Consider the following 276860-nt stretch of genomic DNA (forward strand, 5'->3'; position numbering starts at 1 on the left):
AAAGGGACTGGGGGGAGGGATCCTTTTCACTGGTTGGAGTCGGATCTAGCACAAAAGAAGATGCCTGTAGTTGTTGAAGGCTAATTTTCTTAGATTCTTGCAGAATTCCTGCAGCAGTGTCTTGGACTTAACAATCTTCAATTGCTCATGTCCTTCATTCCAAAACAAGGCTATTTGGTAATGATTGCACTGTATCCAGCAATATTCTGAACATGTTAAAGTGAAGCACTCTGTTTTCACAGACAGAAACCTCTGGATAACAATCATTTCTGGGCTGATCAGTGCTAAGTATCAGTTGTGCCATGCATGTGCCATTCAATGACCATCTCCAAAAGAGAGTCACCATCTTTCTTTGACATTCAGCAACATTAGCGAAGAAGGTTACCTCAGATTACAATGGGATCTTGCTGAGGAGTGGCAGATGGAGTTTAATGTAGTTAAATGCGAGGTGCTACAATTTGGGAAAGCAAATCTTAGCAGGATTTATACATTTAATAGTAAGGTCCTAGGGAGTGTTGCTGAACAAAGAGACCTTGGAATGCAGGTTCATAGTTCCTTGAAAGTCGTGTCGCAGGTAGATAGGATAGTGAAGAAGGCGTTTGGTATTCTTTCCTTTATTGGTCAGAGTATTGAGTATAGGACTTGGGAAGTCATGTTGCAGCTGTACAGGACATTGGTTCAGCCACTTTTGGGATGCTGCGTGCAGTTCTGGCCTCCTTCCTATCGGAAAGATGTTGTGAGACTTAAAAGAATTCAGGAAAAATTTACAAGGATGTTGCCAGGGTTGAAGGATTTGAGCTATCGGGAGAGGCTGGACAGGCTGGGGCTGTTTTCCCTGGAGTGTTGGAGGCTGAGGGGTGACCTTATAGAGGTTTATAAAATCATGAGGGGCATGGATAGGATAAATGGAAAAGGTCTTTTCCCTGGGGTGGGGGAGTCCAGAACTAGAGGGCATAGGTTTCGGGTAAGAGGGGCAAGATATAAAAGGAACCTAAGGGGCAATGTTTTCATGCAGAGGGTGGTACATGTATGGAATGAGCTGCAAGAGGAAGTGGTGGAGACTGGTAAAATTGCAACATTTTAAAGGCATCTGGATGGGTATATGAATAGGAAGGCTTTAGAGGGATATGCACCAAGTGCTGGCAAATGGGACAAGATTAGATTAGGATATGTGGTCGGTATGATGAGTTCCAAGCTGTACATCTCAATGACTCTATGACTCTGTTAGCACTGCAAACAGCCTAAGAGTCATCATTGACTAGAAACTTAATAAATCAGTCACACAAATGTCTATCAATGCTGGTTAAAATCTGCATATTTATGTGGGAATGACTTGCCTCCTGCCTCCTTGGTGCATTTTAATCCACAAAGAAAGACATAAATTCAGGAATGTGATGCAATACACTCTACTTGCCATGAGGATACAGCTCCAACAATATTTGAGAAGCTTGACATTATCGAGGACAAATCAACCCACTTGACCAGAATAACGCTGCAGCACCTCAGTAAGGATTCTTTATCAATAGCTCTTCAAGCTATAATACCTACCACCCTAAAGGAGGACAGCACCAAGCACACTGAACATTGATGTAAACCATCCTGGCTTGGGAAGGTAGAGCCATTCCTTCAGTCGACTGGTCAAAATTATCAAACGCTTGACCCAGCAACTCTCCTGAGAATAACTTCACCACAGCAGATTAAGAAGGTGGCTCACAACAAACACCTCAATGGCAACTGGGAATGGACAATAAATGTTGACCTTGCTAAATATATTAAAAGAATTTAAATGTTATACTAGACCTTCGATTGTGCATTGCTATCTTAAAGTGATTTAGTTTGCTTGGCCCGTGAGACTCTATGGTACATGACTAAATGAGCCAGTTGAATGGAACATTTGGAAACTTTAAAAGCAAAGACTTCTGTTCTCACTCTTGAATTTCCAAGTGAGCAGGCTGTATAGGTAACCTGGAGAAAGTGAGCACTGCAGATGCTGGAGATCAGAGTTGAAGAGTGTGATGTTGGAAGATCACAGCCGGTCAGGCAACATCCGAGGAGCAGGGGAATCGATGTTTCAAGCATGAGTTCTTCATCAGGAATGAGGTACCTTCTCGAGGGGTGTGTTTGAAACATGGATTCTCCTGCTCTTCGGATGCTGCCTGACTGGCCGTGCTTTTCCAGCACCACACTCGACAACTGGGCGGCACGGTGGCACAGTGGTTAGCACTGCTGCCTCACAGCGCCTGAGACCTGAGTTCAATTCCCGACTCAGGCGACTGACTGTGTGGAGTTTGCACGTTCTCCCCGTGTCTGCGTGGGTTTCCTCCGGGTGCTCTGGTTTCCTCCCACAGTCCAAAGATGTGCAGGTCAGGTGAATTGGCCATGCTAAATTGCCCGTAGTGTTAGGTAAGGGGTAAATGCAAGGGTATGGGTGGGTTGCGCTTCGGCGGGTCGGTGTGGACTTGTTGGGCCGAAGGGCCTGTTTCCACACTGTAAGTAATCTAATCTAATCTAAAAAACTCCTTATAGGTAACTCCATAGGTTACAACCTTTGAAGTTTAATGTACAACACCTTATTATTAAAGAAATAGTACATTCAAACCACACTTTAACAATGCCAACAGATCAATTTTAACCCAATAATAGCCAAAGCTTTTTGAAAAGTTTTTAAAGACTCGGTGAATTACAGGACTTTCTGAGGATCAGTGTGTTTAGCTGGTCAGACTCACCAAGGAAGCCAATGCTGGGATATATATAGATTTGTGTCATACTTCGAGATCCTTGGACTGTAACCATGCTCCTGCAGCTGTTTGTCACAGCACTCATCTGTAATTTGGAGCTGAGTTTTTCACAGTATTGGACAGGCTTTACAATAGTAGTGGTCAAGGCTTTATCTGTGCTCACAATCAGTTAATAAATGCTGCATAACTTCTGAACTGATTTAAAAGCACACCTAAAATATTCTGTCTAAGTTTGTGTTCCAGTTCAAAGAAAAGACTGATTTTCTATTGAAAATAATTGGGATAATTTCAGGACTTGTGGTTCCAAGTGTTGAAAGGTGCTTCACTGAGCAGAAATTAATTTAATTAAAGGAAAGATTGAGAGGTGACATGATCTAGTTTTTGACATTCTGAAAGGCAAAAAAAAAGTAGATTAAAGCAGTTTTCATTCAATTTAAAATGATTACAGTACAGTATTATTTCCCGGAATGAAACAAAATTGTAACAGAAGCAGTTAATGAGGTGTCCATGTCATGTCATAGTTATGGCACTGTGTGCTGTTGGTTTGTTTCTAAGCTGTTTTGTCTACAGTTATTTTTTGCCACTGCCTTCCGGTGTCAGGGGCAAGGCAAAGAGACCGGACCAGGTCTACCTCACCCAGAATAGAAATCAAACCACATGCTAGCCATCTAGCCAACCGAGCTAATCAGCCCTCTAAAACTCTGTCAACTAAACTTTTCAAACATATTGGATAGAAAAACCATGATACAAAGAAATAGTAGAGAAATGACCAGGTGATGCTATTAGTCTCAGCCACTGAAAATTTTAAAAGTTGTGATTTATGAAAATTTCTAGACGTATCACTTGATTAACCTCAATGAGCCGAAGGATCTTTTCTTTTGGGCAGAAAACACTGGAGGTTGGCTAACATGGTGCCACTGTTGAAGAAGGGTGGTCAGGACAAGCCAGGGAACTATAGACCAGTGAGCCTGACCTCAGTGGTGGGCAAGTTGATGGAGGGAATCCTGAGGGACAGGATGTACATGTATTTGGGAAGACAAGGACTAATTAGGGATAGTAAACATGGCTTTGTGCATGGGAAATCATGTTTCACAAACTTGATTGAGTTTTTTGAAGAAGTAACAAAGAGGATTGATGAGGGCAGAGCAGTGGATGTGATCTATATGGACTTCAGTAAGGCGTTCCACAAGGTTCCCCATGGGAGACTGACTAGCAAGGTTAGATCTCACAGAATACAGAGAGAACTAGCCATTTGGATACAGAACTGGCTGAAAGGTAGAAGACAGAGGGTGATGGTGGAGGGTTGTTTTTCAGACTGGAGGCCTGTGACCAGTGGAGTGCCACAAGGATCAGTGCTGGGTCCTCTACTTTTTGTCATTTATGTAAATGATTTGGATGCGAGCACGGTGGCGCAGTGGTTAGCACTGCTGCCTCACAGCGCCTGTAGACCCGGGTTCAATTCCCGACTCAGGCGACTGACTGTGTGGAGTTTGCACGTTCTCCCCGTGTCTGCGTGGGTTTCCTCCGGGTGCTCCTGTTTCCTCCCACAGTCACAAAGATGTGCGGGTCAGGTGAATTGGCCATGCTAAATTGCCCATAGTGTTAGGTAAGGGGTAATGTAGGGGTATGGGTGGGTTGCGCTTCGGCGGGTCGGTGTGGACTTGTTGGGCCGAAGGGCCTGTTTCCACACTGTAAGTCTAATCTAATAAGCAGTACAGTTAGTAAGTTTGCAGATGACACCAAAACTGGAGGTGGGGTAGACAGCGAAGAAGGTTACCTCAGATTACAACAGGATCTTGACCAGATGGGACAATGGGCTGAGAAGTGGCAGGTGGAGTTTAATTCAGATAAATGCGAGGTGCTGCATTTTGGGAAAGCAAATCTTAGCAGGACTTATACATTTAATGGTAAGGTCCTGGGGGGTGTTGCTGAACAAAGAGACCTTGGAGTGCAGGTACCTAGCTCTTTGAAAGTGGAGTTGCAGGTAGTGAAGGAGGTATTTGGTATGTTTTCCTTTATTGGTCAGAGTACTGAGTACAGGAGTTGGGAGGTCATGTTGCGGCTGTACAGTACATTGGTTAGGCCACTGTTGGAATAGTGTGTGCAATTCTGGTCTCCTTCCTATCGGAAAGATGCTGTGAAACTTGAAAGGGTTCAGAAAAGATTTACAAGGATATTGCCGGGGTTGGGGGATTTGAGCTATAGGGAGAGGCTGAACAGGCTGGGGCTGTTTTCCCTGTAGCGTTGCAGGCTAAGGTGTGACCTTACAGAGGTTTACAAAATCATGAGGGACATGGATAGGATATATAGACAAAGTCTTTTCCCTCGGGTTGGGGAGTCCAGAACGAGAGGACGTAGGTTTAGGGTGAGAGGGGAAAGATATAAAAGAGACCTCTGGGGCAAATTTTTCACACAAAGGGTGGTACGTGTATGGAATGAGCTGCCAGAAGAAGTGGTGGAGGCTGGAATAACTGCAACATTTAACATGAATAGGAAAGGTTTGGAGGCATATGAGTTGGGTGCTGGCAGGTGGGACTAGATTGGGTTGGGATATCTGGTTGATATGGACTGGTTGGACCAAAGAGTCTGGTTCCATGCTGTACATCTCTATGACTCTATGACTCTAAGAGAAACAATAAATATCTTAAAGATAATAAAAGCTAAATACTGCTGAGACATCTTCAAATATTTAACTTTACTAATGACAAAAGACAATCAAAGCTAACAGGCATTTTAAAATTATATAAACCATACAGCATTAGACCATTTGATCCAATAAGTTTATGCCCCACATGAATCTCCTCCTATTTTACATTGTCTAGCCCTTATATTTTAAGTAGCTGCCCTTCAATATATCCGCGCTGTTCGCTCCAATCACTCTACATAGTCACAAGTTCCACTTTCTAGTTAGAGGTGTGCTCGTGATGATGGTACTCAATATAACCTGAATACGGGTGTAGAAACAGAATATACATTTCTGCAGGAAAGTCAAAACATTGGAGTGAAGTTAGCTGTGTAAAAGAACTGCAGTAGCTTCAGGAATCTGTAAGCAAGCTAATACATTTGGCAGATGAAATTTAACATGAGAAAATGTAAGGTGATATAGTGAGAGACAATGAAAAAAAGAGGACATGTAAATGAAAAGGTTAAGCCTTAAGGGAAGTTAGAGTGAAGACGTGTGGGCACCTTTTAAAAAATGGGAACACAGATAAAACATTGGAGATGGATCATATCTTTCTGCTCTGTGAAGCACCTTTCAAAACTTGGAACCACACGTCCTGAATTTATCCCGATTATGTTCAATAGAAATTTGGTCTTTCCCTTGAACTGGAACCCAAACTTAGACAGAATATTTTAGCTGTGCTTTTAAGTTCTTGTAATTGGAGCATAGACATCAAAATCAACCCTCTAGAAATCATAGTTCAACTACAAGTGGAATATTGTCAGGTTTTGGCTGTCTTGGCCATGAAGAAAGAAGAGATAAAGTTGGATGCACAAAGGGAAATGGCTTATATTTTCTAAACAACCTGTTCAGAGATATTATTACATACCTATGGAAGAGGTGGGAATTGAACCCAGACCTTCTGGCTCAGAAGTAGGGATACTACCACTGCATCACAAGAGGAAAGGTTTATATGACGATGACCTAAATAAGCTGTTAGTACTCTTAAAAAATTAAACCAAAAGTTACATGGATATTTGATAAAGATACTCAAGTTAATGAGACATTTTGATCAGATAACTATTCCCACTGCTCCATGAGTTGGCAGTCAGAAATTTAAAGTTCACCACCAAAAGAATGGAGGGTGAGGTTAGGAGAGCTTCTGTTTGTAGAAGGTATGTCTTACCAGAAAGTTTGGAAGCAAAACCCACTTTCTTTAATAAAAGAGGTGCTAGATGATAATTGTTTGAAAGAATAAATAATTAAAGACTGTAAGAAAACAGCAACATAATGAGACTGAGTGGACAACTGGGTTGGATACCATGGATTCACTGGCTTTCTTCTGTGTGGTCACTTTTTTTTTAACCATTCTGTAATTCCAGGAACGTTGAGCACTTTGAAAATCTTGTACTTTTCAAGAGATCAGTCGAAATTTTAGACTTTTTTAAATGCTTCTGGAGGTTTTATCGGTGGAGTTTCCTGTCTCTTGGAGATTAACGGTTTAATTTGTCACAGTTTGATTCAAAATTTTCTTGCATCCACAAGCGATGGACTGTATATGGCTGGTTTGTAATCCCTTTTACTCTACTAATGAGTGTGTAATTTACTGTATCACCACAATTCCCCACTTCCCAGTTTAATAAAAGCAGAATACTGCAGATACTGAAAATCTGAAATAAAAGTAGAAATTTTCAGAGAATCTCAGCAAGTCTAGCAGCTAGATCAATTTAATATTTCATAGAATCGTATGGCATACAGCACAGAAACAGACCCTTTGGTCCAACAAGTTCATGCCAACCATATGCCCAAACCTGCCTGCGCTCGGTCCATATCCCTCCAAATATTTTCAACTCATGTACTTTTAAACTTTTTAACAGTACCGAGTTCCATAACTTCCTCTGGAAGTTCAGTCCACACATGACCTGCTCTTTGTGTAAAAAAGTTGCCACTCGTGTCCTTTTTTAAATTTTTCTCCTTTCGCTTTAAAAATCCCTAGTCTTGAAATTCACCATCCTTGGGGAAAGATACCTGTCATACACCTTATCCATATCCACCATGATTTTATAAACCTCTTTAAGGTCATCCCTCAACCTCCACGCCTCAGTGAAAAACAGTCCCAGCCTATCCAGCCTCTCCTTATAAGTCAAACCTCCCTTTCTTGGCAACAGCCATCTGAACCCTCTCTAGCTTAATCCCATCCTTCCTATACCAGGGTGATCAGAACTGAACACAGTACTCCAGAAGAGGTCTCTCCAACGTCCTGTACAACCTCAACATACAAGTCCTGTATAACTCTTCTTCCATTCTGGACTTGAAATGTTAACTCAAGATTCTTTCTCCACAAATGCTGCCAGACTTACTTCACCACTTTGTGACTTTGCCAGTGTAGCATTGTCTATTCCCTGGTCTTTCTCATCTTTCCGAACAGTTTTCCCACATTGTTTGCTCCTTTCAGTTCTGACAAATGTTTAAGGAAGGGACTAATACTAGTTCATGAGAGTTATTGTACTTTCTTATGTATTAGTGTGGACTTTGATAATTAATCAGTGACAAATCCTTCCAGCTCTGGGCCCTGCTTTCTCTTGAGGAAGATGCACCTAGTGGTTTCTGCAGTCTGTGCCACAGCTGTGGCCTGACTTCGAACAGGTGGCAGTGCACACCAGCCCTGGTTACAACACATCTTGGAAGGTGCCAAAGGCGCTATATTAATAAAACTTTTTTTTCCGTATAAGCAGCAAATCTCAACAGGTCCCTAGCAATGCTGCAGCTATCCAGGTCTTTATGGATTATCGTTTTCCTCCCCACTTTGTCCTGGAAAGCTCCCCAATTGAACGCTCCTTGCCCCCACCCCCACCCCTTCCACGTCTGGTGTTTAAGCCACTTCACAAATGTTGCCATTCTTTCTTGTTTTATGTAACGTTTAGCAAACCATAATCCTCCTAATGGATAACGGATGATCGGATATACGACAGCACAGATGTCGGGAGGGAGTGATTGTTCTGGGGAGTGGATTGGTCCAGATGTTACTATGCCAGCAATGAACAGGCTGTTTGCGCTTCATGTTCAATCGGGGAAGTAAAGGGTGTGGACGGTTCGGGTGACCAGAAGGAGAGGGGGGGGCGGGTGAATGAACACCTTTGGATCTTCCTGGGTTCAGAGTTCGGTGACACCGTGCTGTGCAGACCCTCGCCCCGACTGCCCGGGTAATAGAAACACGGCTTCCTTTGCCAGCGATAATACTCTGCTGGAGATTTTCAGAGACACACACAAAAAAAATGCACTTGATGCCGGCGTGATATCCACTCTCCCCCCCCCCCCCCCGCCTGTCTATCCTTTGACTTTTGCAGCAACGGTTCCCAGACAGTCATATCCTGGTAACTTAGGTGTTTCATTGCCCTAATTGCGAGCGATTCTGTCTGTGGTCAAAATCATTTAACAGGGTGACATGATGGGTGTGATCAATTTACAGTGCCCACCGTAATCTGCTGATGCAATAAGCTCTCTCTCCCCATCCATCCCCGCCCCCCCCCCCAATAGCATCTGGATCGCCGACCCCTCTTTGCAGTAGATGCTTGCAACTTAAAAGTGCATATGTAAGGTGTGAACGTGGGAGTGTTTCAGGAATGGATTCTGCACTGGGTGTTTGCATTGGGCCTTTCTATTGCAATGCAATGTTCTTTTCTCTTTTTTTTTGCAAATGCACGGATTGCATTCGCTCCTGCATTGTTGGGGGCGGGGGTGGGTGAGCAGAAGGTTTGCAGGGATTTTGTTTTGTGGGAGCTGGTGTGTACAAGAGAGGTTGACCCTCCCCTCTGTGTGTCTGTGTGTGTGTGTGTGTAGTGAAGGTGCAGTCAGCAGTGCTGAGTGCTGCTGGATTGGCGCAGGCTCACGGTCTGTTTGACGTCAGTGTGGAGTTGGGGCTGAGCCTGGCGCACTCTCTGTCTCTCCTTCCATTGTGAGCAGATCAACGATGCGATCGGGCTGAATCTTTGCTGCTGCCGCCGCCGCCGCCGCCGCCCAGTCCAACAGCCGGCCAGAGTCCCCCTTGTCCCTCCCCTCTCTCTCTCTCTCTCACTCCCCTCCCTGGTGAGACCTGCAACAGCAACCATCAAACCCTCCCCTTTAGCCCTTCCACAATCTCATACTCTCTCTCTCTCTTCCCCTTCCTTCTGTCCATCCATACGCTAAAGGTAAAGAAGCCAGTCCCTCCACCTCCACACCCACTTCATCCCCTGGATTTGGATGTGCGATTAAAATCCCCGGCGTCTCCAAACGAGGATTCATTCCCAGAGAGGGAGAGAGAGTGAGTGAGTTGAGTTGAGGAGGCCAGAAAGAGCTTGTGCTACTTTTCAGCAGCAACCATGGGATGTACAATGAGCGCCGAGGAGAGGGCAGCTATGGAGCGGAGCAAAGCCATCGAGAAAACCATCAAGGAGGATGGCATTAGCGCCGCCAAGGATGTCAAGCTGCTGCTTCTCGGTAAGAGACCGGTCTCTCTCTCTCACACACACACACCCTCCCACACCCCCACCCCTGGCTGCCTTCTCAGGCGGATTGGAGGCTCCGCTCAGCCGGCTGGCCTGCTGCCCTACTCCCTTCAATCCCTTCACATTTTCCCCTCCCCGAACCTACTTTCTTTCACGTTTTCTCCCATTTTTTTCTTTCATTTTCCCGCAGGGGCGGGAGAATCGGGGAAAAGCACCATCGTAAAGCAGATGAAGTAAGTGGCTTCTTCTTTTTATGTAGAAATTGTTCAGATTCTATTGATTTTAATAACGCATTTCTCTCTCTAAGCCTCATTTTAAGTCGAGACTGTATCTTGAGGTTAGATGTATATTAATGACAGGAGACCGCCATATTTATAGTGCTTTGGTCTCAGCCTCCTATCTCCAATATATTGATGGCTGTGGTGAAAGGATTGTCACCCTTTCCAACATGTGCAGTCTGGTTACTGGGGGCTGATTTTTATATATATATATATATATTTGGGGGGTGGTCTTTATTTTTCTGAATATCCCTGTGTCTTTTAAAAAAAACGGGGTGTAGGTCTGATCTATTTGTACTGTAGCCCTTGTCACCATAGGAGCAACTGAGACTTGGCTTCGGGAGAGGGGCGCGGGTGTGTGTGTCTGTGTGTGTGTGTTTGTGTTAAGGGGTAGCGGATGTGGGCTGAGGGGGGGGGGGGGGGATCATCTCCAGCTACCAATTAACCTTTAATGCCAAGCTTTCATCTTTCAGTATTTTTTTCTGTCACGTTTGATCGATTGAAACCGGCTGAGAGGCCGGTTATGTGGGTTTTTCTTCAATTACATAGAATGCGATGTAAACAGAGGAACGACAGGTTGAGCGCTTGTCATTTTCACGGAGATTTTAAGATTCCCTCTTATAAACAGTCAGCCAGAATTCATCTGTGGGTTTCAAGAACTAGTGGTCTTCTCATTACTTGAGATTATCTGGATCACATAACAGTTTGGTCCCACCCTTCCACACCCATCCCCAATTTTGTCTCCAAGGTAGTTTGGCAGACTCAGTTTGGAGGGGGAAAGGAAACGTATTTTAACGATAGCACAAGTTATGACTGTGCATGGACAATTCCAGCCTCTGTGTTTTACTGGCCCAAGTCTGTCTCTTATGTCTATGGATATTCATGTATGTAATTCACCAAAAAGTGATCAGGTACTAAAAAAAACCCAGCAACTAACAGTATGTTGGCCCTTACCTCAGGGGTTCTGGAATACAAAAGTGAAGTTGTTATGTACAGAGGAATGTTATCTACTTTACAGAGCTGAGGAGAGATCCCATTTGATGTGCTGTGTTTGGCTCCAGCCATTCCCATTCTGGGGGTGGGGGTGTGAGATATGGACCTGACAGAGAATATAGTGCACATTTTCCAGAATGGAACTGAGATTTAAAGGGTTAATGCATGAGGACAGGTTGCATAAACTTGGCTTGTGTTCCCCAGAGTTTAGACGGTTGAATTGACTGATTGAGATGTTTAAAATAACAAAAGGATTTGAAAGGGTAGGTACGCAGGAACTATTCCCTTGGGTCGGGTAATCCAAAACAAGGGGGCACAGTTTTAAAATTATATTGGCACCTTTCAAAATTGAAATCAGGAGCCACCTTTTCATAAAAAGAGTAATCCAGGGCACTCTTTCCCAAGCAACTGTAAATTCTCAACTGGGCAAAATATTCAAGACTGTATTTGGTAGATTGGTGTCGGGCAAAGAATGGAAATTTGGATCAAAGGCTGATAAATGAAACTGAGGATTAGATGATTGAATAGCAGAAGATGCTTCAGAGCTGGGCCTGCTTTTGCTGTCCTCTATGATTGAGTCAGCCTGCATATTATAGCTTGTGTCTGTATTTATTGGTGTATCTGTTTAATTTTTAAAAATTACCTATTGTCTTGACTTACAGCAGAATGCAATTTGCACGATCAAAGATTTCTATGTCTCCTAACCCAGATCAACCGATTTTATATGTAACTGGTCGGATGTGTGAACCAGAGTACATATCTTCTTTATTTATCAATGTTGAGTTTGTAGCTTGGATCTGTATCTCTGTGTTGGACTTTAGGTTAGTTCAATGTGGTTGGCTTTTGATGCAAATTTGGTTTGTGCAGTGTTGGTTGGAATCAGTGCAGAGTTGCTGAATGTGGCCTGAGCTGGTGTCTTTTGGCTATGGGGTGTGGGAGTTCTGGTTGGTGTTGGCATGAAATGACCTGGGTCTGTTTACCAACCTGGGTTGGTTTATCTTGATTCAAGGTTCAGTGTTTTAGCTTGTGTGTGCTTACACCTTCAACAATATCAGTACGTATCCCTACATCCATCAATTCAATCTTCTGCAACTTTTGTCCATAACCTGGTTAAGACAGTCTTTCCTGGCCCACCTCTTGTATTCTGCACTCCATGAACATTAGATCATCCAATGCTATATAATGGGAGAAAGTGAGGACTGCAAATGCTGGAGATCAGAGTCGAAAAATGTGGTGCTGGAAAAGCGCAGCCGGAGGATGCTGTGCTTTTCCAGCACCACACTTCTTGACAGTATTGTGTCATATGTCTCACTTAGTCTTGTTCACTCAACACTTTCTGGCCCAACTTGACCCCCAGTACGTGGTCATTGAGTGATTTCCTAAACAGCAGCGTGTTATACAGTCTGTCAGTCCCCGCAGGGTAGTTCAGCCAGACCCTCTCGCTCGATCCCCGAAGCCCTGCAGGTTGATTTCCGTCACGGCATTCCTTTTGAGATCGTCGATTTGTTTCTGTTCCCGACAGCTTCCTTTTAGAATTCTCATCCTTTTATTTCAACTCCCTCGTTGGCCTCACTCCTCCCTGTAGCCACTGTCTTTCTATCGGCCGCACAGACCTTGGAAATCAGCGCTGCAGTAATTCGAGCTGCTCTGAGGTGCCCTGGCTTTGACTGCTCCATCATTGGAAACGGTACCTTCAGCTGACGAAGCCCAGGCTCTTGGTATTCCCGTCCCCTGTACACCCCCTTCCCCTCCCACCTGCACCTCTCCCTCCAATTCCTGCCTTTACAGCGCTCGCCTTTAATAAAAAAAATCTCCTTGACCAGGCCTTTGGCGACTTGCCCGGAAACCACTTCACGTTAAAGGCGCTACCTAAAGGCAGCGTCTTGTTGTTAGGTTTCGGGGCCGTCTCTCTCATGGTGAAGCCCCAGTTCTTGGCTGGAGCGAAGGCCAGTGTCAGGAGCCCCAGGGTGGGCTGGGGTTTGGGGGTGGTGGGGTGGGGTACGGAGCTGAGTCCGCCTGACGGCCCGGGGAGCTCCTTCCCAGCGGGAGCCGCCGAGCTGTTTCCCCCGGCCGGCCGGCCTCGGGGTGCCGCAGAGAGCCGGGTCCGTCCCGAGCGGGTTTTCAGGCGCTTTGGCTGGTGGACAGCGCCCAGAGCCGGGAGAGGCAGCCTCGGGTGAGCTCGGCTGGACTCGGCTCATAGGGACAGGGGGGTGGGGGTGGGGGGGGAGCGGGTGGCTGTCTCTGCCGGTCTCCCCGCGGCTGGGAGCTGTCTCGGGGTTGACCGCCGCCCGGGCACATTTGTTTCTGTTGCCGGTGTTGGGTTGTCAAGTGCCCGATCTCTGGAAGGCTTCAGTCCGTGAGCATCAAGGCGCCTTGTCGCTTCCTTTGCCGGCAGTGCTGCAGAATTTGCTCACTGTCATCACTTTAACACAGCAAAGGAGAAGGGCTGGAACAAGATTTTCCGGATGCTGGAATGTTGAAATTTGGGATTCAGGTTGACTGGTGGGAAAAGTGGAGCCCTCCCATGCTTTTCTTGTGCAGAAGGGACCCACTGATTTTTAAAAAATATATGTTGGTGTCCGGAAGGATCAGGAATAATATCTCTGCAGTTATAGTTCCTGTAGCTGCTACAGAACAGTGAGGCTCAGGTACAGTTTTTTTTGCCATCAAAACTGAGGTGTCATCATCAGCAATTTATACAACAGCTTGCATTTATATGGCATTTATAGCACGGTGAAAATGCGCTAATAAACGCCATGCAATTCTGAAATGTAAATAGAATTCACGCAGTTCAAGCTGTATATGAAATTGGATCATTTTACTGCATAATTTAATTATAGCAAACTAATTTGTGTCATCACCATGCTGCTGTCAGCTATCTAAAATAAACGAAAAATCTATGAAATAGATTCCTCAGTTGCATGCGATATTGTGAAGAATATGTGCATAGGTGTCACAGGTTCTGATGACACTGGTAACTGGGCCTAGAGTTGCTTTCATTGTTCTAGTTGTGTAGTCTGTTCAGTGCATCACTAGCTTGTAGCACACTTCAGTCTCTTTGCAGCCTAGCGTTTTGTGAACAATACAAATCGTGTGATGGGCACAGAAATTGAGAATTCAGAGGCTGTTTAAACAAACTGGACAGGGTAATTTATCTCAAAAATTGGAAAATGTATTTATATAGAAAAATTATTCCCCTGGAAATAATGTGGTGGCAATGACATTAAACAAATCATTGTTAACTGAATGCCTCTCGATTCTCCAGCACACTTCAGTTTTAGAATAACAAGATGGCAAATTCCTATGATGCAAGAGATTGACAGTTCTTAAGAATAATTCATCATTCATGTCTGAACTGTGGAATGAAGAGGCAAAATTCATAAAATATTTGGATTTACAAGCAACACGTTAGCTCAGTGGTTAGTACAGCTGCTTCACAGCGCCAGCAACCCAGGTTTGATTCCAGCCTTGGGTGACAGTCTGTGTAGAGTTTGCACATTCTCCTTGTGGCTGCATGGGTTACTGTTGGGTGCGGCAAAGATGTGCAGTTTAGGTGGATTGGCCATGCTAAATTGTCCATAGTGCCCAGGGATATGCAAGTTGCATGGATTAGTTAGCGTAAATATGGGGATAGGGTTGTGTGGGGAGGGAGTGCTCTTCGAAGGTTGGTGCTAACTCGATGAGGTGCATGGCCTTTTTTCTATACTGTAGGGCTTCTATGATTTATTTAGACATTAGCTGATTGGCAGAGAGTGAGAACAGACCCAACTACTGGTGTTGGTCTCCTCAAGATTGAATCCTGGTATGTTCTATACTACTTCAGATTAGAGTCAAACTTTAGGTATTTGGTGCAGCTCACCCATTGATTTCCTTCCAATGATATATGGAAAAACCAGAGAGAGATGTATCTGAGCTAAAAAGGGCTACCATGCCACAACTGATAGATACCAAGAGGTGTCCTAGTCCACATAAAAAAATTCTTATGTCCCCAAACATCTGAAAGATGTAATATCAAAAAATGACATTTTTGGAACAGAGCAGTACCAATGTTGGAATCATAATTTCTATCTAAGGTGGATCAAATGTCAGACGTGAGAAGAGATGAATCCTGGGTTACTATATGATTAAATCTTTCAAGGAAACTTTTGGGTAGGTGGAAGTCAGAATTGGGTGGAATTGTTTTCTGAGAATTGATCCTTTTCTTAGAGCACTGAAATTTAGAACTGAAGGTGCGTATTTTTGAATATCATGCATTGACAGAGATGTATTGTAACCACTTGTATAATATTGTGAACTTGCAAAGACTGAATCTTCATCACTATCAAATTACTGTTTAGTATTAAACAATTTCCGCAACTATCGGTTATCATGTACAATATCTTGAACTTGAGAACAAGATCAAATAAATTGATGTTTTTCAAGAATCTTAATCATTGAGTCACTTTTAAATGGTTAGGAAGTTATGTTATTTCAGATACACTTCCACAATGGTTAACCATCGAGAGAGTTTGAGCATTGTTGAATTGCTTCAAAGTCTGCAATAATGAGCAGGATACAGAAATTTAAATGATGAAGTTTCTTTTTGTTTTATTTTAGAATTCCCTACAGTGTTATTGTTAGGTCCCTGATCTCGAGAATTCTTAATTAGGTTTGTGGCAGTGAATTGTTGCACCTGATCCTGTATAACTGGTTGTTTGTAAAGAGGGTCAGTCTGCTCGGAAGCACAAGAATGCTTATGTCTTATAAAAAAAACTCAGTCAAAAGTACAAAGGTTGATATTGTATAAATGTAATCTATTTATTTTAAGCTTGTCATTTTATCTAAAATTTTGTTGTTAGAGATTGTTTGTAGCTGTGTTTTTATGTAGCAATATTACTATATGGAGGGAAGGAGGTGGGGGGATTGGGGGTGGTAGCTCAGATGAAGTTCATGACAGCGTAATGCTAAAAGCACGCAAGTTTCGAAAAAGAACTGCAATTTAAAATATTTTCAAGATTCTACATAACGAATCTTCATAACTAAAATTATTTTGCCCACAGTTGGACCTTATTATTTCAAATTTAAGAATTTGAATATTTTAACCATCTGCTTAAGATTACTGAACTTTACATTCATAAGGTTCGTAGATCTGTATCTACTGTCAGCTGAATATCTACTGCATGAATCCTGTGGTTGTCAATTGAAAGAGTTCTCCTTCTCCATTTCTGAATGCATTTGATTAGAAAGCTTTTGTTTTACCTCTGGAAACTGGGCTAGGCTCCAGTGTAGTCCAACAGGATGAAATATAGATGAAAATTTGCTCTCTGCAAATTAGTTGCAGTGCATGCAGGTAATTTTCAACCCTGCCCCTACTGGGTGTCGGTCTATAACCTGGACTGATATGAATTTTATCAGTCAGGCCAAAATTGGAAGTGTAGTGGACAGTGAAGAAGGTTACCTCAGAGTACAATGGGAACTTGATCAGATGTGCCAATGGGCTGTGAAATGGTAGATGGAGTTTAAGTTAGGTAAATGTGAGATGCTGCATTTTGTAAAAGCAAATCAGACCAGGACTTATACACTTAATGGTAAGGTCCTGAGGAATGTTGTTGAACAAAGCGACCTTGGAGTGCAGGTTCATAGCTCCTTGAAAGTGGAGGTGCAAGTAGATAGGTGGGTGAAGAAGATGTTTGGTATGCTTTCCTTTATTGGTCAGAGCATTGAGTACAGGAGTTGCAAGGTCATGTTGTGGCTGTACAGGACATTGGTTTGGCCAGTTATGGAATATTGTGTGAAAATTTGGTCTCCTTCCTATTATGAAATTTGAAAGGGTTCAGAAAAGGCTTACAATGATGTTGCCAGGGTTGGAGGGCTTGAGCTATAGGGAGATGTTAAATAGGCTGTGGCTAGAGCATTGGAGACTGAGGGGTGACCTTATAGAGGTTTATAAAATCATGAGGGGCATGAATAGGATAAATGGGGGAAAGGTATTTTCCTTGGGCTGGGAGAGTCCGGAACTAGAGGGCATAGGTTTAGGGTGAGAGGGGAAAGATATAAAAGAGATATAAAAGAGAGGGTGGTGTGTGTATGGAATGAGTTGTCAGAGGAAGTGGTGGAGGCTGTTATTTAAAGGGCATCTGGATGGGCATATGAATAGGAAGGATTTACAGGGATATGGGTCAAGTGCTGGAGGATGGGACTAGATTAGGTTAGGATATACAATTGGACGAGTTGGACCAAAGATCTGTTTCTGTGCTGTACATCTCTATGACTCAAACAGAATGCTGTGAGAAATAAGAGTGTCGCTATGGGCTAGTGATGGGATTATGTTTAAGGCACATTGTACAGGACAATTGATATGAAGTTAGCACACTTTATAAGTAGTTAGGAAGCACTTGATAGGAAAGTATTGACAGAATTTTCACCTGTATCTAACCTACACTGCATCTGATTTGGAGCATCCTTTCGGCTGGCATAGAGAATCAACCTGGATGTGTCTAAAGGTGCTTTGAATGACAAAAGTGAAACTTGGTCCAATCTCCAAACACCCTAATTAGTTTGAATTATTTATAAGCATTCTCACCTCCTACCCAAGGCTGGTTCAGCACTCTGGAGATGCTGTCCTTTGGACCGGTTGTTCTGTGTGAGTCTAACATGCCTGTGTTGGTTCAGGTATATATTTTGAGATTGTTTTGGCACTATTTGAAGAAAAGTAGGAAATTGTCTTGATGCCCTGACTAACCTTCCTCCTTCAACTTTGACATAAACAAATTAACTGCCCAGGTATTGTTCTTGCTGTTTATGATCTGACTCTGTTAGAGAATGAAATAATTTAGCGAGGGATTTGGACAGTAAATAATTGAAGAAGTCATGTTGTGGAGCGGTATGTCGATGGGGATGAGGGGAACAGGGGTTTGTGATAGTGGATAGCCACGAAGATAGTAATAAAATTATTGTTTTGGGGCATGAAAATAGCACTTAGTGGCTTCGGGGGTGAGGTTGGAAAATTCAAGCAGATTCCAGTTAGTCAGTCTGAGTGGCAAAAAGTCTGTAGGAAGGGACCACAGCAGAGGTTGTGGTGTCATTGAAGGCAGTTTTCATCTTGTTGATATTAAGTGCTGAACAAACCAAAATCTGGTATTGGGCTTGCAGCCTAATGAAATGGAGGCAGATTAGCGATCGGTGCAAATAACAGATAAGGGTGTGGTCATGCTGTTCCAGTAAGTGATGTCTCTGAAGGGCAGAACACATTTAGGAAACAGAGAGCCAAGGATGTGTAAATCCTTGTGCTGCTGATTTGAGGGAAGAAAGAGAAGCTGCAGGAATACTAACTACAGTTTCTTTTAATTATGGGGACAGTATTTCTGAGACAGATACTTCAAGGGTAATCACTGGAAGAGGAAGGTGCAGGTGACTAATTAGAACTATGGATACATCAAGGTGCATCTCTTTCCTTTAGCACTCCAATACCTTCAACAGCCTTGACCTAACATCTTGGGATTTCCTCTTTAAACCCTCTCTTTAATTTCTCCACTTTGAAGAATTTTGCTTTAAATGCATCTACTTTGACCAAAGTTTCAATCACCCTTCCCAACATCTCATCCTTTGGCTGGGCCTCCTTTTTATTTAATTGTCTTGAGATCTATGGGCTAACAGGGAGCTAAGAGTAAGCAGAAATGGGTCTTTTTCAAGTTGGCAAGATATCACAAGTGGCGTGCCACAAGGATTGGTGCTGCCGTTTAAAATGCATATAAATAACTTGGATGAAGGAATGAAAGATATGGTTGCCAAATTCGCTGATGACACAAAGATGGGTAGGAAATTAAGTTGTGAAGAAGACATAAGGAAGCTAAAAGAAATATAGATAAGTTAAATGAGTAGGTAATGATAGCGGCTAGTGGAATATAATATGGAAAAATGTGAAATTGTCCACATGGTAGGATGAATGAACAAGAAATGTATTACCTAATTGGTGAAAAAGACTTATGCTAATATTGGGTATAGGGATGAGTTGCTGAGGCTGGAATTTTGAAGAGTAAGACATTATTTGATTGTTAAGACCCCTCAGGATTAGATTTCAATGCTGATGTGGAAAGGATGTTTCTTCTTATGGGAGAACTTAGAATTAGGGCTCACTGCCTATTCAGAACAGAGATGAAGCAAAACCTTCTCCCTGAGCGTCGTGGATCTTTGGACATTTCATCCTGGCAAAGCTAATGGAAACAGCGTCCTTTAATATTTCTGTGGCAGAGGTTGATAGGTTATTAGGTATTGGCAAGACTGTGGATTTGATGTTGCAATCATGATCCTATTGAACGGCGCAGCATTTTGGAGGGACTGAATATCTTACTCATGTTCTTTTTTCATTTGTTTGTAATGTGCTCCTGGTCTTTGTGAATTTAAAAAAGGCCATTTTACTTTAAGAAATACAAAAGGTGGACTGGAGGAATCCAAATTAGGAGTTGCAGGAGAGCTAAAAGGGGACAGCGCTTTCAGATTCCTCAGAGAGAGACGAAGGTTGGTATTGAAATGATAGTTGGAAAGGTCATGTGCAAGTTTAGGTAATGAGTTGGACGAAGATCAATAATGTTAACTAGAATTGGAATGTGGAAGTTGAGTTGTGTGGGAAGGAATTAAGCAACCGATAAATGATTGTTGGATGATAGTAGCTTGAGTGAGAAAGGTACTTAACCAATAGGAAATGAGGGTCCAGTTGGAGATAGGGATGTAACCACAGATTTTTGAAAGGGAGCTCTTTGAGATCATGGAAAAGGATGGGAGATTGTGGGGAAGGTTGAAGAAACTATTCATCTTGTTCTTCAGGATCATCCTGGATTATTGGCTGATTTTGTGCAATGTTTCTGGATCCCATTGTTTGCTAAGCCAGGTGTATACACATCTTGGTTGGAGCTATATTCTTCCTGTAAGGGGCAAGGAATGATGATGAAGAGTGATGACTACAATATTAATCTCTTTGAACAAATGCTGATAAACTAATTGTGCATTTCTTATCGTATTAAATTTCCAAATTGATTTTATTTTAATTTTATGTAGAGCAGTGGTCAATGTTTCTGCAAAAAAGAGTACAAATGACAATTCCTACATCCTCTGCTCCTAGTCCTTTCTGCAAATATATTTGTATTCATTGGTAACCAGAAAATGCTCTGATTCAATAATTTCCTTTTTATGTCTAAATGCAATGGATAATTATGTGGTTTTCATTTGAATGTATTCCTTAATAGGTTTGCATTAATTAAAGAAAAGTTCTACTGAAGGTTATGACAAAAATGAGAACGATTTTGTTTAGAAGAGCTTGTCATTGTCATTTTTCCACCTTTTGATTATACTGGCTCCATGTGGGGAAGATCCTAATATCTGGTGTCTAACCCTCTATTGCATGTATCAAAACTGCACACTGAGCTCCTCCTATAATTAAACAACATTACCATTGAAAGTATGTTACCAACCTTTTACACTAATATACTAAACTAATGGTTCCCTCAGTTTTTTTGGATGGAATGTGTTGAGAGTCCAGATGTTCTGAGCTACAATGGAAAGTAACATGCGAGTGACTTCCCTCTCATTGCAGCAAATGTGAAAAAAATCTCCAGTCCCATTCTGCAGAAGGAGAAATACAGGCTAATAATATAGAAAATGCTTTGAGGGGAAAGTATAACCATCTGTTGCCTTGCAAACTCAACTATATTGTCTAATAAAGTCTTAATGTGTTGATTAGTGTGTGGTATTACATGAGGTCTAAAATGTTTATTACAGCCTGGGTAACTGTACCATTTGTGTTTGAATTAACAGTGATAAGACCCCGCTCCACTTTTAGTGAAATGAAAGTTCATATCTCATTATCGTTAGCTCTTCTTTGTTTCATTGTGCCTGCTTCGTTTATGAGAATGTACCCTTGTTTACTCGCCATTTTTGGACACTCATGCAGACTGAAGTGTCTCACTCTGAATGATGACATCATCCTTTGATGCCCAATATATTGGTCTCCTGCTGATAATGCAATTCCATTTAATCTTGTTCTTCAGCTTTCCTTGCAACTATCTTCCATCAGTTTTTAACTTTGGTAAATGTGTGCTTTTTTTATTTTTAAAAAATGTACTTAAACGCTTATATTAAAACTTCTTCCTCAAACTGAAGAACTGAAATTGTGTGCTACTCGATGGGATGAGAGGATCATGTAACCTCATGTTTTGAATTGATAAGATATGTAGATGAATACACTGTGCAATGTAATAGCCTATTAGTTGATTGAGATATTTATATTAAGTACTGGCATTCATCCTTGCTGTGAAAGAAATTGGGGGCAGAGTCCACTTTTATTTTAGGTTCTGTTTTGCATAATTTTGGAAATAAACCACCCATGTTTTCTTTGGGAGAGAAGGAAGATTCTCACGGCTGTTTCATTGGAACTTCTTTTAACCCACCAGAAAAGGAAAGCTTGCATCTAGCAACTTCAGTTTCTCAGACACAGTGGCATATTTCTGAAGCAAAACTACCTGTCACTCAGCAAGATGAGCGATTCTATGGAAGTTTTTCTGTATAGTGCTGAGCATGGACTTTTTCAAAAAAAAAGTTGCTCTGTGGTCGTAAGAGTTTGCAGTTAGAAATAATTAGTCGAGCAATGGAGAGGGCTGCTCTGTATTGCGCCTGGCTCATAATATACCTGATTTGGGGCACTGAATACAATCAGTGGAAGGTTTATTCCTCAGGGCTTTGACCATCTATTGAGTAACAAAAATGTAAACCAGACAGAGAAGAAATTGATGGGAGGACTGTCTCTGACCATAAGATGTTAATGATTATTTTAAGATTACCTGGACAAAAAAGACTTCACCATTCCTCACAGAAACATGTGCTAACTTGTCCTGCAACCAAAACTTGTTGCCACCTTTGATATAATTTACCATGATTGGGAGGGATTAAATAAAAACTGGGCACTTAGCAACAGGAAGGAAGGACATCAAAATGTGGAATTGATCATCTGATGATGGTGGCACTCAGTTGGCTCAAGAAATGCAAACAAGGAAAAAAAATGTTCATGGATATGACTGATTCTCAGACTTATTCAGTTTCAATTTGTAATAAATGATTGTTTGTAATATGAAATGGTGGATAAACCAATATTGTTCCAATTTAAGATGGTTTCCCCTTGCTGAAAGCTGTATTCTAATTAATTTGTATCAGTGAATGGGGCTGGTGAAATGTCCAATTTAAAGCTCCATGGAAACATTGTTTGAGTCTCAAACATGATGATGTTGAGATTTTATCCTGATCATGAAGATGGACACCAGACGCAGTCTTCTTCAAAGAGTTCAGGTGAGAAGCTGTCTCTGGGACACTGCTTAGTTAGGAAGGGTAGATGGCCCTGAGGAGGTGGGAGCTTCTGAAGTGGAGGAAGGTTGGCAGACTCTCTGTTGCAGAAATGCACATTAATGTTCTCCGCGATTGCAGTTCACCATTGACTGTACGCCTCGAAGAGTGTTCGGAAATCCACCAGTTGGCATTTTTCAATATTACGCTCACTCTCTCCCACTCCATTACTCCATTGGAGAGCAAACAAACATCTGCTTGGACTCTGAACCCACTGAGGTACATCTGATTGACGGGGGGAGGGAATTTCCTTATTTCTTACCAACTCCACTGCTGTAACTTCACCAAGATTAAGTGAGTGCCTTGTGTATACCTGTGTAAAGTGATAGTGTTGGAACTGGAGCAGCTATAGAAATGTTCCTGGTTAGGCTGTCTGTCGTGAAGTTGCTGATTCCTTTTGTCTTCAGCCTTGTTCTTGTGGAATTCATTTTGCTGTCTTGGACTGTGGTGGACATGGTTTGTCTTCATTACACTATGATAGAAATCAAATAAAAGGGAGGCGTATAACCAGGCTGGTTCAGTTTTCCTTCTCTGTAGTTGCTACACAGATCAGTTTGACTAATAGGTGTTCCATTTCATCTGTGAAACTTTTTAATTGTAGATAACTGTTCCAGAGTCACTGAGAAAAGCTTCTCATGCTCAGGAATGTTTATTATTTTGGAATAGAAGGTATGAAATTAAATACAGTCATCTGTTTGCCTGCACATTCAGTGTTGCTTCAGTATAATTTACTTGAAAAATCCAATTAGACGTTGCTTAAAATACAACAAAGTCAAAGATTTTCGTCTTGCACTCAACAAGACTGAAATGCAAGAAAACCCAACTTTATAAACAACAACGTTTCCTTCCTATCATTGGAGGTTCATTTTCTTGCATTTCAATCCTGATGAGTGCAAGATGGACTTTTTTTAAGTATATCTCTTGTTTTAGCAATGCACTTTGTACTGTTAAGCGATCAAATGAGTTGTTCTTAGTTGTTCTCATTTGTGTGATCTGTCAATATGGTGCACTGCACCATCATGGAAAGATCTGAAAACAGTGATGGTCAGGGCCATCCCTTGCATATTACAGGTTGCAGGGACTGGTCATATACTGTGGGAGCTGACAGGTAGAGAGAAGATGAATGAAGCTAATTTGGTTCATTTCTTTAAATTCTAACAGGGATTCAACCTTTTCTGATTTGAAATAAAAATTGCACAGCTGGGACAAAATTCAGTTTACCAAATGCATCCAAGAAAAACACACTCTGGCAGAGATAATCTATGGCTGATTAACACACAGCAGGATTGGACCGTTTGATCCCCTACTAAATAGAACTGCACACGCTTTCCATTTATTCGCATTCCTTCCAATTATATTTGAAACAAAATATAATTCTTGATGTGTTCACCACTGGGGCAGCTGGCATTTACTACCCATTCTGCTTTCAATACCTTTTGTAGCTGGACAACTGCATAGGACAGTTAAATATTGGAATCTTACAGGGACCTGATTATGTGAGGCCGACAGATTCCCTTGCCTGAAGGGCATGAGTGAACTAGTTGTGTGAAAAGGTTAATTATTGCTGTGACTGTTTATAGGTTGTTTTTTTTTTAAATATCACCTTAGTGTGCTTTGATGGTGTTTGGTAAATTGGAATACTGTACTCACAATTCTTCACCCATTTGTGTTTCTAAAGTAAAATTTGACACCGAGCCACATAATGAGATATTCAGGGAGGTGATCAAAACTTTGGACAAAGAAAATGTTTTCAGTGAAGGTGGAAAAAGAGCAAGAGCGCAAAGAGAAAAAGGAAGGAACAGCTTGGGGTTGAGAGTGTGAAGCATGGTTTGCGAGCAATCAGCCCAAGGTTAGAATTAGAAGGATGAAAATATCTGATGGTGTAGGGATAGAGGACATTACAGAGGTACAAATTCAAGGACCGATTTTAAAAGCCCAAGTCTTGTAAGTTTAAAAATTGACGCATTATTTATCCATGAGACAGGCAGGTCAGTGAGGAGAGGTGATAGATGGATGTGACTTGGTGTGAGGAAAGATATGAGTGGTGAAGTTTTGAGTGTCCTCAAGGTTGAGGGTGGAACAAGGGAGACCAGCTGGAAGTTTGCTATTAGAACCAAGTCAAGAGATAACATATCGCTGTCTGGCTCCCTGCGTGTGTCTCTCCCTATGTCTCACTCGCCTGACCTCACTGTCTGGCTAACATAGAGGCAGATGAGGGTTTTGCAGAAGATGTGCGGAAGTGGGATGGAATTATAATCTTATGATGGTGTGGGTATGTGGCTGGAAGTTCAAATATGCTAACAAAGATTATGAACTGTTTCAGCCTCATATGATGGTTCCAGGCAGATGAATGGAGCCTCTGGTTTGTGAATAGAGTTTATTGTGGGGACCAAAGGCATAACTTCAGTCTCCCTGGTGTTTAGTTAGAGGAAGTTTTTGTTTGTTCAGCACTGATGCAGGAGAAGGCATATAGATTGTAATGTAAAGACAGTGAAAGGGTGGGATGGTGAGATTGAGCTGGGGGGGGCTTAAGAGCACAAATGAAAACTGACATACACAGATGAAGTCACCCAAAGGTAGAGTAGAAAGAAAATTTGACCCAGGGGGACAGTGAAGGTAAGAGTTTTGGATCAGACATAGAAGCATTGGTGATTTTTTTTTTGGCGATCATTAGATAAACAGGAATGGAATGATGCAAACTGAAAGACAGTAGTGAAGCAATAGTGAAAAGCAGTGTGAACAACCATATGAGAGGCTGCAGACAGGGTGAGAAGGATATAACGGGAATGTTTATCACTGATGTAGTCACACTGGATGTCACTTGTGACCATGGTAAGAATGTTCCTATGGTGGGAGCAAAAACCTGGTTGAGAGGTATAACAATTTTGCAAAAATGGGCATGGCGTTGGAAGGCAACAATATTTTCAAGGACTATGCAGAGGTAAGGGAGATGGGAAAGTAGTTTGCAAAGACACTGAGGGGAAAGAGTTGGTATTTTTCTTCTCAGATTATTGAGCTGCAGGATAAAAATTGAGGAAGCTCTATTTATATATAATCATTATCCAAATGCAATCCAACTAAAATTATAATATTCCTCATTATTTTTAATTGTGCATTTGATAAAATTGAATTACAAACACTGCTAATAATTGCCCTGCCTAGTAGCAGAACTGAGATGCTAGTTGGCAGTGCCAGCTGCATGCAGTTGTGGCTCGTGTACTCTGAACTGAAGAATTATATGAAAAGCTCTACCTCAGTGAAGTTACATTGCATCCTCTTTCATTGGAGCAGTTTGTCCTGTAGGAAATTTTAAACTGCATTTCACTAGTTTAACATGACAAAAAAAAAACTTCAGCAGTGTATTGCTTCTTCCAGAACAGCTAAATGAATAGAAGAGCATGTGACAGTTCTGCAAACATTTGACTCATTAAATTTATTCTGTCATTCAAGTGGATTATGCCTGATTCTTAGCTTTTCACCATCTACCTCTTGGTTTGATATCCTTTGATACACTTGCCTCATGCAAATATAGCAATCTCAAGTTCAATGGAAAGTTTCAACATAGTCTCGAGAGCAGTTTTTTGCAGAAGCCGTTCTAAGTTTCATTTGCCTTTTGTGAGATTGTAAAGAAATGCTTTCTGATGCCACCTCTAATTGGCTTCGCTCTAATTCCAGCTTCATGCTGGAAAAATCCCTGGAGTAAAGTCCTGCACTTAACACCTGAAAAACACATAGACCGCTTATGCTGTTTGTTAAGAGTACAGGACTAAAATAAGCTTTGGTTCAATCTAGTCCTCTATAAATATGCATTAGAGTGTCCCAGTTATTTTACTTAATTAATCAAATTAACTGATAATTGAAGTGATTGAATATTGAAATAATTTTAAAATCATCATCATGGGCCCAGTGCCCTGTCCTCTCATTCATCAGATTTAGATTGTGCACTTTAACTCTCTCATTTCAGCTTGTTTTCCCATTTTGTGTTTTGTGCCAAGAGTATTTACTGCAGGGACGTGCTGATGGAGATCATACTGACCAGATGCCAAGAGAAGCCAAGCAAGATTTGATAAGAGAACATATTGACAAACTCTAAGATAGTTGATGCCATGTCACCTGCTGTTGAGGGGCAAATTGATCTTTTGCCAGTAGAAGCTATGTCAGTTACAAGCTGAGAGAAACCACGTCAGTTCTTTGCCAAGAAACCGAACTGATCATGTGGAGAGACAACCTGTATTATGTTGTGTGGCGTACCAATATGTGTCAAAATTGTCCATAGTGACACATGCATTAAAGGCTTTGCCAACTAATTGCTGTGCAGACTGCTCACAGAGAAATTTCATTGGGTGATAATTTGCCCAAGCTATATCTAGGATAGAAGTTACTCCTGCATTACGGTAACCAATGCATGTGCTTACATTATATAAAGTCAGCAAGTTAATTTAGAAATAATAATGCATGGATATACTCTGAACCATATGCAGCAAAGTGTTGTTCCATTGACTGTGCGTCAGCTAATTTGGTGAAACAATGGTGAATTGAAACTTGTGATTCTCAACCACATTACAGAACCCATAAGTTTAAGTATGTATAAGTTCAAGTATATATAAGACCACTACTTTTATGGTATGCTAACAAGACTGTCTTGGGTTGTTGCCCCATGATATATTATGGACAGTGACACAACACAATCATAGTGTTTCCAGTAAAGGTCATGATTTAGCGATGCTGGTGTTGGACTGGGGTGTACAAAGTTAAAAATCACATAACACCAGATTATCATCCAACAGGACGTCCAATTAAACCTGTCGGACTATAACCTGGTGTTGTGTGATTTTTAACTCCAATAAAAATGTTAGCTAGCCTGGGGCAATGTATTTCTAACACTTGTATTGGAGTTAAAAATCACACACCAGGTTATAGTCAAACAGGTTTAATTGGAAGTCCTGTTGGACGATAATCTGGTGTTGGGTGATTTTTAACTCCAATAAAAGTGTTAGAAATACATTGTCCCAGGCTAGTTTCATGGCATACTTTAGCAAAAACTTATTGGCTACAACACCACCTGCAACTTCGTCTCCTAGCCACTCATCACCCTGATTTGGGACCATAGTGCAACATCAGAATCCTGAAAATGCCCCTCCTTAACAGCGCTGTCTCCCAGCACGATATGGATTGCAGCAGCTGAAGAAGGCCACTAAGTGAAGCTGCAGGAATAATGTAGCTACATCATTGGTTATAGAAAATGCCTTTAGATTGAGGAAAGGGTTTTATGTTTGCAGCCAATATGCTTCCAATACAGCTGAGGTGATACTATTCTGATTGTGCTATAAGAAGCATTTTTTTTTAATTAGGAGAATCAATAACTGGCAAAAATGTCTTTAATTCTACAGACTTTAAGTTAAAGCTTGTTTTAAAGATAAATTTTCTGATTTAAAATTAGAGTAAAAAGTTTATAAAAAATAATTGGTTTGTGATTTCTTTTTCTCGTGATTCGTGAACATGTCTAACCCATTTTGTCAGAGACATGTGACAACTTGCCAAGTACTTGGTTTAGAGATGCCAACTGTTAATATTGTGGCTGCCAAGGGGTTTGTTTTGTTTGGTAAATTTCTTCAAATTTGAAAAAAAAAAGGGTTGCGCACACCTGGTAAAGCATATGTGAGCAAATGTATTTTTTTGTTGGGTGTTATATACTGTATAGCAAATGTTTGAACCCATTTCCAGCACATGTTAATGATTCTGCTGCACAAGAACTAGTGGAATCCCTTTCCCTGTCAAACATGGATCAGATACTAGTGAATAAACCATATCTGTGCAGCTGCACTCCCGCAATTGTCAGTGTCTTTAGGAGGGAAAATTTCAAAAAAGTTTTTGTTGTTAAAAAAAAGATTGAACATGAAAGATAAAGAGCAAGAATACTTGTCAATTACTACAAAATCAAACCAAAAACAACAGAAGATAGGACAAGAAATAAAGATGAGATTTTCTCCAGGAACAGTAGGGAGATGACCGTTTTTTTCAAGTTGTTTTGCACTGCCTAAATTGGGTGATGGAAAACAATTCAGCAGTAACTTTCCAAAGGGAATAGAAAAGGTAAACATTGCAAGGATTGAATATTCTGGATAGTTGGATAGACTTCCAAAAGAACCAGCACAGACACACGAGAGGGCAAGTGACCTCCTCCTGGGTTGTAAGATTGAGTTTGTTGGTTTATCTGATTTGTGCTGGGAGAGTGCCCGTATAGAGAAGCCTGACTTTTCATTACTCTGTATGCTAAGAGATGAGTGCAGTCCTTGCATTGAATGGATCAATAAATCTTTTCCGAATGGTATCTGACTAACAATTTGTGGAGCTGATTGACTGTTTCAATGATCTGTTGTTTGGCCCAGTCTGTTCTACTGATACAAGATGATAATTTCACAAGTTTTTACTTGATTTCAAGCAATTGGTACAGCAAAGGAAATGTATTAATTTCTGTGGCAGCTTTTGTCTTGCCCAGAGAACATTACCACCTTTATTTCATTACCACCTTTATTTCACCTGCAGTAACCATGTGGACATGTGAACATTCATTGTGAACATTCTTATGCCGTAGAATTTGACCAGCAGAAAACCAAACAGCATTTTCCCTACCAGTCTCTATCTTGTGCAGTACCGCTTGACCATTCTGAACAAATAACTAACCATGTTATATTACTTCAATCAGGCAGCTCATCACCAACTCAAGATGTAAAATAAATGCTGGAACAGCCAGCTCTCATTCTGTGAATGAATTAAAAAAAAACCATGAGGAGCATTTCATTGCTAGTTAAGACAGATGGCTTTCAACTTTGCAGTAAATCTAAATAATAGATGTCACGTATGGAGACCCAAACTGATTTTGAAGAAAAGCAGAGCGTGACTTTTACTGTGAGGGCATCTTGCTTTGTGTTAGTCCTTTTACCTGCCAGTTGTCTTGTGGAACCGAAGTTGAGCTTACCTTATCCATCTCTAAGAGCATTATCATTGGAAAATTGGCCACCCTTGCCTTTTTGCCTCAGTTCTTGCAAAGCAACCCTTAAGCATTTGTTGCAATGTCCACATTTGACTATAACACTGTGCAGCATGGTGGTTCAGTAGTTAGCACCATTGCCTCACAGAGCTAGGCACCTGGGTTCGATTCTACCCCCGGGTGGCTGTCTGTATGGAGTTTGCACATTTTCCCTAGGTTTCCTCTGGGTGCTCAAGTTTCCTCCCAAACTCCAAAGATATGCAGGCTTGGTGGATTGGCCATGGGAAATGCAGGGATTGAATGGGGGGAGTGGAACAGACTGGATAGTGTGGTATCGACCGAATGGCCTACTTCTATCCTGTAGGGGATTCAATGATTCTGTGATCTCTTTCTAAAGTCCAATTAGTCTGAAGTCTGGCTATACATTCCCTGCTGTGTACAAAATCCTTCTGGCCTATTTTTGGCTAAGCCTTTAGTTCAAGAATGTCTCCTCAGGATAGGAGCTTTTTCTACATGGTTGATCAGACCAGTTCTTAACCTACATATGTGTGGGCAAATAGGCAATTGTCATTCTTAAGCAGAGAAACACCATTCTGTCTGAGGGTGATTTTGTCTGTTCGAATTTGGTCTGTAGATGGCCTTGGTGGTTTCAAAAAGCTTTATGTCATTGCAGTAAACATACCATTGAATCTCCTAGGCTTTCTCTTCCCAACACATGTCCTTTTGTTTCAGCATTAGCCTTGAGCTGTTGGAATGCTGCCTTCTTGACTTGTGACTTGACCCATTCTGTCAGGCAATGAAAGCTGCTCATTTTTGTTCTAGGAGGTCATCTATTTGACTGTCAGCTTTGTTGAATCAGTCCTGGGTGAGAAGGATGCTCGAACACAATGGTTTGTGCCGTGAGTTCGAGCACAGCTGACCTTACTTGGTCCCAGCATTTTGGAATTAGGTGGACTACATGGAGATTTTCCAGATTCTCCACTCCCTTTGGATTGAGACATCAATTATCTTTCTCTTGGACGTTTGAGTCCTGTGGCGTCTCAGTGCTAGGGTTTTCGTCACTGGTCAAACAAGTTGATCATCTTTCTAGCGGGCATCAGTTCTCCCTGCGAATCATGGATTCACTTAAATCCGAAACAATGCCATAGTCAAGGAGGTTCTAATGCTTTGCTCTAGGATGTTTCCAAGGGGTTTGGTCTTTCTGTTATGACAAGGCCATTCTGAAGTCACTGATTAATGGGAGAAGCCCAGTGGTTCCCCATTTTTCCCAGTGGTCCTGCTCCAGTCATTGGCAGCATGTCTGGCCCTGGCATTAAAGTGTCTGGGAAGGATCATCAATCCTTCTTTTTGGGAATGGCATTGCGGATTTCATTTGAGGTCACCTTTCATTGAACAGGGATGCCAATTGGCCTGTGCATGAGAGTGACTTCTGTCTGAAGTTACGAGGCAGAGTTTTTTTTTACTGGAATGCAATATCAGGACCATGACCTGCCATCAAGTTTTTCAGCAGTATAACCCCTGCAGCAAACAAGGACGTCTACATCCAAACAAGATTGTGTAGAACAGCTGCTAGCCAGTGACAGAGAAAGCTCTGGACAGGAAGATGTAAGCCAGACCTTGGGACAAGTACAGTGCTATTATTACCTGCATCTCCGAGTGAGTAGATGTGTGATATGTCATCCAGTGTGACTTAAGAAACCAGTGGATCACCAGGACCAGAGACCAATCTGGGAAGGGTTTCATTTGTGCTGTGTTGGACAGATTGTAATTAGAGAAAAAGCTGATGATTTCTTGGAACAATCTCCGAATGTCACATTATGTTAATATGAGTTTTTGTAGTAACATTGGGTGTCATTTGAAAAGGTTTATAATTGGTAGATGTTAACAATGTGATGGTGAGGGTGCTTTATACCTTCTGTCTTTGCACTAGATTTACACCTTGGATTGGAGAGGAAAGGGGTCACTGTAAACCTTCATTGGAATTTGGGGTTTACATGTCCCTGTTGAGGGAAGTCTTAGTAGTTATGTTTTGGAGAAGAGAATAAAATATATGCTATGTAATTGGATGAAGTAGCTTGGGAGGAGGTTGGTATGTGACATAACCAGAACCATACAAATGGCCTGTTTATGTGGGAAGAAATTCCACATATTTCTACAGAATACGTCCAGCTCTCATCTTGTAATTGAACAGATTACAAGTATAGTTTCAGCATTTAGGAATCGGAGATGGTTTGTAAATATTGACAACGCTAGTTGTCGGATTATGACTACTGGAAGATTTGAAGAAAAGTAATCTGGCACATGACTGGAAGACAAAATGTAGTTTTAAAACCATATCACCTTGCAGCTGAGTAAATATGATACTTAACTAGACAGATGTTTATGCGAAGGTTGGTAATGGCTGCAAGTTGAGCAGATATTCACTGAAAATGGTGGTGGTGGGCGGTGGGGGGATATGCAGTCAAACGTTGCAGTTGTCACACTAAGTTGTTTCATTCGAACTTGAAGCTGATCAATAACTTGTACTCCGCAGGGCAGCAATTTCAGTGCTATCAGTTACCAGAGCAGCACATCCACAGGCCCGACTGTAAGCACTAAATACCAGACTTCCACAAATTGACAATGAAATAAGAGCAGCTGCTAAAAAGAAATGTGATTAAATCACATTAGGCCAAATTCCATTTATATTTAATAGCTGGACTTGTACATCTGTATAGAGGGAAGAGCAGTGCAGATTTGCACTGTGGGGTTTGGCAGCAGTTAGCGACTACTGACTAAAAATATCCATTTAGCATGGATAGGGTTGTGAGCAGGGTTTTCAGGGAAGGAATGGAGCTATGTGGGAATGACCCAATTGGTTTAGGGTTCAAAGAGTGATATTGCCATGGTCATGTGTTCTTTAAGACTCTTCATTGTATTCTGCTGAGAATACAAGCACAGTGGCATATCCAGTAGAGATGTGTCATCGTACATCCAGCTCTAGCTGATCTAAAACCTTGGATGTTCACAGTGCAGAAAGAAGCTATTCAATCCATTGTAGCTCTGCTTGTTGTTTACTAAAGCAGTCCAGAAGTAATGCTGTTATCCTGTTCATTGTCATACAGCTCAGCTTCAAATATCTCTCCAGTCCCCTCGTTAAGGTGTATTGCTTTCAGTCTCAACTTCTCTCATTTACAAATTATTCCATTCTGTAAACATAAATTTATGAAGGAGTAGGAGAAGGCCATTCAGCCCTTCAAGCCTGTTCCACCATTCAGTGAGATCGTGCCTGATCTGTGACCTAACTCCATACACTTGCCTTTGGCCCCAATTCTTTAATACCTTTGAAAAATTCAATGCAGCTTCCACTCGTGAGAGAGAGTTGCGAAAGTCTACCATAGTTGTGCGTAGAAGTGCTTCCTAAATGCTTCTCTCCTGAAAGGTCTGGCCCTAATTCTCCAGAATCCGCAACCAGTGGAAATAATTTATCTCTGTCTACTGTCAATATCGTGAAGACTACTATCAAATCACCTTCCAAGTTCTAGAGAAAACAGACCTCCTTTCTATAATCTCTCCTCATAATTTAACCCCCGAGGTATAGCGATCATTTTTATAAACCTTAATTATAGTTTTTCCAAGGCTTACGTATTCTTCCTAAGGTGTGGTTTACATTAAAATGTATTTCCTCAGCACCTCTGTAGGAAAATTTTAATTTAATTTTCACTTATTCCTGAAAGCAGTAGTTAAACATATTGAAATACTCTGTACATTCGTCCTTTTTCTTTATTACAGTTAGATTTTCTCCCCTTCTCCAGTGTCACCTGTGACTCTTTCAGTTGTTTGATTAAGAATGGGATGAGTTAAATCATGCTCCCGAGGCCTGAGTGCCACATCTAGGCTGTTACTCCAGTGCAGTGCTGAGAGAGTAATGCACTTTAGGAGAAAACATTAATGCCTCATTTGCTCCCTTGGCAGATCTTTGCATACTGATCAAAGAAAGGCAGAGGAGTTCTCTTGGAAATGATTTATCCTCAAGCAACATCACTAAAACAGATCATCTGATCACTATTTATTGCTGAATTTGGAACCTTGCAGGATCCAAATTGTCATGTTTTCCTGCAGCCTAGCTATGTGATGTTTGAAGTATAATCGGTTTTATCATGGGGAAGTGCAAGTTGTTCGTTTGTAAATTACAATTAGATATTCATTTTCTACAGTCCAATCAGTGATTTGAAGAGGGAGATGGCATGAGGCAGGGTGACATTAGGCGCACGAGATGGCCACTGAGCCATCAGTTGGCCAACTTGACACACAATATGGCGGCTGCATCACAATATGGAGAGAAACAGCAAAGCAGGTACAGACACTGCCTGGGGCCACCAGAATGCCCAGTTGATTAGTTTAAGGCGGGTGGGTGAGAGAATGCACATGAGTAAGGAACACTGCCTGCAGAAGTGTCTGGGTCCATTATAGAAATGCTATAGAAATGTTATTGAAATGCTAACAGCTTGATACAGACTCAATACAAAATGCTAATAGCCAGGGCTGCAGTAATCGTCCTTCTCAGGAAGAGCAATTAGTATCTGTTACTACAGCAATGGATTTCCATGCAAACATTGAAACTGACAATGTCTACACTGAAACTGACAATGACCATGCGGAAATTGACAAGGGCTGCGCTGGAACTGACGAAGAGTGTTTCGAAACTATCAATGACTCTGTAATGATTGCCATAAACAAACCACGTACAAAGACAATGATCTCATCACTGATTTATTGTATCACAAGATGTATAAAAGTTTTTTGACATGTGCTCCGGGTCGAGAGAAGACTCACAGCTAACCAATTGTGCAGTTGGTGTCTTTCTCTCCCTGGAGCTCCGGTATTTCCTTGTGCAATACACTCTGTCATTGAACCCTATTCTGACTCTGAGACTGGTGTTTTTCCCCCACAACAGATTGGCAATGAACACTAGTATGTTTTCCAAGGGACATATGATAGGAAGAAGTTGTGTTCATTGCAGGACGGATCTGAAATCTTACTGACTCTAAACCTACTGTTGAGCCTTGTCTTCTCCAGTACAGATTTCTGTCATTGGTTTCAGGGATTCTGATTTTATTTGTTATAAAGAAATCTATATGAAAATTACATGCATAGTTTACAAACATGATTTTGATATTGCAATTCCTTACCTACAACACAAAATGTTTGATTAAAGCAGAAACACAACCACAAATGTAAAAGGCCAGCTGACTTCTGACATCCAAACCATTCCTGTTCCAAAGTCATATGAATTTCCACTGCAAATATAAACAGCTTTGCAAATATAAATAGTCAATTCACGACTCAGACAACAGCATGCTTCTGGAATAGATTTTCATTTTGTCTAACAGTGCTTTATTGGTATTTGCTAAATTGCAGTGCACACACAATTGCAGACCTAAGCTTACATTTGCAGTGTATGGAGATACTGATCCAAATAGAAAATATCTTGGCAAAGAAAATGCATTTGTCATAATGTAGCTATTATTCCCTTGAACCTTTTCCTCTCTGATTCTCCTTAACTCCATGTGTAAGCTATTTCCCCTTCCTGTCAGCTTTAGATAAAGTCTCATCACACTTTCTTTACTCTTACTTATTCTATCCGTGGTTCTCAAGATTACATAACGCTTTCTTTCTGTCTCTCAGACTGCAGGCTTTTAAGACTCCAGCTTAGCCACAGATAGTCTAGACTTCTTGATTGCTTGGGAAAAACAAGTGACTTTGAACTGTTGGTTCCTAATGTGTGCCATTTCATGATTCTGTCATTTTGTGGAGTAATTGATAGAGATTGAAAGCTGTGATTAGACAATTGTTCATTTTCATCTCGTCAGATGACCACCAGAATGGTGGTAAGCGAACTGAATATGCCTTGTTTTTGTTTATCATCAAGTAATTCCAACATATGCTGTAATCTTTTCATTTTTTTTCACCTTACTAGTGTTCTCTTTTGTCTCTTTTGAGATAGTAAAGTTGCAATTACATTTTTCTACAGAATGACAATCCTTACATTCTTGCTGCTTGCTTATACCCAGATATGCATCGTTTGTTTTTGTTTCCAGTCCCAATTACTGGAAATTCTATATTTGAATGTAGCAATGAGTTTCATGCTTGAAAGACATCAGGAGAATGCTTCCTAGTAACCCACTACCAAAGTTACATCTTAACATAAATCTGTGATTTATTTTTGGCATGCCACTAATTATGGACAGGAGCAAGCAGTTAGCAGATTTTCTCCTAATATTTCACAGCACAAAAAAGATTTCCATAAGCAGAACAAGACTTTAATAAACTAAAATCTTACAATGAGTTCTCAGAATTGAGTAAACCTTTTGATGTGCTATTGGTCTGCAGATATCATATGAGATTCCCAACATGTTCACATTATTATGCTGGCAGAAGATACCACATCATTCCTAACAGGTTACACAGGTTAACAATAATATTCAGATTTTTTTACATTTGGGGCAATACATGGAGACAGTTAAAGGCAGCAAGCAACAAAAATACTTCATAGACTGTGTTCACAAAGAATTTTTTAAGAATCTATTTGGGATGTAGACTTTCACAAAGCCAACTTGATAGGAAATTTCAATTCCAAAGTCAGGTCTCTGAATCAAATTAAATCTGTGTTATCTGAACCCCATTTTTATGGCATGTGGAATCTTCTCAGGTTGCAGTTGTGCTGCTGAAGTTAACAGAAAATCTACTTATCTTGTGCCTGTGGAGATGGTTGTTAATGGCAGGATGTTCTTTCTATCGGCAAAAAATCTTGCATTAATGGTTTGGCAATTGGAGTAATTGAATTTCTCCATTCTCTGGTCTGTTAACCATCATAGATTAACATGTTCTGCAGACAGTCTCATCCAGCAAGCAACTTTCAGCCTAATTCATTTCTAGGGCAGAGATGATTGCTGTGAGAATCCATGTATTTCATTGTTGAGACTTCATTGCATACATTGCTCCCTCTTTGTTCCTGAGCTGTCTTATCTGTTGAGTTTCCAGATCTCGCTTGCTAGCCTGGAGGCCACCTAACCATAACCTCTGTTTTGAAATTTGGTATTGATTATAATCTTAGCTGTACTGAGAAGATACAGCTTCAAATGTTTTCATCATAAGAACATCTATATCTTTTTTGAGTTAATGTGTAATTTTCAGCACTGTAAGGGTAACACCACAGAACTGATAATACTCTTTGTAACACTTAGATTATAGGACAACTGCACAATATCATTTACAGATTACTTGTGGGCTGTGGAAAAAGAGATATCATGGATATTAAAACTATTGAGAATTTGTGTGTACCATGAACAGAGCAGTATCAATATTTTGTTTTGTTTAACCCGTTGTGCACAATTTCATATCCATCAGGAGCGGGAGAATTCCACCAACTGTGGTTTGAAGGCTGGTATTTTCCAGTTTCAGCTGAAATACACAACAGTGGTATGTGTCTGATATCATCCAGTCCTGAGTCCATTTACTTCTTCGAGTAAAAAGTGAGGTCTGCAGATGCTGGAGATCACAGCTGAAAATGCGTTGCTGGTTAAAGCACAGCAGGTCAGGCAGCATCCAAGGAACAGGAAATTCGACGTTTCGGGCCAGAGCCCTTCATCAGGAATGGGCTCTGGCCTGAAACGTCGAATTTCCTGTTCCTTGGATGCTGCCTGAGCTGCTGTGCTTTAACCAGCAACACATTTTCAGCTGTCCATTTACTTCTTGCCTGCATTGAATAAGTTTTGGTTGGTTGTCATTGGATTTGTTGTCACTGAATCATTATTTCGCAATCCTGTTATCACCATTTGTAAATACATTGAGTAATAACACTTACAACATTGAAGTGAGGTCATTATTTTTTCTGTCTCTTTTTGATATACATGCACACTCTCTTTATGGTTCATAAGTTATAAAGTCATGATCGTAGGATGTCCCAAAGCAACTTACAGTCAGTGAGGTATCTCAGTAACCAACCTCTGCATAGCAAGAACCCAAAAACACAAAGAGATAAAAGAAAAGCTTTATTTTAGGTTCTATCAGCTGAGGAATAAATGTGACCTTACAGCTGCTTAAATAAAATCCATCACTGATATCAGGTACAAGGAAAAAGATTGCAATGATTAGGTCCCTATACTTGCTTTCATGAAGGCTCCCCCTCAGCAGTTCATCTTTAATGAGATCAGTAAATTGCCATGTAGAGACTTGTGGGTGCAAATCTGCTTTCTTTTACCATTCCAAGAAACTTGTGATTAAATATCAAGTGAAACCCAGATGACTTCAGTTGGCTTGTAATTTAGTGAAGGATAGGTGAACAGATGGCCTGCAGAGTACTCCCAAGGGCTGCACTGAGTGCCAATTCAGAGTGCTGAAAAGTGTTCTTTGTTTGCCTTTGTGGGTGAAATGAAATGCTTCTTCATCACAAGACATTCCACTTAACGGTGGCAGACAAAATTGATGAAACCAATCACGCCTATGATGGGCAGATTTAAAAGAAAGGCAAAAAGGTCATTCTTCAGTAATAATCTGTGCTGATTCACACACCGAATCAAAACCAATGTTATGCTTATAAGATAAAAAATGCAATATGATAATTGTATTAGTATTTTGAAGATTGCATTAATTTCTGCCAATGCAAATGCCCCAAAATAAGTTATTAAACTACTCATTAATATTATATACAACTTGTGTCAGATGGTGCATCAGTTTATTGCCATTTTGTATTGCCGTTATAGACATTATGATGAACATTGAGGCTACACTTTACTGCCACTGTAATTTTGTGGTTTTGCGATTACTCATTCTGAGATAAAGGTTCCTTGAAATCATTCCCTTCAAATTATGCGCTTACTGTAAAGAAAGTAACCAATTTTAATTTCTCCAATAAGCAAAGAGAGAAGTTGCACTGGTCTAATGTGCTTCATGACTTCAGCACATCCCCCATTGCTTTGCATTCATATTTGGTGAAGTTCCTTGACGACTATATATTGACCAGGGCCAGACCAGAGCTTCAACTAGATCCATGGAGCGTTTACACTCCCCCGATGTGAAACTTCTCATCTGAGAGACAGCACCTCTGAGTGGGCAGTGCTTCCTCAGTACTGCATGGGAATCTGATTTAGTGCTGACATCTCTGCGGTGAGGCCTGAAACTGCAACTTGCTGGCACTAAGTTCAGTCTTACCGATCGAGCCCAGGTTGCAACCTGCCTTCCTCTCTATGCACAGAAAAAGCAGCAGCTAAAAACCAAAAGACAATCCAAGGTCCCCAGCCTGGATCTAACTATGGGCATTTATTGTCTATTTCAGCAAGTGTTCTGAAATATGTGATACCACGCATCTTTGTCTTCAAATGATATAGATTACTATTTTGAATTTATCAAAAAGTAGTTTCTGGACTTAAATCCTGCGCTGAATGGCAGTGACTTTCCTGTTTCCTCCCTGATCCCACTGGATCACATCTCTACTGGGGCAGGATGACCTCTGGTCCTGCTCAGATTCGATCAAATAATTTTACCTGGCTCCTTCTGGAATTCCTTCTCTACCTGGTGGGGATTGTGAATAGGGGTGGGGATTGTGAATAAAGCCTGAAGTTTCGGAAACCCAACCTCTTTCTCGATGAGTGAAGACGTTCAAATTTTAAATGTAATTTTAAAAAACTCTTAACGTACTGACGTGGAATGCCCTTAATGCCTGACATGTCCATTGTGGTGGAGTCAATGGCAGCAAATATATGTTGCATAAACTATTCCTGTTATTTTCAGTTCATTTCTGCATACTTACTGAGCAAGTCATTACTAATTACAAAGCCTATTGTCTGCAGGAAACCTCTGATTGTAGTCAAATGCACTGGAGAGTTGCAGGTTTAAACTTCAGCAACTGCCCACTAAAGTTTGCAAGAAAGGATAATCATTTCTATGGTGTAGATGTTGAAGTTCTGAATTCTAACTTTACAAATTTGTCAGCTATGGAATATATGTCAGTTTATTGGCCCATTTGAGAGTTTCAAAATTACCTGGTATTTAAGATTTTAAGTGTTTAGGGATAACAGCATCCTTGGGTGAAGGTATTGAATTGGATGAAGAGGAATTGCAACAATATTAGGCAGGGACTGGAGATGTTTGATTGGAGGCGACTGTTTGAGGGTAAATCCACACCAGACATGTGGGAATTGTTCAAACAGCAATTGATAAGAATCAAGGAGCAGCACGTTCATTAAAGAATGAAGAATAGGTATGGCAAGTTAGGTGCACCTTGGATTACCAGGGATGCTATGACCTTGGATAAAAAGAAAAAGGAAGCAAATGTAAGGCCTAGGAGGATGGAAACTGATGAAGCCCTTGAAGTATATAAGGAAAGTAGGAAAGAATTTAAGGAATTCAAAGGGCTATAAAGGGCCATGAAAAGTTACTGGCAAACAGGATTAAAACTTTTAATACATTTATAAAAAGCAAGAGGGTAGCCAGGGAAAGGGTTGGTCCATTCAGGGACAAAGAAGGGAACCTATGTGTGGAGCCAGAAGAGGTAGGTGAGGTCCTAAATGAATACTTTGTGTGGGTACTCACCAAAGAGAAGGAATTGGTGGAGGATGATCTCAGGGAACGGGGTGCGTCAAGTTGCGATGAATGAGGAAGAAGTGTTGTGCATCTTAAAAAGTAGTAGTTAAGCTCCCAGGTTCTGTTGGGATCAATCCAAGATTATTGAGGAAGGCAAGAGAATAAATTGCTGGAGCATTGACAGACATCTTTGTATCCTCTTTGGCCACAGGTAAGATCCCAGAGGACAGGAGAATAGCCAATGTTGTCCCATTGTTTAAGAAGGGTAACAGGGATAATCCAGGAAGCTACAGGCCTGTGAGCCTCACATCGGTGGTAAGGAAATTACTGGAAAAGATTCTCAGGGACAAGATCTATATGCATTTAGAAGCAAACAGACTTATTAGCAATAGGCAGCATGATTTTGTGCTGGGGAGGTCATGTCTCAATAACTTGATTGAGTTTCTTGAGGAGGTGGCGAAGATGATTGATGAAGGAAAACCAGTTGATGTTGTCCATATGGACATCAGTAAAGCCTTTGACGAGGTCCCTCATGACAGACTAGTATAAAAGGTGAAGTCACATGGTTTCGGGGTGATGGTATCACATGGATACAGAACTGGCATGGTCATAGAGACAGAGGGTAGCAGTGGAAGAATGCTTTTCCAGAATGGAGGGTTGCAACTTGTATTGTTCCACAGGGATCAGTGCTGGGACCTCTGCTGTTTGTGGTCTACAAAAATGATTTGGAGGAAAACGTGGCAGGTCTAATTAGTAAGTTTGGGGATGATACAAAGCTTGGTGAAGTTGTGGATAGTGAGGAGGATTGTCAGAGAGTACAACAGGCTATAGATCACTTGTAGACATGTGCAGAAAAATGGCAGATGAGTTTTATTCCAGACAAATGTGAGGTGAAGTTCAAGTACAGGTGGAAATAGAGTGAACGGCAGAACACTTAGAAGTGTTGATATGCAGAGGGATTGGGTTGTGAAGTCCACGAATTAGTGAAAGTGGCAGTGCAAGTAGATAAGGTAGAAAAAGAACCGGTGACATGCTTGCCTTCATTGGAAGAGGCATTGAGTTTAAGGTTAGGGAAGTTATGCTACAGCTTTATAGAACTTTAGTTAGGCCACACATGGAATATTGCATGGTCACAACATTATCAGAAGGATGTCGATGCGTTGGAGAGAGTACAGAAAAAGTTTACAAGGATTTTTCTTGGTATGGGGGATTTTTAACAATGAAGAAAGGTTAGTTAAAACGGTTTGGTGTCACTGGAACATAGGAGGTTGAGAGAAGTCTGATTAGAAGTAAATAACACTTTGAATTATATGGATTGAGTCGAAGTTGTGAGACATTTTCCCAGGCAGACAGGTCACTTACTAGGAGACACAGGTTCAAAGTGCAGGGGGGTGAGGTGAGATGTTTAAAAGAGATGTGTGAGACAAGTTTTTCACACAAAGGGTGGTGAGTGCCTGGAACATGCTGGCAGAGGAGGTGGTAGAGGCAGACACAATAACAGCATTGAAGAAGCACCTGAATGAATAGGAATGGAATAGAGGGTACAAATCCTGTAAGTGAAGAAACTTTTAGAATGGAAGAGCAGAATGAGGCGGCACAGGCTTTGAGAGCCGAAGGATCTGTTCCTGTACTGTATTCTTTGTTCTTTCTTCATTTTCTAATTACACACATATCCAGGCCATCCAGCTCAGCAACTCGTGCTCTGCATATGCCTGCTCCTCCTGCATTACCACATCTTGCCTAAAACATTTTAAGCAATACTCACATTAAACCTTACCACAATAGCATGCCGAAATCTCTCTTCAGTGTCGTAACAGGCTCTCAAATATCAACTGATGCTGAAGGGCTTTAAGATTGCAAAGCCCTGCGAAATGGTTGCCTTCCCCATGCCCCTGTGACATTCAAGCAACAGTTCAGAAACTTTCATTCATTCAGCTTAGCCCCTTTAATGTAATGAAACATCCCAGTGCATGAAGAGGAGCACTGGCAAGCACCATTGACATAGAGCCAGTAGAGAAGATACTGAGGTGACTGGTCAAAATCTTAGTCAAAGAGAGAGTCTTTTAGAGAGAGAAAAAAAGGTGGAGAGGTTTAGGGAGGGAATTGCAGAGTTAAGGGCTGAGCTGTTTGAGGTAAATGCTAAATTAGTGGAATGAAGGGAATTGGGGAGCTGTTAGGGATGCAGGTGTATAGTAAGAGTAACAGGGTTCTGCAATGTTTCCAGTCCTGGCCATGGGGATCTGAACACAAGGTATGAAATGTTGAGTGCCTGTATGCAAATTGTGGTGCAGGTTTATTTGCAATTATTGAATCTGGCAAAACATACAGGCCATTCAGTCCATCTGACCTATGCGAGCTGCTTTTGTTTCCCAACCACAACCTGCTCATTGCCTATTAGACCTGCAAAGTTGTCCTTTTGAAACAGACAAAAAAAGTGCAGTCACATCAGGCCCCTCTCACCTCCTGGCCTGCTGAGTTCCACTTTGTGTGAAGATACACTTAAAGGTACCTCTGTGTGTTGTGGTTGAGATGTTTCTCAGGGATAATTGTTTGTGTGTGTTTTTCCCCACCCTTCCCCACATTTTGGTGGTGAGTCAGGACCGTGTAACTCCACTGTCTAGTTGCTTAGCTGTCAGGAAGTCTGTGGGATGAAGTTTTGCTTTAATGAGAGGTCGGATTTCCCCTGGATGATTGCCAGCACTGATTTTGGAGTTGCTGTTCATTCAGCCTGTGATCAGATTCAATGTCATGGGTTCAATGATTCTTTCCACCTTGGAGAAACCAAAACTGGTTTGATTAACTACTTCAGTGTGGTAGACGGTGTGTCTGTATTTAGCATATAAAGATACCTGGGAGGGGACCAACTCCGATTCCATTATCAGGATTGCAATTTTTTCAATTTCAAGACTCGAGGAAAGACGTTTTTGGGGTCTGTGATGTGATAGAATTGGAGTTACTGTCTGATACTGATCAGGACTGTGTCATTTCATCAAGGGGCAAATTTAGAATTTCCTTTCAAAATCAATATTCCCAGCCCAGCAACATCTCCATTTTGAAAACTTCATTCTCTGTTTTCAAGTCCCTCTATCATCTATGATCCTATATTTTTAATCTTCTGCACACCCAAACCTGCCTAAGTATTTGTGCTCCTCCAGGCCTGACCCCTGGTGCATACCGAACTGTAATTTCTTGACCACTGCCGACTGAAGGCACAGACCACAAGACTGCAAACACAAACCTTCACGGTTCTGTCTTTTCTCACTTTAATACCTCTTTGACCTCCAGCTCTGCCCATTTACATCTGTGACACCTCTGATGCCCTCCTTCTCTTTAAAAGTTTCAAATTTCCTGGCCTTAGCTATTGTCTCTCAACACCTTCACCCCAAACAAGAATAGCTAGGCCTCTTTACTTCTTCCTTGAATGGAGATCAAATCAGTTTCCAGCAACCTCCACCCCTCTCCAATTTGTTCTCTGATTGAACAATTCTCCCTTAACACAGAGTAGGCATCTGTATGGGTTCCAGCTATGTTTATACAGGCTATTTGTAACATTTCTTGTTTCAGTTTTAATCCACCCCTTTCCTTTAACTGTTGCTGTTGCATTGTTGACTATATCAATTTGTCTCCTCTCCTCACCCTGAATCATAAAACTGCATCAACTTTGCTCTCATCGTGATCATTTCTGACTAGTCTCTCTGTTTCCATGACTCATCTTTCTCTATTTCTGGCAATAGGCTCCCAACAAATATCATCAAGAGCCCACAGATTCCTACTACTCTTGATTAGTCTGACATTTCTTCACACTCTGCATCCTGTAAGGACTCCATTCGATTCATCCAGTTCCCACCTCTTCATTACTTCAGGCCGATGAAGTCTTCCATGCTTGTGCTTCTCTGATGTCTTGTTTTCCTGCAGAATGCGAGGATCCTCCTTGCTCCCATGGCTAGCAGGGCATTGACTGCATTCATCATATTTCCCATATACTCACTGCTTCCCCTCCCTCCCAACACCATGAGAGGGTTCCCCTTATTTTCACTTGCCATCCCACTTGACATACCATTTCCAATCACTTCCAGGGTGATGCAGCCATCTTCCTGTCCCCTTTGAGCATTCCAAAGGGATTGTTCCTCTGTGATACCCTGAGCTGCTCCTCAGTCAGTCCCCAGTGCCACACTATCTTTCCATGCAAATTCGAGAGATGTACTTTCAATATCCCAAACGCTGCTATGTGCACAGTGATTTGTGTATATTCTTTCAATCTAGTTTATTATATTCCTTGCTGTACACTGGGGAGACCAAATGCAGATTGGATGGCCATTTGTTGAAAATCTGCAAACATGACCCCAAGTTTTATTTTTAATTCTCTGCCCCGCCCTCAGGCTGACAACTCTGCCCCGGTCTGCTGTAATGATCCAGTGACACTCAGTATAAGCCTGAGGACTGGTACCTCAACTTTTGACATGGTAATTTCTAGCCTTGTGGGTTCAGCATTAAGCCCATAAGTGTCAGACTGTAACCTGTACCTATTCACTCCAGCACCAGGTCACTGTTGGAGATGGGAGAAGAGTGTTACAGTGTTTGTGGTTGTTCCTTGTGAGGCGGTCCTGGGAGCCTTTCTGAAAGTACGCAGTTGTCTGAGAACAAGCTTGAGGTTTCTCCCAGCCCAGTATAATGTCCTGCTTCTGATTAAACCCTGTGCATAATGGCTAAGGTTCATGCACAGAGGAGCCATAGCTCATTCGCCTTCAGTTAAGAAGATTCTGAGGCTGAAGGACCTTATTTGCAAGAACTGCACATTGATTTTGCAGCATGATTTTGCATTTATAAAATATCTCCCTCCTTCACACCAAGAGAGAAGGGACTCCCCCAGTGTAGAGTTGAAGACTTTTTTTCTTCTCCTCTCCTCCTTCGCTGCTAGTTAATCATTGGTAGCAATGTGAGTGTACTGCACGTTTCAAAGGGGCTATGTGGTTATGTTTTCCCATAAACGCTGTCAAGGGCCAGATGAGACTTCAATAGACTGTAGATCCAGTTTCCTTCAGACTCAAACCAATAATAAAAATCATTTTCAACTGTGACTGCCTGCAGCCCAGTGCTGATGTGTACAGATCAGAAGAAGCAGCGCCATTGTGAATGGCAAAATCATTGACCATTTTGCAAACAAAAACTAGCCTGCATTTTTTGAGACGATTTGTTGTATAAAGCTTCTCATTGGGAGTTTCTTAATGGAATCACTGCATGATTCTAAGCGGCCAATCATTCCGGGTCCTTAGGATGGTAACTGTCTTACAATGCGAATTCACAAATGCTGACTGAGAGCGAGGATAAAGGACCTTCACAATAAACAGATTACCTTTTATGTGATGTTTTGCTCGCTAGTCACAGTCCGATGGCCTGGTTTGAATCAGCGTCCACTCTGTTGTCGCTGACTCGGTAATAGAAAAGATTTATTAATAGTTTTCTTCAGTTCCTTCCCCTTGTTGAGGGTTGGATGTAATGTTTCACTAGTCACTCCGACTGAAAATAACAGCACTTTTGTGACTGTGTTTCATTGCTAACTGTGCGGTCATTCTTGGTTAAGATGCCAACCCTTTCTGAGGTGACTACCCATCAGTCTGCTTTGTGTGGAGACCACCCTAGGGAGTCATTAGATTCACCTATTGAGTCCCATACCTTACAGGTGTCCAGTTTCTGATTCATTGTCCACGTTCTGGCATAATCTGCCTCTTCCATCATTCCAGACTCCGTGCACTTTGAAAGATGATGTCCTTTATTTATGCCAAATGATGCTGCTGATACCATAACTAGGTGAGGTGATTTACCAAGGAGTGCCCACTGGAGTACATTACCAGCTGCTTAGAGGCCCGGGTGAAGGCTGAGGATGCACTGTGGGATACCGGTGAGCTATGCTGAAAATCAAAGCTGAACTTTGCAGGAACATTAAATCCAGAAATTTTCCCAGTCTAATCTGGTTTCTAAAGGGTATTAGTTGAAGGACAAGACAGGTATTTGGTGACTATACTTTAATAGACGAAGGTTGGATTTCTTTGTGGCTAGCAGTACTTGGGCTTGGTAAATAGGTAGATCCATATGGGGAAATCTGATGTCACTTTTAACCCACTGCCTCACTTGCTATTACATAACTCTGCTGCTTCCAAACTCTCCTCATTTTGCCTCCCATTTCAATACGCAAATAGTTTTCCATTCAATAATATAGAAATTGGATTCTGCATTTCCATTTCTATGCAATGTGATTATCAGGCCTGGAGCTTGTCAGCAGAGTGGACACCTAACATTTAAAATGTTGACTGATCAGGGTATACCCAGTAGAAAATAGTCAGCGCAAGTTTGATTTTAACTTTAGTTTTTGAACAAGAGACAAAGTCCATCTGGGACTGCCTTTAAAATGTAGATCAGGTGTCAATGGGGCCTCATTGCAGGTTTAAATGGAGGGCTGTGCAACTGGCAAGGTAAGGCAAATGAATTTTTTTGTAATTATTGCTCAAGAAATAGTGTAAAAGTAGGGAAGCGTTGCTGCATCTGTACAAGACTTTAGTGAGACCACACCTGGAGTATTGCGTACAGTTTTGATCTCCTAAAAGAGGGGTAGTAGATTTAAGGCAGTTGTTGTGGTTCTGTTCGCCGAGCTGGGAACTTGAGTTGCAGACGTTTCGTCCACTGTCTAGGTGACATCCTCAGTGCTTGGGAACCTCCTGTGAAGCGCTTCTGTGATCATTCCTTCAGCATTTGTAGTGGTTTGAATCTGCTGCTTCCGGTTGTCAGTTCCAGCTGTCCGCTGCAGTGGTCGGTATATTGGGTCCAGGTCGATGTGCTTATTGATTGAATCTGTGAATGAGTGCCATGCCTCTAGGAATTCCCTGGCTGTTCTCTGTTTGGCTTGTCCTCTAATAGTAGTGTTGTCCCAGTCGAATTCATGTTGCTTGTCATCTGCGTGTGTGACTACTAAGGATAGCTGGTCGTGTCGTTTCGTGGCTAGTTGGTGTTCATGGATACGGACCGTTAGCTGTCTTCCTGTTTGCCCCGTGTAGTGTTTGTGCAGTCCTTGCATGGGATTTTCTACACTACATTGGTTTTGCTCATGCTGGGTATCGGGTCCTTCGTCCTGGTGAGTTGTTGTCTGAGAGTAGCTATTGCTTTGTGTGCTGTTATGAGTCCTAGTGGTCTGTTGATGAAATTGCACGGTTCAAAAGGCCCTTTTTTGAATAGTGTCTTGATGCAACTTTTTTTGTTTGTTGGGGTGGTTTCTTTCGTAGTTTAGGACTTGGTCCGTCTGTGTGGCTTTCCTGTATACCTTTGTGGTGAATTCGCGGTTAGGTGTTCTCTGTACCATAATACCAGCCACTGCAATGGAGAGCTAGAACTGACAACCGGAAGCGGCAGATTCAAATCACTACAAAATGCCGGAGGAAAGATCACAGAAGCGCTTCACAGGAGGCTCCCAAGCACTGAGGATGTCACTTAGACAGGGGACGAAACGTCTGCAACACAAATTCCCAGCTCGGTGAACAGAGCCACAACAATGAGCACCCGAGCTACAAATCTTTTCACAAACTTTGAATTTAAGGCAGTTCCGAGGTGGTTCCCTAAATTGACCCCAGAGATATGGGGTTTAGTTTATGGGGGGAGATTGAGCATTTTGAGGTGATCCTGTCTGGAGTTTAGGAGAATGAGAGTTGATCTAACTCAGGTATCTAAGATGCTCAAGGCAATTGACAATGTCGATGTCGAGAGAATGTTTCCCCTCGTAGGTGATGGAGAAGGAGAGAGTTAAAAATCACACAATACCAAGTTATAGTCCAACAGGTTTATGTGGTGTTGTGTGATTTTTTTAGCTTTGTCCACCCCAGTCCAACACCAGCTCCTCCACATCCTAGAAGGAGAGGTAATGGTTTCAGGATCAAGGACAGCAGATATAAAACAGAGCTGAGGATCAAATACTGCTCTCAACGGTCATGAGTCTGTAGGAGTTCCCTATCCCAGATTGCAGCAGGTGTCTGGCACATTTGAAAAGGAAATTTGAGTAAATTTAAGGAGATTGACAGATTTTTAATTAGTAATGGATTGAAGGGTTGGGGGGAGCAGGTAAGAAAGTGGAGTTGAGCCCAAGAAGAGATCAGCCATGATCGTACTAACTTTCTCCCGTACTCAATGGTGGATGAGGCTAGAGGGGATGGATTGCCTGCTCCTGCTGGTAGTTCTTATGTCATTGAGTCTTACTATTCCCATCAGGCCAACCTAGCAGCAAGAGAAGTTGGAGCCAATAAGGTTGAAGTTGAATTTTTTATAATTGTCATCGTGGGATCAGGGAGTCCTTAGAGTCTCCTCCAATCACATGAGTCTCCAGGGCTAATGTCAGTGGCATTTTTGATCCTCACCTCCTTATTGCTAGCCATGTACCACATCTCAGCAGGCTTGAGTGGGAGACTTCTAGGGTTACTACTTGACATATGGCCCCAGGAGGCCTTAAAATAGGGGCCATGGCATAGTTGTCCTTACGCCTTTACATCTGGTCAGTAATATTGACTAGAGAAGACAACTCAGACTGTATGAATCACAGATGAGAATAGTGATGAGAAGCGTTATGGTCTCCCTCAGAATGGCTGCTTTGTGGAGCAGCCACCAAGTAGAATGCTGTTCGTTCTGTGTGGATTCACATCTCCACATAGGAGATGGAAGAATATTTGATTCATAAAGGAAAGTGAGATTTAAGGGGAGAAGACCTGCTGCTGGTATGGTTGTAATTTGTGGAGAGCATGGATGAATGGTGATTGTTGTGAGGATATCCTGAAATCTTTCTTAAATGCGTGGCCCCTGGAGATTTCCTTCTGGGATGGGGTGAGGCAGAATCCAGGACTCTGGGTGACAATGTGGAAAGAGTGCACCTGGAAAGTTGAAGAGCCACCTCTTTTTCTATGAGAACAGAAGAAAGCCATTTAACCTCTTCAATCTATTCTACCATTCAGTGATCACATGTCTGGTCTACACTTCAAAGCTGTTTGTTTTTACCTTCACTCTGTTCCGCTTGAGGCTCTTACTTGACCAAACCTTCCAATTTCCAGTCTTAAAAGATTGATTAACTAAGGTCCATACCTTTGTACAGTATGTGGAACACCCTGGCATGTCTTTCTAGTCTGTTTTGAGCAGTTTCTCAGAAGAGGTGAAGTTAATAGTTCTCTACAGCAAGAGGAGTCTAGAAATTACTTTTAAGCTGCTGTGTGAAAGCCAAGTCCACCATGGACTCATAGGTTGGACATTGTTGTTGAGCCTTGAACATGCTTCATGAGGGGCACTCATGTCCTTTAGAGAAGGAAACCGCCATCCTTATTAGCCTGGCCACCACATTACTGCAGACCCACAACAATACAGTGAACACTTTACTGCCCTCTAGGGTGTTGGGGATGGCCAGTAAATGCTAGGCTAGCTAGCAATCCCCACATCCCATGTAGGAATTTTTTAAAAAGTCAATTTCACCTCTCGGTAGCAGTGTCCAGTTCCAGCTGACTGAACAAACTTCCCCTCAAACTCCAGGTTCCGGGCAACCTGCTTCCCAAACTTTAGCTATTACTTGGCACATATTGACAGTGTAAAACCAATCACAACTTAAGAACAAGTTCTGAGTGTCTTAACTGATTGGGGGACAAGCATTTCGGATTTGCTCCATTTTTCAAACCAACCATTGTGGAAGCAAGTAGAAGCTTGCATTTATATAGCAGCTTCCATAGCCTTGGGATAACCCATGGAACTTATTGGTCAGAATTCCTTTTGAGATGGAGTCACTGTTTTTAGCACTCAAGCAAAAACTAAGTTACTCCATTAGGTATTTTGCAAAAGTGGTAAAAGGTAAATCTCAGCCTGGGTAGAAAGAAATTGCTCTGGTTTTCAAAATAGTCTTCACCGTTATAGGAGTTAAAGACCTCATTTGAAAGACAGCCAGTGTGCCACCAAGGTTAGACTGATATACCTGCCTGAGTTATCATCTTAAGTGTCTTGACAGCCATGGTGAGCTGCAAATGTGTTGCTGGTCAAAGCACAGCAGGTTAGGCAGCATCTCAGGAATAGAGAATTCGACGTTTCGAGCATAAGCCCTTCATCAGGAATAATGATTATTCCTGATGAAGGGCTTATGCTCGAAACGTCGAATTCTCTATTCCTGAGATGCTGCCTAACCTGCTGTGCTTTGACCAGCAACACATTTGCAGCTGTGATCTCCAGCATCTGCAGACCTCATTTTTTAGCCATGGTGAGCTGACTTGGGGGTGCACTGCCCACTGACCCATAGCAGGCAGTGAGAGAACATTCTCCAGTGTTTGATCTGGGCTGCACCTGACCTGGAAGCACATGATGTTGACACTGCCAACATTGGATCCCGTATCTGTGACACTCCTCATCTTGCTAAGTCCTGAAAAAAGGAAGTGGTAATGCCTTGTTTTCACACATACAACTTCAAACATGGCATCTTTGTATATTTTAATTTAAGTATGATTGCTACTGAAATACTAATCAACAATTTGCTTTAGAGGTTATTGTAGCATTATATTGCTAAGCCTTAGGCATGTACTCTTATGTAGCCCAAACCTCCGCTTTCCTCCTATTTTGTTCTTTCTCCATTAGATGATGCTGTCAGTGACCCATACCAGATACTATCTAAATTTGTTCTCAAAATGTGGGTGTTTCTGGCAAGGCCAGCATTTAGCGCACATCTCCAATTGCCCTGATGCAGCATAATTCTGAGGGGAATTAAGAACTCACCAATGCATTATGGATTTGGAATCACACGCGTGGGTCTGTTCAGATCCTGATAGGAAGTTCTTTCCTGAAACAACATGACACGTTTACTTACCAAAAACTAAGCCAATTTTCTGAGTTCATTTTGGTACTAGTTGTGGTTGCAACACATTTACAATGGTGACCTATTTTCAGGCAGATACTTGTGAAATATTATGTTTTAAGAAGAAAAATATTGCAATAAATCTGTCACAAGAACAGTACTGCTTTATTACAAAATGGTCACCCCTCATTAGCTGATAAACAAGTTTGAAATAGCAGGCTGTAAATTGCAGCCAGTTATTTTATTGTACAAGTGCTTAAGTGTTTGTACAGGCTGTTGTGAATAAATAGAGAACCCGTGTTGTGTGATTAGTCACCAAGATATTGAATATTAATCAGCAACAATCTTTGAGAGTAGCATTTGATTTCTGTCTTGGACCTATCATCCTCATAATAATAGGACCTAACGGCTTGACAATGCATTTGTTCTAAATATGAAAATCCCTCAAATTGGCAGTTACGTTTCAGATTAACGCACAAAAGTAATCACTTCTGACCTTATTTCCAGGATTGCCAATGTTAGTATAATGGCTGACTACAGTCATCAGCCCAGCTCCTCCTAACAGCAACAGCAGTAATGTCTTGGAACAAAACAATTAAAAGTTGTTAAGGAGTAAGATTGGTACAGGAAATGAAACTCCTCAATAATTGCAACTTATTCAACATTTAAGCTTTAAAGCAAGTCCCTTTACTCTTTTGTTAGGATACATTACATTAGGATACAACACTCCTTGGATAAAAGTGTGTTTTGATTGAATCTGAAATGGAAGCAAACCTCAGGGCAGCTCCCAAAGGTATTTCCCATTCCTACAAAACAGTGACTGCCTCACGCTGTGCGTTGGGGTGACAACATGATTGCACAGTTCAGGGCGAGGTGTGCTGTGAAAACACACACGTCTAGTTGTGGAAGGAATGGGACAGGTCATTCAGTTCCTTGAGCCCTACCGGGTTGGGAGATTATGATGCATCTGGACATGTAGCTCAGCTTCATTTACCAGCTTTTGGTGCAGACTCCTTGTTCCTGTCTCCGTGAATTTTTTTTATCTGAAAAATAGCTGAGGCATTGGTATTGTGAAACAATTGGATGTGGTGACACCAGTTAGGTCTGGGTGTGTATATATATTGGCACCTATCAGGGCTGGCATGTTGGTGGTGTGAGCATGGTGTGGGCAGACAGCCACATCTGGCACCTACCTTGTCAAAACAACCTTATTTTGCAAATCCAAGGTCTCCCTGGGACTTAGTATCACGAGAAACCTTTCCACTGAGGCACCCTCCAATTTTGCTTCATTTAGCATGACGTGCGTGTAATGATGGTGATGGAAAGTGTGATGTTTGCCTGCCTTCTAGAGTGCACAGAGTGCAGTGCAGTGTCGTGTTATTTGTGTTTATTTGTACCTGTTCGACCGCACTTAGCAATCTAGCAACACCTCAAAGGAACCTGGTCATTCCTCTGGCAATCTGGTTGGGGACAGGCCATCGCAATGTGATTCTGCCACCAACAAAGTAATAAGGGGTTTGTGTCGGTTCCAAAAACAAAACGCAGGCAGCAATTCCAACTGAAGATGAAATTGAGAAGAATGAAGCATCTTGTTAACAATGGAACTGTTCAGAAAATGCTTCCAGATCACTGCTATTTCCATCAAATGAAAGCATGTTTCTTTTTAGTTCTGGAGGGATAACATTGAATGTAAAGATCCCCACCTTAGTTGTCTGAAACTTCACATCATTTCTGTTTCAACACTATGTGCTCTTGGTTTAAATTACTTGATGTTAAGTTGAGTAAGAGAAAGTGAGGACTGCAGATGCTGGAGATCAGAGCTGAAAACGTGTTGCTGGAAAAACGCAGCAGGTCAGGCAGCATCCAAGGAGCAGGAGAGTCGACATTTCGGGCATGAGCCCTTCTTCAGGAATGAGGAAAGTGTGAAATAGCAGTGATTTGAAGCATTTTCTGAACAGTTCCATTGTTAACAAGATGCTTCATTCTTCTCAATTTCATCTTCAGTTGGAATGGCGGTCTATGTTTTTTTTTGGAACTGACACAAAGCCCTTATTACTTTGTTGGTGGCAGAATCACATTGCGATGGCCTGTCCCCAACCAGATTGCCAGAGGAAATGATGTTAAATTGAGTTTAGTTTTTCACCGCACTATACAATGGCTATGCTATCATTTCTTGAAAACCAGTTCGTTAGCCAAGAAATTTTGGATGCAAAATTCAGCTTCAATTTTGTTGAAAGAAGGGTTTAAATTTAACCCCAGTTTTAAAAGCCTGACTTGATTAGCTTGCTGTGAAACCTTAGTAATGAGTGCTTTGAATAAACATCTGTTTAAAGGAGCAGATCCTGCTCAAGGAACCATGAAATGTTACGGTTGGTATGGTAACAATACAGAATTAAAGAATTAGCTCTATTAATATCACCTGTCAACAGTTACATTTGTAAAACATAACTGTAAATGCAACCTTCAGAGTTGTCCATCCCCAGCACAGCCATCATGGTAACTTGACTGTGATTGTTAGGGGTACAGTACTCTTCCGTCACCAAAGGCATAAACCTATTTAAAGCTTTCTGCGAAATAGATTTAGTTGAATACCCATAGTCTTTCCTCCATTAACAGCATGTCGTTATGAACTCTTCTCTCTTGCTCTCCTCCTGGTTATCTATCTTGACACTAGGTTGAGATCACCTGCTCATTTACTTTGTATATCCTTTCCTTTGTTTAGCTCTAAGTCCATTTTCTTCTATTGCTCTGCCTTCTGTCTTCCCTCTCTGAGTTCAAGCTCATCAATGAAACCCAACTCCTGCTCCCTTAACCTTAATTCCAATTTCTCTTCATAGATTCTATTAAAAGTGCATGACAAAAGTAACTAATGTTCAAAAGTACTTCATTAGGTATAAAGGACTTTAGAACATCCAAAGGAGGTTGTGAAATGCTGACTGGGTTTTCATCAATTGTTCTCTCTCCTGAAGGACTGTCCCTGTCCTTTCAAAGTAGCCAATGTCACTGTCTTCCCCCAAAATACAGCATTGGCCTCTGTCCTTGTAAACAATTGTCCTGATTTCACACCTCCATTTTCCCTAAGCCCTTGAACATATTAATTCCCGGGCCTGAATTTGTTGCTTATCTTCAATGCTTGGTCCTTGAACCAGATCTGTGAACTCAATTTGCTTAGGTGGGTGGGTTTCAAAACTTCTGAGTAATGTGATTTTTCAGTCATTAACAAAGTATGACTTTAGCCTGAGCCCAGCTATTGGTGAGACCCTTGTCCTTCTGTTAACTTCTGACGCGCCTATTCTAATGTTGGACAAGTCTGCTTCCTGTCTTCAATCATTTGTAAACCTGGGTTAATCTGGAACCGTGAAATCCTAATACATCAAGTTCTGTTTCCTGCACTCCGTGTGCTTTCTGAGCTATAATGGTATCCAATACGTTAATATCTCAGATTTAAAGTGCTCGTCCTCATTCAAATCATTCCTCCTTGCCTGACTAAAATTCTTCAAGTCTACAGAATATCAAATTCTACAACCCTCTAACACAAACAATTGGTCACACCTCATCCCAAGTTCTCTTTGTCCCAACACTGGCTGCTCTGTATCCAGCCATCTATGCCCTAAATTCTGGAATGCTCTTTCTCTGAACCTCTCTGTTGTAAGGCTAACAGTCTCCCTTTTAAGATCTTAGAGAAATTCTACATTTTTTCGTTAAACTTAAATTTGGGAAATGTTGACAGAACAGAATTGTGATCGGACAAAAATTGACACCGAGGAGAAAGTGAGGACTGCAGATACTGGAGATCAGAGCTTAAAAATGTGTTGCTGGAAAAGCGCAGCAGGTCAGGCAGCATCAAAGGAACAGAAGAATCGACATTCCTGAAGAAGGACATATGCCCGAAATGTTGATTCTCCTGTTCCTTTGATGCTGCCTGACCTGCTGCGCTTTTCCAGCAACACATTTTTAAGTTCAAAAATTGACACCCAACCAAATGAGAGTAATTAGGCAGGTTATCGTCATTGGTTCAGTGCCAAACTGAGCTGAAAATGTGTTGCTGGTTAAATTCCTGATGAAGGGCTTTAGCCCGAAACGTCGAATTTCCTGTTCCTTGGATGCTGCCTGACCTGCTGCGCTTTAACCAGCAACACATTTTCAGCTCAGTGCCAAATTGTCCAATCACTCTTCTGTGATTCACAGACTTTCTTATGTTAAAGGCACTGAAGATGCAGACAGTGGGCACAACTCACTGTGCCACTTTGGTTTGGGTATGAACGCTAAACAGGGAGCAAATTATTCTGCTGTGCATTGCCTGTCCCGACAATTCCCTCACAAAGCCTCACCATGGACTCTATTTCTCTCTTCATTGTCTTTTAAGTTGTTTCTTATAAATCCACCTTTTCAACCAAATTTTTGGTCCCCAGTCCTAATATCTTTGTTTGTGGTTCAATTTCAGATTTCTGTTTTGATGAAGCACGTAGAGATTTTTCACCATGTTAAAGATGCAATGTAAATATAAGCTGTAACATTGAATCAACTTTCATACTTTAATATTCCACCATTTTGGAAAAATATTTCTAGTCGTGAAGGAGTGTGGGTCCTAATCAGTTCTAGTTATTACATGATGTTTATAGCCTACTTGATAGAATAGCATGAGACCCTAGCATTAAGTTAGTAGCTGATGTGACTTACTGATGAGTTATTTCAGATGGTTTGACTTTGAAAGAATTTGTGTTGTTAGTTGTTTCTGAAAGCATTGTGAATCTTTGACAAATAGTGGTCCTGTTGTAGGTTGAAGTGAGATGAATCTGAGGCATTGATGTCCTGGTATGCTCAGCAAGCACAAAGAGTGAGCAAACAGAACTTGGTGCATTAGGATTCCATGGTTTCACGTTATCCCAGGTTTACAAATGATTGAAGATGGGAAGCAGAGTTGCCCAACTTTGGAACAGGCTTGTCAGAAGTTAACAGAAACATTTGGAATTTATGTTCATTCAGTTTATTGAGCAAACTCGGCCATTGCACCAAATGTCAATCATTTTGTTTTTACTTTGGAGCATTTGTAATTCTACAAGAAGGAGAACAATCTTTCAAAGCTATCTATTTTCCGGATTTAGTACAAGCGATAATGAATACTGAGGGACTTGGAGTTCATTCAGAAAGCTTGCTATTTATGGACACATAGATTTTAAGGCTTTGGATTTCCATGATCCTTACGGCCAATACATTGCCTGGGTAACTGACCCCTCTTCACACAAGCACCTATCACTGTCGGTGCGATCCTCAGCTTCTGACTGCAGTGGCAAATGGCATCTTAACACTAATCTGTGGGATGAGATTTCTAGTTCCCCTGTAAGTTACATTTTCTCTCATGAGAAAGTATACTATTCAACCTCGCTATGTTTATTGATTATATCTGCCTCTGTTGATTTCACAGCATTCATTATAAGTCTTGTCCCTTTGTTGCATGAAAATGCTCTGAGTGTTTCATTCACAGCTATTAAGGTGAGCCAGTGCTAGATACCTTGTGCTGTTTATTTCCATTAGATCCCCTTAATACAATGTACACCCTAACTATAATGCCCAATACCTTTAGGAAAACTGCAGATGAGTGGAGCAGATTGACCCTCGCTTATTGAACGTGAATTTTTTAAGATATTGTTGTTTGAAGTATGCAATTGTTTCAGAATTTTACATTTGATCTGTCTTCCTGGCATTCTGACGCACTTTCACCTCCCCCCACCCTCTCTTCCATCATCCTATTCCAAAAAAGCTCCTGAGGGAAATGTTCCAATGAACTTTAAAGCACCACTTGAGAAAATCTTGGGAGATCATAACCCCAGCTGAAAATGTGTTGCTGGAAAAGCGCAGCAGGTCAGGCAGCATCCAAGGAACAGGAAATTCGACGGTTCGGGCATAAGCCCTTCATCAGGAAGGGCTTATGCCCGAAACGTCGAATTTCCTGCTCCTTGGATGCTGCCTGACCTGCTGCGCTTTTCCAGCAACACATTTTCAGCTCTGATCTCCAGCATCTGCAGACCTCACTTTCTCCTCAAAGATCATAACCCCAACCCAGCCCACCCCACCGCTGCCAAACCAGCTGTAGTACCAAAGCAGTCCACTGCTTTTGGTTGAGAAATCAGAACCTCAAGCTTGGAAGTTCAGTTTTAGAACCTTTATATAACTAGATTTAACCAAAGAGCACTCGATGGTACAGACTATTCACCTTAACAGCATTTTAGATTACATTAGATTAGATTCCCTACAATATGGAAACAGGGCCCTTCGGCCTAACAAGTCCACACCGACCCTCCGAAGACCAACCTACCCAGACCCACTCCCCCTGACTAATACACCTAATGCTGCAGGCAACTTAGCACTGTCAATTCACTAACCTACACATCTTCGGACTGTGGGAGGAAACCGGAGCACCCGGAGGAAACCCATGCAGGCAAGGGGGGAGAATGGACAAACTCCACACAGATAGTTGCCCAAGGTGGGAATTGAACCTGGGTCCCTGGCGCTGTGAGGCAGTAACCACTGAGCCACCATGCAGCCCTGCACCGTGTATATTTTGCTGTATGGAGTTGTATTTCAGACACATAGGGGTCCTCAGCAGATCAAAAGGCCCTTTAGCCTACCCAGTCTGTGCTGGTCAAAAACAAAGTGTACAAGATCTTTCCAGAATATTTCTTTGATGAAAGGCCCAATATCTGGAATTGCATCCCACTGAAAACTTGGCATAAAATAATTCAATTCAGATACAGTATTTCTTGCTTCCTCTCTGAGAGGCTCTCAGAATTTTACTGAAGTTACATTTCAGCATTAACATCCTTATGATATAAAAGAGTCCATCGGGATCAAGCATTCAAACTATTTATAGCTGTCTGGCTTGTGGATACCTGAGGGACAGTCCATGTTTCCCAAGTATTTAGTGTTAATACCAAACCAGTTCTAGTGCCTTCAATGCACAATTCATTAAAGCATTTGCTGGTCAGGATTCTGAATCCTGCTGAGAAATGACAGAATGACTGAATAATAGTTTTGGCAGGTTAGTGCATTTCAAACCTAACACACTGGCTAATGCAAAGATGAGCCAGATATTATTACCTGTATGCATGTACTCTTTCAGCATTGTCTCCTCTAGATTTTATCTGTTTGGAATGTCTTGAAAGTAGCCAAAATGGGTGGTGCTGACAATGACCTTGGTCATTGACCTTGAAAGGACCAGCCATCAAATTTCTCGAAATCCTGCTATTAAATCGCCATAGCCTCTCTTTGTATTCTTTCTTAACTAACTTAACTGGATTTCAGAAACCCAGCTGTGTCAAAGTTTACTCAGAATGGTGCAAATGCCATTTCTCATGATAGGCCCACAAACACAACATACCTTTTTTTAAGGAATGTAACAAGATGTGGAAGATTGCCCTGGAACCTTGATTGGTTTGATCATTATGGGAGTGATCTTGTTAACCGGAACTGCCTAATGGGGGAAAACAGGATCAATCTGAAGGTGGTAGAAAGGAAAAGCCAGGCAGGGTGTAAAACAAGTGATAGATTCAAACCTGTCAGTTTCCCACCTGGTGGGTTAGGTTCAGAACACAGCCTCCCTGCCACTCTCTCCCATAAAGCCATTTTCTTCCAGGGGGTGGGGTTGCATTAACTGTATTAACTTGGATGTTGAAAAGCAAGCTATATAAACCGAAGATTGTTCACTGATCATAGGAGGGAAGAGGAGGAGTTCTGTGTTCAAAATACCTTTCAACCGCATGTTTTAGTAGGGTAAGCTGTATTAACAATTGTTTTTTATCTCATTAATTTATCATTTTAACAATGTTGACTCAAGAGTGTCATGATACAATAGAGCTTGTGTAGGTGGTGTAACATGTTAATCTAGCAGTCAGCAATCACATGTCAGAGGATTGGGTATGTGCACAGCCAGCTCCTCTCTATCCACATTAATGATCTGTATAAAAACCTCCGAGAAACTGTCAACAAGCTTATGGATGGTGTCAAGATTTGTACCGGTATTCAAACTGAGGAAGAGATAAAAAGATCACAATCAGATCTAGTTCCATTATGGGGAATGAGCTAGATTCTGGCAGGTCACATTTAATTTGAATGAATGTAGCTTTATGCACTTAGCATGGTCTAATACTGCACAGGGAGAAAGTGAGGACAGCAGATGCTGGAGATCAGAGTCGAAAGGTGTTGCACTAGAAAAGCACAGCAGGTCAGGCAGCATCGGAGGAGCTGGAGAATCGATGTTCTGGGTCTAAGCCCTTCACCGGGAATGTGAAGATCTGATGCCCAAAATGTCGATTGTCCTGCTCTTCAAATGCTTCCTGACCTGCTGTGCTTTTACAACGCCACACTTTTCGACTAATATCATTATTGTCTGTACAATGTTGGACTCTGAATGGAGTCTTTTGAATAAGAAGAGGGATTTGGGTCTGGTGTTTCACAAGTCTCTCGACATTTATGATCAAGTATTGCCAGGCAATGATGAAGGCTAACCAATCAGCAGAGTGCATCATTTGGAAATTACATTATTAAATCCGCTGTTTATGCTACATCTTTGGAATGCTGAGAATGGAAGGCAACACCATCAATATAGACTGGCTAGAAAAGTCCAGGACACACTCTTTTCACCCCTAATTACAAAAACTTATCCAGGTTTTTAAAAAAACCTTGCCATTCAGTCTAGTTCATGTGATCGAAGCCACCTCAGAGATCTCCGCCTAGTGACATTCTGTCCCAACCTCACAGATAGGTGTTATGAAGAGCTGCTGATGTGGTGTTCTCGTCTTTCTTGCAGAGTGATTCATTTAGCTATTTCATAGAGGAAAACTAGATTGGGTTGAGGTGAAACCTTGTTATTGTCAGTTGTCAGGATGTCAAAACTTTTTAGTGAGCACAAGGGAATATTATTCAGTCCTACATCAGAAAAATCTGGAGCAACCGTTCACGGAGCCAGTAGAGATTATCTTCTTCCATTTGACGTCTTGATGGAGTTCTTGGTAAGAAATACCAATGAAGAAGAGCATAGTTCTGTCAGATAATCACCTTCATGCTACAATAGCTTTCATGAGTGCCAGCAATGACCCTGTGTACTTTGCAAAATTCGGACGTCTGCATAGTGGAGAGCAATAGGGATACTGACCTTAATTTTAAGGTCTGAGTAAACAGCATGACTAAAATCTGTCAAGTCACTGACTGGTTGTATGTTTCTCCTGTATGAATGGAGTAAACTCAATATGATGCCAAAATATTCACTGTTTAAAATCACAAGATGTCACCAGAAGACATTGTATTTGCAAACTAACTCAACTGAAACTTTAACAGTGGTGTTCCTAACAAACAGTGAATTCTAACTCCAGTGTGAAGTGCTGCTTTCCTCAATTTCTGCACGGTCATGCTTTGCCTACTAGTAAATATCTAATCAATAGCTCATTTCTACAATTCATTTTAATTTCGCTCCGAATCTTAATTACAACTGAGCAAAACCATTGTCTAGCCAACATTCCTGTATTCAAGAAGGCAACTTGTTGAGTCATTATTGGTGGTTCTGCAGCTAACTTTGCGTTGAAAACATGAAATGAATGGGGACAGTGCACGAAGCAAACACTTGCCTGAAAATTTGTGTGTTCAGATGGGAATGATAAGGAGCCCAATAAACTGCAGGCTGAGGCCTTTTGCTCTCATTCCCCCTCCCCCCACCCTCTGTACCCCACAGAACAAATATAGTTTTTGCTATTGTTTCAAAAGCAAAGTGTCCAGGGTATTTTCATCTTTACTTTTTATTTACCTCAGTAACTATGAGAAAGCTACAATGAAAGGCCGAGACTATTTTAAAAATGTGTTTTTGTGTAATTTATTGGTCCCTATTGAATGTGAACTTTGATCTAATTGCTTGCCAATAATTTGCATGTACATCCCTGTAATGCCTGAGATATTGTGCTAATGTTATGACACAGAATATGTGAGGAGATAAAAACAATGTATGGTAGATATGCACATCACAGTGGTCCAGTGGTTAGCACTGCTCCTCATGGCACAAGGGATCGAGGTTCGATTTCACTCATGGGGTGACTGTGTGGACTTTGCACATTCTCCCCGTGTCTGCATGGGTTTCCTCAGAGTGCTCCCATTTCCTCCCACAGTTCAAAGATATGTAGATTAGATGGACTGGCAGTGCTAAATTGCTCATCGTGTTCAGGGATGTGCAGGTGAGGTGGATTAGCCATAGAAAAATAGACAGGTTTCAGGGATAGGGTGGGGGTGTTGGTGCAAATGGGTGCAATGTTGCTTGGAAGGTCGACTGGCCTGCTTTTACATTGTAGAGATTCTATGTAGTTGTTTTCTGTAGTAACCCAGGTCCTGGTGTCTTTCGTGCTCTGAGGTATACAAGCCATTCCCCAGTATTCTACTAATTTTGCGAACTCGATTTTGATCACTTGTGCTTGGTGTTTTGGTAGGGTGGTGTTGAAGTTCAGAGGCCATTTGAATGTAAGTCAGGAAAGAGAGAGGCTCTGATTTGTATGTTACAGCACGGTCTACACCTCAACAATACTTTATTGGGTGTAAAAGCACTTTGGAGCATCCTGAAGTTGTAAAAGGTTCTGTATAAATGTGAGACCACAGAGTGAATGGCAGTCTAGTTCCACAAGGTGAGAGATCAATTGAAACAAAAAGGGGAAATGCTGTCATCGAGTTAGGACACCTGTCAGTGATAAATCCAGGAGATTTTAACTGTCTGAAAAATCAAAGGAAAATTGAACTTGAGAACAGCCCTTTGTCAATATTCTAAACCTCATATCAACAACATATCTGGTGAAGAGATAATAGGAATAATGTCCAGAAAGGAGAAAGGATTGCAAAGTGGCATTGCTCAGATGATATATGGAATATAAATTCCAGCATAGTCTCAGTGACCTGTTCCTGTGCTGTAAATATCTTGAGGATAGGAGATAAAAACAAATTAAAAATCCCATTTCTGATATTTTCTCTGTTATTTAGGCCCTATTTGGGGCTGAGTATCTGAGTCTTTTCAGAAAACATAAATGGCAGTCTTGGTTACAGCACACTGAGATAGCTGTTTCTACAAATTGAGACCTGGCGAAAATCCTCTGACCAACTGAATGAATGATGTGAAAATGTGATTAGAAGCAGTCTGTGTTTACATCAGGAAGCACACTGTGTTCGAGGGAGATATGGTAGGGAGAGATTGTTTCTGGGGCAGCATATTTCAGTTGTTTCTGTTCTCACATGTAAACAAACAGCAGGACCTTGCCACTCAAGTGGACCATGGTGAGTGGAGGAATAACAGAGAAGGCAGAAACCTGCCCTAAAAAACCTGAACATTAGACAGTATGCCATAATCAGTTCTGTACAGCAACTATCATTATCCAACATTATATATCCCTCACCTTGCCATGTGCAACATCTGAAATCGATATTTTAAAAGAACACTTTGCACCATAAGGCAGCCATGTTTCTACACATGGTCCTCTATTGCTCCTGTGTGGACTTGAATTTATTGTTTTATTTTGTCCGTTATCCCCCTCTGATGGAAGTAGAAAGACAGTGTGGCGACTGAAACCTGGCTCTGAGTTGGCTGAGATGCATTCATTGCTCTGTGTTGTATACGTTGTTTTGATCATTGGTCTTAACAACAGGTCGCCTATGAACAAATCAAATGTCAATTCTGGCTTGTGTTTTTTAAATAGTGAATTAATAGAGCCAGAATAACTGTGGATGCAGATGCAGGGGCTGTCTGGTCTAGAATATTACACCTGATGAGGTGTCAAGAAAGCTTCAAAGGGATAGACTTAGCACGGAGAAAATGCGCTACAAAACTGAATGTGATCTCCTAGGAGCTCTCTCAGACTGTGAACATTATGGGAGAAAAGCAGCAGTTTGGATGGGAGACATGTTTTGTATCTTTCTCTTTCAAGGTTACAAAAGAACAGGCTTCAGAAGCCCTGGTCTGGGTGTGCTAATGAAAGGAGGTGAGCTGAGGGGCTTGCAGGTGCTAGTGGGCTGAGGTATTCTTGTGTAAGCCTGGATTAGACTGCTCTCATTCTGGGAAGGTCACAGACCAAGAACTAACCGCGAATCACTTCTTGTAAAATAGTCCATTGCTCTCAGTGTTAGAAGCTAGTCCAAAGGAAACAAGATAAAAAGATTTCAATTAACTAGTCTGGTTAACCAGGCTAACAATATTTACACATGGCAAAATATCCAAAAACACTTAACAAGGGTTTTATGAATTGATCAGTAGAGGGGTCAAGGGTTATGGGACAGGGGCAGGAAAGTGGATGTAAAGAATGTTCGATCAACCATGATCCGATTGAATGACATAGCAGGCATAAGGGGCTAAATGACCCATTCCTGCTCCTATTTCTTATGATCTGATGGACTCAAACCTTTTGGCACCAGTCTACAGAGGAGGATATCTAAACAAACATTCAGAAGCTTAGACAAAGATTATGATTTTAAGAAATATCAGAGGAGGAGAATGATGTTGCTTGATGTTCTGGTTCAGCTTCAGGCAACTGGTAGAAATAGAAATGGTGACCAGGGAACAAAGTTTTTTTTTAAGATTAGGTTACAATCCCTACAGTGTGGAAACAGGCCATTTGGCCCAACAAGTCCACACCGACCCTCCAGAGAGTAAGCCACTCAGCGCCATTCCCCTACCTTGTTACCCTACATTTGCCCCTGACTAATGCACCCAACACTGTGGGCAATTTAGCATGGCCAATTTCACCTAACCAGCACATCTTTAGCACTTTTCAAATATAACATATCTCATTGCACATCACAGGAGCGTAACCAAATGCAGTTCGACACTGAACCTTTTTCAACAATATCCTGTCCATGTATAAAAAGTTGTTATGGAAACAAACAATAGAGAATGATTTGCTCGATGGATGTCAGTGGAAGAAATAGGTTGTCTCACTTACCTCTTGATATGGAAAAGAAGACATGTAGCAATGTTTGAGATCCTCTAGCTGTTGGCACATTTGTTTATCTGAATTGAACATTAGCTTAGTTATTTTTGGTTTCAGTTTTCTATTCTGATGAGTGTGCTGCAATTGTTCAGATTCCACAAACCGGCAAGTTGATTCAATAAAGTGAATTTAAATTTTTTGTACTCCGTATTTTAATTAGCAAGGATAAAAGTCACTGTACCCATCTCGTGTTCACATTTCCCACACATTGTTCAATGACTATAGACTGTTGCCTCTTCCTGTACCAAACGTTGAAATATTCGGTCATCTGAAGTAGATTGTTCTGCCATGAAGAGGGAATGTTTTGGCAACACAGAAGGCACTTGGTAAGTGAGGGCATGGTGACCCGTTCAGAATAATGCGTGATTGTCAAGCATTCTTGATAATGAATTGGAGGGTTGAATGAATAATGCAGCAAGAGGACGGGTTTATCATTGACTTAAGTTCAGTTATTAAACACCAGTATGTTAAAATGTTTGGCCTGATCGTGGTACCAGGAGCAGTATGTCCAGGCGTCTCTGTACCAACACAACCATCCGTTACCTGAACAGAACAGGTTGAGTGAGTCTTCTACACTTCCCATAAGCTTCAGAATGAAACCTGACATAAGTTTGTGACTCTGAGACTTGAGCATAATTTAGGTTGACACTTAATACAGTAACGAAGGAGGTATTTATTCCATCTAAACCTCCCTGCTACCCCCAGAATATTCCTTAACAACAAGCCAGAAATGATAATTTCCTGGAATTCATCAAATATGTCTGTTTTCAGGACTAGCTGTTTACCTTCCAGGTGACCAGGACTGGGAGTTTGATCTGAATGTATACTAGCATACTGTCTCCTACTGGTAGTCCAGGGTATACCAAGCAGTGATGCTTGCTGTGGCACTACTGTGTGGAGTACAGAGCAAGATGTGGACAATCATCTGTGTCATGACAGACTTATCTGTTGAGTGTAGAATGTGAAGCTACAGTCTACGCAGGGGAAGAGGAGTATATAAGAGAATGATATTTGACTGTCAGTACAGTTTTGGAAGTCATCGTGTTCCAGTTTGTTAACCTTCTTGCTGTAAAATTAATTGGAATTCCATACAGCGGTGATAGTCCTTTATTATAAAGGATAAACTGCAACGTAACACTATTAGGCAACAGCTACATCATCCTGCTGAATACACAGGAAATCCCTACAGTTCACAGTCAGGAATCTGTGGATGTAATGTGTGCTTTGATTATTACTAGTTAAAAGATTTCAACTGGCCATAGACAGGCTGGTGAAATGGGTGGACATATGGCAGAGGAAATTTAACAGGAAAATGACAATGAGAGGAATTATTGTAGAAAGAACAAGGGGAGACAATATAAACTTTGGATCAGTCCTATTTTTTAAAAAAATCATGGGAGAGAGAGATCTGGCAGTATTTATGTGGCAGTATATATGCATAAATTATTAAAGTTTCCTAAAGAAGAGCTTATGCCCGAAACATTGATCCTCCTGCTCCTTGGATGCTGCCTGACCTGCTGCACTTTTCCAGCAACATATTTTTCAGCTCTAAATTATGAAAGCGACAATCCAGGTTGGGGAAGTGGTGAAAATGTGGCATTTGAGGTCCTAGACTTCACGAACCGTGGTTTCTGGTACAAAAACAAGGAAAGGTTATGATAAAGTTGAACATATCACTGACCTGGCCTGTCCAATTTTGCCCACAATTTCTAAGGCCTTCACATCCCTCCTAAAATGTACAGAATGTTGTACTGCAACAGTTCAAGCAATGAGCAAATACATCAACCTGTTAATAGGTTGGAGATATTCAGATTGCTTTAATTAGAAGTTAGAGGATTGAAGAAGCTCTAATTAGTATTAAAAATCATAAGGAGACCAGACAGAAATTTTCCCATTGGCAGAACAGTCTACAATCAGAGAACACAGGCTTTAGGAGATTGTCAAAAGAAGCAATGGTGATAGGTGAGAAATTTCTTTCTTCTTAGTAAGCACTTATGAATGGGAATGAACTGCTGGAAAGCATTATGGAGCCAGATTTAACAGTAACTTTCAAAAGGGTATTAATTCAGTATTTTGAAGGGAAAGCATTTGTTAGGATGTGGGGAAAGGGCAGATGTGTGTGGAACTGGCTAAATTGTTCTCACAAAGAGCCAGCATAGAGATCCTGTGCTAATGGTTACCTCTTGTACTGTAACCATTCAGTGCTTGTATAAATGGAACATTGTTCAATCTCAGAAAAGAAAGTTCCACAGAATTCACGTTGAATATGAGGTGGCGGTGCAACTGAGTGCAATGTTTCTAGTTTCCTCCTTTGACATGAGAGAGAGAGACAGACAGACAGAGAGAACTCAATCTCATTGCTGCTTATCCTAACTTTAAACTGATGACACACTGTGCACTAACTGTCCCTATTGCCCCACCACAAGGAATGGGAAGAAACAAACAGAGTTACTAGAAACAGGCATCCTCTGACAAAAGCCTGTTCTCTCACTCCCTCATAAGCAATGTGGATTGTGCCAGTGGAGTTCAGATTCATAGCACAAGACAGGGAGATTTTCACTTATGCTAGCTGACTGGTGGGAGTCTAATGTAACTACCCTGTAAATGGGGCATGAGGATTGATCAAAAGTCATAAAGGAAGCTTGAGGGAAAAGAGGTGCAAAATTTGCTTGTCAGGCCCTGGAATTTTAAAAAATTCCTTTTTGTCTATTTTTTGCTTATCAAGCTGTCCAGAGATGTTTTGCACACTACTGGAGAAGTGGGACTTGAACCCAAACTGCTCAGTCTAGGTAGAAGGACACTACCACTGCACCAGAATTGCCTCAGGCCTTGGGATGTTAAATAAGCAAGAGGTTAAGCAGGTGATTAAGTAATCAATTGACTGGCTAGGTGTAAAGAAGGAATTGATGAGACTGGTGTGCTGAAGGGGCTGTAAAACTGAATAGTTAATAAACTCAATAACTAGAGAAGGGTGCTTTGGTTTCTGCATTGATTTGAAACTGAAATGGAGGGGTCAAGAGACTTGGGTTCAAGTTCCACAGGTGTGCAATAACATCTCCAAAAACGTTGGTTAGAAAAATAGGTTAAAGAACAACAAAGAAAGGAAACTGAAATGGAGGACTTCAGTGTTTCCCATCCAGCACAGAAGTATTTGTAAAGATTTAAGGTGATATTGAGGCTGGATCTGGGTATAAAGCACAGGACTGCAATGTTCTTCTACCAGGAGTCCCACTCATCTACTTATGAGAGAGATTGAAGTTCTGACCTGAGGGAAGGCACTGGAATTGTAAGAGGAAAGCTCCTAATGTAATGTTAACTGCCTGCATTCCACAAGGAAGGCAGAGTTAAAATCAACGACTTCGAGATAGATTACGAAAGCATTAAATGTCAGCAACGGTGACTACATGAATGATTCCTCTTATGCTGTGAAAGGTCCATTATAAATGATGGCATTGAGAAGTAATGTTTTTATATCCCTGTGAGTGCTGAAGTGACACAGGTCTCACTTGCAAGGACACCAAGTTCAACATTAACATCTTGCACATTGTACTAAAGTTTGCTTTTCATATTCATGAAAGGGAGGAGACAAGTCTTGTGTCTGTTGTGGACCTTCGTAGCCCTTCAGCTCTTAAACGTAAACTGTTAAATAAAACTAAAATACCATGTACCAGTTAGAATACAGGAGGCCTGTGCAAAATAAAATAGAAGAACTAATATGTGATTTGATCTAAATTTTCTGATCAATGCTGGAATGGTTGAGCCTAATTCTAATCAGTCAGAAAACTGAACATATATCAGGTCATGTGCAGCAGGGTCTGCCTTCTGCTACAGAGTCAGAAGAGTAAACTCAGCGCAGGAATTCACCAAAGTGATTAACACAGAAGACACACCTCTTTCACGACTCTAGCTGCCATATGGTAGGCTTCAGTGGCCAGTGGCAATGTTATTGAATGGGTGGGAGGGAGGGTGGAGTGGTACGGCTGGCACCAGCATGAGATAAGGGGATGAGATGAGTCAGATGGCAAGTGGGTGAAGTAGTTCAAGGGTGAGTTGGATGGTGGGGGATAGTGTGGTAACTGGGAGTCTCTAGAATGGATTGGGGTGGGGAGGCCAGGCTGGTACCTGGTTGGTGGTTGCTGGTTAGGCTGGGTCAGAGATAGGGGGAGGGCTTTGTGGAGAGAGTGTATTCAGATTGCTGGAAGTAGCCTGGTCAGATCGGTATTGATGGTGGGAAGGTGTAGGTGGGTAAGTCGAGTCAGGTGATCAGGCTTAGCCAAGTTAGATTGTTGGCAGGGTGGCTAGTGAGGATAGTTGGGCCAGAGGCTTGTTGGGTGACTGGGCCTAAGGGGTTGGTCAAGTTAATCAGAGGAGTTGTGTGACGGTGGGCGTAAGCCAGCTCAGGCCATGGCTTTGGTGGGGGTGAGGGGGGGATGGGGGGTTGATGGTATTGTGCTTGATTGGGTTTCATTTCTGCAGTTACACAGAAGCTAGACATTTTCTGAGCAAAAATCTAGGTAAGTATGTCAAACTTAACTCAAACCCGGAGCTGAAAATTTTTGTCGGAGGGACCTGGAGAGCAGGGGAAATGCCCACTAGGAGTTCAGACTTTCTAGGAAATTCCTTGGCAGCTCCCCCCCACCACCATCTTGGGTTCTGCATCCAGTCTCCCACAGTTCAGAGCCCAGACAATTTGGGCTAATTATTACTCAGAGTAACTCACTGTACAATTTAGATGTAACCAAACTGTTAGGAACTGTCCTCGCACTCATCCGTGTCTTCATGGTCTCTCTGGTCTTTGTATTCTGTTCTATTCAGAAGGTGTCTTTAGCTCAGGAATTCCTACTCCTTGTACTAATAGTAATTCAACAACATAATAATAATTAACGTTGGCAAATTTGTCTGTGTTTGGCTTCTAACTGAATTTTTGTGGGAGATCTGATTCCTTTCTCCAGTTACAATGTTGAATCATTGAAGGTTTAGGATATTGACAGAGGAAGAAGAGCTCAAATTTCAAACTTTGCAGATCTGTCAAATTTGATTTTCTTGTGATTTCTGCACCTGAATCAAAATTGCATGAAACATCGCCGTGGTTTTTTAAACCATGATTTGACTGCCTTATCTTTCAGTTGAATTATTGCATGACTTCACGCGGTGTTTACTTAACAGCAGCTTCTTAGCTGACACCTGTCCTAACGTACCCAATGTTAACAATGATAAGAGTTTGTATCTTTAAACTATATCCTGTTTAAACTTGACAAATACAATATCTCGTGTTTTTTGTGGTCTAAAGTCCCTGACCTAGTACATCCTCTAACATTCTGCGAGCAATGCCACAGGAAATTAGCTCACAAATTCAAAAATGTAGTATTGAGTGATGTCTTACACTCTAACTCCTGTTGAAGGGAAAGTTTGAGACATTGAAAACTCCTGTACTGAATGCAGGTTCGATTCCAGCACATTGACCTTAGCTACACTCTTGTGGAGAGGCATCAGATGCAGGTAAACACTCACAAGTCTGCATGACTGCCCATGTGGAGTTTGCACATTCTCCCTGTGTCTGTGAAGGTTTCCGCCAGCGTTCCAAAGATGTGCAGGTTAGATGGATCAGCCATGCGAAATTGTCCATGGAATCCAGAGATGTGCAAGTTGGGTGGATTGGCCATTATAAATTGTCCATAGTGTCCAGTGTTGCGCAGGCAGGGTGAATTAGCCATGGTAAATGCAGGATCACTGGGATAGGGTAGGAGATGGGTATGGATGGTGCTATTTGGAGGGTAGGTGCAGACTCGATGGGCTAAATGGCCTCTTATCTGTACTATAGGGATTTTATGATGGATTAAGTTACAGTAACAGACAACATCTCTTTCAATTTGCAGAATGCAGAGAGGGGTAACAAAATGAAACATAGCTTTCTCTTGTTCCTGTTGCAGCTTACAAGAGGCTTATGAATAAATCTTGTGTGGCAGTAGAGGAGCTGATTGAATGAGCCAGTCGACAAAGTCACTGCTTTATTGTGAGTGAGCCACGTGTTCGCGCACATTCCCCACAGTGTTCCTGCCGCAGTTCAGATCCACTCAGCACAGCTGTGGGATTGATGCCGTGGAGCACTTTCCCTGGGACAAAGGATTGCAATTAGAATGAGATCATACAATGGCTTTCATAATAACTGAGTGGAGCACTAGAGCCTCCGTTAGTACCAGGAGTCATGGGTGCAGTGGGAACAATAGAAACAGCATTTGGAGCGATGCAGCAACCCTGCAGTCCTGATGAAAAACAGATGAGCCTCACTGCGATGGTGAGAGGGAGGAATGTGTGGCTTGATGATTTCCAGAGTGACATGTTAGACCACCATCACCCCCTTCCCCCACAGTAGGTGACTCAGAGCTAGCGATTTCACAAGAGACTTGTATTCACATTATTGTTCAGTTATTTGAAGTAAGTAATGAAAACATGTTAGAGAGGAATATTTCCTCAACTGCCTTTGCACCCCACCTGGCACTGGCAATATAGATGTCTGGATGGAAACATAGATGAGATAATTCTATCCCAAATACAGATCGTTAACAAAGGAAACAGATGTTCAATACAGGCTCAATGCAGCCAAGCATGGGATTCACACTTCCTAGCACAGGTACCAATCCTGAACTGACCAGTGTCTTCATGGCTTGATTCAAAGACTTTGAGATGGAAAGAGAAGCAACCTGAGTTCGTTATCCAGGAGGGAACGCCATGTCCCAAGATGTGACGTGAACTCTAGGATGTTAAAGGCCTGCACCCCAGACTGGAGGAACTTGGAGATGAACTCGGCTTAAATTGTGATCTACCTTATCAATAGATTTTGTATAGCCTAGGCAGTTTGTAAAATGAAACCACGCACTCCAACGAGAAAAACCAATCAAACGTTGAACAAACTTCTGTTTGAAAATTCATTGTACGTACATTTTGAGACCCCAGGTAATTTTGGGTAAGAGCTCACTTCACACACTGTTAGGGTGCGGAAGGAGGACGCTCAAGCCATCATGTCTTTACTTGAATTGCAGTCTTACTATTGTCAAGTTTGGTCAGATAGCAGTGAGGTTGAACAGGCACACATTTTGGCTGTGAACCAGATGGAGTGAACTGAGATTTTCACCTCTCAAACTGAGTGTATATTTCTTGAGAAGTCACCTCCTTCTTCTTCTTCAGAACCATGTGATTGTAAATCCAATTTGTCTGATGAGTTTGATAATGTTAACCAGAAAAGGTCCATGTGAAGATTGGATTCAGTCAGTTGACTGGTAGGGAGTCATTGCGTATAATGAAGTAGGGACCTTCTCAGGCTCTTCGTAAATATCCCTCCAGCGGTGATGACTTTATAAAAAATTACGAATTTTTTTTAAAAATTACGAATAGTCGCAAGAAACTGCACAACTTGATTAGGAAGCTCTGCCTGCACATCACAGTGTGCTCGGTCATTATTTCTCAATGGCTGAAAACATTGCATTTGTAAGTTTTGTTATGAACTGTTTTCCAATCAGTGTTGCCAGCAGTAATCTGTGAGTAGCTGATGATCATACCTGAGAAAATGCCTGTTTGCAGTCCAATCCCTTGAGAGAGGATTGTAACAAACTGTCCCGTAGTAATGGGCTGCACCCATGCAACTGGGAATTTGCAGATAAAGCTTTGCTAAAAAAGATGCTGGGAGGTTGTCCCCTTTAGGATAAGACTTTTGCCTGCCCTCAGCAACCTCCTGTCTTCCTCTTCTCACCTTCTGCACCCATTGACTCGGATCTCATTAATTCAGTTCAAACAGGTTTTGTAGAGTCACGGGGAAATGTATCAGTGTAGGCGAGGGAGCTGTAACACTGCAGCAATGGCTTGAGAGGAAAGCGACAATTCTTCAGGGAGCAGAAACATTGAAAGATCAGAATGAGGTCACCCACTGAAGGCTTCAGTGAAGTGTTTGGTTCTGCCAGGAATAAAGAATGATCAGTACATGACACCTTCCAAGTGTTAGATGAGCAGTCCACCTTTACTGCAGCTTCAGGGGTGTCTGTTGTCACAAACATTGCCAAACCTGAACATAATTAGGTAAACTCAGTAGCAGGATGCAATAGAATAAAGGATCGAAGTATTCAACTCCTTTATTTTGCAACATCCGTGCACTGTTAGATTGGCCAAGCGAAGTAAGCATGTGTGTAACCTTGACTTTTCGGTTATTAGTCAGAGTGTAAAGTCTACGGAGATGTATGAAAATGGTACAAAGCACGATTATTGTCTGCCACCATTCCCCATTCATTTTTGACAGCAACTAGGGAAATAACTGGCAACTCTAGGAGACTCCAGGACAATACAGGAAGGTTGGCACCTCATAGATGCCTCGATCCACAATAAGCTGCAAGAAACAATGGGGTTTAATCCAGACAGGGGCCTCATCAGGTCCTGCTGTGAGCACACAGGGAGTAGCAAGGAGCCAATAAGACTTTGAGTACTTGAGCAATGTTATGGGTGGAGGAATTACAGCATAAACCATAAGTGTTTTATGTTTTAATTCCTGCTGATTATGGTCAGGATCGCTGAGGAAGTCTTTGTCCACAAAGCCTTTCAATTTTTGCACAACAAGATCTCTCAAAACATCGAGAATAATGATCAGATCATCCGGTTTTGGTTATATTAACTGGTGGGTGAATATTGACTAGGTCGTTGGGAAGACCTCTCTGCTGTTCTTCGCAATAGTTTTATAGGACCCTCTAAAGACAGAGGAAGCCTTCCTTTCATTTCTTATCCACCAGGCAGCATTGCTTTGATCTCAGCCTGAAGTTCTTGCTCAAATCACTCGATTTAAAATGAATTTTGGAAGGAAATGGTTGCAGTGCATTCCAGTGCACCAAACGATTGCCCACTCTTTTGAGCGGAGTTTTTATTATCAGGGATTTGGAGATGCCAGTGTTGTGTGATTTTTAACTATAATCGGGGAAGTATCTTGTGGAGTGTAAGGTGACAATATCCAGCAAGGCCTGAGCAAATGTTGCAGTCACTGAGAGTCTGCTTAACATTGTGGGGTCAAATGGATTAGTGTTTGAGCAGATGACAACAGTGCCAGTAATCAGCTCCAGTGTGAGTCCAGACTGCAGCACTGCATGCTCCCGCTGCAGGCAGTCCGAGCGATTCTCCTGCCATCACAAACTATTCTGAGTGTCAGGGTGGTGTTGTCCAGCAAGACCCAGATCTATAACACAGTTTCTTTGAAATGCTGCAACAGGCAGATCGCGTTTGATCACAAAGATAATGTTGGATGTCTATTGGTCAAGCTGGGTGAATTTCACCTGGTTAGTCCCAAGGATCATAGGTGATTCCATGATCCCTTTCTGCTGCTTGACTTGGAAAGATCTGCGGCTGGCAATGGCTGGTTTTCCATATTACTGCGGCACGGTCACGCAATTCTTCTTGCCACCTGGTGCTCACGCATGGTAGCTGTGGGAATCGGGTACAGACCTGGGGCTGCACCTTCAACCGAGATCTTGGGCTCATTTAAATCCCACCAGCCCAGTGATGGTTAGAGTCACTCTGAGGGATATACTCACAGGATCCCACTGTCTTCACTTTGAACCTGTAAAGGCAAAGGCACCTGTCTGATAACGACAACCTCCGTCTTGAAATTTGTACATTAGGGTCAGCTGACATCCTCGGGCCAAGTAAAGTAGAATGAAGGTCGGGAGAAGGTTGTTTATTGTCAAAATGTTTGGCATGTTGCATGGATGCCTCTGTGACCATCATATCTTGACATAGACTTGAATGGACACCCTTTGGCTCAGAGGTATGGACACTACCCATTAAAACCCTCAGGCTGTTTGTTGGAAGTTTGCAACTTCTCTTATGTGAGATGATGAGGCTGGGGTGGGCTTCCCCGTTCCATCCTGTGAAACTCCCACAGAATTGCCTTCTCCACACTGAAGCTGAGTGCGGGGACCAAGGACATCCTGAATGGCTGCAGGAACTTCACACCAGATGGTTAGCCATGACCTGTTCTCAAGGATTCATAGTTCAGGTTCTTATGGGACTAAACATCGAGTATTTAATTACCAGGAGGAGAACATCAGTTAGAATTAAGCAAACCCCTCCTCCCCAGTAAATCCCCACCACTAGTTGTTCAGTGAAAGTCTATCCCAAGGAAAAGTACGCTTCATGCGAATGCAGAAAAAGCGAGTATCATATCAATGGTCATAGTTCTGATGGGACCAAATGTATCTACCAAATCCTGATACAGACATGCCCATTCTGCAGAAAACCCAATGTTGTCTCAACAAGTCATTCCAAGTTGCACTGGGAATAAAATTTCATTCTGAATTTAACACTAGCCTACAGAATGCTGTACAGAATGGACGCTGAAATCAGCTGAGATTTAAGCAGTTCCTAACTCTATAAAAAAAGCTAGAAAAATTGCAGTACCATTGAGAAGAGCTTAGTCTGATTCCAGGTTGCCCATTAAACCGAATTCACAATCACTTTCCCTCTGGCAGGAACCTTTATTTACTCTTGTTGATAACCCTGGTGCCTAACACTTAAATCCTTTGCCACAATCAATCCACCAGACCAAGCTACATTGTCACCAGACAGGGCACTATCAGATTTAACAGTGCTTTGTCACAGGTCGGTAGAGCTGAGAAACACAAACAGAATTTGCTGGGAAAACCTCAGCAAGTCTGACAACATCTGTGCAGAGAAGCACTGGCCCTTCTTCAGAACTACATTTGAATGGCCTTTTTGTTCCTTTGTGACTGCAATTAATCATTCAGAACATAATATAATTATTTTATGGACCACATTACTACTGCACTTTCATCGGATGATTATCAGCAGTAAAACTAGTGAAACAGTACACAACTATAATGCACATTTACTGGTCATAAGCTAGGTATTAGATAGCCACAGAGAGAAAGTGAGGACTACAGATGCTGGAAAGCCAGAGCTGAAAAGCGTGGCACTAGAAAAGCACAACAGGTCAGGCAGCATCCAAGGGGCAGGAGAGTTGATGTTTCAGACATAAACCCTTCATTAGGAATAGCTACAGTCTGGTCAGTAAGTGTAAACCTTGCTCTACGTAAAGGGTTTACCGTTTTGTTCCACTGAACCTGCAAGGGCTGTCTTCCATAAACACCTGATAAGAAGTGAAAGCTAAAGTTATACTGCAGTATGAGCTGTCACGAAGCATTAACTTAGTGGCAAGTAAACCGATAGGTAATCTGCTGAGTTAGCCTACAGATTGCTTCAAACAATTGTGTTGAGGTACAACAGATTATCTACATTATGTGAAAGGTGTTGGAAATTAAATACAAGGATAATTGTTTTTTTGTACAGTTACAAGAGCTGTCTTCATTAAAGATGTAGCAAGTTGATGATGTTAACTAGGGTTACAGTGGGCTGTGACCATCTGGTGCAATGTACTAGCTCTTGTCAGACTGATTGCTACCCGACCCAGTTCTTCTAGATTGTAGATGTTTTATAGTTGCCTTTTCTTTCTTGGGAATTACAAGATTATGAAAATATTTTTGTCTCTTGGACTCCACTCTAATCTCATGCCATCTGTCCAGGACTGCAGGTCAGAACGTTTCCATCTCTTCAGCCAACTTTGCTTTCCACTGTTCTTACTCCTGCTCCTTTTCCTTGTTCTGTTTATGAGCCTAGTTGTTCCTTTCCCCTCTTTTTTGCTGCTATTAATGGTTTCACCATCTCTTTTTAAACCATCTGTTGAGATTTGGGTGTTGGAAATAGGTTGTGTCCAACATGAAACACATTACATGGTAGGATTTGTGTAAACTGGCGTATTCTTCAAAGGTAGGTGAGATTAAGGTTAGAAACTATCTTGTAAATGAGTAATAGAAGTACAAATTGTTTGTCACCTCAGTCTGACTGTATATCCATAAGCTGATCAATATTTGATTATGATCTAGCTTAATTCTGGCAGATGCCAACAACAAATGAAATAGTTGCTGACTGCTTCATGATCAGGGAGAAATGTGCGGAAGTTTTAGTTTTTTAATGAATTTAACCTGGGGTGTGCACATTCTGGCTGGTCCAGTATTTGTTGCGTACACATTACTGCTGTTGAGAAGGTTGTGATGAGTTGCCTTCTTGAATGGCTGCAGTCTTTGCTGTGTGTATGCCCACCCATCAATGTTGGGGAGTTCCAGGATTTTGACCAAATGACTTGAAGGAATAGCAACACAATTCAGAATCTGGGCGGTGTGTGACTTGTGGGTGTTGGGGGATTGGTGGGGATTAGTGTTGGCAGGCAGTGTTGGATGGCAGTGTGACTACTGTGTGTGTCCTTCTCAGTAATGTAGGAAGCTTTACTCATTGCTGTTGTGCATCCTGTGTATGGTGCACACCACCACACTGTGCTGCAGCAGTGAATGGGGTGTTATCAAGTGGGATGCTTTCTCATGGATCATGTGAACCTCTTTGAGTATTTTTGCACTCATCCAGACAGATGGGACGTATTTCAGACACTCTTGCCATGCATCTTGTACATGGTGGGCAGGTATTGGGGAGTCAGGAGATGAATTACTCTCTTTATCTGATCTACTCTTGTGGCAGCAGATCTTTCTGGTGAGTCCAATTCAGTTTCTGAGTCAGTGGTAATCCTGTAGTGGGGTTAGTGGGGAATTCTGTGATTGTAATTGCCATTGAATGTCAGGGGAGATGATTAGATTCTTGTTTACTGGAGACTTTTAAAAATTCGGTAGTAGGATATGATGTCACTGGGTGGTCACCATTTATTAAACATTCCTTGAGAAGGTGTTGGTGAGCTACATGCTTGAACCACTTCAGTCCATGTGCTGTAGGTGGACCCACAATGCCCTTAGAGAAGGAATTCCAGAATTTTGATCCAGCAACAGTGAATGGAATGGTAATGTATTTTCACCAGTATTAGTGAAGGAATAGTCACGTATTTCCAAGTCAGGATTGTGAGTGGTTCAGAGGGGAACTTGCGGGTGGTGTTCTTCCCATGTAGTTGCTGCCCTTGTCCTTCTAGATGGAAGTGGTCATGAGTTTGAAAGGTGCTGTCTGAGGATTTTTGATGAGATGCCTGTTCCTAGTGTGACATGCATGTTTAGTCAGTCAGACGTTGCATAGAACTGGTTGAAGGTACACACTGTGCAGGTTGGGTGAGGTGGTCACCTCTGAAGCAACTCTGCCTTAGTGAATGCGGTGCAAGCCTCACATTTGAGTGATTCTTCCTTGTAAGTGACTCATGTATCTGCAATAAATTCCTTGTGCCACTTTGGGGGGGGGGGGTGAAGGTGCTAAAACCAACCAACTTGGATTTAGATAGTATCCTTTAGGAAATCTCAATGTGCTGTATGTTATTGAAGTATTTTTGAGGTGCTGTGTCTACTGTAATGTAGAAAACACAGTAACCAATTCTGTTACAAGTACCAAAGGTAACAATATGATTGATGACCACATGCTGTATTCTAGTAATGCCAACTTCCTTGTTCTTTCAATGATGCTGAGAGATAATTTGAGGTGAGATTGGACTGTGCTCATTCAGTCACTCAGTACCGTGCTACTGCTCAATTTTTTGAAACAATGCTTTTCTGTACCCATGACTTTTCGTCTCCAAGGAAAAAGAATGCTTGTGACTAAGCAGTCCAGATGCAAACCTGGTGGATATTTGTATCACAGTATCGCTGGCAATACTTTCCAGCTTTTTAATATAAATATGTAAAGGATGTAGAAGTGACTATTATCACAGAAGTTACGACATGGATAAAGGTCATTCAACCCAACTTGTCTCTGTTTGAGTTGGTGTGTGTACTCTCCTGTAAACAGCAGAATCTTCCCAGTGTGAGATTAAATGTCCATCTAATTTCCTTCAGTTTTACAGTAACAGCAAACTGCACTGTCTGATCTGTGTGCTCATTCCCGCGTATACTGTGTTAAAATTCACAAGTGTGCACATCGTGGACTGGGTAAGTAATAGGAAATTGGCAAACTGTACAAAAGTTTAGCAGTCAGGTGAATGCCTTCTTATCATTGGGGGCATTAAAGTAACAAGAGCAGCAACACTAAGGTGATATTAAATGTTATCTTGAGGTGAGACTTTGAGGATGGAAGCATTTTTCACACTATATTCCTGCACTTTGTAGCATTTCTGAATATTTATTGTTTGACTGACGGCAGAAATATTCTGAATCACAACATTTATATTTGTCTAGTTAATTGATTTCTTTGCCTGTAAAAGGGTGAAAAATATATATTTTCTAATAAATATTACTGCATGGTATTTGCATAGAAACAAAGAGAGCAGGAGTAGACCATTCAGCCCTTTTGAGCCTGCTCCACCATTCAATATGATCATGGCTGGTCATCCAACTCAATCCCATGTTCCTACTTTTTTCCTATACCTTTGAACCCATTGGCCCTAAGATAAATATCTAATTCCTTGGAAATATTGAATGATTTGATCTCAGCTGCTTTCTGTGGCAAAGACTTCTGCAACCCAAAGGTTGTAGAGGTCTTCTGTCGATAACACGAGCAGAACTGAAGGGTGCCACAAGCAAGAGTCTTTGCTTAGAGGGGTGTGTCACTTAATAAAGCCACTCTGGGATTCGTGATCTATAGAATTCTAGAGCTCATAGGGGACGTGAATTTGTAAACCAGACTCTGACGCTATATTCCTGCACTTTGGAGCATTTCACCATATCATGTGATGGTGGGCAAATTATTGGGGAGGATTCTGAGAAACAGGGTTTGTGATTACTTGAAAAAGCATAGTTTGATTAGAGGTAGTAAGCATGGCTTTGTGAAGGGCAGGTCATGCCTCAAGCCTTATATAATTACTTGAGGATGTGACAAAACATCTTGTTGGAGGTTGAGCAGTGGGTGTGGTGCAAATGGATTTTGGCAACGTATTTGATAAGGTTCTGTGTGGTAGGCTCATTCAGAAAGTAAGGAGACATGAGATGCAGGGAAATTTAGCTGTCTGGATATAGAGTTGGTTGGCACATAGACGATGGAGGGTGATATTAGATGGAAAATATTCAGCCTGGAGCTCAGTGATTTGCAGGCATCTGTTAGAACATAGAACATAGAAAAATACAGCGCAGTACAGACCCTTCGGCCTTCAATGTTGCGCCGACCAAAGCCTACCTAACCTACACTAGCCCAATAACCTCCATATGCTTATCCAATGCCCGCTTAAATGACCATAAAGAGGGAGAGTCCACCACTGCTACTGGCAGGGCATTCCATGAACTCACAACCCGCTGAGTAAAGAATCTACCCCTAACATCTGCCGTATACCTACCACCCCTTAATTTAAAGCTGTGTCCCCTAGTAACAGCTGACTGCATTAGTGGAAAAAGGTTCTCACTGTCAACCCTATCTAAACCCCTAATCATCTTGTACACCTCTATCAAATCTCCCCTAAACCTTCTTTTCTCCAATGAGAACAGCCCCAAGTGCCTCAGCCTTTCCTCATACGATCTTCCTACCATTCCAGGCAACATCCTGGTAAACCTCCTCTGCACTCGTTCTAAAGCTTCCACATCCTTCCTATAGTATGGCGACCAAAACTGCACACAATACTCCAGATGAGGCCTCACCAGAGTCTTATACAACTGCAACATGACCTCAGGACTCCGGAACTCAATTCCTCTGCCAATAAAGCCCAGTACACCATATGCCTTCTTCACAGCACTATTTATCTGGGTGGCAACTTTCAGAGAATTGTGTACATGGACACCAAGATCTCTCTGCTCATCCACACTACCAAGTAGCCTACCATTAGCCCAGTAATCCATCTTCTTTTACTCCTACCAAAGTGAATGACTTCACACTTAGCTACATTGAACTCCATTTGCCACCTTTCTGCCCAGCTCTGCAACTTATCTATATCCCGCTGTAACCTGCCACATCCTTCTTCGCTGTCCACAACTCCACCGACTTTCGTGTCATCCGCAAACTTGCTCACCCAGCTTTCAAGCCCTCCTCTAGGTCATTTATAAAAATGACAAACAGCAATGGTCCCAAAACAGATCCTTGTGGAACACCGCTGGTAACTGCACTCCAAGATGAACCTATACCATCAACTACTACCCTCTGTCTCCTTCCAGCCAGCCAATTCCAAATCCAAACCTCTAATGCACCCTCAATACCATACCTCTGTAGTTTTTGCATTAGCCTACCATGGGGTACCTTATCGAACGCCTTGCTAAAATCCATATACACCACATCTACTGCTTTACCCTCGTCCACTTCCTTGGTCACCTTCTCAAAGAACTCAACAACTGTTCTAGGACCTCTGCTCTTTGTGACTTTTTTAAATGACTTGGATGAGGAAGTGGAAGGGTGGGTCAGTAAGTTTGCTGATGACACAGAAGTTGGTGTAGTTGTGGATAGTGTGGAGGGCTGTTGTAGGTTGCAATGGGACATTGACAGAATGCAGAACTAGGCTGAGAAGTGGCAGATGGAGTTCAATCTGGAAAAGTGTGATGTGATTCATTTTGGAAGGTTGCATTTGAATGCAGAATACAGGGTTAAAGGCAGGATTCTTGGCAGTGTGGAGAACAGAAGGATCTTTGGGTCCACGTCTGTAGATCCATCCAAGTTTTCACCCATATTAAGAGGGTTGTTAAGAAGGCATATGGTGTGTTGGCTTTCATTTGCGGGGGATTGAGTTTAAGAGCTGCGAGGTTATGCTGCAGTTAAACCACTCTTGGAATATTATGTTCAGTTCTGGTCATCTCATTATAGGAAAGATGTGGAAGCTTTCCCAGGATGCTGCCTGGACTGAGGGCATCTCTTATCAAGAAGGGTTGAAGGAGCTGGGCCTTTTCTCATTGGAGTAAAGAAGGATGAGAGGTGACTTGACAGAGGCGTACAAGATGATGAGAGGTGTAGATAGAGTGGATAGCCAGAGATTTTTTCCCAGGGTGGAAATGGCTATCTTGAGGGGGCATAATTTTAAGGTGATTGGAGAAATGTTTAGAGGAGATGTCAGAGGTAAGTTCTATACAGAGAGTGGTGAGGCTGTGGAATGAACTGCAAGCGATGATCATACAGTCAGATACATTACGTACATTTAAATGATTCTTGGATAGGCACATGGAAGATAGTAAAATGTAGGGCACGTGGGTTAGTTTGGTGTAGGTAAAGTAGGATAAAAGGTCAGCACAACATTGACGGCTGCTGTGCTGTTCTGTGATTGATTCTGTGGGTTTCTCTGATTTTTCGCCCTCGCTGGGTGGAATTCAAGGATGGATCTTGGCTTGAAAGAGTTGCTGCAACTTACTGCCAATAGAACATGACCTGCACCACTTGTGTGCATCACCCAGGTTAGATGCTTCACTCAGGTTAGATGCTTCACCCAAGCAGAAGGTATCACAACATGGCTTTGAATTGCTCTCCCACAGGCAATATTTTGAAAAGCACTTTTATTTCAGACGTTCTCCTGTATTGAACTGCCTTACAGCTACAGGGCAAGGATTTAGATTTTTTTTGTTGTTGGTGTTCAGTTATAGGCAATGATATAATCCAGCCGTGACTGGACTGCTGGCTGAATGGGAGGGGAAGGGTAACCATCTTTCTGACTGACCTAGAATTTGACTGTACCCACGAAAACTAATTGTGTGAAGCCCTTTATGTGATCCAGTTGATGGACTAGATCTATGTCTGTTACCAAATAGCTTATTGAATCAGAGCTTGTGACCTTGTTCATAATGTGTTTTGTAAAGTCTGATCTGAGACCAGTTGAATTGATGAATTGTAGGATTACTTCCATAGGAAGCACATGTAAATATGGTACTAACTCAACAAAAGACATTTTATTTGGCCTTACTTGGATGACGATAAGATATATAAAGATAAATAAAAGCTGTTTCACCTACCTGGGACCTGCTGCCATATTTTGTGGACAAGATGTTAGCAATGACCCTGGAAGCACATTACTATTTGTGGGAGTTTTCTGTGTAACCTGAGTGCTGTTCTTTCGACATTATCATAATGATCACACTTCAGTGATCTTTAATTATCTCTGAAGCACTTTGAAAGGCCTAAGGTTGTGAAAGGCACTATGGAAATGGAAGTCCACCTTTTTTTGGATGGTTGTATCAGTGTTTTAGACAGTGACAACTCGAGTTTCAACCTGCGCGTTACATTGTCATAAAAACAGAACACTGGCTTCTATTTTCTCTCTGTCCTCACGGCTCCTCCAATGCCTTTGATCACCCAACACCCAGCTCCAACTGACCTCTCTTCCTCCTCCACAAAACACTGCGAAGGTGAAGTTACCTCTTGGACTTGTGATCGAGACTGTGTTGACTTCTGAAGTACCTCTGTATTTAGCTGCTCAAGGTGTAAACCTGACAATGGTGGAGCCAAGTGCAACGCCTTTCCAAACAAAATTGACATATTACTGCATTTCCAATATATTTCCCAAAGTGCTTGCTGGACAGTTTTCAAGTCCAAAGATTGTTGTTTCGTCAACAAACACAACAGTTATTTTTCTGCACAGCAAGATCATGCAATGGGTATGAAGATATGTCGCCAATCTGTCGTTAATGGGTGTTGTGCAAGGGGACAGTTAACTGGCATGAACATGCTGTTGTTCTTGGGGAACCATGGAATGTTGAAATGCCTGACAGGCTCCTTTTAGTATTTCATTTGTTGATAGCACCATGCAGTAGGATCTGGTCAGTCACTCACTGAGTGTTGGCATCATTCCTGTACTAAAGACTGAGATTGGGCTTGACCTCACAATCCCATTACTCTGAGACGGCATTGTTACCATGTGGACCCTTCAGCCAACAGGAACACAACATTGCTCAGCTCAGAGCAAGTTACTCCATTTGCCTAGACAGTGAACACAAGCAAGAGATGAACCAAATGAACAATTGAGAATCATAGGAAATTATTCCTGATGTATCATTTTCTACAATGGTTTAATGCCCCTGTGACTATTGTTTAAAAATCTTTGATTCTGCCTGCAAGAGCAAATGATTAGGTGCCTGACAATTATGAGATATTGGTGATTTTCTCAATATTCAGTCACAGTTTTTACATGATGTGGAAGTGCCGGTGTTGGCCAGGAGTGGACAGAGTCAGAAGTCGCACGACACCAGGTTATGATCCAATAGGTTTGTTTGAAATCACAAGTTTTCAGAGCACTGCTACTTTGTCACCTGATGAAGGAGCAATGCTCCAAAAGCTTGTGATTTCAAATGAACCTGTTGACCAATAACCTGGTGTTGTGTGATTTCTGACACTTCTCTACAGGATGGACCAAACCCTACTTTTGACTGATTGGAATAGTTAGGATTTATTATTGACTTTGAGGGTGTGATTATTCTTTAGAAAAATGCATCAGAACCACTTCAGAGTGCATCCAATGCAATGTACTTTATGAACATTCAACTGGACCCTTTATCGTATCCATTGTTTATGCAATTAGAGTTTAAAAGGTGGGCTTTGCATGACTTCATGGATTAACTTCTATGTTACTGGGTCTTTATTGGAATGGACAGCATGTATTGTGACCTCCTGAGGTAAACATGAGCCACAAATTAAAGTTTGATATTCAGAATTTGAAATCCTGTTCTAAGTTGTGAGAATTTAAAACCTCTGGCATGCGTATGGCCGCATTTTGTTTTTATTCTTCAGGTTTTGAATATCTTTTCATTGCATCCGATCAGACCAGTTTCCTCCTGAAACAATTATCCTTTTAGGCAGCAATATTTCTTTAAATAGGCAGAAAGTCTGGGGTGAAAGGAGTAATAGCAAAGCAGGAAAAGGGAATGATACAGCACTAAGCACTTAACAAAGCATCATTTGGTATGTTTGAGTGCTTCTTGGTCTTCATTCAAGTGGCCTTTTAGTTATATCTTGAAAGGAATACCAAGCACAAGCTTTGGCTGGGTGACCAATTGGAACAGTCTCAAACATGAAGCTGTTGCCTCCAACTGGCATCCCATACGATAATCAAAAGAACCAATCTCCCATCTGAGCCCAAACTTAGCAGGTCACATTTTGAACTGCAGAATACCACTTCCCATCGCAGGAGCCAATTGGCATCTGCTCAAACTTTGGTCTAATGAAAAGTATGCTGCATCCCTGCTACATAAGGAACACCAGGTTATGGGAAGGGCAAATGGAGAATTCTATTCATTAGCTTGCCATAAATGCGAGTGCAAAATCAGCTTCATCCTTCAGGAGAGGATTTTTAAAATTGACAAACCTCTTTGAGTGGCCAAAATCTGCATTGAATAATAGCTTATAGAATCAGACAGCACAGAAACAGACCCTTTGGTGCAACTCATCCATGCTGACCAGGTTTCCCAAACTAAACTAGTTCTGTTTGCCTGCATTTTGCCTCTAAATTCTGCCTAATTCGTGTACCTATCCAAATGCCTTTTAAATGTTCTAACTGTATCTGGATCTACCACTTCCTCTGGTAGTTTATTCCACATGTGAACCACCCTTTGTGTGATAAAGAAGCTTAAAAAATGAATAATAAGCCATGAAGTACAGGATAGTCGAATGCAAGCTTGTTGTTTTAAAACCTGTAGAAGGAAACCAGTGGGATGATGAGATCCATTGGCTAGATATTTGAGGTAAGAATGGACTGTTGGGTATAGAGCAGTGAGTGTTGTTTAAACTAAAGTGGAAGAGAAAAAGTGCATTTAAAAAGAAACTTGTGGAAAAATTATAATTGGGGTGAATCACAATGTGACATGGGCACAGATGGATGATCAACTTAGGTTGTTGAACTCCAGGGTGGGAATGTTCTGCTTCGGTTTTGCCAACTGTTAAAATAGATATGGGATGATCCTGACCTCAACATCGACTAGGTGCACTAAGTCATTCAAAGTCAAGAAGGATAAAATATTTGTCCATAAACGTTAAGCAGAAGTAATCAGACTCTTTGAATCATATGCTGCCCTTGCTGAATTAGTATTATCCATACCTTTATACAATTTCGAGTGTCATTATGCAGAGCATTCATAGTCACTTTCATGAAATATCTCATTTTTTTAAATGAAACCTGCAGTTAAGAGGGAACACCACATGACTGGAGTGCAGGGAGTTGACGGTTGAAGGTACATGGGGAAATAAGAGCAGGAGACAACCATATAATCTGTCAGAATTGCTCCACCATTCAACATGATCATGGCTAATTTTGGATTTCGCCTCCATTTTCTTGTCTGCTGCTATATCCCTTGATTTGCAGAGAGCCCAAAAATTTGTCCAACTCTGTCTTAAATATGTTCAGTGGTAGAGCATCGACATCTCTTTGCAGTCAAGGATTACGAAGAATCACAGTGTAGTGATTGTAATGAGGTCAACCAGGTGGACCTCATAGGATATGAGTTCCCTGATTGGCCTGTTAATCTGACTGATATAAACAGGAGTGTCAGAGGTTGTGTTCACTCTGAGGGAGCTGGATCAATGTCAAGGACTTTCCACATATAAATAAAGGGTCACTTGGTGATGGGATACTGGCCTCTGTGGAGTTATTTCAGTCACAACCCTTTGAGTGAAGAAATTTGTCTTCCTCTCAGTCCTAAATTATCAGTTACTTATCCTAAAACTATGCTCACTTGTTTCACTTGGCTGGAGAATTTAAAATAATGACTCATCTATACCCTGGTTACACCCTTCAGAAACATGTCTGTTTCAGTGAGATCACCTCTCCTCCTTCTAAAATCAAGGAAGATAGGCCCATCATATTCCACCTTTTATTGTAGAACAACCATTTCATCCCAGAGACCAATCTAGTGACTCTTTACTGTAGTATCTCCAAAACAGGTATATCCTTCCTCAAATATGGAGATCAGTACTGCACAGAGTACTTCAGATGCGGTTTCACCAAAGCCCTATCCATTCCCATTGTAATAGAGGCCCGTTAACTTTCCTAATGGTATGGGTACGTCCTCAAGAATCTTGAATACATTTGTCAAATGGGATTCCCTTTTGTAAGACCATGTTGATTTGTTTTTCCAAGTGAATGATTCAGACTTCTTTAGTGATAGATTCTAGTACTCTCCTGACGACTAATGTCAGGCTAACTGGCTTGCCGTTCCCTTTCTTCTCCCTCCCTCCTTTCTTGAATAGTGGCATTACAATTGCTAACTTGCAACCCCTGGGCTATCCAAGAATCTAGGGAGTTGTGGAAAACCCAGTATAGTGCATCCACTATCTCCGCAGCTTTCTCTGTTTGAATCCTTGAATGTGGGTTATCAGCTCCTGTAGACTTGTCCTCTTTCAGTGGCCATGATCTTATCCAGGTGTTGATGTGAATGATATCTGTATTCCAGGGGTAATTGTGAATGGAGGATGGTGGCCGCAGCTTTATTGAGGAAAATCATAGCTCTAGTTAAGCAGTGCTGAGGGGATGCAAGTGTTCTACTTTGGAACACCTAATGAAAGAAAAACAGATTTTGGAAGTATTTGAATGAAGCAATATGATAATCATTATGAGAAATTAGGATATACAGTGGAATGAAGTGTACAGTAGTATACAGAGCATGGATAACGCAAAGGGTTTCCCTCAGAGGCCAATTATGGTTGGTAATTTTTGTGGAGGTTCTGTCATGATACCAGTAGAGGAGTTTAAGCTAAATCATGTGGCTTTGTATATTGTGATCTTGCTGATGTGAGATCCCAGGTAAATATGTTGAAGGAAGATTGAAAGAAGCAGATGTTAGGATAAATGATAAAAACCCAGAAGTGATATGAAACCCTTGATCACTCTAAAACCTTTCAAATCAAACACTACCTGATTTAGTTGCAATGTTGACAAATTTGCAGTTCGATAAGGTACTTGGTTTAGACTTCAGCTGTTGCAAAGCAAGAGTAAGTTTGAAGTAGAATTAATATTGACGAATGCATTAATTGTTCATTGCGGAAGGTGAGGTCCAAATAATGAGAGGACCGGGAACTTAAAACTGAATTTGTATAAAACCAACATTGAGAAGCATTTAATTAAAGAGGACACAATATTTACAGGAAAGGAAGAATGTATGTTTACCATAGAATATTTCTCAGAAACATCCCATTTCAATTATCTTGTACTTATGGAAGTGGATGTTCTGTACATTTTGTACCCAACAACAATGTGAGTGAGCAGCTAATCTACTTTTCAGTTCCTCTTGTGGGAGAGTCTAGGACCATAGGGCATAATCTCAGAATAAGGAGTCACACAATTAATACAGTGAAGAGGAGGAATTTCTTCAGAGAATCTGGAATTCTTTATTGCAGAAGGCTATTGAGACTGAATCATTAACTATATTCAAGACTGAGATAGGGTTAGAGTTAGGATTAGGCAGTGTTTTAATTAGTAAGAGAATCATGCGTTATAGGGAAAAGGCAAGAATGTGGAATTGAGGGTTATCAGATCGGCTATGATCTTAGATTAGATTAGATTACTTACAGTGTGGAAACAGGCCCTTCGGCCCAACAAGTCCACACCGACCCGCTGAAGCGCAACCCACCCATATCCCTACATTTACCCCTTACCTAACACTACGGGCAATTTAGCATGGCCAATTCACCTGACCTGCACATCTTTGGACTGTGGGAGGAAACCGGAGCACCCGGAGGAAACCCACGCAGACACGGGGAGAACGTGCAAACTCCACACAGTCAGTCGCCTGAGTCAGGAATTGAACCCGGGTCTCAGGCACTGTGAGGCAGCAGTGCTAACCACTGTGCCACCATGCCGCCCACCCACTGTGCCACCATGCCGCCCACCCACTGTGCCACCATGCCGCCACCATCTTGTTGAATAGCAGAGCTGACTCGATGGGCTGAATGGCCTACTTCTATGTCTTTTGGTTTTATAAGAAGCAAATTGAACCCAGTTTTAACATCTGAAAGAGCAGTCCTTGCAACACTGCTGCTCTCCTTCTGTTCTGCACCAACATGGCAGCCTAAATGATATGCTCAGGTCTCTGGAGTGGGGTTTGAGTTTATCACGTTCGAACCTGGAAGAGAGAGTGTGATCAATTGAGCTGTGCCTATGGAAAGATTTATAGGCGACACATTTCTGACAGAGCCTTGATATTAAGAAAACAGATAAAATTCAGTAACTGAGTGATTGATTGCAGCGTCATTGCTCCAATAAAAAAAGAATTGCAACTTCAACATAACCAGCATCTGCCGCTCATAGGAACCAGGTTAAAATCAGAAACTGCCTCGAAAGTCAATGCATTAAATATATACCTCTGTGGATAATGTGTGACATACTGTGTAATTACACCTAACAATATAAATGAATGGGAAAAAATATATCAGTGCAATATTAGATTAGATTAGATTACTTACAGTGTGGAAACAGGCCCTTCGGCCCAACAAGTCCACACCGACCCGCAACCCACCCATACCCCTACATTTACCCCTTACCTAACACTATGGACAATTTAGCATGGCCAATTCACCTGACCCGCACATCTTTGGACTGTGGGAGGAAACCGGAGCAAACCCACACAGACACGGGGAGAACGTGCACACTCCACACAGTCAGTCGCCTGAGTCGAGAATTGAAACCAGGTCTCAGGCATTGTGAGGCAGCAGTGCTAACCACTGTGCCACCATGCTGCCCACATATATTTCGAATGGACAGAAATGGTGCATGTATAGCATTGCTGATAAAGAAGGATCGAATGTTTACGTGAAGAATAGGTTCGCCTTTGACTGAGGGAAGATTTGAGTCGTTGCAGCTGTAAGTATGTTCAGCAAATTGGCAAAAACTGGTTGACATGAGGATGGTCAGAAAGAATTGATATTGAATCACTGGAAGATACAAGGAACCAGGAAGGTTTTATCAGCGCTGAACTCATACAGAAGGATAGTGGCAATCTTTCAAAGGGAACAGATTAATCCAGCCTGCCTTAGAATCAAGCACATTAAACAGGAAACAAAGAAACATCTTCCAGTATTTAGTAATGAGTCTGAGGTGACAAAAAAATTGAAGATTGCAGGCAAAGTGGCGAACCAAGGAACAAAATAAGAAAAGAAATATTTGCTCTCCAGAGTTGTACAGTCCAATAGAAATTTCTGACTAGTTGCCGATTGTGGACACAGTGAGACTGTTTTAGACACAGATACTGATGCTAGGAGAAACCCTTTACATGCACACAATGCAGGTAAATATACTTCTTGTGTATATATTTATTTAATGAACATTTACCTCCAGTCAGTAACTAAGGAAGTGAATCATTCCAGCAACAATGGAAAAGCAATGGATGCACATTTTTTTGTCTTGCCATTTTACCAAAGGTTAACATTTACATGCATACTTTCTGTGAAAATGAATATTGTTGTCACATGTCCAAAAATGGTGTCTACTACCCATTTTCTAATTTAGTAATCAAATACAGTTTCCCTCAAATGGATTTCCATTTAGCCACATGTGGCTAGTGGACAGTACTAATCTCGAGGAAGCTTAATATTGAAAACTTGGAATTACATAGTAAATTAATGAGATTAAAAACAGATGTCAGGCAAAAGCACAGATCTTTCAAAAATGCTTCAGGAGGTCAGATAGAATATGCTCGAAAATGACCCAGGATCTATGCAGTACATTGAGAAAACTAAGTTGAAAGGCATTTTCAGAGAATAAAGAAAGGTTACTTGTACACGCTTTTAGTAAATGTTGGAATTATGTGTGTGTTCATATTGGCAACATTAGAGTAGTTCTAGTAATAGACTAGCAATCTGGACTTTGAACTATGTTAGTCATTTCCCCTTAACACTGTGTTGTACTTTCCCAGGATTATTCATGAAGATGGATTTTCTGGAGACGATGTGAAGCAGTACAAGCCTGTGGTGTACAGCAACACCATTCAGTCCCTGGCTGCCATTGTCCGTGCTATGGATACCTTGGGTATTGAGTACGGTGACAAGGAGCGAAAGGTAAGGTGTCAAAAATCTGCATAACAATGTATGGATGAAACAACCTGCAAAGGCAAGAAATCTTTATAAAATGATCCAAATAGAACCAGAACAACATCAGCATTAAGCTGTAAAACTGGGTTGTGTGTAATGTATGTTGGCACATACAAATGGGCATTATTGAAATTTACAAAGTTCTTGTTCAAGACAACATTTGGGTATTAGAATCTACTTTTCAAGGAACCTGCCTACAATTAAAGATCCTGTGGTAATAGGGGAATCGCAAATGTTATATAAATTTATATGTAGATTAGGCTTGTCCCTGTTTGATATGTTTACTGTTTTCACCAAACAGACCCATTGTGTTGGATAAGTTTAGAATTTAAATGGAATGAACATGATTTAACTTCCTATCTGCCCTAACTTCTTGTTACAATAGCCATCAATGATGCTAATCGACAAATCAAACTCGAAAAGTGCCTAACCAAATTGATGTGTTACATTTCAACAAAGTTATGTTTTGCTTCATGGCACTGGTGATCCGTTCACTTTAAAATAGTGGGTTTACTCTGTTGGTTGTGTCTTAACTGTTAATGGGTAAAATCAATGACTGCAGATGCTGGAAACCAGATTCTGGATTAGTGGAAGAGCACAGCAGTTCAGGCAACAACCGAGGAGCAGTAAAATTGACATTTCGGGCAAAAGCCCTTCTTCAGGAATACAGGCAGAGAGCCTGAAGCGTGGAGAGATAAGTGAGAGGAGGGTGGGGGTGGGGAGAAAGTAGCATAAAGTACAATAGGTGAGTGGGGGAAGGGATGAACGTGATAGGTCAGGGAGGAGGGTGGAATGGATAGGTGGAAAAGAAGATAGGCAGGTAGGACAAGTCATGGGAACAGTGCTGAACAAAGTTTGGAACTACGGTGAGATGGGGGAAGGGGAAATGAGGAAACTGTTGAAGTCCACATTGATGCCCTGGGGTTGAGGTGTTCTGAGACGGAAGATGAGGCGTTCTTCCTCCAGGCGTCTGGTGGCGAGGGAGCGGCAGTGAAGGAGGCCCAGGAACTCCATGTCCTCGGCAGAGTGGGAGGGGGAGTTGAAATGTTGGACCACAGGGCGGTGTGGTTGATTGGAGCGGGTGTCCCAGAGATGTTCCCTAAAGCGCTCTGCTAGGAGGCGTCAAATCTCCCCAATGTAGAGGAGACCGCATCAGGAGCAACGGATACAATAAATGATATTGGTGGATGTGCAGGTAAAACGTTGATGGATGTGGAAGGCTCTTTTAGGGCCTTGGATGGAGGTGAGGGAGGAGGTGTGGGCGCAGGTTTTACAGTTCCTGCGGTGCAGGGGAAGGTGCCAGGATGGGAGGATGGGTTGAAGGGGGGCGTGGACCTGACCAGGTAGTCACTGAGAGAACAGTCTTTGTGGAAGGCAGAAAGGGGTGGGGAGGGAAATATATACCTGCTGGTGGGGTCTTTTTGGAGGTGGCGGAAATGTTGGCAGATGATTTAGTTTATGCGAAGGTTGGTAGGTTGAAGGGTGAGTATCAGGGGAGTTCTGTCCTTGTTACGGTTGGAGGGGTGGGGTCTGAGGGTGGAGGTGCGGGATGTAGATAAGATGCGTTGGAGGGCATCTTTAACCATGTGGGAAGGAAAATTACAGTCTCTAAAGAAGGAGGCCATCTGGTGTGTTCTGTGGTGGAACTGTTCCTCCTGGGAGCAGATACGGCGGAGACGGAGGCAAAGGAATTGGGAATACGGGATGGCATTTTTGCAGGAGGTGGGGTGGGAAAAGGTGTAATCCAGGTAGCTGTGGGAGTTGGTGGGTTTGTAAAAAATGTCGGTATCAAGGCAGTCGTCATTAATGGAGATGGATAAGTCCAGGAAGGGGAGGGAGGTGTCAGAGATGGTCCAAGTAAATTTTAGGTCAGGATGGAATGTGTTGGTGAAGTTGATGAATTGCTCAACCTCCTCGCGAGAGCACAAGGTGGCGCCAATGCAGTCATTAATGTAGCGAAGGACGAGATGGGGAGTGGTGCCGGTGTAATTACGGAAGATCGACTGTTCTACGTAGCCAACAAAGAGACAGGCATAGCTGGGGCCCATACGGGTGCCTATGGTTACCCCTTTGGTCTAGAGGAAGTGGGAGGATTCGAAGGAAAAATTGTTAAGGGTGAGGACCAGTTCGGCCAAACGAATGAGAGTGTCAGTGGAAGGGTACTGTTGGGGACGTCGGGAGAGGAAGAAACGGAGGGCTTGGAGGCCATGGTCATGGTGGATGGAGGTGTAGAGGGATTGGATATCCATGGTGAAGATGAGGCGTTGGGGGTTGGGGAAACGGAAGTCTTGGAGGAGGTGGAGGGCATGGGTGGTGTCTCGAACATATGTGGGGAGTTCCTGGACTAGGGGGGATAGGACAGTGTCGAGGTAGGTAGAAATGAGTTCAGTGGTGCAGGAGCATGCTGAGACAATGGGTCAGTCAGGTTGGTCAGGCTTGTGGATCTTGGGAAGGAGGTAGAACCGGGCAGTGCGGGGTTCCCGGACTATGAGGTTGGAACCTGTGGGTGGGAGATCTCTTGAGGTGATGAGGTTCTGTATGGTCTGGGAGATGATGGTTTGGTGATGGGGGAGTGGGGTCATGGTCGAGGGGGTGGTAGGCAGAGATGTCCTCGAGTTGGCGTTTGGCTTCAGCGGTGTAGAGGTCAGTGCACCCTTTTATCTGCTGGTTTGATGTTGAGGTCGGGATTGGAGCAGAGGGATTGGAGGACTGCGCGTTGTGAGGGTGAGAGGTTGGAGTGAGGGAGGGGAGTAGACAGGTTGAGGCGGTTAATGTCCCGGAAGCAGTTGGAAATGAAGAGGTCAAGGGCGGGTAATAGGCCAGCGCGGGGTGTCTAGGTGGATGCAGTGTGTTGGAGGTGGGCGAAGGATCCTCGGAAGGTGGATGGGAGTCCTGATTGTGAAAGTAAGCTCGGAGGCGGCAGAAGTGTTCGACATCACGGCGTATATTAAATTCATTGATGCGTGGATGGAGGGGATGAAGGTGAGTCCTTTGCTGAGGACTGATCGTTTTTCCTCAGTGAGGGGAAGGTCTGGAGGAATGGTGAAAACTTGGCAGGGCTGGGAGCTGGGATCTGGTATGGGTGTGGAGCTCGGAGAGGGGCTGGAGCCGGTAACTGGAGTGGGTGTGGTGGTGGGGGGAATGGGGGTGTTGTCATGAGCAGGGGTGGTATTCCCCTCAGAGTTCTGGCTGCTGGGATGGTGACAGTGGGATCTGTGGGGAGGTGTGTCAGCAGAATGCAGATGAGTGGCGTTGGAGGCGGAAGTGGTGGCAAACACAGCAGTAGGGGGAGCAGAAGTCACTGAGCGTGTGACATCAGTGATGATGTGAGTGGCGGAAGTGATGCCACGTGTGGTGCATGAGGAATTGTGAGGGGTGGAAGTGGCTGTGGGAGTGGCCATGAAGGGGGCAGAAGTGACATCATCAATCAGTGTGGGGGTGGCAGCTGCACCAGCCGCCTGGCTAATGGTGTCTGAGCAGTTCTAGAGGCCGGGGAATCTACTGGAATGTTTGAGGAGCCCTGGTTATGGAGGTGGGTAGATAAACGGTTGTTGTACTTAAAGTTTTTGATGTTTGAGATGGAGTTGAAATACTGTTTGTTGAGAGTATGACTTCTCCTGAGGATGTAGTACAGAGTGGGTCCTGTACAATTCTGAGCGAGTGTGGCCCTCAGCTGAGGCAGGGCAGACTGTAGAGAGGTTGGGTGCCGGCGCATTGCTGTGAGTGTGGATCTTGAAGGAGAACTGTTGCTGGTGTTTTTAAATCTGTAGTCTGTACTGTTTGTCCTGTTCGGGTCCAAACTCTGCTGGTTTAAAGGTGGTCTGGAGTTTGTGTGGGATGAGTTGGTTACGGAGGCAGGCACTGAGGAAGCAAATGTGGCTGTGGTAGCGAGTTTGTTCCAGGACATGGTTGAAGAGCTTCAGAGCAGAGGAAATGACCTGGGAGTTGCATTGGGAGAGGGACTCCCAATTCTTGTAGAGATTCTTGTAGAGAGAGGAGGAAAACTTCTTCAAGGCAGGCATCCTTGCAAGAGGATTCGTAGTAGAATTAAAATCAATGAGGTAAAAACAATGACTGCAGATGCTGGAAACCAGATTCTGGATTAGTGGTGCTGGAAGAGCACATCAGTTTAGGCAGCATCCGAGGAGCAGTAAAATCGACGTTTCGGGCAAAAGCCCTTCATGAGGAATACAGGCAGAGAGCCTGAAGGGTGGAGAGATAAGTGAGAGGAGGGTGGGAGTGGGGAGAAAGTAGCATAGAGTACAATAGGGGAGGGGATGAAGGTGATAGGTCAGGGAGGAGGGTGGAGTGGATAGGTGGAAAAGAAGATAGGCAGTAGGACAAGTCATGGGGACAGTGCTGAGCTGGAAGTCTGTAACTAGGGCGAGATGGGGAAGGGGAAATGAGGAAACTATTGAAGTCCACATTGATGCCCTGGGGGTTGAAGTGTTCTGAGGCGGAAGATGAGGCATTCTTCCTCCAGGCGTCTGGTGGTGAGGGACCAGCGGTGAAGGAGGCCCAGGACCTCCATGCCCTTGGCAGAGTGGGATGGAGAGTTGAAATGTTGGGCCACAGGGCGCTGTGGTTGATTGGTGCGGGTGTCCCAGAGATGTTCCCTAAAGCACTCTGCCAGGAGGCGTCCAGTCTCCCCAATGTAGAGGAGCTTGACTGTTATTGGTCAGGCTAAGCGTGTCTCTATGCTGGACATGAACTTAACTCAGATTCCATTCCTAACCATTTTGTGAACCAGCCCATCTGGTCAACGTGCTGAATTTACTTAAGGGAAATTGCTAATAATTAGTTGATTGTGTGCCAACCATCAGTAATTTAATCCTGGTGGAGGGGAGTTCCAGCAATCTGACTAGAGGTAGAGAGTTTCAAAGCCAACGTAGCGATGTCACCTGTTTTGAGGTAGAATCCTAATTGGGAGGGAGGGGGAAGTGTTCAGTCTCAGTGTAAGAATCATGATGAGATTTAGTTTTGAATTACCTGATGTCCATATATGAATTATCCCTGAAAATATTTTAATTCAAATTCTAAAATCCTACAATACATGAAACAGAAGAATTCGATCTGCACAGAAATTTTAGCTTAAAACAGTATAGTGAACTGTTCAAGATGCATTGTCATTCCTTGTAGCATAACTGAATCTTGTTGTTCAAGGAAGAAGATTGAAGAGTGCTTCGATTCATTTAGTTTTGCATACAAGCCTTGGGTTTTATGTTAAAGTGCATTCCCCATCCAACAAAATGTTATTTTACTTTAAAATTAAACAAAGAACAATGAATGCTGGAAATCTAAAACAAAAACAAAAATTGCTGGAGAAACTCAGCAAGTCTGGCTGCATCTGTGGAGAGAAAGCAGAGTTAACATTTCAGGTTGAGTGACCCTTCCTTAGAACAGCTGGGAAGAAGGGTCATTGGACCCAAAATATTAACTCTTGCCTTCTCTCAACAGATGCTGCAAGACCTGCTAAGTCTCTCCATCAATTTCTGTTGCTGTTTACTTTAATGTAGCTTGGTAAAAGCCTGCTAAAGCATTCCCTTTGTATGAATTTTTAAACTTGGAGTATTTATAGAGTATAATAACTTCTACGTTTGTGGTACACTGGAGGTTTATTCCTATTCTGGTGTTCTCTCCACCCCTACTCCCCTTGTCTCCAGTGGTATTGACTCTATATTGGATTATGGATCCATTGGCTAAGTTGTATTGCTACCACACCTGAGTGGGCATTGGCTGGATTTTCACAGACAGAATTGACAGCCTGATCCATGACGGGTTCATTCCCACCTGAGCTCAGCACCAACCAATCTGGTTGCACCCATAGAGTTTCACTGGGGTTACTGCTTGTTAACAAGAGTCGGAATACTGCCAGTCATCAGCTTCCTTCTCCAGAATTACATAAGCTTTTTGCAGATTCATCACCATAGACTAGAGAATAAATATATACTCACATCTGTACAGTTTATTTTATAAATGGCCTTAACTAGATCAATAGTTACAGATCCCTCAGTGCTGATGTTAAAGAGCACAACATATGCAGTGTAATTTAACTTGTAACACTGGGCATGGAAAAAGAAAATGAACTAAGGATTAATATTAGAAAGTATTCATCCAGAACTGATGGGTCACAACTACATGTATTCTATAGCTGGTAACTCCCCTGAGTCTGGTGTGATATGATTATAGTTGTTATGTAGAGGATATTCCCTTAAGACTGTGTAATGTGATTAGAGGTGTTTTGTAGAAGATGTTTCTGTGGATATAATTAGAAGTGTTATGCATAGGATACTATGTGGCCAAACAGCTCAGTTCATGCTAGCATGAATCCCAGTTCAGGCTAGAGACCATTGGCAATAGTAAAAAAAAGAATGTTTACAATAAACAGCCTTCTTCAATCTTCCCTCCCTATTTGCTCCATTCCCACCTCTGACAATTGAAGCAAAGAGTTAATGGTCGACAGCGATTTCTTCAGAATTTATTCTAAACACCATCTGTCTACTGTGAAACACTTGTTCATTATCCTTTCACTCAACTCTTTTCAGCTTTGTCTTCCTCCAAGAAATGATTATGCTTTTTAACATTGGAATGCCTATCGACACTTTGGTCATGTTACCCCACCTTCAGTCTTCCCTCCTGATAACCACTTTAAATCAATTAGTTTCATCCAACTCATCTGCTGTTTGCTAGTTCAGTTCATCTCATCTGGTACTATCAATGTCTAACCAAAACGTTGTTTATTAGAGTGCTCATTGACAACCTATGTTAATGATTGGGGTATTCCATCATCTTAGTCTTCTCATGGCTTGAAGTATAATAGAGTAGAATGGAATGAACAACCACCACTTCTTTCTATTAGTTTACTATTTTGGTTTCATTCTGAGTTACCCTAATGAGAAAATAACATATTTTCCAACTTTTCTGTCACACGTGCCCAAAAAACCCAAAAGTTTGATTTCTAGTTCCCTCCTATTAAACATTTTATATTGCTGCCTAGTGGTACCAAAAGCACATGTTTGCCCAATGCTCAAAAATATACCACTTTTAATTCCAATATTTATTCAGTCTGATGCCATTTGGGCAGTAAGTCCTGAGTGGCCCTATGTTTTATTCAGCTTGTGCGAAAACCAAAAGCGAAGTCAGGCTTCCATCAGACATTATGTGCCTTGGGTTGTCATTTTGCTTTTTCCACTTATTCCCCCTTCATTGAATCCAGTAGTGAGCAACCCCAGTCTTGTGCTTAATCCAGAGCTAAATATCTTTATTTCACCTCTGAAGGTATTCAGTGTAACACCTTGACCACACCCTCACAATGGCAGAGACTTCAATGAACTTGAGCGTGAACCACAACCTCCTTTTAAAGCTATAGTGATGATGTTGCCATGCATCAGAAACTTGTGCACCCTTATTATTCCTTCCCTTGATAACCTCTACTGATTCCAAGAGCATTAATTTCAATAATCCTAGTTTGAGGCTTCCATGAGTCTCTGCAACCTTTCTGGACTCTAGATTTCAGTATATATCCTCAGCCTTCCAACTCTGGTTATTTTTGTCATTTTTGTTTCTGTGTATCGTCTTCAATAGCCAATACCTAAGCCCTTGCATATTGCACTGAAATTATCATCCTGAACCCTTCTTTTCCCACATAGCTTGCTATTTCACTCCCTTCTTCAAAGCATCCTCAAATGTACGTATGTTGTCAAGTTTTCTTCTCCCCTCTGCTGTTAGCGCAGGTGAAAGAATGTAGTTCAGGGATGTCTGAAAAATGTCATATGCTTCCATGTAGAAAATATTCTCTGAAGACTGGTATGATATGATTAGCCACACTTCAGAGGTAGGATGTTGCCAGGGTTGGAGGTTTTGAGCTATAGAGGGTCAATAGGCTGGGGCTGTTTTCCCTGGAGCATCGGAGGCTGAGGGGTGACCTGATAGAGGTTTATAAAATCATGAGGAGCATGGAAAGGGTGAACAACCAAGGTCTTTTCCCTGGGGTGGGGAGTCCACAACTTGAGGGCATAGGTTTAGAGTAACAGGGGAAAGATTTAAAAGGGATTTAAGGGACAACTTTTTCACGCAGAGGGTAGTGCGTGTATGGAGTGAGCTGCCAGGGGAAGTGGTGGAAGCTGGTGCAATTATAGCATTTAAAAGGCAAGTGGATGGGTTTATGAATAAGAAAGATTTACTGCAAAATGGGACCAAATGCTGGCAAATGGGACTAGATTAGTTTAGGATATCTGGTTGTCATGGATAAGTTGGACCAAAGGGTCTGTTTCCATGCTGTACATCTCTATGACTGTACATCTGCTGTATTTAAAGAAGTGTTGAGAAGATATTACTGGGGTAGAATGAGGTACGCAGTTACCCTCTCGGGGCTGCCAGCCTGTGATGCCTGCAAGCTGGTGGCATTGCTATGTCCTAGGAATAGGTTGCTTATCAATGTCTTTTCCCTGGGTTTGGGATGTCCAGAACTAGATGGCATAGGATTAGGGTGAGATTGGAAAGATTTAAAACGGATCAAAGGGGCAACTTTTTCACATAGAGGGTGGTGTGTTTATGAAATGAGCTGCCAGAGGAAGTGGAGGCTGGTACAACTACGACATTTAAAAGGCATCTGGATGGGTATATGAATAGGAAGTGTTTAAAGGGATATGGGCCAAGAGCTGGCAAATGGGACTAGATTAGTTTAGGATATCTGGTCATCATGCACGCGTTCAGCCGAAGGGTCTGTTTCCATGTATGAGCCCTTCATGGCCAGGGTACCTTATGGACATGGATGTGCAAAGACTCGTGGGAAATTTCATAAATATAAATGCCTCTTAAGAACTGCTGTGGATCCCTACGTTTCAAAATTCTGCTAAATAAATATCAACTTAATCATGCATCATATATCTTTGCCTAATGTTAAGCAGCCTCTGACAAATAAGCCTGTACTGGGTTATGTCTGAAATTTTCAGTGTTTGTAGCTGCCATAGGACTATGTGATAACAGTTCTGATAAGTCCCTATTCACAGTGCATCTTGGCAGCACACTTAGTTGAGGAAGGAGTGTGGAGAATTTAATTCTCACTTTGGTTTATTAATAACTCCTTATCTTTCCATCCCCTGTCTAAAGAGAGCTGTGTTAGTGACTCGGGTTGATTTTTCTATTAAATTTGGAGTCTTGATTGCAGTCATACGGGAAACATCTTACATCAAAATTGTACAAGAGTTTCCTAAATCATAGGCATTTTAATTCAGTTCCTGGTATTTGATTTTCCCTTCCATTTCTGTGTGCCTGGTTTTCATGTTTCTGTGTTGTTAGCTGCTTTGTTTAGTTCTGAATTCTTTCCATTACAGTTAAATGTTTGCAGTTTTAACCTTCAGGAGAAATAGAAATTGTTCATGAGTACTTTACTTTCTTAGAATATCTTGTTTAATTAAAAAGAGCTTTTAAAAAATGTCCATTAAAATATGTCAAATATTTCATACAACAAGAAGGTAGGTGAAGCATCATTATACTTTAAATGACACAGTACCAACTAAACCAGTCACAGAACCCTGAGGGAGGGGGATTGTTGAGAGCAGATTGCTAATGTTGTATTGTCCCTCCATCTCTTATGTAACAACCAATTAAAATATTTTTAAGTGAAAACAAGAGGACAGAAATATGGTTCGCTATCATTGCATATCAGCTATGTAATCCAAATTGAGGAGCCATTAGACTATCAGTGTAATTAACAGAAAGATCATTCAGCATGCACTAAGATCGCAGAGACTGGACATGTTACTGATCAGGGTAATTCAAAATTCATGTAAGGTAAATTGCTGAACCTGATATCCAATCTTTATTTAAGATGGTTAAAGTGATAGTCATATGTCAGTAGAGGATGGAAAAAGATGCTTTGGCTTTCTCTGTTATGTAAATGTTTTTTATAAATAATTACCATCTCGTTTCTCAAAATCATATGTCAGGATAAGTGACCTCTCCCGATCAATCCATCCTACGTGTTCCAGGTTACCATCTGATTCTGGACTGAGTTTGCTGATCTAAGCCTGGCCTAGTGGCTGATGTGTGATTGGTTATGGTATTACTGAGAAAAGGATGAGGGATTAAAAACAGGTTTGTGTTCCATATTGCTGTCCAGTAAACCGTCGGATCAACTTCCTGGGGTAATAGAATGCATTATGATAGAGTCCCTTCCTTCATTTGTTAGAAAGTCTATCTCTGAGTCTAGTCCCAATAGTAAAGTTCTAAATATTTCCTGTTGCTGTGGGAGATGGCTTGGTGCAGTTTATTAGATTCTTCCCTCTTTTCTTGGACGTTTGAGCAATCCTTTCCAGATTTGATGACATATAATGATCTCTGATGATAGACAGAGAACCCTCTCCCTTTAACTTTGGGGTTGGAGTGGATTTAACTTCAACTTGTTCCAGAATATTGCCAGCAAATCATATTTGGCATCACATTTTCCCCTCTCCATTGGCTGTCACAGATATTGAGTGGATATTTGCCCTTTTTTTTAATGCAGCTTCCTGCAAATATTTATTTAAGCTTGAATTTCAGTGCCTTACTGTGGTAATGAGATTTTCATTGCAGTGCATCCAAGGATATTAGTCTTGAGCAAGTGATAGAACATCGCATCCTAAAGATTATCATTGCTTTGTTATATTAATGTAGCCAGAAAAATTGTCAAAGCCATGGTACTGGAGTCACGTGGAGGCCAGACTGGGTAAGATGGCAAATTTCCTATTAGTAAAAAGGATGGGTTTTATAGTAGTGAAATATGATAGTTTGTCAAGATAGTTTCATGATCATTATTACTGAGGTTCACTTTCAAGTCCAACTTTTCTATTGATTGAATGTAAACTCCACTAGTTGGCATGATGAGATTTGCATCCATGCAGTTAATTAGGTTACTAATCCAGTGACATTACCTCTGTGATTCAGTTGATAAATGTCACACAAACATTTGGGATTGCACACTGTGCTGGTGGCATTTCTGTATTTTTTTTCGATGACTATAAAAGTACTCGTGCTCATATTTACTCGCCTATCACATCACTCCTCTATTTGAGACTTTACTAAACACCTCAAAAACATTAGTTACATTGGATGCAATCAGAGTTCAGAACAACAGCAGCGTTAAAGTTTAAGGTGACAATGTCTGTGTGTAGGAATGCACAAGTTTGGTCAGTCATATGTATTTGAATCTGAGGTTTTGCATAAATGGGAAGAAAGCTTTGAACAATCCAGTGGATGGTAGCAGGGATAGAATGTTGAGATGAAAAATAGAATCAGGTATAGGCCATTGAACCCCTTGCATGTGTTGCAAATTTCAAATAGAACATGGCTGATCTAATCATGCCTTCATCCTCCTGCTTAATTCTGATGATGTTTTCAGAGCCTGTTGATTTATTGGAGATGAGAAACAATTGCTAGATGTGCACAATCAGCATAAAGGAAATCAGTTGAGAATTCCACTTTGTATTTAACTGAAAATAAACCAGGCAATTGTGTGCAGCAGGAAAAAAACGAGGACTGCAGATGCTGGAGATCAGAGTCGAGAGTATGTTGCTGGAAAAGCACAGCAGGTCAGGCCGCATCACAGGAGCTGGAGAATCGAGATTTCGGGCATGAGCCCTTCATCAGGAATGAGGCTTGTGGGCCGGATGGGCTGAGAGATAAATGGGAGGGGGGTGGGGTTTTGGGGAAGGTAGATGGGAAAATGACAGGTTGATGAAGGTGGGGTGAAAAGTGATAGGTTGGAGAGGTGGGTGGAGCAGATAGATGGGAAAGATGATAGATAAGTCAGGGGAGTGGTGCCCAATTGGAGGCTTGGGGCTGGAATAAGGTGGGGGGAGGGGAAATGAGAAAACTGGTGAAATCCACATGTGGTTGCAGGGTGCCAAGGTGGAAGATGAGGCGTTCTTCCTGTAAGTGTCGGGTGGTTAGGGTTTGGCGATGGAGGAGGCCCAGGACCTGCATGTCCTTAGTGGAATGAGTGGAGGAATTGAAGTGTTCAACCACAGGACAATGGAGTTGGTTGGTGCAGGTGTCCCAGAGATGTTCTCTGAAACAATCTGCAAGTTGGCACCAGATTGGAACTACTAGAGAAGCAATTGAACAAATTTTAACTTAAAAAAAATTAATTTGCCAATTACAGGCCAAAAAGGTCTTTTGAAGGAGTCCATTTGTGTGCTGAACAATTTAAGTTTCCTGATTAGATTCAAGTCTGTAGGTCGGTTAAAGCCCAATGAAGAGATAAATCACTATATATTCAACTACCAGAATCTCATTCAGTCCATCATTCAGTCACTCAAAATAAAGAATTCTGCTTTGCCAACTGACGCAGGTCCTATTGCCCCTGGCTGTATTACGGTATGTCTTGGTTGACTCTAGCTTTACTCTAGCAACTACCTTTGTTACAAGGATCTTCGATCAAAAAACTGCAGTGAAGAGAATCGTTGACCAGAAACCAATCAAAACACTTTGGTGAGCACCAGTGCACTGTGCTCTGTCCAAGGTGCTGAAAAAGTCATTTTACCCGAGCAGTTACTATCGTAATACAGACTCGAATTACAGTCCACGGTTAGGAATGCACGAATGTAGCTCAGCTACTTTACGAGAATAAGTTTTTAAATTAAAAATTGCAGGTATTTCAAATAAGATATTAATTTCTGAATAACAAGTTGATTTAGAAGGATCATACATGAGTTTTATCCACTTGCAGTCTTGACACATAAACAGTCTCATTGACCACAGTAAAGAGTTTATACCTGAGAGCTAATTTATGCACCGACCTCGATTTATAGTTTGAGTTAAGGGGTATTACAATAAATCAGTAATATTGACATGAAAACCAGTTAAAATTATAAACATTTATGATTCTTGTAATGTGATCAAAAAGGAAGTCTTGAATCTATATCATGCCTTCCAATAATTAAGACATGCCAAAACTATTGAAGGACCGTTGAATTGTAATTGCTGTTGTGAAGTAGGAAATGTGATATCAATCTGCATACACCACTAGAGAGGGTAGAGAGTGTGAGTAGACCCTCTGTTTTAATGCTTCATCCAGAAGATGGTATCTCTGACAATGGTGTGTTCATGTGGACCTTATGCTCAATCTGTGGAGTATGTTTAGAAATTATGACTCTCTGTCCCATAGGTGAGAATGAAACCACTAGCAATGATATCTATATTCATGGTTTATCAGCAGGAAATAGCTGTGTAGTAATGTAGAATATCTTGATGTTTGAATAAGGATTCAGTTACTTGATGGGTACACAGTTAGGCAAGTGATAGAAATGTCAGCAAGGGGGCATTTCAGTGATGGTGACCATAATTTAGTAAGAAATAAGACTGTCATGTAAAAGTCAAAGATGGATTGAAGATAATGGTCCTGAATTGGAGGAAGGCTGATTTTAAAATTGCAAGATAAGGTAGACAGGGTGACCCTATCTGTAGGAAGATCAATATCAGAGCAGTGGGAGTCTGTGAAAACAGAAATACTGAGTGTACAGGGCCAACATGTTCCATAAAGCTGCACAATGGGACGGATAGATCCAGAGAAGCCTGGATGCTGGGGAGTGTACAGGATTGGACATGCATAAAAAGGGTAGGTACCAAGGACTTGAAACATTGAAAGTTCAATAAGCATATAGAAAGTGCACAGGGTTACTTAAAATAGAAAAGTGAAAAGTGAGCGTGAAAAACACAAGTGAGTAAAATAAAAGAAAAGGCATTTTATATGTACACTAAGGCAGGAGTATAACTGGGGAAAGGTAGAGGCATTAGGGTCCAAAGTGGCAAACTATGTAAGGAGCTGGAAGATGTAGGTGCACTTTTAAATGAGTATTTTGCATCTATATTTACCTTAAAGATTATGTCAGTTATAGAAATAAGGGCGGACACTGAGATATACTTGAACAAATTACAATTAAAATGGAGGAGGCATTAATGGTTTTGCCAGATATGACCCCATGCCCAGATGAGATGACTGCCAGGCTGCTGTGGAATTTTAGTATTCAAATCACCTTTGTCCGCAGGAGGCTTTCCAGAGAGCTGGAGGATAGATAAATGTTCACGAATGTACCATTGTTCACGAAGGGCAGTAGAGATAAACCAGGAGAGTACAGGCCAGTGAGTCTAGGATAAGTGGTAGAGAAGCTATTGGAAAAACTCATGAGGAACAAAATTAATCTCCACTTGGAGAGGCAAGGACTAATTAAGATTAGTCATCATAGCATTGTTTGGGGGAGAACATGTCTGATAGGTATGATTTAAATCTTTTGAGGAGGTGACCAGATTTGTGGATGAGCATAATGTCATCATCGACAAAGGACTTACAGTAAGGCTTTTGGCAAGGTTTTGCATGATAAACTGGTTAAGAAGCTGCAAGCCCATGGGATGCAAGGCATTTTGACAAGTTGAATCCATAGTTGGCTTAGTAGCAGAAGCCATCTAGTAGGAGGTTTCATAAGTAAGTTCACAGATGATGCAAACATAGATGTGGTAAATTTTACTTTTCTTCACTAATGGGGAGAGGACATTGCTAGTAAGGCTACTGTTTATTCCCATTCCTAATTGCCTTGCCAAACAATTTCAGAGGGCATTTAAGAATCCTTCACATTGTTGTGGATTCAGAATCACATGTCAACCAAACCAGGTAAAGACAGCAGATTTCCTTCCCTAAAAAATGGTTTATGACAATCAGCAGTGGTTGTCCCTCAGCTAGCTTTTAAATCCAGATTTTTATTGAACTCAACATGTCATCATCTGCTGTGGTGATGGGATTTAAATATGCGCCTCAAAGACAATAGACTGGGGTTTAGTGTTACAAGTCCAGTGATATTACCACTATGCTATTACGTCCTCAAGAGGAAACCGAATTACAAGGAATGAGATCTTTAGACCACAGGATGATGGAGACAAGCTGGCCAGATGGGTAGAATAGAGGCAAATGGATTTCAATCTTGCATAGTGCAAGATGATACATTTTGGGAAGACTAACAAGGCAAGGGAGTACATGATGGATATTAAGACTTGTGGATGTACAGAGGATCAGGTGGACTTTAATATGCCTGTCCATAGATTCTTGAAGGTAACAGCATATGTGATTTAAGGTGGTTAAGAAGGCATATAGGATACTTTATTAGTCGTCATTGAATACAAGAGCAGAGAGGTTATGATGGAGCTAAATGTAATACAAATGGAATACTCTTGTGCAGTACTGGTGCCTAAAGAATGTGATTGCACGAGACATGGTACAGAGGAGATTCACCAGGATATTGCCTGGGCTTGAACAATTGAACTATGAAGAGAGATTAAATGGGCTGGGATAGCTTTCCTTGCAACAGGGAAGACTGAGGGGGTCCTCATTATAAAACTATGAAGGCCATGGATAGGGTAGATAAGAAAAGTTGTTTCTCCTTAATAAAGGGACATAGATTTAGGGTAAGGTGAAGGAGGTTTAGAGGGGATTTAAGCAAGAATTGTTTTTACTGCTGGAACTCACTGCCAAAAAGGGTGGTACAGTTAAGAACTAGCAGAACATTGAAGAATTAGATAAACACTTGGAATGCTGGAGCATGCAATGCTATGAGCCAAGTACTGGAAAGTGGGACAAGGGTAGACGGATGCCTGATGACCAGTATAGACATGATGGGCCAAAAGGCCTCTCTCCATATTGTAAAATTCCATAATTAAAGCAGCAATAATTCAATATGAGCTTTGATGACAGTCTCTATACTTCCCACCAATCCCTTGTGTTAATTAACATCCCATGACTGACCAAACAATTGGCAAACAACCTCATGGTAAGCACCAGCCAATGCTGTTGAGTAATTATCCATAAGGCAGGCTACCAGAGCAGTTTGAGGTGATTTGCGTGCTAACTTGCCCAGGTTCCCTATTGAGGAGCTGCTGTTCCTCATTCATTACCTCCCTGGGATGGTGCAGCATTGGTCAGTAACTCTCTGCAAGGAGCTGGGTTAATTTTGGATCTCATTAGTGACAAAAAATTAATGGCACAAATCCAGCAAACTGTGTCATACACAAGCAGGCATTTTCACATTGTGACCTCCCAGTCCCTGGTGAATGTAGGAGTTGAGAATAGTTTTTAAAGACTGAGACAATAACAATATGGCATATTCCAGAAAATACCCAAGAAATCTCTTTCACTCCCTTGGCACTTACAAACATATGCACATTCATTTTGGCATCATTTATGATGCTACTGCTGATGCTGAATTCATGTGATAACCTTGAAGTCGGTTCCTGAGTTGGAATTTGCTCCCAGTAACCCTGTTTACTCGCATGAATTTGCCTTACATCTGTGGGTTATTTAGACCATACTCATTGCTGGTTCAGAAGATGCTCAAAATGAATTAATGATGACTCAGCATTAGTAAAACCACTTTTGTAGATTTACCAATCATCATTTTAACAATTCAAAGCATGCATTTTAGTTCTGAGAAATCAAATAGTGTTACGTTTCTTTTTTAAATAACAGGCATGCTGTATCAATAATTGAAACAGTTAATGGAGCCACTGGATGTACTGAGAGCACATTGTTCAGAAGCATGTGTGATGATGAGTTCATCTGTTGTTTACTGCAGAGGCACAGGGCAGCACCAGTCTCTCCCACATACTCTAGTCGAGTGGTCATCCCTTAGACCTATTTATAGATCAGCAAAGAACTGAAGAATCAATTCGAAAACATTACAATTCAGTTGTAGATTAAATTCATTTGTTTCTGCGTGTGACATGACATAATCTCAGAAGTAGAGTTGTATTAACCCTGAGTGTAATGTTCATTATCAGATTACTCATGGGTGGCTCTTCCAGCCAGTGCACAGCTCACAATACCTGTGGCTCAACTGAAATGCATCTCATTGTTAACGAAGTGTTAAATCAACGGATCAGAACAATGTGGTACCACATCTTACTTGGGACATTCTTTGGTATAGGAGTCTTTGTAATGAGTAGGTAGTGTCCCTGTCTGTGTGCCAGAAGCTCTAGATTTGAGGCCTGTTCCAGGATTTGATGGCTCAGGAAAGACATGCGCTATGGGGCCAAACAAGTTTATTCTGAGAAGGGTCACGGGACCCAAAACGTCAACACTGATTTCTCTCCATAGTTGCTGCCAGACCTGCTGAACTTTTTCAGCAATTTCTGGTTATGTTTCTGATTTCCAGTATCCTCAGTTCGTTTGGTTTTTATTGAGTATCATGCTGGTAGGGGCAAGAGAGATTCCCTGTGAAAGAAAGGAATTAGAGCTTCTGCAATCACTATTCATAGTTCCAGATAACAAAATCTATGCACAATTGCATGTTGCAACAGGAGCCCATTTGTTGGTGTGCTGGAGTGTAGTAGTTTTCAGTCGGCTGGAATGTAAATCAGATGGGTATCAACAGCAAAGAGTTTGGTCCCTATTTCAGCTGGGCTGTTTTCAGGACCTGCCTCCTGTAGGTGCTCCTTTGTGAGTACTCTCATCTCTTAGTCATTTACAGAGAACTTCGTATCAGTTGGAATCTTATTAAATTTCTAATTATAGATAACTTCCATCATACCTTTTGTCAGTTATTGTAACTGAGCCAGGAGTCAGTTTTAAGGTGATTGCAACATGAGATTTAAGGTGATTGCAACATGACTTGGCAGACTGGACTAAAAGTATTGATATTGCTCAATATTGTGTCTAGCTCGAGGCTGGGTGTGTCAAGAAGCTGGTCGATTATTGCAATACAAAAATTGTAATGAGTTTAATGAGCTATTGGTTTTATTCAAGAAATTCAGGATGAAAGAGTTGTTTTTGCAACTGTTGCCAAACTATCATGTGCAGTGAAATCTAAAGGGGCAACTCCATGTACAAATTGAGTTGAACAAGATACAGAAGAGACCAGAGCAGTAGCAAGTGAAGTTCAATGCAGATTAACGTAATGTAACTGCAGTGCAAAGAGAAATAAACAACACTTCTCATATTTCATGAACCAGCTGAAGGGGAAGATGAAAGACATTTTTCACCTTGATGTCCCTCGTGACAAACCAATAGTATGGATTGTCAAACGTTATTGAACCCATGCGATTTTTTTTTCCCTTTTTAATTCCTACTGGAGAAATTTGGAGGTTTCACCTTCTAAAGTTAATATTTGAGAGGTGATCTTTTCACAAGTATGCAGGATAGAGAATGGAATGGAGAAAGTAAATCCAGGAAATGAATTGCATGAGAAAACAAGGAGCAGAGGTGAAGGTAATTTGAAGATTGACATCAGGAAATCCTTTAGACACAGGGGAAATGACACTGAGAGTAAAGTTCTAAATGGAGGAGTGGGGGGTAAGATTTGTTGGAACTGTCAATGGTAAGGGAGGAAAGAAAGAATCATTAGAATGTCCCATACAGTTGGCCCATGATGGCTTTACTCCTCTTGTGGTTACAATGAACCAAAGAAAGGAAATTATTTGCTGAATTGTGTTCATTTCTGTACAATAAAAGCATTACCTTGAACATTTCAATTAGTTCTAAAGATTTAAGGTGCACTTTAAGTGAGGTTCTCCTTTAGCACTAATTTAGATGTAGTCAGATTGGCCCTGCGTTTGTGAAATGTCTACTTTAGCTATCTATCATTTTGACCTCCCAGCACACATAGCTGCACTTTACATAATTCTTAGTCAATGTGTCTAATGCCTGTTAAATCACATCAAGTATTCTTGGAGAGGAAATGCCCCATTGATTTAAACTTTTCTTTTGTTCAATGGAATTGAATAACTCCTCAGGAACACTGAGCCCTTCAAAGGTGTGTTGCTTGCCTTATTTCTACTGCAACTGAATGTAGCACCTTACTTGCCAATTTGGACCTCCCTGGTGTTCAGTTGCAAGTTTGAAGTTGTAGGCCCATGCTGGTATGAACTGGGGCACTATAACACTACATTGCCTGTGTTTCAGATTTATGGAGTCATAAGCCGACTACTTTTTTAAAAGCTGTAGCACTGGAAAATGTAGACATGGAAGCAATAGATGGAAGTTATTGCTATCCTTTCTACCACTTTCAAAAGATAAAATCTAAAGGGTAACTGCATGTTCTGCTAACTTTCAAAGGAGTGATGCTTTTAATGTTATTGCACACAATAAGATGTGTCTAAAGTATTGTGTGATGTGATACACAGTTTGGGAATATGATCAACTCACTAATTACTTAAAATTGTCTGCTATTTTGGGATAATCAGCTTTAAATTTGATGCTAAAGAACAACCAGTTACTAACGTAAATCATTTGCTTTCTAATAATGAATGGATTTGTAATCCATGAAGGTCACTGATCTCTTTCAAAATGAAAAATGCTCATTTGTATTTTTCGTGCATCGGTTACATCAAATCTCAGTATCTGTAAGAGCTTAGGTAATTTGGATCCCAGCATTTCTAGATGTGCGGACTGAAGCTGATACTCCAGTGTTTTACAGGTTTGAGCACATATACTTAGTGAAAAATCGACTTTATTTAAAGGAAACATTTACTAATCAAATGTCAGGATTGTTAAGAGACCCAAATATTTATCTCTGGATCAGAAACTCTACTTTGGCCATGGGTACAGGTTCCATCTCAGAGACCTCAGCACAAGAACTGGCTGGCACGGTGGCACAGTGGTTAGCACTGCTGCCTCACAGTGCCAGAGACCCGGGTTCAATTCCCGCCTCAGGCGACTGACTGTGTGGAGTTTGCACGTTCTCCCCGTGTCTGCGTGGGTTTCCTCCGGGTGCTCCGGTTTCCTCCCACAGTCCAAAGATGTGCGGGTCAGGTGAATTGGCCATGCTAAATTGCCCGTAGTGTTAGGTAAGGGGTAAATGTAGGGGTATGGGTGGGTTGCGCTTTGGTGGGTCGGTGTGGACTTGTTGGGCTGAAGGGCCTGTTTCCACACTGTAAGTAATCTAATCTAAACTAGGCTGACCATCAGTACTGAGGGAATGCTGCACTGGTGGAGGGGTTCAGTGCAACATCACCCTCTCCTTCCCTGCCTTCTCAGGTGGACACAAGCAACTCTGTGTCACTATTGTGAAGAACAGCTGGGTGGGAGGGTGAGCTGTGAGGAGAATGCAGAGTTGTTTCTATGCAATTTGCAAAAGCTGAATGAACAGCCAACTGCATGGCAGAAGCAATGTAATGTGGATAAGTGCAAAGTTATCCACTTTGGGAGCAAAAGATGAAGGCAGATTATTATCTGAATGGCTTTAAATTGAAGAAGAAAGTCGTGCAATAAGACCCGGGTGTCCTCTGACATCAGTTGATGAAGGTAAGCATGCAGGTCAGCAGGTGGAGAGAAGATAAATGGTACATTGACCTTTGAGTGAGAGGACTTGAGTACAGGAACAGGGATGTCTTCCTGCAATTGTACACAGCATTGATGAGAGCACACGTGGAATATTATGTGCAATTTTGGTCTCCTTATCCGAGGAACAGTGTTCTGGCTATGGAAGGTTGCAGCGATGGTTTAGCAGACTGATTCCTGGCATGGCAGGAATGGCATGTGAGAAAGGCTTGAATCAGTTAGAACTGTATATAATGGAGTTTAGAAAAATGAGTCGGGGGTGGGGGGGGAGGTGTTGAGTCTCATAGAAACCTACAAAATTTTAGCAGGACTACATAGGGGAGATGAAGGAAAAACATTTCCACTAACAGGGGAGTCCACAACCAGGGGTTATATATTATGCATGGGGCAGGGTAAGCCATTTAGGACTGAAAGTAGGAGAATTTTTTTCATCCAGAGAGTGGTGAGCCTGTGGAATTCTCGACTATAGAAAGCAGCCGACCCCAAAATATTGAATGATTTTAAGAAGGAGTTGGACGTAGCATTTTTGAGTAAAGGGATCAAAGGATATGGGAGAAAAGCAGGTACAACCTGTCGAGTTGGATGATCAGCCATCGTCACAATGAGTGGCAGAACATGCTGAACGGGCCAAATGGTCCACTGCTGCTGCTATTTTCTATGTTTCTAGAACTATCCCTAATCTCCTGCCCGATAGTTATCCAGCAATCAGTAATACTCTGAAAAGAAGCCATCTGGTCATTATTGTACTACTGTGTATAAATTGGCCACCATGTATCTTTTATTCCGACAATTACCTTACCTCCAAAGAACATGATTGGTTGTAAAATACTTCAGATCTGTCTGAGGTGATAAAAGGGACCATTTGTATTCAAGTTCTTTCTTAAGGAGCTACATAGCATCACAGTTAAACAATGAGACATTCAATCGCAAATAAGCCCAACAGATTTATGTACCAGGTGCCTTTGGGAACCTGTATGCTTTGTCACTTCAGTCTTTTTAAAGCAAAATGTTATAATTACTCTTAATAAAACTGACCACGGTTTCTTTGAAAACCTCATGTCTGCATGTGGGTTATTTTGCCAACTGCATGGTATCTGGACTGAGTAACACACTACATCACAGTCATTATGTTAAATCCCTTTGCCATTAATACACAGTATGGCATATTGACAAGATACCATGATGATGAGTGATACCATCCAAAGCTGTTTCCTAGCTGTTGAAAATCGTTTGAAGGTAGCCACGAATCCATTCCTGATGGCCCTGAATTGAAGTCACAGCCTCCGTGATTTGTCACCAACACAACAGATTTGAGACTTGGGCTGAAAGCTTAAAATTCTGTTGTACCCAGAGAGGTGGAAGCACTTATAGTTCTTTGGAGTTTTGTCTTTTGTGTATTGCAGTGGAATGATTTAGTTCTGATGCAGTGAGAGTCTCTGAAGCACAGACTAACAGCATGGAGAGTACTTAGGAATCATCAGCTGATATCCAAAATGGATCTGCATTGGTTCTACAAAGACATAGAAATAGAAGTAGGGACAGGGATCATAAGGAACTCACATTTGCTCTGTTATAAAGGAGCCAAGATTAACCCATTCAAAACCTTTCCTTCTTGTACTGAATTAAAATTGAGTACTGTAAAGACTAATAGAAGGAGAACATGGGGGTACTGGTGAATCTACTTTAAAAGAAGGCTAAGTTTATACCAGAACTGAGAAGCTCAGGAAAAACTGATTAGTCTGGGACTCTTCTCTAGGTAAGAGAGTGTTCTTTAAAATTGTGAAGTGGTTTGACAGGGCTGATGTAGAGATGTTTGCCTTTGTGTCAGGTTTTAAACGAGTGGTCATAAGTTATGACAGTCCCTCATAAATCCAGTAAAGGATGAAGGAGAACCTGAAAGTGTGCTATCTTCCAAAGAAAAACAGAAATTGGAAAATAATGCAAAGAGCTAATCTATTTAGGACCTGTGCATACTTCAATGTGAGCAAATTTGACTCTAGTGTTTCCTTGCATTACAGCAGTGGCTATGTAATATTTTATGAAGTACCAAGGTTGCGAAAAGCCTTGATTAGTGCAAGTTTTTTTTTCCTTAAGTGCTATCTCTCAGTAAAGCCTTGGAATTTCCTAATCATAAACTTCACCATTTTCAGTGCATCGATCAGTTTGGTTTATGGGTTCAGTGAGGTTTGTTTCTCAGCTCTGTCTGTTGATACGTGACACTGCCTTCTGAGCGCTGCTGTTTCCCCTCCTGCATCCTTCCAGAGCATTGCTCTCTTAGATGCATGCTCCCTCTAGCCCCGGTTATGGTGACCTTTCCTTCGTACAGTTTTTCTTTACCTTGGTTTGTTGATTTTTATTCCTTTTGGGTGTTTCACACCATTTTCAGGCCTATAAGACTTGCTATTTGAAATTGAGAACATTGGTCTGTTTTTTGTGGCTGATCTAACTTGTTAATCTTTCCTCACTGGGTGAGTCTTCTCTCAGCATCCATTTTGGACCGGGCCCAAATTTCAACACATTATATCTGACTGTTCTCCAAATACTTCTCTCTGTGTCTTGATTAGAGTGTTGATGTTATGCATTAACTTTCAACATTAAATTTCATAGTAAATGAACTCAGTATGTTGATCATCGCAGTGGGTTAATTGTACATTGTATTCACACCATTATAATTTTATAAAGTGAAAAGTTTACGGATGAAAATGCCAAGACAAAACACTGTGTGTGGCCTGTAATCTTCATGGGCCATATAGGACTATCTGAAGCAGAATAGGAGGCTGTTGGGAAATTAACTTGCTAATATTTAATGCTTTTGCCCAAGCAGGCCACTGAATTGCTAACTACCTGGACATCAGATAACAGCTTAGGTTGTTAACCGTGTAACGATTAATTTTTATGATCTATTAAATTGACGTGGGTAGTAGGATTTGGCTGGCATAGTTACCAGGTTGGATTTAAAAACTCTATTATCTTTTTTATAGTTCTTAGGCTATGAGCCACTGGCAAGCAGCCCGTCCTTAGTTGATCTGATGCAAATACAAGTTAAAAATTGATTTAGTAAAGCTTTCAGGTTGTAAAATGTTACACCTCAAAATTCAGTCTGCACTCCGTAACAAGACCCTATCACTTCACAAAAACCATCGTTGTGGCAGATCTTTTTTACCAAAATATTGAGTGGGCACAATAATCTCACACTCTCTCTTTTGTGTTAACAGACACCCCTTGTAAGTCCATGAGACATTCAAATGAAATCTAAGGCAGTCAGATCCACTTAGTTAAAACCCAGAAATGATATTAGGATAAGGTTGCTGTCATAGGCTGCAGGGCTACCAATTCTGTTGGGTCATATCTTCTCACTTCAACATTGAAAATCTATCTCATTCACCTTCACCCAGTATTCAACTGGCATCGTTATTAAAGTCCACAATGAGAACAATGAATCTGAATCCTTAACATTCTGTAAAACTTGGCAAATATCGTTAGTCAGTATCCCATTAAATTGAAATATTTGAGGACATTGTGCATTAATTGAGAGCAGTTAAAATATATGTGCTTTGCCAGTAAAGGGAGATGTACATCATTTAAAAGAAATTTCTAATAAAAGTGCAGAATAGCGATCTCATTAATTTTCATTATTATTATGTAATCTCATGATTCCCTCCTTTGACCTAAGGAAGTGTTTGGTATCTCTGTGATAATGAAACCCTGAGATGCATTATGAAAATGAAGGTAAGTGCTTCAGACTGCCTTTATGAATCTATTGCCATGAAATACTGAGTTAATAATACAGGAAATGGCATCACAGAGGTCCCTGAGCATTAGCTGTGTTGAAAGAGTTGCGAGTAGTGAAGTAGCAATTGTGTTGTGGTGACTCCCTCTGGTTTCAGTTGAAAGCAGGCAGTTCTGTGTTGAGATCGTGGGGAACAAACACAACCCTGTTTGTTTTTCTCTTTATATATTTACCTAAGATAGAATGTTGTCCCTGTGCCAACCTATGTAGCAAAACAGCAACAAAGCACATCACGAGAGAGTGCCCTTGGTACCAAATTATTCACATGATGTTGTATTAATACTTTGGGTCATCAATACGACTTGACTTAAAATGCAGGTCAGTTGTTTCCAATCCTTACAGTGGCATCAGCATTGACTGCACTGCAGCCCACCTGCAGTTTCCTTCATACCTTTCTTATCCTCGGGATGATCCAATGCAGTTCACAGGAAATATATTAGTTTAAAAGAACAGTCATTCAATATGCATGCAAACCTGAGATTGAATGCCTCAAGGGCTTTTTTTTAATCAAGGATATGGGCAGTGGCCAGGAAAGTGGGATTGAAGCTCAAGATCAGCTATGATTTTGTTGAATGGTGGAGCAGACTCAATGGACTTCCTATATTTGTCTAAAACAGCAAGGAAATACATGGACAGTTAATCTGTCCTTTTTTTCTGGTATTGATGGTAGAGTAAATCTTGGACAAGATATTCCAGTGCTCCCCTGCTCTTCAAAACATTACCTTAAGATAGTGTCCTTCCATCTAAACAGACCAATGGAGCTTGAATTTGACATCTGAAAATTGGTACCTCCGAAAATGCAGCACTCTGAGTGCTGTACCACTGTTGGACCTGAACAGAACCATCTGATTCCAGTGATGTTGCGATCCTGAAGCAAGGCCAATATAGGCACATGTGAGAGATGGAAAATAATTGTGTGGAATGAAAAGGTTGACCAGAACTCTTGGGATAACACGGCAATCAATGCTGTGAGCACGCATTACTAGGCTCACAGGTGATGCTTTATACTATTGGTTGCTGGTGTGTGTTGACTGTTTAAAATTTCCAAAGGCACCTTTTAAAGCCTCACCACTCCTTTGAAAACTGTGATGTAGTGAGCTCAGGCATCACTGGTCTACCAGGACTGAGGGCTTCAGGAGAATCCATTACCTTCTTGAAGCTGGGTTTTAAATTGAGGTCTTTCCAGCACTGACCACATTCTCAAGAACCACTAAGAAAAGTGCAAGCAAAGTGTTACCGACTCAAAAATAAAGCCCTGAGTTAGTTGCTCTTGATACTCATCCAGAGCTTTGAGCATCTCACCCAATTGATATAATCCTTCCTTGCCTGCAAAACACGACCTGATTAGAATTAACATGCTAGAAATTAACATGATGAAAAACCCAAATTAATGTCTCAATTTCCACTGCTTCAGTGAAAATCTACCACAAAACGTAAGGAACAATTAACCCGATACTTTGTTGAATAGCCTGCAATATGGCCGCCATGCCTTTTGAAACATAGATCCTTAATCAGTTTGTGCCACTTCAGCAATGAGCTCTGCATTGTGAAAGTTGGCAGTTAATGATGCCAGCTCACATCCTGTGGAAGATGTATAAATGCAAAGATTCTGCCTGTTTTGATTTGCTCACCTGCTGATCTCCAGATGCTAAGTATCATCCTCCATTCCCCTCCCAGCTGAGTACAAAGTTTTTAAAGGAATCTTGGGAGTTTTCTCCCTTCCTTTTGTTCTTTTGACTTTTTGTGACAAGATCACGGCGGCCATTCTCCACTGCCTGACTGCAGCGACACTTCCTGGGTCACTTTGTGACAGGGTCTTTTTCATCTGTGCATCAAGTCACAGTGGAGCCTCACCACCGTCCTCCTATTCCAGCAAACCAGAGTAGAGTCATTACTACAAAGAGGCTGCATATTCGGAATAAAGATGATTTCTCTTTATTTTTTTAAAAGAAATTATGGCAAACTGGCATTAATCGGTAAGTATTAGTTAATACATGCTGGGTATGTACATGCATGCACATAGTGAGACTCTACCTGTATTGACTGAGACATGATCCTATTACTGAGTCTTGAATACCTGGTGCCTCAGGACAGGTTATACAGGCAATTTAAGTGAAATTTGGAGCTGAAAATCATCAACCCAACCATGTAGTGCCTGCGGAGGTTGGGAGCTTGTTTACTATCCTGCAGGAAGGTAAATATGTGCTTCCAGCGCTTTGATGAATGAGTGGAGGTGGTCGCTCACCTCATGATTGTCCAGGCGACAAAGTCCTGTTCAGGTATTGTACAGTTTGGATCAGTGAGACGATAACAAGTTATACAGAGGAGTCAGGTCCTTCTCAGGTTGAAAAAACTGTGTGGAACCCTGATCCAGCAACAGCACTGACCCATAACCTTGCTGCCTGAGACTTCCCTCACTGTCCTTTTTCCAGTCATGTGGCTTCTTGGAATCCTGACATTCCTTCATTTCCCTGTACAGGGCTCTGTGTGACACCTGGATACTGTGTAGTGAGTACATAGGGATGTGCCTTTCCCCTCTCCAGTAAACAACAGAGGAAAATTACAGGTTTCATCAGTAAACTGAAGCCAAAAACCAGCTGCTTCTCTTTCTGCTCAAACAAGCGGGCACCAGGTGCAGCCTGGTGACATTGTAAACACCAACAGATTAGGGATAGGTGGAGATTGAGGTCACTGAGCAGCCCAAAAATCAAACAACTGAACAAAATAAAACACTGATGGAAGCTCATCTCTTTGAATTTTAATAGGTTTAACTGCACATTGGTGTGGACACAGTCCCAGGGCAATGCCAACCAACAATCCAAACTAGACTGCAGGTTCTGACCTCCGTGAACCTTCATTTTACATTCATAAGGTCTTTAATTTTCTTTTACAGTTATTTTCTGTGATGTTAACTTCTTTGGAAATGCAGTCTTTCAGAATATCTTGTTAAAATGTGAACCTTCCTGTTGACCTTTGAACTACCCATGGGTCAGATATTTCTGTGTTGCAACACAAAGTTGCCCTGCATTTTACACCTAACCCACAATTAAAAGCATTGAGCATGTCCATCTGGCTGTGCTGGCATTGGAGCTATTTTAACATCAGGCAAACTGCTCCATCATGATCAGTGCCATTCATCAGCCATAATGTGTGAATGTTTGAGAGGGTTTTCTGCTGACCAACTCTCAAACTCTCTTCCTTTCTATTACCCACAGCTTCACTGGCAGATCACCCCAGGATTTCTCCTGCCAAATGTTGCATACATTTGTGAAACTTCAGAAAAGACATAATATGCTTTCAGCCCCTTGGAGCCACCTTGGTAGAGTGTAATTCTGTTGTATGTTATTCAAGGAGTGCTCACACTGTCTTGGCAATGAAGGTGTGTAAATAGGATTGGCTTCTGTAGACTTTCCTAGAGAGGAGGCCTACATTACCCTGGGAGAGTGATGTCCAGTGAACTCCACGTGAAGCTCCTGCATGCTGTGAAGCAGATAGTATTTTAACAAGTTCCTTCTGTGAGCCCAGAAGGAGCATGTTTATTATCGAGAATAGGGCACTGATTATTTGGCTGCTGCTTGCCCAGTGCACCCTGTTTCACATCAGTCAATATCTGCAGATCGAGGCCAGAGGCTGCTTCCATGTTTACATTACAAGGAAGAAGGTTCAGACCAAAGAGAATTCTGTGCGTCAGTCCCAGAACAGGCAAATTTGTCAAGCAGATGTATCAACTGGACTGCCCTGTGATAATCTGTACATGAGGGTGCAAGCAATTGGGTCTCATCCCTGCTCCACCTGCTGGATTGACTTGATAGTACAACTTGCGTCATCCAAATGGGATTGGGACCAGCAGCTGAATTCAATGAACTTCCATCATGAAAATACATCAGGTCTGAGCTAACTAGATGCTCAGAACTCACTGGAGACCAGGAAGAGTTACACAAGTGGAACCAGATAATGAGCAGATCCCTCTCAAATCTTCTAACCAAGCTGCTGATGATCCATGTGGCAGAACAGTGAGACCAAACTGCTGCCTTCTTTTCCCTACCCCCTCTTCAGCTCCATACCACAGTGCAGGCCAGGTATTTCCAAAGGGCAGGGGGAGAAAAGATAAGACTTTTTAAAAACTGGTTTCAAATGCTCCAGTATTTCCCCTCATTTATTTGTCTATTGGACGTTGGGAAGGATCAAGGATGATGGAGCAGGTCTGGTGTAGGCTTGTGGGCCAGCTGCTTCTACCTACCTTGTTTGTTTATTTTTATATGTTTATGCGTACAGATTGGCCAGTAAAACATGACCATGTGCAGACAGCAAGGTTGGTCCATGTGCTAGAATACTGTTTCCCACCGAAAGGATTTGTTTATATCTGAAAACTCTTCTTTGAACTGAGCGCTGAGTGAGAGTATTGTGTGTAGCTGGTTCAGTTGGCATCACATGGGGAATGTGAACCAAGCAATGATGCTTCATACCCTGCCTGTGAATTCAATACTATCACTGCCACCCTTCCTGCTGTTCCACTGCAATCTCATTATCAGCCATTTGCAAAGATATGGAAGCAAGTACATGCTGGATGTTTGATTTATTCATCCCTTATTTTAACACACATGAGTTTGAGTTGGGAGAATTTAACAGCGTTGTGACAGGCTACAATGGAGACGGGAAAATTATATCCCAAGCAATGTATGCCCATATGAAAAAGTGCATTTTCCACTCCATGACATATGATGTAATGTATCTGGAAGGGAAGATGAGGTTTTCACTTATCCTTGATGAGAAATTGTGAACTGGAATACAGAGTCTTAAAGAGTGGTGAGTGCAGATTCAGTACAGACATTCAGAATGGAATCTGATAGATACATGAAGAGGAAACATTTGCCAGGCTATAGTGGAAAAGAAGGACTGCAAGACTAAATAAATATTGCTTTCTTTGTCGTAAGAAATAGGCAGCCCATGAACTTTGGTAATTAAAATGTCATGGACTGATGCAGAAGATCTACTGTGGTTCTCCCACCACCTCCTCAAGGGCAATTAAGGATGAATAATAAATGCTGGCCCACAATGCTGTTGTGGAGGGGGTTCTGGGAATTTGACCCAGTGACAGTGAAGAGCAGCGATATATTTCCAAGCCAGACTGGTGACTAGCTTGGAGGTGCCCATGCACGTGGTAGTGTTTCCATGAATTTGCTGCCCATGTTCTTCCAGATAGTAATGGTCAAAGATTTGGAAGATGATCGAGTAAAAAATGAAGTCTGCAGATGCTGGAGATCACAGCTGAAAATGTGTTGCTGGTTAAAGCACAGCAGGTTAGGCAGCATCTCAGGAATAGGGAATTCGACGTTTCGAGCATAAGCCCTTCATCATTTGGAAGATGATGAATTGCTTCATTCAGGAATTATTCAGAACACAAAGCTTAGGAAGTCTTGTTGGCAGAGTTGCCAAATTAGTGGATTGTAGCTTTCCCTCTGCCACCTTTACACTTCATTCTTATCTTCTGGTCTTTTGAGCTATTTCTTGCCTTTCTGTCTGTCTTTGGCATGATTATCTGAGCATTAACCTGCTCCCAGGCTTCTGTCAATGTTGTTCCTTTCTAATCATCCACAGCTTTGTCCCAGTTGTATCTGGGTTCACCTGATGACCTGCCAGTTTGCCTGCATCATTGTCAGACCATTTGCTGTCAAAGTCCCTGGTACCATAATGTTCTTGCTGACCATATATGCAATTTTCTGGGAGGACTGTGCATACAACTTAGAAATTCAATTGCAAGCTAATGGTACTCCAGTATCAGCATGACCTGGGAGTTACACTTTGAAATCTTAAGTACAAACCGATTCCCCTTGACGTGTGATCACTCGTTTCTCCCTTCTAATATCTACATGGACCTGGCTACCTGTAGATGTGAGCTCGCTTCAGGCTTTCCTTCTTTGGGAGCCAGTCAGATTCATGAGATGAGGCGCGAGTAACTCAGCTACAGTTCAGTGCAGATTACAAGCTGTAATCCTGAGGCTAAGCAGGCTGACCTGAGAGCTGCAGTTATTGTCTTGGAGAAGATCAAGAGGGCTTTGCAAAATAGGTGAAATGACCTGCTGCGAATTATACACTCCAGGCAAGCAAGACCATGTTCGGGTTCAGGTGGATAATGATGGCTCAGGTGAGTTTGCTGTAATTAGCCCGAACTGAGGCGTGATTCAATAACAGAATGCAATAGGGACCATTTCCCTCGTATCAGATTACCTGCAACTGCGTAATTACATTCTGTTGTTTGAAACAAGCTCAGCAGCACATTAATTAGCCTTGTTTGTTACAATTACACCAAATACTTCAATGGAACTGAAAGTACAGCCTGTCAGAGAGATTATGGTGGCATAGTACTAGCTGGGAGGTGACAGGCGCAGGCTGTGCAGTGGGCAGTGGTGGGGTGGAGCGAAACTTGCTAGGATTTGGGGCATTAAAGAGAGGAGAGGACAGCTCCCTGCTACTGCGGTGGATTGGGGTTCATGGATACAGGCTAGGCCCTCACAGATACAGGATGTCTGGAGCAGAGGAGAAGGAGGCCCATGGCTGCTTGCTGCCCAACAGGATGCCAGCTGGGAGGTCAGGGATTCATGGGTGTAGGGCTCTGGGATCTGTGGCACCTAGGGGAAGAGGAATGCAGAAGTGGCTCATGGTAGGAAGATACAAGATTAGGCTTAATTCAAACTATAGAAATTCAGATACAGTTCAAGATAATACAGGGAGAAAGATGAGTTGACCACCTAATAAAAGTGCAAAGCCTCAACAAGTGTCATTTTAACATATTAAATTGGACCAGGAGAAAGTTCTGCTTTCTTCATTTGGCAATGCCTGTTTATTGATAGCTACCTGAGCAACTCACTGAGAATGTCAACATACGAGGACTAAAAGTTCAAAATTCCTGCATAATTATTAAGTATAAGGTAAAAAGCCTGTTGAAGAGTATGTGTGGTACATGTCATGAGCTCAGGAGTTGCCTGCTGAATCCTCCTATGAAAAGCCTTGGGACATATTACTGTGTTAAAGGCACTAAGGGCAGGATTTTGAAAAGAATGAGAGAAACATGTGGAAAACCTGACAGCAATACACTGCAAATGCTCCGTTAACTTTGCACAATGATTGCTTTCTCAATCATTATTTATGTCACTAAATGAGCTTCTTAAATGTCAGATCTGTTTCTGTGAGAGCTTTGTCAGCTTCCAGGAAGACATCAGGGACACTGGACTTTATACCGTTCTGCTTGCCATGTAACAGTAGCTACATGGTTGAATCAACTGAGGTGGCTTTGCATGTTACCGAGAGATATGGTAAGGTGTTAGATAAATATATTTGTTGCTTAATTTTAAATACATGAAGTAATGTCAGTCACCAGGTCAGCGACTCATATGTTCTCTGCCTCTGGAGTGGCAACAGTAATGGAGGCCTCTGACCATGGTGTAAATTTATAATTGGGCAAAAACCTCTCCTTCACCAGCCTCTGAACCTCTTGATCCAAGCATATGTTCAGAAAATAATTAGACCATAAGATGTAGGAGCAGAGATAGGCCATTCAGCCCCTCGAGAATGTCTATCATTCAATGAGATTTTGCTGATCTGATAAACCTCAACTTCACTTTCTTTTCTTTTTGCCATAACCTTATGCTCTTACTGATTAAAAATCTCTCTCTTTCAAACTTGACTATAGTTGATACAGCACTCTGTAGTAAAAATATTCCACTGATTCAATACCCTCGAAGAAGAAATTCCTCCTCATCTCTGTTTGAAATGGGTGGTCCTTTACTCTGACATCATGTCCTCTGGTCCTAGACTGTCTGACAAGGGGAAGAAACCTCTCCACATCTGCCAATTCATGTCTCCAACCAAGGAATGATGAACTAAGGAACCACTCATTCAGCACCTTCCTGACTCTAAACAAAATGACTTCCTGAAACAGTTTGCTCAAACAAAGCACACTGAGAGATGTTTGCAGTTGATGATTGACCATCAAGCCTGGCTCAGCTCACCAGTAAGTTCTCCTGCAGGGTGCTCAGGATTTTCTTCCTGGTTCCAGATAGTCCTTCAAACCAATGTCCAATGGATTTATCAGCAAGTTTGCTAGTCAGTTCTATCTGGGTAATCTCCACACTTGAGGGATTCTAAAGAACTGCAACCCTCTCGCCTACAACCTAGTGAAGGTAGGGTGACCCTTAAGGGACAGGGTTTGAGAATCCAGGAATGAAAGATCTGGGTTACATTGATAAATTTCAGAAGCAAAGATCTGTCTCCTTAGAAAAGGCTGGATTTAATCGAGGTGTTCAGAATGATGGAGCTAGATTATGTAGATACTGTGACAGTGTTCCTGATTGGTGGAAAGGTCAAAAACCAGAGAGAACTGAAGTAAATGGTGGGAAAAGAATCAAAGCTGAGATGAAGAAAACCTTGTTTATGCAAGAAATATGGGACAATTCATTTGGAACTGAGGTGAGAAGGAATTTCCTCATTCATAGGGTAGTGAATCTATTGAATTCTTTACCTCAAAGGGCTCTGGAGTCTTTTTGAGTATATTCAAGATGTGTTTGACATCTATTTGGGATAGAGATCAATATATGTCTTGGTGCTAACAACATCAAGGGATACATAGAACGTAGAACATTGCAGCGCAGTACAGACCCTTTGATCCTCAATGTTGCATCGACCTGTGAAACAAATCTGAAGCCCATCTAACCTATACTATTCCATTATCATCCTATATGTTTATCCAGGAATAGAATGGGAAAATGATGTTTATGATCTAGAATGCTGGAGCAGACTCAAGGGGCTGAATGGCCTACTCCTCTGTTCCCATGAGTGATTAGGATCTTTAATTCACTGCTTAAGAATGTGGTGGACACAGAACGATTATGGCATTGAAAAGAGAATAGGATAAGTGCATGAGGGGAGAGAACTTGTAAGCGACAATGGAGGAATGGGGCTCGCTGAATTTCTCTTGCAGTGAGCCAAGATGGACTCCGTGGGCAGAATAGGCCCCTTCTCTTACATTGCAATTCTAGAATTCTGTGGCACAATATGTAATGACTGGTCTGAGTACATTAATAATCTGGAAGGTTGGAGTGGCCTACAGCTGTTCCTATTTTATGATGTTGCTCTCTGACCAAAGCAGAACACTTAATAAAAGTCATAAACATTAACTTTAGTCATTGGTGACAGTCATTGGTCCCATAGGGTTTCCTTTTACTTGGAAGAGAAGTAGGTGGCTACTGCCAAGACAAATGAAGCAGCATTTAACAATAGGGCTAGTTAGTGACTTTAGTCAAAAAGAAAGCTGGCAGAGATGCATAATGGTAACTATATTGATATTGCCCATTTATGTTTGACCAAAATGAGAATTAAACCCAGGAACATACTAGACAGGAAAGACAGGATGAGATCACTGTTTTTTGTGAAGGAGCTTTAATTTTCCTGAATTCAGGTAGCTCTCATAATATATCTTGTCAGTAAACTAGTAACTCTATGTTTAGAGGATATCAAAAGGGAAAGTGGATTATCTCACACACACACAATGTTGCGGTATGTTAACTAACAGTGCAGTGGAGTGACATTATCTGTGTGCCTTAATAGCAAAGATCACATATGATGGCCTGAAATTTCTCAACAGAGCAAGCGGGTTCCTTTTGTTCTAATCTCTGATATTCAGTACCATGCTCATTAGGAGAGGGTATAAACTGTCAGTGTTTACAAATGCAGCAGCATTGAGCAGTTATAAGTAGCTCTTGGCAGGGATTCTTTCCTCTCCAGTTGCCATCCCCGCCCAACCTAGTTACTGAGTAGTTTCAGAATTATGCGCATGACTTGCCATCTGTATAAAAATAGCACGCTGCCTCTCTATACCGATGATGATGATTAGTGTGTCTGCTTTGCTCAAGGGATGAGCTTTTGAACAAAAGGCAAGAATGCTTTTTCAAGAGTTGGATCACCATTCTGCTGCAGCACTGGATCACTTCAGGAGTGAGCTAATGTACTGAAATGAATCTGTGACAGCCATTATGCCCCTTGTCTTTCCTTGGAACCTCAGCAGCAATAAGAAGGTTACTGTTTCACTTGCAGTTTTCAAAAGGGCTAGGTACTGATGTTTTGCTGGAATCATTAATCATGATTTAATCAGCAATAATTGGTATAACTTTGTGTGATGCTGCAAAGATACGTTTCTTCCAACTGCACTTGAGGCTGACTGATGGGTATGGCCGTACCGGGGTCCTCAAACTTGCAACTCGTGGATTTAAGGGGATTGCAACATGATTCTATTTGGGGAAATAACAAGGGTGTAGTGAGTGTTTTGGTACAATTACAACATCTCAAAGGCATCTGGATGGATATATGATTGGGAAGGGTTTAGAGGGATATGGGCCAAATGCTGGCAAATGGGACTAGATTAGTTGAGGATATATGGTCAGCATGGAAAAGTTGGACCTCAGGCTGTGTTTCTGTGCTGTACAACACCATGACTCTGAGTATTGCAAGTAGAGTTGGGTGAGATAGCTTCTGAGTGGAGTACTAGAGTAGAAAAAGTCAGGAAAATGAGAGGGAGCCTGTCAGTAATAGTTAGACAAAATGATTCACCCATTACGGTCCACTTCATTGTGGTGGGAGTTTGAGTAAACCTGACAATTCTGCCAAAAGTAGCATTCAGATTAAATTAGAGGAAGTTAAGGGGTGCTTTAAACAAGGTGTACAAAATCGTGATGTGCTTGGATGGAATGGACAGGGAGGGACATCTCTCCAGCAGAGAGGTCAGTTAGCAGGGAACAAGATGGATGGTGATGGGTAGAAAGATTGGCGGGGATAACAGAAATTCTGTTCGGAAGAGAAGCAGCATTTAATAAACGGGATAGTTAGTCACTTCACACAAAAAGAAAGCTGGTAGAGGTTCAAACCAGTAACTGTATTGATATTGCCCATTTGTTTTGACCAAAATCAGAATTAAGCCCAGGAAGGTACTAGATAGGAAGGGGCAAGGTGCAATAACTGTTTTTGTAAAGTAGCCTTAACTATCTCTTTTCCCTGGGATGGAGGTTGGAATTCACTGCTCAGTTTGATGGTTGAGCCTCAGCTCATTTAAAAGGAATCTGGATCCGCTCCTGAAGCACTTTAACTTCAAGGGGAGGACTGGGTAGCATAGTGATAGTGTCCCTACCTCTGAACTGAGAGACCTTGGTTCAAATCCCACCTCTCCAGAGGTGTGCACTGACATCTCTGAACGCGTTGATTAGGAAAAATAGATTAAATCAATGTTTTTTTTAAAATGGGCCTGCTGCTGGAAACTGGGATTAGAATGGCAGTTAGTCTATTGAGCTGACTCAAACATGATGGGCTGAACAGTCTGTTTGTGTGCTGTAATTTTGCTATGATTCTACTAAGCAAATAATCTGGGTGGAGCCTGTGCCAGAAAGATATTGAAAGGGCATCAACTGGGATCAGGCAAATTAGCAAATAATCTTCAGAATTGTTTTTAAGGCATTTGAACTGAGCAAATCTTTCCCTTTTCGCCCCTCCTTTTCTTCACGTCCCTTTTTTTTAGGAGAGTTCTAACTGTATATAGTTCTGATACCAAGAAGCCTAGATTCTCCTTTCACTGGGGACACTGCTGTCTTGTTGGCTTTATCATATGAACTCACTTGACTGGATCACCGTTGACCCTGCCCTGATGTAATTTTTTCAGGTGAACAGACTCCCTCTCCTGGGCTGGAGACGTCACTGTGATGGCAGAATTTGGTTGAAAACATTGGCGAGCAGCTGATAGAAACATTTGAACAACGACAAGTGCAGCCTGACCCACAAAATTGCAGCATCTTGTGTGGTACAACATAGAGTCTCCCAATCGAACGACATGGCCTCCTGAAAAGGGTAGGGGAGGTGGGGGTGGACCTGGACCGATGTCAGGGGAGGAATTGTGGAAAATCTCTGACCTGTCTTAGAGGGGTATTACTTATGTAGATGTTTAGAGAGAAGTGCCAAACATTTGACTGCAGAATAGTTCTGCTGTTTTCAATGAACGGCCAATTCTATTGATGTGGAGCTGCCAATCTATTGTCTGGACCATCCTGTTTTTTTTGATTACTGGCGCTGTTCTCCCCCCCTACATCTGTAGAATGAGGATTGACATTGCAGGTCTGCTAAGGTGATTTTATGCTGGTGTGAGTTTATGACACCCATTTCACTCCATTATTCTGGACTCATTTACGTGTTCTTTCCTCCTATCATTTTGGTCTCCGACCCTAATAATGTTTATCTCCTGCCAGCTTTGGGAGCTTGAGTCTTTCATTCAATTAACACCTCTTGATGGAATTGGTATTGCCTGTATAAACAAGCGTGGAAGAAGAGGTGATTATATTTGAAGGAACGATCATGACCACCAATTGTAGCTGTTACTCTTCATGTATCTGATAGGCCTAATGGGCTGAGCCTGCAATGCTGGAGCCAAGAACAACAAGGGATAATGTATGGGAACCAGCTGAGCAAGAAGGGCTGGCCCCGGCACGAAAGTGATTGCTCTGTCCAATCTCTGTATTTAAATGGTTATTAAAATTTTCACTTCAGATTCCTGCGACAATGCACTAACACAGTGTTGTTAATAATTCATTCGCATCCCTGGAGGAGACTCTCCACAGCAAGAGTTGCAGCCTTGTTGCTAGGGTGTTGCTAAGGGGTTGCCTAGGCAGGTTGTGAGGTTGAACATGGTAGAGCTCGTTGCTGAGGGCTCTGATGGATGCTTTGTGAAATTAGGAAGGGATCAGCAGAATTAACTCCAAATCCAGGCGTACATTTTCATTATGTCCTCCTTTGGGAAAGACAGAATCTAAAAATAATATACATTACTATTGCAAGATTTTTCTATTGGGGATATGTCCTGCATTTTGCCTTTCTCTGCATTTAAGATTAAGCCTGGTTTTTCTTTGCACATGCATCGAATATAGGTAAAGTACTGTTTGCATTGAAGGCATAAACAGGAAATAGGTTTATGCATAAGGAGTAATTATTCTTTCTCTCCTGTTTTTACTTGCAACAACTCCTCACTGCCTCTGAATTTCACCTGTCTTGAGAAGTCTGCATTTGTCCTTGCTCCTCAGGTCAAGTCTGCCATGGGGTCATCCAGAATACAGAATGGCGTCATGTCTTTGATTACTCATCACACCACCAGCCCAGAATTCCACACTGATTCAGGCTTGATCATAAAAGTAAAGAATCTCCCACAAAGGAGATGGTCATTTTGAGGGTTGTGTCTATCTCCAGGCACCTAGCTGAAGTACTACCAACACCTACATCATGTAAGATAGGCAAAGCAGCTTTTTTTCTCCAGTCACTGGCAAGAGATTAGGAGCCGTGCCTTTTTGTCATCCCCCTGCTGATTTTGACAACTACCCAATTTCTAGCTGTTTCCCCTAACCAGCATCATACATTCCCTCCCTGCCATTACACTTAAGCAAACTGAGACACAAGGATAGACAAGAATTCCTGTCCTCCTTCCAACAATAAGGAGAGGAACAACGGAGGCAGGTCCAGATGGGATGGGGCTGGGATGCATTCTGGAGTGTCTTCTCCATTTTGATGGTTCCCACTGGAAATACCTCACGCTGTACGGTGTATTCATTGGTATTGTGCAGTTGTCAGGAATCTGAAGAGCATCATTCCTTCTATCATTTGTACCACAGCAAGACTGGTTCCTGCCTGCTAGCTGTTCATAAAGCCTACATTTGTCTACAGTGCAGAAAGTCAACTGGGATGTCGTAGCTCCCATTTATTTCCAGTGACTTTGATGTGTTCCATAGACATCAGCTGAGCATTGTTACAGTGAAGCTGATCCTTCCAGCAGTGTTAGTATGGAACATATCGTTCTGAAATTAAAATTGATCCAGGACTACTCTTCAATATCGTCAAGGTGCAGGGAGACCAATTATAGTGTTGTGCTGACTTACTAAGACTCCTCTCCGCAGAGATCAGGAAAGGGCAGAGGAGGAGCTTGATGAGGGTGTAGAGCTCAAATCATTTCCATTGCTGGAGAATTGTTGTAGTCTCACCCAGGATCCTTATTCAATGACTGATCTGTCTTTCTCTTTCATACGTGGGCATCATTGGCCGGCCAGCAGTTATTGCCCATCCCTAGTTGCCCTTGAGAAGGTAATGGTGAGCTGCCTTCTTGAGCCACTACAGTCCATGTGCTGTATGTAGGCCCACAATGCCCTTAGGGAGGGAACTCCAGGATTTTGACCCAGTGATAGTGAAGAAACGGTGATCTATTTCAAGATGGTGAGTGGGGCTTGGAGGGAAATTTGCAGGTTGTGCTGTTCTCATGTATCTGCCATCCGTGTCCTTATAGATAGAAGTGGTTGTGGGTTTGCAGGGTGCTATCTAAGGAGCTTTGGCAAATTTCTGCAGTGCATCTTGTAGATAGTATACACTGCTGCTACTGAGCATCAGCAGTGGAGAAAGTAGATACTGGGGGGTATGGTGCCAATGTCAAGAGTGTGGTGCTGGAAAAGCACAGCAGGTCAGGCAGCATTCGAGGAGCAGGAGAATCGATGTTTCGGGCATAAATGTTTCATCAAGAATGATTCCTGATTCGGGCTTGTGCCCGAAACGTTGATTCTCCTGCTCCTCGGATGCTTCCAGCACCACTCGCTCGACTCTGATCTCCAGCATCTGCAGCCCTCACTTTCTCCCAGTGTGGTACCAATGAAATGTGCTGGATGGCATCAAATTTCTTCAGTCTTGTTGGAGCTACACTCATCCAGGTGAGTGGGGAGTATTCCATCACATTGCTGACTTGTGCCAAGTAGACGGTGGACAGGCTTTGGGGAGCCAGGAGGTGAGTTACTTGCTGCAGGGCTCCTGGCTTCTGACCTGCTCTTATAGCCACAGTATTTATCTGGCCCATTCAATTCGGTTTCTGGTTAATGTTAACACCCCACCCCCAGATGTTGATTGTGGGGTAACACCATTGAATGTCACAGGGCAATGGTTAGATTGTCTCTTACTGGAGATGGTCATTCCATGGCATTTATGTGACACAACTGTTACTTGCCACTTTCAGCCTAAGCCTGGATATTGTCCAGATCTTGTTGTATTTGAACATGGATTGCTTCAGTGTCTGAGGGGTTGTGTATGGTGATGAACATTGTTCAATTCTGGGTGAAGATCCTTCTGTTCCACGCAGGGCAGGGTGAGGAATTCTTGGGGCCTAGAAAATTGGAGACTTGACTGCATCCATGCACAGCACCCACCTGTAATCCATTAATTATAAACGTCAGGTTAAGTAGACATGTGGATGGCTTCTAAACCATATTAATAATAAAGCAGATGATACCTGCATATACAATGAGTAAATTAAACAAAGGGAGCACTTTTACAGTGTTCTGATGTATATTAGGTTGAGGATCCTGAGGAACAAGAATGTAAACTGCACATCCCCACCAACCCCTCAGTACAAATCTGTCACTGTCGACACACAGCTTCCTGTGCACCCTGTGAGTTGCTGCACACATTTGTGTCGTGCCCTGAAGGTGACTTCCAAACCTTGATAGAATGATGTCTACAGGAGTAGCAATTTAAGTGAAGCCATAATTTCAGTCAGTACCCATGCTGTACATGAATCCTTTTTCTGTGGGGGGCAGGTATGTGACAGAAAAAAAGCTGGGGGCAAATAGTACTGCAACTGGGCTGGGCCTGTATACGTCATTGCACAGTCTCAAATTAGTGGAGACTAAATCACATACGACTAAAAGCTGTCACTCCCTAAAACCCTCCTCCTCTCCAACCACCGTTCCTTTGGAGACAATCCCTTAAAGTTTTAACCGAACGTTTGTCTCCATCTTCTTCAGCTCAGCAGCTGTCTTCTTTGACATCTCTGTGAACTGTTTTGGATATTCTGTGTTTGAAATATTCTCTCAGTGCAAGTCATAATGGTCATGAGTTGTAGCCACAGCCAATAAGGTGACAGCTCAAGTTGTATGGTCTTGACACTGCATCTTTTGGTATTTCGGATTATTTGAAGATCTCGTGTTCCAGCCGATTAATTAACTTCAACTTGGTACCTTGGTCGTGGCAATTTATTTGAGAGACTAGTAAGCAGTGTCCCTCCTTTTAACATCCTAATCTGATTTCATTAGTGCCTGCTCACTATATCCATTTTGCTGCACTTGTAGTTCCTTCTCACACAGCTGCTGATAGACAGCAGAGATCCTAACTGACAGCAACTTGCTCAGGTCCGGCGATATTGAAGAGCAGAACCAAGCTAAAGGGAGGAGAGCAAAGAAAGTGCTTGTGTTGGAATATGGCTCATATTGATAGTGGTACTGCCCTTTGGAGAATCCAGATTTAGTAAATAAAATGAGATCAGCTGCATGGACCATTGTGCGTGATGACTGCGCATTGCTTTAATATTTGATAGCTTTTCTGCCACCTAATTATATGTCATTATGGTGCAGAGTGTAGGGTATGTATTAACTGAACATCATTTACATACCAATGCCATGCAGTAAGCCTGCTGATTACAGGGCCAACACTACCATTGCACACTGAGAGTCTTGGATTACTTTTGTGAGGAAAGGGGCTTTTGGGGTCCGTTCTGGGCCAGAATTCAGTTGGCACAATTTAATGCTAGGGTACTGTCACTGCCTCCTAATTGCAAACTGCTGCTGAATTAGCTACAAAGGTCAGGTGATTTGGCTCTCGTTTGACAACTTAAATGCCACAGACTTGGTACATCTGGAATAAACAAATTTGCCCCGCCTATCAGATCCAGATGCTGTGTAGATGCAGCGACTGCAAGAAATTCTGGATGTGGAAAGGGAATGATGAACGCCACTCCGGCCTGTCTTCCTCCATCAGCGTTTAAAGCCCCTTGTAAGGGTTTGTGTGTCTCCTTTCAGTGCAGTAAGCAGCACATCAGTTTTTATTCATTTGGACACCGGGCACATCTGCACAAATCCATGTCACATGCAGATTGTTTGAGGCACTGTACACACATGATTACATGCACAGCATGCCCAAAGGTCGAGTGGTTAAATGGAGCCTCGTGTCGTTCAGCTCTCCATCCTGGGCCATCTCTCCCACTGTTAGACAGACAGATAGATAGAATAAATGGAAACAGGCCCTTTAGCCCAATAAGTCCACACCAATTCTCCGAGGAGTATCCCACCCAAACCCATTCCCCTATCCTAACCCCTGATTAATGCACCTAACCTACACATCCCTGAACACTATGGGCAGTTTAGAATGGCCAATTTACCCTAATCTGCACATCTTTGGATTGTGGGAGGAAACCCATGCAGACACAGGGAGAATATGCAAACTCCACACAGACAGTTGCCTGAGGCTGGAATTGAAGCGGGTCCCTGGCACTATGAGGCAGCAGTGCTAACCACTGAACCACTGTGCCACTGTGGTCTCTCTTTAAATTCATTCAACCCCATTTTCCCCCAGCCAGCAGCACAGAGGAGGTACTGTCCAAACTAACAGACAATGTCTTCTACCAGAATTAAGTATTTCTCCTTCCTGGTTCTTGTGCTGTCCACAGACTCTGATACAGTTTGCCTTGTGATCCTGCTCTTCCATCACTTATATAGGACTGCATTTGTACAATTCCATTCTAGCTTATTTCAGTAAAGTCCATTCCCCCCACTTCTGCAGAGTCTTTCAAGGATGTAGGTTATTGACTTTACTGGTGACCTCCTTATCTCCATGATACCCCATTTTTGGTGTCCATGTAGGTGAGGTCATGCTGACACACATATGTATATACTTAAAGCAGCTTGCTAAGGGCTGGAGATATTAAATAACAGAACCAAGCTACAGGGAAGTCACTAGAAAAAGTGCTGACGTATGTATGCTGAAACCAACCATCTCCAAATCAGTAACAATTCCCTCATTTCCCACTCGATCCCCACCTCCTGGTGGGAGTGGCTGGTGCAGTGAGGCATCAATCATGGGAGAATGGGAAAGATGCTGGAAGTCCAAAGTTTTCCTCAGGACCTGGAGAGGAGCACTGTTGTTGCTATTGGCTGATTAATGTTTGCATTATAACCGTAACCTTACCACCATCTGGACCTTAGATCATTTTGTCCATGGTTTTGACTGGTACAGTTAAAATAGTGGCTTGCATGAGCACAGCGCTTTAGTTTTCTGTTTTGTTTTTGTCCTGTGTTGGACATTAAATTTGGAGTGTAAGGGGTTAAAATTGTACTGTCTTAATATAGTGTAATTCAGTACTGACCCATAAGCCACCTCATTTAGCGGGGTGCTGCTGATGCCAAAATATCGATGGAAAGAGTTTCTTTAAGAGCTGGGTAAATACATTGTTGCTGATTACTCGTGTATGAAATCTGCTCTTACAATCACTCTTTGGAAGGTGTCATCATATTTCCCCCATACAAAGCTTTGCCACTGTTAATAAATGTGACCTGAGGCAGCAGTGCTTACTGACAGAAATGTCTTAACACAATGTCACAATGGACTGATGCCAAAATCTGCAAGATCTCTAACCAGCCTTATTAATTACCGAGCCATCCTACTGTGCATGGTAACATCAGATTTCCAACACTGCGATAAATCGTCCCTCCTGCCAGGAAAATACAGGAGACTATAATTCAGCTCACAATATAATTTCACACTATCCATAGATAGTAGCTACTGGAGTGGAAAAAGTATATTCCAGCAGTCTTCTTTGCTCCCTTCCTACCTGGTGAACTAGTAACCAGACCTTTATTTCAGTGAATTGGCTTTCAGACGGGGGGGCCAGTGGACTTAGCTTTAGTTAGACCTATTGACATTGGGTGATATAAATTTTTGCCCATGTTATCATTTAAGTTGGACCATTCAAGTCTTCCCACCTCAACAAGGTGCAGTCTTTAAAGGAAACATTTCATTTTGAAGGGCTGAATACTTCTTTGAATATTCCTGTCCTCTGGGTAGCTGTACTGTACTTCAGATGAACTTCCACAACCTAGCATTTGTCACAATGGTGCTGTCACTCAATGAGACTTCACTGGTGTTGACATCAGATACTTCCATGGGAGGGTGCTGCATGGTTTACAAGCAGAATGAAGTGTGTGCATCCTTGTAACATTTCAGTGGCAGCCCTTCTGGGAATTGTCAACCTGTTTCAACTTCTTCCAGGTTTGAGGTGTGAACACAGGAAAAGTTTATCTGCTTCAGCGCTGCCACTGCCTTCTTGCATTGCACACCAGAAATTGTTTAGATTGCAATGGTCCTGGGTCAGGGATGGACAGTTCCCTGACAGTGCTGTTTTGGTGAATGCAGATCCAGGCTGAAGGAGCCAGTGCAGTTAATAACGAATCTGCTTCCACCGCTATTTCAGACAATGTGTCCCAACTTTTCATTACTGACACCTGCTATACTCTTGTTTGAGAGTAGTGTATTATGTTGTGAAAACAAAATACAGAAAAAATGTTATTTATTGAAGAAATGAGGCTGCAGATTTCACGGATTAGAATGAAATAATTTTTTATTATACAAGAGTCAAAAAAAGCAAATGTTTAACTATTACCTTGGATAAACCTCATATGCTCTAAAGCCTAGAATCAGCATAAGTTAAATATGAATTGGCAGGCAAATTGCTGTTTGTAAACTATAAATTATGCGTGAAATGGCTGATATGAGTAAGATAGATCTTACTAATTGGCTTAGCAGTCTACTTAACGTCATTCCCAGTTATAGAGTCCTCCAAAACTTTGTCGTCTTCAGAAAGAATTTCAGTTCCTCCTTTACTAGAATTTAGCCTCATCCCCAGCCAACAATGCCAATCAACTCCAGTTCCACAGGCAAGGTCTTTTCCAACATTGAAATACATCTGTAAGTGTGCTCATCTCTGCTTACAATAACCAGAATGCCATAAATTAACCAACGTTACCTGCAAAACACAGGAAAAGGTGCAGCAGTCGAACATTTGCTGATTCTCACCTTCTGGATCTAGCCTTCACCATCATTAGCCTGTCTGCTCTGGAAAATGATCATCTGAGCTCTCTGGCTGAGTGTTTTTTGTAAATGTTTCAACCAGTTTGTCTCCCCAGAAGTTTTAGTTTCCAGCCTCAGTTTTAAGCTTGGTTTCCTTTCTCTGTTTGCCTTTTCAAGTAGAACCTGTCTCAAAAATACAAGCTTTGAAATCATGTTCAAATACTTTTCTCTTTGCCTCTTTATCTTTTGCCAAATATCGGGATCCTCTGGTTGCCCATCCTTTTGCAACAAGATGTGTCTCCTTATTTCCTGCTATAAAAACTTTAGATAATTTCGAGCACCTCTTAACCTTGCTACTCCAAGAGTGACAGTCCCAACATCTCACGTCTCTCAGAACCATTGCTTCATTTTCATTTTTAAAAATATTTCTATTGAAAACATTTTTCTTTACAAAATTATAAAATTACAAAAATATGAAAATATAACTTGGCAACAAACCAGCGACAATAAATAATAAACAACTCTACAAAAGAATTCACAACTACACTCATTTACACATCAGTAAATAAATAAGCTAGTAAATAACGCTGCTCAGCGTAACAAGACCTCAGTTCCCTACCTTCGAGAGCATCAATTATTAAACCCACATTTGCTAGAAATTCTTCCTCTCAGGACATTAGGTTTATTAAACCAAACCACCATGGCTAGACAAAAGCCCTAATTAAAATGGCAGACAGATCTGCTTCCAAATAATTCAAAAAGGCTGCCATGTCTTATAAAAATTGTCAGTTTTCTGGTGCACCATATTTGTAAGGACGTCCAAAGGAATGTGTTCCATAATTAACTTATGCCACCCCGACAGACCTGGGCAGTTCTCAGACACCCAACACATCAGAATGTTCTTTCTCACACAAAAAGTGAGGATGCCAAAAAGCTTTCTCCCATGTACATCTAAGGGAGAAACATTTGGCAAACCCTGAAGAAGACAATCTGGGTTCACCTTGACTTCGGTCCCCAAGACCCCCTCTCTTGCTCCTGCCACAGCGCTCCAATACGTACAGAGCCTGTGACAGGACCACAAACAATGAGTGCAGGTACCCTTATTTATTTTACATTTGGAGCACATTGAAGATGCTCTCTGTTTAAATTTCACAAGACTATCTGGGGCCAGATGATCCCTATGAAGAATCTTTAGCTGCATAGCATGGGTCCTATTACATATCGCAATCTTCCTTGCATTCTCACAAATGTCCTCCCAAATTTCCAGAGTAATCTCCACCCCTAACACTCTCTCCCAGACCTCCCGTAACCACCCGATGTCACCTGAGGAACCTCCCCCCAACAAATGGTAGGGAGTACTCCCTCAAAGAGTGCTCTTAGCCTGAAGCATCCTCTTTTCCGTATCAGATCTATAACACTCAGTCGGTAGCGTAGCGTCTTTTCGGATAAAATCTCTGATCGGAAAAAAATGGAAGAGGTCCCTGCTCGGTAATCCATACTTACGAGTTATGTGATGTCATAGAGTCATAGACCTGTACAGCACAGAAACAGACCCTTTGGTCCAACTCGTCCATGCCGACCAGATATCCTAAATTAATCTAGTCTCTTTTGCCTGCATTAGGCCCATATCCCTCTAAACTCTTCTTATTCATGTATCATCCAGATGCTTTTTAATTGTTGTAATTGTACCAGCCTCCACCATTTCTTCTGGCAGTTCATTCCATACAAGCACCACCGTTTATGAGAAAAAGCTGCCTCTTAGGTCTATTTAAATTTTTCCCCTCTCACCCTAAACCTATGCCCTCTAGTTCTGGACTCCCACAAACCCAGAGAAAAGACGTTGCCTATTTACCCTATCCATGCCCCTCATGATTTTATAAGGTCACCCCTCAGCCTCCAATGCTGCAGGGGAAACAGCCCCAGCCAGTAAGTATCTCCCTTTCGCTCAAACCCTCCAACTCTGACAACATCCTTGTAAATCTTTCTGAACCTTTTAAAGTTTCACAACATCCTTTGTATTGGAGGAAAACATGAATTGCACACAGTATTCCAAACTTGGCCTAACCAATATCCCGCACAGTCGCAACAGGACCTCCAACTCCTATACTCAATGCTGTGACCAATAGACTTAAAAATCACACACCAGGCTATAGTCCAATTTGATCAAATGACATTAATGTTTCATCTTCAAACAGGTCACCCAAACAAGAGACTCCCCTATCCTCCCAGGACTTAAACCCGGGATCCATTGTCCCTGGCTGGAAACCTGGCATACCAACTATGGGAGTATGGGAAGATGTCATATTACCCTCCATCTGTCTCATTTCCCTCCACGCTTGGACAGTGTTAATAACTATTGGATTGCAGCACTGTTCCGCAACTATCTTCATTTTGTCCAGAAACAACAGGTTAATAAGAGGACCCTTTGCCTGGGAGGCCTCAATGTCCAGCCATATCAACGCCAAGTCCACATAGGCCCAATCACTCACAAAAGATAAAAAGGAGCTCAATTGATATCTTATGACATCCGGGAGATCCACTCCTCCCAACCCCTGGTACACTTGCAATTTCATAAGCTTGATTAGAGGCCGCTAATGGCGCCAAATAGCAGAACTAAACCAACCATTTAATTTCCAAAACATTTTCCTAGGAAGAAGCAAGGGAAACATCCACACAAGGTGTAACAAACATGGAAGAACATTCTTTTTAATAAGAGCAACTCGGCCGAGCCATGATATTGGAGTGCCCCCCCTCTATGAAGGTCTTGTTTAATCTTGTCAAACAAATGAACAAAATTAGCCTTGAATAGCTGATCAACTCGGATAATAGAGAGGTCCAAGTAAAGGAAACCTCCCAGTGCCCACTTAAAGGGGAGCCCACCTTCAATGTCCGATATTCCCCTAAGACCCTCCGATAGGTATAGCTCCAACTTTGAAAAATTGATCTTGTAACCTGAGAAAAAACCAAATGAATGAAAATACTGTATCAACCAGGGCACCGAAACTGCCGGGTACGAAAGAAAAATGAGAACATCGTCAGCATATAATGTGATCTTACGCACCTTCAACCCACTTTTGGGGCAGCTATATTAGGGTCCCCACAAACGACCTCTGCCAGCAGCTCAATCACCAATGTGAAGAGCAAGGGTGAGAGGGGACAGCCTTGCCGACTGCCCCTACCAATGTTAAAATTATCAGACCATTAGTGAGAACTGCCGCCACTGTAAAGGACCCTTACCCATCTAGTAAACACTTCACCCAGGCCAAACCCCTCCAGGGTATAAAAAAGGTATGGCCATTCCACCTGGTCAAATGCTTTCTCCGCGTCCAAGGAACCTACCAACCCTTGAACTGACCATTGCTGGCACACTGTAATCATGTGAAGCGACCCTTTAAAAAGCCCGTCTGATCCTCCTGAATGATAGAGGGCACCACCCTTTCCAATCTCAATGCCAGAATCTTCAATAACATTATCAAATCAGTGTTTAACAGTGAGACGGGTCTATAAGAAGCACAGTCTTCCAAGGCCTTCCCTTTCTTGAGGATAAGAGAGATATTAGCTTCTCTCAAGGATGGTGGGAGGCAATCCCGACTATAAGAATAGTTATATGTGTCTAGCATTGGTCCTAACACAATGTTTACAAATTCTTTACAAAATCTACTGGGAAGACCATCAGGGCCAGTTAGTATTGAGTGTTGTGCTGAACAGCATGTGAAGGTGCTGCAAAATGTACATTGTTCATCTTCCTCCCTTTTGGAATTGTCATCACCTGGCAATTTGTTAGCCCCTGAATGTGCTCCATTTACAAGGGGTGTTAGATCTTTACTGGAATAGGAATAATGTGCAGGGTTATGGGGAAAAGGCCAAGAGAATGGCCACTTACTTGTAATTCATATTCAAAGAGCTGGTGTAGGCATGTTGGGCCAAATGGTCTCCTCCTGCATTCTTAATCTTCTGTGATTTTGTGGTTTAGTCTATTATTCCGTGACACAATCTTATGAATTGCCAATAAAATTTGGGATGGTCATCGCTAAGGCTTTTCTGGTTTACCTGAATGGTTTTAGGGGACATGAATATCAGTTCAAACGCATTAAAATGTGATTGTTACCAGTCAGGAAACCCTCAGATTTATGGCATTAGAACAGATTATGACTCGCCAACTCAAGATTCACAGGGACTTGAGCATTGTCATTTATACTGTAAGTAATGCTGTCTGAAATCAGTACAATGTGGCCAAGCCACTCCATTTTTAAAAGCGTACTGTGCATCATCAATTTGTTGCCTTTTGTACAGACCACTCCTCCAGTAGCGAAAAGGAGAAAGTATACACATTAATTTCCTCTGAATTGCGAAGTTTATGATTGTAGCAGCCCTCTACAGAAGGGCTAATTTATTAAATGGAATAATGCATTCAGATTGGATGTTTAATTTATTGTAGCTTTCTGGTAACTGGTGACTCTCAGTTCTTCTCATTACCTCTGTCCCTAGGCCCAAGTGAGTGATATTTTATGACCAGCAGAATTGTCATACTGTTAGCCATTAGGATCCTGATGTGTTCTGTTAGAATTTCTGCTGCTGAATATTGCTGCAATTACACAATAATCAGGCCAGTATTCACCCATTTAAAGGAATGGCGATGTTGAAATGATTACAGACCAGGAAATTTAGACAAATCATCTGCTTTATTCAGTGTTCCTGTAGCAAGCATACAACTCCATCTAATGTGATTACCTCTCGTGGTGTCTTCTATTCTACTTTGTAGAATGTGAAGGTACGCTGTTGTCCATGAATTAGTTGTTCTTTTAAGCGAACCTTGCCATGCAGGTCAACAATCCATGCTTCCACAATATCCCCTGCCATTCTTCACTGCACTGCTCATTGCTCCTTGCTGTTTCCTATTGATCCTTATTGATCCACCACAGTTCTCAAGCTCCTGCACTGGAACATTCGGCTGGGGGCTGTTGCAGTGGGTACTGAACTGCCAGAAACTTTTAATGTGAATTGTTTACAATTATAGTCTGAAGAAAGAATAAGTGTGAACATGTATTTATTCAGTACCCTTCATAACCTCAGGATATACCTAAAGCACTTTGCAGCCAGTGAGGCATTTTGAATTATGATTGTTGTTGCATTGTGGGAAATACAATAATTGGATGTGTGCACAGCAAGATCCCAGAAATGGGCAATGTACTAATTAAGAGATAATCTGTGTTTTTTGATGTTGATTATAATATTAAACTGGAAACCGAGAGAAATGCTCCTGTTCTTATGCATACAAGTTCTGCCAATCTTTTTTAAATGTCCCGCTGAGAGGGCAGGCAGGATCTCACACCAGGGTTTCATCTAAAAGACGGTATCTCTGAAGGTGTAGCATTCCCTTATTACTGCATTCAGTTGTTAACCTGAACTCCATGCTCAAGTCTCTTGAACCAAAACCATTGAGAGAAGCTGGAGATATTTTCCAATCAACTTCCTAAGAGATGTTATTACACTGCTCTGGAACACATGGGATTTGAACCAGTGCCTCCTTGCTCAGTGGTAGGGACATTGCACTTTGTGCTACAAGAGCTCTCTAGAGCCAACGTGTTAATGCTGATTTAGAAAATGGGAACGACCTGATTTGGTCGGACACTTTAAACGGCTTTTGCAGCAAGTCTCCTGCCAGCAAAATAATTCCAGATGAGATAGTTCACCCTAAAAAATGATTAGTCCCATTATAGCCCATCAGGCCAGAACCAGAGTCTGAAGAAGAGTCATCAGACTCGAAAAAGTTAACACTGCTTTCTCTCCCCATATGCTGCCAGACCTGCTGAGTTTCTCCAGCAATTTCTGTTTTTCTCCAGGACACACCACACTTTAATTGTGCAATTGACGTGTTTAGTTGTTTATTTAATGATTCAATGAAACTTCACATCCATCTCTGAATCCATCCCACAAATTGTCATAGTCTCTACCTTTGTTCCCTCTTGAAAGGGTTCAGAAAAGATTTACAAAGATGTTGCCAGGCTTGGAGGATCTGTACTACAGGGAGAGGCTGAACAGGCTGGGGCTGATTTCCCTGGAGCATCGGAGGTTGAGGGGTGACCTTATAGAGGTTTACAAAATTATGAGGGGCATGGATAGGATAAATAGACAAAGTCTTTTCTCTGGGGTTGGGGAGTCTAGAACTAGAGGGCATAGATTTAGGGTGAGTGGGGAAAAATATAAAAGAGACCTAAGGGGCAACATTTTCACGCAGAGGGTGGTACGTGTATGGAATGAGCTGCCGGAGGATGTGGTGGAGCTGGTACAATTGCAACACTTAAGAGGCATTTGGATGGGTATATGAATAGGAAGGGTTTGGAGGGATATGGGCTGGGTGTTGGCAGGTGGAACTAGATTGTGTTGGGATATCTGGTCGGCATGGACGAGTTGGACCGAAGGGCCTGTTTCCATGCTGTACATCTCTATGACTCTAAGTTGAGGTGATCCAGTTCCATACTTTTTGCCATCTTGTATAGTTAGTAGATCGAACCTCACCTCAGAACAGTTTGAGGAGCATCCTGGTGGCTGTGCTGAGCATGAGGCTATTGAAAACTATTGGCTTCCTTTCTGTTTCATTTTCATCTATTTTAATATGGATCACAAAGTGCATGTAATGATCACATTTTCCTCCCTATGTACCATATTTCACACTTTACTGCATTCAGTTTCATTTGGTATTGTTCAGTTTGTTTAATTTATTCTTGAATTTCCATGCTACCTTCTTCAATTCCACCACCCCTTCAAATAGCTCCTATATTTGCATTGTTTATCTGAACCAAGTTGGTCATTTTTAAAAATTTATTCATTCATGGGAAAAGTCTGTCCCTGGCGAGGCCCGCATTTATTGCAAATTGTCCTCGGGGCAATTAAGAGTCAGCCACATTGTTGTGGGTCTGAAGTCACATGTAGGTCAGACCAGGTAAGGATGGCTGTTTCCTTCCCTGAAGGACCATGGTGAACCAGATGGGTTTTCCCAACAATTAGCAATAGATTCATGGTCATCATTAGACTCTTAAGTCCAGATTCGTTTTTACTATTGAATTCAAATTCCACCATCTGTTATGGCAGGATTCGAACCCAGAACATTCAAAACATCATCTGAATCTTTGAATAATACCAGTAGGCCATCGCCTCCCTCGTGAAATGCTGAACCTGGACTGACCCCCGCTGTTGCATAAGGGCATAAGAATCTGAACGGGGTAATATTGAGGAGTGCCTTAAGCAGCACCCACTATGAGGATATTGTATGTTCCTGTGGAAAAACACCTCCGAATCTTGAAGGAGTAAGACCCACCATCCAGGTTCTCCTCATTGTCCCTGTCACAATGTCTAACTTGTCAGCATAACTTGTACATAGTTAATAATTTGAATTAAATCCATCTTCTTTATGACAAGAACTTCTTCCCATGAGACTAGCAAGTGGTTCTCCTCTGCCACACCAGGCCATGCAGACCCCGTAAAGAAATTGTTGGCAGCAAACCCGTCTCACGACAACAAATAGTGTAGACAGCCTCCTGCAACAGGATGGTCTGTGAGGAGGATTGCTCAGACAACACCCAACCCTCATTTATTGTGCAGACTACTTCAACATTGTTTCCAATCATTATGGGTAGCTTTCCCTCTGAATCCATCTATTTTAAATCACTGCAACTATTTCAGTGTGATCCTGACTCCAACAGTATCACCATTCTGAGTAAATTCAATTGACAATAACATGCCTGGCGAGGGGGGTCAGGTAGTGGCTGTATATAAAGCATCATCATTCAAGGTTGACCAAATAATTTGTGAGCACACCACAAATGGAAATATTATCATCAATGGTGAACCTCATTACTTAATCCACTACGTGGGTTCTGGTGCACCAGTATGTACAGTTAGCAATGACACTTGACCAAACAGGAGAGCTGATTAGAGGCAAGTCACTCTCTACAAGGCAGCCCGGGCTGTCATTGCCTTGCAGTTGACTGAAGGACAGTATAGGCTTGGAAGCTAATTGCTCTATGCTCAAGTTGCTTATAGAGGAAGACCTACAGGAAAGGGGCCAATACCTGTCAAAAGAACTGCGAAATAGCATATTTGTCTTCATAACTGTTAATTATTTTGAAGATTATAAGTCACTGCTGTTGTGTGAAAGTTTGGTCAGCATAAAATCATTCAGAGTGCCAAAGAATATATGTCAGATGATCTTTTTGCCATTTGGCCTAAATTTAGCAAAGAGAGAGTAAATTACAGGTAGTTCTGGGATAACATGTGTTCCAGCAGCGTGATTTGGGAATAACGTTGCTGAAGAATTAGGGAACGGTATCTTAGAGAATGCTTACCTCTGTTTGCAATAGCATGATTCCAGTGGGGATCGGTTTGTGTGCTGCATTCTGCTCCTGCGCGATGTTAGCGCTGGTTTCTGTGCCGTTCTGTGCTTGCGCTGATTTCAGCTGCTGACAGAGCAGCTTTCTGTGAGAGGTACTGTACTGTACAGAGAGTAGCTTTCTTACATTTTTTAAATGTGTTGTGTTAAATTGACTTTTGTTTCGCTAAAAGATAAGTGATTTCAACCTTCATTCAGGCTGTCTATACTCTGTGTTACACTTTTGGGTGATTATTGAGTGGTCATAAGCGATATTGTTTGCTGGTCAGCCCTTAACCCCACTTTTCCCATAGGCCTCATTGTTTGTATTAAGTGATTTTTTATTAAGTGAGGTTTTGCTGTAACGGCATTATAGGAGAACGACCTGTATAGCACAAAGTATTCAATGTGAAATTAATAATTAAGTTTATAACGTAGCTAAAGTATCAACGTAAAAATTCAAAGCAACTAAAAATTACCAGTTACTCTACTTTAAGATAGCTCAACAAATTAATAATCTCTATGATGTCTGACACATTCTTTACCCACCCCTTCGTGTGCACTTGAACTCTCTCTCTCTTTCTCTCTCGTGTCCTCTCTCGCTCTCTCTGCCTTTCAACACTCCCCCTCTCTCTCTCTCTCTCTCACTCACAGCAGGAAGGTTTAATTATTGCACCTATTGAGTATTTGAGTGATAGCAACATTGAGTAAGACACATGCAGAATAATTGTTTGATTGTGCAGCCCAGCTTGAATGTTCATATAACTAAAAGGCATTGAGACAGATTTTAGTGAGATCACCAAAAGAGGAATTAAAACTCAAGAGGACACAATAGCTGCAATGTACCTGAATACTCCCACACCCACACCAGGAGACAAATCCAGTTTTAAAAGGAACATATTTTTTTCAAGATACACTCAAGTTCCACAGCTGTTCCAGAATTACATTATTCCAACATTTAATTGTAATCTGAAGTTTTCCGTCATTTCACAGCTGGAATTCAATTGTTGTTAATGGAGATTCTCTAAATTATCAAGTGCCTTCCTGCTTCAAACTTTCTGAGCAAAGCTGTCTTAGAAAGTTTCATGGGGTCTGTGGAAGCCATTGAGAAGGCCAGCAAGTAGTCAGTGAGGAACAGCAGGAGAGGAGGTAAATACATTCAGCATGAGGCTGAATGTATCAATGCACGCAGTCTCATTGATGTGTTGCCACTAAAAACGGCAGAAACAAATACATGTTCTGTTCTCTTTTCTGGGAGTTTTTTCAATTTGGTTTCAATAAATGGCTTTTGAGTAGCTTCCCAATTGTCACGGGCTGTCTGAAATCCATGGGTCCTGCTTGTATATCCACAAGATGAGCAGCCTGTGGATCAGCCAATGTTCCCAGCAGGCTGTACACCCTGAGAGCCGCACAGTAACCGAGCGTCCATACGCACCATGCACCTAAGGCAACCCTTTAGATCATCAGGGGATGCACTGCTCAGGAAATATAACCAAAGGGAACACACTCTGAAGTAAATTGTGCGCACTTCCCGAAGAAATTGTAGAGGCGTCTAGATCAACTAAATTTGGTGCAAATCTAATTCTTTCATAGGATATGGACGTCACTGGCACGGCCAGTGCTGCCCGTGTGTGCTTTCCCCTGAATTGAATGGCTTGCTGGGCCATTTCAAAGGGAAGTTAAGAGTCAACCACGTTGCTGTGGGTATGGAGTCACACAGAGGCCAGGGCAGGTAAGGGCAGCAGTTTTTTGAGCGGAAAGGACTGAGACAGCTGGGTTTTTTACGAGAATCATGGTGTCTGTAACTGGGAGGGGCCATCAATTCCAGATTTCTGAATTGAATTTGAAATCCACCAGCTGCTGTGGTGGCATTTGATCGTTGTTCTTGAAGCATTAGCCTGGGCCTCTGGATTACTGGTCCGCTGAGATCACCACTACCCCACCATCTCGCCAGTTAGTGGGGCTGTGAAATGCACGCACTGAATTGTGCCTGAGTTCTCGATGCATGCTCCCATCTAATTTGTACACTTAGGAGCAAATGTAGAAATGACATCAACAGTGTGCAACTGTGTGCAGGATTTCAGATCCCAGGAGCTGAAAATATGTGACTATGTTCATTTAAGTATTCCACAGCTCATCTGCAAGACTCACACATGAATTTGTTTGATGACTAGCTGTTCAAAATCCACTGCAACTGCCCCTTTGCCCAACACATTCGCTAGTTTGACTCAATGCAAAAGCTTGGTAATTCAGTCCACCTTAATAGAGCAGGGCAGGCAGGATTTCAACGGTTTTGTTATATACTGGAATGTGGTGGCAGCATTAGCTACTGCTGTGGAGCGATTGTTCAGCCCTGGCAGGAAAAAAATACATTGTGGATTTATATAGTTACTTAAATTATTTAAAGCGGCATCTGTAACTGAATGAATAATTTATCTCTCAAAAAAAAACAGCTGTGTTGTGCATTAGTTTAATATTTATTTCAATAGGCTGCACTCTGCATGTTTTATTAGCAGCAGGGTCAGATCTGAAAGTGGGGGGGGGGGCGGTTCCTTCATGAAATCACAGAACCTATTTTGTCCTCGTTGCTGACTGTGTTTCCAGTTGCTGCTGTTAGCTATTGAGTGTTCTTGCACTGATTGAAATTCTACTCTGCCAAATCTCACATTTTGTTGCTGAAGACCAGAAAAAACATGAACAGGACTAGGAGTGGGCCATTCGGTCCCTCAGGCCTGTTCTGCTATACAGTAGGAGTGATCAAAAATCTAGATATCTCAGCCTTGTACATACACAAGAACTCTGCCCCCGTAGCCCTCTGTGGCAAAGAAATTGAAGAAATTCCTCCTCATCTCAGTTTTAAATTGGCCCCCAGCTTTATTCTGGATATCTGCACTGCTAGTTCCAAATGTGGACCTGGCACTGTGAACTGGTACAGAGAGTCTCAACTTGTCAGAGAGTAATAGAGCTACTGTAAATCATGGAGCCTGGAGACTAGGCCCAATTCAAGGTTCTTTCACATTCTACTGGAAATGGTTCCTTGGAGGCAATGTTGGGAGTACCAGTCAGTAAATCATTTTGCAAGGCTTACATGGGCCAATCAGTTGGTGCAGTGCAGTATTTTAGTTCTACAGTAGAGAGATTGTCCTCAATTGGATGAAACCAAAACTACCACCATCCAGCCTGGAGTAATCAGTGCTCATGCAACCGTTTGTGGAGTGGATAACTGCATCCACTAGAAAGGAAAGGCAGTGTTGGCTCAGTCAAGTGTTTTTTTTTGGAAGTTGGAGGAACAACACCTCCTCTTCTGCCTGGGTAGCCTACAGCCTGGAGGACTCAACATTGAGTTCTCCAATTTCAAAAACCTTCCTTCCCATCCCCCGACTCCCTTCACAGCCCCCCCCCCTTCCATCGCTCCCTGCCACCAATCGAATTCATTCCTCCCATTGACCATCCCTCTACCTGTCTTCACCCATCCCTACTTCACCACCCTGCCCCGCCTTCTTTATCTGCAGCTCCGCCCACACCCACCCCCAGCCCTGAAGAAGGGTTACACCTGAAATGTTGACTTCTCCACCTCCTGATGCTGCCTGGCCGGCTGTGTTCTTCCAGCCTCCTGCTTGTTTTCTTGGAGCCACTTTGGAATAGCCCATTGGATATCCTATCTTATACTGGTTCTGCCACTGGAAAATTAATAATAAAGGAAGTTCAGCAAGTGGTTGTAATGCAGAACAGAGGATCAGTGAGGGAGAGGGAGCAGGAGGCAGCAAGGCAAATTGGAAGGAAGAGTGATGACCCTGAAATTATTTCACTGGGCCACAGAGAGCAAGAAGGGTTGGTTAATGAAGTGGAATAGAGACCACAGAACCTAGTTGGTAGGACCATTCTGGGTTATTGATGTATTGGTAGGGAAGCAGATTTTTGCAAGTGTTTTTCATTTAATCCACTTGCAATTGGGCCACATAAGGCTTTCTCCAAGAAAGAAATGACGAACAAATAGAAAATAAATCTATTTGTAAAATGACAAAGGGGGAAAAGATTAGTCAAAGTATGAGAGAATTGACAAAAAAAAAGCTGCATAAAGCCCATAAGTGGTTTCCTTGAATTGTCGTGTTCATTCTGCATTGCTGACTGAGGAGGGTTGCCATGGATACAAGGAGCAAGTGGAAACCAAATGAATGGACGGGGTGAATTTAAAAAAATACATTTTTTGGACAAGCTAAAGAAAAAAATGATTACGGCTTGGGATTTTATGGGTCATTACATAAGTGAGTGAAACGGTCCAATACAGGGAGCTTGTGAGTGACTATTAGACAATGCCATTTTGTTGTCAGAAAGCTCTTTGATTGCATCCATCAGGATTATGGGCACATTATTTGTAAAGAATACAGAATCATTAAGCCTGCTGATCAAAACAAAAGACCAAAGAACTATGGAGGCTGGGAATCAGAAACAAAATCAAAGATTGCTGGAAAATCTCATCAGGCCAGGAAGCATGTGTGGAGAGAAAGCAGAAGTAATGTTTTGGATCCAGTGACCCTTCATCAGAAGCCTGTTAGTGTTTTAGACTGAGGCCAGACCCTTGCCTCACACGGATGAACTGGAGGTCCAGTATAGATGTGGAGTGTTCAGGTTGTGGAGGAACTGCACTCAAGTAGCCAGTGAAGAAGACAGCAATGGTTGGAACAAAGCTTCTAGATGGATACAACAGTAATTTACTGAATGAGATTAACCCAGTGATCCAGAAACATTGAAAGGTTTTGCAGGCTTAGGAAGCGAGAAACTGTTTGTTCTGGTGGGTCATTGAAGAATGAGGGAAGGTGAGCATACAATTACAGCTACATCAATTAGTTTGCAAATGAAGGATAACTTCCACACAAAGGAGAGAGAAAACCTGGAAAACCCTTACCCCCGAAGTTTGTGCAGCGGATCAGCGCTTTCGAGATTGAATCAATTAGTTTAAGAAATATGAAGTAAATGTCTGTAAGTGGAAAGGCTTTCGCCTGAAACATCAATTCTCCTGTTCCTCACATGCTACCTGACCTGCTGTACTTTTCCAGCACCGCACTCTCGAATCTGATCACCAGCATCTGCAGTCCTCACTTCCTCCTGTCTGTTAGTGGAGTTTAAGCACAGATCTCGTTGAGTGGTGGAGCTGGCTGAAAGGGTTGTATGATCTATTTGTACTATGTTCAAACAAAAAAAAAATTGTCAATCTGAACTGCTGTGTTCAGATATTCATGAGACTTTTAATCATTGCCACAGAGACATAACAACTGCAAAGACTTTAATATGTTATTGTTGTTGATTGGGAACATTTTCCAGTTGATCCTCTGAGATGTTAGCCAGGATGATGTTGTTAGCACCACCCTACCTGTCAGGGTATCTGATTCGGGGGGATTGGTTCTTACTGCAATCGTTGACCAGTATCATGCCTGATGTAAAGAACTGGCCAGAGGTGGCAAGGAATCAATGGAAGATCTTTCAGCTGTTAAAAGGAAAGTGGCAAATGTAGGGGCAAAAATGTTGCTATTTGCAACAAAGATCTTGTTCAGGCTTTTACAAAGGTTATTTGAAAACCAGATAACTACAAGTATCTGACTGGCATAAGTAACACAGTTAAGGAATCTAGGTACATGGCCAAGTGATGAAGATAAGCAACACTCCAACCTTTTGATAGTTGAAATGAAGCTCATGCTGATTATGTTGGTGTTAAAGAAGCTACACCATTTGCCATTGCACATCACTATCATTCTAGACTTATATTACTGTATATTTGGAAGAAAATAGAGTAAAACTCACAGATTAAGCTTTATATTTGCATTGGCAACATCTCACTTGAGTATCATGGTTTCTTCAATAAAGACTATCACCAGCGATTCCTGTCTCTCCCACCTCCACTGTGAAGCCGTAATAATTCCTAATTACTGAAATAGAGATGGACTTCTTCGGAAAAGTGAGGAAGATGCAAACCCTGAGAAACAAGCCTGCAAGAAGGCACTCCATTTGGTGTTCTGGAAAAATAGCTATCTCTAGCAATTGGTAGTTTTACAAGTTGTGTGTCCAATTCCTGAGCATTGACCCAGCAGTTAGAAGCCTTCCTATTTGCACTGCCTCTCTAAAGACTGGGGGCTGTCTCCAGATACAGACGAGAAATGGTACGGTCCCATGTCAGCTGAGGATTTTCTCTGAAGGAGAAGTGGACATAGACAGCTGTGTGTACTGAAAGAAAAACTCCATTTACATGGAATGCACCAGATGTGCTTGGCTTCTTATAAGGCACACCATATGAGAAACATGTGAACAATCGTCCAAGTGGATCTGGCAGGCACCCAAGTCTTCCATGGTGCCAGCATCCAGGTATAGGCCAATATGTGCAGAATAGGCCAGGTGTAATGCTGCTGTACCAGTCGATGATGGCAGCCCCAATCCAGGAGCACAGATGGCTGCCCAGGATCATATCTATTTGGCTGAGAATCCTGTGCTTCCTGCCAGATTTACAGAGGAGCTTGATAGAGTCTTCCCTACTGATCTCATCTCTCTCAGAAATATTTGAAACAAGCCTTGAAATTTCTTGTTAAAAAACAACCTGGCTATTCTAGATGGATCTTTAACGTTTTAAAAATACATCCTGGATTGGGAGTTGTGCCAGCCCAAGATTGGTCTCAACCAATAAATGTCTGCCAGGGTCCAGCTGGTTCAGATGGTTAGACGGGTGGTTTGTGATGCTGAGTCATAACAACAGCAAGGGTTCAATTCTCAATTGGTCAAAGTCACCATGAAGGCCCCACTCTCTAAAACTCACTCCTCCTCTCTTGAGGCACGCTGACCCTCGGCTAAAGTCACTAGCAGTTATTGCTGATGACAGAGCAGCTTAAGGTCCTCTGGAACTAAGGCAATTTCCCCTCCGAATGACTGCCATTGTGACTGAGTAGTTAATTTCCCCCACAGTTAGTCACACTGTATAACAGATTGTAAGTCACTACTCCCACAGTATCAATGCAGGTGGTTTGATGTCTGATGGCGAGAACAGAAAAATTGCAAGAATCTTTTATTTGGAAAGAAAGACTTATATTTCTCAAATGCCCATTAAGACATCCCAAAACTTTTTACAGCCAGTGAAATTCTTTGGAAGGTGCACATACTGTTGCAATACCAAAAATGCAACAGCCAACTTGCACACAGCAGCGGGCTCACAAGCAGAAATGGAATAATGGCAAAGGTGATCTGTTTTGATGACGTTGTTTGAGGGATAGATAAATATTTATGAATTTGTCGTGTGGAGTCATGAACATGCATTTTTCAAGAGCTGAAGTTCTGGCCCGAATGTGTCCCTGAGTGTGCAAGGGGAGTATCAGGTCTATCTTGTCAATCGAAGGACTCTTAGTAGTGAGAGAAGCAACAGAAAGAGCTCTACGTTCAGCAGTGAATAACCGAGCACTTTATGGGCAGGGAGTGGGAGAGGGTGATCAAAATTTGATTGCAGGAAATGCAGCGGTCATTTCAAAATTTCATCGCTGGCTTCTTTTAATTGAGGCTAATTGCCATCTCACTGACCACAAGAACTGAAGCAGAAATTTTCCTGTCATTTGTACCACTCATAAAAACCACTCATAAAAATGTTCTCTGATGGTTCAGCTTCCTGGGGCTTGGGGTTTCCAGGTTGCTGTAGGATTAGTGCTGGTGAATTTAATCAGCAGTGATTCTCTGCTGTTGAAATTCTGACTGGTTTAGGCTGCATTAGACAGGCCCGGCAGCAGGAATGTAGGGTGAAAGGAGCTCCAGCATTCTTGAGTCAGATCGTCATCACCACATTAGACAGTATCTCCAGCAGTGGTGAGCCAGGCTAAATGTGACTTAGTTCAGCCATAATCCTGTGCAGTTTAGGGGCAGGTCTAGCAGCGTCTGTGGAGAAAGAAACAGAATTAATAGTTCGGATCCAGAATGATCCTTCTTCTGCTGAGAAAGGTTATTTGGTGATTCCAGAGGTGGCTACAGAGGTAGGTTTTGAAATGATGATGTTGGAGGGACCCATCCAGACTGGATGTTGGCAGAACCCAACAACTTCAAGACCCCAACCCCCCCCCCCCCCCCCCGCCCACTGCTGCTGCTGCTTGTTCATGTATTTCCTCTCAACTGAACTGAGGCTATGTAATTATCATTTTCTGTTTGACTGATCACATTAATAAGTGCAACTCTCGTGACCAGCCGACAATTTAGCCCATGTGTTACATTATTGTCAGATTAATTTTCCCAATTATTGGATCCTGAATTATGGGTTTGTTTTCCTGTCAACCGAAATTCCTTTGTTTCCTTTTCTCCCTTCACCATCGGCAACGTTTTCCATTCATTTTCCATAAGCTATCTTCCTCTGGCCTTTTGCTGCTAGGAGATGGGTGGTTGTCATGGCAACACAGCTTCTAAGATGCCTGGTGTCTCCCAGATTGGTGCATCTTTGCTGGACTGCTTTCAGGATTAATTTTACTGTGCATTGAGATAAAAAGAGGCTGTCTGTTGTACCAGTTAATTTTTTTTTGTGGTTGATGGAGAGGTAGTTTGTGGGAGGGAAATGGGAGGGTCTGCAGCAAGCTTTGATACCATATTTTACCATCACAAGAATTCCATGTCCAGTAGTTCTATTCAGACAGATCAGAGAAATACTGAGTCTGCTTGTTACCGAGGCAGTACAATGCAGACTCAGCTTGTCATACGCTCATATTTCAGCACAATTGTGAGACAGCAGTGAGGTGCCATCAGAGGAAAGCTTTAATTAGAATAGATTATCTTCTAGGATCATTCCTGAGGATACTCTTTTTGCAGCAGGAATTGAAATGACGATTGACCCTCACATATTGGCCTGGGTCCTCGCTGGCAACAATTCTAAGAAAGATATAAATCATTCTATATTGGATGCTGCAGACCCTGTCTAAATGCAAAATATAATTTCCAGTTGTGTGTGTTAAATTATTCACAACAGCAAGTGATATTGAGGCAGGAGGCATTTAGCAATGGCCCATGTCCTTCACTTGATGACATTTTTGGGCTGTTCAGAAGATCAGCTGGTTGGACCTCAGTTTGAACAGTTCAGCCTTTGTTTCTCCGAGTGAGAGCAAGGGGATCTTTCCCGATGAATCTAAATCTTTTGGGCCCTACAGTTCCTTTGCATTGTGAAGCCCTCTCAATCAAGCTGGATGTCCTGAGAGGTTATATTTGCCAGTCCAGCTTCTCCTTTGATGTTATAAGAAAGGTTTAGTTACCAGAGTTAGTTATTTACCTTTTAAAGCAGTATCTTTGTTCTCCAGCACTCTGCTGCGACCAAAATACAGCCATATTACCCTCTCTATCAACAAAGGAAACTACTGCAGACTGCTCCCTTATTCACCATTTGACATCCTCACTGAGCTCCCATGAGCTGAGTTAGAGTCCTATCTCGAATATAAAACAAGATGATAGTGGATGTTGGAAGCCAATCTTCTCAGCTGCTTCATCAATGATTTTCCCTTCACTGTAAGACAAGAAGTGGGGATGTTAGAGGATGTTTACACACTGTTCGATAGCGTTCACAGCACCTCGAGTACCTGAAGCCATCCATGTCTGCCTGCATCAAAACTTGTACAACATTCAGGCATGGGCTGACAATTGTCAAGGAATTGCATCACAAGTGCCAGGCATCACCAAGGAAGAATCAGAGCATCTCCCATGTGTCTTGTGGCATTCCCAAGCCACATGCTTGAGAATACCACTGTCCAGAAAATGACCTGAAACAACCAATCGATAGAGTGATTACAAGCGCAGGGTATAGTTGGGAATTGTGTGGTGACTAATTCATCTCCTGACTCCCCAAAGCATGACGCACCATTTTTTGAAATGATGGAATACTGTCCACTTGGCTGGATGGTAAGTTCCAATAACACTCAAGAAGCTCAGTACCATCCAAAGCAAAGCAGCTCATTGGTATGGCACCCTATCCAACATTCTAAATGTTCACCTCTTCCAAACAGGTGACAGCAGCATGTAATTTACCAGGTGCACCGCACCAACTCACCAAGGTTTCTTCTAAACCCATGACCTCCACCACCAAGAAGGATGGAGACTCCAGCAGTCTCAGCTCCAAGTCACAGACCAGAGGAATTTGGAACAAGATTACCACTTCTTCAATGATGGAGGGCCACAATTCAGGATCTGCCTTTCTCTATGAACACTAGAAGAGAGGTTCAAAAAGGCAACTCACCACCACTTTCTTGAAGGCATTTGAGGATGGCCAACAAAAGCTGGGGGTGCACTGACCCCACCTTCTTAGCACACTACCTCAGTGACCTTTCTTCTACACTATACACTGACTCAGTTATCCAGCATGTTTTCCCTTCGTGAACTCCTCTGACCCAAGTGCATTGCAGCCAGCTCCCAGTGTTTAAGAAACAGAAATAACTTCACAGAGGCTGGTATCCCATCACCAAGGCACCCTTTATTTATATATGGAAAGAGATTGACACTGATCCAGCTCCCTCAGTGCCGGCCCTGAATCAACAGGATGTCTGACACTCCTATTTATAGCTGTCAGCCAGGGATCCCTGGTTGGGCCTGGTTATCTGGTTCAATCAGAGAACTCATTCTATGAGATGAATCTGGCTGACCTTGTTACAGTCACTCCTTCTCTAAGTCATAGGACTTGAGCCGGTTCTTCAATTTTAAAGTTCCTCCTGGGGCGTTTTAGCGCCAGATCAGGTTTCTCTGACTCTGCCTCAGACATGGTCAACGTGTAACACACAGTAGCTCAACTCTAACGCCCGAAACATCTCGAAAGAAATTCATTCTCTTCTTCAGATGGCAAAGGCATTGAGGAATGACATCTGCCGTGTCCATCTAAGATTCTGGGGTCTTTTCAACGCTTGATGGAGAGGGATTCCGACAGCCTTTCCGACTGTTCCCGAGGAACCGGGCACGTTTTTCTCCCATGCAAATTTGCGAGTTTGCAGCTTTTGTTTGCACATGACCATTGCACCTACCCAAACTTTGTACAACACAGAACCTGACTTCACTTCGACTATGTCTCTTACCCATGCAGGGTCATTCCCATGGTTCCTGTACCAAACTTCATCCCCTGAAGTAAGCTGTCTCTCTCGCTTAGCAGAGTCCTGTGTCCGATATTGGTGTTAGAACAAAATAGAATAGAATAGCCATTATTGTCATGTGCACTTGAATGAGTGCAGTGACAAGTTTGTAACGTCACCTCGGTATCATCTTGGGTACAACGTATCAAGGTACAGATACTTTAAGTATTGTCACAGAATTGGAATAATAATAAAAAAACATTAGCATGGGAATACAGACTTTAAAAGTCCAGAATGAGAATAAAAGTGTCTTTAAAGTACTCAAGTTATAGTCCTTTCCCAACTAAGTCCATACCCCCCCCCCAGGCTTCAGAACACAAGGCAGCACTGCCTCTGTCCAGCTCCGGGACTCGGCCTGCGCTCACACTCCTGCTGCTCTTGGTTGTAGCCACAACTGGCTTTGCTTCCCGCTCCAGGACTTGCCCCTAGCTCACTCTCTTGTCGCTCTGTGCTCAGGCCACAACTCATCTCCCTTCATCTCACCTCCATTCTCCAGGTAGGTTAGGGTAGCTTAAGAAATTACAGTTGGTGGGGGTGGAGGGAAAGAAAATCTACTGCAAAGAGGAAAGAAAAGAAAAAGGAATTGCAAACAGAGGAGCTCCAACTGGAGTTTTTTACCCTGCCACCATCTTGAACTTGAATTGGAAGTGAACACTATCACCTCCAAGTTCCCTCTAGATCTCACATCCTGCTGACTTGTCTAACATCCAGTCATTGAAAGGCTAATAATATCCAATGCTGAATTCACACTGAATAAAGTGACATGCTCAGATCTTGGTATATCATTTGGCTGGAATTTCTCATCTGCAAATCCGCTTCTAATATGCTTTGTAGAATCAAGGAATAGAACAGCTGCTTCTACTGTTTGTAATGCCATTTTATCCTACTCTACCCCTCCCCAAGGTTTTTATAGCTTGCTTTCAAAGTTTGGACTGCTCTTTTTGCCAGACCATTGGATGATGGATGATATGGAGCTGTCCTTATATGCCAAATGCCATTCGACTCTGGGAAAAATCCTGGCCAGTAAGTGATGGCACATTATCTGTGACCAATACTTCTGGGAGGCCATGCATTGCAAAAGGTGTGCGCAGTTTTTCTATCATCCTCACACTGTTTGACGAATGAACTCTGTGCATGTCCAGCCACTTTGAGTGGGTGTCCACAATGACTATGAACACTGAACCCATCGAAGGATCTGCATAGTCAATGTGTTGCTGAGTCCAGGGCTAACCCGGCCATTCCCACAAATATTGGGAAGCTGCTAGCGGTAATTTTTGTCCTTGGTGGTACTCTGGGCGCTACTCCACCAATGCAATATGTCGGCATCCAATCCTGGCCACCAGACATAACTTCTTGCCAACATCTTCATTTTGGGAACCCCAGGAAGACCCTGATGAAGTTCAATCAGTACCCGGCAGCAATCGTTGCTCAGGACAATCACTCTTGTTTCCTGTAATAATATGCCTCCTTGACCATGATATGGTCTCTCTGGATCTACAAAGGTTTCAGTTCTGGTTGTGATGGTCCCTTGGTTTCCCCCCATCACCACCAGCTGGCTCAGTTTGGCCAGGGCCAGATCTTTCTGCGTCCAAAGTCTGATATTGCCAGCTGTGACTGGAAATGTGTGCAGAAAATATAAAAGCATTACAGAACTCTTCCAGTGGTGGTACGAGCAGTGGTGTATCTGCCAGTGGGAGGTGGCTCAATGCATCTGCATTTGCTACTTGGCCTCCCTGATGGTGTTCCAACTTGTAATTAAAAGCACTTAGTATTAGTGCCCATTTCTGAATTCAGTCTGAAACTGTGGGTGACGCTGCCTTGTCTTCTTTAAGTAGAATCCAGCAGGGGTTTGTGGTCCATTATTAATACAAGTTTAGGTCTCTTAAGGGATTGGTGGAACTTGCTGACTCCAAATGTACCCACCAAACTTTCCTTTTCTATCTGGGCACATTTACACTCTGCATCAGCCAAACTGCTGTGTGCATGTGCTGTTGGGTGTTCCTCCCCATTGAACCACCTATGATCTAATACTACCCTGATGCCGTACTGGCTTTGCATGCCAATACCAGATCTCGCTTTGGATCAGTGTGCTAACAGTTTAGAGGATGATAGCTGTTTCTTCATTTCACTGAAAGTTATGGCTTGGCTGCACAACCATTTCAAGGCCAATGCTTTTTTAAGAGTTGATGCAAAGGTGCCAGGATGGAGGCCAGGCTATGCATGAGCTTTCTATAATAATCCACCAGCCAAAGGAAAGAACTAAACTCTGGTACAGACAAGAGGGCCAGTGTACCTTTGATCACTCTCACTTTATCTTCCAAAAAGTATGATCTGTTGGTTATACAGGTAGACTATAGCATATGTAGTTCATTTGGGGTGCCTGCAACATGCATTTTTCCCTCCTAAGGCATACACCCATGTGGGAGAAACATCAAAGGACGATGTTCAAGTTTTCTAATTGAGACTTTATAAAGCTCTGGTTCGGCCCCATTCGGAGTACTGTGTCCTGTTTTGGTCCCCACCCCTCAGGAATGACATGCTGGCACTGGAGCGTGTCCAACGGAGATTCACATGGATGATCCCTGGAATGGTTGGTCTAACATACGAGGAACGGCTGAGGATCCTGGGATTGTATTCATTGGAGTTTAGAAGATTGAGGGGAGACTTAATAGAAACTTACAAGATAATACATGGCTTGGAAATTGTTTCCATTAGGCGAGGAGACTAGGACCCGTGGACACAGCCTTAGAATTAGAGGGGGTCAATTCAGAACAGAAATGCGGAGACTTTTTTTCAGCCAGAGAGTGGTGGGCCTGTGGAATTCATTGCTGCAGAGTGCAGTGGAGGCCGGGATGCTAAATGTCTTCAAAGCGGATATTGATAAATTCTTGATGTCACAAGGAATTAAGGGCTACAGGGAGAATGCGAGTAAGTGGAGTTGAAATGCCCATCAGCCATGATTGAATGTCAGAGTGGACTCGATGAGCCAAATGGCCTTACTTCCATTCCTATATCTTATGGTCTTATGGTGCTCCTTATTGGTCTTCCCAGTTATTAACATGTCATCCAGATAAATGGCAATGTGGGGTAGACCTTGTAAAATGTTCTCATCGTCCACTGAGATGTTGTACATGCTGATACCCCAGATGACAGTCCCGTATATTGTACAAACCCTTATGGGTATTAATTGTAGCATGTTTCTGGGGAATCCTTATCAAACCGTAGTTGCAGGGACACATGGCTCATGTCCAGCTTCATGAAGGATAGGCCCTCCTGCAAGCTTTGCATTTAAATCCCCTTGCAGGGGGATTGGTATTTAAGCTGCTGCAAAAAGTGGTTTACAATTTGTTTGAAATCCCCAAAAAAGCAAACAATTGGTGTGACCTGTGCTGCCCATTCTGCAAACCAGACTGGTTTGATGATTCCTTCCCTTTCCAGCCTCCTGATTTCTGCCTCTACTTTTGCCGGTAAGGTGAATGGCACAGGGCGGACCTTGCAGAAGTGTGCAATTGCTTCCTGGTCAACATGCAAGGTGGCCTTGGCCCCTTTGATAGACCCTAGACCTTCCTGGAAGACTTCTGGTTATTCCATTAGGACATCACTCAGGTAGCCATTTTCTAATCAAAAATTGTTAAGCCAAACAAGGTGAATCTTGCTCAACCGATCAAGCATGGGCCTGAGCCTTTTACTACAATCAGTGGTAATTGAGCCAGTTGCTTCTCATTACAGAATGGAACCGAAACTGTATTCTTAATCTGTAAAGGTTCTCCAGTGTAGGTTCACGCTGAGATCTTGCACAAACTTAAGGATCAAAGTCCAGTGCGAATTTTGTTAAAGACCAGTTCTGCGATCACTGAAATAGCTGCGCCGGTATCGACCTCCATTGGAACTGGGTGACCATTTAACCAGTCATTTATTTTGATTGGTTCTGATTTGAATATTGCTAAGCAATTTAACTGTTCCAAACCAGGTATGGATGGACTTTCCAGCATGTGCTATCTCCTGGATACCAGCCTATGTGTTCTCTTATTCAGTTCAGGTCCAGTGGGACTCTCTTTGGTGTTTCGCATCTGCATATTGGCAGCAATTACAAAAGCTTGCCAGCCCAGATCCTGAAGAAAATTTAAACCATTTGACCGAGGCTTGGCTTTGCTTTGGGGTGTTGCTATGGACTGTCCTGAGTGCGGCTATGAAATTCATTTCACACAAGTGGTGTTCCTCAACCTCTGTCGACTGATGAGGCTGGGCACTTGTGTTGGAATAGCCTGTAACCCATGCTCCACTTGCTGCATTTTCTAATAACAAAGCAAGTTGTAATGCCTGCTTGGAGTCCAGTTGGGCTTCAGCTAGTAAGTGCTTTTGCATGGTTACATCATTAATCCCACATACCAAACAATCTCTCAGCATCCCAATGCAGATTAAATCAAAGTCATAAGCTTCTGCCTGTTGCCTTAATCTAATCAAAATTCCCGATGTGGATTCCGTTGACTCTCAAATTGCCAAGTAAAACAGATAGAGTCTCAGAATTAGAGGCTTCGAGCCATAGTATTCCTTCTGTCAACTTGAAATTTTAATTTCTGGTGCCTCAGGAAAAGTTAGGCTCCTAATACCTGAAAAAGCAGCGGGTCCACAAGCTGTCAGGTGAATTACTCATTGCTTTTCATCTGCCCCAATGTCATTTTCTCAGAAAAAGATAGCACATTCTTTCCACGTACTGGGCCTGGTCTTCGATGGCAAGATTGAACAAGTCAAGCTTCCCAAACAGTGACATGATGCCAAAAATGTTTTAAAGTTTCCAACGTCTGTTTCTGTCCTGGTGCCCATTCTGAGCTTGCACTGAACCCCTGGGTTCCACCTTGTAGCTGAAGTTGGTCAGTGCAAGCAATGCACCAAATAACTTCTGCCACTAGATGGCACCTGATCAATTAAAACTTCATCAGGTGAGTAATTTTAACAGGTACTGTATTTACGTTTACTTTCTATTTCTTCACTGTTTTCAAGTGTATTAACTTCAAAGGTTATTTTACTTGCATGCGTAGGCATTTAGGAATGTGCACTATTTAAACTTAATAAGTTATTTTCAGTAGAGAAATAATCTGAAGTACCAAACTGTAGAGTGTTTGCTTATGTATTTTGCAAATTATTTTTGCTTGGAATACACGTATCGGTTTAGTATGTGCATTGTTTTTCTGAACAACACATGACTATAGGAACCCAAATCTGGCTTTATCAGTGATCGCAATGGGAAACCGGTGTCTCACTTAAAGCTACAGAGCCACCCCTCCCCACGACCAAGTCTGTCAGGCTTCTCTCCTAGCCCTCAGCTCCCCTCTGTCTTCACTCACCCCACACCACTCTTAGCATTCACCTTGAGATGGAAGCTCTGATGTAATGTTTTGATCACACAACTGAATAGCACTGATGCGCTAACAACCAATAGCCCAGTATTGAGAACTCCTTCCCAGTGTTTGACAGTAAGTGTAACGACAGCACTGATACAGAGAACTGTCTAATCTGTTTGGAAGCACTGATTATGATTAGATTACTTACAGTGTGGAAACAGGCCCTTCGGCCCAACAAGTTCACACCGACCCTCCGAAGAGCAACCCACCCAGATCTATTCTCCTACGTTTACCCCTTAACCTAACACTATGGGCAATTTAGTCATGGCCAATTCACCTAACCTGTACATTTTTGGATTGTGGGAGGAACCGGAGCACCCGGAGGAAACCCACGCAGACACAGGGAGAGTGTGCAAACTCCACACAGACAGTTGCCTGAGGTGGGAATTGAACCCAGGTCTCTGGCGCTGTGAGGCAGCAGTGCTAACCACTGTGCCACTGTTCCGCCCATGCATATTTTGACTGGAATAAATCTGACCTCCTTCTCTGCACTGATTAACTTAACACTTCATGATGCTCTCAGTCACCTCCTGACCCCTTCTCTGCTACTGTTAGAATCTGATGTAAAGTGAGCTGAGAAACTGGGTGTGAGGGATATGTGGGACAGGAAGACATTACTGCAAAAAGAGGGCAGGTGTGAGTTGAGGCATTTGCAAAGGTATTTGGAGAGAATAGCTGCCAGCCAAGAGGAGACAGATAAGAATTGGAGTCAGAGTGAGCCTTCTGCCGCCTTCCCACTCAGACAGCTGCAAATGGTGTTGCTTCTCATGAATTCCTGCTTCACCTTGCAGTTGGTTGTCATGCACCTGAAGTGATAGTGAGATGAGCAAGTACAGGCAAGATTCTGATCGATTGGTTTCAGAGCCAAGTGCTATCAATGTTGAATGGTCGTGGTGAGATTTTCAGTTCTTAGATGCTGCTTTCACCAAAAACCACACCCAGGATCAAATCAGCAGGATACAGTAGCCGCATGAATATAAGATCAGAGCGGTGCTGGAAATGCACAGCAGGTCAGGCAGCATCCGAGGAGCAGGAAAATCGACGTTTTGGGCAGGAGCCCTTCATCAGGAATGAGGTTGGAATCCTCGGGGGTGGAGAGATAAATTGGAGGGGGTGGGGCTGGGGAGAAGATAGCTGGGAGTGTAATAAGGGGATGGGGGAAGGGGTAAAGGTGATAGGTCGGAGAGGACGGTGGAGCGGATAGGTGGGAAGGGAGATTGGCAGGTAGGACAGGTCATGAGGAAGGTGCTGAGCTGGAAGGTTGGAACTGGGGTGAGGTGATGGGAGGGGAAATGAGGAAACTGGTGAAGTCCACATTGATGCCCTACAAGATACTAGTGAAATGCTACCAATAAATTCTTCTTACCTCTTCTATTCTTTTAGTCTTTTTCTGCCCCTCAGCTTGTCCTTTTGCCTCACAGCTGCTTTCTTTCCCTTTAACTCAGAGCTGGAATTCCGCCTTTTCACTGCAACTGTAGACGGGTAGGATAAGGACTTTGGATTTTCCTGCTTTTATCACCCTGGTGATGTCTATAGATTTGATAGAGGTGTACAAGATGATTAGGGGTTTAGATAGGGTTGACAGTGAGAACCTTTTTCCGCATATGGAGTCAGCTGTTACTAAGGGACACAGCTTTAAATTAAGTGGGGGTTGGTATAAGACAGATGTTAGGGGTAGATTCTTTACTCAGCGGGTTGTTAGTTCATGGAATGCCCTGCCAGTATCAGTGATGGACTCTCCCTCTTTGTGGTCATTCAAGCGGGCATTGGATAAGCATATAGAGGTTATTGGGCTAGTGTAGGTTAGGTAGGCTTCGGTCGGCGCAACATCGAGGGCCGAAGGGCCTGTACTGCGTTGTATTTTTCTATGTTCTATGTAATACAGCTTGTCAAATGTCAACGTAGATACCTATGGGGCATTAACATGCTCTGTGTTTGAGGGTGGAAGAAACAACTCCCACAGCTTTCCCTTTGCAACATTCCCTGCGATTATTCACATTTGCAATAATTAAGTGAGCTGGGGAGTGACTGTGGCAGTGTAGATTGTACAAGTCAGCACAAGGGTTCGCTCGAATTGACAGTGTTTCCTGTCCTGTACATCCTCAGTGCTTCTTTACCAAACCTACTCTTTGATTTTATCTCCTTTCTTTTCTCTGCCAGCCTCAGAGAAATCCTTCTTGTTTCCATCCTTGCCCCTGTTTGTTTCCACACCCAGTCATTACGAGGGGTAAGAGTCATCACCACAACAGTTTTCCCCATCTCAGGACTTCCAGCTTTGGGTTGAAGTTGGGGGCAGGACAAAGATGTGGAGGAATGTCAGCCCATTGCTCTCTGCTCAGCCGACAGATATTGAGTAAGGTGGCATCCTGGCTTCCCTTTACTACTACGGTTTAATAGATCCCAAACCTCGACTGTCTATTAATAATGGACCATTCAAACAGTGCTCTGCCAACTTGATGCTCTCGGTAGTTTCTGTCAATTATCCGTTGAGCTGCTGCTGCTGTTCCCTGGGGTGGGCGAGACATCTCCATCCCCTAATTCAATTGTACAAACGATTACAGGAGAATCGGAGTTGTGAAAGCACATTAGCACAAGCTAATTACACAGGCAGAGGTGAAACTAGAATCCTGGTCAGTGTGTCCCCACGTGTTACACAATTTTTGGAGGACGATGTGCTCTGGAGGATCAATGTCCAACAGGATGGAGAGAAAACATTGACTGGATATGTGCCCTTTCACTTTCGTTCCCCACTCTACTGAGTTCCCAAATCTTGGCCATGCTGCCTGGGAAACCAGACAAAAATCAGAGAGTGAGTAACTTTGGGCAGCTCTCAAATGTTGGAACAAATTCATCGACAGAGTGGGAATCTATTCAAAGTAGTCATTAATCAGGTTAGGTGAAAGCACTCTTCTCAATCCACCTCGTTTCACAGATAAACCAATCAGTCTCCTCAATTAGTTAAAAGTGTTTTACTTGCATTAAGCTGTCTATTATTCAATATACAGCACACAAACCCTTCAGTGCCATTACAGCTTCTAGCAGAACTCTGGCTGTTCTATAGATACACCACATCTCTGTCGTCCATTTGTAGGTGGCAGAGATGGCAGAGGATGATGCAACGTACAATCTATACATCACATCATCCTTTGCCATTCTCACCAAGTACAAACAGACCTCACCACCAGGGGTATATTTCATACCTCCCCCCTCACGTCCATCCAAGGCTCCAAAAGAGCCATTCACATCCATCAGAATTTCACCTGCACTTCCAAACATACCATTTACTGTACTTGTTATTCCCGATGCAGTCTCTTCTACATTGGGGAGACAGGATGCCTACTCGCAGAGCGCTTCAGAGAATAACTCCGGGTCACCTGCACCACCGCCCAGTGGCCGAATACTTCAACTTCCCCTCCCACTCAGCCAAGGACATACAGGTCCTGGGTCGCCTCCATCGCCACTCCCTAACCACCCAACGCCTGGAGGAAGAACACCTCATCTTCAGCCTGGGACCCTCCAACCACATTGCGTCAACGTGGATTTCACCAGTTTCCTCATTTCCCCCTCTCCACCTTATTCCAGATCCAACCTTCCAACTCGTCACTGCCCTCATGACTTGTTTTACCTGTCCATCTTCCTTCCCACTTCTTCTCTCCACCCTCCTCCCTGACCTATTACCATTACCCCCCATCTCCCTATCACACATTCAGCTACATTCCCCCCAGCACCACCGCCCCCCCCCCCCCCTCCCCCCACCCCCCACTCGGCTCACAAGCCTCATTCCTGATGAAGGGCTTTTGCCCAAAACGTTAATTCTCCTGTTCCTTGGATGCTGCCTAACCTGCTGTGGTTTTTCAGCACCCCACTCACCACAGGTGCATCACCAGGCTAACCAGGAACTTCACAAAACTCTGGTATTTTGCTGGGCTATCGCTGTGTTATCAACATCTTTGGGATGCAGAAAACAGAACATTGGTGTAGGACCTTTTACGATCTCAGAATTTCCCAAAGACAATTTACAGCCACTTTTGAAAGTCACGTCCATGTTTTAATATGGGAAATGTGGCAATGAGATTGTGTTCTGTAAGCTCCCTCAAGCAGCAATGTAATAATGATCAGATTATGTGTTTAATTATGTTGTATGAGGAAAGCAATTGGCCAGAACCCTGCAGAGAACCCCCAAGCTAATCCTCAAAACAATATCACAGAATCTGTTCTGCCCATCTGAAAGGGCAGATGGGTCCTTGGTTGATGAGTGTGACTGTAGGGCCACACTCTTTCAGTCCTGCACTGGACTGTTAGCCTGAATTTTCTGCTCAAATTTCACAAGTCGGATTTGAGCCAACTGTCCTCTGGCTTAGAGACAAAACTGATACTATTGAGGCATGGCTGACAAAACACAGGATGCCTCTGTTGTTGTTATGTTGTCATTGGTGTCAGCTGCAAGCAGGACAGCCTGCATTCTGATGGACGTGCTGAGTATGCATTGCATTAAGGGGTTTATGCTTAAGACAAGGCAGGATAAGATGTTATCGTAATGCCTCAGAGTGTGATTCTGATTGGATTTAAAATACCAAGCTGGCTGCTGCATCAAATCCCAGGTAGTGCATTCCAAAGATGACGTTTAATGATGCTTAATGATTTGCTGCAGTTCAGAAATACCCTGTGTTCTTGCTTAACACCGGTTTCATTTCGCCAAGTCTCATTGTGCCCTTGTACAACAACTCTCAGCATTGTTCCAAGATTGTCAGAAAGTACAGTAACTCTCAGCATTCTTTCAACATTGTCAGAAAATACAGTAACTCTCAGCACTGTTTCAAGATTGTCGGAAAGTACAGTAACTCTCAGCATTGTTCCAGGATTGTCAGAAAGTACAGTAACTCTCAGCACTGTTTCAAGATTGTCGGAAAGTACAGTAACTCTCAGCATTGTTCCAAGATTGTCGGAAAGTACAGTAACTCTCAGCACTGTTTCAAGATTGTCAGAAAGTACAGTAACTCTCAGCACTGTTTCAAGATTGTCAGAAAGATTCCAGAAACCTTGATAGTCTTTGAACTGTTTTCACTTTAGCGTGATCTGTCAGATACAGCCCGTTAACCTGGACCATTTAATACGTTCTAGATTTTTTGACCACAGTTGAGCAGATCCAAAAAGTAAAGCACAGGCTAAATGTAGGATTAAAAATTCTCTCTAGGTATACAGTGTACGGCTTGGGACCAAGTTCAGAAAATCTATCTTATATATCTACTGTTGAGATAGAGATTTCGCAGTGGCCTCTCGATCTACTGGAACTATCTAACCAGCTTCGGCAAATAACCTTTGTGAGGAACACAACAGCATGAACCTCGGTGTTTTTGCTTCACTTTCTTCACAGCCTTACTATTTGGTAACCACTAGAAAAAAAAGGACGACACTTTTCCTTTGGATCATAAGAAATGGGAGCGGAGTGGATTCCCCATTCAAAATAATCATGGCTAATGTTCTCTCTTAGTTCTGCCTTCCTCTTCTTATGAAGCTAAGCCAACACACCTCATTATGAGAATCTCCCCCTGTACTACCTTTGCAAGTGCCTTAAGCTAGCCATGGTTGGAATATAATGTTGATGTGGCTCCTTATGACATCCCTTTGTCTAAACAAACATTGTGTTAAATGTAATTCATCATGTGAAATTCTTTGAGATGTTAAGAGTTGAAGAGAACTATATGAATGTGAGATTTATTATGGTGCATTATTGTTAATTCTCTGGTATATTTGGGAGGAGCAAAAGGTGGCAGACAGGACAATTGGAGTCGCCCTTGCTCTGTTTGGTCAGAAAGGTTCGAATATTGTTTCACTCAAGGGAGGAAAGAAAATAGTAATGCTGGGTTTTCACCATGAAATCGCGCGTATCAGAGAAATCAACTAATTTTAGAGTTCAACAAAGTGTGAGTGGCCACACTTCACTTCATCTCTGAGTCTTTTGAGGGTGTGCGTGACCATTTCCAGATCAGAATCCTGTGTGGTTCCTCCAAGCTGGTCTGAGCTCACAGCAGCTGCCTGTCCCAAGCCACGTGCTCCTACCTCTGAGACAAGATGCTGTCTATGTGAAATTCTCCTTCACAAAGCAAACAGTTTACTTATTTACAAGCTCACACTGAATGACTGGACATTTTCAAAGTGAAATATACAAGTTGTTGCTTCTTTTATTCATAACACCAATGTTTTAAACACAGGTTATATGGAAAGAGGTCAACATTCCACAGTAGCTTCTCTGAAAGATGAAAGTCTTGCAGCTTGCATATTTTAATTTTTACTTAATTATATAAAGCTTATATTGGAACTGGATTAGAATTTGGGGGCAAGTTTCTACGTTGGGTACAATCAGTGATCCCAGCCCAAGTTGCCTTCAAAATTGACTGGTTTTCAGATTTTTTTTAATCCCTGAAGTTTCAATGGAAACCTTTCACTTAATGTATCCAGCAATTATGAAATCTGCTGTAATCCAGCATAATTGGGCAGTGCTTTAGGAGAAAGTGAGGTCTGCAGATGCTGGAGTATCAGAGCTGAAAATGTGTTGGTGGAAAAGCGCAGCAGGTCAGGCAGCATTCTGTTCCTTGGATGCTGCCTGACCTGCTGCGCTTTTCCAGTGCTTTAGGAGGCAATTTATAGAAATTGCATATAAAACTAAGATGTAACCGAGCACCTTTTGGTTAATACTGCTGAGGTTGGATATACCACCATTTTATTAAAAAAAAGCATTTTTCACCAGTGTAGAATCAACCACCTGTTTCTCTCTGGCTCCCTTAGTCAATTGGCACTAGCCCAGCTGGACACTGATGCGCTGAATGTTGATCATTTCAGTGTTCTACCCCAAATGATTGATGAGATTACTTACAATGTGGAAGCAGGCCCTTCGGCCCAACAAGTCCACACTGACCTTCCGAAGATCAACCCACCCAGACCCATTCCCCTACATTTAGCCCTTCACCTAACACTATGGTTAGCATGGCCAATTCACCTAACCTGCACATTTTTAGACTGTGGGAGGAAACCCACGCAGGCACGGGGAGAATGTGTAAACAGACAGTTGCCCGAGGCAGGAATTAAACCCAGGTCTTTGGCACTGCGAGGCAGCAGTGCTTGCCACTGTGCCACCATGCCACCAGATGAGCTGATTGTTTTCAATGGGATGCCCCACAACTGACAGAGAGAGAGAGAGAGAGAGAGAGAAAAGACAAGCAGTAAATGTATTCTGTTTCTGAGCAGGATCCTTTGTGGAGATGGACTATGTTCTACCCTAATTATGCAACACTTGGATGCACAGGAAACAGTAATGTTTAATAAGCCCTCAGCAATTCAAGCAAAATAATTGTTGCTGCTATCTAAACTGTGCATGTAAAGAGCAAGTCAGATAACAAGCTAAGTCATAAAATCCCTAGAGTGCAGAAAGAGGCCATTTGGCCCATCAAGTCTGCACTGACCTTCTGAAGAGCATACTACCCAGACCCAGCCCTTCACCCATTCTTATTCCGTGCAGTAACCTTAGTGGATTGGGTGACTCCTTCTTACTTTTGAGGACAGCCAGCCCATTAAATACATCCTCAAAGTTGAGTGCAAATATTAAACAGTGCTATGCAACTCCTCCTAAACTCCTGGATTGGCAGCTGCATGAAGACATTGCAGAAAGGATCTTTCTCTTTATCTGTCTCTGGGATCAGCCGCAGGCATCAGTATTGCAGCAAGTCTGTACAGATTTGGAGATAGATGTGATTGTTGCCCACTGGAGCTCATTGAACATTCCTAGTTGAACTAACTCCACAGGGGCCCATGATGCTATCCCATCACCAAGCCAGCCTTTATTTACATGTGGAGAGCCCTTGAATCTGATCCAGCTCCCTCACAGCCAAATCTCAGTGTCAAAACGTCTGATATTCCTCTTTATATCCGTCAGCCAATCAGGACCAGGTTAATACCTCCGTCAGGTAACTTGTTCTATGGGGTTGCCCTGGCTGACCTTGTTGTTATGCACCTATGAAAAAGAGGGCTGCACAGAAACCCAGTCAAATCTGTGCTTTCCATCAAAGTTGGATTCAACAAATATTGAAACGGGTAAAGAATCAAGCTTCAGTAACTGAGGCCTCAAGCTGGTGAATAAATGACCAAACTCTCTACTACATTGCCATGCTCCCTGTTCAAATGTTTTATCATTATTTATTTATTTATTTAACCTATTTTTCTCATCAACCTCTTTCCTCTGGAGCAGATGGAAGTTGAACCTGGGCCTCTTGGTCCAGGGATGGGCACACTACCACTGTGTCCCCATGTTTTATGTGAACTCAGCCCATCAATTTTGCACTGACTGCTAATTGGGGTATCCTACCTATTGGAGCAGCAGGTTGCATCAATATACATGGGCTTTGCAGGATCGTAGTGCATAAGACCAGCAAAATCTGCAGTTTAAAGTATTGCGACTGCACAGGGTTTGAGAATAGTGACTGCACTGGGTAGACCATTTTATTGACCCTCATGCAAGAAGAGATGAGGCATGATGAGGTTAAATATTTACATTCATCTGCCAAGAATCCAGGCTCCTGACTGTTAGGAGTAGCTCTCCACGCCCTAACTTTTGACTAGCAGCCTTCCTGCCTCCTTGGCTGTCTATCTCCTGAGTTTATTATCCCGGTCTTTGTTGCTGTCTGCTCCCCTCTCCCCTCCTGCCATACTCGGTGTCCAGTGCTGTCCAATCACTTGCAGCTTTCTGTGCTTCTCTGCCACCAGCTCTCTGGGGTCACTCTTTTGTTATACTGTTGGATCACAGTGGTTTAAGCTTTACATGTCATGGGAATCATTTAAAGGCTTGTCCCTTGTTGGAAGAAAACTTTCTCTTTCATCTTTATCTGCCAAATCTACCTATTCCAGCTCAAGGCTCTACATCTAATGGAGCTTAAACAAGGGGCATTTGAGATAAGGAGTGGATCAGCTGATTAGGGTGCACAGGCTGTGTTAGATAAAACCACTCTTGACCATCCAGTTCTTTGTGTCTCTCTTTCTCTGTCTGGCCACTGCCTGTTCCTCCAGGTTCAGTAAACAACAGTTCTGTTCATTGTTATGGAAAAGTATCCATGCATCTCCCACTAATTCAGCGTCTTTTGTTTTTATGCCTCTTGTTATTATTCATTGTCATTGTTCTGATCTAGTAAGCACTTATTCTCGCATGACCATTGCAAATTATTTCTCTAATGCATGTATTTCTGTTTCAAATATCTATTGTTGGGTTTACCTGAACACGCACTCCATAATTCAGCTGTTATGAAGCTGTGCATCTGACACAACAATCTGATGGGAAAAGGGGGGGGGGGGGGGCTGTAAATTTTTCATCAAATCAATAATTTAGTGACAATGCACATGCACCTCCATGGTGGTCTGGAAAGTGCATCGTCAGCTCGGATTAGTTGTCATGGTTACCAGTGTGCTCTATCATCTGGTGGAAGAGAAGTTGGGATGTGAGAAAGAGATAGTAGTTGCCATTAGTAACAGTGACAAATGTGATTGATTGCATCTTAAAGACAGACAAGCAGAAAATGTCGCTGCTCCTCACTCGTCTCAGTTCTGAAGTCTCCGAGAGTTTACTCAACAGATCACATGTTATACCATGAACAGTTGCAGACACGTGTGAGGCTGCAACTCTTACAGAAGACTATGAAGGAAGAGATTGTTTTATTACTGCTTCGTCATTTTGCATGTTCTATCCTGTGTTCTGCAGTACACCGCCCTGACATTAAATAAGCGCAAGTGAAAAGTATCATCATGGAAATACATCAAATAGATGGTATCTGACTGTCCACAGGCTGCCCGAATGCTCATTTTCAGGCACTCAATCCAATATCTATCTTCCATTTCTAGAAAATTGGAGTTCCCCCCCCACTCACAGAAATGAGTGCCCTTCCGCACTACAGCCCGCAAGTACTGTGGCAGTGCTACTGGCATTAGCCTGAGTGGTGGTACCCTATTATCTGGGTCCGAGACTTGTTGGTTCATATTTAACACCGGAACCAGTGGAGGTACTGTATGCTGGCATTGCCGGCAACACTGAGGGAGTGCCACAATACCCGAGGTATCCCCTCTGGGAACACTAAATGATTTTGTGGCACAGTTTGAAGAGTAGAGAAATTCACTCAGGTGTCCTGTTCAATATTTATCCAATACCTACCCAACAACCACAGGTTATCTGGTCAAATATGTGGTTGTTTTTAATAATAGGGCAGCACGGTGGCACAGTGGTTAGCACCTCTGCCTCACAGCACCTGGGTCTCAGGTTCAATTCCACTGTGTGGAGTTTGCATATTCTCCCCACGTCTGCGTGGATTTCCTCTGGGTGCTCCAGTTTCCTTCCACAATCCAAAGATGTGCAGGTCAGGTGAATTGACCATGCTAAATTGTCCATAGTGTTAGGTGCATTAGTCAGAGGGAAAATAGGTCTGGGGGAGTTATTCTTCAAAGGGTCGGGTGTGGATTGGTTAGGCTGAAGGGCCTGTTTCCACGCTGTAGGTAATCTAATCTAATCATTACTTTAATGATTGTAACAGGGTCAGCCAGGTGGACCTCATAGACTACTAACCTAGTCCAATCAGGGAACCTTGTCTGACAGCTATAAACAGGAGTGTTAGGGGTTCTGTTCACCCTGAGAGCTGTCTCTGAGGAAGCCAGACCAGTGTCAAGGACTCCCCACATGTGAATAAAGGGTGACTAGGTGGCAGAATACCAGCTTCTGTGGAGTTAGTTCAATTAGCTCACTGTGGGCTAGCCAGCTGCCATATTTCTCTGTATAACAGCAGTGACTACACTTCAGGCATTCTTCAGTATTTATAAAGCATTATGGGACAGCCTGAGGCTGTGAAGGCACTACATAAATGTAAGTCTGTTCTTCCTTTCTGAATTTGTGACTGTTGTGCGTGATCAAACTAGTAGAACACATTTTCTTCCTGTATAGTAGCTCATGGCAAATTTCAAAACCAATTTAAAAGTCTAGTGTTTCTGTTCCTTCATTAAAATGAAATAACATTTGAGTTTTAAGTGGCAATATTCAGAGTCTCAGTCATTCATGCATGAATTTATCACTATGGGGAAAATGACATTGCGGACCTGGAGGCTTTTTCAATTAATATTAACACCTGGGTCACAAATTCTGATGTAGGTTTAGCAGAGTGGTAGCAGTTTTACATGGCTGCACTAAAAACACTAATTAACCAATTAATGACAGGGAAATTAACTTGACTCACAGGACACATCCCACGTTGTTCAATCAGATACAGTGCTGCTGTTATCAGCCACTGCCTAGGCCTTGTGCTCGTCAGGGGATCGCCAACAATATGGTGTGGTTATCACATCGGAGGTGGCATGTGCCTTGGTGGTTCTGGAGTAGATTTTTTTAAAAAGCCTTGCTCATACAACTGTGTTACCTAAAGTGATTTGATCCCATGTTTAGAACTGCACTGTTTTTTTCACAAGGCATTGCAATGGGCTCCACACTGGAATCCACACTGTTCAGGGTGTATCGACATGTCTTGTGATTGTATCCATGGTGATTGCCTCCTACAGCATCTAATCCTTGTTGGGTCACATTTAAAAGCTGTGCTAATGACAAGAGCAGCATAATCTATCAGAGAAAGACCTTTTGCCTCCTCGCGATACATGGTGGATCTGACCACAGAACCATGCCTGTACATTTCCTGTTATCTCTTGTCCTCCACCCAGTCAGATGAAAAATTTTAATTCTTTCATCTGTTTTCTGTGGCCCTTTTAGAAAGGCCTGTGGGAGAATCAGAGGCGAGGCCCTGAGAATTTCCTCAGCCTGCAACTGAAGGTTGTCACTATCAACATTAAATGACATAACTTGCATTTACAAAGTGCCTTAAACCGATACTCTAGTTTGGTCGCATAGCCCTTGAGATCTAATGAAGTATTTTTGTGTGCAGTCAATGTCACTACAGTGCTCAGCAAGATCCTACAAACAATGGAGGTTCCATTGGATATCATTTGTTGATGAAGTCATGTTGGCCTAGACACCAGCAGAAGTTTCTCACTTCTCTTTAAAGGTTGGTTTGACCTGAGTAGGTGTCCCCTCAAAATAATTCCTGGCAGCACAGCACTCTTTCCAAACTGTTCTTAAGTGTCAGACTTGACCATAGTCCTGTTGGAGAGCTTGAGCCTGCAGGCCTATGGAAGTAGAAGTCTGAATGCTAACAACAGAGCTATCAAATTGCCACTGCCTCCCTACTGAAACCAAGACAGGAGGAAGCTGGTCACTACAGGACTGGCTCATTGACAGGGCAGTAACTGGGACCAGTGGAAATGAGGCTACCTTTCTATTGGGAGGCATTAAAAAGGATTTTCTCTTGAAAGGTAAGAAAAATTTACGGAGGGAATTTGCCCGGATGTTTAAAATTGACTTGTAATGGCACATCGTTAAAGCTAATGTGAGAGCAAATGAAGTATAAAGAGAACTGTACCTCCTTTATGAGACCGTGAACTCTCAGAGACCTGAAAGAACCCTATGGGGCGTGCCAATAGACAGGAATGTGGAATGACCAGAATGAGGTCAGCCGCTGGACCTCCAGTTGTTAACTTGGGCCAATCAGGGAGCCCTGGCTGACATAAAGGATGAATGTCAGCAATATTGGGGCCTGACTCATCAAAGGCTATGCATTTGTAAATAAAGGGTGATTGGTATTGGAATGCAGGCCTTTAATTAATTATTTCAGAATGTACCTGCAAAAAAAAAATGTGTACTCATGTCAGCAATCATAGCAGTGTCTAGGAATCTCATTCACTATTATGACTGTCTGGCCTTATGTACCAGTTTAATTTACCCAACTGTTGGTTAATCTTGTCCATTATGAGTTATCCAGCAAGTATTTTGGCTATCAGTGTGTAGAAAGAAATTACACTTTGCATGATATCCATTCAAGACCCAGCAATTAATTCATGTTTTGCTGAGTACTATAAAGCCAATGTCATCTGTGCATTTAGGCCTGGTTCAGCTCTGTGTTGCCAGAGATATGCAATAGTCCATTATGGGACTGGGGGAACTACACATTAAGATACTTGGTGCCAACTATTGCATAGGTAAAGCACCACATGTCAATGCAAGGTGGTGCCGAATGCCCCTGGAAACGTATGTGTAGTGTTTTCTCTTACAATACAATCTTCTTGAAAGTAGTGCTGTCAACAAGCTCCCAATAATCTGGGAGCCGGTATATAGCTACCCAACTCTGTATTCCAAGTCTGAAACCATTTGACGTAGCTCAAAGTGTTTTGGTCACACAGTTAGTTAGCAGAGCAAACAATGATGCCTTTTTTTATTATTTCTAATTTGGTATAAATTCCAGAACACAAGCTGTGAACCATTCAGAGTAGTAAAACTGGGAACGAGCAGCGTATGGCAGTGAGAAAGCTGTCAATCTCACTGATGTACTTGGTGCAAAGGTGTCGAGGATACCTAATTAAAGTCGGTTAAGCTGCAGGCGGTATGACATTTTTAAACAACTGGGAGACCAGGAGGGTAAGCCAAGGATGTTGTGCCTGTATTAGTCAAGCTCACTGAGATTGTACCTCTCAAACTCCACATGCTGTGCCTGTGTCCCAGAACAGCAAAATAAAATGCCTGGTTTTACAGCGGAATGCTGTGCATTAATATTTCACAAATTTAGTTTATCATTTTGGACTAGTCTTGTTCCTTTCTGCTCAAAATTGTGTTGCATAATTTAATTTTCGTGGCTGGTCATTGTCAGTGCAACCTGGCCTAGTCTGAAAATGCTTATGTTAGATTCATGGAATGATATATCACTGAGAAATCTACTCAATTCATCATAGCAATGCTGACTCTTGAAAGAGCTTTCATTATCTCCGTTCCCCCAATGCTACCCTTTTTAACACTTTTTTTTTAAGTACATGCCCGATTTCCTTTTGAAAGATGTATTGTTGAATCTGCTTCCACTGCCCTTTCAAGCAATACATTTGCAGATCAGAAGTCACAACACTGTGTGAAAATATCCTCACTTCAGGTTTGGCCAATTATTTTAGATTAGATTAGATTACTTACAGTGTGGAAACAGGCCCTTCGGCCCAACAAGTCCACACCGACCCGCCGAAGAGCAACCCACCCCCCCTACATTTACCTAACACTACAGGCAATTTAGCATGGCCAATTCATCTAACCTGCACATTTTTGGGTTATGGGAGAAAACCAGAACACCTAGAGAAAACCCACGCAGACACGGGGAGGATGTGCAAACTCCACACAGAGAGTTGCCTGAGGTGGGAATTGAACCTGCGTCTCTGATGCTGTGAGGCAGCGGTGCTAACCATTGTGCCACCATGCCGCCCACCTGTCTCTTCTGATTTTCCCAATCCTCCTGCAAGGGGGAATAGTTTCAGGTGCATTTCCTACCTTGTCATGGTCTTTAAGTTGTGTTATGCATTCTTTTTCGTAGATCCGGTTTTGGAAACAAATATCCTCCTTAAAGACGCTGTTCTTCACTCAGTCCAATTTGTTTTTATGCTTTTATTTGACAGGATGAAGTTTCCAATCAGAACCACTAGAACTAAACAGAAAATGATCAATTAGAAGCCATATTTTCACCCTTTCAACACAGCATCAGATATTTTTCTCCCAGTTTAGTTTTATTCAGCTGCCAGTGTGAAAGAAATGCTGTGAAAATTTAGATGTTTGCATAATGTCCCAGTTATAGGAATTTGTCATCTATCCTCCTCTTGCAAGAGTGCTTTGGAAGAACCACATCAGCAGCACATTGGATCTATTTCTGAATCTTTATTTTAATCTTTGCGCTTCCATTTTGTGTCAGAATTTTCTGTTGCCTCCGTCGTATTGAAACAGTAAATTTCCCATTGGCTCCTTTTCAGCATCGACACTTTTGCAAGTATTGTGTCAATGTGTGGTTACTAAGGGTGGAAAATGATGCCAACAACAGATTACTCTGTTTCTAGCACTCTATCATTGACACCTGGTAGGAAAGACCAGCCACCTGACAGTGAATATCTGGAATTGCAGGTGAATCAGGTGCTGAGATTAGATTAGATTACTTACAGTGTGGAAACAGGCCCTTCGGCCCAACAAGTCCACACCGACCTGCCGAAGGGCAACCCACCCAGACCCATTCCCCTACATTTACCCCTTCACCTAACACTACAGGCAATTTAGCATGTCCAGTTCACCTGACCTGCACATTTTTGGGTCGTGGGAGGAAACCAGAGTGAATACCATAGCAAGGATATTATTAAACTAGACAGAGTGTAGTAAAGATTTGGATGCTATCTGGACTGGAAGGTTAGAGTTATTTGGAGAGGCTGGAACTTTTTCCCTGGAACATAGGAAACTGAGGGGTGACATTATAGCAGTCTATAAAATCACAAGAGGCACAGATATGGTAGATAGCTAGCAGCCTTTCCCCAGGGTAGGGGAGTCTAAAACTAGACGGCATACGGTTAAGGTGAAATGGGAGACATACAAAAGAGTCCAGATGGGTGGGTTTTTTTCACACAGAGGGTGGTGAGTGTTTGGAACAGGCTGTCAGAGCTAGTGGTGGAGGCAAGTAAAGTTTTATGATTTAAGAAACATTTGGAGAGGGGTACGTGGATGAAATAGGTATGGAGCAAACACAGGCAACTGGGGCTAGTTTAATTATGAGAACTGGGCAGCATGGGTAAAGGCCTGTTTCCGCACAGTAAATCTCTCTGACTCTATGTGCCAACTGTTACAACGTCACCAAGAGCTAAAATCCTTGATGGAGTTGTTCTCCTATTTCCCTTTCCTCTGTCGGCACATTATAATGCTGCTGCCACATAGGTGAGGAGCCATGAAGTCAACAGCAGAAACATGCCTGTTGCTATCACTCATTGAGCATCAGCGGTGAACTAATTCTTCAGAGGCCAGCATCCCATCTCCAATCACCTTTTATTTCCAAATGCATAGCCTTTGACAATAACACTGCTTGTCACTGAGTCAAGCATTCAAGGGGCCGGTATTCCTAATATTTGCCCTTTTATGTCAGCCAGCGTTCCCTGATTGGACCAGATTAACAGCCCCAATCAGGGAATTGGTATTCTACAAGGTTACAACCAGTATCTGACTAGGGTAGTTGGAGTTGAGCATTGTCTGGCTCTTTCATTGGGTTCTGACTGACTGTGCAAGGTGAGGGGAAGTTATCTGTGCTATATGCGGCTTGAAACATGTTAAAATGAAATGCATCTATATCACACCTTCTCACATTCTTGGATTGTAAAGTCCTTTGCAACCAGTGAAATAGTTGTGAATATCTTCTTCCCTGGGATAAAGGAAACTCTCCCCTGCACAGCAAATTCTGCTGAACAGCAACATAGTGATAAACATCCCCATTCTGTATACCCTCAGTACAGCATTTCAGTGAATGCCCTGAATTGGTATTCTCCAACCTGGATTGAGAGTTGAATCCACAATCCTCTGGCTCAGATTGAAACTGCTGCCTCTGACAGTAGGGATGCAACTTGGGCTCCTAATTCCTGCAAATGTAGCTGGGACTATCAGATTTAGAGGCAAAAAAACTGCAGATGCTGGAATCCAAAATAGATAGACAGGAGGCTAGAGGAACTCAGCAAGCCAAGCAGCATCAGGGTGGAGAAGTTGACATTTTGGGTGTAACCCTTCTTCAGGACTGTAGGTGGGTGTAGGGGAGCTGCAGATAAAGGAGATGGCCGTGGAGGCAGGGTGGTGAAGTAGGGATGGGTGAAGATAGGGAGAGGGTACAACCTGGTTGGTCAATGGGAGGAATGAATCCAGTTGGTGGCAGGGAGCGGTGGAAGGGAGGGGCCGGGGAGGAAGTCAGGGGATGGGGAGGGAGGTTATTTGAAATTGGAGAACTCGGTGTTGAGTGTTACAGGCTATAGGTTGTCCAGGCGCAAGATGAGATGTTGTTCCTCTAATTTGCGGTATGCTTCATTGCGGCAATGAAGGATGCCAAGGGAGTGGTTGGGTGAATTAAAATGGGCGATGACTGGGAGGTCCGGTCGGCCCCAATGGACCTGGCTGAGATGTTCGGCAAACTGTTCCCTAAGTTTACGTTTGATCTCACTGATGTAGAGAAGGCCATACTAGGAGCACCTGATGCAGTAAACTAGGTTGCAAGAGCGGCAGGTGAATCTCTCTCTCACTATCGTAACTACCACAACCTGTTGTTCACCACATATTGCTCCAAATCATTAGGGCAATCAGCATTAGTAAATTGTGCCTGGAGCCAACAGCGGTCCCAGCCCTTCCTGAATAGTGATCCCTCTGTTTCGTGAAGGAATTCCCAGCTGGTATTTGTACAGCAACTCACTGACTGACAGGCTTGGGGCTGAGGGAGTATCCGAGCCTGGGGTACCCTACCCTCTCAGTCAAATAAGGTTCTGTCCCAAACAAGGTCAGACAGGTAATAACAGATCAGGCCCGTCACCGTTCCAGCCTGTTTCTCAAAGGCACCTGTGTGTTTTCAGGTCTCACCTCAATTTGACAAGGCAAACTAGCAATGGGAGGAATCCTTTCAAATGATTTGTTGAAACCTTGTATCTGATTTACTGAATAAGTCTTTCACTTCACAGAATTGAATTGTCAGGAAGCTTTTTCCCAGTATTCCAATGAATTGCATCTTTATTTTACTTGTCCTGTTCTGTTTACATAAAACCTGAGCATTCCCTAACGCTTCTTAAGTTTTCCCAGTACTTTGCTGCCTTTCTGTTATTAGGTGGACTCCCCTCAACATAATGTGCCATCACTTCAGTTTAAGACTGAACCACACACCATATTCTTTCCATTCTGTAACGGATAATTTATAACTTAAATGTCATGATTGACTGTTCCAGTATATGTCACTTTTTGGATATTTAATGTTTGAAATTTTGTGAAATTATGAGCCTCTGTTTGACATTAATGAGGAACAGTGAAGTGGTATTAAATTCTTCTCAAATCGTAAGTCACCCTTGTCTGCTCCACCTCTCTCCAGTTTCATTCTCAGTCTTCACAAGAACTGTGTACATGTACAGAGGAACCTTGATCACCCGAACGACACGGGCTGGGGTATTTTGTCCGGACGATCGAATGTTGGATAACACAGTTTAGCCAAGCATCGGGACCTTGCAATCTTGTCCAGATAATCCGAAATTTGGATAATAGAATACCGGATAATCGAGGTTCCTCTGTGTACATGTCTGTGCAGATAGAGCTGAGGGTGTCACTGTGGATGGAGCTGAGGATGTGGGTATGGACAGTGACCAGTGGGGTACCGCAGAGATCAGTGCTTGGATCCCAACTATTCACAATATATTAATGATTTAATTGAGGGAACTAAATGTAATTTCTCCATATTTACAGATGACACAAAGCTGGATGGGAGGGTGAGCTGTGAGGCTTATGCAGAGATGTTGCAGTGTGATTTAGACAGGCCATATGCAAGGCAGATAAAATATCATGTGAAAAATATGAGGTTATGCACTTTGGTAGGAGAAACAAGAAAACAGATTATTATCTGAATGGCTGTAAACTGAGTGATGCAAATATGCAACGAGACATGGGCATCCTTGTACACCAGTCACTGAAGATAAGCATGCAGGTACCATAGGCTGCCAAGAAGGCAAATGGTATGTTGGCCTTTATTGTGAGGGTATTTGAGTACAGGAAAAGGAATGTCTTGTGCAATTATACAGGGCCTTAGTGAGATCACACCTGAAATATTGTGTGCAATTTTGGTCACCTTATCAGAGGAGAGATGTTGTTGCTATGGAGGGAGTGCAGCAAATGTTTGCCAAACTAATTCCTGATATGGCTGGACTGGCAAATGAGGTTGAATCAGTTAGGATTATATTCACCGATGTTTAGAGCAATAAGGGGGAATCTCATACAAGCCTATAAAATTCTAACAGGACGAGGCATGGTAAACACAGGAAGGATGTTCCTGATGGCCAGGAAATCCAGAACCGGGGTTACAGTCTTAGGATACAGGGTAAATCATTTAGGACTGAGATGAGAGGAAATGTCTTCGCCCAAAAAGTGATGAGCCTGTGGAATTCTCTACCACAGAAATCAGCCAAGGCCAAAACAATGTCTGTTTTCAAAATTGAGTTGGAGTAGCACTTGGCTCCAGGCTGGACAGTTTCATTGCACTCCCAGCCAGTATCGCATTCTCCAGTAGCAGTGTATTGTATATATTCACCTCCAGCTGACATAAGAGCAGGAAAAAAGCTGGGGTCATTTTTAAGCAATGTGAAGCAGCTGCCTGGGTGTGAAATAGACCCTTGTATGACACAATAAAAAGTCTTTATCTGATTTTAAAGTTCATCTTTGTTCAGTGCAGGTCTCACCCCACACCTGCTCCTGTCTTTTGATTCACTCCCAAGGGGCCCCGGGCTCTTTATCATGTTGCTGATGTCATCACTGTACATGGAACTCAGTGATGTCATGACTCCACTTGGAACACGGTGACATTGTCACTGTATGTGACACACAGTGACATCACTGCACATGGAACACAGTGATGTCACTGCACATGGAACACGGCGATGTCACTGCACGTGGAACACGGCGATGTCACTGCACGTGGAACACAGTGATGTCACTGCACATGGAACATGGTGACATTGTCACTACACATGGAACACGGTAGTGTCATTACTGAACATGGAACACGGTAGTGTCATTACTGAACATGGAACATGGGTATGTCACTGCATGTGGAACGTGGCAATGTCACTGCACATGGAACACGGTGATGTCATTGTACGTGGAACATGGTGATGTCACTACATGTGGAACACGGCGACACCATCACTGCATGTAGAACATAGTGATATCACTACTGCACATATGCAGACATTTCCTGCATCCTGTTTTGTCATGCCCAGCTGGTGACTCTGGCTACGTCTACATGTACAGTAGCAGCCCTATTGCATTAATTTGCACAAAATCCTATTCACCCTGTCATCCCTGTTCTCAATGACTTTACATTATTCTGATCTACATTGTTTCTTGTTCCGCATAATTTTAAAATTGTGATTTATTGGTTTTAAATGGCTCCTTGTATTTGCTCCTCCCAACTCTGTAACCTTCAGAACTCCTGTGTAGTTCTATTCTGGCCTCTGGGGCAACCTCATTTTAAATATTCCAATGACAACCTTCAGCTGCTTAGGCCCTACATCCTGGAGATCCCTTCCTGAGCTGCTCCATTTCTGTGTCTTTTTCTCCTTTATAGCACTTCGCTGAAACCTTACATCACTTATGAGAATTGGCTTCCCTTATCATCCACTTTTGGAAGTCTACCAGACTTAGGCCTTTGGTGCATTTTGACCCTGTAAGAGTAGGGAAAGAAGGAAAGAATTATGTCAAATCACAGAGCCATTTTTAGTATGAAGTGCAGAGCACTTGATATTGCACTCAACTGGCCTCACTGCAGAAAGCAATATCTGTGAACCTTATGTGGAGAGATGAAAGGAAGGCTTGCATCTCCCTCCTTGGAGCAGAGAGGGTTAAGAGAAAGTATTGTTCAGAATAATTGGAGAAAAAAACTATTTACGTTGACAGGAGAGTTGGTAACCAAAGAAACCAGGTGGAGATGACTATTCATCTTCACACAGTGAATTGTTATAATCTAAATGGTGATGAAAATGGATGAATGAAAAAATTGGGACGCTAGCAACAATGACATCATGAGAACTGAGGGTGAGGGCTGCTGTTGAGCAGCGCTAGGTGAACCTGCAGTGCTGTTATAGTTCCAACAAAGAATGACACGACTTGAAGGGAAATTTGTTGGTTCGTTGCATCGATTGAGGTTAAGTACACAGGGAGGATGTTGGGTGAGTGGTTACTTGAGCACATAAACAGATACTGGCATAGGAGTTGAGTGGAGTCTGGAGATAAAATGCTTGTAACGTTTCAATCTGTAAATATACCTCAAATAGAGACTGGCTTTGGATTCTTCCTTCACGAACTGGATATTAGATGTGCAACAGTGATGTTCCAGTGCATCTCCTGCCTTGTCCTTCCAGGGTGGTTTAGAAGTAGCTGTTGAAGAAGCCTTGGTGATTGCTGCAATACGTCCTCCATATAGTACACACTGTTGGCACTGTGCACCAGTGATGGGGGAATTGATGTTTAGGACATGGATGGGTATCAATCAGGCAGACTACTTTGTTCTGGATACAAAAATTATTCGAAGTCAGGAAGTGGAAAGGAGAGACAAACTTAGCAAAATTACAATAAGGAAGGATGTAAAATTCCTGGAGGAGGTTGTGAATCCTCCAACATTGTTCCAATAATCAATTTAAACCCTGAATGAATAAAGGTTCGCTGAATAAACTACAACCCGAGGTAGTTGTTAAACCTTGGGGACGAGCAGGTCCTAAGGGTTGAGTCAGCAGCCCAGCAGTTGACCTCAGCATCACTGTTCCCGGAGTCCTATTTTGGATCATAATCCTGTACCCCTCCTACTAATTGGCTGCAAAGTGTGTGTATGTGTGCGTTTGCCCATTGTGAGAGATGAGAGAGAGAGAGACAGAGAGAGGGGTGAAGCAGTTGTCATCCCTGGTGAGGCCATGGCCTTCAATGTCAGGATCCGTCGTCGTTGCCTCTTGCATTGAGCAGATGGGCTTCTGGCTGTCTTTTGACATAACACGATTGGCTCATGGCAGTCCTTTGGTATGATGTGACTGGCTTGTTGCTGTCTCGTTCTGATACATCTTCTCATTCCCCACAGGCTGATGCTAAAATGGTGTGTGACGTAGTGAGTCGAATGGAGGATACGGAGCCATTCTCTCCGGAGCTGCTGTCTGCCATGAAGCGACTTTGGACAGATTCCGGGATGGTGGAATGCTTCAGCCGTTCCCGTGAATACCAGCTTAATGACTCTGCACAATAGTAAGTACACAACCGAATGGATTGTACGCAGAGGGTTCATCTTTGAGCAGGGTGTCACAGGAATTACTAGGCTAAGTGGCATTAGCTGGTGATTAAATATATTTCAGTGGCCAACCGGCTGTGAGAACCCACCGTCAGGTGCTAAAGCCTGAAGGCACTGAATTAAAATGTAATATCTGGCCATGACAGACAGCACACTATGTATTTGGGGAAATAGCTAATAGAAACTGCCAGGTGTTGGTAGATATTTTAAAGCTTCATCAGAAACAAAAATAGGAAGGAAATATTTAGCCATAGTCTCCTAATGGCCATGGGCATCTCTTTCTGTTAATGAGAGACAATTGGATATATCCAGCTGTTGCTTAAGGATTAGAAAATGGCAAATGCAATGATAGCGAGATTATGAATAGAACCTTGAACTGACGAGATCGAATATACATTGTGCATATTAAACAGATCTGAAGAAGGCATTAATGAAACATGGAGATACTTAGAAAGTCATTGTGGTTGTGTGGGATAGAGGTCAAGTGTGATGAGTTGACATTTTTGAGGAGATGATGAATCGGGTGGATAGGGAGAGTCAGCAAAAACCATCTGCCTCAGGCATTTGCCCGTCATCCAACAAGAGTACTGGCAGTAGACCAGCCATAAGACCAGAGGCTTAATAAAGACTTAGTCACCCTCGAAGATTTTGTGTCTTTTTCCCACCATTTTAGAAGGCAAATGGCAGGCTGGGAACAGGACCAAGGGCAGAATGTTGACATTGGAGGGACCTCAGTGAGGCAAAGAAGCCCATGTAGATGCTCCATCACTGGAGTGTGGGAATGGTGGGGAATCCAGGCATTGGAGCTTTGTGAATGATCTTTAAAACAAAAGACAAAGATCCTCTGGTAGGAAATTTGCTCAAACTCTTGTTGACGGTGTGTGTGGGTGGGGGGTGGTGGGGGGGGGGGGTAGTGCAGGAAGCACATTTACTGGCAGATTGGGAGGTATTTGCACCCACCTGCCTCATGAGAATAGGGGTGCCCATCCCATCCTGAGAGCCTTGCCAGTGACCATTGTACATGGCAGTTGTGGATGTAACATTCAGGAGCTCAGCCCACAGAGTCTGAGGACTGGTCTGTTCAGCCCTTAATCTAACTGGAATACGGTAGATTGGCCCACCAAATTAGATGGTGGAGAGAAGGGAAACCTCTGAAGTAGATAAGAAATTTGTTCAATCCGATGCACAGAATTGGAACCAAATGGAAGTCGGTGATGACCAGAGTGTGTAAGGAATCTGTGCTTGAGCCTTTGCGGCTGCACAGTACATGTGTTATTTGAAATTCATCCAAGTTTGTTGGAAACTGTGAAGGTTCAGGTAGCAAAATCACTGAACAAACAGGGGATGTTCTGCACAAGGTTTGAGAAAGAATCTCAGAGATCCCATATAAATCCAAGATCCTGAGAAAATGGCAAAGTCTGAAATCAGGGAAAATTATAAATGGCGAGCTGGGGTCATTGGGGCCTTAGATTGACCAGCTTTACAAAGTCTGGTGAATGGGTGAAACTGGCAGAGTTGTCAAAAGGAGCAGTGATTGAAGAATAAGTGAAAGACAACAATGTCTGAGTTTAGAAGCCATTCCAGTGAACCACAAGATCCTTTTGTAGCCTTGAGGCATGACAAAACTGGGAGGCTCCTGAACAATCAGAGTCAGTTTCTGGGGCTGGGTCAGACTCCAGCTCTACCCTGCAGTTTCCGGCTTCTGTCACTAGATGCTGCTGGCTGGTCATACTCATACTGTGGGGACCTCTAGTGACAGAGCCTGAGCACTGCAGCGCCACCCTCACTCGATCTTTCCACCTGTCAGACCTCACCTCAAAGGATTTAGCAATTGTACAAGGTAACTTTGAGGAATTATTCCAGGAATGATGGGTGTTCACATATACTGTAAGAGTCTGTTTTTGAAATAATCGCATTGTAGGAGCCTCCTGCTTCTGCTTTACCTTTTGAGTGAAATAATGGAACAGATGTGCTTGCTGTGTGAAATAACTCCACAGAGACCAGCATCCCATCATCAAATCACCTTTTATTTATATGTGGAAAGCCCTTGACACTGATCTAACTCCCTTAGAGCCAGCTCTCAGAGTGAACAGAACCTCTGACCCTCTTGTTTATATCTGGCAGCCAGGAGCCCCCTGATTGGGGCTATTGATCTGGTCCATTCAGGGGAATCATAGTCTATGAGGTCCACAGATCTTTCTGCATCCACAGTCTGATATTGTCAGCTGTCCAGAATTGTATCAAGAAAATGTAAAACCATTACAGACTCTTCCAGTGGTACCACCAGGGATGTATCTGATAGTGGGAGGCAGTTCAGTGTGTCTTGGCCTCCCGGACAGTGTTGCAACTTGGTGTAAAAAATGAGGTCTGCAGATGCTGGAGATCACAGTTGAAAATGTGTTGCTGGTTAAAGCACAGCAGGTCAGGCAGCATCCAAGGAATAGGAAATTCGACGTTTCGGGCATAAGCCTGATGAAGGGCTTATGCCCGAAACGTCGAATTTCCTATTCCTTGGATGCTGCCTGACCTGCTGTGCTTTAACCAGCAACACATTTTCAACAGTGATGCAACTTGAACTGGCACCACTGAATTCAACCTGAAGCTATGGGCAGCACTGCCTTGTCCTCTTTAAATAGACCTAGCAGGGGAATCTGTTGTCTGTTATTACTGCAAAGTTACATCCATAAAGGTATTGGTGGAACTTCCTGACTCCAAGCATGATTGCTAAACTTTGCTTCTCTATCTGGACGTATTTATGCTCTACATTAACCAAAGTCCTGAATACATTCGCTATTGGGTGTTCCTGTGCATTGGATCAGCTATGAGCTAATGCTACCCTGATGCTGTACGGGGAGGGTTTGCATGTCAATATTAGATCTCATTTGAGATCATAGTGTGCTAACACCTTAGAGGATGACAGCTGCTTCTTCACTTCCTTGAAATCTATGGCTTGGCTACACAACCATTTCCAAATATGACCCTTTTTTGATGCAAAGATGCCAGGTTATATATGAACTTTACATAATAACTCACCAGCCCAAGCAAAGGCCTAAGCTCCAGTATAGACATGGGAGCTGGGGCACCTTTGATCACCCTCACTTTACCTTCCATTGGGTATAACCCAGTCTTGTCAACTCTGTGGCCCAAGTAGGTCACTTGGGCTGACTGGAACACAGAGTTTTCCCTTCTAAGGCATCCACCCACCTGGGAGAAATGCCTAAGGACTGTGTCCAAGTTCTCTCTAAGTGCTCCTTATTGATCTTCCCTGTTATTAGCAAATTACCTAAATAAATGGCGACCAGGGGTAGACTTTGTGAAATATTTTCCATCATCTTGTATATTGGTACAAACGTTTATGGGTACTAATTGTAGCATACTTCTGGGAAACCACATCAAAACACAAATGCAAATACGCATGGCTCACATCCAGTTCGTGAAAAACAGCAACCCCCACCCTTCCAACTTTGCATATAAATCCTCAATGCAAAGGATTGGGTATTTATTCAGCTGCAAAAAGTAGTTTACTATTTGTTTAAAATCCCCACAAAGGCAAACTGACCCATCAGGCTTCACAGTCAATATGACCGGTGCTACTCATTCTGCAAACAGGACTGATTTGATGTTCCCTTCACTTTCCAGCCTCCTGATTCCTGCCTGTACTTCTGCCCGTAAGGGCTGCCCAGTGCCATTGGCCTTGCAGAATTGCGGTTTTCTTCCTGGTCAATGTGCAAGGTGGCCTTGGCTCCTTTGATAGTCCCTCGACCTTCTGGGTATTTAATCAGAACTTCACTAAAAATGTGTGGAACCAATCAAGCTGAAACTCTCTCAGCCAATTTTGCCCCATCAAGCTTGGGTCCATTCCTTTTACCACAAATAATGGTAATTGAACCAGCTGCCTCTCATAAAAGACTGAAATTAAAGTCATACCCTTAATCTATAAATGTTCCCCAGTATAGGTTCTCAGTGTAGCTGAGGTCTTATGCAAATCGAGTGGTTGGAGTCCAGAGCAAATTTTGTTAAAGACTATTTCTGCGATGACTGAAATAGCTGCACAGTAACCACCTCCATTCGAACTGGATGACCATTGAACCCAGTGTTTTTTTCGATTGGTTCCCATGTGGATGTTGCTAAGCAGTTTAAATGTTCCATCCAATATCAGTGGACTTGCCAGGGTGTGCAGTCTTCTCAATATTGGCCTGTGAACTCACTTACTCAATTTAGGTCTAGTGGAACTCTTTTACTGTCTTGAGTCCATATACTACAATGGTTTGCCGGCCTGTTTCCTGAAGGAAACTTTCACTGTTTGACCAAGGCTTGCTTTGTTTTGGAGTTTTGCTATCGGCTGACCTATTCAGGATATGTCCCTGAGTGTGGCTTTGCAAATTGTCTTCACTCAAGTGGCGTTACCCAAGCTCAGTCAGACTGGTGAGGGTGATCACTTCAATTGGAAAACCCTGCAACTCATATGCTCCACTTGCTGTATTTTCCAATGGTGAAGCCAGTTGTAGTGCCTGTTGGAAGTGCAGTTGGGCTTCTGCAAGTAGGTGCTTTTCCATGGTTGCATCATTAATCCCACTCTCATCGCCACTGAAATAACTCTACAGAGGCTGGTATCCCATCACCAGGTCACCCTTTATTCACACATGGTGATGCCTTGATACTGGATCAGCTCCCTCAGAGCCATCTCCCACAGTGAACAGAACCTCTGACCCTCACGTTGGTATCTATCATCCAGGGCCCCTTGATTGGGGCTGTTAGCCTGGTCCAATCAGGGAACTCATTTTATGAGGATCATTTGGCTGACCTCCTTCCAATCACTACACAGTGAGGTCAATGAACAGGATTCCTTGCAACACATCATTGATTCGCTGTCAGTCCTCCCCAATCAGGAGATCAGCAGTAGCCAGGAGGAAAACTGGAGGTTGTCATTGTGGGGTTACAGTTTCTGGCAAGTCAACCATATGTCACATCATGTCAGTCATCACTGTCCTGCCCTATCCAGTCTGTCCTCATCATTAGTCAGTTCCCAATGATCCTATGTGTCTTCCATGGCTTACATTGGTAGCATCGTGTCTCTGAAGTAAAAGTTTGGGAGGATGCATGTTGCACTTTGGAACTGGAGCACAGACTCAAGGGTAACACTCCAGGGCAGTACTGTTTGAGGTGCCACCCTTTCAATTGGAAGGTCAAACAGACGGCTTGTCAACTGAAGATGCCTGTTGAAGATCCCGTGGATCCCACTATTTCAAACCAAAGCAGAGGCGTTCTCCTCAGTATCAATAACTACCGCTTGACTAGAATCTCTCAATCAATTATGTGGTCATGGCCACTTTGCTGTGCATAGGAATTTAACTGTGTGTTATCAGATGCTGCATCACTTACTTTACAACAGTGACCACTACACTTCAGAATTACTTCATTGTCACGTCCTTTGAGGTATTCAGTGCTCATAAAAGGTGCTATATAAATGCAGTCCTTCTTTATCTTACGTGAACCATTTATTGCACTCACCCATTCCATAACAATCTGGAAGAAATGCTGGTGGTAGGTATATGCACAAAGCAACATGCACCCAACATCCACACTGTACCAATCACTGTCTGGCAGTGATGCCCAGAACATCTTGGAATTGAAGAAAGTGATGTGAAGAGAAGTTGTTTTTGAAATTCTTCCAGATGAAGAGAAGACTTTGGTAGACACCTTTATCAAAAGTCATGACAATTGAAGTCATTTTTCAAGCCTGCTCACAAAGAACTTTCCTACCTGTGGGTCTGGGTCTGAGAGCCCACGATTAATTCAGCCGGTACATATGGAATTTGTGTAGCTTGTGTATTTGTTGTACAGTCCATGTATACGGTGTTCTGGTTGGTTTGAATAGCCTGGAAGGTGAAGGCCTGGTAGTATCATCACTGGATTATTAATCTACAGACTCTGATGATGTTCTGGGGACCCAAGTTCAAATGCCATGGTGAAATTTGAATTCTTTTTTTTAAATCTAGACTTAAAAGTCTGATGATGACCATGAATCCATTATCAACTGTTGAAAAAACCCATCTAGTTCACCAATGTCTTTTAGGGAAGGAAACTGTCATCCTTATCCAGTCTGGCCGACATGTGACTCCAGACCCTCAGCAATGTGGTTGACTCTTAACTGCCCCTTGGGAAATTAGTAATAAATACTGGCCGAGCCAGTGACAGCCTCATCCCCTGTCTTGATCATGCAATCCTCTCCATGAATCCAAAAATGTGGATGAAGCCTACTCTACCCAGCTAATATATCAATTAAATGTTCTAATGAGAATAACATTCTTACAATTTTTCTCTTTCTGGTTACTTATTCTTAAATTATGGATAATATTGGAAAAGCTGGCAGTTTACTCTATTGCCCTTTGGTGGTGGTGGGCTGCCTTGAACTCTTGCAGTGTGACAAAGATATGCCCACAATAATGTTGACTGGGGAATTCTTTGGCTTGGTGTCAATGAAGGAAAAGCAAACAGTCAGCAAATATTGATCAAGCAACCTGAATATGCTGGCTGTGCTCCATGATTCCCTCAATTATTATGGGTTGTGAATTGTTCTTTTCAGCCAGAATATACATTCCATTCCTTCCATTCCATGTGTGTGTGTGTGTCTGTGTGTGTGTCTGTGTGTGTGTCTGTGTCTGTGTGTGTGTGTGTCTTGTGAGAGAACAAGAATGGGGTTAGCCCAGCAAACGTCAGCAAGTGCTGGCTGCATCATTACATGACCGTGTGAGTCTGTCCTTGACTTGCACATTCTGTGAACATATATTTGTAATTCACTGGCATAGCTTAGATCGAGCTGGCTTTGTAACTCTCAAATATATCCTATTGTGTTACTGACAGTGCAGAAAGACCTAGGATATCTGCAACAGAAAAGAATGGCTTACATGTGGTGTGGGCGGATACAATAGCAATGTTTAAGAAGCATCTTGACGGATATATGAATAGACACAGAATAGAGGGATATGGACTGTATGGAAGAAAAAGGTTTTTAGTTTAGAAAGGCATCCTGTGTTGGCGCAATCTTGGTGGGCCAGAGGGCTTGTTCCTGTGCTATACTGTGCTTTTTTCTTTGATCATTTGTGTAGGAACTTGAACAATCACATAGCACGTCACTACCACTCAAGCACTTCTGAAGTTTAGTCACTGCTGGAAGAAGCAATCTGCAGAATGCAACCTTTCCACAACTAGCAATGAGAAAAAAATATAATCTATTTAATGGTATTGTTTGAGGGATAAATGTTCATCAGGACACTTGGAAGAATTCCCCTTTTCCTCTTCACAATAATGCCATGGCCTGTGAACAGATAGATCCTAAATTTACTGCCCCCTTCAAAAGGCAGCACTCCCAATAATGAAGCACTCCCTCAGTTAACTGATAAAATGATTGAAGTCCCCAGCTAAATGGATGATAGAACTGAGTGTTTTTGTACTTAGTGTTGCATTCTAGTTTAATTCGATGGATGAGGAACGGATTTCCAGATGACAACACCATCTGCAGCAAGTTCCAGAGGCAGATTGAGTTTTCCAATAAATTTGTATCATTGGTAGTCACAGGTGAGGTGCCGGAAGACTGCAGGTTGGCAAACGTGGTGCCACTGTTTAAGAAGGGCGGTAAAGACAAGCCAGAGAACTATAGACCGGTGAGCCTGACCTCAGTGGTGGGCAAATTGTTGGAGGGAATCCTGAGGGACAGATGTACATGTATTTGGAAAGACAAGGACTGATTAGGGATAGTCGACATGGCTTTGTGTGTGGGAAATCATGTCTCACAAACTTGATTGAGTTTTTTTGAAACAGTAACAAAGAAGATTGGTGAGGGCAGAGCAGTAGATGTGATCTATATGGACTTCAGTCAGGCTTTTGACAAGGTTCCCCATGGGAGACTGATTAGCAAGGTTAGATCTCATGGAATACAGGGAGAACTAGCCATTTGGATACAGAACTGGCTCAAAAGGTAGAAGAGAGAGGGTGGTGGTAGAGAGTTGTTTTTCAGACTGGAGGCCTGTGACCAGTGGAGTGCCACAAGGTTCAGTGCTGGGTCCTCTACTTTTTGTCATTTATATAAATGATTTGGGTGCGAGCATAAGAGGTACAGTTAGTGCGTTTGCAGACGACACCAAAATTGGAGGTGTAGTGGGCAGCGAAGGTTACCTTAAATTACAACAGGATCTGGATCAGATGGGCAAATGGGCCGAGAAGGGGCAGATGGAGTTTAATTCAAATAAATGCGAAGTGCTGCATTTTGGGAAAGCAAATCTTAGCAGGACTTATACATTTAATGGTAAGGTCCTAGGGAGTGTTGCTGAACAAAGAGACCTTGGAGTGCAGGTTTATAGTTCCTTGAAAGTGGAGTCGCAGGTAGATAGGATAGTGAAGAAGGCATTTGGTATGCTTTCCTTTATTGAGTATTGAATACAGGAGTTGGGTGGTTTTGTTGTGGCTGTGCAGGACATTGGTTAGGCCACTATCGGAATATGGCGTGCAATTCTGGTCTCCTTCCTATCGGAAAGATGTTGTGAAATTTGAAAGTGTCCAGAAAAGACTTACAAGGATGTTGCCAGGGTTGGAGGACTTGAGTTATAGGGAGCAGCTGAACAGGCTGGGGCTGTTTTCCCTGGAGCATCAGAGGCTGAGGGATGGCCTTATAGAGGTTTACAAAATTATGAGGGGCATGGATAGGATAAATAGACAAAGTCTTTTCCCTGGGATCGGGGAGTCCACAACTAGAGGGCATAGGTTTAGGGTGAGAGGGGAAAGATATAAAAGACACCTAAGGGGAAACCTTTTCACGCAGAGGGTGGTACATGTATGGAATGAGCTGCTAGAGGATGTGGTGGAGATTGGTACAATTGCAACATTTAAGAGGCATTTGGATGGGTATATGAATAGGAAGGGTTTGGAGGGATATGGGCCAGGGCCTGGCAGGTGGGACTAGATTGGGTTGGGATATCTGGTTGGCATGGACGGGTTGGACCGAAGGGTCTGTTTCCATGCTGTACATCTTTATGATCTATGACGAGCATCTAGTAGTGTTTCCATTGTAATTTGAACAGGGATGTCATAGGCAGAAGGATACTTAGGGATACTGTTGTTGAAGCTGATGCCATGGAAGGCTGGGTCATACAAGACTAAATGTCACACTGATTTTGAATAGAACTAGGAAATTTATAATTCTACATGACCTCCATCAAGGGATATTGAATTTGACAGCTGGTTTGGTAATTTGGAGGAAGCTATGATCAAATTTTCCTCACCGTGTTTAAATCACTTTTGGAGTACTGGGTCCAGTTCTGGGACCAGCATTGGGGCTGATTGCTGGCAGAAGATGGCACAATTAAGAAGAAACCTGGTGAAAGGTTGGGCTTTCTGGCTTGCAAAGCGACATTTTTGAGGTGATCTTATTAAATTAAGCAAGACAGGCAATCTATTTAAATTAAACAGCAAAAGTAGAACGATGGGGCATGGGGCAAAGGTAACTTTAGGGCAGGAGCTGCTATAAACAAAGATAATGCAATACAGGCAAAAGACCAAGGACCAGGAGCAATTGGAAAATGACATGGAGGGCGTTGAGGAGTTAGTTAGGCACATTCTGGCAGAGGAACTAAAACGGATGAAACCTCATCCTCTTCAGTGATTATGTTATGTTCTTAGAAATCCTCTCAACTATGATAGCCAAACAGACACGACTGCAGCCCTCTCCAGTGACCAACAAAGGTGTTCTATTCTAGATTGGAAAAGTGGTCAGTTCACTGATTGTTTACAAGTTTGGCATTGTGTACCATAGGAAGCTTTAACTGTCTTGGTGATGTGGATGTTCTTTTTCCTCAAGAATTGAATTCCAGTGTTTTGGGAGTATTTTAAGAATCTTGGGTTTGTAATCATGTTCCCGGGGGCAGGAGGGGGGTCATGGTTGTGGGTACAGAACAACAATTTTTAAAATGTAACAGCTTGCATTTATACAGCACCTTAAACACAGGAAAATTGCGCACGCCTCACAGGAGAGTTAGCAGTCAAAATGACAGAGACAGAGACATGAATTGTTAAGATAGGTGATTAAAGGAGGCCTTGAAAAAAGAGATAGAGGTTTAATGAAGAAATTCGAGCTTGAAGCCCAATACAGTGACAAGGTAGAGAGTGTGGTTGCTGCATCATAAACATGTACTTTATTAACAATGGCATCTAATGACTTCCCCTGCAAACAGAAATGACAATTAAACATGAACCTAGTCCCCCAACTGAAATAAAAGGGAGCAACACAGGCCCAAGCAGCAGCCAGTTGGAAAGGACTGAACCAGGTGAGTCAAGGGATAGCACATGCTTGCGGAGTTAACAAGACCAACATAAATAAAACCATCTCCCGAGAAGCAAAAGGTGACTTTCACTTGCAATAAAATAGTTACATTAGAACACCGGGCAGGCCTTGTGTTGCTTCTATGTTCGTATACAGCTGATAACAACAAGAAGGACTTGGGGCTGGGTCAGCTGATGTCTGGGCTGTAGAAATGAACAATAAAACTCATTAAATTAGCATTGCTTAATTGGTCAATTTATTATGTGTTTCTTAGGCATAAATAATTGGTTTAGTAACTGAGTAGTTTAATTCCATTCAGCTGTTAAAAACTAAGTTGAAATGCCAGCCATGAACAAAATAAAGATTTCTCACTTCTTGGCTGAATAGGAAGAATTTTCCATGAAATTTCAATCTCCAGTACTACAGTTGCCAATGCTCTTCACGTTCCAAGTCACTTGATCCTCCACATCTTTTAGATGCCTTGTCAACTGGCCCTGTGCATGACCGCACCTCTCTTGACCCAACTCCAGTGGTATACCCTGGGGGTTTTATCACATTCCCTCTTATCCTATGACTCAAACTAACCTCATGGTGTACAGTCTTCCTTCATCAATGAGAAAGTTGTTGGCTTTACTCTCAATGCAGCGATCTTTCTCTTATCTCCAATATCTTCGTAACAAATGAGCAAAATTGTTGAAAAGCAATGAAAACAGCACCCAGTTAATTTTAAAAGGCCCAATATTTATTCTGGTGTGATGCTCACAGCCCTATCCTGGAGATGATTCTTCCATTCCTGGGGGTTCCAGGGTACTTTGGCAGAATTGGCTCCCCGACTTGATTTCTAATCACATTTTGCAACTCGCTGAACACAGCTGGCAGTCAGCTCCTTGAGTTCTGTCGGACAGTGATTTTAGTCACAAGCGACAGGCCTTCAGTTACTCACGGGCAGGCTGTACTCAGTTCAGGAATAGCCCAGGAAGAGTGAGCGAATTCAGGATGGCAAACAAGGTGAACTCATTAGAAATCGGGAGATTTGTGTTCCAGACAGTGTTGAACTTGTGCATTGAGATGACACAGCAAATTAGTGAGTGGTTTATTAATAGCTCAACATCATCTCTTCACTTCAGTACTGCTACAAAGAGTCTTTCAATGAAAATCCAATCCCTCGGGCTAAAGAATACAGACTCTGTTTAATGAAATGAGGCTGAACTTTCCATTTCTGAACCCTAACTGCTCCCAGATGGTTTGATGGATGCAGCCTTGGACATTTATCTTCTGAACTCTGCTCAGGGCCTGTTCAAAGGCCCTCACTCCCTTTGTTTTGAATGATGTGAAGTAGGTTTTATGCATGTTGGTAGCTAAGTGCACCAGGAGAGTATGTAATAAATACCGACAGCCAGCAAAGTTAACAATGTGAAAGCACGGAGAGCTTGGATTCGATGCAGTTTCAATCAAATGTTTGTAAATCCAGCAGAAACAATTCACAAAGGAAGCAGTCAGCACGTGAGGGTAAAAAAGACAAGAGAGTGGGAGATTGCAAGGAGGAAATGGAATGACAGGAGATAAAAGAAGCAAGATGGTGAAAGCTGCAGCAAGGCAGCATGTGTTGCTATTTTGTTTGCTGCACCCTGGGCTTCCTGAAACAAAATTGAAATATTCCACAGGCTATTGGAATCCTCCTAGCCTCAACAAAAACATACACTCGACCAGCTGATTACACTTCCATCAGCTCAAAAGAGGCAAGCACAGGGGATTATAATAATGTAGCACATAAATCTCATTCTAATGGATTATTATCATATTAATTGAGTTTTTGGTGCTGTTTTAGAATTATAATATTTCAAAAGGTAATATCTCAATTGTGATGGCTTGTCTGATATTGTGTATGAAATAATGACATACAATTACAGTATAACCCATTTAATCTCCTGCAAGCTTCTGTTTGCTGCCTGCCACACACAATGCATCAGAGTAATTACATAAGGCCGTATGGAAATCTTGTACAATGTATCAGCCCTGTATACAGGAGGAGTATTAAGCTCTTTGCAGGGCACCGCTGTACCTGGATCTTTCCCTTTTGAAGTCTCGCTCACAGATTTGGGCATTGTCATTCTTATTTAGAATTCTCTTCAATTCAATGGTTCCTGCTTGAATGCAATGTCATTCTCAGAACTTAATTAAAAAGGGTTGAACTAAATTAGTGACAACAATATATTCTCAAAGAATGAGATTATATTATTTGGCCCATCAGCCCATTCTATCCACATTGTTCTACTCAGGCCCTTGTTCTGACCGATGGAAGGAATAGACTTCCGGATCAGATTTTGACAGCAAGTTATACTCACTGTTTGTACTCCTCCACCCACAACCTCCCACCCAACCTGTCCACCCCTTCCACCCCACCAGCCCCCCCTCCACATCCTCTTATGTAAATCAATAAGTGCTTTGAATCATAGGAACTTAGGAATTAGGAGCAGGAGTAGGCGATTCAGCCCTCTGAGCTCACTCTGCCATTTAACATGATCAAGGCTGATCTTATCCTGGTCTTAACTCCACTTGCCTGCCTGCCACCCCACAGACCTTTCTCCCACTTTTCATCAGAAACACATCTTTTTCATTTTTGAATCTGTTGGTTGATTCTGCCTCCAATGCACTCTGTGGCTGAGAACTCCACTGATTCACAACCTGCTGGGGGAAGTAATTTCCCCTTATCTCAGTTTTGTACCTATCTCCTTTCACTCTACATCTATGATCTCTTGTTCAAGACTGTCCCACAAGGGGGAAATCTTTTCAACATCTACCTTATTGATCCCCTTTAGCATTTTACATACCTCAATCATATCCCCCCTCATTCTTCTGAACTCCAATGAATACAAGACCAGGCTATGCAACCACTCCTTGTCCGACAACCCTTTCAACCTGGGTACCCTCCTCTGAACTGCCTCCAGTGCCACCACATCCTTCGCCAAGTAAGGAGACCAAAAACGGCCATAATATTCCAGGTGTGGTCTCACCAATGACTTATATAATGGTCACAACACTTCCTTACTTTTATCATTCAGTCTTTTTGCATTCTACCTATTGTTTCTCTAGCTTGATGCACTATGCAAGCTGTGAATACATTTTAAGAGTGAGCATCAGATGTAGAAACAGAAAGGCACGGTATGTTTCTTCCTTCTCAAGGGGTCCTCTTGAGGGCTAATTTTTGATTTACATTTGTCTGGTTTTGGTTTTCAGGGCTGCTTTTCCATTCTGACTAACTCCTTTATTAGGCGATATAGTAAGGTACAAAAGTCTTTTGCAAGGACTCTTGAGGATTGCTCATTGATTTTTAGGTGCTACATTTTCATTTGCTAATCCATCTAGATAGTTATTATCTTCCATACTTATGTTGATGTACTTAGACTTACACAGAAGCAGAGTTAGAAGAATTCATCATTTTCCTCAATGGTTATTACCACAATTAAACTTAAAACCACAACACACATGGAAAGGATTCATTCCTTAGCCACCGTGGTATTTAAATTGAAATAAGGTAGCAACCAAAGCTTTTTTTAAAAAATAACTTATGTACTTTTACACAAGAAAGGTGATCTTCCTAAATGCACCTTCTGTAAACTGGTGAGGTCATAGCTAATATGATTCCATTACCATGTGCACAAAGCTGGATGATTTTAACCAGGAAATTACTAAGCTTTTTAACTGCATGTCAGACCTCACTCTCAGATTTAAATAGAGCAATTGATACAGTGTTCATCTGCTACATTTTTGGAACTCTTCTTTCCCTTGCTGTTATCACAAAAGAGTCAGTTGGCCGCTCTGCCACATCCAGGGCTTGGACCCTTCCTAGACTCAGCTTTCCACTCCTGAATCTCAGTCCCTCCTACTTTCAGACCTTGCCCCACCAACAGCCAAATGCTCCTTGTCCTTGTTCTTCCCCACCCCCTTGTTCAAGGCTGTCAACCCCCTGCTTGCCCCCATTCTTGGAACCTGGCTTCCCCTCACCGACGGCCTTAACCTACCAGCTGTCTGCTGTTTCTCCAATCCCGTGCGGTTCTCTCCCACACTTGTTACTAATTGGTTTATTAGTAAACCAATCAGCAGCAAGTACAGGAAAGAACCAGCCTGTGATTTGGAGGAGCAGCACGTCCATATTTCTTTCCATCCGATTAAAGACTTTTTTTCTGATTGGTTGCCCCTGTAAGTAGATTTTCCAAGGTGTTTTTTTAAAATTCATTCAAGGGACATGGACATCATTAGCTAGCTAGGATTTATTGCCTGGGGATTACAAGAGCAGATTCATTCACTTTCCCTGCCATCACCGTGGACCACTGCATCCAGGATCAAAAATGGCTGAGAGATAGGAAATGGCCATTTACCAGAAGAATGGTGAATAGGTACCTCTCAGGCTTTAGGAAGGTTTTGTCATGGAGACCCCAGGATTTGAGACCGGGACCCTTGATGTATGTCAATGATCTAGATTTACCATGCAGTGGACAATTTTGTTTTAAGTTTGCGGGCAATATAAAACTTGGGAAACATCAAAAGGTGCGAGTAGGGCAGCATAGAACTTGAAAAAGACATAGAGAAGTTAATGGAATGGGCAAGTGAGGTTCAATGCAGAGAAGTATGAGGTAATGCAAATAACATGGAGAAAGAGTGCAAAAGAAAAGGTACTATTCTAAAAGGTGTGCAGGAGCAGAGAGACCTGGACATATATGTGCATCAATCATTAAAGATGCATGACAGGTGGAGAGCAGTTAATGAAAAGCATACAATATTCTAGACGTTATTAATAGTGACATAGAGTACAAGGGCAGGGTGCATACCCTGTCCCTGTATAAGGCACTAGATTGACCTCCGCTGAAGCACTGCATACAGTTCTGGGCACCACACTGTAAAAAGGGTGTGAAACTAGACAGGACATTTATAGGAATATTTCCATGGATGAGAAACTTCATTTATAAAGATAGTTTGGAAGAGTTGGGGCTGTTTTCCTGGGAGAGAATTCTCTTTTACTCTCTTAAAAGGAACAAGAATGCGATGCACAAATTTGAAATGATGGAAATGATAGTTTAGTGATATTGTGCCTGCATTAGTAATCCAGAAACCCAGATAATGTTCTGGGGACCCAAGTTCAAATCCTGCCATGGCCGCTGGTTGAATATCTGCTTCATAAATATCTGGGAGCAAGAGTAGAATGATGGCCATTGTTGATTGTCTGGAAGAAAAAATCATTCACAAATGTCCATTAGGAAAGGTGAGTGCCATCCTTACCTGGTCTAGCCTCCATGTGACTCCAGACCCATAGCAATGTGGTTGACCATTAACTGACCTCTGGACAATTAGGCACGAGCAATAAATGCTGGCCTAGCCAGCAACACCCACATCCTGTAAATTAAATCTTTTTAAGAAGTGATTTGCAAAAGAAACAAATCCAATATAAGAACAAGCAAGTGGTTTATACCAGTGACAATACACTACCTGGAAGTGTGGTGGATGGGGCCAGGCTGTACCTCTGGGCTTTTCTCTTGTTGGAGAAATTTGTCATTCTGTAACTCTCTTTCACCCTATCCGAATGCCCACACCATCCCAGGCTTCCACAGCCTTGCCTTGCTTTTATGTGGCTTTCCACACGTACCTCGCTCAAGTTGCTGCCAGAGTACCTTGCTGTTTAGTGCAAACACAAAGCCATGAAGGTGATAGGTGTCAGCAAGTACTTGCCCAGCGGTTCCCAGCACAGGAAGTCAGGGGTAGACTCCGACAATCGACCAGGCACTGATCAGGGCAATGACAGTCAGGATCTTCTCTTCATAAGGGGTGAGAAGCCAAATGCCGGGCATCACACCATCCATCTTGACCCTGCCGTATTGCAGTCTGATTTGCTCCTGAATTGTCAGAGAGGCAGGTAGCGAGGAAGATGAATGTGGTTGACACAGTTATTACAGTTAGTGCAGTTGGGAAGTTGTTCCATGTGAATGAATAGGCAGTAAAGAGGTCATGCAGGGCTAGTGGCGGATGAGGGGAAATGGAGAAGATGTTACAGGCGATAGTGAGAGTGGTAGAATGTGAACGTTGGTGATAGGTGGGTACAGGAAAGGAGATAGAATGGGTGTGAGGTAATGGAGAGGAGGTGGTGGTATTTAATGGTGGCAGAATGAAAAAGATTGTTGACTTTCTTCCTAAAGTGCTGGGCATTCTTCCAGCTGGCTGATTCTGCTTTAACCAGGGTGGGCAATAGGCTGGCATGGTCTGTGGTGTCTTGACTGCCTCTTCTGGTCTTGGGGCAAGAGGCATTTCTGCTTGTGCACTATCTCATCCAGCAGAGTCTCCAGGTCCCTGTCCACACACGTGTACTGTTTGAGGGCAGAGCACAATGAAGGTGACTGAATCTTGGTTGGCGCCTATGGCTCAGAATGTGCTGTAACTTGTACTTATCAACATCTTTACCTAGGTGTAGGTGGCTAATGCTTGCATTAAGTGATGTTTAGATGAGAGCCTTTGGAAGTTCTTACATGAACATTGCAGCACAGAAGGAGATCACTCAGACCACTAAGTCTGCACCATTCAGTGAATAGGACCTGAGATGTCTTCATCGGAGAAGGCAGGCAGAACATCAATTTGAGTTTAGGTCTGAATGATGAATCTCTGACAATGCAGAACTTCCCCCACCCTGCACTGAATTCTGCGTCTGGACTAGCATTTTCAAAATTCATGGCTGTCTGATTCAGAAGCAGGAGTGTTCCCACAGAGCCCAAGCTGATAACTTAACAATACAAAATATGAAGTCACAACAGGAAGGGAACTACAAAAGCAGTCAGGCTCGGGAAGGGAAGAGATGATGAACAGAAGGAGGAGTGGGAAAGGAGGACGCCTTAATGTAACTGTATACAATTCATTGTCATGGTGAAGATACTTGTATCTCACTGCAGCACCATTTCCCCCTTCCCAATCCCAACTCCAAGTTGTATTATTGGGAGATGTTTGGGCTGGGAGAATGCAAGTGCATCACATTAGCAGAGGAGTTGGATCCTTCATTCAGCACCTTAACTTATATGACCACGGGAGCATTGACTGAGCAGTTGTTTCACTGAATCAACCTATGGCTAGGTCTCAGCATGAGATTTTGATTTAAGACTCAATCGAAATTCTGTATGTGGAGAATTGTATTCATCAGCTGAACCACATAGGCTGGTCTTTCTTGAATACCAGCCTTGAGGGAGGGCTGCATTCACTTATTCTGTCAGTCAGAATTGAACAACTGAATTATGTCACCTTATTAGCTGTGGAGCAAACAGGTCAGAGCTCTTCTGGTACAGGGGTGATGTCCAACCTCTGAGGCCTGGGTTTCAGTTCCAGCTTCTACAGAGGTGTGCCATAGCATTGCTGAACAGATTTAACCAATCAGGAAATCCCCTGGAAGTATACAGCCATTGGCTGAAATATGATAGTAGCTAGTGCAAAGTCCTGCCAAAATCCAAACCTTTTGAAAACAGTTGAAGAATAGACTGTGATATGTTATAGTTAAACTCTCAGAGCAGTAGCAGGAGTCTGGTAAGTTGAACTTTGTACACTGTCTGATATGAGCTTATGTTTGGAGCACTACCTCCCCCAGTCTCTCAGTGTAGCAAGCAAACTGTAAAAGTATGACTGCCACTTTGTAAAAATAGAATCAACAATCTTCAATATTTTCAGTGTGTATAATTACTGCTGTTTGTGTTATTTCATTTTCCCCTTATCAGGTTGTCCTAATCCCTGCTGTTTCTCATCCTGCACGCTAGCCCACAGTGGCATCATATTAAAAAAACTTCCATATTTTTGCCAACACGATCCATGTCTACCTCACCATAACCTCTCTCGACCCAATCATTATCTCCCATTTGTCAACAGCTTGGCAAACAACACTGTAGCCATCATTTGCAGCTTCCCATTTCAAGCCTCTGTGAATCCAAGGCCATCCAGAACTCTGCTGTCTGTAATTAATTCGCAACCAGTCCTATTGAACTGTTGTCCCTGTGTCAACTGCCCCACGTTCGCTCCCAATCTAACAGATCCCTCCATGACTGCGTTGGTTTTGGAGTTGAGAGAGTTGGTTTATGAAGAGAGATTAGATAAACTGGGATGATGCACTTTGGAATTTAGAAGATTGAAATCGTATCTTGTACAAACATGTAAAATGATGAAGGGAATCAATAATGTCGAAGTAGGGTGGTTGTATCTACTGGCGGGTGAAACAAGTACTAGGGAGCATAGCCTGAAAATAGAGGGGAGCTGACTTAGGACTGAGTTGACGAGAAACTTCTCCACCCAAAGTGAATCTGGGCTTCCTTGCCCATTGAAGTAGTCGAGGCACCTTGTTGAATGTTTTTAAGGCAAAGATAGATAGATTTTCAAACAGTAAAGGAATTAAGGGTTTTGGTGAGTGGGCAGGTAAGTGGAGCTGAGTCCTCAAAAAGATCGACCCTGATCTTATTGAATGGCGGAGCGGGCTCAACGGCTCAACAGGGCAGATGGCCTACTCCTGCTCCTATTTCTTATGTCCTAATCATGTCACTCCTCCCAATCACCAAGTACCCCTCCCAACACTCTTCTAGAATATTTGCTCTTCTCTAATTCTAGCAACTCATGCTTCCCAAATTTTAAGTGCTCCATTATTGCAAGTCTGTGTCTTTAGCTGCCTAGGCCTTAAGCCCTGGACCTCTCTCCCCAAATCTTTCAACCCGTCTATCCCTTTGAATCTCCTTTAAGGCATTGTCCAATACCTCCTCATGCAATTTGGTATCTAACTTTGATTAGTGATGGTCATGTGAAGTGGCTCGGTGTGATATGGTGTCAGTAAATATCTGCAAATTGTTGCGATGGCACTGCCTCCTTATCGAGTAGCCATAGACAAATTGCAGCAAAGCATCCATGGATGGAAAATAAGAATTCTTTCTGTATTTTATCATAGGATTTCTCTGCTAATTTGCACAATTCCCAGAGGCAGCAAAAATTCAGAGTACTATTGATCCAGGGAAGTCCCACCTATGCCAGGATATACACTGGGATTCAATTTCAAATAATGTCCAATAAAAACTGCTATGAACTGTAACCATTCAGATGCTGCATGTGTTGTATTGATGTTTGAAATAATGTGAAACCTTTCCCCACTCAGAAAGCACTCCGGTTTCATCACTGGCTGTACTCAGCCAGCTGGGCTGTGTGAGAATGAATCTAATTCAGGGAGATGTTCAGGAGAATTAGAAATACATGCATAAGCATCAATTGTATGCAGTTCAGCTTTATGGGGTGCAGAACAGACGATTGACTTCAACAGGACAGTGACTTTGCTATTGAGATGGAAAATCAGACGATTATACAATGGATGTTCGATCAGTCATTATCCACTTCAAAACATAGCAAACTATTACCCCTTTAATGCTTGGGTTCACTTTGAACAAGCAGTTCTGGGTATTACATAACAATGGTCATCCATGGGGTTATATCTCAGCATATAGTGTCACCTCCAGTTATTATTTGTGTTATCACTGCTGATAAAATAGCAGACAGAGGAATGTTAAGTGTTCATACCCTGATATTGGATGCAATTATTCATAGGCAATGACACCTACCAGTGTCAGTTTGAACGAATGAAGAACTTTCCTCTGGCTGGTTAATTAATTTTGTACGTAGAACATTATCTGACACTCCATCATTTTTGTCCCATGGATATTTGAAGCACTTCTCCCTCTATTAACACAAACCAGTTTCACTTGCCACCCCAACAAACCTGCAAAGCTGTTTTAACATCAGACTGCACGACAAATGCAATGCAGAATTACTCAGTGCTAAAGTGCTTGTTAATTCTGAATTTCCATGCGCTAATCTTTCAGAGGCATAAATAGATGCCAGGGGTGATTCCATAAGCTGGCACCCTCTCTGGGGTGCAGCTGTCACAGAGTGAATTGCAAAAGCACAACCCATCATTTCCTGTCCACTAAAACTAATGGCGATATAATCAATGGCTTGACACTCCACATTTCCATATCGGTGGTGCTACTTGTGAATGCCACTCCCACCAGAGAGCCCTGGATTATAAATTCACTTTCTTGTGAAATTATATCACCTTTCCTTAGATTTTGTTGGGCAAAAGCTTATGTCATTTATTTGTATGTAAGCCAATGTAATTAAATCATTTTGAAAAATGCTGTACCGTCAACTCTGAATTGGTTTGTTTGTAATGCTATCCCTTGCCTTACTTAAACTAAATCAAATTGGTGCAGAGCTCGCAAAATTTTCATTGAAATGGTTTGGTTTTATTTCACTGGTTTTGGTTTGCTGAACATTTGTTGGGATTATGCACAGCTCCTCATCACAAAGCACTTGGAAAAGAGGAATGTGAGACTTTACATTGACAACACTTTCACCTACTAATGTCTATAAACTTCAAACTAAAACAGTCATCAGTATATAACCTGGTAAGAGTGCTTGTGTCACAATGGTAGTATCCCTACCTCTGGGCCAGGAGACCAGCGTTCACTCCCACCTGCTCTGTACATCTCTGAACAGGTTGAATAAAAATACTCATACCCTGCAAAGCCAGGCATGATGGATTGCAATGCAAAGTGCTCCCCCTTCATACAATAATGCAACTAAAATAATCATTAGTGCATTGGGTTAAATATAATGGAATTTTCGAACTAGTGGGATTGGGTTTGAAGTGAGAGAATTTGGAGGAAATTGGAGGAAATCATTGAATGACTAATTCATACCTACATGATGTGATACATCTAGTAGAAACAGGCGAAGCTTAGTATTTAACTGCTGTTGACTCTCTGTTAGAGCCTGCAATGGTAATGTTTAATGGAATTATCAGAGATTTGTAAACATTTATTGATTTTGTGCTTATATTGCTGTTGAGCTTTGTGAGACAGGTACTTGTAAATGTTCCCAGTTAATGTGATTTACTGCACTTATAAAATCATATTTATTCCGAACTCAAGACTTTGCAATTTGAAATCATGGTATAGAATCTATTTACAACTTAAGTGAAAACATAGCAAAAAACCAGACTTGATAGCTGATAGCCATTGAAATCCCAAATTACTAATTCCGACCACATCTTCAGACCTCCAGTGAAGATAAGAGTAATTCTCTTTGACACATGAAGCTGAGTAAAGCCTTCTACCAAAGAAAGCTGTAAAGAACTAGCCAGGAAGATATCTTCAGTAACTTTAATGTATATGGTTAAACAATAGTCTCTATCCAGTTTGAGAAGTTAATTATTGTTATTCATTGCTAGAATGCTGAGATTAAGATACTTAAATATAGTAGGTAACCTTCACCCCTGCAGTGGCCATTCAAATCCACTAGCAGTAAAGGGGTACGTGAAAGAATTCTTGTCTGCTTAATTACAGTCTTAACTTGCAGAAAGTAAAACATAACTCGCCTTCCCCAACCTTTAGCCTTTCCAAAAGACCTAATTCTATCGCACAGAATTGATAGCTCTGTCATCTCATTCAGCCAGTATTGGGGGTGGGAGGGGGACCACCAAACACCATAGGTTGGTGTGAAAACCTCTACAGGACCCATGGGGAATCACTAATTCATCTCCTTGAGTATGAGTTCCCAGGTTAGCCAGCAATGGTCTGACCGGCTAGAACACATCATCTTGATTTGGTGATGGGAAAGCATTCAGTTGTAAGAGCACTTCTAGATTTTAAAAATATATAATGCATACCTGAAGAAGGGCTTATGCCCGAAACGTCGAATCTCCTGCTCCTTGGATGCTGCCTGACCTGCTGCGCTTTTCCAGCCACACTTTTGCAGCTCTGATCTCCAGCATCTGCATACCTCACTTTCTCCTCATGGTCTTATCACTCAACTGTTAACCCAGAGACCCAGATAATGTTCTGAGGATCTGGGTTTGAATCCCACCATAGTAGATAATTTGAATTCACTAATAATCTGGGAATAAGAATCTGATTGTCGATTGTCACAAAAAAACCCATCTGGTTCACTAATGTTCTTTTGGGAAGGAAACTGCTGTCTTTACCTGGTCAGGCCTACATGTGACTCTAGACTCATAGCAATGTGGCTATCTCCTAGCGGCCCTCTGGGCAAATAAGGATGGGCAATAAATGCTGGCTTAGCCAGCAATGCCCACAGCCCATGAATTTAAATAAAAAGCAAACTCAAAGAGCTCTTGTGGTCCAGAGGTAGTGTCGCTGCCTTTGAGCCAAGAGGCCTAGGTTCAAGTCCCACCTGCTCCAGAAGTGTGTGGTAATAACTCTGGAACTGGTTGATTTAAAAACAATAATAAAATAAAGCAGATGCAGGAGAGCTCTAAGGAGTAAGTGAGGACTGCAGATGCTGGAGGTCAGAGCTTAAAAATGTGTTGCTGGAAAAGCGCAGCAGGTCAGGCAGCCTCAAAGGAGCAGGAGAATCGCCATTTCGGGCATAAGCCCTTCCTCAGGAATGAGGAGGCTGTGCCAAGCAGGCTAAGATAAAAGGTAGGGAGGAGGGACTTGGGGGAGGAGCGTTGGGAATACGATGGGTGGAAGGAGGTTAAGGTGAGGGTGATAAGCCGGAGAGGGTGTGGGGGCGGAGAGGTCGGGAAGAAGATTGCAGGTCAAGAAGGCGGTGCTGAGTCTGAGGGTTGGGACTGAGATAAGGTGGGGGGAGGGGAAATGATGAAGCTGGAGAAATCTGCATTCATCCCTTGTGGTTGGAGGGTTCCTAAGCGGAAGATGAGGCGCTCTTCCTCCAGGCGTCGTGTTGCTATGGTCTGGCGATGGAGGAGGCCAAGGACCTGCATGCCCTTGGCAGAGTGGGAGGGGGAGTTAAAGTGTTCAGCCACGGGGCAGTTGGGTTGGTTGGTGCGGGTGTCCCAGAGGTGTTCTCTGAAATGTCCTAGCAACACATTTTTAAGCACAGGAGAGCTGTTGTTGTGCCATGGTCGTATCCTTACCTCTGAACCAGGAGATCCCAGAATTGAGTCCTGCCTGCTCCAGGGGTATGTGATAATAATTCTAGAACGGGTAGATTTAAACCAAAATAAAATAAAATAGTGCAGACACAGCATGGCCAAGTTGGCTATAGGCAGGTCCATTTAGCGGATTCATTTCTACTGACTGTCTGACCTCTTCCATGCCCAGGTGTCATTGAAGAGGGTGCCTGTAATGCCCACAAATAGTCTTGGTGCCTATCTAGAGAGGTGGGCACCTCAGTGGATAGAGTGCTTTATTTCTGCCTTTATTTTGATTCAGCCTCCTCCCTCATTCACTACCACCCCCTCATTATCTGATGGCTCGCAATGACCTTAACAGACCTTGCATGGCTACATGTGTGACTTACTGTTGGTGGTTAATAGGTAAAAACAAAAGCCATGGTGATTTGGTGCTGGGAAAATAAGCACCTCCAGATATAGAAAAGAAGAAAAAAGTAAAGCAGACCCAATTACTCCTGTGACAGTGGTATTATCCCTGCATCTGGGCCAGAAGATCCTCGTTCAAGTCCCACTCATGCTGGAAATGTCACCCAACAGATCTGAACTGGTTAATTCAAAATACTTACAAAGCAGGTCCAGGGACTCCTGTGGCATTGTGGTAGTGTCCCTACCTCTGAGCCAGGTGACCAAGGTTCAAGTCCAACTATTTCAGAGGCATGTAGTAACACCTCTGAACAGATTGATTAGAAAATGTCAAGGGACCCAGAGATGGGTCTGGAACTGTCTATCCCTGGTTGGAATGAGCCTATGTATGCAGCAAGTAGTGGCTCTGTTTTGGAGTTCGAAAATAAATTATTTTCTTTCCAGTCAGGCCTCTTTTATAAGTGTTTGATTGATTTACAACTGTGATTGCCTCTGGAGATTTCTGATCATTTTGTAATGCAGTCCATTATTGGGTAGTCCAGCACTTGCAGTGTAATTTGAGGATTTGTTTCATAATTACTTTCTTCTCTCCCTCAGTTACCTAGACAGCTTAGATCGAATTGGAAGTAATGACTATCAGCCAACAGAGCAGGATATCCTCCGAACCAGAGTGAAGACCACTGGCATCGTAGAAACTCACTTTACATTCAAAAACCTCCACTTCAGGTGAGTCCAGTTAAATAAAACAACAGCACACTCCCCTGTCCAAATGGAAAGCAATTGGTTTCAACATGAAGGGGATCATTAGCAAAATCCTAATGTATAAAACCCATTCACATAAACAGAGTTAAAATTGGATCCATTATGCATGACTATATTTGATGTGTTCAGTTGAAAATTTTAAACAATACCAGTGCATCAACAAATAGAAGGGGTTGGTTACCCATTTGCTGTTGCCTTGATAGTAAATACTTAGGCATTTCATGCAATCTCCTTGCTTTATGGACTCCCCCACAACTGTACCGTTCCCCCCCCCTCCAGTGTATGTAGTTAACAGACTAGAATGAGTGTGTTCCTCAAAGACAGAAGCTTCTTTCATTCAGTTACTTCAGTCAGTCACAAATGACATTGTGCAAGTTGCAGTTAGAACAGGTATAACCAGTTTGAAGGTATTTCTGAAAAAAACAAGTATTTTGTTGAAGCTTTTTGTGGAAACAGGTACAATGTGTTTAGTTGTTCTTTCTGTCTGCAAAAATCAAGGTCCTGTGCATTAATAAACATAGCTGCTGGTGACTATGAGTAATCGCAGAATTGTCCAACAAATGTTACTCCATCACAGAATTACATCCAGTGTTGGGCACTATTTTGAGTTTTGCACACACAAGCTAGTTGGTTCTGGCCCCAGCGGGCTATGGTATTTAATGTTTCCCACCAGTCTTCAGGATGTGTGACCAACATATCTGGCATCACACTAGCACTGAAATTCACATAGCACCACATTCACGTTTATGCCATGATGGAAGCATCCTCTTAGTGGCAAACACCATCATGTTGCAAATTCATACAGTAAGTAAACAGTTCATCTCACCGGCTCTGTAAACCTTGGGGTAATCTAAAGTGGACCAGAGACTTGTCTGAACTGAAAGCCATGGCCTTGGGTCTGTTGCTGAGTCAACAGGAAATGACCCAGTAAGAGTAGCTATTATCCCAATGGATGGTTCTAATATACCCCCAGTCCAATTGCCAACCAATGAGCCTTCTCTCCTCATACAGAATAAAAGCATAGTTTTACATTGGAATTCTTGAGAATTGTCCTGATGAGTGCAAGATGAAAAGGTTCTACAAGATGAGTGTTGCTGAAAAAAGACACAAGTTCTGTTCAACCAAACAACTAGCTCAAAGAGCCAATCACTTGGAGCCCTAACCCCTCACAGCTGTGGATCATGCACAGAAAATGTTAGAACCCTAATGCTAATGTCATACAATTGCGCAGAGAGACACAATTGCGCTGCCCTAGTGTCAACACAAAACATATAGTTGTCCAGCACTGTGTGATTAGGAGGATAGATTGGAGAAATTGGGATGTTCCCCTTGGAGAGAAGCAGGCTAAGAGGAGATCTGTTAGAGGTTTCAGAATTTTGAGTGGGCTAGATGTAGCAGATAGGGAGAAACTGTTCCCATTTGTGAAAGGAACAAGGGAGCACAAATCAAAGATGAATTGCAAAAGGAGTAAGTGAGGAAAAACATTTTTACTCTGAATAATTAGGATATTCAATGCACTTGCTGGAAATGTGGGTTCAATTAAGTACTCAAGAGGCATTGGATTATTATTTGAATAAAAATAATGTGTGAGGGTATGGGAAACCAGCAGGAGGTTGACACGAGACAACTATGCTCATTCAATTAACTGGTGCAGACACGATGGACCAAATGACCTCCTCCCAAGCTGTAACAATTCTGTGATGATGTCTTGCAAGATGTTTGAGAGCACAAGGTGCAGTGAAGACTCTGAGAGAAATGATTAAATCGAGTATCTCCTGTCCACAAATGGAAGTTGAATCCTGTGGTTTGAATGATCTCAGTGAGGAAAAGCTGAGGAACAGGAGACCAAGGATAGTCATTTGAGAGATTCGGAGACAATAGTGCGATTACAGATTTGACAGGGAAGAACAAAAGTAGCTTGAGCAGTCCGTCGGAGCTGGGCATCAGAGGAAGATGGGGTGGTCGACCATGCCCAGCAGTGGCTGCATAGAATTGACGTCCCCTGGCCACTGCTACAGAGGACGGCATTTGTGGCTTTAATTAAGGGCAGTTTCAATGCAGTAGAAAAATCTGGTTGGAGAATGTTAATATGGATTTGTATGCGTGGATTTGAGAGGCTTTTGTACTAATCCTGCATCATGCTCATTTTTAAACCTGCCCATACATTAGCAAATTTAACTGTACAACCTGTCACTGTGGAATTTGAAGTCCCAACCCCTCGAGAGCTAATACACTGTTGAACTGAATGCATCTCAATCACAGGGGAGTCCGAATAAAACACCTGCACTTATGGACAGATCTGCCACACACCTACAGATGGCAGTGTCAGAGCAGTGACCCCTCACCTGCCAAAAGGAGTGTCAGACCCTAGGAATAAGTTCAGGCTGTTTCTCATTCCCCAGACTCCAGTTAGCATTTCAAAAGATTTTTCATTTCGCTAAGTGACTTATTGTAATGAATGATTAAGTGATTTTATGAGACAGTTCCAGATACCTGCAGGTTGGAGATCATGGGAGTTGATAGCAGGGGGTTTTCATTAATTAGTCTACGTGGGCACTGAGACACTGCAGACTTTTGATCACTGAGCTTTTCAAGGTCTGCCAGTCATTTAACATAAAAGACCAAAATTTACATTTCTCTCAAAAAAACTATATTATTTCTTAGAAAATAAATCAATCAAAGTGATTAAATTTTAACTGATGCAAATCACTTCAGCACAATTACAGAACTGATTTGAAAAATGGACCATTATAAGTGAGTGGGATAATTATGAGACTAATATATAACATGCAGTTTAGAATCTAGTAATCTTTACCTATGCTAGTTCCCTCTAGACTAGTACCAAGGCTAAACCCTGTATCTAAGTTTGTGCTTAGCACCTACTGTTCTCTACTCAGTCTAAGCTAGGGGCCAGCAGATCCACTTTAAACTCTGCCAACATATTGTCCTGAACCTGTGCAAGACCTGCATTTAGTAATCTAACGAATATCTCTGACATCTCCAAATCTACATCCAGCCCTTAATGCCATGTTCTTGGAAATGGTGGCTGGGATTGCTAACTCAATGTCTGCATGAAGACTACTCTTGATTGTGTATGAAAGTTACTATCTGATGTTTAAGTAGTTGGGGAGATTTACTCCTGTGTAATCATTATCAGGGCTGAGGAGGTATAAAAAGAAAATAGGGATTATGCACATGTTATATGTCAGGCTGCTTTTATTGTTGTACTTCTCTATGTGCATGAAGAACCTTTGCCTTCCCAGTTACGAGTCATACAAGGCCATATTTCCCATTCCTGCATCACATCAGTCATGCAGGAAGTTAGTCTCAAGCTGATTTTCAATGTCACAAGGATTCATCAGTATGCTGACTGTTCTTCTCTTAACATCCTTTGTAACCCACACGTCAGCTCACAGCCTTTCCCTTGATCTCCACATAGTCTTCTCCTAATCAATGCGCCTATCAATTTCTATCTATCACCTTTCAAGGTGCCAGTCTTGTTACAGATTGTTATGCTTACAGATTGCTGTTGGCTCACTTATACATTGTGCTGTTGTACCAGAGCCATTCTCTCGTTCCTCCTGAATGCTACCCATTGCCCACTTTGCACAGTGAATTCTTTAAACACCAGTTCCTGTTTCTGTGCCTTTTGTTAGTACAGCACTGTGGACAGTAACTTGATGCTTTAAAATCTCCAGTGGCTGAAATTACTTAATTGTATGTCTGGAAGTGAGATACAATCAGGGCCCACCACGCCTCGGGCTAGTGTTAACTTGCCATGGAAGTATTTTCCGATCTTTACTCTTCTAACTCCCATCAGTATAATTTTTTTTTCACATTTAGCTTCCGTATGAATGTAACTATTTTATTTTCCTCACTTCTCTCTGCAGTATCAAGTTCCACATTCATACCACACTGAGTGAAACTGTTTCTCTGGAATTTCTCATTCGATTTATTAGTGATTCTGTTATATTTATGGCCCATGGTTTTGGATTCTCCCACCATTAGAAATATTTTCTATATGCTGGTTCTATCAAGACAAGTTGCTTTCTGCGATCAGTTCATGCAATCTCTGGCCAGGAACCTATAGAAACAATAATCAAAAGAACTGTGGATGCTGTAAATCTATCAAGCCCTGTGTATATTGGTTCCTGAACCAAAGCAGAAGTTGCTGGAAAAGCTCAGCAGGTTGGCAGCATCTGTGAAGAGAAATCAAAGTTAACATTTTGAAGTCAGGTGACTCTTCCTCAGAACCCGATTTCTCTTCACAGACGCTGCCAGACCTGCTGAACTTTTCCAGCAAATTCAGTTTTTGTTTCTGATTTACAGCATCCACAGTTCCTTTGATTATTGTTTATATAGGTTCCTGGCCGGAGATTGCATGAACTGATCGCAGAAAGCAACATTTCTCACTGTCCAGTCACCAGTGAATAGCCTGTGCTCAGCCTCCCCAACCAACGTCAGAAACTTTGTGTGTTGGGAATTACAGCACAAGGGCACGTGTAATGCTCTGTGTAGAACAGCATGGGGACACCAATACCTCCCGAAGGTATACTTTTGTGGACAGTTAGGAATATTATGCTGAATGTTGAGAGTGCGACAGGTTAAGTCCACAACTCGTAACTATTTGTACCCATTTGTCAATCATCGGGTCTTACTGAAGAAACGTTATTCTATTTTCTTCACAGACTGTTTGATGTGGGAGGTCAGAGGTCAGAGAGAAAGAAATGGATCCACTGCTTCGAAGATGTGACGGCAATTATTTTCTGTGTGGCACTGAGTGGCTATGACCAGGTGCTCCATGAGGATGAGACCACGGTGAGTCGGGCCCCAGGAGGTAGCGTCGGCCCTCAGTGGTTAATGTGTGGAGATTGCTTGATAGATCCCAGAATGATTGTTCAGCTCTCTGTAGTTGTAGTGTATGCAGTGAGAGACAGACTATGGATTTATGAGCATGCTGTGTGTGTAATGAGTGTCTGTGTTCATTAAATCGTAGAAGTGAAATTAAGAGAGTCTAGGGAGGTTATTTGATTGGACTTGAATCGAAGGAAGGAGCAGGTTCTGATTCCTCTTTATCTGCATTGAATTATATTACATGCAAGAAGATTTCTTTCCCGTTGTGTTAGAAGTGCTGGCAGTGTTTTCCCTGCTGATGTCTATGAGATATGAAGGAGATGTGATGAGCTATGGTACTTGGGTATTTATTTTGCTCATGAGACAGGACTGTGGTGCCTAAGATAGATTGCTTGTGACTGACGCGCTGACAATCAGTTCAGACCTACTGTATCGACTGCTGGAGTATGATGTTTACATAGAAGCATGTTGTTGACTGGTTTCCTGGTGCATTCACTGGTCTCTTTTCTCTACCCCAGCCACCCAAGATATTAACTGCCACAAAATGTCTTTTAAAATGTACTTTTATTTTAAGAGATCTGAAAACCACAGCAAGAGCATGTTGAATCTAAATCCAGGCTTCGAGAACAGAATGGGAACCTATCTTGTTGGATGCCTGCTATTTTGTAATCCAGTTCCGGGATTCACTGACCTGCCCAGTCAATCTTTTAAATCCAGCAGGAACACCCCTTTTGTGTTTTATAACAGTAACTTTATTTTCATTCAGGATTTCTAATGCAACAAATGAAATTCCAATTGATTCCAGGCAAGATTTAAGAGTCTCTGGCTTTCATGTGTTAATCGGACAAGTCTGGGAGAGATGTATTATTTGAATGCAACCTCATCGCCCCTCTCATATAATCTCTCTTCCTTCACACCCAAGTGTAAAGTAGGCTGATTGTTAGGATTTCGTCCATGTTAAACACATTGTTCACTAATGATTTTTCTGCTTCCTAGATCCAGGACTGTGTGCTCAACTTAATTTGTTTTATAATATCACAGTATTCCTTCCTCTAGGAATAATGAAAAGGAGAGTGATTGTATCAAAATGATGACACACCCATGATTTGGTTTCTAGTATTCCTGAGCTAACCAGGATGATCACTGTCAAAACTTTGAACCAAGCTCCCCCAGTCTGAAATTGTTATGTATAAGGAGTTATTGATGCAAGAATGTCATTGTCGGCTTGCTCCTGGAGAAGCTTGCATCTATTGTGTGTTAACATGTTAAGCCACATGTATGATTGTGGAATTTTTCCAGGGATTTTCAGTTACTCAATTGATTGGCCACACAGCTGTACAACTTTGAACTGGACTGTATCTCTAAATCAAGCCTCACTCCTGTGTGATTGCAATAACAGTTTGTTCCATTTATTAAATATGTAATCACTGTATTTTTCATCTTAATATTTTGTGCAATTAGCAGCAAGGAGTTGAAGGGATAACATAGTGCTACATTGTCTCAGTGGTGCTCTTAATTACCATGGCTTTGTGTGGACTGTGCTAACCTTGCTTCTACTTTGCTGAGGTCGGTTTTATAACAATGGAAGATGTCCAACTCTGCAACAGATACAATCACAGCCACCAAGCCACCATTGAAAACTCAATTGATTTATATTTATATAACAAAATACTGCTAAATTTAAAAAGTGCTGGATTTAATTTTGTACATGCAGATGATGATCAGTATGCAGCATTGATCATACCTGTGAATCCAGACAGGATAGTGAGCATGTGGATCAGAGTCCCAAAGAATCTTTTTATTTTGGGCTCATTTGACACCAATGCATGGATCTGAGTCAATGCTGTTGGGAAAGAAGATTGATGGTTCTTCATAATATAGGGTCAGAAAGTATGGTGTTGGAAAAGCACATCAACACTATTTGACTGTGATCTCCATTGTTTGGAGTCCTCACTTTCTCCTTCATTGTCTACAGTAATGCTGGAGCTGCTGTCAGGGTTAAAGACAGAATCTTGGTATCACTTAAAATAGGAAGTAACGGGTGAAGGGATCAAGGTAGAGTCATTGGCACATTGATCATATCATTTTTATGTGGAAAGTTTGATCAACTTAAAGCCTATTTTCAAGATTTTGAAAGGTAATTGGAGTTGTATTTTCACGTCTGGTGCCACACCAGGTCAAAAAGCTTTAAAGTGTATTATAATTCAGTTTCAAGCTTATGTAGTTAATATATTGATGAAAGTGACCACTTCTTGGTCTGAGAAATGGGAAGGTCATGAACAGCAAAATGCTGAAAATCTGAATGGAATCTAAGTAAGCTGTGCTAAATATATGTTAGACCTGAAACAATAGGTTACGATTTCAAGAATGGCTACTTCTTCAAAAAGGTCGGGTTGTACCATTTATCCAAGTGTACATAATACCGAAAATGTTCCAGCATTGAAATTGACAAAGGTATCATAATGTAGCCTTTCTTTGTATTAGTTGTTGATTTCATTCAGCCCTTCCAGCATGAGTCTGACCAAAAGTACTCAAATGACCATCTTGGCATTAATAAGAGGCCATTCAGATCTTCCGTCCTTGGGACATTGTTTGGTTCTGTACGTAAATCTTCTTTCAAAGTAAACAGACATTTGGAATGTGAGACTAGGAAGACTTGTGGCAGATTTCTGTAACTATTGTTATAGTCCAACAGGTTTAATTGGGAGCACTAGCTTTCGGAGTGCTGCCCCTTCATCAGGTTGTTGTGGAGTATAAGATTGTAAGATACAGAGTTTATAGCGAAAGTTTACAGTGTGAGGTAACTGAAATTATACATTGAAAAATACTTTGATTGTCATTCTAACAGATGAGAGGCTTAACAAACAATCAAGGTATTTTTCATTGTAAAATTTCAGTGACATCACACTGTAAACTTTTGCTATAAATTCTGTGTCTTACAATTGTGTCCTCCGCAACCACCTGAAGGAGTGGCACTCCAAAACGTAGTGCTTCCACCTAAACCTGTTGGACTATAACCTGGTGTTGTGTGATTTTTAACTTTGTATACCCCAGTCCAACACCAGCATCTCCAAATCTTGGATAGTACATGTAAGAGTGATTGCGTATCACGTTGATGTTCAATAAACACAAGGTGGCAGCATTATGATGTAAAGCATGATGAGGAGTTCAGCCACTGTCTTCAGTGAATGGTATAACTGAAACTGCAAAACTGTCTTTTAGTTGACAATCTGAAAATCTCTAGAAACAAATACAATCAAAATGTTCTATTTGTGTGAACATTCATCGGTTTTGGGCTAAATTCCAGTCTGTTCATTGTGTAAAGAGACAGCTTTCTGGGTCATGCTGCATAGATGCTAGTGATTTTTGTTTTGGACTGCACTGTGACACAACAGTGTACCTTCAATGTGGTGTGACTATACCATGACTCTGGCTGTGCTTCATCCTCCTTTGCCTGCTCTCTGGTATCAAGTCCCTGGGGAAGGAGGCAGCCTTCCAGCTCCAGCCTCACGCTACAGCCTCATGACACCATTCCACCACCGCTGACTGATACAAACAAAATGCTAATAATGAGATTTTGCGGCACCAACCCAAATTAGCAGGTATGAAGCTTCTCTTGACCAAGAATTGAAAACAGCAGTGCGACCTCTGGCCTGGACCTTATCACAAGCTCCTCTCATTCCTACATTGCCACGTAAAAGACATACAAAGTCTTATGCAAATTTTTTTCTTCTATCTTTTATTTTGCCTAGGCATTGGGTCTATAAAATGTAAAGTGTTTTCTTTTTGTTGACCATGCATTTGGTAGTCTTCCTTTTGGCTCCAGACTAATGTCTTCATGACCTGACATTGTGGTGTTCATGGGTTACCAGACTCTGAATCTATTAGCACTTTCACTCCAATCTGTCAAAAGCCATCTTTAAACCATTGTAGCTAATAAAGCTAAAATTTCATGGCAAAGTCTCAAAGGTCAGGAGGAGGCCAGGCACTGACTGTTTTCAAGTCTGGATTAATTCAAGGATCTCTGACATTCTTGGTTAATGTGTCTAGTTAGTTTTTGCCACTGCTCTCTGGCTGCATGGTTTCTATGCCGAGAGATAGAGAAAGGCAGTGAATCTGCAGCTGTAGTTCCTGGTACACGCATGGTGCATGATTTAAACATTATATAAATAAAATGACTGGTTTTAAATAGATCCAGTTGTAATATGTAAATTGTTTAAGTACCTTCGACCTGTAATTAATCTGCAATTTAACATAGAAATTTTAAAATTAGATCCTTGCTGAGCTGTCAAGGTAGAATTGCTTTAGTTTGTCTCTAGATGCTTAGTGTAACAAAGAGCATTCTTTCTTTCAGAATCGCATGCATGAGTCGATGAAGTTATTCGACAGTATCTGTAACAACAAATGGTTTACAAATACTTCCGTCATCCTCTTTCTCAACAAGAAGGACATATTTGAGGAAAAAATTAAGAAATCTCCACTAACAATCTGCTTTCCTGAGTACACAGGTAACTTTAGGTGACCACCACATCTCTCTGGGTGGGTAAGGAAAAGGAGCACGACTGGAAAATTAATTAGGTCATTAGTTTTAAAGTTCTGTGACTTGAACTTAGAGTTTAGAGGTTAACATACTGAGACCTTATGCCCCCAACACTCAAAAAGACCTTGAACCCTCAACACTTAAAAGGTGACTTTAAAGATTCTTGTGTCTGGAAATAGAATGAGAATGTTACTGATCTATGAGCGAGGAAATATGTCCAAAATAACCCAGTATTCCAAGAGATGATAGACCATGAGTCCATGAACAGAATTCTGAAAATTCATTTTCCTTCAAATAACAGAACTGTACTCCTCCATATCACAGGAGAAAATTTACAATAATTTTGATGTAGGTTTTCACCAGTTCCTCTTGATTAAATTAGTCATAATTCAGTCAGATGGTTTATGTAACATAAGCAGCATTCAAGGTAAGACAGGCTCATTTTAAGGAAAATAGAGATTTAATTGAACATCAGAAGTTTCATTACAAAGGAAAACTTAAGTTCTGTTCTCCATGCTGAGGGACATTTCAGAGGAAATGAAGGTGCTGCACCATCTTTCAGATTAAATAAAGGACATCAGATGGTAGAGTAAGATCCCAAGGGATTGATTAAAGATGAGGGTCATGGTCAATATTTATCCCTCTGCCAACATCATTAAGAACTTATTTGTCTCAGCATCATTTGTTGGATCTTATTTTGTGCAATTTTACTGCTGTGTTTGTCTACATCAATGACATTTCAGAAATTCTTCATTTGGCTGTGAGGCTGTACTAGAAAGTTGTTGCTATGAGTAGATCCCTGAAGGACTGATTTCATGAAAAAGAAAACCTCTGGTCAAGGGATATGGAAGTTTAGTTTCCAAACTAGAGTATCAAACTCATGATGGATGATGCATTTCATGTGTTATCTTTAAAATCATGTTCAATCTCCAAACCTTTGATCATGAGTCCATCTTTTCTTGCATGCTGCATAAGGTATTTGACCAGCTCGTGATATCTTTCCCTGGAACAGTCCGTCTAAAAAGGGGAGCACAATGTTTGTGATAGCATTTATATAGCTGCTTTAACTATAGAAAATATCTCTCGGTGCTTAAGATCAAAAATGCTTAAAATGGAGGTTACAGTTTTTTTATGGTACTTGGACCTCTCCAACTACTGCCAGTTGCCTAACCTGTTTGCACTGCAATCTTCTGCATAGTTTCCCTAGACCCTGAGTGCATTGACCAAATGAACAATCTTTTTATGTCATTCCTGATAATGATTTTTGCTCAGCTCCCACATTATGGTTAGATCCTGATGCCAGCCAGTTGCACATTCTGAGGAATTGGCTGGAATTGCAACAAGCAGTTCTCTCAATCTGTTGCTTTGAATGTGAATGTAGATTGGCCTAACCTCTGAAAAATGTGGAGAAACTATCTTAATTGTTGTACCTGCTCATGGGTACGGGGAGATGGGCTAAACCTGAACTTCCTCAATACTCCCCTGAGTTTTAATACCTGGCATGGCATTTACCAGAGTCCCTGCAATGGCCTTTGGAAGTCTCTTGGGAATATTTTGACAAAGAAGCAGAAAAGAAACTGCGTGACTACTAAATGCTTTCGCCCTATTACCTGTTTTTGACAAATCTTTTACCTGATTTGAAAGGGCTGGTATCTAGCACCAGATAAGGTATTGCTCAGAAGAACAATCGTAAATACTGCTGATTTTGTTATTATTCCTCTGTGTTTGTGTCTCTTTCAGGCCCCGGCATGTTTGCTGAAGCTGTTGATTACATTCAGTCCCAGTACGAGAGCAAGAACAAGTCAGCAAGCAAGGAGATCTACACACACATTACCTGTGCCACTGATACCAATAACATTCAGTTTGTTTTTGATGCAGTAACTGATGTGATTATTGCAAACAACCTGCGAGGGTGTGGACTGTACTAGAGTCCTTCAGGCAGTGTACAGGTGGCATTTTTGGAGACATTTCTGCCACTGATTTTACATCACACATAAACAAAACAGCCAATTTTGGAGCTACTGCTGTTCAAGGACTGAGCAGAATTGGACAGATTTTGTATTCCCTTGCATATACACATGAGCCAGGCAGGCATATACACACCCACCCCAATATGCAACCGTGTCCTTGGAGACACAGTTATAATGCCACTTTTGCATTAATGATTTTGTAAGTGAGTGTGTAAGTGGCTGTATAACTCTGGAGTTACTGTCCAGGAAACTAGGAAATGCGAGGCCCATGCCTGGAGGTTGTCTCCTGGTGGTTGAAGTTTGCACCATGGTCAGTATAATTCCAATCCAATGGCACTGCACTGTTAACTCATACGCAGCTATTCACATTGTCAGTCATTCATGCGTACACACCTAGCCTAACACTCAGGAAACACGTGCGCACTGTAAGTGTTCTTTGCAGTCAGTACTGGATATCCTCATATTCTCATTCTCTCCCCTCTGTAATTAATTCCTGATGTTTTCAGTTTGACTAAAGTTATTTTCAGATTCACATTGCCTGACAAGTTTCTGTTTTTTTGAAAGAAATGTTATATTTCAGAATCCAGAGCCTGTCATATTCAGTTGCACTTCAATTTGATGGAGAAGTTGTTGTTTTTTAAGTTTCTCTAGGGATGTTTGGTAAAATTAGAGAGGAGATTTGGTAAGAGATTTAGCAAGGAGTTTCAGCCATGTGCTGGCACCACAGAACCTGGGGCAGTGTTGTATATCAGTGACTGGAGCTGTGTTTCCCAATCAGTGTGGTCAGGTCTGTGTGCAACCCTACCTCGTGTTGCCCAGTCCATGTGAGATCCTCGTGTTGCCAGAGTGCAGAATGAGATAGTACCTGATATTTGTGGGCAGTGCCAGTCTCTACTGAGACTGTAGATGAATGTTGGAACTTGGTATCTATTGATGTTTGCTATAGGTAACATAGTTGATCAGTCGTGTTGAGGTCCATTTCTAAAACTTAGATAATACATAGATGCAAGCTTTTCTTGTCAGCTAATCAATGTGGAATCAAAATATGAAATGATAGTCCTTTCACATACCTTGTTATTCTAACTCATTGAAAGGTAAGCTTGTGTGTGTACAGGGGAGATAGAACATAGAACAGTACAGCCCACGATGTTGTGCCGACCACTGATCCTCATGTATGCACCCTCAAATTTCTGTGACCATATGCATGTCCAGGAGTTCTTAAATGTCCCCAATGACCCTGCCTCCACAACTGCTGCTGGCAACGCATTCCATGCTCTCTCAACTCTCTGTGTAAAGAACCCGCCTCTAACATCCCCTCTATACTTTCCTCCAACCAGTTTAAAACTATAACCTCTCGTGTTAGTCGTTTCTGTCCTAGGAAATAGTCTCTGGCTATCGACTCTATCTATGCCTCTCACTATCTTGTATACCTCAACTAGGTGCCCTCTTCTCCTCCTTTTCTCCAATGAGAAAGGTCCGAGCTCAGTCAACCTCTCCTCGTAAGATAAGCCCTCCAGTCCAGGCAGCATCCTGGTAAACCTCCTCTGACCCTTCTCCAAAGCATCCACATCTTTCTTATAATAGGGCGACCAGAACTGGACGCAGTATTCCAAGTGCAGTCTAACCAAAGTGTTATAGAGCTGCAACAAGATCTCACGACTCTTAAACTCAATACCCCTGTTAATGAAAGCAAAAACACCATATGCTTTCTTAACAACCCTGTCCACTTGGGTGGCCATTTTAAGGGATCTATGTACCTGCACACCAAGATCTCTCTGTTCCTCCACACTGCCAAGAATCCTATCCTTAATCCTGTACTCAACTTTCAAATTCGACCTTCCAAAATGCATCACCTCGCATTTATCCAGGTTGAACTCCATCTGCCTCTTCTCAGCCCATCTCTGCATCCTGTCAATGTCCCACTGCAGCCTACAACAGCCCTCTATACTGTCAACGACACCTCCAACCTTTGTGTCATCTGCAAACTTGCTGACCCATCCTTCAATCCCCTCATCCAAGTCATTAATAAAAATTACAAACAATAGAGGGCCAAGGACAGAGCCCTGTGGAACACCACTCACCACAGACTTCCAGGCAGAATATTTTCCTTCTACTACCACTCGCTGTCTTCTGTTGGCCAGCCAATTCTGTATCCAGACAGCTATGTTCCCCTGAATCCCATTCCTCCTGACCTTCTGAATGAGCCTACCATGGGGAACCTTATCAAATGCCTTGCTGAAGTCCATATACACCACATCCACAGCTGGACCCTCATCAACTTTTCTAGTCACATCCTCAAAGAATTCAATAAGGTTTGTGAGGTATGACCTGCCCCTCACAAAGCAGTGCTGACTGCCTTTAATGAAGCCATGCTCTTCCAGATGGTCATAAATCCTATCCCTCAGAATCCTTTCTAACACCTTGCAGACGACAGACATGAGACTTACTGGTTTCCCTATTTCCTTCCTTGAAGAGAGGAATTACATTTGCCTCTGTCCAGTCCTCAGGTATGACTCCAGTGGAGAGCGAGAATGCAAAGGTCTTCGCAAGTGGTGAAGCAATTGCATTTCACATTTCCCAAAGCAGCCGAGGACAAATCTGGTCCGGGCCTGGCGACTTGTCAATCTTAATGTTTGACAAAATTTTCAGCATATCAGCTTCCTCTATCTCTATCCATTCCAGCATGCACACCTGCTCTTCAAAGGTTTCATTCACTACAAAGTTCATTTCTTTCGTAAAGACAGAAGCAAAAAACTCATTTAGGGCTTCCCCTACCTCCTTAGACTCCACACACAAATTCCCTATGCTATCCCTGATCGGCCCTACTCTTTCTTTGACCATCCTCTTATTTCTCACATAAGTGTAAAATGTCTTTGTGTTCTCCTTAATCCGTTCTGCCAAGCCTTTCTCGTGCCCCCTCCTGGATCCACAAATATTAAAGCTATTTATCATAAGTCAAACTATATACTAAAAGCTACAGTAAATATCTAAAGCTGAAATAATACATTACATTTGAATACAGGTGGCATTAAAATATAATAAATGTAATGTCTGCCCATTACAAATGATTGACTTTTGGGTGGAAGCTGATCTTTATCATTGAGTTTGGGAGATTTGCTGTCATGTTGAATCTTTAACACAATTTTCCTCCTTTTTGCACTGCCAGGGCAAGATCTCCATATTTCTGGCAATGCTCCATATGCTGTACACCCTGCTTCTGATTGTGGGCAGGTTCAGGCTGAGCTAGTTGTTGTCTGGGAATGGAAAGATTCAGAAACAGCTTTCTTTGTTGATTTAAAGAATCCAGTCCCTGTGAGAATTAACAGGGTCCGACCCTGAAGTTTAGGCCAGAGAACTCTTGAGTGTTTTATACTCACTCAGTTTTACAGATCTTCTGTTTTAAGATGTTTCTTTTACCTGCTGTATACTTCCACCTGGGTGTTTTTGTTTACTGGAGAGGGGATACGCAGCACAGTACTGTAGGTAATTACAGCTATAAGACCATAGAAACAGAAGTAGGCTGTTCGCCCCAACAAATCTGCTCAGCCATTCGTGGAAATCATGGCTGATGATAATCCACAACTTCATGCCATTTCCCCATAATCCTTGATTCCCTAAATGATTAAATATATATCTCAGACATGAATATATTTCTGATCCAACCTCAACAGCCCTCTGTGGTAAAGTATTCCACAGATTTGTGACCCTCCACATTTCTGTCTTAAATGGGTGATGTTTCAATAAGTTCTCCTGTCATTCTGCTAAACTCCAATGAGTATAATGTAGTCAACCTCCATTCATAAGTAAAATCCTTTGTACCTGGAAACAACCAAGTGAACCTATTAAGAAAGGAGGGAGGCAAAAAGCAGGTAACTGCAGGATGATTAGCCTAACATCTGTACTTGGGAAAGTATTGGAATCAGTTATTATGGATATAATAGCAGAAAGTTTGGAAAATTATAATCTAATCAAGTAGAGTCAGCTTGGCTTCATGAAAGGAAATCATATCTAATTTATTAGAGTTTTTTGTGAAAGTCTCAATCAGAATTGGTAGAGGGGAACTAGTAGATGTGTTGTATTTGGACTTTGTGAATGCATTCAACAAGGTACCTCACAAAAGGTCAGGTCATAAGAGCCTGGGGTGTTAAAGGTAGTATATTGTCAAGGATGGAGAATTAGTTAATGGGCAGGAAACAGCAAGTGGGGATAAGGGGTTCTTTCTTAGGTTGGCGTCCCTTGACCAGGGATCAGTGCTAGGAGCACAACTGTTAACAATATATATTAATGACTTGGAGGAAGGAAGTGAAAGTACTCTAACCCAATTTGCAGACAACACAAAAATAGGTAGGAAGGCAGGTTATGAGTGGTATACAGACAGTTTACAGAGAGAAATTAATAGGTTAAGTAAATTGGCAAATGGAGTATAATCTAGAAACGTGAAGTTGTTCATTTTGGAAGGGAAAACAAAGAATAGAATCTTGTTCAAATGTATAAAAATTGCAGAAAGTTGCAACACAAAAGGACTTGTTGGTATTTGTACATGAAACACAGAAAGTTAGTACACAGGTGCAGCAGGTAATAAGGAAGGCTAATGGAATGTTGGCCTTTATTTCAAAGGGGTTGGAGTATAAGACTAGGGAAGTCTTCCTACAGCTGAACAAGGTGCTGGTGAGACCACTATAAGCAGTTTGGGTCCCCCTACTTTAAGATGACATTTCATTGGAGCCATGTCAGAAAAGATTCACGTAGATCATCCCTGTAATGGAAGCTAAACAGGTTGGGACTGTACACACTGGAGTTTAGCAGAATAAGAAATTATCTCATTGAAACAGTATTTACCCAGTCATGCCCCTTAAGAATCCTGAGAAATGTTCCCCTCATGGGAGTCTCAGACCAATGGGCATAGTCTCAGAATAAAAGGATGCCAATTTAAGACTCAGATGAGGAGGAATTTGTTCTTTCAGAGGGTTGTGAGTCTTTGGAATTTTTTTGTCATAGAGAGTATGGGTGCAATGTCCTTCCATAAATTTAAGGCTAATATCAATAAATTTTTGGTCAGTATGGGTATCAAGTATTATGGGAGAAACATGGGAAAGTGGACATGAGGAATGTTGGATCAGCCATGATTCTATGGAAAACTAGAGCAGGCTTGAGAGACCAAACAATCTACTCCTGTTCCTGTTTCTTCTGGTCTAGTCTTCTCTGGACTGCCTCCAAAGCCAATATATGTCCTCTTAGATAAAGGAACCAAAACTGTTCACAGTATTCAATCTATGGTCTGACCAGTGCCTTGTATTGTTTATATTTTTACTCTCCATTCCATTTGAAATAAAGTCCAAATTCATTTGCCTTTCCCAGTTACATGTTATCATTTTTGTGATTCGTATACAATGCCTCCCAAATCCATTTGTTCCATAACTTTCTGCAATCTTCCTCCATTTACATAGTATTCAATTTCTCTGTTCTTCTTGTCAAAATGCTTAACCTGAAATTTTCCCAATTATATTCCATTTGCCAAGATTTTGCCCATTCTCTATCTATATCCCTTTGCAGACTCTTTGTGCCAATCTCACCACTTGATTTCCCAACTATCGTTGTTATCTATAAAGAGGAAAACAATGGTGAAGCAGTGTCCCCTAGTCTAGTTGCACCTCATTGAAGGACAGACTTGTGATTAGAATAGTGTCTGATCTCTCAGTGATCCTGAAGACTAGACTACTTCACTGTCTCTGACAATGTATTTGGTATTGAACTAATCACTATAATAAATGCAACAATCTAACACAGAGTAGAATTTGAGTATGAACAACAAAGCTTGCCCTCTGAGAGTTTCGCTTCTTAGAATTGACTTCAGATGTCTTTGGTGAGGAATGCATTAGATGTATCAGCCTAACCAGGACAAGGCTAGACAGGGAAACATGATATGCAGCAGAGTCCTGAATGGGGACCAGAATGTAACAACATTTGACCTCAAATTCTTTGACTTAAGGAAAATGTATCTGACAGTGGCAAGTATACATGGTCTACGACTTGAGATAGAATTGCTCTGATACCTGAACCATACTAATCTACAGGGCTGTTTAGTATTATTCATTCACTAGTTTCACATTTAGAACTAGGTGAAGTAAGAAATCAGTTAATGGTATCTGCCACTGTAGCCCAGGAGTCTTTGATACTATTCATTTACTGGGAGCAGAACAGGGAGTTGCAGTTTCAGAATGATTAGTATTAGGCTATTTTATACAGAAGCATTTCAATACAAGAGACATTGGTGTTGATAACTGGACTTCCATCCTACATCCTGGAGTAATGATATTGCTTCAACACAAGAGATAGGACCTGTTCTGGTGTTTATCACAACAAGCATCAGTGCACCAAGCTGCTTTGACTGTCAGCAAAGAAACATGTTCATTGAAACCGTACGGGGTATACATCATGAATGGGATGTGAGAATTTGTGGTTTGTTGACACCCATTCAGTATTAGTAATGGCTCAGTTAGTGGTGTTCAGTTGTTGCTCCCTCACAATTAGTCCAAGTGGAGACACTGTTGGGAGATCCTATGTTACTTGGCTGTACGTTGTTGCTGATCACAAGATGCAGTTCCATTGAGTGTTAGTGTCCGTCTTCAAGGTTACCTGCCAGCTTCAAACCACTCGTACGGCTCTGCCAATTGTGAATGGTTTGAACGCTGATTGTGTTGTTTTTTGACTATTGAGAATCAGACACCTTTCCCTGTGCCATATTGGTATTCCTGTCCAAAGTGTTAACCACAAACTGAAAGATGCCTACGCAGTGCCATAACATAGATAAGAGTGGAATGCTTCAGGTAAGTGAACCATGTGGAACACTAGTAAACTTTTTTCCAAACCTAATTGGACAAGGACTCTCAAGTCCCTTACTCTTAATGTGTGTGTCAATATTCGGTAGCAGTCTCTTAGTCACGTCTGTGTCGGATTTGGAACCCTTATGTGAGCTTGAGTGGTTGCTTAGGCTAACCTAGTGCTTTATTACATGTGAATGAGGTTGTACTTACAGTCATTTTGTAACAAAGTAAGTCTGTTTATATGGTAGATTATTATTATTTATTTCTGTTGTTAATGTATTTATTAGTAAGGTTATCAATAAAGTACCAGCTCTTTCCTAAGATGCGTGTTTGCCTCTTCTTTGTGCCTGACCTCATGATGCTCAATGTATTCTTTCATTCATTCTTAGATCTACGATGGTGGGATGAAGAACTGTTCAAACGATTTTCTCCAATTTTCAGATTTCAAATCGACAGCAAAAAAAAAGCCATACCTTTATCCCCAGATATCTGTAGAAGATCTTGTGATATTGTTTTGATTGATGTGCTAATTCTGACTATTAACTGACCATAAATGCTGCCCTAAACTGAAACGATGTGTTTTTCTCTCTGTTTCCAATAGCTGTATCATCTCTCAACTTGTAACTTGGGTGCTCAATGGTTAATGTGGGTTTCATTGATTCTCACTCCGTAAGCCTATTGTTTAATTGTGCCTGCCTTTTTCCACAGGATCCAAGCTTCAGTACAATCCTGACTTTTAATGAGATGAGACCGTCTGTACAGTAAACCTTTGTGCCTGACGTTTTGTGACTAATTGGGGAGATATGATTGTAGTTTATTAAAAGTCTGTGAGTTCCCTTCTGTACCCTGATGCCAACGAGCTCTGTTTTGGAGATTTGGGATTGGAAAGTGGTTAGGCGGTTCGGTGATATATTCAGTTCACTGAATCAAAATGTATTCCGAAAACACCAGGGCCATTGAAAGCAAATGTTAGGACACACATCTGCTTTCATGGGTGATTTGTCCAATTGCCACTGCAGTAGTATCAAATTAACATAACAAATGTATCAGCATCAAACCTCCCCTGTATGTCGTCATCTCAGCCCAAGAACTTCTTGTTATCTTGCTATATTTGCCTGCCTTCAGAGGGCGACGCTGTGATCAAATTGGTTGTGGGTTTTGTTGTGGTCCTGCCGCTCTGGTGAATCAAAAATGAAAAGCCTGAATGCAGAACTAAGTTTAGCATTGGGATTTTGGCCTGGGTTTCAGAATTATTTCTCAGCAGGTTCTGCAGGAATACTATGGTAACAGTTGGTAGAAATGTACCCTAGATCACATGCCAAGCAGCTGGACGTAGAAAACCCTTAGCAGTCTTGCTGTTGTAGGGGTTTGAATGTCCCAGTTAGGAAGGTTTTTTGCAATGCTATTTAATTATAGCTGCTGATGTGAGTTCCTTCCATGGTGTGGAGGGGCTGACTTTCATGTGTCTTATCTCTCAGATAGCTAAAGAATAGATCTGTGAGTATTATTGTAATGTCTATAGTATGTGTGCACACAAAAAAGGCTTCTTACAGTATGTAATGTAACTTAATGAGTTGGTGTCATGACCTTGAATGGATGGACTGCAGGACTGAAATGTTTCAGTGATTTGGTCTGTATTTATTCAGTTAATTTGTTGTCACTTGGTTATACTGTATTTTTATGTATATTTGCATTGCAGATGCATTGTCATTCAAAAAGAGGTTGATTGTTGTTCATCAAGTTAGGCTGAATTCTGTCCAGGCAAAATTACCTGAATAATATTACCTGGATTAATTACCTGGAAAGGGCAGCACAGTGGCTCAGTGATTAACACTTCTGCCTGACAGTGTCAGGGAGCCAGATTCAGTTTCAGCTTCGGGTTAACTGTGTGGAGTTTACACATTCTCTCTGTGTCTGTGTGGGTTTCCTCCGGGTGCTCCCTCAGTCCAAAGATGTGCAAGTTGGGTGGATTAGCCATAGTAAGTGTGTGATTATGGGGATATGGGGGGGGGGGGGGTCTGAATGGAATGCTGTTTGGAGGGTAGGTGTGGGATGCTGTTTGGAGGGTAGGTGCAAATGCAGGGGGCTGAATGATCTCTTTCTGCACTGAAGGGATTTTATAAGTAGCTGAACTCTTGCTGCCCTATGTGTTTAGCAGTGTTGCCAGAGAAAGTGGTGGCACACTTTACAGCTGAAGAAAGGTCAGTTGTCTCGATTAGGGAACACAATCACTGAGTAAGGTTTTATACATCAAAACAAGATCATCCAAAATAGCAATGATCTTACCTGTGCATCATGTGCTATATCGCACAATGTACCTTCCCTTGTGAATTCTATTCTCTATGTCCCCTACACCCAATTGAATCTATGATATTTTAACCTGGGAAGATAGTTTCTGTACGAGTTAAAGAAGAGGCTTCTGAGAATGGTTCTAGCAATGAAGGTAGGATAGATTACCAGGATACATTGAACAAGTTGAGACTGTTCTTGTTAGACAAGAGAAGGTTGAGGGGAAATCTGATAAAATGATGAATCTGGACAGAGCAGGAAAAGAGGAACTGTTCCAGTTGGTAGAAAAGTCAAGCCAAAGGGGACACCAACTTAATGTCAAATGGCAAAAGAAATGAAAGATGATGTGGGAAAGACACATTTTAACATTATGACTGGTTAGGATTGGGAATGGACTGCTGGAGAGTATAGTGGAGCCAGCTTCACTCATAACTTACAGATTGGATAATTATCTGAATTAAGAAAAATATTGTAGGGCTACGAGAAAAAGGCAGGGAAATGCATCCCACTGATTTACGGAGGCCTGACATAGACATCACAGGTTAAATAGCCTCCTGAAATGAAATCAACAGAGGTCAGCAGGAAAGGGCTAAATTGACAAGACAGTTTCTAGAATGATCAACAGGGAATGCTGAAAGTTCAGATGTTGGAATGTGTGTGACTGTGTGTGTATGTGTGTTTACTGCTGTTTGTATCTGTTCACCTGAACTTTGAACTGTCTGAACTTATTTGAGAGCTTACTTGTATCTAATATCTATTTGGCTCATGTTTATTAACTATACACGTTCATACAGTTTCCCCTTTTCTGATGCTAACGAATCCTCCTTCTTTCTCTCTCTTCTTTCCCTTTCCCTTTCCCTTGCTACAGAACCGCATGCACGAATCTCTAATGCTGTTTGATTCCATCTGTAATAATAAGTTCTTCATCGACACCTCCATTATTCTTTTCCTCAACAAGAAAGATTTGTTCGCTGAGAAGATCAAGAAGTCGGCTCTTACAATCTGCTTCCCTGAGTACACAGGTAGGAGTTTTATAAAATTAAACTTGCCCTTCCCTTGTCTCTCACAGCAGCAACTCCCTCTCCACGTGCATGGTTGTATATTTCTGGCTTTGTCCAACATAAATCATTCATTCTCTTCAACTAACTCCTCTTCATTTCAAGGTTAAAGGTCATGTGTCACCAGAGGTTTCTGACCTGCTAACCACAGAGATGTGTGGGTGGGTGTGTGTGTGTGTGCGTGCGCAAGTGTGTGTGAATATGCATGTGTGTGTCATTCCACAACATTGTAAAATGAGTGATGGTGAATCAGCAGCTTGTTTAACACCTCATTGGCTTCAATGGAATAACTCAGGATTAATGCAGGATGGGCTGCCATTGGCTATCATCCATTTCATTCTGTCAACATTACAAATCAACCTCCATTGTGTGAAAATCACACGTTATGATCTTTGAAGTGTTTCAATCAGGCTGCGGAAGGGTAATAAACCAATCATCATCTTTTTTTTTATTTTGTCAAGCATCACTGACTATGCCACCATTTATTGACCATCCCTAATTTCCCTTGAGAAAGTGATGGTGAGCTGCCTTATTGAACTGCTGCATCCATGTGGTACAGGAGCACAGAATGTTGTTAGGGAGCAAGTTCTAAGATTTTGCATGAGCGACACTGAAGAAAATTTGATATAGTTCCAAGCTAAGAAGATGTGTAGCTTGAAGGGAACTTGCAGCAGGTAGTGTTCCTGTGTATCTGCTGCCTTTGACCTTCTAGGGGATAGAGGTCAAAAGTTTTGGAGACGCTATTTAAAAATCCGTGGAGAGTCTTGTGGACGGTATGCACTGCTGTCCCTGTGAATTGGTGGTGGGAGGAGTGAGTGTTGAAGGTGATAGATGGGGTGCCACTCCTGGGCTGCTTTATGCTTAATGGTGTTGAGTTTTTACAGTAGAGAAATAGAATTGTACAGTACGAGGATAGACCCTTCAGTCCATGCCGCCCAGATATCCTAAATAAATCTATTCCCATTTACCAGCATTTGGCCCATGTCTCTCAAAACCATTCCTATTCACATACCCATCCAGATGCTTTTTAAATGTTGTAACTTTACCAGCTTGGACCACTTTGTCTGGCAGCTCGTTCCATACATGCACCATCCGATGCATGAAAATGTTGTCCCTTAGGTCCCTGCTATGTCTTTCCCCTCTCACCTTAAACCTATGCCCTGTAGTTTTGGGCTCCTGGGAAAAAGACCTCCACCATATCCGTACCCCTCGTGATTTTATAAACCTCTATAAGGTCACCCCAAAGCCTTCGACACTCCAGGGGAAAAAGGCCCAGCCTATTCACCCCCTACCTATAGCCCAAACCCTCTAGGCCTGGCATCATCCTCGTAAATCTTTTCTGCACCCTTTCAAGTTTCACAACATCCCTCCTATAGTAGGAAGACCAGAATTGAATATAATATTTCAGAAGTGGCCTCATCAATGTCCTGTGCAGTCACAAAATGACATTCTAACTCATACACTCAACGTACTGACCTCTCTATCACAGCCCTGACTTGTGTCTTGTATGTAGTGGACAGGCTTTGAGTTGACTGGTAGTGATTTACTCTTAGAGTCTTTGATTTGCTCTTGATAGTTACAGTATTTATATAGCTAGTCCACTTCAATTTCTGGACAATCAAAATAGCCAAGGTGTTGATAATGGAGATTTCAGCTATGGGAAGACAATGATGTGTCATAAGACAATGGCATGATTCTCTCTTGCTGCAAGTGATCATTGCCTGGTACTGTAATCTTTTGATGTTAGTTCAGGGACAAAGATGCAACTCAGAAAGGATGGGAGGTGTTTCCATTCTAAGAGCTTCATTAACATTTATACTGACTTCCAAAATAATAAATGTATCAGTCTATTCACAACAGACTGATATTATTTATTACTTTTTTTTGTGTTTGCCTATGTTTCATATTTCTGTATCTTTGAGTATATTTGTCCTTTGTTTAGTCTGTGTCTGTGTACCTTCCCATGAGTAGAAATCTGTACTTGTGGAGCAGCATTTTTCTGTATAATATATATATAAAGTATATATTTACATAAAATATATGTAAAGTTTTGTCTCTGTGTTAGTGTACATTTGCTTATGTCCACATGTATATTTCAGGCATGTAGACTGATAGTACATGTATATGTGCACAAATCCAGGGATTTGTGTCGTGGAGCAGGCCTACAGTTAGAATAGCTGGGTCCAGGTCAAGGTTTGAGTAGTTGACAGGAGCTAGGCCCAGATGTAATTGTTGGTTGGGTCCACGAGGCACTGTCTGCTGTCAGGGGTGAGTTGGGGGTGGGAGGGAGAGAAATGAGGCCGTACAGTTTGAACAGGAAAGGAGGAGGTAGTTGAATTGCAGATGGAAAGCAATAAACCTTCAGGAGTTGGAAACGAGGGAGGCTGAGAAAAAGGGGTGCTAAGGAGGAGGCTCTAAATAGGGCTGCATGTCAGAGGAGCCTGCAGGTGAATCGACTGAGGATACGAGGTGTGGGGGAAGCAGAGACTACAAAAGGGAGAGCACCACTTTAAACCTGACAACAAAATAATATTCAACTAACTGGGAGCCAAGAAAACTTGAAAATCTCCGAGGTAATGAATTCCTCACAAATTATTGTGAAATCTCCAGCTTAAGAGTGTAAATGTACATGGGGAAAATGTGGCACCAATGGATGGTATTTTAAAGGAAAATTCAATTTTATTTTATCTGAAATTGAGATCTGAGGTGCAGTAAAAAGTGTAAAAAAAGCCTTTTTTTTAATGTTCCAGCTTTGTGCATATGCAGCACATTAGCTTTGACCTTACCTGTCTGTGAAATGTGTATTTGGGATGATGTCAATTTTTGTGTAGAAACGTCTTTGTTATTTTGAAAAAAGCTTTTATTGTTAACTTGTTCACTTGGGTCAATTTATTAGACACCAAATTATTTAACGCTTTTCTTGTATGTTGTGGCTTTAAGCGTATTTGGGGATTAATGATTGAAGATCTTGCTGACTTCTAATTCTGCTTCTGTGTGAGCCCAGATATCCCATACGTTAATACACACCAAAGGTATTGTTACTTAACAACTACATCACCTCATCAACAAGTTAGTGAGAATGAAAAAATAAACTTAAAATAATAAAAAGCTCTCAAATGAACATTAAGAACTCTTCAAAATATTGTTTTGAGATACAGCCAGATTGAAAGGAGTGGAGCTGTTTGCAAACTAGGAACTTCTGAATTTTGTACAATTATCTGACAAAGCCATGGGTATAAGGCATATCAAATTGACATTTGCACTTCCAATGGTCTTAGAGGCGTAATAGTATAAAACCAAAGAAATTTTGCTGAAACCATATCAAACTGTTTGACTCCAGTGTGACTATGCTGCACACCAGAAGGATTTAAGCATTTTGTTAAGACATCAGAAGACTGTTTTAAGAAAGAGGGGTTACAGAAAAGCCCAGTTGTTCTTCTTAGAGCCAAGAAGCCTGAATGGAACTTGTTGAAGGTGTATAAAATCATGAAGCATTTAGATAGAATAAATAAAACTGTTTCCAATGGCTAAATGATTGATAATCAGATGGCTCAGATTTAACTACCTAAATTAATTGGTGAAAGGACCAGGGGGAACATGAGGAAAAACTTGCATGCACACAATCATTAGGATTTGAAATATATTTCCTCCATAATTCTGTGATGATACACAATATTGTGCAAGACTTCCTGCTCATCTACTCCAACTCTCTTGCAATGAAGGGCTCGGATACTAAATACAGAACCCACATTGATAAAGGTAAGAAAGAGGAAGAGAAATGGTGGAACTCTGAATGGCAAAGTATTCTGAAAAAGTATTGCTTGTCTTCGTTCTGCCAAATTAAAGGCACAGATAATGCCAGACCACATGGATGTAATTGTGAAATAGTAATTAATACCATCAATGTCAGCATAGGAAAGATAAGAGGCAAAGGTAAGTACAGGAGACAGAAAACATGCAACATGTTGAGACAAGTGGGGATCTGACACAAATTAACTGGTTAGAAACTAGATTGGAAAGCAAGATCTTGATAGAAAAGGGGCAGAGTAACAGGGTTAACATATGTTTTCAAGGCAAAATGAAGGTGAATTGAATCTATATATGGATAAGTAGAAATTTAAAGTAGCAAAAAAGACTTTTCATAACCTCAGGATGTAATAAAGCACTTAACGAACAATGAAGTATTTTTGAAGTGCCATTATTGTTGAGATTTGGAAATATGGCAACCAAACAACAATGTGATAATAATCAGATAGTCTTTATTATGATGCTGTTTGATGAATAATTATTTGCCAAGAAAGATGGCATTGGGTTATTTCTGTCCACCACTGGGAATGAGAGTAGGATTTGGCTTCACATTTCATCTCCAAGATGCTGACAGTGTAACACTCCACCAGTACTGCATTGGAGTGTCTGCCGAGATTCCGTCTCTGAGGCAGGCAATCAACTGAGCTGTGGACAACAGTTAAAAAGCTTAAACTTTGAAACTTAAGTGGACATATAAGGGCTAACAATATATATAAAAAATCAGGAGGAACCTACAAAGAGATAAAAGATAATTTGAACAAAACAACAAATCTGAAAAAGAAAAGTTTAGAGGAATATAAAAATAAAATAGAGTACATAGCAACATTCAGCTAAAGGAAGGAGCATAATGGTGGAAATATGATCATAATATCAACTGATGGTCTTACATTAATGTTTAAAAATGATGGTGGAGATGAGTATGTAGATGTGAGTGAGAAGGGTATGAGAATGTGTCAGAGTTGTAGAAGGGAAACTGGATATGAAATGCTCAAGGTAAATAAGTCACAGGACTGCAAGGGCTGCAGCTTTGGCTGCTGAAGCTCCACCAATGCAGAAAGGTAAGCCATTGGCTTGGCAATGAGCTTGTAATATCATACTGTGCACTAGCAGCATGCTCATCCACAAAGAGTTAGACTGTGAGTCAGTACAAGCCTGTTAATCATGTGATAACAGGTCAACTGCCCCTTTGACAGCTCTTCCATTGACCTCTATGTTGACAGGCTACACACTGAATTTGTATTTTGTTCGGCTGAATATTAGAATGAACTTCACTAACATTATAGTCATTCATCTTTATGATCAGTATAAATTATGACATATTCAAAGCTCACACTTGTACCTGCTTTTTGTTAACTTATTTCTTTTATATTCATACACCATGCTTCATTTTCCCAGATGTTTTGACCAGCTAACATTGCATCAGTATTATTCAAGCTAGTATTTAACTTCTTAGAAACTGACTATGACAAATGATATTGATCTTCCACAGCCAATTTAAAAATAATAGTTCTACCATTCATCTTTAGATTAACCAACCATTCAGTTTAGTACCTTGCACAGCCATGGGTTGCCATAAAGAATTTTACAATCAAAAAAAGTATACCTGAAGTGCATTGTGAGCTTTTTGTAATGTTGGAGAAATGGCATCCAATTTGAAGTAGTAAACTTCCACTAGCAATGAGATACTAATGACCACTTTGATTCATACATGTTGGTTGAGGGCTAAATACTGGCCCCTCCAGCAATACCGATCTCCCTCAGCATTGAAACTTGAAGCCATGACATTCTGGTTCAGAGATAAATGTGCTGCCCGTTGAAACACAGCTACCACAAAGCCAGTCATGACTGTGCAGTCAGTGGGACTAACCTGAAAGCTGAGCCAATGTATCACCATGATGAGGGGTGGATGTTTTGGAGTGCTCTGCTTTGTATGGTGGGGAATCCATTCTGTGCATATTCATGTTGGTAGCTGGTCCAGTTTTCATATTCACTGTTGAAAGCCTAGAAATGTTTCCAACATACAGTAACCTCCACAAAAGACTATTCATGCAAGGGCAGCATGGTAGCACAGCAGTTAGCACTGCTGCCTCACAGCGCTAGAGACCTGGGTTCAATTCTCGCTTCGGGCAACTGTCTATGTGGAGTTTGCACGTTCTCCCCATGTCTGCGTGGGTTCCCTCCGGGTGCTCTGGTTTCCTCCCACAGACCAAAGTTGTGCAGGTTAGGTGAATTGGCCACGCTAAATTGCCCGTAGTGTTAGGTGAAGGGGTAAATGTAGGGGAATGGGTCTGGGTAGGTTGCTCTTTGGAGGGTCAGTGTGGACTTGTTGGGCTGAAGGGCCTGTTTTCACACTGTAAGTAATCTAATCTAATGTGCAAACAAGGAACAACAGTAGGCCACTCGATACTTGCAATGGCTGATCTGATTTTAACCTCAATTCTATGTTCTTGTATCTCCCCAATAATCTTTCATCCCCTTGGTAGTGAAGAATGTATCTACTTACGCCTTAAAAATATGTAAAGATTTTGCATTCACTGCTTTTTGAGGAAGAGAATGGCAAAGGTTCATAACTCTCTGAGAAAAAAGATGTTTCCTAATGTCTGTTTTAAATGGGTGATCACTTATTTTTAAACAATGATTCTTCTTGTGGGAGAATCTAAACTAAGGAACATCCTTTCAACATCCACCTATTCAATTCGCCTCAGGATCCTATGTTTCAATTTATTCATCTCTGATTCTTCTAAACTCCAGAGGACACAGGCCAGGCCTGTCTAACCTGTCCTCATAAGGCTATCCACCTAGGGAAATAAAGAAGGTGTTTGGCAGGCTTGTCAACATTGGTCAGAATATAGGAGCAGGGGACATCGTGTTGCAACACTACAAGACATTGGCCACTTTTGGAATACTGCATTAAATACTGGTCATCCTGCTATAGGGAGGATGTTGTTAAACTAGAAAGCCCTTAAAGAAACAAAAATTACAAGGATATTACCAGGACTGGAGGGTTTGAATTATAAGGAGGAGCTGGATAGGCTGGGATTTTTTTGCCTGGATCGTCAGGTGCTGAGGGGTGAGGGGCATGGATAGGTTGAATAGCCAAAGTCTTTTCCCTGGGTTGGGGGTAGTCCAAAACTAGAGGGCATAGGTTTAAGGTGACAGGGAAAAGTCTTAAAAGGAACCTGAGGGGCAACGTCTTTCACACCAGAGGAAGTGGTAGAGGTGGGTAAAAGTGAGAACCTCAGAGGTGGGAGGGTCAGAATCTAAAGTGTGGCGCTAGAAAAGCGCAGCAGGTCAGGCAGCATCCAAGGAGCAGGAGAGTTGACGTATTGGGCTTAAGGTCATCATCATCAGGGATATGGGCCAAATGCAGGCAAATGGGAATGAGGATTGGATTCCTGCCACAGTAGATGGTGTATTTTGAACTTAGTAAAATCTGGAAGTAAGACTGTAATGATGACCATTTGTTGATTGTTGAAAAAGACCATCTTTCCCATTAGGAAAGGAATCTGCCATCCTTACCTGGTCTGGCCTACATATGACTCCAGACTCACTGTAATGTGGTTGACTCTTAACTATCCTCTGGGCAATTAGGGATGGGCAATAAATACTGGCTTGATCAGTGACACCTTCATCCCATGCATGAATATAATAAAAGGGACTATTTCAGTTTAGGATATCTGGTTGGCATAGATGATTTGAACTGAACGGTCCATTCTGTGCTGTATGACTTGATGCTTCTATTAAACTTTCTCCAAACTGCTTCCATTGCATTAACATCCTTCCATAAATGCAGTAACTAGTACTATACAGTATTCCAAGTGCAATCTTACCAATGACCTGTATAACTGAAGTATAACGATTAGTGCATTCAATTCCCTTCACAATAAACCATAACATTTGCCTGATGGTGGTGGAGGTTCAGAATAAGAAATTGGCTGGGGGAAACTCCGTGTCCCCATTTGACACCCCCTTAAAAAGACATAGCTGTAATTCTGAGCTGAATGGAACAGGCGATTGCGGGTACCAGCCAGGCATCATAACTGATGCTGTATCTTAGTTCCACTACATGTTACTGCTTCCGGAACTCAAATCCCCATTTCTCAGGACATGTAAATGATTAGAATGTTATACATTGAAGCTCCAATTCAGACATGCCAGAAAGAAAGTAATGTTCGAATAAAGAAACCACACAGGAACAAGGCACTCACATGTGGAAAACCAAGTGGAGGGAATAAATCTTCAAAGCTCCACTTGAGCTCTGGAGCTGAGATACTCAATGCCACATTGTTGCTGTGTTGGCAGAGCCAGATAATCCGTCAGAGACAGAACAAGAAAAAGGCTGTGCAAAGGGCCAGTGTCTAGGTTTGGACAAGCTTTATTGCAGCAGTTAATTGCATGTTTGCAGTTTTAACACCATGAGTCCATCTATCACACAAATATAACTGGAAGTCTGACACCACAAATCAGCTTCTGATAACAGCAGCAAAGTGCTCATATAGTCAGATACTCCTCATTGTTACCAAGGTTTCTAATGATTAAAGGCATATAGCCAATGTTCCCTCCAAGTGGCAGTGCTTGTCATTTCAATGCACACGGATCAACATGCCAACACATTGACTTAGTCACTGCTGTGCACAAACCTCAAGAAAAGTTAGGGGGAGCATATCATATAGCCCCATCTCACTGTTTCCAGCTACCAAATAAATCTTTTTCTAAAATGTACTTCATTCATAGAATTTCTAAACGCACATACAAAAACATCAAAACATCTCAGATTGAAAATGACAGTGCAACAGAATTCACCCTTTCTTCCACTGGGAGTTTCAACACCGAACTACCTCAATACGATTTCAGTATTCTTGATACTTACAATATACGTGTCAGACTTTCAGCCCAAAAGATTCCACAGTTTCCAGTCCCTTGGTGTACTATGGATGTATGGCCTGAGATTGTGACCATTGCTCAAAGCACCTCTCCAGGACCTGTACCCAATTCATCCCTTAGCACGCAGCCTGAAACCTGGAGTCAGTCTGCAACAGCTGTTCATGGGCAAGTCAAGGGTCATTTGCACGGAAAGATCCCATGTTTTGGGCAAACCAAAGAGGGTCTTCCTTCAGGTTGATGATCCTCTCGCTGAGGTTGATGCTTACCTCTGTATTTCCCTGAGAACACAGAGCATAGAGACCTGCATCACTGAGCCTGCCCATGATAAACCATGACATAAACCACTGCACCTCTCTCCAAACCTTCTTTCCAAAGGCGCTCTTCAGCATTTTGTATTTATTGAGTGAAATAACTGAGCAAGTAAATTTTCCTTTCCATTTACTTATATCTGGTGATTTAGCCATAGCAAAGAGTCCAGGACCACACATTTGAATAGAATTTGTGGACAGACTTTATTTTTGGTTAAACCTTGTACAAGACTCTGGTGAGTGCTGGGCACTTCCTCCAACATTTCAAAGTCACCATGCAGACTCCTTAACATTTCCTAAACTTCTTGACACCATTTGTTCTGATTAATTTACATTATTACAGATTTGTATCAACAAATTCCTGCAATCATATCAGAGCTGTGATGTTGCTGTTTTGGCTATTACGTAACCTTGTAAGTTACTGTCTCACCGCGTTAAATAACACTGAAGAGGTATTTCAGATGTTGAAGTATAACTGGATTTAATCAAAACTGACACTGATTAATGACTAAATGAAGTTCACTGGATTTGTGTGGCTATATCATAGCCGATTGTTAACCATTTTGAAGCAGTAGGTACAGAAACAATTGGTCTCAGGATTTGTTTTTATCATTGAAATACCTTTCTGGAAGCTGGTTTCTGCTATCAGGCCTTTCAGAGAGTGAGAGGTGTAAGTTTGACAATGACGATTATGAAGTACCACACATGGGAAAGAAAAATGGCCACTGCAGGTCCTGCATAACATAGCTCAGAATGTTGAAAACCGATCAAGTGGCCTCATGTTTCAGCATGACTATCTACTGCAGAGCAGCAATAAGTAAGGCTGTATAACCCTGGACAGTCAAGTAACAGGAGCATGCTTGAACTGGTTGGTACTCTGGCCAGAAGTAATGTGTCCATTTGTGATTCAACCAGTGCACTGTGCCAACAGAGGATAGAAAAGGGGGTCAGAATTCTTTGTAAATCATGGTTTGCCCAATAAGGTTATCTTTAAAGTCTAGAGGTATGTCTGTTGTACCATTCTTTGCACTGAAGGCTATTTTGTTCCGTTCTACCCTTGCCTTTAGGCCCCAACACTTATGAGGATGGTGCAGCCTACGTCCAAGCACAATTTGAAAGCAAGAACCGCTCTCCCAATAAGGAGATCTACTGCCACTTGACCTGTGCTACGGATACTGGCAACATCCAAGTGGTCTTCGATGCCGTCACTGACATCATCATTGCCAACAATCTTCGAGGCTGCGGCTTATACTGACTCTACTGTCTAGAGGCAAATTTGGTGATGATAATTGAATGCAAGTTGGTAAATAAAGGCATAACGTATATAATTCTTTTTAGTTATCATAAGCTGCCAACAGAACTAGACTCCTGAAACCCACAGCCTTATCACAAACTTGTACACAGTTAACACTGTTCTTCACTGGATCTTCTGCTTTCAAGAGAGAAATTTTACAAAAATCTTTTTAAAAAGAATGCACACATCCCCCACACCCATCCCTGGACAGACGAGCCCTTTTCTAGGTAACATGTCTGCCTGTTTTTAACACATGGCCTGCAGGCTGGTATCAGTGTGACACTCTCACCTTCCAAGCACAAGGCTTGAGTTTCCAGTGTTTAGTTCCGTGGCAGCTCTTTGACTAATATGTTAGGAAACCTGAGGACGCACAGGACAGCACCATATCAGCTGCATTGAGCCTCCCTCTTCATATAGTGGAATGGAACGGCCCTGAGTTAAGCACAGCAACAGCCTTGGAGCTTTCCACTCTGACCGAGGGAGGAGAGGGGCTTCCGTTTACTAAAAGCTTGAAGGTCTTTTTTTTTGCCAGAGAAGTTTTTTTTTATTTTCTTTGATTGTCCTTACCAGTGCCAACCATCCATTCCTTCCCCTACCCCCAAACACCCTCGTATCCCTCCTCTCCCTTTGGTGAGCTTGTGAAAATGGCTTTAGGCAAGTTGGTGACCTGATAAATGTTTCTCTTCCTCCCTCCCCTCAGAGTGTGCATGAAGAATCTCTTGTGTGTTTTGTGTGATGGGAAAGTTCCCTCAGCCTCTCTTTCTGCAGACTGTATAATGGACTATCCTGGTGCCCTTATGTACAGATAGCATGATCTTTGGCCTTTGTGAGACACAGCCTTCCTACACAGTCAGTTCAACCTTCTGAAAACTGAATGGTGGTTGTGTGTTTCAGTAGAATGCTGTAGATCTGGTTTTAGCCAAGTCTTTAAAAGTAGAAGCTAAAATAATAAATTATTTTAAAAAATCCATTTCTTGTGCTTTGTAGCTTCAAAAAGGTTATTTTTCCCTTTTTTCTAAAAAAGAAAAGACTAAGGAAATTCTGCTGAAAGGTTGTGTACAACACTTGGGATTAGTTAAAGCCAAGTTAATGTTTTGGATTATACTGGTTCAGCACTGCTTTGGTTACTCGTTAGCCTGACGTCCTGCATTTGCAACATCTTTACTCAGCCTGGAGTCTTTCAGCCCACACGTTGGACCCCGACTGTCCTCCAGGACAGTGCCACTGTACAGTAACAACAAAATTGTTTAGACTTACCTTAGTTCTTATTGTATTGGGATTAAAAAAAATAATAAACTTGTTCACCCTCCAGGTTTGTATAGAAAAGCACAGCTCTCACTGGCCAAGTAGGTGCAGTAAAGATGTCCCCCATTTGACAATATTTGCTATGATACTGTGTAATATATAAGTTAGGCTTCCTTTCCTTCTCGGTGAACGTCTGTGCTGCTATTTCTTCTTTTTAGTGAATGGTGTTTTCTCCTGTGGGATGTTAGTGACGCAAACACCTCAAATGTAGTGTTTACATTAAAGCCACAGTTTTCATGACCAATATTGTTTGTCATTTCCTAGTTTGATTGAAACAAGATTGCACCCCACTGTCTCATTTCTGAATAACTCGTGACCTTTAAACGCTGACAGCGAACCAGCTTGTAGGAAAATGGTGGCCGTCCATGGCGGTGGCCTTTCTACATTATTTATTGATTCGTTTCTTGCTGGTGTCTGTTCAACGTGGCCAGTCTCTTTTACAGATGATGGAATATTCATGTGTAGCTCTTCAATAAAGAGGAAATTTGTCAGTAACACCCAGTCTCCACACCTCTGGTTTTCAGATTACAGTCATTCCTTTGTTTTGTGTTTTTGTTCATTTGCTCGGTATGTTTGTGGTGTTTGACAAGTCATTTTTCACTTTCTGACCTGACATTGCAATGCGTGTTCTCCTGCAGTTAGGGCCTTGTCCATTGAGTGGTGTTGCTCAACCTCCATTCTCTAATGGGCAATGGCACAATTCCATGAACAGAAGAGACCCCTTCAATTTCTTTTCCATTCTCTTGCAAAAGCTTCAAATGGCACACCTCTGAGAGGTCTTAGACAAGAGTATAGATAGGATGAGTCTTTGTCTTATTGCTTAGAGATCTATCTTCACTGATGGATGGGAAGGCTGGAGAGAGAGGGCTCCTGGTTACCTGTTAAGACTCTCAAAGATTAATCTCTTGCCAGCTTTTATCCCCTTTAACACTGAGTTTTATCCTTATGTTAACCTATATCATGGAGAGAACTATTTACATGCAACATATCCTCAAAAATGACCAGTTTGGAATCTGGTAACCTTTGCATGTGGATGCCAGTTTACTGGGTCCAAAGGCAATGGTGCAATCAAACAAATCCAGTAAGGAGCCTCAGTTAAAGTAGATGTTTCCATTCTGTCATTAATAATATTGGAAAACTCACTTTGAGCTGGGTGAAATGCTTGAAATATCAGACAAAGGTCATGTATAGGTCCTGCAGGTGCTGGAGAGTCAGAGTCGAAAAGTGTGGCGCTGGAAAAGCACAGCAGGTCAGGCAGCATCCGAGGAGCAGAAGAGTCGACGTTTCGGGCATAAGCCATTCATCATGAACGTGGAGGGGGAAGGTGGCGGACAGATAACTAGGGAGTTGGGGCGGGGCTGGGGAAAGGTAGGTGGGAATGTGATAGGTGGATGCAGGTGGGATGTGATTGTAATAGGTCAGTGCAGAGAGTAGAGCAGATAGATGGGAAGGAAGATGATCAGGTAGGACAGGTCATGAGTGCGGTGCCGAGTTGGAGGGTTGGATCTGGGATGAGGGGAGATTTGGAAACTAGTGAAGTCGATGTTGATGCTGTGTGGTTGAAGGACACCAAGGCAGAAGATGAGGCATAGTCATAAGCCATTCCTTTAGTCATTCCTAGGCTAAAGATTTTTTAACTCAAATAAAATCAATTCATAAAATTAACTTAATAGAGTCATAGAGATGTACAGCACAAAAACAGACCTCTAGGTTCAACTTGTCCATGCCGACCAGATATCCTAAATTAATCTAGCCCAATTTGCCAGCATTTGGCCCATATCCCTCTAAACCTTTCCTATTCATGTACCCATCCAGAAGCCTTTTAAATGTTATAATTGTACCAGGTACCACCACTTCCTCTAGCAGCTCATTCCATACATACACCACCATCTGCATGAAAAAGATGCCCCTTCAGTCCCTTTTACATTTTTCCCCTCTCGCCTGAAACATATGCCCTCTAGTTTTGGATTCCCCTATCCTGTGGAAAAGGCCTCAGCTATTGACCCTACCCATGCTCCTCATGATTTTACAATCTCCTATAAGGTTGTCCCTCAGCCTCCAATGCTCCAGGGAAAACAGCCCCAGTCTATTCAGCTTCTCCATATAACTCAAACCCTGCAAACCTGGCAACATTCATGTAAATCTTTTCTGAACCCTTTCAAGCTTCACAACATGTTTCCTGTAGCAGCAAGACCAGAAATGAACACAATATTCCAAAAGTGACCTAACCAATGTTCTGTACATCCGCAGGATGACCTCCTCTTCTAAGCAGATACACGATAGTTTTATAAAGTAAGAGTTCAGGAAAGGTTCTAGCACTGAGAACAGTATTAGCCTTGTAGAGGCACATGAATACTCTTTGAGAAGTTAGGTGCATTAATACTGTCAATTTAACACTAGAGCAAAGTGATTTCTGTTTCCAAATGATGTTGAACTGGTGGGTTGTGTTTAGGCTGCCATGCGAAAGGTAGTGGTTACATTAATTCAATAGTGCTTGGAGACAAAGGTTCACATCCCAGCTAAGGAATTTAAGTTCAGCTAATGAACTAAATCTAAAATGTACAAGAAAAAAATAGTGTGGTGGTCATAGCAATATCCAAGTAGTGCAGGCCCAACTTAGTACTCTGGAGGAGTATGTTCAAATTCCACCACAGTAATTTAAATTATACCCGTTAACAAATCAAATGCTCGTCTCACTAATAATGACCATGAAACTACTGGATTTTAATTGCAAAAAAATACCATCCGGTTCCTAGAAAGGAAACCTGCTGCAGCCTAACTAGCCACTCAGTTATATCAAACCATTCCAGGAATGTTAAATAAAACAAACAACTGCGGATGCTGGAAATCTGAACCAAAAGCAGAAATTGCTGGAGGAGCTCAGCAGACCTAGAGCATCTGCGGAGAGAAAACAAAGTTAACATTCAGTTTAATGCAGTTCTAGAAGGAGTGCACTTGGGGTAATGCAACATATTTAACAAAAGTATTAGTAATTACCATGTAATTTTTGGATTGTTATTTGAACCCATCTCGACATCAGGAAAAGAAATCTGCCATCCTTTCCCAATCTGGCCTACATGCGGTTCCAGAACCTCCATCATGTGGTTGGCTCTTAACTCCCTCTGAAATGATGGTAGTTAAGAAAGTGACCCACTACTCGTCTCTGGAGGACAGATATCCAGGAATGAACTTTAAAAACAATAGAGTTAGGGTTGAGCTGAGTCTGTAATCTGCACATTGGCGATTCCCGGAAGATGGGAGTTTGCAATGCGTTGATTTCATTCTGCTCCCAGTTCAATTAAATTAACTTCATATGTTTACCAAACATGGTTTTCTCTTCTGATCTCAAGACACTGAGAAGTTTTAACTTCTTTTGGGCTGAACCAGTCCCTGGCAAGCATTCCTGAAGAAGGGCTTATGCCCGAAACGTCGATTCTCCTGCTCCTTTGATGCTGCCTGACCTGCTGCGCTTTTCCAGCAACACATTTTTCAGCCCTGGCAAGCAGGGGCCAAGGTCAGAGGTCAGAAGGTTGTGGCTTCAAGTTCCAATCTCGGAAATGAGACAAATACTCACTTCACTGCAGAATACCAAGGGAGTGCTGCACTATAAGATGTGCTGGCTTTCTGATATAATATTAAACTGAGGTTCCTGAGACACATAAAAGATTCCTAAGATGCTACTGGAGTTTCAACTTTGGTTCTGTTGTTATCACACCCAACTTTCAATTACAAGGCTCTGAGTTCAAGTCCCACCAGAGTTTGAGCCTAAAAATCAAGGCTGACACACTCCACAGCAGTGCTGAGGGAGCACTGCACTGTTGGAGGTGCTGTCCCTCGGATGAGATCCTGTCTACTTGTTCAGGTAGATGGAAAAGATCCATGGGTACTATTTTGAAGAGTAGCAGAGTTATGCATGATGTCCTAGCCAAATATCTATCTCTCAGTTGGCATCACAAATAAATCAGCTGGTCATTGTGACTCTGGTGTTTTCTATGGAGTTCACTGAGTGTAAATTAGCTGCTGTTTTCCTACATTGCAACAATGACCACACTTCACAAAGGACTTCACAATGTACAATATACATAAAATGCTGTGGAATGCTTTAGAAGGCTTTCAATTTACCCAACATTTGCCTGATGTTGCGAATGTTAGGTCAATTGGAAGCCTTCGAAAAGAGATCTCTTCAACTCACCTGAAAACCCAACAGAGAGAGGAATGAAGGTCTCAATTGTAACACAGCAAAAATGGGATGGGGAAGACGTTAACCAACCATTGCCTCCTGCTCCCATCCTTCCTACTCCTCTTCTTCCCTGTTCTTCTGTTTCTGTCTTACTGGCCTCTTCCCTGCTCCCCATCCTTCCCTGCCTTCTTCCTCCCTGCTCCCCACTGCTCCGTTCCTTGTCCCCGCCTCTCCTGTCCTCCTCCATGACCCCTTCCCCACCAGCCAAGGTGTCCCGAGTCAGCTATATTTAGCGGATGTTAGCAGTTGGCCAGGGAATGAGTAGGCCTGTGTGGTGTCTTTCATGTTTGTTTGTGATGCACCCACACACGCAGTGGGAACATTCCTTCATAACTACTACGGATGTGGTCTAACCAGGGAAAAATATAGCTGTAAAAACACCCACATTTCCTTTATATTCTCTCATTGGAAAGACTGATATGCCATTAGCTTTTACGCTTATATTTTGTACCTGGTGGCTGTCTTTTAGTGATCTATACATGGACATCTAAATTCTTTTTGGATGTGTTTCCCCATTTAAAGCCATCTGCATTTTTTTCATTTCAAAATGGCTGGCTTGATAATTACCTGTGCTGAAAGCCATCTGCTAACCATTTTGTCAACTTCAATAATCTATCAATATCTGTGCAATTTTGTTCTCGCTACATTAATTCTTTGTCACTAATCCATGTGGCATGAACATTAGGATATACGGCTCTCTGTTGTGTTATCCAAGTTGTCAAAAGCTGGAGCGACAGTTGAGGTCCTGGCACCAATTCTTGTGGGACACCATGAGTCACTTTCTTCCGATTTAAGTACATACTTATTCTCCTTCTTTATGACTTTTACTATCTAACCAATCTAATCTGGTTAATGCTATGTCTTTCATTCCAAATGCTTTAATTTTAACGAATGTCTCTTACTTGCACTCCTATCAAATGACTTCTTAGAGTCCCCATATTAACTATATCCAAACATTCCCTGTCTACTATTTCACCTTCTTCCTCAAAAAAAATTCCTTAGTCCTGATCCCTCCTTTACACAGCCAAGTTGTCTATCCCGAAACGATAGTCACAGGTAAGAAGTAACAAAGAGGATTGATGAGGGCAGAATGGTGGACGTGATCTATATGGATTTCAGTAAGGCGTTCGACAAGGTTCCCCATGGAAGACTGGTTAGCAAGGTTACATCTCATGGAATACAGGGAGAACTAGCCATGTGGATACAGAACTGGCTCAAAGGTAGAAGACAGAGGGTGGTGGTGGAGGGTTGTTTTTCAGACTGGAGGCCTGTGACCAGTGGAGTGCCACAAGGTTCGGTGCTGGGTCCACTACTTTTCATCATTTATATAAATGATTTGGATGTGAGCATAAGGGGTATAGTTAGTAAGTTTGCAGATGACACCAAAATTGGTGGTGTACTGGACAGCGAAGAAGGTTATCTCAGATTACAACAGGACCTTGACCAGATGGGCCAATGGGCTGAGAAGTGGCAGATGGAGTTTAATTTAGATAAATGTGAGGTGCTGCATTTTGGGAAAGCAAATCTTAGCAGCTCTTATACACTTAATGGTGGATTAAGCTAGGGCTGTTTTCCCTGGAGCTTCAGAGGCTGAGGGGTGATCTTATTGAGATTTACAAAATCATGAGGGGCATTGATAGGATAAATAGACAAAGTCTTTTCCCTGGGATGGGGGAGTCCAGAACATAGGTTTAGGGTTAGAGGGGAAAGATATAAAAGAGACCTAAGGGGCAACTTTTTCAAGCACAGGGTGGTATGTTTACGGAATGAGCTGCCAGAGGAAGTGGTGGAGGCTGGTACAATTGTAACATTTAAAAGGCATCTGGATGGGTATATGAATAAGAAGGGTTTGGAGGGATATGGGCCTAAGACTTCCACAGTTTTCTCACCTCATTCTGTTAAACCTTTGTGTTGGAAACCATCAGATCTTGGGACTGTGTCAATCTTTAGTGTAGTGATTAGAATGAGGTCAGCCAGGTGGACCTCACAGATTGTATGTTCCCCGATGGAAGGGTGTTAACAGAGTCCAATCAGGGAGCCCTGGCTGACAGATATAAACAGGAGTGCCAGACATCCTGTTCCCTTTAAGAGCTGGCTCTGAGCTAGTTGGGTCAATGTCAAGAACTCTCCACATGAAAATAAAGGGTGACTTGGTGACAGGATACCAGCCTCTGTGGAGTTATTTCAGTGGCTCCAAGAGATAGGAGTTCAAGTGGAATTTTGGCATTTATTGCTAAAGGTACAGAGTATAACAGTTAAGACAGTGCTGCTGCAATTGGACTGGGCATTAGTGGGACAATGCCTTGAGTTTTGCATATAGTTTGAACCCCTTAAGAATGCAATTGCACAGGAGGCAGTTCAAAGGAGGTTCACAAGATTGATTCCAGAGATTCAAGGCTTGTCTTATGAGTAAAGACTGAGAAGTTTATTGGAATTCCCAAAAATGAGAAGAGATCTAATTGAGGTACATAAGATGCAAAAGGAGATTGTGAAAGTGAATGTTGAGTAGATGTTTCTCTTTGTGGGGCAATGGAGAACAAGTGGTCTTGGTTTTAAACCTCAAAACCTCCTGTCCCTTAACTTAAATCTACGTCTCCTGGTAACTGGCCCCTTGACTAAAGAGAAAGTTGTTTCCTATTGACCCTATCTTTGCACCTGTAAATTTGTATTCCTCAATTATGACACCCACCCTCGCCATCTGTCATGATTCAAACTCGGTGGATCTTATTGTCTATGAGATCCTTGGTTGGGATTGTTAACCTGCACAATCAGATAGCTCTAGGTGACAGATATAAACAGGACATTCAGAATCTCCTCACTTCAGGGAATGACTCTGAGCTGGCTGGCCACAGTCAGTGAGCTGTGCATATGTATATAAAAGGTGACTTGGTGACAGGATATTGGCCTTTCTGCAGTTATTTCACCAGCCTTCTCAGTTCCAAGAAGAACAACTCTGGTTTATCTAGTCTTTGTTCACGACTGAATCCCTCTAACTCAGGCAACATTCTGGTGGAACTCCTGTGTACTGTTTCCAGTACAATCGCATCCTTCTGATGACATGGTGACCCAGACTGCACACAGTATTCCAGGTGGAGTCTAACTAATGTTATATACAACTCCAACATAACCTGCCAGCTCTTGTATTCAATGCCTCAACCAGTAAAGACAAGTATCCTGTATGTTTAAACACCTGTCCTCCTGTCTTCCAGGATCTCTACACATGTACACCAAGGTCCCTCTGCTCCTAAGTACAAGTTATTGCATACTTGCCCTGTTGGTCCTCCTAAAACTTGATCACCTGAACTTGGGAGTGAACTCTTTCAGGAAAGCAGACAATGTGTGGACACCTTTTTAGTTCAATATTCAGTTATTTGGGATCAAAATGTGGATTATAATGCCTTCTTTCACCAAAGCACAAGTAATGGAGTTGCACCAATTAGTGTGATGCTGTTCTGTCCAATGTAATCCATTCCTATTTGAGCTTTTCTTGAACGTGAATGCTTTGCTTCTGAGGAGGGTTGATGCAGGGTGGGGCATCATTTATCAGGCATAACACTTTAACGTTGCCAATGGTATCGAAGCTGTCTGGATAAATGTTAGTCGGGTCATGGATAGATCTGATTTCATGGTCTAGAAGCTTTGATGGTACAGCTGTTACTTCATGGATCATAATAATATGTAGTTTGGTACATGCTGGTGATCAATTGTAGCTATTTCAGTGATGTCAGAAGTTTCAGTTGTCCATTCTGAGGAGTCATATTGATGTTTAAGTTGGATATTGCCAATGCATAGGATGTCAGATCCATTGAAAGCAGTTACATTGAAGTAAAGAATTTTGTTTTACTGATAGTATTCATGATGTGCGCGTGTGAGATTGATCACATGTACTGTCTGACTGAGTTCAGTTAACCCTGTCATCGCCGTTATTTCTTGGACTTTGTTAACAAGCTTGTGCACCTCGAATGGAACTTTGGAAATGTCCTTGACATTGTTGTTTGGTTGTCTCTTCATCACAGGCTGCTGTGATGGAGCATTGTATTACATTTGGTTTGCTTTGGGTCCTTGAGATTCTGTGCATTTGATCCCATTTGCAGAACATAACTTGCACGTGTCATGAAATACTGGATACCTTTTTAGTAGATAAGAAATGCCAATCTTGTTTTATATATTGTATTATCTTATTGTTGTTGTTGTTGTATTATATATTATATATTGTTTTACTGACTCCACTGATGACTGTAGTAGTTGTTGCAGACTCAAGCATTTGAAGATGCCATTGCCCACAATAATGGCATCGAACCTGTATGCTTTTTCGAATAGTGCATCAATGGTGTCTTCTTTGAGTTTATCAAGAAGTGCTTTTCTGAAGGACTTAATAGGTACAGAGGCAATGACAGGTGCATAAGTCTTTCAGCTAAGTCAGCTTTGATGAAATCATTCTTGGTACCTTTGTGTCAACACCCTTTGATGAATCAGTTGATTGTTTCACCTGCTGTCTTCGGACACAAATTCAAATCAGTGTATCCCCAGTCTGTTTCACACTTTAAGTTGGTATTCATGGAGCTTGAAAATTTTGACATCTTTCCTGTCTCCTGTTGGAAATTCCTAAGGAATTGACTCTTTTAAATTCCTCAGGAATTGACTCCTTTCCTATATCAGTAAGCCATGTGACTGTCTGTGTTCCCTTTTCACCTCTGATTAATGAAAGCAAGTTTCATTTTTTTGTGGGAATAACTGAAATTCAGTCAGGTGATTAAAAGCATGCCAATCCATGCAGAGGAATTTGTTTTCTATTTTCACTTGGCAATTTTCTGTGAGCTATATCTTCACTGTATTGTTTGAAGGATTGTAGCTGAACGGCTGCTGAAGACATTTGGGAGGCCTGGGTTCAAGTCCCACATGTTCCAAAGGTGTGTAATAACATCTCCGAACAGGTTGATTAGAAAGTTTTTTTTTCAAAGGTGCCCATAGTGTGCACCAATCCAGTAGGCTAACCCTCAGAAAACAAGAAATGCAGTGATTAACCCAACCAAACAGCTCCGATTCAAAATGACATTGCCTGCAGTACAGCAGCAGGCCACCAGGTGTCAGTCCTGTTCCAAATGATCTGAGCTGCAGCAATGCCCAACTCAACAGAATGCTTCTTTCAGTTTGATCGCCGTAGGCACAGGCACAGACACTCCCAGGAGGGGCTTTCAACCCTGACTCAGTTTGTGTAGAGCAAAAGATGTACAGTGCATTTCGGCTCTCACAACAGAGAGGCTATGCTATTGATGTTTTATTCAATGCTCGTGAATTCTTACCCTCTAATTTTCCACACAAACAAGCATATGATTTAGTAGCAGGAGTAGGCCACTCGGCCCCTCGAGCCTGCTCTGCTATTTAAGAAGATCATGGCTGATTTGATTACACCACACTTCTGTCTTCCCCAGATAACCTTTCACCTACTTGTTATTAAAAATACGTCTGCCTCTGCCTTAATGTTTTTAAAATGTCACTGTTTCTGTGGCCTTTCAAGAAAGATAGTTCCAAAGACTCACAAACTTCTGAGATAAAAACGTCCTTCTCATCTCTCTTAAGTAGTAACCCCTTATTTTGGGACATGCAACCTGTCAAGACCACCTCCTCCCCCACAGAATGTTAAATTTTACAATCAAAACACCTCTTAATTTTCTAAATCCCAGCAGATACAAACCTAACCTGTCTAACCTTTCCTGGTAAGATGAAGTTAAAAATCACACAACACCAGGTTAACTTTTTAACTTTGTACACCCCAGTCCAACACCGGCATCTCCAAATCCTGATAAGATGAGAAATTCACGGGTCCATTCCAGGTAAACATTTTCTGAAATAATTAGATTGATGTGAAAGGTTTGTTGGGAGAATTCAAGCTTTCAAGTTTGAGATTGAGAGATTTTCCTGAGGTAATGGGATCAAAGCTCTGGGAGCAAACACAGGCAAATGGAAATGAAGCACAATGCTGCATAAATGTACAGAATGATAATGCAGCCATGGGGGACTGAATGCCCTACTGCTGTTGCTATAGGAGTGAGTGTGCACGCTATTCCCAAACATTGCCACTGGCTCTGTCCACCACTACTAGGCTCCTTTATCACCGAGTCGCCACAGCCTCCATTTGACATCATTCAAATGAGAGACTAAACTTGAAGATTTTGAATTTGACATTTCCACATCGAACCACTTCTGTCAAAACATCAAGCACAACTGGGCAGATGCAAGATGTTGATTGTGTGGCAGACACCATGGGTCATTGGCAGAGCATCTCACAACTGGAGAAGCTCATCAGTGTGCGGTGTTTACTCACCAGAGTCCAGAATTATATCTTTGTTCACTTCCCTGACTTCACGGCCAATGGACTAACTTAAATAATTCATTGACTGAGATCTACTTCAGTGCAATGCAAGGATAGAATCTGGATCCTCTCTGGCGTCAAAGGCAAGAGACAAATATTCTAGTCCTGGACCTGCTTTGAAGAACAGCCACAGGACAGAGCCCTGGTGTTAAAAGACTGGCCCGAAGAAAGCACTGGGGTTTCCAGCAGCAGAGAAGAGATAACCTGGCACATCAACACTAAAAGGAGGAATAAGGTAACACAAAGCTGGTGGAACTTCAGTCTATACACTGAGTTAGAACAGAGGGATACAGGTTAACAAATGTTGGGCTGATGTGAGGAAGTTGCTCTTTAATAGACTCTTGATCTGGAATCAGTCCCTGACCTCTGCTGAGCTGGGGGCAGGTAATGGCTTAGTGGTATTATCGCTGGACTGTAATCCAGAGAACCAGATAATGTTCAGGGGACCCAGGTTCAAATCTAGCAGATGGTGACATTTGAATTAAATAGAAAAACATCTGTAATTAAGAGCCTAGGTGATGACCATGAATTCATTGTTGATTGGCGGAAAAAAGCTTCTGGTTCACTAATCCCCTTTAGGGATGGAAGCTGCCATCCTTGCCTGGTCTGACCTACATTTGACTCCAGACCCACAGTAAATTATTGACTCTTAACTGCCCTCTGGGCAATTAAGGATGGGCAATGAATGCTGAGCTGGCCAGTGATGCTCATATCCCATGAATGAATAAAAAAAAGTCAGTCCCTGAGGTGGTCATTGCCTGGTACTTGTGCAGCTTGAGTGATACTTTCCATCTATGCCCAAACCTAGTTATTGCCCAGGTCTTGCTGCATCTGAAAAAAACACTTCAGTATCAGAGGATTCATGAATAGTGCTAAACATTGCGTGAGCATCCCGTGTCTGACTATGAACATGGGAAGGTCATTGATGAAGCAGCTAAGGATGTTTGGGTCTAGGACACTCCTCTGAGGAATTCCTGGAGCTGAGATGACTGACCTCCAACAATCACAACCATATTCCTACTTAGTCATGCCAGGTATGACTCCAGCCAGCAGAGATTTTTACACTTGATTTCCATTGACTCCAGTTTTTCTAGGACTCCTTAATGCCATGTTTGGTCAAAAGTAATCCTGATGTGACTGTCTCCTTCCCTCTAGAGTTCATCTCCTTTGTCCATATTTGAACCAAGGTTGTAATGAGGTCAGAAGCTGAGTGACCCTGGTGAAACCCAGGAGGAAGCTTGAGGTGGGTCATCCGCTTGGTACTTCTGGCTGATGATGGATGCAAACTCAGCCTTGACCTTTGCATTTTTGTGCTGCACTCCCACAGCATTGAGGGTGGAGTTATTTGTGGAATCTCCACCTCCAGTTCGTTATCCACAACCATTTACAACTGGATGTGACAGGACTGCAGAGGCTTTGATCTGATCAGTTCACTGTGTAATTGTTTATCTCTGTTTATCACGATTCCACATTCTGACATGCAAGTAGTCCTGTGTTGTAGCTTTCATCAGGTTGTCCACCTCATTGTTAGGTACGCCTGCTGCTGCTCCTCCATTCCTGCACTCTCCATTGAATCAGGGTTAACCCTTGGCTTGATGATAATGGTGGTGGTGGTGGTGGGGGGGGGAGAGTGGTGAATGAGGGCAGTATACCAGGCCATGAGATTACAGTTCATGATTGAATACAATTCAGTTTTGAATTGCTCGATCAAATTGAAGTCTGTCCTGTTTAGCATGGTGTTAGTACCACACAACCTATTTCATTCTCCTTCCGTTATTCATGCAGTTTATCACCTGTCAATTTTTCCAGTGTTTGCTAAGCTTCGAAATTTGTCATTATTTCAGTGAATGGAAGAGCTAACAGTTGATGTCAGTCACAGTATCCTAACAACATTGCAGACTGATTTTAACATAGTAATGATTTACAATTAGACAACAAGATCTGACTCCATTTGTTGTCTCATCCATTCAATATACACATTCTAAACATGATGTCTGGTATCAGTCATTCCCAAGCCCTCTCTTTGTGCAGCGCTGTTAATCTTGTCTTGTCTTTCTCTTTGTTTCTTTATAGCTCTTTTTAATAGTCTCCTTTTAATTTTACCTTAACCTTTCAGACTGTTGGCATTTTGATAAATCCTTCTGTGTAAATCTCGCTGCATGTTTCATTTCTTTTCTCTCTCTCTCTCTCCATTCATTTTGTTCCTTCTCTCATTTTCACACTCCTTCCTTCATTCCAGAAATACAAACATAAAAAGCTGGAGCGGTGCCAGAGAACCACCCAAATCAATGCTAACATTGTACTCTGTATTTGCCTCACTGAGCCAATTCAGATGCTGGTTATTTCACTGTAAGCTATTATAAACTTAAAGCACACAGACAGACATAATGATTGCAAAGATAAGAGATCCTTCCAGAAATCTTTCTTTTCCTTATTTGGACTATAACCTGGTGTTGTGTGACTTCTAACTTTGTTCACCCTAGTCCAACACTGGCACCTCCACATCAGATTCAAAATTTGAAGAGTGGACTAGCTAATTCAGTGTACGTAATTAACTATTTATGTGCTGGTTGTAAAGGTTTGGCCAGACATCTTTTCTTGAGTTTTTTTTTGAAAGGGTAGGAGGCAAAGGTTAATAATTTTGAAAACAACATTAATAAAAACATTTTTTAAAAAGTAAAAAAATTACAGTTCAGAAAGAGAAGAAGGTAAAAGTGGCCAAATACTAAGTCCTGAAAAATAAAAGATGAATTTTGTTGAAGAACTACCAATGTATAGGGAAAGCCATAGTTAAACTGAATGGGAGATGAATGCTGATCGGTTGGTAAGAGTACAGTTTGGTAGAGGCGTTGCTATGGAGAATGCCCAGCTAGGTGATAGCTGACAGCTAGTTGCAAAGCTTTGTTAAAAATGTTTAATTTCAATCTGGCACATTGGTCAAGGCATTGGCCTGAGAAATGAACCAATGAATGGCTGCCACTGTTTTGATGAAGTGAAACATGCACAATGGACATGCTCTTTCTGTCTACAAAGAACCCTGTTTATGCATCCAAGTATGCATAAAAATAATATATTGTGAGCCTGACTGACAAATCTAAATTTGCTGTCTATGTAATTCTTTGCACCCTCAGGATTGTTTAACAAGTATTGTCCTATCATAAAATCACATCTAATGTTGGAAACCGTGCTTTGAGTTTTGCAACCATAGGTGTTTGGACAATGTCAGCATCTTGCCTACTGCAAACGACTGAAGGGATATGCTGTTTGATATGATCCACCAGTCTTTGGAATGTATGACCTACATACCTGGCATTACAGCAGCACTGAAGTTCATATAGCATATTGTATGTTAGGTACAGAAGGCTTTAGGCTTGATGGCAGTCACATGTTGATGGTGAACACCACACTCATTGTTAATACATTGTCACAGCATCAAACGGCCAGCTCCACCTGCTGCTCAACTATTGAAACATCTTCCGGGGTAATCCAAGGTAAACTGAGCACTTTTCAGGACCAAAAGTGACAGTCTTGGACCTGTTCATGATTTGTGTGATATACAGCAACGAATAATCCGATCACAGGAGCCATACTCTCACAGGATGATTTTTATATTTCCACATTATGCTTACAAGGGGTAAATGGCTCTAGCCATCAACATATAGTGGACGCGTTGCTTTCCCTTTTGGTAATTCTTGTGAATTATCCTGAATTGTACGAGATGAAAAGCTTGGATTTTTTTTTCTTTTTACAGCAAAACTCAAGTGCTGTATTACTGAATGACTATTGAAAAATAAAAGAGTCTGGTCACAGTTTGTAGTTGGTATCCTGATCCAGCTGCAGTTGCAAATACTTGCTTCTCGACTGAGAATTTTCCCATTTTTGGGTTGTGTTATTTTTGAGGATGTTCAGGTAGGGTTTCACAGACTTTTCTCATGCAATCTTCTGCTCACCTCATTTATTATGCATCCAGACCCCATGGAGCCAGGCTTGTGTAATCACCAGTAGCAGAGACAGGAGAGCTGGCTGGTCCTGGGACATTGTGCATCATGCATAAAGGCCAACTGCACACCACTTCAAATGTTGCAAGGCAGGCCCTGCCCCTCATACAGTAGTTCTTTACTGTTAGCAGAGGAAAAAAATCAAAGAGGGAAGCTTTGGCGAAAGGGATCTGCAGGTGGATAGAACAATAAAGAGGAGGCCCTCCACTTGCTTGCTGATTACAGCAGGAAGTGCCACCATTTCCTCTCTGCTTCCTCACATTCATCAAGCCAGCACTCACTCTAACTCTGCCCCTACACAGTAACACCACCACAGTCTGCAACTCTCAGTATTTCATGCAGCATCTCCACTCAGAGGCACTTGCCCACTTCATCTTCCATTACTACTCACCCTTCCAGCCCTCTGCGCTTCCCCCTCACTCATTGGGAATACTTCCCAATCTCTCCCGGTCCTGCATTGTGAGAAACGAAGCTCACTGTTCAATAATTTCAATCCGAGTCAAATTCTGAAGCAGTCTTTATTCGTACGGGTCTTGCAAGCGGGGTGACCATAAAGTAGGCACATTGATCAGGAGGTTACATTACAATTTATACGGTTCAGTTGAGTCTCTTGGTACTCCCGTCTTACTTCTGCGAATCTAATCAGCTTACCACATCTGTCTGTGGCGTGCAACCCCCCCCCCCCTCAATAGCTGGGTCTTATAACTTTTGCTGATGCAACACTGGGTCTTATTTGGTTATCTTATTCATACTAACTCCCTATTTGCGTGACAATTGCAACGGTCATGTCATTACATCTGTTATAGAGTCATAGAGACTCCAGTCCAACCCGTCCATGCCAACCAGGTGTCTCAACCCAATCTATTCCCACCTGCCAGCACTTGGCTCATATCCCTCCAAACCATTCCTATTCATATACCCATCCAAATGCCTTTTAAATGTTGTAATTGCACCAGTCTCCACCACTTCCTCTGGCAGCTCATTCCATACACGTACCACCCTCTGCATGAAAACGTTGCCCCTTAGATCCCTTTTATATCTTTCCCCTCTCACCCTAAACCTATGCCCTCTAGTTCTGGACTCCCCAACCCCAGGAAAAAGACTTTGTCTATTTATCCCATCCATGCCCTTCATGATTTTAAAAACCTCTTGAGATCACCCCTCAGCCTCCAACACTCCAGAGACAATAGACTCAGCCTATTCAACCCCTCCCTATAGTTCAAATCCTCCAACCCTGGCAACATGTAAATCTTTTCTGAACCCTTTCAGGTTTTACAACATCCTTCCAATATGAAGGAGACCAGAATTGCATGCACTATTCCAACAGTGGCCTAACCAATGTTTGGTACAGCTGCAACATGACTCAATGTTGCACTCCTGTACTCAATACTCTGACCAATAAAGGAAAGCATACCAAGTGCCTTCTTCACTATCCTATCTACCTGTGACTCTACTTTCAAGGAGATATGAACCTGCGCTCAGAGATCTCTTTGTTCATCAACACTCTCTAGGACCTTACCAGTAAACGTATAAGCCCTACTAAGATTTGCTTTTCCAAATTGCAGCACCTCGCATTTATCTGAATTAAACTCCATCTGCCATTTCTCAGTCCATTGGCCCATATGATCAAGATCCCATTGTAATCTGAGGTAACATTCTTCATTGTCCATTACGCCTCCAATTTTGGTGTCATCTGTAAACTTACTAACTATACCTCCTATATTCACATCCAAATCATTTATATAAATGATGAAAAGTAGTGGACCCAGCACCAATCCTTGGGGCACTCCACTGGTCACAGGCCTCCAGTCTGAAAAACAAACCTCCACCCTCATCACCCTCATCACCCTTGAGCCTGTTCTGTATCCAAATGGCTAGTTCTCCCTATATTCCATGAGATCTAACATTGCTAATCAGTCTCCAATGGGGAACCTTGTTGAACGCCTTACTGAAGTCCACATAGATCATGTCCATCGATCTGCCCTCATCAATCCTCCGTTCCTTTTCAAAAAACTCAATCAAGTTCACGAGACTTGATTTCCCATGCACCAAACCATCTTGACTATCCCTAATTAGTCCTTGCCTTTCCAAATACATGTACATCCTGTCCCTCAGGATTCCCGCCAACAACTTGCCCACCACTGAGGTCAGGCTCACTGGTCTATAGTTCCCTGGCTTGTCCTTACCACCCTTCATAAACAGTGGCACCACGTTAGCCAACCTCCAGTCTTCCGACACCTCACCAGTTGACCACCTCCTTTCTCAGTTAGTTATTTCTTGGAATATACCCTCATGATTCCGCCTTGCGATTTTTGCAGAAGCAAGATGCAGCTACTTGTAACTGCTTGCAAGCATATCTAGCTTAACATATACCTCCCCGCCCCCCTTTATCAGCCTTATGATTTTTGCAGAAGCAACAACCTTTGCAAGGGCTCTCACAATCCCCACTTTTTTTTAATAATTATTGTTTTCTGCATTTCTCTCATATGTAGCCCCCAAATTTGCAAACAACATCCCTGAGACTTCATCCATCTTGGCCTCAAGGTCACCCATCCCCTCATTATTCAAGAGGTAGAGTTCCTTTGCCTGATTACCTTTTAGGGGCATCTGTTTTGCCAAGGCTGGCTTAATCAGCCAGTGGGTTAGTCCCCATACACAAGGTATGATACAACAGCCAATTGCTACCGGTTGCCCTGCTACCACTATCAGGGAGGTGAGGATGGAGACTACCACTCCCTTCCATTTCCCAAACCATGATTCCAGCTATCCTGTGAGTGATGTGTCCACCCCTGAATTCTCAGCCAGTTCTTCTGCCAAGGCACGATTGATTTGACCCATCAGGTGCTGTATTATTTGGAATAAAAGTCCCTCCTAACAACACACATACACCACCTTTTTCAGCTAAGATCATATCTAAGGCCATTCTATTTTCTCAGGCCATTCTACTGGTTGCATCAAGCTGTTCTGTTATGCCTTTGACTGCATCCCTAATGTAATTGATGAATCTTTGCTGATTATAGGGAATATAGTTTATCCAGTCCACATTCTTGTTGACCGTTACCCACCAGAATAGAGTTGATTCAAAACCTGCTGCAATCTGATTGCGGGCCTTGTCCTCATCTGGTACCCCTCTAGGAACTCATATAGAGTCTAAATAAATCCTATCATCAAAAGAGGTGTCTAATAACGATTTTTTACTTCTCCCCTTTCTGTTGCTATCTTCTCTTTTTCAAATGTCAAGGTGAATGGGATTGCCAATTGTACAATTGCACATATCCCTCTCCAATCTGGAGGTAGGGGGGGTCTCAATATTTTGCCTCCACAGTACCACCACAGATCCACTCGGGGAACCGTCAGTGCTGAGTAGTTCCCCCCTGAAAACGTAGTGGGGGCTTTTAAGTCTTTCTTCTCCAAGGGAGGGAACATTAAAGATAGGGAGGTACAGTTCCTATCATTCCATTCAGTCTTATCCTGATACAGGGCTTTCATACATTTCATGTCTTTCCTGTCTCGCTTCCACCCGAGCAGAAAGGGGGCCACCTGGGCCACTGGCCTACTGGAGGCACATGCATAGCAATTGCTCTTATTCAGACTTTTTACAGTATACTTTACCCATTTAACCCAGGCATTTGCATCCCCATATCCAGTTTCTATTTCGATGGTCTGTTTCAAGTCCTTCACCTCTGTAATTTTTACCACCTTAGGGTCATCGGGAGGGGTGAAAGGTTGTACCTCATTATCCAGTAGTTCTGCCCAGTTTCCCTTTCCTACGCTAATTCAGAAACAACCTGAGAAATCATTCCCATTTGTTTTCATTTCTATCCCAAATGTTTCATTTAATTGTACCTGATAGGTGCTCCCCCCTAGAATCGCTTTGTGCCATGTGGTTTTCTTTATCGTTGGGTATATTGGGTTACACTGTTCATTGGGACAATCAAAAGTTGGTCGGAAGGGGACGCGGTGTACTGTGACGAGACGGTTATACCAAGTACCACATCCAAGGCCATTCCCATAGGACTTAAGATGTATCTCTGAGCTGCGGTACTGTCTCTGATTATCTACATACCCACAATTTACTAAGCTACAGGCATAGGCATCTATTACTTACGGATTATCAGACTCAGGGACCGTTAATAACAAGTATGAAGATGGTGTTTGACAAAGTCCCAATACTAAGAGAGCTAATATTATAACCCTCAGCATTTCCAGCATTCTACAATAGTATTGAAGCACCAAGAGACTTTACATGCAATCTATAAAAAAAACCATCCTGCGCTCGTGTCGCCACAGTATAATCAGTCACTTAAAGTCTCTTCAGCCTGAGTTTCAGTGCCTCTTGCGTTGATTGACTGTCCAGACTTCTTTCTCAACTGGGGATTCCACTGGTCCCTTAATCCTGGTGTAGTGAGTCCAGCCTTTCTCCGCCATTCTTATCACCGTTTCGGTAGGCAAAAGAGCCTGGTATGGTCCCCTCCCAATCCGGTTGCAATTAAGTTTCGGTCCATGACTTAATTAGGACCCAATCTCCTGGCCAGATGAGATGAACAGTGAAATCAAGTGGTGGAGTCTGTGTCAATAAATCCTGTTTCCTGAGGAAAGACAAAGAGGAGGACAAGCCCAGTATATACTTCTTTAAGGACAAATTTTTATTTCTGGGATTGGCAGTTCCCCTTTTGTTCCCAAGTAGGGCAGGCCAAACAATATCTCATAAGGGGGCAGCCCCAAATCTTTCCTTGGGGCCGTCCACCCTTGCAAGAGGGCTATAGGTAAACACTTAGTCCAAGGGAGTCTGGTTTCTATTATTAATTTAGATAACTGCTTCTTGAGTGTTTGGTTCATTCTCTCAACCTTTCCATATAAAGGTGAGTGCCAAGGGTTGTGGAACTCCCAGGAGATTCCTAACCCCTTCATCGTTCCCTGGAATACCCTGGAAGTAAAGTGAGTTCCCTGATCTGAATCTATACACTCCACTATCCCGTATCTGGGAACTATGCATTCAAGTATTATCTTGGATACCCCACTTGCGGTGGCAGCGGCCAGAGGATATGCCTCCACCCATCCAGATAAATTATCAACTATTACCAACATATATCTCAGTCTTCCCACTCGGGATATTTCGGTATAATCTACCTGGATGCTCTGGAATGGTCTTAGCCCAGGTTCTCTCCTTCCTCCTTTGCAGTAAACAACGGGGTACCCTGAGGATCCGGAATTACAGATATTAGGGAGTATATTGAGGCTCCTTGTGGATTCAGGGCCACTTCTTTAGCTATCTCATTGGCCAGTCTATTTCCTCTTACTTCCAGATCATTCCCCTCTTGATGTATAGTTATATGAACTATCTCTATTTCCCTCGGGAGTAACAGGCATTCTAGTACTCGTTCTATCAATTCCTCATGTGCTAGTTCTTTTCCTCGACTATTTATCAGTCCTCTTTCTTGCCAAATTTTTCCGAAGGTGTATACCACTCCAAATGCATATTTGGTGTCTGTGTACACCGTTCCTTCTTTGTTTTCTAAGGCTCTGAGAGGTCTTTCTAGGGCATAGAGTTCACGAGTTTGGGCTGACCAGACGTTAGCAGTCTTTCAGCCTCGATAACGCTTTCCTCTATCCCGTCTACTACAGCATAGCCATTGTGCCTTTTCCCCTCAATCATCCGGGAGGACCCGTCGATAAACAACCGAGCTCCCGCATGCAGCAGGGTGTCCCTTAACTTCATCCGCACTTTAGTCTGATATTCAATAATATCAAGACAGTCATGTTCTGGATTACCAGGGGCCTCCCCCTCTCCACACCACAAGAATGCAGCTGGATTTAAGCAACTGTCTGTGACTAACACAAGGTCATCCTTCTCTATTAAAATTGCCTCATATTTCAAGATCCTGGAGTCTGTGAGCCATTGTCCTGCTTTCTGATTTGACTATTAAGGCTCCCCCAAAAGTAAGTTTCCAACTTTCTTCTACCAATAAGGCTGTTGCTGCCACTGCCTGCACACACTCTGGCCAGTAATGTAACTTTCCATTCTTTAATTAACGGTGAATTAACGCTGTCATGTTTTAAATTAGCTATGAATCAATATGACAGATCATTGAGAATGTGTGAAGGAATCCTGCCAATTAATATTGATTCAGGCTAATACTGAATATAAATATTAATTGTTAATTATATATTATATAAATAAAATCATTATCTGTAATTCAGGGTGGAAACGCAACAAGTGACTAAAACATTTTAAAAACTGTATTATTTTGCTTTATCCTTCTTATTGCATCATTCTCTTCCCTTCTGTAGTTTATTTTCATTTTAAACTCACTTAACCAATTTATCAATTTATGTTTGTCTAACTTTAAAGCCTGTTCCTAACTATACATTTTGGAATCTTACTTGTAAGTATATTTATATATTATAAATTCACTTATTCAGTATTTAATATTTAAAATGCAAAACGCATACAGTTCCCAACTTTGAAATTCACTATAATTACTCGGTTTTAGTCCTTTAATTTAAATCCAGAATTAATTTTCTTAGGTAGTCCTGACCAGTGATTGCTCAATTACAATGCTATAGGTCGTGAAATAACCAGAGCTGCCTTAAAAGGATTTGTCTGTTCAAGTTAAAAAAAACCTCTAATGCATGAATAATGGTCGAATCCAAGGTCACAGAAATTAACCATAGGATTTTTCTTTTTGATTTAACTGAAACTTCAACTGTCATTGAGGGAGGGGATTTTCCGAATAAAGCTACGGCTGGCACATCATAATTACCAGTGAAACACATCAGTCTTAAAATTAAGTGGAAACAAATGAGTCTAAAACAAAAAAAAGGTTATGATGTTGTTTTCCTCCGTATTAAACTGATTTGAAATCGAATAAGGTTGGCTTTTATGTAAGGATAAAAGAGATTAGTTAGAAACTGATAGTAAGACAGTCATGAGCTGTAAAAAGAACAGGAGTTAACATTTTATTTCATAATCACTGTAAAATCCTTAACCTTCAAAGAAATCATATTAAATTTCCATAATAGAAATCAGATTCAAAACAGTCTCGGATCTCCAACTCCAGGGAACAAAGTACAAACATTTTATCACCTCCAAACAAATGTGCATTCAGATCGAATCACTAAGGCTTAAACATTCTGTTGCTCTTTTCACACGTGCGCGCGTACACACACACACACACACACACACACACACACACACACATCATATCTCTCTAGAGGCTTCTCGCTCCACCCCATCAACTTTTGAATATTTTTCTGGATGTCTGGCCATAAGTTAGTTACAAAGTGTACCCTCAGTAGCCCTTCAGCTACTAGCCCTTCTGACACAAATCATAATCTGATTCCTCCTGACAGAAAGGCTGATATCCATTGACATATAAATTCAAATATTTATAAACCCAGTCTTCATCCGACCCATACTTTGGCCAGAAGACAGCGGGATGAAGAATGGATTCCTTAGTACAAAGCAACAATATTTAATCATTTGTTTCCAATCTTTTTCCCTTGTACAAGTATTATTTTTCCAATTCCACAACACCCTGCCCAACAGACTCTCTGGAGGTATGTTGTCAGGGACCCTGCCTCCATTTCCATTGCCTTTTTCCCGAAGGCTTTTTCTTTACCCTCGGCACAGCCCATATTGAGTTCCTTCATTAGTCCCTTATTAACTATTAGAACTCAATCCCAGCCACCAAGGCAGTACTTAAAATTTTTTGTCAATTTTCTTACCTTGGTCTGTGCACAGAGTTGCCTGGCCCAACGTCTCCCTGTGCCTATCGTTCAAGTATTACCACTTAACTCTTTCCTGTTTCAGAATGACTCCCTGAGGATTCTGGTCAGTCGACCAGGAGGGGCGCCCACTGTTGAGAAACACAGGACCGTTCTAAAAAGGAACAGTCGCATCTTCACAGCCGTCGACGGTACCTACTCCTCCAGTGATGACAGGATCCCGGACGAGCCCACAATTGTGGGAAACGAAGCTCACTGTTCAATAAGTTCAGTCCGAGTCAAATTCTGAAGCAGTCTTTATTCGTACGGGTCTTGCAAGCTGGGTGACCATAAAGTAGACACACCGGATCATGAGGTTGCATTACAATTTATACGGTTCAGTTGAGTCTCTTGGTACTCCCCTCTTACTTCTGCTAATCTAATCGGCTTACCACATCTGTCTGTGGCGTGCAACCCCCCCCCCCTCCCCCACCACTAACCCCCCCCCCTTGATAGCTGGGTCTTATAACTTTTGCTGATGCAACACTGGGTCTTATTTAGTTATCTTGTTCATACTAACTCCCTATGTGCATGACAATTGCAATGGTCATGTCAATACATCTGTTTCTACCAGTCAACCACCTCCCTTTTCAGTTAGTTATTTCTTGGAATATACCCTCATGATTCCGCCTTGCGATTTTTGCAGAAGCAAGATGCAGCTACTTGTAACTGCTTGCAAGCATATCTAGCTTAATATATACAATCTCCCAGCCCCCATGACTCAGCCTTATGATTTTTGCAGAGCAACAACCTTCGCAAGGGCCTCTCACATGCATCATCTTGCACTGCTCTTAAATTCACTCTCATCTCTCTCAGTCTCTCCTTTTGTCTCCTTAGGGGAGGAATTGTCTTATAACTGGGCAGAGATATGGTGGTCAATGTGGCTGACATTCCCCCTCTCTGAAGAGAAGGTCCCAGAGATGCCTGGAGAGGACTGAAACTGCTTACACAGAGAAGCCAGAAGCTGTGTGTCAAGGTAACCCCGTGAGCATCATTGTGCTGTGCTGTTCTCCCATTCCCACCCACTGTGAATGCATTCTTAACATGGGTAAGCTTCTACCCCTTTTACACAATGAATGGCCTCTCCTCTCCTGCAGGTGCATCACCCATCAATCTTGGACACCAAAGAGAGCAGCCCCACAGACCATCAGCTCAACCTCCAGCTCTGAGGAAGCAGCCACAGATCCCTCAGCGGATACACCAGCAAAATGTTCTCCTGCAGCCTCCACCAGCCCAGAGCCTCTCACCTCAGTGGGTACTCTGTTTTGATTTGATTCAGAAGCAGGTTCTGGTCAGCACGTCATTGGCATGTCCCTGCAGCTGGCTGACGAGGAAATGGCCCAGGTCAGTGAGCACCCAGAGCACACCAGAGACCAGTGGGCTGCTCAGGTCCGGGCACAGGATGATCCCATTGTGTCTGAATTTGTAGCAATGCATAGACAGTGATGGGAACTGCAGACATCTTGGTCAGAGAGAGTGAACAGTATTGTGCTGACCACGGCACGCATGCATCTGAAATCTCCAGGGAGAGGATGGTGGTCATCATGGAGATACAGGTCCAACAATCCAGAAGTCAAGAGACAGTGGTGTGGTGGTTGTATCAGTACAGTAATAATCTTGAGGCCCAGGTTAATGCTCTGAGGTTATGGGTTCAAATCCCATCATGGCAACTGGCCATTAAAGACTTGTCTAATGGTAACCATTGTTAATTGTCATTAAAAACTCCTCAGGCTCACTGATGCCCTTTACAGAAGGAAACTGCTGTCTTTCCCTGCCCTACATATGCCTCAGTAGATTGCCAGCAGGTACCTTGACAGAGGAGGAAACACACACACAAGGTACCTGGACAGAGGAGGAAACACACACACACACACACACACACACACACACACACACACACACACACACAGTGATTTCCTCTCAGGACCCTCCAGAAGGGCCAGGGCAGTCCACCTCCACCCTTTCCACAATCCCAAACCGTGTTACAACTGAGATGGTCAAGCTCACACCTGGGTAGGATGGTCTCAGTGTGTGTGGGCCCTAGAGTTACAAATACCACTGGGCTGATGCAGCAAATCTTCCAGTCAACAGGGTCTTCTACAGAGGGATTTCCTTCCACCCCAGCCGTAGGGTCCAGGACTGCCCCTAGATATATGGAGAAGGCATAGAGCATAAATGTACTGAAAACACAATGTAGCACTGGTGATATCTGGTTTTAAGTACGCTTTCACATCTGTAGACATGTCTGAATAAATATCATTTTAATTACCAGGCCAGAGTTAAGTAACCTCTTACACTTTATTGAGGAGAACTCTGATGTTAAAGATAATATGATTTTACTGAGGCTTTGATTCCACTTATGTTACATTCACCTTGAGTGTGTGACTATATGAGTAAGTACACACTTCTCTGGAGGCAAAACTTCATTCTGACTATGTATGTTTTTACAATGGATAGCATGCCCTCCTGAGGAAGGGTGATGATCAATGCCCAATTACCATTCAAACTCCATGTCATTGTGCAAATATGTCCACTCTGCTCCCACAGACAGACCTAAACAACTGCCATTTCTTTTCCTATTGTGTTAATAAAGTTTGACTGAAGTTTGTTATCTAGTTTGTGTTCCAGAGCATGAGTTGCAGGCTATACCTGTAAATCAAGATTCCTCCCCATCCTTCATGTTCCATCTAGTTTTGCTGTGCCTATCAATCCCATCAGTGTCTGATGATTAATATCCCTATATTTCCTGCTCAGCCTTTGGCTGATGTGCCCACTATAGCTATTACTCGCATCGATGACTTATGGAAACCATAACCATGTCCCCACAGCATTTCATGTCTTCCTATATTGTATCAGACTCCACTCTTCTACTTGTAGTCATTCCTTTCATTGTCATTGTCTCCTCAGTGTCACAGCAGAATGCAGCCCATCTCCAGACTAAAATTCCCTACTTTCCACTATATTGCCCCCGATAAACGTCCCTGATGTTTACTGTCCAAACCTGCAACATTCACTGTGGGGAGTTAAGTGATGGCGTGTATTATGCATGAATCTGAGTTCAGTTGAGATGATTTAGTGAGGCTGGAATTTTGTTGACACTGGCTTCTGTCGGTGAAAGGTGAAGGTATTTGCTGTCCAAGGAGTATGCCATGAGATATTGGTGAATGGATATTAGTGATTTTTGAGAAGATTTGTAGCAAACACTACATCGGCTGGATAGGCAGAAAACTAGCCACCAGGATACACGAACATTAACTAGCCATCAAAAGACATGACCCACTATCACTAGTATCCTTACATACAGATGAAGAATTACACCCACTTCAACTGCAACAACACATCCATCCTAGGACACGCACGGGAATTCCTAGAGACCTGGCATTCTAACCAGACCTCCTCCAATAAACACATTGATTTAGACCCCCTCTACCATCCTCCGAGAAAAAAAACCTGGAAATGATATCACCCATCTCAAGAGACCAAGACACATAAATAGAAAGTGGGACATAACATCAGCGCTTCACCAGATGACATTACCTAGTATGGTGACGAAACATCTGAAAAACAAACCTTCCAGCTCAGCGAGCAAATTTACAACCTGAATGAATATTAAAGTAGAGCCCTGGAGAAGCAAGAAGTGAGCTGGGGTTGCCAGGTAATCATTCTGACTTTTGTGTTGAAAGTTGGCACTGTCAAGTTTCTCAGCAGTGAAGGGGGTGAGACTAATAATGGGATACAAATGTATGGAAATATGGTAGTTACATGATTCAAAACCCATTGTTGAAACCCTCAAGGGAAAGTCTGAATTTCTTGGTATTAAGAATCATATTTTCCCAATTCCACCATATTTTCCTCACTGCTTGCTCAAAGGCTGGGAAAACAGTGTTTCAAAACAGTGCTGGACTGTCCCTTTTTATTCTGGAGATGTTACTATAGAAACTTTATGTTTTTGTTTCCTGTCAGATACCCTGTCAATTTGCAGGGATATGCAGATGGTTCACAACTGAGCAGACTGGGCTCAAGACTTAGCTGTTAGACTGAAGGTACCTTGTGGAAGGAGAGTAGCCTGACCTGCCTATTCATTACTTGGCATAAATATAGCTGTTGTAAGCTAGTGACTGGCTTTCAAACTGTCAAGATCCTAACTAAGGAATCATGGGAATCGCATTACGCAACTAGATTATCACCTCCTCCCCCCCTCCCTCCAACTGACTCAACCTTGGCCAAAACCTTCCATTGTTAATGGAAAGGGGTTGCACTCTCTCACAATGAAGACGGGGGTTTGCTTACTGTGTCTGATTTAATATCAGAAAAGTATTCTCTTTTCCTCTTGGAGTAATCCCTACAGTTGTCTAGACATGTCCCTTTAAGTCCAGTTTGGATTTCCAGATACTTGACGAGCCTGAAGTTGCAAAATTGTCTGGCAGCCACCTTAAAGTTCACTAAAGATGGCGGACTTAGTCCACGTCGACTTAGACAATTTCCACTTGGAAAATTGTAGGGTGTGAAACTTGCCAATGAACCTAAAGACATAGCACACCTTCATAACATGTTGTATTCAATAAAGTCATACAAAAAAAAGTTGGCATCTTTTCATATTTTAGCAACATTTTAAGAGCAGCTGCCAACCTGATTATGTGCAAACCTTCCCCAAGTGCAAAAATCTCACAGAGGAAAGGTGTACAGTACGATGATATAATGAGGCAATTCCATGGATTCCAGTTTAAATCTGATGGGCTCTAACATGTGGAGCCATTTTCAGTAATTTTGAATCCGCCCTTACATTAATGCAAACTGCTATTGTTGGAAAGAGAAGAATGAGAGGTGGAGCGAGAAACTAAGTTGACATTACTGATACTTAAATCATATTAAACTATATTTTGGATTCTGTTACAGCCATCCAGAATTTAGATGCTCTTAAATGAAACATTTGTTATCTTTTACAGCTTTGATTTGTGTAAAAGGTTGTATAATTCATGTTCAGAGCATGGGGCTGTTATGACAGAGAATCGCTTTTGGATTGGAACATAATCTCTGCAGTACTTGGGAAGGTCTCTATTTAATGAGGTGCTGAAAGATGCTTTGGAATTTTGCCTGATCCATACATTACCTTGGACATTCTCCAAGGGAAAAAAATAGCTGGTCTATTTCACAATTAAAATAATGGGTTGATGATTAGCTCAGACATACTAGCAGAGCGTACACACCGGCAGAAATTACAAGCACAAATCCCTGCTGAAGAAACAATCAACTGGGTTGAGATATGTACATTGCAATATGAAACCTATTACACAGAGAGAGGTACATACATTCAGGCCTGACACAAAGATTCCTAGGAAGGGGTCATATTAGTGCTTATTTCGACATGTCCCGAGACATAGAAGAATCAGTGGAACTGAATGTAATTATGAGGCCAATGTGCTGCTCCTCGTCTCCTACACCTGTCTATCTCAGCGCAAGAAGTGAGCTGGAGTTGCACTGTTTTCTGTTGCATGCCATTATTGTGTCTCTTCTTTCATGACTGGATCGATATGAAGAGTTTCAGTGCAGGCTAGCCTGTCTGTCTGGATATTGATTACTGAGCTGCATTCATCATCATCTCACACTCAGTTCTCCTTCCTGCTGTCAGCTCATTAATCATCCTCTGAAACAGTCCCATGTGTCCCACCCACACTAGTAACTGCAGCCAGGCTAAGCTTTATAGAATAAATGCAAGTCCAGTAAACATATCTGGATTGCATTTATGATGACGACAGGAGACTTTGATGCCCTTCATGCTCAGTGACAAATTATTAACAGCCTCATTCTTGCATTTATGGAAGTAAGAACTTTGACATATTAAGTGTCGTTATGAGCCAATATGTGGCAGATGGAGTTTAACGTGAATAAGTGCGCAGTCATGCGTTTGGTTTGGAAAAGTGGGAAGGCGACATATTACTTTAATGGGGAGAGAATTTGGTGCGCTCTGGTGCAGAGGGATCGAGGTGTACCCATTCATGGGTCACAAAAAACTAGCATGCAGGTACAGCAGATGATAAAGAACGCAAATGGACTGTTGGCTTTTATAGCTAATGGAATAGAATATAAAGATGAGGAAGTATTATTGCAACTGTAGTAGGTATTGGTGAGACTGCATCTGGAGTGTGGTGCACAGTTTTGGTTCCCTTACTTGAGGAAAGATGTAGTGGTATTGGAGGCAGTTCATAGCATGTGGACTAGATTGATTCTAAAAATGAGGGGTTTGTCGTATGAAGAGAGATTGAACAGTTCAGGCCTATACTCTCTGGAATTTAGAAGAATGAGGGGAAATCAAATTGAGGTATTCAAGAAGATAAAAGGTGTGAATAAAATAGACATGGAGCGGATACTTCCTCTTGTGGGACATTTTAGGACAAGTGGTCATAGTCTTAAGATAAGAAGTAACAAATTTAAAAAAAGAGGAGAAACTACTTCTCCCAAATGGTTGTGAATCTGTGGAATTCATTGCCCCAAAGTGCGCTGGACACTGGGATAGTGAGTAAATTTAAGGAGGAATTAGACAGATTTTTAATTGATAATGGGTTGAAGGGATATGGAGAGAAGGCAGTAAATTGGGAGTGAGGAGCAGATCAGCCATGATCAAATGGCAGAGCAGACTCGATGGGCCAAGTGGCCTAATTCTGCTCCTCTCTCTTATGAACTTACGAACTTTATGAAAAAGTATTGTGTGGAACATGCAATAGGATAATATAGAGGACAATGTATAATGGCCCAATGGTTTACAGCCTTTTGAAGTTTGAGAAACAGGAGTGAAAAATGCTGACTGGTTCGAAGCTAACATCATTGTGATAGAACCTTGCTATGAAACCACATAAATCCACTTTCCTTCATGACAAGGGAGATCCAAGTGAGAAAACTCTGAATAGCCTGAGAAGCCACTCAAAATCCAACAGACTACTCGGCGCTGCACCAAGGATTGTAGTTTCATCTCTGTCGCAATACCCAAATGTCCTTTTGACACAGCGAAAATCAGGGGCAGGTACGAAGACATCAAAAGGCAAAAGGTCCATCAGCAAAGAAAATGGCTCTGTTGAAATCAAATGCAGGAAAGGTCATCACTGACTGCTGTAAACAGGTGAAGAGATGGGTGGTACACTACTTGAGTTGCATTCTCGGAAAATTATTGACATCAAGGAACACATCAAGCACAGGGAACCAACATTCACACGGCATCTGCTTCCCCACAAAAGGTTTCTGTCCCTGCTGGTGGGAGGGGTGTTTCTCCACTCCATACTTGATACCAAGATTCTCACACTGTACAAGGACAAGAGTGACTACAGTGACTACAAACATCAGGCTATCTCCCAGCCAAGCATCAGGGACATCCCATTGTTGTCCCTGTCAGTTCACAGATCCTATTTGAACACATCTATTTTGAAACCCAGAAAGATGTAGCATTAACATGATCTTCACTCTGGCAACTGCAAGAGTAAAGCCTCGAACAAAGGAAACCATTGTACATTGTCTTAATTATACCACCGAACTGTTTGACCATGTAAGCAGAAGTGGTCTACATCAGTTGCTGGGGAAAACTAGTTGACCGCCAAAACTGGTCAATGTCTTTCTGTCTGTTACTACATGCTGGATGAGGTCAACTATGGTGGGGCAAATTTAAAACTTCATGAGATCCTCAGTGGGGTCTATCAGTGTAGTGTTTGAGCACCAACACACTATGACATGGTCATCTCTTTGCTACAGTCATATGCCTTCAAGTCATTTACAAAGGGAATGTACTTCAACACCAGAAATAATAGAAAGTTGGTCAGCTTTGCTCAATCTAAAATCCAAGACAAAGCTGGGCCACATCACTGACAATGCCATCACTAACATTCTATACCATGGAACACCTGCAGCAAATGCAAAGGCTCTCACATGGCTGGAAAGAGTTTGCCTTGATTATCAGCATCAGGAAGACAAAACATCATGGTCCATGATGGTGCCATAGTCCCATTGATCAGCATTGAAAATATGACACTGGTGCTTATTGATAGCTTCACATATCCAGTCCATGATTACCAACAATCTGTCATTTGATGCTGAGATCAACACACATCACAAAAACTGCAGTTGGTAGATCCAAACAGACTGAGAGTGTGAATGGAGGCTGAGGAGTGACCTGATAGAGGTTTATAAAATCATGAAGGGCATTGAAAGGGTAAATAGACAAGGTCTTTTCATTGGGGTGGGGGAGTCCAGAACCAGCGGGCATAGGTTTAGGGTGAGAGGGGAAAGATATAAAAGAGACCCAAGGGGCAACTTTTTCACACAGAGGGTCGTGCGTGTATGGAATGAGCTACCAGAGGAACTGGTGGAGGCATTTGGATGAGTGTATGAATAGGAAAGATTTAGAGGGATATGGGCCATGTGCTGGCAAATGAGACTAGATTAATTTAGGATCTCTGGTCAGCATGGACAAGTTGGACCGAAGGGTCTGTTTCTTTGTTGTACAACTCTATGACTCGACCATTCTATAACTGCAACCTGATTGAGAACTCTGTTGAGACCAATAAGCCTGTGTCCTTGGCACATAAAGAGATGAGACTGGACAGCATTTGCTAGGTAGAAGGGAGGTGTCAGAGATGGTCCAGGTGAATATAAGGTCCATCTTCCGTAGTTACACCGGCACCACTGCCCATCTCTTCGTCCGCTACAATGATGACTGCATCAGCGCCACCTCGTGCTCCCGCAAGGAGGTTGAGCAGTTCATCAACTCCACCAACACATTCCACCCCGACCTAGAATTCACCTGGACCATCTCTGACACCTCACTCCCCTTCCTGGACCTTTCCATCTCCATTAATGATGACCCTCTTGTCACTGACATTTTTTACAAACCCACAGACTCCCACAGCTACCTGGATTACACCTCTTCCCACCTTACATCCTGCAAAAATGCCATCCCATATTCCCAATTCCTCCGCCTCCACGTATCTGCTCCCAGGAGGACCAGTTCCACCACAGAATACACCAGATGGCCTCCTTTAGAGATCACAATTTCCCTTCCCACGTGGTTGAAGATGCCCTCCAACACATCTCATCCACATCCCACAACTCCGCACTCAAACCCCACCCCTCCAATCGCAACAAGGACAGAACCCCCCCACCCCGTCCTCACTTTCCACCCTACCAACCTTCGCATTCACCGCATCATCTGCCAATATTTCTGCCACCTCTAAATGGACCCCACCACCAGAGATATATTCCCCCTCCCCACCCCTTTCCGCTTTCCATAAAGAGCATTCCCTCTGTGACTACCTGGTCAGGGCCACGCCCCCCCAACAACCCACCCTCCTTTCCTGGCACCTTCCCTTGCCACCGCAGGAATTGCAAAACCTGCACCCACACCTCCTCACTCACCACCATCCAAAGTTTCACCTGCACATCCATCGATATCATTTATTGTATCCGTTGCTCCCGATGCAGTCTTCTCTACATTGGGGAGACTGGATGCCTCCTCACAGAGTGCTTCAGGGAACATCTCTGGGACATCCACACCAATCAACCCCAACGCCCCGTGGTCCAACATTTCAACTCCCCCTCCCACTCTGCCGAGGACATGCAGGTCCCGGGCCTCCTTCACCGCTGCTCCCTCACCACCCGATGCCTGGAGGAAGAACGCCTCATCTTCCGCCTCGGAACACTTCAACCCCAGGGCATCAATATAGACTTCACCAGTTTCCTCATTTCCCCTCCCCCCACCTTACACCAGTTCCAACCTTCCAGCTCAGCACTGTCCTCATGACCTGTCCTACCTGCCAATCTCCCTTCCCATCTATCTACTCCACCTTCCTCTCTGATGTATCACTTCCATCCCCACCCTCATTCACCTATTGTACTCTTTGCTAACTTCTCCCCAGTCCCATCCCCCCATTTATCTCTCCCTGCTTTTATTCCTGATGAAGGGCTTTTGCCCGAAACGTCGATTTTCCTACTCTTCGGATGCTGCCTGACCTGCTGTGCTTTTCCAGCCCCACTCGAATCCTAACCCATGTCCTGTACAGCTGCAACATGACCTCCCAACTCCTATATTCAATGGCAAAAGTGAGGACTGCAGACGCTGGAGATCAGAGTCCTATATTCAAAGCTTTGATCAATAATGGAAGGTATACCAACAGTTGGGAATGCTGGATGTGACTTCTGGCATCAAAAGAGATAAGCAGAAATAAAAATCTCAACTGGCCGAGAAGAATGTCCAGAAATAAACACAGGCCAGCAAAATGTGGACCTTCTCAGCTCAGTGTCTTTCTCTGTGGTTGAAATTGACATGTCACAGTGGGACATCTGAGCCACACTGAACAATGCTTAACTTAACATTGACCATCATGGCATAAATCATTGTGTTATGAGATGGAAGGCTGCTACATGTAATGGTCTATATATTCCAGCATGTATAATATCCTGTAAAATATATTAATTAAGGCAGATTTCTGTATATCATTTGAGCAATATATGTTGTACACATTAAAATAGTTGAAAAATGTGTTGCTGGAAAAACGCAGCAGGACAGGCAACATCCAAGGAGCAGGAGAATCGACGTTTCGGGCATAAGCCCTTCTTCAGGAAGGAGGAAGGTGTGCCAAGCAGGCTAAGATAAAAGGTAAGGAGGAGGGAGTTGGTTGAGGGGCGTTGTGAATGCAATAGGTGGAAGTAGGTTAAGGTGAGGGTGATAGGCCAGAGAGGGGGTGGGGGCGAAGAGGTTGGGAAGAAGATTGCAGGTAAAGAAGGCGGTGCTGAGTCCGAGGGTTGGGACTGAGATAAGGTGGGGGGGGAGGGGAAATGAGGAAGCTGGAGAAATCTGCATTCATCCCTTGCGGTTGGAGTGTACCTAGGCAGAAGATGAGGCACTCTTCCTCCAGGCATTGTGTTGCCATGGTCTGGCGATGGATGAGGCCAAGGTCCTGCTTGTCCTTGGCGGAGTGGGAAGGGGAGTTAAAGTGTTCAGCCACAGGGCGGTTGGGTTGGTTGGTGCGGGTGTCCCAGGGGTGTTCTCTGAAACGCTCCTCAAGTAGGCGGCCCGTCTCCCCAATGTAGAGGAGGCCACATCGGGTGCAGCGGATGCAGAAAATGATGTGTGTGGAGGTGCAGGTGAATTTGTGAAGGATATGGAAAGATCCCTTGGGACCTTGGGTGCTGCCTGATACCCCGTGCTGGCCTCTTACCCGCCCTCGATCTCTTCATAGCCAACTGCCGCCACGACATTAACCACCTCAACCAGTCCACCCCTCTTACCCACTCCAACCTCTCACCCTTGCAATGTGCAGCCCTTCACTCCCTCCGCTCCAACCCCAACCTCACTATCAAATAGGCAGACAAGGGAGACACGGTGGTAGTTTGGCACACTAATCTTTACATTGCTGAGGCTAAACGCCAGCTCGCGGACACCTCCTCCTACTGCCCCCTTGACCATGACCCCGCCTCCCACCACCAAACAATCATCTCCCAGACCATCCATAACCTCATCACCTCAGGGGATCGCCCATCCACCACCTCCAACCTCATAGTCCCACAACTCTGCACTGCCCATTTTTACCTCTTGCCCAAAATCCGCAAACCTGACTGCCCCAGCCGACCCATTGTCTCAGCCTGCTCTTGCCCCACCGAACTCATCTCCGCATACCTCGACATGGTCCTGTCCCCCTAGTTCAAGAACTCCCCACCTACGTTCGGGACACCACCCACGTCCTCCACCTCCTCCATGATTTTCGCTTCCCCGGCCCCTAACGCCTTATCTTCACCATGGATCCAGTCCCTATACACCTCCATCCTCCATCACGAAGGCCTCAGAGCCCTCCACTTCTTCCTTTCCCGCTGACCCAATCAGTACCCTTCTACTGACATCCTCCTTCGACTGACTAAACTGGTCCTCACTCTGAACAATATCTCTTTCCAATCTTCCCACTTCCTCCAAAACAAAGGAGTAGCCATGGGCACCCGCATGGGCCCCAGCTATGCCTGGCTCTTCGTCGGATATGTGGAACATACCGCAGCTACACTGGCATCCCACCTTTTCCTCCGCTACATTGATGACTATATCGGCACTATCTCGTACTCCCACGAGGAGGTTGAACAGTTCATCCACTTTACTAACACCTTCCAACCCAACCTCAAATTTACCGGGACCATCTCCGACTCCTCCCTCCCCTTCCTAGACCTCTCCATTTCTATCTCGGGCAACCGACTCAACATGGACATTTACTATAAACCGACCGCTCCCACAGCTACCTAGATTACACCTCCTCCTACCTGCGCCATCCCATATTCCCAATTTCTTCACCTCCGCCGCATCTGCTCACAGGAGGACCAATTCCAATACTGAACAACCCAGATGACCTCCTTCTTCAAAGACCGCAATTTCCCCTCAGACGTGGTTGCCGATGCTCTCCATCGCATCTCCTCCACTTCCTGCTCCTCCGCCCTTGAACCCCGCCCTTCCAACCGCCACCAGGACAGAACCCCACTGGTCCTCACCTACCACCCCACCAACCTCCAGATACCTCGTGTCATCCTTCATCATTTCCGCCACCTCAAAACAGACCCCACCACCAAGGATATATTTCCCTCCCCTCCCCTATCAGCGTTCTGGAAAGACCACTCCCTCCGCGACTTCCTCGTCAGGTCCACACCCCCCACCAACACAACCTCCACTCCCGGCACCTTATCCTGCAACCGCAAGAAATGCAAAACTTGGTCTCACACCTTCCCCCCTCACTTCCATCCAAGGCCCCAAGGGATCCTTCCATATCTGTCACAAGTTCACCTGCACCTCCACACGCATCATTTACTGCATCCGCTGCACGTAATGAGGCCTCCTCTACATTGGGGAGACGAGCTGCCTACTTGCGGAACGTTTCAGAGAACACCTCTGGAACACCTGCACCAACCAACCCGTGGCTGAACACTTTAACTCCCCCTCCCACTCCGCCAAGGACATGCAGGTCCTTGGCCTCACCCATCGCCAGACCATAGCAATACGATGCCTGGAGGAAGAGCGCCATATCTTCCGCCTACGAACCCTCCACCACAAAGGATGAATGCAGATTTCTTCAGCTTTCTCATTTCCCCTCCCCCCACCTTATCTCAGTCCCAACCCTCCGACTCAGCACCGCCTTCTTGACCTGCAATCTTCTTCCCGACCTCTCCGCCCCCATCCCCTCTCTGGCCTATTACCCTCACCTTAACCTACTTCCACCTATCTCATTCCCAACGTCCCTCCCCCAAGTCCCTCCTCCCTACCTTTTATCTTAGCCTGCTTGGCACACCTTCCTCATTCCTGAAGAAGGGCTTATGCCCGAAATGTCAATTCTCCTGCTCCATTCTCCTGCCAATCTTCACAGTCCTACAACTTTTTTGCCTCTTTCAATTATTTATTCAATTCCCTTTTAAAAGTTATCATTGAATCAACATCCACCACTCTTTCAGATCATGTATGGATCTCTGTAACTCCCTGCACAATGACGAATTCTCCTGATATCTGCTCTAGTTTTCACAATTCACTTCTCTGTCCAATTGTTACTGGAAACAGTTGGCCCTTATTTACAGTATCAAAACTCTTCACGCTGTTGAACACTTCAATCAAATCTCACCTTAACCTCTGGGGAGAACAACCTCAGTTGTTGTAGTTTTTCTCTTTCTTTGAAGTATTTCATCCCTGGCGCTATTCTAGTGAACCTCTTCTGTTTCCTCTCAGAAGCCTTGACATCTTTCCTAAAGTGTGCCACGCAAAATTAAATACAATACTTCAGCTGGGGCCTAACCAATGATTTACAATTGGCTTAAGCCCTCAAGAGACCCTCAAGAAAGCTCAAATTTTATCTGCCATTGCCAGCAAAGATGAATGGTGTAGAAATCATTATGTATTATGCCTGTTTCTCATAATGTGCACAGAGATCAGATCCACTGACAAATTTATAGGAACTATTGAATTTAATGAGCCATTGAATTTTCAGGAAGCATTGGGCCTGCCTGAGGAGCTGATCGAACTGTATACCTGTAACATCCTTGAGAAATTCAGTGACTGATTCCAAATCTTATTTCTTAGTTGGTTTGACTACCTCTTAGTTTAAGGTTTAAATCTTAATTTTGCAGATGTCACCTCGAATAATGTGTGCAGAGTTTGTTAAATAATGACATTGAATGAGTTCTGACTGACGGTCATTGAACTGAAATTTAACTCTTGTTTCTCTAGGGTGTAGGTTTGCTCGCTGAGCTGTAGGTTTGATATCCAGATGTTTCATTCCTGGCTAGGTAACATCGTCAGTGGCGACCTCCAAGTGAAGCAAAGCTGTTGTCTCCTGCTTTCTATTTATATCTTTCTCCGGGATGGGGTTCCTGTGGTGATGTCATTTCCTGTTCGTATTCTGAAGGGTTGATAAATGGCATCTAGATCTATGCGTTTGTTTATGGCGTTGTGGTTAGAGTGCCAGGCCTCTAGGAATTCTCTGGCATGTTTTTGCTTAGCCTGTCCCAGGATAGATGTGTTGTCCCAGTCAAAATGATGGGTTTTTTTCATCCATATGTAGGGCTACAAGGGAGAGAGGGTCGTGTCTTTTTGTGGCTAGCTGGTGTTCGTGTATCCTGGTGGCTAACTTTCTTCCTGCTTGTCCTACGTAGTGTTTGTGGCAGTCCTTGCATGGAATTTTGTAGATGACGTTGGTTTTGTCCATGGGTTGTACTGGGTCTTTTAAGTTTGTTAGTTTTTGTTTGAGAGTGTTGGTGGGTTTGTGTGCTACTAGGATTCCGAGAGGTCTTAGTAGTCTGGCTGTCATTTCTGAAACTTCTTTGTTGTAAGGTAAGGTGGTTAGGGTTTCTGGCTGTGTTTGGTCTGCTTGTTGTCATTTGTTCTTGAGGAATCTGCACACTGTATTATTTGAGTATCCGTTCTTCTTGAATACATTGTATAGGTGGTTCTACTCTGTTTTCCGAAGTTCATCTGTGCTGCAGTGTGTGGTGGCTTGTTGGAGTACTGTGTGTGTTTGTGTGTGTTGGGATGGTTGCTGATGTAGTTAGGTATTTGGTCAGTGTTTGTTGGTTTTCTGTATACGCAGGTTTGTAGTTCTCCGTTGTCCTTTCTTTTGACTGTGACATCCAGGAATGCGAGTTTGTTGTCGGTTTCTTTCTCCTTGGTGAACTTTATGCCTGTGAGGGTGTTATTGATGATGTTAAATGTCTCTTCTATCTTGTTTCGTTTTGTGATGGCAAAGGTGTCATCAACGTAGCAGACCCAGATCTTTGATTTGATGGTTGGTAGGGCTGTTTGTTCTAGTCTTTGCACTAGTCTTGTTTCTCTCTCCACAGATGCTGCCTGACATGGCGGTGTATCCAACATGTGTTGCCTTTATTCCCAGTATATACAATATTTCTCCCATTCCAAAGAGATATTCATAAATCTTACAGGGAATGCAGCAGAAACACCTCTACTAGAGCATGGTTTGAATATGGAACAGTCAACCACAGGAAAGAGGTTCTGATGGAGTATTGGCTTGTTCCCACGCAGTCATGGTAAGGGTGGACGATGGGTCAAAGTTTTTGGCTGAAAACCATCATGGGTGGGAGGGGAATCACAATGAAAATAAGTATGTGGATCTGAAAGTCAAGGTATTGACAGACCAGGTGCTAGTAAGCAAAGAAATGATGGGATGAGACTAGGTGTCATTGAAGAAATGGCAACAAATGTTTTGGATAAGCACAAGTTCATAGAGGGTGGGAACATGATGGTGGGTTGGTACACTGGAATAGATAAGTTCACAGGCCACCAAATCATGGATTCAGCAGCGACTACACTGAGGCAAAGAAAGCAAAGTAATATAAAATTGTACTTATATAATCTCCTTCACAACTCAGTTCCAAAGCTTATTCAAATGTAATCAACGCTGTTGGATGACCATTTACCAGAAACTGAACTGGACCAGCCATAAAAGCAGATGAGAGATAGTGAATCCTGAAGTAGAATCCCTCTGTCTTCCTAAAACATGAGTATCATATTTGAGGGACAAATCAGGTGTGTGATACAAGTCTCTCCACTTGCCTGGATGGTAGCTGTACCAACATTAAAGCAGTTGACACCAACCAGGATCAGTGTGCTTGATAGATATCCACATAGTAGGTTGCAAGTTGCACGGCAAGGCTAAGGCCCAATTCACCAAGGC

The 276860-nt window shown here is 42.3% G+C and overlaps 1 protein-coding gene across 2 annotated transcripts; it reads left to right on the forward strand.

The window, feature by feature from the left end:
• Positions 1-9365: 9365 nt before the first annotated feature.
• On the forward strand, positions 9366-238747 carry gnao1b (guanine nucleotide binding protein (G protein), alpha activating activity polypeptide O, b). 2 transcript variants are annotated; one of them, XM_060838215.1, is made up of 8 exons: positions 9366-9879; positions 10078-10120; positions 89687-89828; positions 180534-180694; positions 205001-205129; positions 209854-209983; positions 226511-226664; positions 236767-238747. In XM_060838215.1, the coding sequence occupies exons 1-8, from the start codon at positions 9762-9764 to the stop codon at positions 236952-236954; spliced, it is 1065 nt and encodes a 354-aa protein (XP_060694198.1). In that variant the 5' UTR covers positions 9366-9761; the 3' UTR covers positions 236955-238747. The 2 variants fall into 2 exon arrangements, with proteins under 2 accessions (XP_060694198.1, XP_060694197.1); XM_060838214.1 differs by lacking the exons at positions 226511-226664; positions 236767-238747 and adding exons at positions 214374-214527; positions 216300-217062.
• Positions 238748-276860: the final 38113 nt, after the last annotated feature.

Source organism: Hemiscyllium ocellatum, chromosome 17 (assembly GCF_020745735.1).
Source record: "Hemiscyllium ocellatum isolate sHemOce1 chromosome 17, sHemOce1.pat.X.cur, whole genome shotgun sequence".
NCBI lineage: Eukaryota > Metazoa > Chordata > Chondrichthyes > Orectolobiformes > Hemiscylliidae > Hemiscyllium > Hemiscyllium ocellatum.

Bases quoted from the DNA above. Each gene is read 5' to 3' on its own strand.
- gnao1b (XM_060838215.1), top strand. From the start codon at position 9,762: ATGGGATGTACAATGAGCGCCGAGGAGAGGGCAGCTATGGAGCGGAGC. The intron at 9,880-10,077 runs GTAAGAGACCGG...ATTTTCCCGCAG, and splicing joins TGTCAAGCTGCTGCTTCTCG to GGGCGGGAGAATCGGGGAAA. The intron at 180,695-205,000 runs GTAAGTACACAA...TCTCTCCCTCAG, and splicing joins CTTAATGACTCTGCACAATA to TTACCTAGACAGCTTAGATC.